This window comes from Rhinoderma darwinii, chromosome 9, assembly GCF_050947455.1.
Source record: "Rhinoderma darwinii isolate aRhiDar2 chromosome 9, aRhiDar2.hap1, whole genome shotgun sequence".
Classification (NCBI taxonomy): Eukaryota; Metazoa; Chordata; class Amphibia; order Anura; family Rhinodermatidae; genus Rhinoderma; species Rhinoderma darwinii.
The window spans coordinates 73,753,017-74,031,854 of record NC_134695.1 but is presented as its reverse complement, the minus strand read 5'-3'; the positions used below and the strand labels follow the sequence as shown (position 1 = coordinate 74,031,854).

The window sequence follows — 278,838 nt, the reverse complement described above, 5'->3', positions numbered from 1 at the left end:
AGTTTTATCTTCTCCACACACTTCCAGACTTGGTGGCTTTGAACGCAATATAAACCATGATGGTCTTGGTCAACAATGAGGACACAGATATTGGGAGTAGTATTCCAGAAGAGATCTGACGTAACATACAGGTTCCACCCACAGGACGACCGAGGAACAAGAAGACACGGCGGAAGCTCAGCCTGATGGAGACCGGGAGAACAAGGCTCAGGTTCTTGTTATTCGCTCTCACAATCAGAGTGTCACGTTTTGAAACAAAAATGGAAAAAACTAAAATAGTCAAAAGACGGAAAAAGTTGATAAACAGGAAAAAGCTACAAAAATGACGTCCTCCGTAAAAGATAAATATTCCATCTTCTTAAATGTTCTGTTCTCATTTGATAATTTAATACAGGTTTTACTATCTGCAAAACAGTGTGTATGTGAGAGCGGCTCAGTACTTGTGGCTACCTGTGCGGCTTTATCGCTTGTTTTCTTCACCTGCACAAGGACGTTACAGCTCAGTCCGGGATCAGGGCCCCATTCTCCTGCCAATTACCTGTTTCTTTCATGAACATACACAGATCAGCCATAACATTAAAACCACTGACATGTGAAGTGAATATTATTGATGATCTGGTTACAATGGCGTCAGACAGGGAAGGTATTAGGCAGCAAGTGATCAGTCAGTTCTTGAGGTTGATGTGTTGTAAGCAGGAAAATGGGCAAGCGCAAGCATCTGAGCGACCAGGACAACGGCCAAATTGTGATGTTTAGATGACTGTGACAGAGCATCTCCAGACCGCCTGGTCTTGTGGGGGTGTTCCCAGATCTTGTGGTGAGTTCCCGGTCTTGGGGGGAGTTCCTGGTCTTGTGGGGTGTACTCGGTCTTATGGGGTGTTCACAGTCTTGTGGGGTATTCTTGGTCTTGTGGGGTGTTCCCGGTCTTGTAAGGTGTGCCCGGTCTTGTGGGGTGTTCTCGGTCTTGTGAGGTGTTCCCGGTCTTGTGGGGAGTTGTTCCCGGTCTTGTGGGGTGTTCTCGGTCTTGTGGGGTTTTTTCCGGTCTTGGGTGTTCCCGGTCTTGTGGGGTGTACTCGGTCTTGTGGGGTGTTCCCGGTCTTGTGGTGAGTTCCCGGTCTTGTGGCGTGTACTCGGTCTTGTGAGGTGTTCCTGGTCCTGTGGGGAGTTCCCGGTCTTGTGGGGTGTACTCGGTCTTGTGGGGTGTTCCCGGTTTTGTGGGGTGTTCCCGGTTTTGTTGGGAGTTCACAGTATACAGTGGTTAGTACCAATCAAAAGTGCTCCAAGGGAAGACAACCCGTGAGTGGCAATAGGGTCATGCGGGCCCAAGGCACATTGATGTGTGGGGGAGGGGAGGCTAGCCTGTCTGAATTTGCTTGAAAATTGGATAAACCCTTGATATAAAGGTGGGGCGCATACATTTGCTCATATTATATATGACTGTGGGTTGAAGGGGAGATCCTCTTTTGCTGTAGTCTCCATCTTCTACTACTACTCGTCATCCCTCACTATTTGTTTCTAATGCTCACATTATAGTTCTGGTTCCTAACACTGGACATGGAGGTAAATCATAGAATTACTATCTGACTTGTATATTTAAGTAGAAGACACAAACCAAGACAAGGAATCCACACTGCAAAAGTCACTGTCCACATGCACAATGAATATACTGTATATTACAACACCAATAGAGAAAAATAGTGCCGGACTAATAGAAATTCATCTTTATATGGTCGGTGCAAGAAATATATTAATATATGTAAAATCCAGACATAGGTGGATAGTATATAAAAAAAGCAAATGTATATGGTAAAGTCCAATGTTCACCCACCACATCCGAAGCACGTTTCGCCAATGGCTTTGTGTGGGGTGGTTGGTGAATCTTATTAGCAGGTAGTTAAACACAAAAGGACCAATCAGAACAAGCTGCAAAACAGACCATATTGGCAGATACACGGTTGGTGCATTCAGAAAGTCTTCAGACCTTTTAATTTTTTTCACACTTTGTTATGTTGAGGCCTTGTTCTAATATAAAAAATAATGCAAGTTTTTCCCCATCATTCTGCCCTCAATACCGCGTAATGACAAAGTGAAAACAGAATTTTAGAAATTTTTGCAAATTTATAAAAAATTAAGTACTTGAATTTTGCATGGACCTAAGTATTCAGACCCTTTGCTATGACCCTTGATATTTAGCTCTGGGGCCTCCCATTTCTCTAGATCATCTCTGAAATGTTTCTACGCCTTGATTGGAGTCCACCTGCGGTAAATTCATTTGATTGGACATGATTTGGAAAGATACACCCCTGACTATATAAGGTCTCACAGCTGACAATGCATATCAGAGCAACAACCAAGTCATGAGGAGGAAAGAACTGCCTGTAGACCTCAGAGGCAGGATTGTGTGGAGGGACAGATCTGGAGAAGGGGACAAAAAAATTCTGCTGCACTGAAAGTTCCCAAGAGCACAGTGGGCTCCATAAATCTTACTTGGAAGAAGTTTGGAACATCGGGGCTCTTCCTATAGCTGACCGCACCACCAAAGAAAGTAATTGGGAGAGAAGGGCCTTGGTAGGAGGTGATCAAGAACCCAATTATCACTCTGAGCTCCAAAGATCCTGTGTGCAGATGGTTGACCTTCTGGAAGTTTCTCCCATCACTGCAGCACTCCACCAAGAGTGGCCAGAAAGAAGCCTCTCCTCAGAAAAAGACACATGAAGCCCACATGGAGTCTGCAAAAAATCACCTTAACTGGTTGCCGACACAAGATGAGAATGCTCGTCCTGAGCGGCGAGTACTTTGCGCATTAGGACGAGCATTCTCGTCCTGTGTGACAGCCGTCCCTGCGCGCGATCGAGAGCAGCGCAACGGCTGTAATACACAGCCACGGCCCCGCTCTGACAGCGGAGTGGAGAGAAACATCTTCTCTCCGCCGTTAACCCTTTGAATGCCGCGATGAAAGCCGATGTTTTAGGGGGATTTTTTTTTATTTAACTGTATTTAACTTTTTTAATTACTCCTTTTATTACTACTCCGGCAGGGCTTAAAAGGTCTACAAAGATGGCAGAGCTGGGGACCTTCATTAGGCCCCCAGGCTGTCATGACAACCATCGCCCTAGATGCCACGGTCGCTATTGACGGTGACTCTTAAAGGGAAGGTGTCATGAATTTTTTCTTTAATTTATCATATTGCTCTTAATATGATATTAACATAAATTGTATTTATTTGTGTTGTCATGTTCTACTTTTTACTTTGTTCTTTCTTTTACTTCTCTATGGGGGCTGCCATTTTTTTTTCATCTCTGTATGTGTCGATTAACGACACATACAGAGATGGAATACGGCACATACATCCCCATAGAGAATGTGAACGGGAGCCGTTCCATTCTCTGAAGCGTACGCAAAGGAAGCTCGTTCGCAGAGCGAAATCCGGCGCCATTTTCATGTGGACCGGAAGCCGCTGCCGGACTGTAAGATGACAACTTCCGGCCATATGTTCAAGAAAGCGAAGGCACAAGGAATAGGAGTGGAGGCAGCGGCAGGAGAAGGTAATTTATGTTCGTGTATGTGATGTGTGTATTATGTGCGTGTGATACTGTCTGCTGAGCCCTGTATCTAATCCTCCTACACTTTGCAGTTGCTCAGAAAATGGCGGCACACAGTGCAGGAGGTTTGAAGATTCAACCCCCTCCTTCTCCTGGCACTAGCCAGGATAAGGGAGGGGGGATTGTGTGAGGACACTAGAGGAGAGTGTGTTCACCCCATATTTGCAGCATAAAGCAATGAGGTTGCTTTACCACATGCCAATGCTGCAATTTTGGGAACTGCTCCCTCTAGTGACCAGCACATGGAAATGTTATAAATTAGAATCTAATTTATATTTCCTGATTTGTGAAAAAATTAAAACAATGTGTAATCACTTACATACGAACTGTTTAATTGAAAAAAAAAAATATTCTAGCGACACATTCCCTTTAAGGGGTTAAACTGCCTGGATCCCGCTCGTTGCAGTGAAGCGTTGGCGGTTTCATACAGCCGACACCCACTTCGTATGGAGCGGGCTCAGCCCGTAAGGTCACTCCATACCTCCCCTGGCCTATGATGTGAGTATACGTCAAATGTCGGCAAGGAGTGAAAAATAATAATTGTTTTGTGACGCCATATTCTCAAACCTATAGCGTGAGGTCGTTTTTATTGGTACCATTTGGGGTACATACAACTTTTTGATCATTTTTTGGGGGATTCGCGGTGAAAAAACAGCAATTCTGAAATGTTTTACGCCATTCATCGTGCGGGATAAATAACTTTATATTTTAATAGTTTGAATCATTACGGACACAGCGATATAAATTACATTTTTTTTATTGTTTACATTATTTTACGTAATAGTTCATACATAAAAGCCGCAACGCAAAAAGTAAATAACATTGTAATAAAATGTCAATCTGAAAAACGGATATAAACGCAGCACACATCGCCTTTAAAATTTTTACTAATATATATAAAAAAGAATAATTTTCCCCTAATGCAATGTCAAATATAATTGCTATCGCTCCATCTGTAAAAGTCCAAATACAACATTATTTATCCCGCAGAGTGAACGCCTTTATAATCACCTCCCCCTAAAACTTTATAAAAAGTCATCTAAACGTCATCTGTGCCCCAAAATAGTAAAAACGACCGCTCACCCCGCAATAAAACAAGCCCTCCAGTCACGGAAAAATAAAAAAAGTTCTGGGTCTCAGACTATGGCGACTACAAATTTTTTTTTTTTTTAACAAATGGTTTTCATCTTGTACTTTTGTTATCACTGTAAGGCCAAATGCACATGATGCGTATCACGTGCGGATTTGTCACGCATATTTTTCTGCACGTAAATCGACCTGCGGTGTGTATTTAAATATCCGCAGCCCGTCAGTTTATCTTTCTGCCTGCGAATTCTAACTGACAAGTTTTATTTAAAAAAAAAAACGCACCAAAATCCGCAGCATAAAAGCGCACCTATATCCGTAAAAGCCGCACCTAAAAAGGCCTACAGTTTTGATGCAGATTTTCTGCACCAAATTACGCAACGTCTGCATGTAGCCTAATCGCATGGACTCGCAGAATACAGATAACGCCGTAAAAGCAAAATCCCCAAAACAATGGGGCAATTGCTGTATTTTTTCCATTTCATCCCACAAAGAATTAATTTCTCCAGTTTTTTAGTACATTATATGGCGCTATTAAAAACGAGAACTCATCCCACAAAAAACAGGCCCTCATACGGTTTATATTGACGAACGTCTCCCTCAGTCTCTGATTAAGGACTTGTCTGTCCTGTAACCTCTGCTGTGTAATTGTAGTATTAGACCCTGTTCACACGGCGCGTATTTGACGCCTATTTTGTCACATTTTACGCACCAATAAAAGCTTGATTACGCTTCCTATCCAAATCAATGGGAAAGCGCGCAGTTATTACACGCAAAACGTTTTCTTTATGCAAGCGTGTTTAAAAAACACGTCATGTGGAAAAAAAAAGTGTCAGGTCAATTCTTTGATGCGTAAGACGCCCCAAATGTTCCCATAGTCAATAGGAGTCCTAATTACATGCCCAAAAAGTCGGGCAGAAGACACATAAAGAAAACACGCCTAAAATACCTCAAAATCTTATGTATTTTAAAAAGCGCTTCACAAGGAACGCCGGCGTATTTGACACGTTTAGAAGTCGTTTTTTGAACATGCCCCTAGACACAAGGAAGAAGATGGCCGCCACAGTATAATGGAGGCGTCGTGTGACACGGTCTCTGGTTTATCAGTTCTCCCGGTCATCACCTCACACAGATCATTATACGTCCTTCACACGCAGCTTGTCAGACAAACCAGGCCCAGTCAGAGGACACACAATCTCCACACAATCGCCTCACAATCTCCATATTATCTCCTCACAATCCCCATATAATCTCCACATAATCTCCACATAATCTCCTCACAATCCCCATATAATCTCCATATTATCTCCTCACAATCTCCATATTATCTCCACATAATCTCCATATTATCTCCTCACAATCTCCACGTAATCTCCTCACAATCTCCATATTATCTCCTCACAATCTCCACGTAATCTCCACATAATCTCCATATTATCTCCTCACAATCTCCATATAATCTCCTCACAATCTCCATATTATCTCCTCACAATCTCCATATTATCTCCTCACAATCTCCATATAATCTCCACATAATCTCCTCACAATCCCCATATAATCTCCACACAATCCCCATATAATCTCCTCACAATCTCCATATAATCTCCTCACAATCTCCATATTATCTCCACACAATCCCCATATAATCTCCTCACAATCTCCATATAATCTCCTCACAATCTCCATATTATCTCCTCACAATCTCCATATTATCGCCTCACAATCTCCATATTATCTCCTCACAATCTCCATATTATCTCCACAATCTCCATATTATCTCCTCACAATCTCCATATTATCTCCTCACAATCTCCACGTAATCTCCTCACAATCTCCACACAATCTCCATATTATCTCCTCACAAACAATCTCCACATAATCTCCTCACAATCTCCATATTATCTCCTCACAATCTCCATATTATCTCCTCACAATCTCCACGTAATCTCCTCACAATCTCCATATTATCTCCTCACAATCTCCACGTAATCTCCTCACAATCTCCACGTAATCTCCTCACAATCTCCATATTATCTCCTCACAATCTCCACACAATCTCCATATTATCTCCTCACAAACAATCTCCACATAATCTCCTCACAATCTCCATATTATCTCCTCACAATCTCCACGTAATCTCCTCACAATCTCCATATTATCTCCTCACAATCTCCACGTAATCTCCTCACAATCTCCATATTATCTCCTCACAAACAATCTCCACATAATCTCACAATCTCCACATAATCTCCTCACAATCTCAACGTAATCTCCTCACAATCTCCATATTATCTCCTCACAATCTCCATATTATCTCCTCACAATCTCCATATTATCTCCTCACAATCTCCATATTATCTCCTCACAAACAATCTCCACACAATCTCCTCACAATCTCCATATTATCTCCTCACAATCTCCATATTATCTCCTCACAATCTCCATATTATCTCCTCACAATCTCCATATTATCTCCTCACAAACAATCTCCTCACAATCTCCATATTATCTCCACACACACAGCAGTTCTCCTCTATCCCAGCTAGGACTGGATCACTCCGCCCAGAACCAGAGTTAGCATGTGATTGGCTCATCCAATCATCTTCCTGCTTCAGAGCCCAGGGTGCTTCTGGGACATGTAGTTCACAGGCTCCCTATAAATTGAAAGCAGCTCAGAGTCAGCAGCAGCAGCAGCAGCAGCAGCAGCAGCAGCAGCAGCAGCAGCAGCAGCAGCAGCAGCAGCAGCAGCAGTAGCAGCAGTAGCAGTAGTAGGAGGAGGAGAGGATAGTGTCCTCTTCAGAGCGCCCGCTGCTGTCAGAGTGCTACACATATATATTATACATACACACTCAACATATCTTTCTAATATATCATTATTTGCTTTGTAAATTGAAAAGTCTGTTACAATATGGAAGCTGTTTACCAGCCGGCCGGATCTCTGTGGGTCATTTTCATTATCTGTCAGCCTTGTATCAGCTCCTGGGGCGATGAACTTCTGCTGCTCCTTAACATTTGACCATAGAAATAACGCGTACGGATGGGATCGGGTGATGGGTTCGGTCACACGGATTATTTTCAGGCTGATTTTGGAACAGAAAAACCTTACGCTCCAAAATACACTTGAAATAAGTCTGCAAACCGTTTCCCATTGAATTCAACGGAAAATACACGGCTGTTCACATGGCGCTTGTTTTTACGCTGCTAAATTTTAAAAACGCCTCGTAAAAAGAAGTCGCGTGTCACTTCTTGAGGAGTTTTTTGGAGCTGATTTTCCATCGACCCCACGAAAAACGCCTCAAAAGAAGCTTCATTTTCTGCTTCAAAAAAGGCTGAAAATCAGAGGCTCCGTAATTTTCAGCCATTTTTGACTTTGCGATTGAACGTCGCCTTAGGCCTCATGCGCACGACCCAGGGGTTTCCTCATTCACCAAAATCTCCTGCTGTTTATGCCGAATGTATTCATAGTACATAACGCGCCCGATGTATGCCGTGTTCTTTTATCATACGTGTAATATTATATATCATATCGCCAATATACGCTTCTTTCCTGCTACGCACCACAAACCTGGTGTTTACAGAGACTAATCAGCAGTACAAAATTATGCATTTCTACAATTGTCCACCAGATGGCAGAGTAGTACTGCACTATGAGTCATGGGCTCATGTTTGAATATATCACCACTAGATGGCAGCCTAGATGCACCTTTTTAGAGGGGTGATTGTTTTAAAAAGTAATTTCTGTAATGTTAACACAAAAAGTAATAATAATATAAGGTCTGAACGTAAAGTGAGACACGCAGGATAATATCGGTAGACGCAGATTTTTTGTTTATTGCTTTGTTGATAATTGTTGAATATGATGCGTTATAAATCCGATAAAACTTCATGTCCAGATGTAAATTGAAGCTCCTGGGTCCCAATGAAAAATATAACCAGGCCCCCACCCACCATGTGTCATTTATAATACTGGCGCCTTCTTATAAGGCAGAGGGGCTTTTGGGCCCCACTTAGGCACCAGGGGCCGGAAATGACTGCTTCTTCAGCGCCCCCCTATAGCTGCACCCCAATTCATGTCCTCTATGGATATAGATTGTACAGAAAATCCTATTCACTGGTTCCAAGTCTCCATTTAGATGGGGGGGAGGGGCATTAAATGTTGTGTATAAAAAGGATTAAATCTTCCAAGAGCATCGCACTATGAGTGATTTATGCAAATTTCCACGTATATAATAAGTTGCACCTTCTGGACTTTTTTTTTTACTGTTTCCATATTTGCCCCAATGGTTCAGATCTACAGAGAGTTTATCTTACAGGCCCTATGACAAAAGCAGACAATGCTAATGTATGTGCTGTCCTATCAGCCGGGGTGTTGCGGTTCAGTTCTGTCACACTTGCTGATTGCTGAGACTTATCCGTCCACAGACGTCTGATGGAAACATCCATTAAAATAGCTGAACAGTTTATTCACTGACCCCTATGCTGCAGGTTTCCTTTTAATGAGCCAATAAAATAATAAATGCAGTTCCACTTATGGCCACTAGAAGGGGCAGATTTCATTACAAAATGTTTTCTGCTTTTTCTACCAAAGTTTGGAGAAAATGTGATGCAGAATTAGTCAGATATCAGAACCTCAATGTCACCTGTACAAGTCCTGTCTGTGTTGCCCACTGCAGTTATTACAATTCAACTTTATACCCCCCTTCTCCCAACATGAGAAATCTGGTCCAGCACCAAAATGTCTGTGTGAGAGATGAATATGCTGGAGAAGAGCAATCCAAGTATTGACTTCAATGATTATTTATTATAAAGGTGTGAGCTGCAGTCAATCCATCATGGTAAGACACTTAATCACATGATCATTCACTTATTCTATTGTATATTTTCCCAAATTCAACTGGTTATAGGGAAAGAAAAGCATATTAAATATTCATAAGATCCCATAACTGCTGTAACTCACCCAGTGCTAATAAGAGAAGCAGCTCTGAAGCACAAACTTCAGTTCAGACAAGTGAAGTTCTGTGAGAGAATGGGAGCATTCATGAGCACAGAGGGTTATTTTAATACATCCTAATGTGTTCAATATTTCCCTTGCACTTCAGGTTTTCCCATTACTAAGCTGTTAGGGGGGGGGGGGGGGAGTCCACAAGCTTGCTGACAATTTCAAATGATAACCGTTAGAATAGTGAGTGCAGCTCTGGAGTATAAAACAGGATGTAACTCATGATCAGTACAGGATAAGTAATGTAATGTATGTACACAGTGACTCCACCAGCAGAATAGTGAGTGCAGCTCTGGAGTATAAAACAGGATATAACTCAGGATCTGTAAAGGATAAGTAATGTAATGTACACAGTGACTCCACCAGCAGAATAGTGAGTGCAGCTCTGGAGTATAATACAGGATGTAACTCAGGATCAGTACAGGATATGTAATGTAGTGTATGTACACAGTGACTCCAGCAGCAGAATAGTGAGTGAAGCTCTGGAGTATAATACAGGATGTAACTCAGGATCAGTACAGGATAAGTAATGTAATGTATGTAGACAGTGACTCCACCAGCAGAATAGGGAGTGTGGCTCTGGAATATAATCCAGGACATAACTCAGGATCAGTACAGGATAAGTAATGTAATGTATGTACACAGTGACTCCAGCAGCAGAATAGTGAGTGCAGCTCTGGAGTATAATACAGGATGTAACTCAGGATCAGTACAGGATAAGTAATGTAATGTATGTAGACAGTGACTCCACCAGCAGAATAGTGAGTGCGGCTCTGGAGTATAATCCAGGACATAACTCAGGATCAGTACAGGATAAGTAATGTAATGTATGTACACAGTGACTCCACCAGCAGAATAGTGAGTGCAGCTCTGGAGTATAAAACAGGATATAACTCAGGATCTGTACAGGATAAGTAATGTAATGTACACAGTGACTCCACCAGCAGAATAGTGAGTGCAGCTCTGGAGTATAATACAGGATGTAACTCAGGATCAGTACAGGATATGTAATGTAGTGTATGTACACAGTGACTCCAGCAGCAGAATAGTGAGTGCAGCTCTGGAGTATAATACAGGATGTAACTCAGGATCAGTACAGGATAAGTAATGTAATGTATGTAGACAGTGACTCCACCAGCAGAATAGTGAGTGCGGCTCTGGAGTATAATCCAGGACATAACTCAGGATCAGTACAGGATAAGTAATGTAATGTATGTACACAGTGACTCCACCAGCAGAATAGCGAGTGCCGCTCTGGAGTATAATACAGGATGTAACTCAGGATCAGTACAGGGTAAGTAATGTATGTACACAGCGACTCCACCAGCAGAATAGTGTGTGCAGCTCTGGAGTAGTTGGCAGTGTGTAGCCTTCTTGTACACAGAAATGGCACAGCAGCGTGACTTTTGGATTAACATACCTAAGTCTGACAGATATGGGGAAAAGGGAGAGCAGGGTCAGTGAAGACTTGTATGCAGGGGGTGATCGGTGAGAGCTTTCCATAGCCCCTTCAGTAGAAAGAGCAACAGCTCTGGAGTATAATACAGGATGTAACTCAGGATCAGTACAGGATAAGTAATGTATGTACACAGTGATTCCACCAGCAGAATAGTGAGTGCTACTCTGGAGTATAATACAGGATATAACTCAGGATCAGTACAGGATAAGTAATGTAATGTATGTACACAGTGACTTCACCAGCAGAATAGTGAGTGCAGCTCTGGAGTATAATACAGGATATAACTCAGGATCAGTACAGGATAAGTAATGTATGTACACAGTGACTCCACCAGCAGAATAGTGAGTGCAGCTCTGCAGTATAATTCGGGATATAACTCAGGATCAGTACAGGATAAGTAATGTAATGTATATACACAGTGACTCCACCAGCAGAATAGTGAGTGCAGCTCTGGAGTAAAATACAGGATATAACTCAGGATCAGTACAGGATAAGTAATGTAATGTATGTACACAGTGACTCCACCAGCAGAATAGTGAGTGCAGCTCTGGAGTATAATACAGGATATAACTCAGGATCAGTACAGGATAAGTAATGTATGTACACAGTGACTCCAGAAGCAGAATAGTGAGTGCAGCTTTGGAGTATAATACAGAATGTAACTCAGGATCAGTACAGGATAAGTAATGTAATGTATGTACACAGTGACTCCACCAGCAGAATAGTGAGTGCAGCTCTGGAGTATAATACAGGATGTAACTCAGGATCAGTACAGGATAAGTAATGTAATGTATGTACACAGTGACTCCACCAGCAGAATAGTGAGTGCAGCTCTGGAGTATAATACAGGATGTAACTCAGGATCAGTACAGGATAAGTAATGTAATGTATGTACACAGTGACTCCACAGCAGAATAGTGAGTGCAGCTCTGGAGTATAATACAGGATATAACTCAGGATCAGTACAGGATAAGTAATGTAATGTATGTACATAGTGACTCCGCTTTTTTCCCCAGATTCTATATTCTATATATAAATTGTAATGCAGTGATCAAAGGTGAAAGGGGCTATAAAGGAGTTGAACTTGATGAACTTTTTTTTATTGTACCTATGGCAGGTGCTGATCTCATTGTGATCATTATTCTGATCCTTGTTACCTCGTAGTCCCAGCTACAGTACATGGTGGTTATATCCTTGTAGATCCTCACATATTGGCCGTTTTCTGGCGTCCCTCAGCTTGTTGGGATATGTTAGAGATTAGTACGGCTCTTTTATAACAGACAAGTTACAACATTTGCGTCTTCCGATGAATTCCTCAATTTTTTTCAGTGATTCCCTGTACAATCATTTGGCCGCAATGAGGATCTTTTCATACTGAACAAATGTATTGACTTAGTGCCATTTGTATTTGTCTTGGCCGGTGACCAGTGTCATTATGTGATATCCAGAGCTGCACTCCTCTCCATATAACATGTGCGTCTGAGTCACTGCTATCCCATAAGTACATTCCTTCAGCTTCTTGTCCAGTCATGCTGAGCCGACATGACAAAGCTTCATCCTCCTCCTATTACCACGTGTAAATGTCACTCTCTCCGAAATCCAAAGACATGTGAACAATGACATCACTTTGGCCTCAGTTCACAGTTCCCATCCTCCCGGGACTCTTGGCGGTCATGTTTACATTGTTTTCTATTGAATAAGACATAAGTAATAAGACTCATTGACAGAAACCCTCCAACTGCGGCTCTCTAGTAAAGCGTGACTTCAGGAAAAAGTCAAAATGAAGTCTTTGACCAGAGTTGTCCTTTAGGTACACGAGTGCAGATAGCTACTTCCTGTCTGTCTTCGAGAAGCATTGTCATGAGCCATCCAGTCATTTCTAGTACTAACTCCCTCGGTAAGATTTTTTGCTATCGAATACAGAGAGTATTTCCTATGAAGATGTCCACAAGGCTCATCATGACACTGCAGACAAGAAGAGATGACCCCACATGTCTCATCAGTGCAGGAAACCGAGTGAGACAGACTGTGGAACGTGAGGAAGGAGCTAACTTGAAGTTTAAATTTTAGGTATAGTCTGAGATAATAAATCCTATAAGTTTTCTAGCTCAGCTCTAGACAAAACTGAAGCTTCTCCTGTGCTCAACTCCTCTTGTGCAGTCACTGTGTGCAGTCTCTTCCTCCTGTGTAGTCACTTTGTGCACTTTCACCTGCCTTCAGTTTCTGGGACAGGAAGTAGCTATCTGCACCTAACATAGTCAGCCATATTGTGTCTCATGGGACTGCTTTTTATTTCCCATTAATCATCCAGAGGTTTCTCTCAGTTCTCCCAGGCAGTAAATTACAATTAAATGACCTTCTCATCCCTCTCACCGTCCAGAGACCTGTTTGCTTCAGTCTTTTCCTGTAGAGTATAAAACATGATTTAATATTAGTGATTCACTGTTAATTGTCTATCAGGAACATGTCCGACAGAGCAGAGATTTCATTCTCACTTATAGTCTTGAGTGATGAGTTTTTTTTTCGTTTTATAAGTTGAAAAATAAAGGAATGCTGAGAAGTCTAATACAATGGTGACATCGGTGAGGGAGGAAGTAGCTAACTTGTCCTCTTAGCTACAGCCTGGATCATAACAGCATGAAAATAAATGTCCTCCCAGCTGACTAATCTTAGGGAAAATTAAGGTCTTCTGAAATATATTTTGCCAAACTTTTAGCTATATATTTTCCACTAAGATTTTAGCAGTTTTAACTTCAGAGCTGCTGTTCCAATTGTAGCTCAGGACAGGAAGTTGAATCCATAATCAGCCATGAGAGTAGTAATGAAGCTGAATCTACTGGTCACCCAGTCACCCAACTGCATAGAAGAAAACTCAGCCTCAATTAGCCTGCTCTCTCTTTCCTCCTCCTCTAATCTCATGTATGTCTATCATTATTCTGTATGTTATTTCCATAGTCCTGCCTATGTGCTCACTATGCTGACGAGGTTCATGAGGTAACAGAAATCCTATACTGAGTTAAGATTGTCCACATGACCGGCTGTAAGCACTTTGTGAGCTTGTGGTGCAAACTTTCATCTTATAGTTTCCATTCATTTCAGCCTAGGTGATAACAGCCATAAAAAGATCACAGATACAATATAGCATTTTAACAGAGCACCCTATGGCCAGGGCTGAGTTATAGAGGGAGCACAAGGCGTACGTGCCCTGGGGCATCCACCACCTTAATGATCCAGGGGACCTCCACCACCCAGGCTGGTCCTTTTGATCCACGGTTCCAAGAATTTTCTAGTTACTTCTCTGGCAATCATTATGTATATGAGTAGTGTATACACTGTTTACCCCTGGGACTCCCACCTATCAGGAAAATAGGGGACCCCTGAAGACTTTTCAACAATTCTATAAAGTCTAGAAGAGACGACCTTACAGGTGTGTGGATTTCTCTTTAAAAGTTTCCCTAATTCCAATCGACTTCAGTGGAGAGAGCCATGCACATGACCAGCAACCTCTCCTATATGTGGCTGGAATGGGGTCAGATGGGGCCCGGGCTCTAGAGGTTGAATGGAGGACCCCACCAATCTTAGAACGACTCACAGATAGCACAAAGCAGTAGGACCTAATGACAATCCTGCCATGTACCCCAGATGAATAAATGATGCAGATGGTTGAGCAATCGTTGCCCGTAAGAGGAAGGTTCCCCCATCAAGGCACCGCTGCTCCTGGAAGATCAAAGCAAGACAATAAAGTAAATGTAAAGAATCTCCGGGCCCTGCATCCAGATTCATCACGAGGCTCTCGGCTGGTGATACATGTAATGGATGCAAATGTCTACACTGTGATAATGACGCCATGATCCTCGGCTGTACAATGTTAATGTCTAATTCCAGAACTCTTAACTAAGTGTCACCTCCATAACCCCAATCCCATATCAGAACCGGCAGATGAACTAAAGATATTTGTGTGCTTAGCACTGGGCACGGAGGAAATGTTATAGACTTTAGGTCATTTTTATCTCTAGAATTTATTAGATTCTAAAATATACAATACAACACTGCTAATAATATCATGTATAATGGCGGTTTCTCTTGGCTCAAATACCCACAAAATCTCTCTCAGACCGGAGCAGGCAAAACTAAATTGGGTATGATCCAACAAATACCCTAAATAACATATATAAAGTACAGTAAAGTTTACCGCTCAGACGGCACTGGTAACAGTCCAATATCATTCAGTATGGACTCTCTCCCAGAAAAATGCAGTGGACAGTCCGCAATCCAATGAGGGTGTGGATGGTAATTCTTATCCTTGTAGTTCCACCAAGCTCCTTATCGTCTCTCTCCACATTCAAAGAACTCCTGGTAGGAAAAGGATCTTATGTCTCTAATAGATGGAAAAAGGAAGACACATAGATTGCTCCACGCCAAGTTTAATCCATACTCACAGAAGTAAGAAGAAATAAAAGCATCAAGGTAAGTAAAAATCTTTAAAATTTCTAGGCGGCAGACCAAACACTCTCGCCCGACCCTGGGTTTCACCCTTGCGGCTTGATGTCCCAGAGGAAGCCGGAAGGGAGAGAAAACCAAATATGTGCGGAGAAAACCAAATATGTGCCCTCTACTCCTGTGACTACTAAGCTGCAACCAGGTGAAAATGGCAGAGACATGCTTGATGCAAATGATAACTCATGTAACATATAATAGATAAAAAGGGACAGATATATAACTACCATAATGTACAAGAATATAACTACTATAATACTGTCCCTATATGCAAGAATATAACTACTATAATACTGTCCCTATATACAAGAATATAACTACTATAATACTGCCCCTATATACAAGAATATAACTACTATAATACTGCCCCCTATATACAAGAATATAACTACTATAATACTGTCCCCTATATACAAGAATATAACTACTATAATACTGCCCCCTATATAACAGGAATATAACTACTATAATACTGCCCCTATATACAAGAATATAACTACTATAATACTGTCCCTATAAACAAGAATATAACTACTATAATACTGCCCCTATATACAAGAATATAACTACTATAATACTGCCCCTATATACAAGAATATAACTACTATAATACTGCCCCTATATACAAGAATATAACTACTATAATACTGCTCCTATATACAAGAATATAACTACTATAATACTGCCCCCTATATACAAGAATATAACTACTATAATACTGCCCCCTATATACAAGAATATAACTACTATAATACTGCTCCTATATACAAGAATATAACTACTATAATACTGCTCCTATATACAAGAATATAACTATTATAATACTGCCCCTATATACAAGAATATAACTACTATAATACTGCTCCCTATATACAAGAATATAACTACTATAATACTGCCCCTATATACAAGAATATAACTACTATAATACTGCCCCTATATACAAGAATATAACTACTATAATACTGCTCCTATATACAAGAATATAACTACTATAATACTGCCCCTATATACAAGAATATAACTACTATAATATTGCCCCTATATACAAGAATATAACTACTATAATACTGCTCCTATATACAAGAATATAACTACTATAGCACTGCCTCCTATATACAAGAATATAACTACTATAATACTGCTCCCTATATACAAGAATATAACTACTATAATACTGCCCCTATATACAAGAATATAACTACTATAATACTGCTCCTATATACAAGAATATAACTACTATAATACTGCCCCTATATACAAGAATATAACTACTATAATACTGTTCCTATATACAAGAATATAACTACTATAATACTGCCCCCTATATACAAGAATATAACTACTATAATACTGCTCCTATATACAAGAATATAACTACTATAATACTGCCCCTATATACAAGAATATAACTACTATACTACTGCCCCCTATATACAAGAATATAACTACTATAATACTGCCCCTACATACAAGAATATAACTACTATAATACTGCCCCCTATATACAAGAATATCACTAATATAATACTGCCCCTATATACAAGAATATAACTACTATAATACTGCCCCTATATACAAGAATATAACTACTATAATACTGCCCCTATATACAAGAATATAACCACTATAATACTGCTCCTATATACAAGAATATAACTACTATAATGCTGCCCCCACGTATAAGTATATAACTACTATAATACTTCTCCTATATACAAGAATATAACTACTATAATACTGCCCCCTATATACAAGAATATAACTACTATAATATTGCCCCTATATACAAGAATATAACTACTATAATATTGCCCCTATATACAAGAATATAACTACTATAATACTGCCCCTATATACAAGAATATAACTACTATAATACTGCTCCTATATACAAGAATATAACTACTATAATGCTGCCCCCCATGTATAAGTATATAACTACTATAATACTTCTCCTATATACAAGAATATAACTACTATAATACTGCCGCCAATATACAAGAATATAACTACTATAATACTGCCCCCTATATACAAGAATATAAACACTATAATACTGCCCCCTATATACAAGAATATAACTGCTATAATACTGCCCCTATATACAAGAATATAACTATTATAATACTGCTCCTATATACAAGAATATAACTACTATAATACTGCCCCCTATATACAAGAATATAACTACTATAATACTGCCCCCTATATACAAAAATATAACTACTATAATACTGCCCCTATATAAAAGAATATAACCACTATAATACTGCCCCCTATATACAAGAATATAACTGCTATAATACTGCCCCTATATACAAGAATATAACTACTATAATACTGCTCCTATATACAAGAATATAACTACTATAATATTGCCCCTATATACAAGAATATAACTACTATAATACTGCTCCTATATACAAGAATATAACTACTATAATACTGCCCCCTATATACAAGAATATAACTACTATAATACTGCCCCCTATATACAAGAATATAACTACTATAATACTGCTCCTATATACAAGAATATAACTACTATAATACTGCTCCTATATACAAGAATATAACTATTATAATACTGCCCCTATATACAAGAATATAACTACTATAATACTGCTCCCTATATACAAGAATATAACTACTATAATACTGCCCCTATATACAAGAATATAACTACTATAATACTGCCCCTATATACAAGAATATAACTACTATAATACTGCTCCTATATACAAGAATATAACTACTATAATACTGCCCCTATATACAAGAATATAACTACTATAATATTGCCCCTATATACAAGAATATAACTACTATAATACTGCTCCTATATACAAGAATATAACTACTATAGCACTGCCTCCTATATACAAGAATATAACTACTATAATACTGCTCCCTATATACAAGAATATAACTACTATAATACTGCCCCTATATACAAGAATATAACTACTATAATACTGCTCCTATATACAAGAATATAACTACTATAATACTGCCCCTATATACAAGAATATAACTACTATAATACTGTTCCTATATACAAGAATATAACTACTATAATACTGCCCCCTATATACAAGAATATAACTACTATAATACTGCTCCTATATACAAGAATATAACTACTATAATACTGCCCCTATATACAAGAATATAACTACTATACTACTGCCCCCTATATACAAGAATATAACTACTATAATACTGCCCCTACATACAAGAATATAACTACTATAATACTGCCCCCTATATACAAGAATATCACTAATATAATACTGCCCCTATATACAAGAATATAACTACTATAATACTGCCCCTATATACAAGAATATAACTACTATAATACTGCCCCTATATACAAGAATATAACCACTATAATACTGCTCCTATATACAAGAATATAACTACTATAATGCTGCCCCCATGTATAAGTATATAACTACTATAATACTTCTCCTATATACAAGAATATAACTACTATAATACTGCCCCCTATATACAAGAATATAACTACTATAATATTGCCCCTATATACAAGAATATAACTACTATAATATTGCCCCTATATACAAGAATATAACTACTATAATACTGCCCCTATATACAAGAATATAACTACTATAATACTGCTCCTATATACAAGAATATAACTACTATAATGCTGCCCCCCATGTATAAGTATATAACTACTATAATACTTCTCCTATATACAAGAATATAACTACTATAATACTGCCCCCAATATACAAGAATATAACTACTATAATACTGCCCCCTATATACAAGAATATAAACACTATAATACTGCCCCCTATATACAAGAATATAACTGCTATAATACTGCCCCTATATACAAGAATATAACTATTATAATACTGCTCCTATATACAAGAATATAACTACTATAATACTGCCCCCTATATACAAGAATATAACTACTATAATACTGCCCCCTATATACAAAAATATAACTACTATAATACTGCCCCTATATAAAAGAATATAACCACTATAATACTGCCCCCTATATACAAGAATATAACTGCTATAATACTGCCCCTATATACAAGAATATAACTACTATAATACTGCTCCTATATACAAGAATATAACTACTATAATATTGCCCCTATATACAAGAATATAACTACTATAATACTGCTCCTATATACAAGAATATAACTACTATAATACTGCTCCTATATACAAGAATATAACTACTATAATGCTGCCCCCATGTATAAGTATATAACTACTATAATACTTCTCCTATATACAAGAATATAACTACTATAATACTGCCCCCAATATACAAGAATATAACTACTATTATACTGCCCCTATATACAAGAATATAACTACTATAATACTGCCCCCTATATACAAGAATATAACCACTATAATACTGCCCCCTATATAAAAGAATATAACCACTATAATACTGCCCCCTATATACAAGAATATAACTGCTATAATACTGCCCCCTATATAAAAGAATATAACCACTATAATACTGCCCCCTATATACAAGAATATAACTGCTATATAACTGCTATAATACTACTCCTATATACAAGAATATAACTACTATAATACTACTCCTATATACAAGAATATAACTACTATAATACTGCTCCCTATATACAAGAATATAACTACTATAATACTGCCCCTATATACAAGAATATAACTACTATAATACTGCCCCTATATACAAGAATATAACTACTATAATACTGCCCCTATATACAAGAATATAACTACTATAATACTGCTCCTATATACAAGACTATAACTACTATAATACTGCCCCCTATATACAGGAATATAACTACTATAATACTGCCCCCTATATACAAGACTATAACTGCTATAATACTGCCCCCTATATACAAGAATATAACTGCTATAATACTACTCCTATATACAAGAATATAACTACTATAATACTGCCCCCTATATACAAGACTATAACTGCTATAATACTGCCCCCTATATACAAGAATATAACTGCTATAATACTACTCCTATATACAAGAATATAACTACTATAATACTACTCCTATATACAAGAATATAACTACTATAATACTGCTCCCTATATACAAGAATATAACTACTATAATACTGCCCCTATATACAAGAATATAACTACTATAATACTGCCCCTATATACAAGAATATAACTACTATAATACTGCCCCCTATATACAAGAATATAACTGCTATAATACTGCCCCTATATACAAGAATATAACTACTATAATACTGCTCCTATATACAAGAATATATCTACTATAATACTGCTCCTATATACAAGAATATAACTACTATAATACTGCTCCTATATACAAGAATATAACTACTATAATACTGCTCCTATATACAGGAATATAACTACTATAATACTACTCCTATATACAAGAATATAACTACTATAATACTGCCCCTATATACAAGAATATAACTACTATAATACTGCTCCTATATACAAGAATATAACTACTATAATATTGCCCCTACATACAAGAATATAACCACTATAATACTGCCCCTATAGACAAGAATATAACTGCTATAATACTGCCCCTATATACAAGAATATAACTACTATAATACTGCCCCCTATATACAAGACTATAACTGCTATAATACTGCCCCCTATATACAAGAATATAACTACTATAATACTACTCCTATATACAAGAATATAACTACTATAATACTGCTCCCTATATACAAGAATATAACTACTATAATACTGCCCCTATATACAAGAATATAACTACTATAATACTGCCCCTATATACAAGAATATAACTACTATAATACTGCCCCTATATACAAGAATATAACTACTATAATACTGCTCCTATATACAAGACTATAACTACTATAATACTGCCGCTATATACAAGAATATAACTACTATAATACTGCCCCCTATATACAAGAATATAACTACTATAATACTGCTCCTATATACAAGACTATAACTACTATAATACTGCTCCTATATACAAGAATATAACTACTTTAATACTGCTCCTATATACAAGAATATAACTACTATAATACTGCCCCTATATACAGGAATATAACTACTATAATACTGCCTCCTATATACAAGAATATAACTACTATAATACTGCCCCCTATGTACAAGAATATAACTACTATAATACTGCCCCTATATACAAGAATAAAATTACTATAATACTGCTCCTATATACAAGAATATAACTACTGTAACACTGTCCCCTATATGCAAGAATATAACTACTATAATACTGCTCCTATATACAAGAATATATCTACTATAATACTGCTCCTATATACAAGAATATAACTACTATAATACTGCTCCTATATACAAGAATATAACTACTATAATACTGCTCCTATATACAGGAATATAACTACTATAATACTACTCCTATATACAAGAATATAACTACTATAATACTGCCCCTATATACAAGAATATAACTACTATAATACTGCTCCTATATACAAGAATATAACTACTATAATATTGCCCCTACATACAAGAATATAACCACTATAATACTGCCCCTATAGACAAGAATATAACTGCTATAATACTGCCCCTATATACAAGAATATAACTACTATAATACTGCCCCCTATATACAAGACTATAACTGCTATAATACTGCCCCCTATATACAAGAATATAACTACTATAATACTACTCCTATATACAAGAATATAACTACTATAATACTGCTCCCTATATACAAGAATATAACTACTATAATACTGCCCCTATATACAAGAATATAACTACTATAATACTGCCCCTATATACAAGAATAGAACTACTATAATACTGCCCCTATATACAAGAATATAACTACTATAATACTGCTCCTATATACAAGACTATAACTACTATAATACTGCCGCTATATACAAGAATATAACTACTATAATACTGCCCCCTATATACAAGAATATAACTACTATAATACTGCTCCTATATACAAGACTATAACTACTATAATACTGCTCCTATATACAAGAATATAACTACTTTAATACTGCTCCTATATACAAGAATATAACTACTATAATACTGCCCCTATATACAGGAATATAACTACTATAATACTGCCTCCTATATACAAGAATATAACTACTATAATACTGCCCCCTATGTACAAGAATATAACTACTATAATACTGCCCCTATATACAAGAATAAAATTACTATAATACTGCTCCTATATACAAGAATATAACTACTGTAACACTGTCCCCTATATACAAGAATATAACTACTATAATACTGCTCCTATATACAAGAATATAACTACTATAATACTGCCTCCTATATACAAGAATATAACTACTATAATACTGTCCCCTATATACAAGAATATAACTACTATAATACTGCTCCTATATACAAGAATATAACTACTATAATACTGACCCCTATATACAAGAATATAACTACTATAATACTGCCCCTATATACAGGATTATAACTACTATAATACTGCCTCCTATATACAAGAATATAACTACTATAATACTGTCCCCTATATACAAGAATATAACTACTATAATACTGCTCCTATATACAAGAATATAACTACTATAATACTGCCCCCTATATACAAGAATATCACTACTATAATACTGCTCCTATATACAAGAATATAACTACTATAATACTGCTCCTATATACAAGAATATAACTACTATAATACTGCCCCTATATACAAGAATATAACTACTATAATACTGCCCCTATATACAGGATTATAACTACTATAACACTGCCCCCCTATGGACACAATCTGCATGGGCGTCTGTAATTGCTGGTGCTGTGCAGCTCCTTGCAGACATTGTGTATACATCTTCTCCATCCATCACCGCTGTATAATAACAGATAATATAATCGGCTCTTGTGCTATTAATGAGGGAACACAATGTTCTAGTTCTGATTTATTGGACATGGAATTACTGAGTGTGATGGGTCCCAGCACCCAGTGCTCAGGATAATTTATGGGACACGAGTCATTGGGGCGATTGTGTCTGTACCAGGAGAATCATGTAATTGAGCGACTGGATTAAGATTGGAAATTTGCTGAGTGAGATGAGAGCTGTGTCCCAGAATTAGCGGCCTCCTCAGACAGAGCGGCTCTTCACACTGATAATGGCTGAGGACAGTGAGATAAGACCCTCCATGAATTCATGGTTCAGACCCTCCCCATAGACCTCAGTATAATATATGGACACATCAGGGACATTTATTATTGCACCTCCCCTCCCCCTCCTCCTTATTAAACATCTTAATCTCCAAATGAAATTGACCCTAATACAGAAGGCGAATAATGATTTATACTCCGGGACCTTTATACAGAATGACGAATGAATCACTGATAACAGGAGGACAGAAAATAAGATGATGTGTGAGCAGTGGACACTGGAGAAGCTGGAAAAACTTCACGGACACTGAATATATTAGTTATTATATGTAAGAAACCATTGTCCAGGTTATTAGTTACGATATAAAGCTTTATTGTATATCATGGACTCATCTGATTATTTATATTCTTAGATTGCAGTACAGGTCCATTGTTTGTCTTCTCCAGTCAGTTCTCCAAGAGATGTCCGTGATACTGGGGACATGCACCAGGGACAAGGAGTAAAGAGCAGAATGTCTGGAATGAACTGAAATGTCACTTAATAAAGAAGTAAGTAATGGGAATTTATATTTTGTCGTTTCAGGTCCCTTATAACTGTGAAGGATTTGCCAGACACAGCTTCTGTGTCGACGCCCGTGGTTAATCAGCCTGCATCTGTTCCTAGGTCTGCTAGAGTGACTCGATCTGCTACCACTCAGGCTGGTAGGCTGAGGAGTGGGAGAGCCTATCGCAGCCTGGCCAGACGGTTCTAGCTCCCGCCCTTGGTCCACTTATACCTTCATTTGCTGCTTGTCCTTTGCCTGTGATTCTCTTGTTTCCTGGCTCTGCTGTTCCTGCTGTTACCATTGACCTCTGCTTCATATTGACCCTGGCTTGACTGACTATTCTCCTGCTCTGCATTTGTTACCACGTAGTCTCCTGGTTTGACTCGGGTCGTCCACTACCCTGTTGCCCACGGTGTTGCCGTGGGCAACTGCCCCACATTCCTTGCTTTTGTGTTCCCTTGTCTTGTTTGTCTGTTGTGCACATAGTGAGCGTAGGGACAGTCGCCCAGTTGTACGCCGTCGCCTAGGACGGGCTGTGCAAGTAGGCAGGGACTGAGTGGACGGTCGATTAGGGCTCACCTGTCTGTCTCCCTATCCTGACATTACAATAACATATTTCTAAAAATTAGAAGAAACACTTTTCTGAAACTGCTCAATCTTTTTGTTATAAATCCCCTTAGTTTTCCATCCTGCAGTTATGTCCCAGGCTTCAGCCCATAGTTATTTCTAAGTGGGAGAAGTTAGCTACATCCTCCCTCACTTAAGTCACTAATAAATTACATTTCCCAGCATTCCTTGTTTTAAACGCTATAAATGAGGGCGAAGGCTCTGCTCTGTCTGACACTTAGACCACGAGGGAACGCTGAAGAGGAGAAGCTTATCTGTGACATAAACGTAGCCCCATAAAAGATAATATGGCTGATAATGGTAGGTGTCAGACAGCTACTTCCTGTCCTGGAAACTGAAGGTAGGAGGAGTCTAGAGCGCAAACAGCGGAGCTTACGAGAGACTTCATGGGAGTAAGAGACTGCACACAGTGACTGCCCAGGAGGAAGAGACTGCACACAGTGACTGCCCAGGAGGAAGAGACTGCACACAGTGACTGCCCAGGAGGAAGAGACTGCACACAGTGACTGCCCAGGAGGAAGAGACTGCACACAGAGACTGCACAGGAGAAAGAGACTGCACACAGTGACTGTACATAAGGGGTCAGTGACACAGGAGAGATTCAGATAATTTTACCCCTCCGTTGCAGATGAGACGTCAGTCGATTCTTTCTCACCTTCTATTGACCTATGGGGCACATCAAAATCGAAACGTTAACATTTTCATTGGCATCCTGGACTGTAAGTATAATTGACAGTCAATCTGGACCCCAATTTCTATTTATAGAGATCTCTACTTCCTAAATAAGCTTAAAAAAATATCAAATTTCTCCTTTTACTGGAATTTTTTGTGAAGTTTGTCAGAAATTCCGATAAAGTTGATGTCATTACAGATAATATTTTTCATATCTAAACAGTGAGTGGGAGTTGCGCGTCGATTACGTAGGAATTATTAGAAACAAAAACCTCTACGGGCTCTTAAAATAACACCAAGAACAATTCCGAGGCGCCGATCACCGTCTGATCCAGCAACATGAAGCTAAATTCCATCAGAACTGACCTGCACCTTGGAATAAGTGATATGAAGATGATGGGATTCCTCCTCCACATCTGGACCGATCATGAGCCATCAATACTTCTAGTCCCGGGATGGTCCTGTAGTGGCCATTTACAATGCTCAGGACAGTTCTGGGGGTCTCTTAGTTGAACAATTTCTTTTCTTTCTACCTGCACTGAATATTGATGGACATCTGGGGATATTAGAGGACGGCAGCCATCAAGTCAGACCCCATTAACTTCTTCAAGGAACTCCGAGAGAGTTGAGCTACCCCCCTACCCATGCGAGCTGATCGGGGGCATAATCCAGGGCATGTTGGGTTCCTTGACCAGTTACAAGGTCCAACTAGTTTTATGTGATACTCCAAAGACTGAACAGTGGAAATACCATGGGAGGAGGACTAGCAACTGCTATGGGACCCAGTAGATTCGGGCCACCCCCGTTATTAAAGGAGTGCTGGCAATGAGAGCATGGGAACTACATACGGAAGGGAGCGCAAGGGTGAAATATTGAGAGTGCGGGAGAAGCGGGAAGGAGAGCGTATGTAGGGCAGTGAGAGGCTATGGAGATGAAGCAAAAGGTACAAGGAACTGAAATAAAAACTCTGTTATACTTCACAGTCTCTGACCCCGACCTGCTGGGAATGGATAGAACTGAGACCCAATTCCAAGCTTTAGATATGGGACCCCATGATAACTTCTTGTGCCCCTGAGAAGACTGTATAAAAACATTTCCGACCGCACGTGAGCCTCATCTACACTTCTGGTCACTTATGTGCAAATGCACAAACGAGTCCGTCTCCACCAGGGCTCCTTGTCCCAATATAAAGGGGTCGGACTCTTGTGCCAGATGTCCCTTAAAGATGCAACTTCCAACTATATTGGATAAATCTTCACACGTCACAATCTGCCTCAGTTCGGTTATGAAAAGCGAAAGGGAAGCCGCCTGGACAGGACCATATCAATGTTCATCCTGCTCTCCCTGATTCATCTATAGAATGCTACAATTACTAGGACACTTAGCAGTCGGAGTAGGTGGGAGTCTGTGGAACGCATTGTAGATTTAGCCCAGAGCTACACAGCGACATTGTCCGCGCAACAAGAATGTGTGTAATGTGACTGAGACTTGCTGTCGCGTGACTGTTTTAGGCTGCATTTAATTTGCAAGTCGAATGTGATTTGGACTTTGCGACATCCAAAAGACACCCAAAAATGTTTAAATTGTGCCAAAAACTTGTCACAGCCGAACACGACTTACTTTGCAATCAATGCTGGAAAGTTGCACGCGATTTGTCATCTGTGACCAAGAATCCAACAGACGGAGATTTCTTATGTATGTCACGTAGCGGTTGCATCATGTTCACACGCATTTCATACAACCTTGTGATCCTCGCATCGGGTGAAGTCGCCATGGAGCTCCAGCCTTGGAATTTAGGGTCTGATGAAAGCTGCATGACACCCCGAAAAACATTGTAATGGTTCCCATCAGTGGTTGTCACCCAGCACCTGTTGACGAAGATCAGTAGATGTAACTCATAAATGGTTCACCAGAGGACGTTCGAGCCTTTTATACATTAAGGGGAATCCTTAAAGAGACGTGAGATTTGCTTTGACCGGTCTTGGTTTCTTTCTTGGATCGGAATCTGCAGACAATGATGTTTCAGCAAAAATCCATTCTCAGAAAGTCCCCAGACGAAGACAAGATCTGGAACATAAGATTCTTCCATGGAGAGGAATAAATAAATTGTATTGGAATCTGATCATTGTTTGTCCGGAGGTCGGAGCCAGGGCTTTTTTTTTAAGTTTCTCAATTTATTGTCAACATCTAAAAATATCTCAAGACGTTCCGTCCTCGTGTCCGGCCACAGCCTGGATAAAGCTGCAGGAGGGACATCCCCGGTGAAGCCGGATTATAGCGAGGAATCGCAGGAGATGTTCATAACAAGTAATAGAAACAGAATTTTCTTATACCTGTAAGCAGTGCTCCCTATAAGGCACTGGGAGGACTCCCTGCTGGCTTTTGGTCATCAGATCGCCCTCCATTGATGGAGACTTGCCCTGTTCCCTTACTTCCCCGCTCAGGAACTGCCAAGACTTATAAGGAACATTGCCTTAAGGCGTCACCAAGCAATGTATGTGATATAGCTTTCAGGTTATCACCCCATCCTAAATGTCGCCTCCCTGTGGTCAGTATGGGTATTACAAATCTGCACTCTGATCTTGAAATCCTCATGACTTGGCACCAGGTGGAAAGTAGTCAATGTTTCTGTTGGCCCAACGCTTGATTCTCCATAAACATGAAGGACGATCCCATTCCCCCTGTAAGGTCCCCTTGGCTGCCCATTCTATAGGTCCTCCCCTGGATATATAGGTATTTGTTAATGGATAATAAGTCAGGAAATTGCTATTTAACCTTAGACCTTGTATGTGACCCCATAAGATGCGAACAGTCGTTGTCGTCGTCTTATCTGTGGTCGTTGTGCCTTGAATGCCTTGAATCACCATGACTTATTCCTAAGCTGAGATGTTCCAGATCCTGAAGCACAAACTTCTCGCATTATACAATTTCCAGCGGCTGAGAGGCCATAATGGCATTTTTTTGTTTTTTGCATTCTGATAATAGTATTTCCTGGGACTCATTAGGAGAGGCATTAGCAATAAGCAATGCATGGAATGTGTTTACTAACAGAAGATACCAGTGACACCACATCGTGACAATGCGGGATGGTTGCAATATCTCTGCTCTTAGATCATTGCCAGGATCATGTGTCCAGAATGTTTGGGGAGAGGACGCTCGAGACCCTCCGGACGTCTGCTGGAAAACACGCTGCAGGTTTTAGTCTCCGCTGAGGATGGCGATGAATTACCAACATGTGGATGAAGTTTCATAGGCAGCTGGCTGAGGAATCGTTGTCTGACCGACCTCTGAACTTTCCAGGCTTGTTTCCCGTAAAACATCGGGCCCAAGAGGACAAGAGTCAGGCTGGAATTTTTATCGTTGTCATCTTAAGTTTTCCTTTTTTGTAAATGCTGTGCACATTTTGAGAACATACAAAACAAGGTGGAAGATGAGTGTCCACCCTGGAATCATGCAACCTGGAGGACAATGTTAATGTCATAGCACCGTATCATAAGGAGGACATTTTATATTCCCATTCTAGGGCAATCGACCTGCTTATCATTTTTGTTCCATTGCATTAAAGGGAGTGCATACCATAGAGGTGATCCCTGCAGCTGCCGAGGAGTTTGACCCAGCCACAGGGTCCAGTATCCTCAAAAGTCCCTCAACACTTGGTCAATATTGGCCAATTTGGCTTCGCAGATTGGGTCAAGTGGGAAAGTAGGAGAATTCCCCTTAATCTGATTATCTCGAAACCCTTATAATTGTTGATACTGATGTCATCATTGGCGTTTCATGTATATTATAGTCCCTTTCATTTAAGTAGGCATGGTCCTCAGAGGGGCCATTGGCCACTTTATTTTAGTGGTTGTGGGGTTACCAGTTTGTAGACCCCCACAAATACACTCAGGCTTTTACCACCCTTACTGTAAAGAACTCTTCCTGTATTGATGATGGAATTGCTTTCCTACATACACCATGGATTCCCCCTTGAACAGTTTTTCGAATAAAAACATTTACTTATCTATATTGGGTGCAGAAACCTAAATCTGCTCCTTCCCATTGTTCTTGCACTGAGCTCTGGGCTACAGTCCCTCACCATGGGCTACAGACCCTCACCCTGGGCTACAGTCTCTCACCCTGGGCTACAGTCTCTCACCCCGGGCTACAGTCCCTCACCCTGGGCTACCGTCCCTCACCATGCGCTACAGTCTCTCACCCTGGGCTAGAGTCCCTCACCCTGGGCTACAGTCTCTCACTCTGGCCTACAGTCTCTCACCCTGGGCTACAGTCCCTCACCCTGGGCAACAGTCTCTCACCCTGGCCTACAGTCTCTCACCCTGGCCTACAGTCTCTCACCCTGGGCTACAGTCCCTCACCCTGGGCTACAGTCCCTCACCTTGGGCTACAGTCTCTCACCCTGGGCTATAGTCCCTCACCCTGGGCTACAGTCCCTCACCCTGGGCTACAGTCCCTCACCTTGGGCTACAGTCTCTCACCCTGGGCAACAGTCTCTCACCCTGGCCTACAGTCTCACACCCTGGCCTACAGTCTCTCACCCTGGCCTACAGTCTCTCACCCTGGGCTACAGTCCCTCACCCTGGGCAACAGTCTCTCACCATGGGCTACAGTCCCTCACCCTGGCCTACAGTCTCTCACCCTGGCCTACAGTCTCTTCTGCCTGGTCTCAAAACCATACAAGAAACATGAGTGAAGGTCAACTTTTCCAACCATGTTGTCACTTCATGGTGCGTGGTCTCTCTACTGTCACAGTCTGGTTGATAACCTTTCCATGTAAGCTGCTTTGAAATTAGAGGAAGGTTTATGTAGTAGATGAGTGAGAGTAGCAAGGGTCCAGATAACAGATCAGAGCAGCAATGGACGACTTCATCACAAGGAGTAACGAGAGAGTTACTATTATAAATGGACGTCCTCCCAGCTCAACATTATGAAGGTAACTGACAGCCCGGGCCTGGAAGCGTAAAGCCGTGTCCATACTATGAGCGACTATCCGTGGAGGACTTCTGGATTCTGTTCTTCATAAAAATTCCCTCTTGAGAACAACCAGAGGCTCTTTCCTCTAAAAATCCAGACCAGATGTTCAGCCTTCATTCCGTGCTCCAAACCTTCCAGCCTTGTCCACAATATATTATTATTGTTGTTTCATTCCTAAGTTATTACTAAATCCAAACAAATAACCTGTAAGGGGAAAATCTCACAAATAGCAAAGACGTTGTATGAAGCTCCAGAACAAACGTACATTCTAAATAAGGGCAAAAATGGGACGAAATCATTAGATTCGGCTTGTGTTGTGAAACCTCAGTCCCTCTATAAAATAGTATATAGGGAATTGTTCAAAGTGAAGGAAGAACTGCATCAACCAGAAACCGTCTCATGGTCGTGGACAATATTTTATTTTATTTTGGAAAATTATACATGATACAATGAAGTCAACTAAGGAGAAAGAACAACCCCTGGTTGTCTTCTTCTATACAGTAGCCATCCCCCTTTTTTTCCCTCTAACCAGCAAACACCCCTTGTAGTCTTCTTCTCTACAGGACCTCCCCCACTACCCTTGGTGTCGTCTTCTTTACATTACCTCCCACTCCATCCTTCGTGTCTTGAGCTCAACAGCATCCGCCCCAGGTTATCTTCTTCTCTACAGCATCCACCCCTTATTGTCTTTTTCTTTACAGATACCATCCTTGGTGGACTTCTCTACAGTACCTCCCACACTACCTTTGGTGTCTTCTTCTCTACAACCTCCACCCCTGTTTGTCTTCTTCTCTTCAGCATCCACCCCTGTTTGTCTTCTTCTCTTCAGCATCCACCCCTGTTTGTCTTCTTCTCTTCAGCATCCACTCCTGGTTGTTGTCTTCTTCTTCTCTACAGTAACAACTTCTAGTTGTCTTTATCTCTACAGTATCTCACTCCGCCCTTGTTATGTTGTTCTCTACAACCTCCACCCCTGGTTGTTTTCTTCTCTACAGTAACAACCGCTGGTTGACTTCACCTCTACAGTACCTCCCTCCAGCCTTGTCATCTTGTTCTCTACAGCATCCATCTCTTGTTGTCATCTTCTCTACAACAACTACCCCTTATTGTCTCTTTTGTCTACAGAACCCTCCTCTGGATGTCTTCTTCTCTATAGCAACCACCCTTGGTGGTCTTCTCTACAGTACCTCACCCACTACACTTTGTGTCTTGTTCTCTACAGCCACCACCCCTGGATGTCTTATTCTCTACATTACATCCCCCTCATCCTTGTTGTCTTCTTCTCTACAGCCACCAGGTTCCATCCCCGGGTCATCTTCATTACAGCAATCGGCATCTTTCCCTGATCATCTTCTTCTCTACGGCAACCAGGGCCGCCATCAGGAATTTCAGGGCCCCCTACAGCTAAATTTTCTGGGCCCCCCTACCGTGGCACCGCCTGTTAACGGTACTCCGTCCAGCACCATATCATGGTACCCAGGGCCGCCATCAGCGGGGGTATTATGGGTACTGATGTGAGAGGCCCGGCCAAACCTAATTGAAAGGGGGGCCCGGCAACTGCCACGACTTGCCTTTGGTAGAAAAGAAAAACAAACCCCTGCAATGGGGCTTGTTTTTTTCACCAAAAGAATGTCGTGAGCTGCGAGCCCCCCTTTCAATTAGGTTTGGCCGGGCCTCTCACATCAGTACCCATAATACCCCCCCTGATGGCGGCCCTGGGTAGCATGGGGGTCGTCATGGGGGCCGTCAAACACTGCCGCCCGTGTGACCAATCGCGCGCACCCGCAAACTCCCGCGCATGCCCACCCGCGACCGCCTGGAACCGCGCACCGAATTTTGAGGCAGATTTTGACCTGCCCACACTATCTTGCTGCGTTTTTTGTCCGCGGCGATTGAGGACAGCAGACAAAAAACGCAGGGAAAAATGCATTTTCTACCTCCCATTGATTTCGATGGGAGGTCAGAGGCGGAACCGCGGCAAGAAAGGACGTGCTGCTTTTTCTTTTTGCCGCGACTGGCTCCCATTGATTTCAGATTAAATCAATGGGAGGCGGTTTTGGAAGTTGTTTGGTGCTGATTCTGACGCAGCGTCCGAGTCAATATCAAGGCCCAAAAACTCTGTGAACTGGGCCTTATTGTTAGGGCTTATTCAGACGAACGTGTAATACGTCCGTGCAATGCGCGTGATTTTCACACGCCTCGCACGGACCTATGTTACTCTATGGGGCCGTTCAGACTGTCAGTGATTTTCACGCGCCTCGCACGGACCTATGTTACTCTATGGGGCCGTGCCGACTGTCAGTGAGTTTCATGCAGCGTGTGTCCGCTGCGTAAAACTCACGACATGTCCGATATTTGTGCATTGTTCGCGCATCACGCACCCATTGAAGTCAATGGGTGCGTGAAAATCATGCCCAGCACTTCCGCAGCCGTATAAACTATGAATGAAAACAGAAAAGCACCACGTGCTACAAACATACAAACAGAGTGTCATAATGATGGCGGCTGCGCAAAAATCACTCAGCCGCGCATCATACGCTGCTGACACACGGAGCTGTTATGGACCTTTTGCATGCACAAAACGCCACGTTTTTGCGCACGCAAAAAGCACACGCTCGTGTAAATCCGGCCTTAGGGTAGGAACACACTAGGCAGGAACACTGCGGATTTTATGCAACACATTTTATTGTGGAAAATCCGCAGCGTATCACAGTCGCAGCAGAGTGAAAGTCACTGACAGTCTGCACGGCCCCATAGAGTAACATAGGTCCGTGCGAGGCGCGTGAAAATCACTGACAGTCTGCACGGCCCCATAGAGTAACATAGGTCCGTGCGAGGCGCGTGAAAATCACGCACGTTGCACGGATGTATTACACGGTCGTCTGAATAAGCCCTAACAATAAGGCCCAGTTCACAGAGTTTTTGGGCCTTGATATTGACTCGGACACTGCGTCAGAATCAGTACCAAACAACTTCCATAACCGCCTCCCATTGATTTAATCTGAAATCAATGGGAGCCAGTCGCGGAAAAAAGGAAAAGCAGCATTTTTCGCTGCGTTTTTTGTCTGCTGTCCTCAATCGCAGCGGGCAAAAAACGCAGCAAAAAACGCGGCAAGATAGTGTGGGCAGGTCAAAATCTGACTCAAAATTCTTTAAGGAATTTTGAGGCAGATTTTTTCGGCCTGCAAAATACTCTGTGTGAACAGGGCCATACATAAACAGCACTTTGAGACACTTTACTCACCGTGTCAGAAGAGCTGCTCCCACTCCAGTCCTCTTCAGGCGATGTCTTCGGTCCAGATGTCGTCCTTGACCTCCAGGCTCCAGAAAATGGCGGGGATCGTAGAACTCCTGCCGCCGCGCAACAACTAGACTCCTCCCCCTCTCCTTACGCAGCTACGCTCTGGAGAAGGAGGACGAGGCGGAGTCGGACGAGGAGGACGACGAGGAGGCGGAGTCGGACGAGGAGGCGGAGTTGGAGGCGGGCCAGCAGGTAAGTAAACTGTGCGCTGCTGTCCCTGTGTGGCTGTCCTTCCCCATAGATCGGACTTGTGATGAGAGGGGGGCCCGCAGCTCACGGCGGTGTTTGACGAGAGGGGGGCCCGCAGCTCACGACATTGTTTTGGTGAAAAGAACAGGCCCCATTGCAGGGGCCTGTTTTTTTCTACCAAAGGCAAGTCGCGGCAGTTGCCGGACCCCCCTTTCAATTAAGTTTGGCCGTGCCCCCTACACTAGTACCCCTAATACCCCCCTGATGGCGGCCCTGTGTAGCGCGAATCACGCGCGTCACCCGGAAGTGCTTCCGTGTGCCGTGCACGATTTGCACGCACCCAATGACTTCAATGGGTGTGTGCTGCGCGAAACACGGGCAAGTATATGACATGTCGTGAGTTTTACACAGCGCACACACGCTGCGTGAAATTCACTGACAGTCTGAACGGCCCCATTCACTAACATAGATCCGTGCGACGTAATAAGTATCACGGACGTATAACACGTTCGTGTGAATAAGGCCTTATATTGTCATTTGTAGTGAATTTTCAGTGCACAATCCGCACCAAAAATAGGAGGCAAGTAAGTGGTTTATTCAGATGTCCATGTTCGGTCTGTGATATACGGAGCGTGTATCGGCCATATTTCCCGGACCGACCACAGTTCAGGGAGCCGGGTTTCTAGCATCACAGTTATCTATGATCATAGTCCCTCCCTTCCCGTGGGAATACTGTCCCCGGTCCCGTACTGAAAGCATCATTACCGTATGGGACAGTATTCCCGCAGAGAGGCAGGGACTCCCAGCAACACTGATAACTATGATGCTAGGAGTCCGGCTCCATCACGCTCCGTATGTCACGGACCGAATGCGGCCGTCTGAATTAGGCCTTAGTCTAGTTACACAGTGCGGTGAAATCCCATTTTTTGCCACAATTTTTGCAAAAAAACGTGACTTGACCGCACTGTGAGAATATAGCCTAACAGCACTTTTCATGTTTTGTATCTTTTTTTTATGCAATTTTCGTAATTGCGGCACAAATCACGCGGTTTTGCCGCGATTTTTATATAATCGCGGCGAAACTGCGCCATTTTTGCCGCGATTACGAAAATCGCGGCAAAAAAGCGCTAGGAAAACGAAAAAATACCAAAAAACTTTTTAACCAACTTTATACAATCTACAAATGGGGTCAGGGGGATGGGAATCAGAATGGATAGGGGAACATACTCACCAGCCTGCAGGTCCGGTCGGCAGTGTAGAGGAGCTGGGGGGCGGGATCTCCACACGCAGCTTCAGCACATGCTGCATCTTCCCCTCCAGTGAAGCTACAACAGGTATGCAGGGGCTGCCGCGAGTGTTGCTAGGGGAGTGTCGCTAGGGGGGTGACGCTAGGGGGGTGCCGCGGGCGTTGCGAGGGGGGCCCGTGAGCGTTGCGAGGGGGGGGGCCGTGAGCGTTGCGAGGGGGGGGCAACAGTCCGAGGAGGGGGGGTGCGACGGCAGCCCGGCGGGCCCCTTTTACTTCATTCATGTGGCCGGGCCCCTGACGGGAGTACCAGTAATACCCCCCTGATGGCGGCCCTGACGGCAACCACCACTGTAACCAGCGCATAACCATTGAGTTGCTTCTTCTAGTGACTATCCACAGGTTATTGTACATCTCCACCACCCCGTGTTCATCCCTTGACAATCTCCTACTCTAACCAACAGTGTCTAACACTAAATCTTCATGTTAAATATTACAATATATAGGCAAATGTCCAGGTAATTTTTTTTCACAGGGTCAGTAACTATAAGAATAATTTCTAAATATTTGCCGCTCCTACGTGCAATGTCCGCGCAGTATTACTCCTTACTGTAGGTCCGTGATCTCCACCCTGTGGCTCTCCCGCTGTTGCTCTCAGCATAGCCCTGGCTGACAATATGGTGGAAAGGTTAAGTTTCCCTCACATGTTCTTTGCATCTTCCTACTCAGATTTAAGAGACCGCAGTCGATCCAGCAATAAGTGGAGCAGTAATTTATTCCTGGCTGGAATCAAACATGGAACAAACAAAAATCTGGAGGTGTTTTTTGTTATTTTTTGTGAAGAAACAAAAATTTATTAGGGCACAAATGAAGCCAGATCACGAGCCAAGAATGTCTGAGGAGCTGCCAGAACGCACATCCAGCGCAATGAGCGGCTGATGTCATCCCTCTGATCTGTGGCTTAAGAGGAATCTGAGCAAAACACAAACTTATCTTGACTTTACTCTTTTTTCTGATATGCGGGATGAGCGATGGAGACGCGGAAATCGTTAAAAACGGATGACAAAGCAAGAAATGCAACCCTAGAAAGAAGAAAGCTTAGTGTAGAGACGTACAACCTGTACTTACTATATTTCCCAGGAGTGAAGAAGAACAGGGTCTAACTGGAGTCAGGAATCCACCTCGTGACTGCTGCCTCATGTTTTTCCCTCATTCTTTACATTACATCTCTGCTCTTCACATAAGCACAAGCTCAGCAGGAATTTAGTGCATGGAAATATAAATCCTATTACAGCAAAGACAGAAGATTATAAACTAAACCACCAGAAAAAATATTCTTAGGAAACTGCAGCACATAGACTGAGGGGAGGAGCCTCAATAAGTGGGAGGTGCCTCTAAGTGGGAGGTGCCTGGAGTTTCCTAAGACTTGATGCTTGACACACTTACATAGTTACATAGGTTGGAAAAAGACACGGGTGCATCAAGTTCAACCCTTCTCTATAAATTACATGTCGTTCATTACTAGATTTGTTATAATCCTCAATGCCATTTGTCAGTAAATAAACATCTAGCCCTTTATTTCAATGCTGACATAGTATCGGCCATCACTGCCTCTTGGGGTAGGACATTCCATAGTTTGACCACTCTAACTGTAAAGAACCCTTTTCTATATTGATGTCTGCAACGTCTTTCTTCCACACGCAATGGGGGTCCCCTGGTCATTTGTAGAGTCCTTGGAAGGAACAGATCATGTGCTAGTTCTCTGTACTGACCACACATATACTTATACATATTAATAAGATCCCCTCTAAGACGTCTTTTTTCCAAGCTGCACAAGCCCAACTTCTCTAGTCTTTCATTGAAAGCGACACCTCCCATCCCATTTAATAATCCAGTCACCCGCCTTTGAACCCTCTCCAGTTTTATATCCTTATTACAATGTGGAGCCCAAAACTGAACCCCATATTCCAGATGTGGCCTTACAAGGGATTTATAGAGGGGTAATATTACATTTGAATCACGGGTTTTTATCTCTCTTTTTATACACCCTAAAATCCTATTTGCTTTTGCAGCTGCTGCCTGACATTGAGTGCTGCTTCTTAGCTTATTTGTTACCAGAATCCCCAGGTCCTTCTCTTGTTTCGTTATCACCAGTTTTATTCCATTTAATGTATATGTATTATTACTATTACCGCGTCCTTGGTGCCTTACTTTACACTTATCGACATTAAATTTCATCTGCCGTGTTTCTGCCCGTGCTGTGGCTTATCCAGGTCTTTATGTAATATTTTATAATCACACGGAGTTTTAATTCTCCTACAAAGTTTTGTATCGCAGGGAACCTCACACTTTACTATCAATCCCATCCACAAGATTATTAATAACTGAACATTTATGATGGGCTTATGGTACTGTCTGAGATACCTACCAACATTTTCAATCTTTGCATTTTTGCAATCAGTGGGGTGACTACAGATAATAATATTAATCATCTTTTTCTTTATAGTATTTTTATGCATTCTAAAGAAAAGTTTCAGAAGATCTCGGATCCTTGGTGATAATCAAGAATATAGAATATGAATAAAATAGTTTTTAGGAAGTCTGGAGAATCCATTTAAAGGAACACCCTGGGCAAAACTGATAGACTGTGTTATCCGCCTGCAGGGCCTGAGGGGGCGGAGCGTGACACACGGATTCTCTCTTCTCTCTTCTTTGAGTCCTTATGTCAGGCTCCAGCCTTTTCCCTGCACCAGGTAGAACCCAGTATAAAGTTTTTTTCCCTGGGGTGTACATGTAATTTCTATCATTAACCCTTGCAGGTCAGCTATGTGCAGGAGATAGTCATGTCTCTGGCGATGATGTCACAATAAAGTTCTTGATATGGTTCAGGTCTTGCAATATGAAGGAAATCTGCATATCTTTCGCTCTTGGGTAATGTCCAGAGGAGGAGACGGAGGGCGGGGGTGGGGTATCTGAAAGCGACAACTGCTGCTCAGAGAGGTCGTCTTTTCTCTTCATTGGTTCCGATTTATGGAACCAATATCTGCTGCAAAGCATCATGGTATCCGGTATAAATGATGAATGGAGATGATATCATCCAGTGTACGTAGCGAGGGGCCCTCCTTGTGCTGCTTCACATCAACCTCCCCCACCAGCAATCCTCAAAGCAGGGAGGACCCCTCCCTTATTAACACCCCTGCCTGTCTGATATAGGATATAAGGGTGGAGTGACCCTTAAGATAGTTGCTCATTGGGGACCTGTGGATAACTTTGCACAAGTTTATATCCTCTATTGGGAAGAAAGATGGGGCCACCCCGGGTATCATAATCCTAATGACTGTAAGAAGCCGGCACTGTGGCCCTTGATTCGATCCTGTGGCCCCTGATCCCTACAGTAGCAGGGTGGATGTGCAGCTACTGTAGGGATTGGCCGGACAGGCGCTGCAGTAATACGGTAATAATGTGTAAATACAAGAACATCAAGACGCTGACAAACTGCAAAACCCTGAAGCTGGAAAGCAGACGACTCCTGCAAGACGAGACTTCTCCGCTGTGATCCATCTGCTGCGCCTAGAAATATACAAGATATCATGGTGACTCCTCATACTGCAGCTACTGAGAGACCAGGGATCCGCAGAGGTCGCAGCTGTAGAGGTCGCAGTCCTGCACCACCCTCGAGTCTGAGGGGGGCACAAACATTACAAAGCCCAAATTCGTACATAAGAGATAGCGGAAGTCCATAGACACCTACAGCAGAGAACCGCCATGGGGATGGAGCGAGTTCTAGGGTTCTGCTCTTCTCTTTAGTCTATAGACATAGCTTGGATGGCCTGGTCCCTCCACATAACCGCCCACATGTGTCTAATGATGACATCCTATATAGAATCTATATACGGTATAAAATATTTGTATAGTGATATCACTCCGTCCAGCAGGTTTACATTATTCTGTATTTAGTAGTCGCCATTCACCTCGTGCACCTTCTTATAATCCTGCTTTCCCAAATGAGCAGACCGAGCACCCCTTAGGTGTTGGATCTCGTCAGTGCCCCCTCTGCAGCCCTTATACTTGCCCCTTCCCACACTCCGCACACCCTCATTCTTTTTTATTCTTTCACTTTGTTTTTCGTCTTACCATATTTTAGCTCTTTTCTGCAATGAATGCAAACCCTAAGAGGAAGAATTTGCGTTGCTAGTGCCCAAGGTGAATGTGGGCTGTCATGTGGACATTTCTGTCTCAGTTCCTTCCCCGTTTGTATTAATTCTTGTAGGCACAGGAGGTAACGCAGTGTGACTATATGGGAGATATACTGTAGAAAAGACTGACGGACGTGATGAGAAAGGACCGGATGAGCAGAGAAGAGTCTACAGCTACTTGTACAGCTGTGTGACCGGGTGACAGAACACAGCTCTCCATGGCCGTCAAAATGGCTGCAACTTTCTGTCCACAGTATGAAGTGCAGCTCCGGGAGCACAAACTGCGGATACTACAAGTGAAATACTGTTCAGAGTACTAAGAGGACAGCAACGGTTTATTACTACTCTGCTATTTCTTGCATCTGGACGTTTAGTCTTTCATTTACATGAACTTTTTGTGTATTTTTCTGGATTTTTCTATTAGAATTTCCAGGCCAAGTGCAGATCACGGACTAAGGGCTATAATTCTCACACTGGACAATGTTTTCTGCAGGAATTCGAAGCATCCGAGGATGTAAATTAGATTGTTTGTACCGAGCAGGAATGTTAATGAAAGTTAATAGTCCTGAACGGAGGAGGCAGCATTCCACTTATAATTGCCCAGAAGAGTTATAGGAGGACACAAAGCCACATGAAAGGAGAGAGGGTAATGGAGAGGACATAAATATACAATAATAGGAGTGAGTGCTGACTCAGGCAGCTAAAATTCATCCAAAACACTTAAGGACATTGAAGGATGGAAGGGAATTCAGGGCTGATCTTTAGAGATAAGACAAGGAGACATTTTACTGGTCAAACACTGTAAGGACTCTGATACACACATAGGGGGCGCTTCGCTGCTCATCCTCCAGCTCATCTTTGTCTGTGTGTAAACAATTTAATTTAGCATAGAACATCAATCCTAGCAATTAAAGGGTCACAGCAGCACTGAGTATTTCAGTTAAGGAGTGTACTGATCTTGTCAGAGGTCACAGACTAAGGGTAACACAATGGAAAAGGCAGGACCCCCCAGCAGCACAGAGTAATTCAGGAGAGGATCTTGTGAGAGAAATAAAGGATAATGAAAGGGAAAGCTGTAAAAGTGACAAAAGGAAACACCCGGGAAATGAATGAGGGACATCATGGTAACTGTGGGACAGTGCAGTATGTAAACATTGCATTTATTACCCTTTTATAACACTTCCTGGCAATGATATATGGCTGTGTCTATGCAGCGCTTGTGGTGGGAATAGCTGCCCCCTTAAATGACAGAATAGACGACCCCCATCTCAGTCAATGTTTGCTGATCGCTCCATAGTTTCTGGCTTCACACTGTAATAGACGACAGCACGTGATGAGAGAGAATGTTTATATAGGACTTGGCTCCAAATTCACCTGAATGACTATTGCGAGGTCCTGGCTGAGGCCCAAAACAAGACGTCAGAGGTCAGTGCAGCAGAAGTTCTCCATACATTCCATATACACCGACAACGAAGAAAAGATCAAACAGGACGAAAAACACAAATGTGGTGTTTATTCCCCCACACAATACAGCCCCCAGTGTAATACAGAATGTACAGTACAGAATAAGTATGTAAACAGTGACTCCACCAGCAGAATAGTGAGTGCAGCTCTGGAGTATAATACAGGATGTAACCCAGAATCAGTACAGGATAAGTAATGTAATGTATGTACACAGTGACTGCACCAGCAGAATAGTGAGTGCAGCTCTGGAGTATAATACAGGATGTAACTCAGGATCAGTACAGGATAAGTAATGTAATGTATGTACACAGTGACTCCACCAGCAGAATAGTGAGTGCAGCTCTGGGGTATAATACAGGATGTAACTCAGGATCAGTACAGGATAAGTAATGTAATGTATGTACACAGTGACTGCACCAGCAGAATAGTGAGTGCAGCTCTGGAGTATAATACAGGATGTAACTCAGGATCAGTACAGGATAAGTAATGTAATATATGTAGACAGTGACTCCATCAGCAGAATAGTGAGTGCAGCTCTGGAGTATAATACAGGATATAACTCAGGATCAGTACAGGATAAGTAATGTATGTACAGTGACACCACCAGCAGAATAGCGAGTGCAGCTCTGGAGTATAATACAGGATCAGTACAGGATAAGTAATGTAATGTATGTACACAGTGACTCCATCAGCAGAATAGTGAGTGCAGCTCTGGAGTATAATACAGGATGTAACTCAGGATCAGTACAGGATAAGTAATGTAATGTATGTACACAGTGACTCCACCAGCAGAATAGTGAGTGCAGCTCTAGTATAATATAGGATATAACTCAGGATCAGTACAGGATAAGTAATGTAATGTATGTACACAGTGACTCCACCAGCAGAATAGTGAGTGCAGTGCAGCTCTGGAGTATAATACAGGATGTAACTCAGGATCAGTACAGGATAAGTAATGTATGTACACAGTGACTCCACCAGCAGAATAGCGAGTGCAGCTCTGGGGTATAATACAGGATGTAACTCAGGATCAGTACAGGATAAGTAATGTAATGTATGTAGACAGTGACTCCACCAGCAGAATAGTGAGTGCAGCTCTGGAGTATAATACAGGATATAACTCAGGATCAGTACAGGATAAGTAATGTAATGTATGTACACAGTGACTTTACCAGCAGAATAGTGAGTGCAGCTCTGGAGTATAATACAGGATATAACTCAGGCTCAGTACAGGATAAGTAAAGTAATATATGTACACAGTGACTTTACCAGCAGAATAGTGAGTGCAGCTCTGGAGTATAATACAGGATCTAACTCTGGACCAGTACAGGATAAGTAATGTAATGTATGTACACAGTGACTCCACCAGCAGAATAGTGAGTGCAGCTCTGGAGTATAATACTGGATGCAACTCAGGATCAGAACAGGATAAGTAATGTAATGTATGTACACAGCAACTCCACCAGCAGAATAGTGAGTGCAGCTCTGGAGTATAATACAGGATATAACTCAGGATCAGTACAGGATAAGTAATGTAATGTAATGTACAGAGTGACTCCACCAGCAGAATAGTTAGTGCAGCTCTGGAGTATAATACAGGATATAACTCAGGATCAGTACAGGATAAGTAATGTAATGTATGTACACAGTGACTTTACCAGCAGAATAATGAGTACAGCTCTGGAGTATAATGCAGGATGTAACTCGGGATCAGTACAGGATAAGTAATGTATTGTATGTACACGGTGACTTTACCAGCAGAATAATGAGTACAGCTCTGGAGTATAATGCAGGATGTAACTCGGGATCAGTACAGGATAAGTAATGTAAAGTATGTACACAGTGACTCCACCAGCAGAATAGTGAGTGCAGCTCTGGAGTATAATACAGGATGTAACTCAGGATCAGTACAGGATAAGTAATGTATTGTATGTACACGGTGACTTTACCAGCAGAATAATGAGTACAGCTCTGGAGTATTTATGCAGGATGTAACTCAGGATCAGTACAGGATAAGGAATGTAATGTATGTACACAGTGACACCACCAGCAGAATAGCGAGTGCAGCTCTGGAGTATAATACAGGATGTAACTCGGGATCAGTACAGGATAAGTAATGTAATGTATGTACACAGTGACTCCACCAGCAGAATAGCGAGTACAGCTCTGGTGTATAATATACACTACCGTTCAAAAGTTTAGGGTCACTTAGAAATTTCCTTATTTTTGAAAGAAAAGCCCAGTTTTTTTCAATGAAGATAACATGAAATTAATCAGAAATCCACTCTATACATTGTTAATGTGCTAAATGACTATTCTAGCTGCAAACGTCTGGTTTTTAATGCAATATCTACATAGGTGTATAGAGGCCCATTTCCAGCAACCGTCACTCCAGTGTTCTAATGGTACATTGTGTTTGCTGACTGTGTTAGAAGGCTAATGGATGATTAGAAAACACTTGAAAACCCTTGTGCAATTATGTTAGCACCGCTGTAAACAGTTTTGCTGTTTAGAGGAGCTATGAAACTGACCTTCCTTTGAGCTAGTTGAGAATCTGGAGCATTACATTTGTGGGTTCGATTAAACTCTCAAAATGGCTAGAAAAAGAGAGCTTTCATGTGAAACTCGACAGTCTATTCTTGTTCTTAGAAATGAAGGCTATTCCATGCGAGAAATTGCCAAGAAACTGAAGATTTCCTACAACGGTGTGTACTACTCCCTTCAGAGGACAGCACACACAGGCTCTAACCAGAGTAGAAAGAGAAGTGGGAGGCCCCGCTGCACAACTGAGCAACAAGACAAGTACATTAGAGTCTCTAGTGTGAGAAATAGACGCCTCACAGGTCCTCAACTGGCAGCTTCATTAAATAGTACCCGCAAAACGCCAGTGTCAATGTCTACAGTGAAGAGGCGACTCCGGGATGCCGGCCTTCAGGGCAGAGGGGCAAAGAAAAAGCCATATCTGAGACTGGCTAATAAAAGGAAAAGATTAATATGGGCAAAAGCTCAGACATTGGACAGAGGAAGATTGGAAAGAAGTGTTATGGACGGACGAATCGAAGTTTGAGGTGTTTGGATCACACAGAAGAACATTTGTGAGACGCAGAACAACTGAGAAGATGCTGGAAGAGCGCCTGACGCCATCTGTCAAGCATGGTGGAGGTCATGTGATGGTCTGGGGTAAAGTGGGAGATTTGTACAAGGTAAAAGGGATTTTGAATAAGGAAGGCTATCACTCCGCAACGCCATGCCATACCCTGTGGACAGCGCTTGATTGGAGCCAATTTCATCCTACAACAGGACAATGACCCAAAGCACCTCCAAATGATGCAAGAACTATTTAGGGAAGAAGCCGGCAGCTGGTATTCTATCTGTAATGGAGTGGCCAGCGCAGTCACCAGATCTCAACCCCATAGAGCTGTTGTGGGAGGAGCTTGACCGTATGGTACGCAAGAAGTGCCCATCAAGCCAATCCAACTTGTGGGAGGGGCTTCCGGAAGCATGGGGGGGGAAATGTCTCCCGATGACCTCAGCAAATTAACAGCTAGAATGCCAAAGGTCTGCAATGCTGGAATTGCTGCAAATGGAGCGACCAAAGCAAAGTCTGAAGGAGAAAATCATTATTTCTAACCTTGTCAATGTCTGGACTAGATTTTCTAGTCATTTTGCAACTCATTTGATAAATATAAGTGTGAGTTTTCATGGAAAACACAAAATTGTATGGGTGACCCCAAACTTTTGAATGGTAGTGTATGATGTAACTCAGGATCAGTACAGGATAAAAAACCTATAGAGTGTAGGGCACAATTAACACAAATATATTTGAGAAAAAATATATATAAATGTTATTAAATGTCACAACTTTAAAAATAGGTCATACTGAGCATGAACAAAAAGACGTCTGACAATTACAGAGGACATACAAGAGACAATAAATGACAGTGTCAAGGGTAATATGTCAATCTACTTCTAGGTTAAGTTAACCTGATCAAATAGTAATTAAAACTTCTGTATATATATTAGCATGTAAATTGCAAAGTGCAAGATATATACAGATGAAAAGAGACTTGCATGAAAGATAAATGCAACCAGTGCAGAATGTATCAGCAAGCACAAAGCTTGATGCTGGAGTCCAGTATATGGAACAAACAGTACCTTCAATGTGTAATACAAGCAGTTTAAATGAAGTAATACCTAGAGGATAAGATGTATAACATACCCATTGCAGTCCTCTGCAAGGACAGAACGTCAGTCCCAACGCGCCTTTCGGCGAAATGCCTTCGTCCGGGGGTCAGGACTGACGTTCTCTCCTTGGTACTGTTTGTTCCATATACTGGACTCCAGCATCAAGCTTTGTGCTTGCTGATACATTCTGCACTGGTTGTATTTATCTTTCATGCAAGTCTCTTTTCATCTGTATATATCTTGCACTTTGCAATTTACATGCTAATATATATACAGAAGTTTTAATTACTATTTGATCAGGTTAACTTAACCTAGAAGTAGATTGACATATTACCCTTGACACGGCCATTTATTGTCTCTTGTATGTCCTCTGTAATTGTGCCCTACACTCTATAGGTTTTATATCAGCTGTTTAGGGCAACACACCAAGGTTTACTTGGCTTTACTGAGGTCTAGCCTTTAAATACAGGCAGTGGTATAGCATATATTTACATATGTATACTAATTAGACCTTCTTCCTGCATGTACCAATAGGTTTATGTCAGTACAGGATAAGTAATGTATTGTATGTACACAGTGACTCTACCAGCAGAATAGTGAGTGCAGCTCTGGAGTATAATACAGGATGTAACTCAGGATCAGTACAGGATAAGTAATGTATGTACTCTGTGACTCCACCAGCAGAATAGTGAGTGCAGCTCTGGAGTATAATACAGGATGTAACTCAGGATCAGTACACGATAAGTAATGTAATGTATGTACACAGTGACTCCACAAGCAGAATAGTGAGTGCAGCTCTGGAGTATAATACAGGATATAACTCAGGATCAGTACAGGATAAGTAATGTAATGTATGTACACAGTGACTCCACCAGCAGAATAGTGAGTGCAGCTCTGGTGTATAATACAGGATGTAACTCAGGATCAGTACAGGATAAGTAATGTAATGTATGTACACAGTGACTCCACCAGCAGAATAGTGAGTGCAGCTCTGGTGTATAATACAGGATGTAACTCAGGATCAGTACAGGATAAGTAATGTAATGTATGTACACAGTGACTCCACCAGCAGAATAGTGAGTGCAGCTCTGGAGTATAATACAGGATGTAACTCAGGATCAGTACAGGATAAGTAATGTAATGTATGTACACAGTGACTCCACAAGCAGAATAGTGAGTGCAGCTCTGGAGTATAATACAGGATATAACTCAGGATCAGTACAGGATAAGTAATGTAATGTATGTACACAGTGACTCCACCAGCAGAATAGTGAGTGCAGCTCTGGTGTATAATACAGGATGTAACTCAGGATCAGTACAGGATAAGTAATGTAATGTATGTACACAGTGACTCCACCAGCAGAATAGTGAGTGCAGCTCTTGAGTATAATACAGGATGTAACTCAGGATCAGTACAGGATAAGTAATGTAATGTATGTACACAGTGACTCAACCAGCAGAATATTGAGTGCAGCTCTGGAGTATAATACAGAATGTAACTCAGGATCAATACAGGATAAGTAATGTAATGTATGTACACAGGTGACTCCACCAGCAGAATAGTGAGTGCAGATCTGGGGTATAATACAGGATGAAACTCAGGATCAGTACAGGATAAGTAATGTAATGTATGTAGACAGTGACCCTAACAGCAGAACAGTGAGTGCGGCTCTGGAGTATAATAAAGGATGTAACCCAGGATCAGTACAGGCTAAGTAATGTAATGTATGTAGACAGTGACCCTAACAGCAGAATAGTGAGTGCAGCTCTGGAGTATAATACAGGCTGTAACTCAGGATCAGTACAGGCTAAGTAATGTAATGTTTGTACACAGTGACTGTACCTGCAGAATAGTGAGTGCAGCTCTGGAGTGTAATACAGGATGTAAGTCTGGATCAGTACAGGATAAGTAATGTGATGTATGTACACAGTGACTCCATTAGCAGAATAGTGAGTGCAGCTCTGGAGTATAATACAGGATATAACTCAGGATCAGTACAGGATAAGTAATATAATGTATGTACACAGTGACTCCATCAGCAGAATAGTGAGTGCAGCTCTGGAGTATAATACAGGATGTAACTCAGGATCAGTACAGGATAAGTAATGTAATGTATGTACACAGTGACTCCACCAGCAGAATAGTGAGTGCAGCTCTGGAGTATAATACAGGATATAACTCAGGATCAGTACAGGATAAGTAATGTAATGTATGTACACAGTGACTCCACCAGCAGAATAGTGAGTACAGCTCTGGAGTATAATACAGGATATAACTCAGGATCAGTACAGGATAAGTAATATAATGTATATACACAGTGACTCCACCAGCAGAATAGTGAGTGCAGCTCTGGAGTATAATACAGGATATAACTCCGGATCTGTACAGGATAAGTAATGTAAGGTATGTACACAGTGACTCCATCAGCAGAATAGTGAGTGCAGCTCTGGAGTAATGTGATGTATGTACACAGTGACTTTAGTTTTTATGGAGAAAAATTCTATATGTAAGCTGTATAATGATGTCACAAGCTGCACACGTTAATTTCCATTTGTTGGGGACCTGTAGAAGAAGAGATATCGAAAAATTTAAACCTATTTGACCACTTGTTAGTCTTGTAAGCAGATAGCATTGGTCTGTGCATTACAACACCCAACCACACGAGGCGCTGTAGTGAATGGATGATGACTTCGGAGGTCCCAGTGCATTTATGTGTGTCCCCCAGCGTTTGCTCCTCATGTTCCTCCTGAGATACTTTCGCTCTTGGACTGATCACTTTAGTAACTGTTGCAGCCTAAACATAAAAATACAGAATTGACCACGTGACTGAGCTGCCGGGTGGATTTCATGCTTTCCAGAGCGTGTTATTACATTTATTACATTCGTTTCTTTCCAGTCTTCTCATTTCTTGTGTTCATTTTTTTCTTCTTTAATGTTTGATGTTTTTGGCTCATCCTCTTAATCTTTGTTTCTGTTCGCACCTACTGACTTTCTGAGGGGGGGGGGGGGGGGTCTTTATATTCCCATTGCAGCGTCCTCAATCATAATCTAAATTGCAAATATCGGGGTCATTTGCAGAACAGAAAATGGAATAAGGAGCCAAAAATTCTTAGCTGATGCCGAGAGCCGACTGCAATGTGATTTATCTCATCCAGAGTCAGGTCTGATCTCTCAGGAAAGTCTCATTCTGCAGCAAGAGCGTACGTGCCATAGGGGAAGACCATGTGGCTGCTATGGGGCCCCTGGGGTGAAGGGGGCTTAGCCCAGGTTGGCTGTAGGGATCACCACTTCATAGGTCCTACAAAAATAAGGGCATACATACCATAGAGGCAGACCAAGCACCTGCTATGGGGTCCATATAGAGCGCGGATCCAGTCCTGGTTGGTCCCATCCCCTGTATTACTGACGAGAACCTGTGCAGGACTCCCCTCCCCAGAGGAACTCAATTGTAAGCAAACAAGGGGGTGAGGAATTGTCGAAGGGTCATGGAAAGGCGGTTGAGGGGGAAACAATCAGATGTCTCTTCTGTCCTGGGTGGTAAAATTCAGGAATATAATGGTGGGCTGCTTAATCTATGCTATGGCGCCCCCAGTCTTTTATGTACACCCCCGCATTGCAGTAAAGTTTGTAGCGAACAAGTCTTACAGGATTTCCCCTTAGACTGTGCTTATACTCGGAGGTGATCAGGACCTTGTTAGGGTCAGCAATGACTGTAAGAGCGATCACCCTACAGTATATACATTATTCATCATCTTAATATTTAGGACTATGATGCTTTGCAGCTGGACATCACATTCAGGCTGAGGAGGAGCTGCCGCCAAGACAAGGACGGTTCCATGCGTCTTCACAATTGTGTTGGGAAGTGACAACCACGATCAGAACAACTCCACCTACCGTCCTGCAATTAATGGGGTTGTCGTTATTTGATAGGAGGTGAGCTGCTGGCTTCTGATGTCAACCCTGGGTCTATGGAGGCGCAGCTCTCCCTGTACTGACTCAAGTAGAGACCATGGTCAGTCCCGGACAATAGAGACTGCAGTAGGATCTGAACCATCTTCTAGAACCTGAGGCAAAACTACAACTCCCAGCATGATATTCCCAGCATGATAGGAGTTGTCATTTTTTAACATCTGGAGAGCCTCAGGTCGAGGAGCACTAGTGTAGACTTCAGTCACTTGTATCTGTTGCTCCACGGTGGTCACCAACAAGTGCAAGGACCAGGTGGCATCTCCAGTCTTGTTTTTCTGCCTGTTCAAGCCCTTTCTTTCTAGGAATAAACTCCAGACGTCTCGTCTCCAATTTCATCCTTTTCTAAAAGTAAATTGTAGAAATATTCATTCATGTTTATGTTTTGCTTTGGGAAATGCCAGCCGAAACTCTGCCTGGGTGGGAAATACGGAAAACAACGGGAGACGTCGACTTGTGGTCTACAGTCAGAAGAACGATTTGGACTTTGACTAATAAGAGAATTATTTGTGACTTTATTTCAGGAAACATTGAGAAGCCGAACGTCTAATAACAACTGGTTTATTTATAGGTCTTGGTACGATTTGTTCTTGTTTATTTCCCGCCTGGGACTCGTGTGCAAACAACGATGGATTCATCATCAGCTCCTGCAAACCAGGGACACCCCACCGGCTCCCCAACATTTCTACCACACATGAGGCTTTCTGGCTGAGATATGGTGTAGTATCTGCTCTTATTAGTGGTGTGACGGTGCGAGGACACGGTGCGAGGACTGGAAAGCTCTGGGGTCCCTGTAGATGACCACGTACCACCAGATCGAGGCCATGGGTGGAGTAGTGTGAAGGCCTGGGGTGACCATTGTCCCTGGAGTGATGACTCTCGAGGTTCCTGTAAGTCACTGGTTATTGGGATCCCTCTGAGGAGTCGGGAACATGACCAGAACTTTCTCCCTGTTGAGCAGAATCACTTCTTATTCGGTATCTTGCCAAGTTCCTGCTTCTTACACTTCTGGCTCGTGTGCCGTGGTCTAATTATCCTTCGTTATTTTCCATCCATCTGGTCTCATGTTACTTTTCTCTGCTCGTCCTAACAAATCAGTGGGACAAATGTTCCCATTAACACTTCGGTCTAGTTTTCAGGCGCCCATGATAAGTCCATTTTACCACCACTGCTGTAATTTTGGAGATAAATTACAGTCTATAGGGAACTTGTGACAAAGTTATTGTAGCCTGAATTGCAGGTGTGGTCAAAATTTGCAGGAATGTTCTAGTAAAAAAAGACAGCGACTGATGTAGAATTTTAATGTTATTAGTGTTGGTTACCTGACTGCTTTTAAGTTCGGTTCCATTATGACCAGTGACTCCAGCTTAGCTGCATTGTGTAGGTGAGGTAGTCTTGAATCCATCTCCTGTCGCATTGGAGCCTCAGACTACTGCTGTCTTTCCCTGTGCTTTACACTGCAGCTCTGCTTGTTTGAGTTAACTGCTGTTAATAAGCGCATGTTCATTACAGCAAGGACAGAATGGTTATAAACAAGTAGTGGTAAAAAGACGACCATGTAACATGGGGGGTGATCAATGAGTAAAATCTTGGAGGCCTTCTTTAATCCCTTAGAAGATACTACTGCTCATTAAATATTCCATTAACGTGACACCACAAAATGCGACCAGGCAGCTTAGATCATGGATTGTACAAAACAGAAAATCCAAAGCCCACAGAAGTCGTATATAGAATTTGATATAGTTCATTTTGGAGTAAAGAAAAGTGACGTTGTAACATTAGGAAGAGGTTGATTGTAACAATGTATCACAGGAGTAATTGTTACCTAACACACAGTCCTAATATCCCGGTTGCACTTTGTATCTTTGTTTCATAAGTCACAGAATAGGAGACTCTTGGGCAACTCTTCTTACAGATCTTGTATTTTGCTTGGCAGATGTGAAGCCCACACACACTGGTCACCACCATAAATATTCCATGAAGCCGCTCCATCTGTCTCAGGCTTATCTGTAAGCCACAGATTTAAATCCCTGTTTCCCCCATTGAATATAATTGATTGGGCTCCAAAGAATGTAAAAACACAAAATAATATTACTTTAATGTTCAGTTGGAAGGAGAGGTTGATAGTCGGATCTGAAGTATTTCGTTTCATATTCCAGAATGCGGCTCTGCGTTATGTCAACCCCTTCGATGATCCTCCTCTACACAACGTATCTTGGAGATCAGACGACTCGGTGACGGATGTATCGCGGCAGTGTGATCAGAACGCATTGGTTGGCGGACAGATACGTCTTCCATCTTACAAGTCAAGAGCTTCTCGAACAGCCCTAAAGCATCACTCAATCATATCCTCAATATGGTTACACTTAGACCCAACTGGTCTCCTTCCAAGACGAAACTTCTCGAAAAGTCACCCAAAAAGAACTCCGATCATGAGCGCTGACATGTATATTGTGCACTAATGGCGTTTTACAATCTGGAACATTCATACCAATATATACTTGAAGCTCTCAGCGTGGGCTGCAATTACCGACATCCCCCTCAGTCGAGATGGAAACGTTCCAGAGTTCCATGATTCATCCAACAGGGGGGAACAAAATCTAACGATTTATCGACAAAAATTTTATAAGATGAGTGAAATGAACAATATCATCTGATTACTATAGAAAAGTCCCCGAATTCTTATTTCTGTTTTTACAGAATGAAACATGGACTATTGACAACAGATAAAGACCGTGGTCCATCACCGCCCAGAGTCAATAGGAGTGCAGAACGGGATTGGACGCCAGAGACTAATATATTCTAATCTAAAAATGAGTAAAACAAAACAGATCTAACTTGTACATTGACCTGGAACTAAGTAAGTTAATTGTACTCATGGCGGCAAAATGTCTCAGTTTATTGTAAAATGCCTCAGTTTATTGTACGAAGTACCGTAAAAAATAGTGTAGTACCGTGTTAGCCACAAACAATATGCAATATTAAATACTTTTGTGTCAAAAAAGACAAAAGTATAGTAGGTATGATACATAACAATTATATATGCAAGATTTCAGAGCACACAGGCTCCTTCTTCAGGTAAGTTTAAACAGTGTGCTCTAAAAGCCGCATATATAATTGTTATGGTCAGTTTATTGTAAAATATCATCAAGCAAATTAAGACTGAAGGGGAGACAATATAATGAAGTTATGTTAAATATATTTAATACATCAGTATTTCCTACAGTACTTACTGCCCCCTATGTACAAGAATATAACTATGATAATACTGCTCCTATATACAAGAATATAACTACTATAATACTGCTCCTATATACAAGAATATAACTACTATAATACTGCCCCCTATATACAAGAATATAACTACTATAATACTGAACCTATATACAAGAATGTAACTACTATAATACTGCTCCTATATACAAGAATATAACTACTATAATACTGCCCCTATATACAAGAATATAACTACTATAATACTGCCCCCTATATACAAGAATATAACTACTATAATACTGCTCCTATATACAAGAATATAACTACTATAATACTGCTCCTATATACAAGAATATAACTACAATAATACTGCCCCCTATATACAAGAATATAACTACTATAATACTGAACCTATATACAAGAATATAACTACTATAATACTGCTCCCTATATACAAGAATATAACTACTATAATACTGCTCCCTATATACAAGAATATAACTACTATAATACTGCCTTCTATATACAAGAATATAACTACTATAATACTGCCCCTATATACAAGAATATAACTACTATAATACTGCCTTCTATATACAAGAATATAACTACTATAATACTGCCTCCTATATACAAGAATATAACTACTATAATACTGTTCCTATATACAAGAATATAACTACTATAATACTGCCCCCTATATACAAGAATATAACTACTATAATACTGCCCCTATATACAAGAATATAACTACTATAATACTGCTCCTATATACAAGAATATAACTACTATAATACTGCCTCCTATATACAAGAATATAACTACTATAATACTGCCTCTATATACAAGAATATAACTACTATAATACTGCCCCTATATACAAGAATATAACTACTATAATACTGTCCCCTATGTACAAGAATATAACTACTATAATACTGCCCCTATATACAAGAATATAACTACTATAATACTGCTCCCTATATACAAGAATATAACTACTATAATACTGCCTTCTATATACAAGAATATAACTACTATAATACTGCCTCCTATATACAAGAATATAACTACTATATTACTGCTCCCTATATACAAGAATATAACTACTATAATACTGAACCTATATACAAGAATATAACTACTATAATACTGCCCCTATATACAAGAAAATAACTACTATAATACTGCCCCTATATACAAGAATATAACTACTATAATACTGCTCCTATATACAAGAATATAACTACTATAATACTGCCCCCTACGGAAAAGAACATGAATCTGACTAGAGAGGAGAGTTGCTTTACAATTGTTATAATATTAGATGTGAAGACTTTGGACATCAGGGTTTCTAATTTTCCATTTCATTTGTTTACACCTGGACTATTTTACATTCACTTTTGGAAGAAACCAAAGGAATTTTGGACAAGTTCTGGAATTCTGTCCTAGTTTTTGTTTGGAAACTCACTGCCCGCACTTGGAGCCTGATCCTCTCACCCACAGGAGATTTGTTATTAACTCATTTATTTGGGATCTGTCAATCTACAGACTTCTAGAACATACAATATACACGTGAGCTCCGTTTCTTCTCCTCGGGCCTCATCATTCTTTGATTTGTCACATTATTTGAAACCAACGTTCTGCAATACAAGCGATCCGGTGTAATCCGTGGGAAAGTCAGAGGATATTCGCAGCCAATGTTTTCTGTACAGTGTCTCGTTCTGCCGACAGGAGTTTGGACATGTTCAGAAACACGACAAGTTCCTGGCGGCCAATGAGCATCAGAAATGCATTGAATTCTGCCAATGAAGTTGAAACACTTGGAATTTGAGACGATTTGACCACCTGCGATACACAGAAGAGAATTTGGCCTTGTTTGTGGTAAAGTACAGGAGTCTACCCAGGTCTTACAAGAGATGCCAAGCTGCCCACATGGCTGACGATGGACGACAAGTGTTTAACATCCTTAAAATTTCAACAGTTGAAGAGAATTTTATGTCGGTAACACAGAAAAACAGGCCACGATTCTGTAACCATTAGACCGAGACATGTCAGAACCAGACAGAGCATGATGGGATTTGTGGCAGAAAAGCCTCTGGTGCACATACAACCAAAACTGAAGCCTCTTATGTGCTCCTGACTCCTCCTGGGCAGTCACTGTGTGCAGTCTCCTCCTCCTGATAAGTCACTGTGTGCAGTCTCCTCCTCCTGGGCAGTCACTGTGTGCAGTCTCTTCCTTCTGGGCAGTCACTGGGCGCAGTCTATTCCTTCTGTGCAGTCTCATTCTCCTGTGCAGTCACCTCCTTCTGTGCAGTCACTGTGTGCAATCTATTCCTTCTGGGCAGTCACTGGGCACAGTCTCTTCCTTCTGTGCAGTTTCATTCTCCTGTGCAGTCAGTATGAGCAGTCTTTTCCTTCTGTGCAGTCACTGTGTGCAGTTTCTTCCGTCTGTGCAGTCAGTATGCAGTCTCTTTCTCCTGTACAGTCTGTGTGCAGTCTCTTTCTCCTGTGCAGTCTCTGTGTGAAGTCTCTTCCTCCTGGGCAGTCAGTTTGTGCAGTCTCTTCCCCCTGTGAAGTCTCTTCCTGCTGTGCAGTCTCTGTGTGCAGTCTTTCGTCCTGTGCAATCTCTGTGTGCAGTCTTTCCTCCTGGGCAGTCACGGGGTGAAGTCTCTTTCTCCTGGGCAGTCACTGTGTGCAGTCTTTCCTCCCGGGCAGTCACTGTGTGCAGTCTTTCCTCCTGGGCAGTCACTGTGTGCAGTCTCTTCCTTCTGTGCAGTCTTTCGTCATGGGCAGTCACTGTGTGCAGTCTCTTTCTTCTGTACAGTCACTGTGTGCAGTCTCTTCCTCCTGGGCAGTCACTGTGTGCAGTCTCTTCCTCCTGGGCAGTCTCTTTTTTGTGTACAGTCACGGTGTGCAGTCTCTTCCTCCTAGGCAGTCAGTTTGTGCAGTCTCTTCCTCCTGTGCAGTCTCCTCTTCCTGGGCAGTCACTATGTGCAGTCCCCTCCTCCTGGGCAGTTACTGTGTGCAGTCTCCTCCTCCTGGGCAGTCACTGTGTGAAGTCTCCTCCTCCTGGGCAGTCTCTGTGTGCAGTCTTTTCCTCCTGTGCAGACGCTGTGTGCAGTCTTTCCTCCTGGGCAGTTTCTGTGTAGTCTCTTCCTCACGGGCAGTCACTGCGTGCAGTCTTTCCTCCTGGGCAGTCACTGTGCAGTCTTTCCTCCTGGGCAGTACCTGTGTGCAGTCTCTTCCTCCTGGGCAGTCGCGGTGTGCAGTCTCTTCCTCCTGGGCTTTCGCTGTGTGCAGTCTTTCCTCCTGGGCAGTCACGGTGTGAAGTCTCTTCCTCCTGGGCAGTCACGGTGTGCAGTCTTTCCACTTCGTTCTGGTGCAGGAAGTAGCTGTCTGATAGTCACCAGTGTCAGTCATATTGTCTCTCGTAGAGTTATTTTTTTTCTTACACCTTGTCACTTAGAAGCTCCTCCTTCTCCCTCTTTCAGCTCTTCCTGGCAATCTATCACACTAAGCGAGCCCTCCCCCTCTTGCTGTGGAATGTGATTTGGTGTCAGTGATGTCTCAGACACATCCTTCCCTCTAATTTATAGACTCTTACTCTGATCAGTGTCTTGTCTTCCGGTATACTGTGTGGAAATAGAGAAAATAATCTGATCATCTATATTTTCATTTACCTTCCCCGACTCCTGTCTGACTTTCATATTACTGCTATGGAGGGAGATCAGCACCAGCCAGACGCTTATTCTGGGAGTACATAGGACTCGATGGATGATGTCCAAACTGTCTGATCCCGGTTTCACCCCAAACAGCAGATGCTGAGGAGTCGAGCTGTCCACATAAAGCCCACCCCCCCCCCAAACAAAAATTGAATGCCTATGGTCCCACTAGGAAGAGGGACCGAAGAGACCGAACACTTTGGATGAAATGCTGGATACGATGCTGCTTTATGAATATTGGAGATCCACAAGACGCACCGCTGACCCGGAGACACTGGCTTGAGTTCTCCTCTAATAGAAGGCAGAACCTTTTTTCCTGACAGAATTGGATACATGGGCGTCCCCTTCCTCAATCAACATTGTTGGGTCACACGATATTTGCATGTGCTCGGTGTATAACTTCCTAGTACAAGCAAACGGATCCATGACGAAAATGACCGAATCCATCAGTCAAGAACTGGAGTCATTTCATCATGTGCTGGTGTGACCTCAGATCCAAGACCGTCCAGAACTAGGACTTGTGGGCAGTGAATGCAATTTACTAATTTATTCTTATCCAGATCTGGAGGCTAAAAATAAGAAAAACATCAGAAGGACAAGTCCCAGATCCTAATTTAGGAAGTAGAATCTCCGGAGCTGTTGGTTCCTTTGGGTTTTAGTTTTCTATTCCAAAGTTGGGAAAGTTGATGTCCTTGTTGTTCTGAGTTCCGGTCCATCTGCTGCATCCACAGAACAGGCTGTCCGTGCTCCTTGGCTGCCTCGCGCTTTCATGTCATTTACATGAGCTCATCGGACACGTTTCCATTACTGGTAATACTTTTGGATTTTCGACAACATACTGATGAGGAGGAGGGGGAAAAATTTCCATTATATCATGTGGATTAAGTTTTCCATTCACACCTCGTCAACAATTTCATTATTTAATTGCAACGTAGAGTGAAAAAAAAAAAAAAGGACATTGGAAAATTCTCTCTTCTGGAATTTTTTCTCTCTCTCTTGGCCTCGTTGTCGCCCCCTGGTAAATAATTAATGGCCAAGAAGAGTAGGAAAAGGGAAGTGGTAACAATTCTGAACACAATTTAGAAGGGTTCTATCCTCCGTGAGTAGAAATTACTCTAAGAATTCTACACTGGGCAGCGCAAATCTTATCTATGTTTGGTTGCCCATCGTAGGAGCAGAGCCTTAGCACAGAAGACTTGTATGATTCTGTAGAAGTCAACTCCACCTGGAGATGACTATGGAGCAAATCAGTGGACCATGTGAACCAGAAGTCAACTCCACCTGGAGATAACTATGGAGCAAATCACTGTTGAGCATGAGAACCAGAAGTCAACTCCACCTGGAATGGACTATGGTGAAGACTACTGTGGACTATGCGAAACAGCAGACAATGGCTTTGGAGTAGACCATTTGTCTTGTTTCACAAGTAACCTCTTCGTCCTGATTCACGATATGGCCTTTGTGAGCAATGATAACGGCAGAGTTTAGCTCCAGCTATGATATGTGTACAGGAAGGAATCTCAGAATCATATCCCGTCCAAGGTTCCCCGGCCAGCGCTGTATCTAAGCTACTCTTAATGGGGTACAGATCTTGCAGGACAATTTTTAACGACTAGAATGCTCTCTCTTCGGTTAACCATCCATATCATAGACCTGTATACATTATGTAATGGAGAAACATATTTAGGGTGGAGATCTCCCTGAAGACAGAACTGAAGATCCGTCCATCCAGTTCTATATTTGAGAATGACGTACTGGACCATGTTCTGTTGATTGCGTTTTCTTTGATGTTTGTAATTGTCTTTGGAGGGTTAATTGGTGGACCTGGGGGGTGGGGGGGGGGGGGGTCCATAGATGTGCTCCACCATAGACCTCTGGAGTATATTGACAGCATATGCCTTCCATCTTAAAACTTGTGTATTGACTCAGGGAATGCAGCTTATTTACTTATGTTCACAATGCTCTTCCATACGGTCCCCAGGAATGTGGCGCCATACTCACCGGCACCGCAGTATTAATACCATGCGGAGCAGCATTCCTCCATGTGCCTCAAATTCTCATCCTTGTAAGTCACCACATTGTCATGTGTCTTCAATTAAAACCCCACTGGAAGGTGCCGTCCTCCATTGCACAAACCTCATCTCCTGACACTGGTGGAATAACAGGGTTAAGACTGCGGGATTTTCCTAAATTCTTCGGCTTTCTGGATCCAGTTTATAATTGTAATCTGAAAATCCTTTATAGAAATGAAGTTTTACTCATCTGCAATCTCATTCTCTTGAAAGGAATTTCTCAATTGCATCGGTGACTTCATATTTCCTATATAATATAATGAAGAGGTAACTTGGGGGTCCTGGTTGGCGCGGTGTCCAATACGTCTACAATCCTTTATCACTTCATGGTTTGGGGTTCGTTTTCTGCTCTATGTTTGTATTAGGGGCGTCCTTATGCAATGGTTTTATGGGTAGTTGTCTGGGTGCACGTGGGCTGTCATGTGGCTTTTATACCAGTGCAAAAATGCCTATTTGTGTTTTACTCCCATAGTCCTACCCTGTGAATAACACACAAGATGGACAGATTTGCATGCTCAGTGACTGGGTGACCAAATAGCTTCCTACAGCCAGCAAGATGGCCGACAATGCTTCCTATCAAAATAGAGGATTCAGCTCCGGAGCACAAACTGCTGCTGTAACAAGTCACGTACTGTGCAGACTAAGAAACAAGGAGAGTTTGCCATATGGAGAGGAGCAAAATCATTTATTATCGGAACCCAATGATACATTTTTCGTTGAAATCGGTCATGTGACCCCAGATACATCTAGCCCCATAAAATAGAACTGCATCCGTCAGGAGGATTCTGTACTCACTTGTTCTGAGCCTCCGATCCTTTGAGGGCCATTCAGTGGTACTCTGTATCTCAGCTTAATTTGGAGGGTATATAGATGATTTAATTTAAAGGGGACATGTCCTATTGGTGGCAGGTTTGTCCCTGAAATTTTTCCTGCTCAGAAAAAGTTAAAGATGCAACTGTTTGATAATTTTTGACTCAATAAAAGACTCCGGTGACGCTTCGCTCTGTGTGTACTGCATATAAGATTTATTTACAGCCCTTAACTGGGCAGTTATTACAAGATGTCTGACGTACACGGCGTAACAAAGCCACAAAAAGTGTTAAAACGAGTTAAAAAATAAAGTTTTACATTTGTTTCTAGACGCAGAGTCTGATGGACCAGGAAACCTTTATCGTACAAAGGAAAAATCATATACAAAATGACACAACTGTGCAAAGGGGCAGCCACACGTGTGACCGCTTACAGAGGGATACAAAAAGCTGACACGGGTGGGGGAGGGGAGAACCAATACAAATAGATATCTCCTACTGAGCAGAGGCGTTCAAGTTTATTACATAAGTCGATATTTATAGTTGTGGTTTTGGCACTGTGCGGTGAAGACGACACCAGTTCACGTGGTCAGAAATTCATTCTAAAAACATTTTCCCCTAAAATACACTTACTGGAAATGTTTTGTAAGTCCCTCGCTCGTAAAAGAATTCTACTCAGCTGGTCCTTAGTTATATCTATATCTGGGAAAGCTGGGTAATAACTAATATGGCTTCGATTACAGCTCCCATAGGGGCGGTCACCCAGCTTTCCCAGGAGACAGAACTGCCTCGTTATGCAGCAACCAGGGAGCTGGGGGTTGTATTGCCACATAAATAGGCAGATTTGTTGCTCAGAGGCCTGGGAAAGCTGGGTGACATCCCATAATGGAGCTGTAATGGCAGCCATATTGGTTGTCACTCAACTTTCCCAGCAACTGATCAAACTAAGAGACGGATGAAGAGAATTTTTGACAGAAGTTTTTTGGATTTCAGGGTGAAATGAGGGATCGGTTCGGTTCTTTGTGACTCCGTTCCGGCCGAGGTGAAGTCGTTTATGGCGGTTTCTGCAGGAGAAGGTAAATTTACACGCGTCGCAGCAGACAGAAGATACAAAAATTATTTATATACAGTACAAACCTGGTCATAAAGATCAACATATTAACAGCTTAAAATCTAATTACCCCAAAATATATCACAAGTGGTCAGAGGATTTTATCCTTTTTTTTGTGGGGTGGGGGCCTAAACACACAGAAAATAAGGGGGTGGTTAAAAACCTTGTTTGAGGAATGCCTGTGGGGTGTCCAGTGACCGTGTCTGACATACTATGTACATGGCGGACTCAGAACGCTCCTTCATTACGCCCTTCCTGTAGCTTTAAGTGCATGTGCTTTGCATACGATGTGTAGTGCATTTATCTATGTACAATAAGGAGGGCTAGCCCCGCCCCCTGCGGCTGATATCCTGGGCTCCGCCCTCCTTGGAGTGTTGCGCGGGTGCGTCACCCTGTCCTACTGCGACCACCATACAAGAAGAATAAAAAGCACCGCACTATAGAGACTACACACGAGGCCAAATACTGCGCAAATGTCATTCACAGGAGGAAAAATATCAAACTGTACAGGGTTCTGTAAACTGCTCGGCCTGAATCGCTCAGACTTACCGCTTGCTCCGCCCCTAATCTCCGCTTCTGGCCCCGCCTCCCTATTGTAGTAAACATTTTTAGGAATGTTTCGGTTTAGCTGCATAAGAATTACTCGGTTTAAAAAAATAATAAAAAAATGGTTCAAGATTCCAAAAACACCTCCGTTAGGGGGCGCCAACGGAAAAATAGTCGCCAAGTGGCGTAAGAATGCATTGCTGCGGCACAGGACTCAGCTGCCACGGTGTCAGCTGGCTGAAAGGGAGGGGCATTTAAACATATACAACAAAAATACCCCCAAAAAACCCCAAGACAGTCCTTCCTATAAAGAGGAGATATGGCCAATGGCATCCCGTGTGCCGCCGACTCCTGTGGGTGGGCTTCTAGGCGTCAGATATACAGCTCTGTATCTTGTCCATCCACTGCTGGGCACTCTGTGTATCCTGAGCGCAGAAATTGTACACTCGCTTGCTGGTTTTTACCTGGAAGGAGAGAATTAGGAGATGTAACCTGGCATTAATGCGTCTTGGCTAACGCTGCAAATGTAAAGTCTTACTTTAAGGTATAGAGGGGAGGAGCCTCTGGGTGACCGAGTGACAGATATTTGCCCCTTGAGGCCTTATACGACTAGTAATGGTTACTTTCAGGCAGCTATATCCTGTATATTAATAAATTGCAGTCATATTTAGGGGTGGGAGTTTGCGTCTCTGTCACCTGGTCACCCCCTTCCTGCTCAGCTCTGCTAAGAAGTAAATCACAGTAGAGATTCTTTCCATTCACATGCCAAAATATTATATAGCCATCAGGAATGTCAGATAGGTCAGAGCCTACACCCTCATATACAGCCTAATCAAAAAACAAAGAATGCTGGGAAGTGTAGTTCAGTAGTGAGGGAGGAAGTAGCTAGCTTCTGCTTCTACTCCTAAGAAAGGCAACACATCCAGACCCTGAATACTTTTTGTTCAAAATGCTGGAAATAAGTGCTGAATGCTACATTTGTGTATTTGTCATTTTTATATCTCAGGTATTTAAGCTTCACTTCAGGGATAGATTTTCTTAAAGGGCCCCTATCACAAAGTCAGCAGCCATTTCTATGAGGTCCTTGGAAAAATGAACTACATCTGGGTAGCAGCCCCTAAAATGATTAACCGGGACCCAGAATAGTGAGCTCTGCCCTTGCAACTCGTCATGTTTCTGGAAGTTAGCGCTGCAGATTAGTGCGTCATGTGACCAGTCTTGTTCCTGTTGAATGGGGAGGGGCATGTGTCAGAAACTAGTTTCCTGCCCCCCTATTGGTTACTACAGGAGGTCGTTTAGTGGGAGTTCAGGGTTATTATGTAATGTGTTACATGCCCTTATGTACAAGTATCTGTCCTGGTGACAGGTTCCCTTTAAATAACAGGTGATGTCATATTTAGCATCTGTGGATCAAGTACATTCCAATTAGGAACCCCAAATTCTCTATCTCTGTCTGTCGGGACGTGACATTGGTTGTGTACAATGGTCACGTGACCCCTCGCATTGTGTATAACACGCTGTTTCTATAGTCACGGTTCTATTTCTGCTTTCTCCCGAGCGGACGATGATGTCGTGGGCTGGAATTTTCGGCCCCACCCAACGGTTCTCCAGGTTCCAGATGGCATCTGGAAAGGAGCTATAACATGTCGGCATCCAGAAGGAATGTATTTTTTTATTCTCTGCTTCTAATTACACAGTAACATTGCCTTTTGCTTTACATCCTTCTTGTGTCCATACTAGGAGACTGTCCGCTGTGAACTTGTTTGTCTCGGCCGCCGACCGGGCAGGAAAGATGAGCACGGAATGTTCCGGAATGTAACATAAAAGTTCACCACAGTTGATGGGCCGCATGCAGAGTAATGTGCCGTCCTGTGGAAGGTGCAACCAACTACCTCCCCCCCATCTTCCCTGCCTTCATGTTCATCAGTCCCCAAAATCCTAGTCTGTTACCAGCAGCACATGACAGGTACAGGGGTGATAAACACACAAACTGCAGGTAATGATTATAGGTACTACTCTGCAGCAGATGGGTGAACAGCTCTGTGTCCAGACACCGCATGATGCAGCTCTCTCTCCCCCTATCCTAGTAAGAAGTCCCAGCATCAATCAGCTACTTAGTCTGTCCCTGAAGCTGAAAAAACTCCCTAAATTCAATTCACCCCTATTGTGGCCGTAAGTTTAATATTCAATCATCTCTATCTCCCACTAGAAGAACAAACTATCAGTCATATTTTATCCTGGACATATTACGAGAAGACGTGGCTCATTAGATTAGACAACTCTGCTCGGAAGAATTGAAGGGAACAGAGGACAAGCTGCAAAATGGACAGAGACGATCGCAGGGATAAGATTTGGGAAGACTGAAGGTCATGAAAAGGGACATCGTGGAGAATCTCTGGTCATACGGTCCAGACCACGTCGTTTATAAAGGTCGCGGAGCGGTGAGTGGCGGTTCCCCTCCTCCGTGTTATAACGGGTTTGTTATTCTCTGCAGGGCGGCCGGCGCGGAGGATTCTGCTTCACATTTGTCAGTTTGTCTCTGTTTTGGGGACGGTAATTGATCTCAGCGCTGCATTTCTATTCTCATTCTCACATATTTTCGCCTCGTCAAGCTCATGTTACAATCGTCAGGAAAACATATGGAAAGTGATTTATAACGTGGTCGAGCGGGATAAGAAACGGCAAATTAAAGGGATTGCCCAGTATTGTATATTGTAATCAGTGTAATGAAAAGTTCTGCAATTCTCTAATAGCTTTTGTGTCAATTTATCACTATATACACAAGATCTCAGCTTGCGGTCAGTGAATGACAACATGTTTAACGTTCAAAGGCTCAAAATCTAGTCCTGCTCACACAGCTGAGGGTTTGTCACAATTGTATCCAGTCCAGACAATCCTCTGTGAGATGAACACATCAGAAGCACAAATCTCTCTCCTGCCCTGATAGTTTGTTACAATGTATCAGTGCAGGTAAAATGTATCAGTCTGGAGTCCAGGCGGTTTAGTTTACAGAGTATTGTCTACAATGGATACAGTTATCACTGTATCCATCACTTATTAGATTCATTACTTACATCGAAGAAAGCTCTGTCGCTCGCGTGCTTTGGCACTCCTATGGTTGGCGCAGCAGGCACCACAGTCTCCACATCTGCGAGGTCTATGTGTCCCTTACAGCTGGCGTCTTCCCCGGAGTCGTAGTATCGGAGCTGTAAGGAAGGAAGAAAAGCGCAGTGAGTAAAAGGCCTCGAATTCATCCATCCCACAGAGAACATCCAGTAACAGAAAGGTCACGACTGCCAAGTTTTATTAGAGACATTGAAACGACAGAGCTGCAGTGAACTTCAGGAACGCTGAACTTTATGAACACAGATAAAAAAAAAAAAAACTTCACACAAAAAGTGAGAATATCCGGTTTTGGAGACTCTTGATTTTGGGGTCTGAGCGATTCTTATGTTTCATGTGTAAATTGATTTTCTATCCAGAATATAATTATTGGAGGAGACTCGGACTCTGTTTCCTCTTGCGCTGCTTGTAGCGTGGCCATTCACAGCCCCAGCGGCCCTCAACCATTGCATCAATGGGCCACAGTGCGGCTAGGACGTTGCCTGTGACCTGGCTGGAAGCAAATACAATAGCGTGTCTGTATTACCTGGTGCTTGGTGACATCAAGTACGAACCAGCGTGGCTTCCAACCCTTCAGTAGCGCCCCTCTCTTATACAAGATGCCTTCAAATGACCTGCAGGGGATGAAGAGACAGTCTGAGGTTGCAATATCAATGTACTCACAGCCCATTGATGAGACAGAGCGATAGTCTGCAGAGTGATACTGGGAGCGGACGGCGGCCGCAGCCCCAGGGAGGCTCTCAGGCATTTGGCATAAGAGTTCCTCCAGTTATATCATGATTGGCGCTGCCACCTGAAGCTTAAATGTGCCGCAGAGGCCGCAGGGAGACAGTTCCGTATTCTAGACAACTGTACAACGCGGGCGCCTCTCCTGCAGCGGGAGCACCGAACACAATATATCTGGAGGTTCATACACGGCAAAGAGGATCCCAGGATAATGTCAACAAATCTGCAAAAGTTATCAAACTATAGAGTTATTTTTTTTAAAAGACCTTGCTTAAACACTATTTTTAGGATCCCTGCTTGCTGTCAGTGAATAGGAACATTCTTGTCTACATTCAGAATCTAAAAACATGTACAGTCCTAATAGTTCTCACAGCTGAGGGTTTGCTACATTTGTATCCAGTCTAAACAATCCTCTGTGATCTAAACAGTCTGGACTCCAGGTTGATACATTTTACCTGCACTGATACATTGTAACAAACTGTCAGCACAGGAGTGAGATTTATTATATGAATGTGTTTAGCTCATAGAGGATTATCTAGATTGGATACAATCAAAACAAACCCTCAGCTGTGAGAAGTATTAGGATGGGTTTCAGCCTTATTGCAGTGAATGGGATATTTCCACGACAGACTCGGACATAGAATGAGCTCAGAGTCTGAAGATGAAGGCGCCGGGAGAAGATGAAGGCGCCGGGAGAAGATGAAGGCGCCGGGAGAAGATGAAGGCGCCGGGAGAAGATGAAGGCGCCGGGAGAAGATGAAGGCGCCGGGAGAAGATGAAGGCGCCGGGAGAAGATGACGGCGCCGGGAGAAGATGAAGGCGCCGGGAGAAGATGAAGGCGCCGGGAGAAGATGAAGGCGCCGGGAGAAGATGAAGGCGCCGGGAGAAGATGAAGGCGCCGGGAGAAGATGAAGGCGCCGGGAGAAGATGAAGGCGCCGGGAGAAGATGAAGGCGCCGGGAGAAGATGAAGGCGCCGGGAGAAGATGAAGGCGCCGGGAGAAGATGAAGGCGCCGGGAGAAGATGAAGGCGCCGGGAGAAGATGAAGGCGCCGGGAGAAGATGAAGGCGCCGGGAGAAGATGACGTTTTCTGACATGTCTCAATGATATATAAAAGGTGGATCTTCCCATCTTATAAAGAGAGAGAATATGGACAGGATATGCCATCAGTTTCTGATCAGTGGGGGGTCCGACCTCTGGAACCCCCTGATCCTGAGAACGAGGCGGCCTCCGTGCATATTCGGCCGCGCTGCAGATCCCTGTGTAGCCGGCAGCTCCGCTGTGCAGGGAAGAAGACGCAGCACTGTACGAGAACTGCAGCCCCTCCAACCCATACACCAATCAGAAAGCAGCAATCACTTTATAAGATGGAGATAACCCTTCACACAGGGATGGAAAACCCGGCAAGGAATCCATTTTTGGAGCGTGGGAAGAAACATGGAGACGAGGTCCAGACTCCTCGCCGACGTTTCCCGGTTGGAGCCGGGACCTGATTGTTACAGGTGAATATTCTGCTTGATGTCGGGGATTTGCGCACCTGTTCTCTTCATTCTTGGAGGTAAAATGATTGTATAGCGTTGCCGATCTCCGGTCCACCCCATTGGAGGGTGAAGATGTGATGTTCTGGTCGTGTCCTAAACCGCTGTCTGGAAGATGCACCATGGAGGTCTTCTGATAGGACTGCAGGTTGGCGGACATCAGGCTGGTCGGGCTCCTCTATAAACCAACAACACAGAAAAGAGAGAACGTCAGTGACCAGAGCCAAGAAGCGAGCGGGAGAAACCGCCACGTGAAGGCTCCCGGCTCCTGCGCACACGGTTATGGTACGTTCACACGCAGTGTTTTCAGGCGTATATAGGGAGCTAAATGCCTCGAGATACGCCTGAAAAAATGGTAGCCGACCGCCTACAAACATCTGCCCATTGAAATCAATGGGAAAAACTGCGTTTAGTTCAGGCGGGGCATTTAAAAAAACGCTGCGTAAAAAGGGTGCGGTTTTTTAGTGTCCATAGAAAAACCGCTCCAAAAATGTCTATTTAAAGTGAATGTCCACCCTTTATCATCATGTCATCTTTAGGTCCAACATTTGGAGCGGATTCATTTTTTATTACATCTTTATAGCAGCAAAGCTCAGTTTTTCTGATACAAAGCTCCAAATCCCCTGCATAGTTCATGCTGTTCATAGGCTGAGTGTGGTATTGAAGCTCAGCTCCATTTACTTCAAGGGGGCTAAACTGTAACACCACACACAACCCATAGACAACGGTGGCGCTGTTCTGGACCACCCCTTTAAATGATAACATTCTGCCTGCCTATAGCCACCACTAGGGGGAGCTCACTGCATACGGTGTCAATATTGAGTTTAATGTATAACTGTATGTATAAAGCTCCTGAGCTCCCCCTAGTGGTGACCGCAGGCGGCCTGAGTTGCTTCATTTAATTTTGGAGCTCCACATCCCCTACAGACACTATACAGAGAAAATATTCAGTGCAGAATTTTGGAGCATTTTACATAAAAAACAAAAACAGATTGTTCACGTTAAGACAATTAAATGTAAGCGCCATAGAATTTAAATGAAGATGACATTTGTAATTGCACAAAAAAAGTTGAAAATTACGGCAAAAAAATTCAATAAAGTAAAAAAAATGGAAATAAAAATGTAATATGAAAAATAAAAAATATCTAATAATAAAAAACAAAGTATCATTTTATTCCATGTAGACGACGCAGCGCCCCCAAGGATTTTTAGCCCCCGTCCCCCCTCCTGATATTTACATTTTCCATCTGTGTGTCCTCCTTAAGTTTCGCCTTCGCCTTCTCCCACAGAAGCTGCCACCGCTCCGCGCTCTGGTTCAGCGCACTCTCCAGCCTCTCGATTTCCTGCAGGGGAGGGGGGGGGGGGGGGGCATAATATTCTTAATATCAGCTCATAATATACAGGAGGTCACGTGTTCTTCTTTATGGACTGGAGAACCTTCAGATGTCACGAGCTGCGACTCCAGCCAAAATTAACATTCATTTGATTTGCCTCTTACCGGGGGGCAATGAAAGGAATCATTTACGGGGAGACCGCTCACCGCAGCGCAGCGCCGCGTCCTTTACTCGACCTATTGTCCTGACATCTAGATGGGAACGTAATTCAGACACATTCTTGAGATGTAGGAAAGGAGGAGACGGACACAAAAGGGTTTGTTTGCAGTTGTAAAAACTTCTCAAGAAATGGAAAAACATGAGGGGGGACTGATGGAGCAGCATTTAGTGCACCGTCCTCAGGGATAGAAGGTGGGAAAGGCGATACCTGTGATGCGGTCGCCATGTTTTCTCCAGCTGGTAAATGAATGATTACTGATTGCCCCGTCCTAGTTGGCAGGAACCCCTCACAGGAACGCTCTGCTTTATGGATTTGGGGGCGGCAGGGTGAGGGGTTTCCATTAGTTTGTGATTTTACAGGGCAGTCGTAATTCTTCACCTGGAGATCGACTTAAAGATGTGGGCGGAGCACAGCGCAAATTACTGTTACATTATGAGCTTGTAGATTTGCATAAAAGGGTGTGTAGACTTTTGCAACTAAATGTTTCGTATTGCTCCAATGTATCCAAAATAAAAAATGAAGCAACTTTGCAAAAAATCTTGATTAGAAACTTTGTGTTCTCCGCATGGCGTTTGGCGTTACATAGGACTGCAGGTAACATCTACTACATTGTCTGTAATCAGAGAGTTATCAGTGTTATCTGTGTGTTACATAGGACTGCAGGTAACATCTACTACATTATCTGTAATCCGAGAGTTATCAGTGTTATCTGTGTGTTACATAGGACTGCAGGTAACACTACTACATTATCTGTAATCAGAGAGTTATCACTGTTATCTGTGGGGTTACATAGGACTGCAGATTACACTACTACATTATCTGTGGTGTAACATAGGACTGCAGGTAACATCTACTACATTATCTGTACTGAGAGTTATCACTGTGTTATCTGTGTTGTTACATAGGACTGCAGGTAACACTACTACATTATCTGTACTCAGAGTTATCACTGTGTTATCTGTGTTGTTACATAGGACTGCAGGTAACACTACTACATTATCTGTACTCAGAGAGTTATCACTGTGTTATCTGTAGTGTTACATAGGACTGCAGGTAACATCTACATCTGCATTCAGTGATCACTGTGATGTTACATAGGACTGCATGGTGCGGGGGATTCAGTAGGTCTATCAGCAGACACATTCTGATATGAAGTGTTTGGGGAATTGTTATTTGTGCAGACATCGCAGGTGAGCGGTCGCCACGTATACACCACGATGTCACAATGAGCCTCCGCAGCGCTTTGTATTTCGTGGCCATCTGAAGTTTCCTCCAAGACAAAGGTCTCAGCCCTGGACCGGCGAGCCGCGGATCATGTGACCGCAGCCTCCAGATTAGGGGACACTTGAGGAGGAAATTGCTTGGGAACACATCAATTAGGCGTAAACTTTACAGGGACAATTAATCTCCGGTTTTTTTGTTACTTGTCCCGGGACGACACAATACAGAGGATGGGGTCACACGCTGCGCAGAGTCAACCAGTTCTCAGGTCAATACCTGAAGATGCGTCATCAATATATCCAATAACAAAGCTCGAGAGAAACAACAGAGGGGGGGGGGGTGGAGGGGTCACAAGAGCTTACACTCATCAGGTGCGTGATGGCGTCCGGCTGCACCTTGGCCACATTGTCGTAACACGGCCACACGACTTTCCTCTTTCCCTGCGGAGACGTCTCCTCCACCTGCTCCTCAGACGAGTTCCCCCGAGACGTCACAGTCGTCCAGTCATAGGAAGGCCCCGAGGCCAGGGTCTCCTCGGTGTAATACTCCCACTTCCTCAAGGTGGAGATGTTGGCACTTGGTTTCAATGGCTGGAAGAGATGAGGGGGGGGGGGGGGGTAATTGAGGTGGAGAGGTTGGAGGCAGGACGTGCCCAGCGCCTCATTTGTCTCTTGTACCTCCACTTCTGATGGAGCGTAGAGATAGTTGAAGAAGACGGGGCTCTTCCTGTGCGTCCTCTCCACGTATTCCCAGATGCAGATTCCCTTCCTTGTGTGCTTGTCTCCTTTATCTTCAAATAACGTTCCTACAACAAAACAAAGACCTTACAGCGGAGGGGATGAGGAGGACGAGGCTGCGATGACATGAGGGGCCCCCATAGAAGAAGACAGGGGTGTCATCAAGAGGTCATCCAGCATTCTGTACAATGAAAAGTTCTGCCACTTTCTAATAAAATGTATATTTCACTTCTTAACCCTTTCAGGATCTCTGCTTGCTGTCAGTGGATAACATTCTCTGCTTGCGGTTAGTGGAGGCTGAAAACCTGTCCAGAACGCATACTTCTCCCAGGTGAGGGTTCGTTACACTTGTATCCAGTCTAGACAATCCGCAATAATATCAGAAAAAATTGTCTAGACTGGATACAATTGTCACAAACCATCAGCTGTGAGAAGTATTAGATCTGTCCAGGTTCTCAGCCTCTGGATTTAACCAAATATTTTCCCACTCACTGACAGCAAGCAGAGATCGTAAATGGCGAAGAACTGAAATATAAAGTCTATCAGAAGTTTGCAGAACTTTTCCACGTACGATGGTTGAGCTTCATTTACATAAATCGTTGCGTGTTTTTGCAGCGTTTGTCTTTATTTACGACAGTTACCGGTCGGATCATTACTGAGAATTGTTACATCTGTTGATACTTTGAAACACGTATCCAACCAATTACTAAAAAGTAACGAGTAACAATCACGAATATCCACCAGATTTTGCAGCGCGGCTCCCGCCGTCTCCCCCGAGGCGCTCGTTACTGAACCTGGCGTTGCACTCCGTCAGTGTGAGGAACCGGCAATAAATTGTGAAAGCCACGCCCCTTTTATCAGTTCAGCCGGTGTCATTTGTGGCCCTTTATCAATAAAGGTCTCGGACGGAACAAGCGCCATGTTTTATACAATGCGGCCGGCAGCCTTCGCTTGTCATTAGTAAGTGCCCCCCCAGATTACAATGCGCGGGGGGAGGGGGCTTCCGCCTCATCGGTGAGTTATGATGGAGCGGACACATCACGTCTTCTGCGCGTTCCTCTCATACTTCCCCGGATCATCGACCTTCACTTCCCTAAACATGACTAATTATTGAGATTCTTGCCGGAATGGTGGGGGAGGGGGTTGTCGCGTCACATACCGTGCTCCAGCCGCTCGTACTCCGAGTCCAGCAGGAAGGTCTTGAAGCGATTGGAGACGTGATGAAACGCCAGGAACTTCAGATAGTAACGGTTGAACTCGAACTCTGTGGGATATTGATTGTGTATCTGGAAAACAGAAAACGAGACGCTGTTAGGGCCGGACAGGTTACGCGCGTGTTTATCGGCCGCTGGCGGCGAGCGGTGAACGGTTACGGGGACTGTGTGACACGTCGTGTGTCTGACGGGAGGACGCAGCGCCAGGAAGCGTTTCTAGAACCACAATCATTATGTAATAAACAGTTCTGCAACCTTCTAATATAACTTGTGTTGCAATTCTTCACCATTTTCAAGATCTCTGCTTGCTGTCCTAATCACACAGCTGAAGGTTTTGTTACAATTGTATCCGGTCTAGACAATCTGCCAGTGAGCTGTACAGCATGGACTCCAGACTAATAAATTTAGACTGCACTTATACAATGTAGGAAAATATTAGGACAGGAGAGAGACATGAGCTGCATTTACCTCAGAAGATTGTCTAGAGGGGATACAGGGATTTCAAACTTGCTTGCAGTCAGTGAATAGACAGGTTAATACTTGGCTACACTGCTGCTGCTGTGTTTAGATGATATACTGTAACAAACCCTCAGCTGTGATAGTAGGGGGTTTCCAGACATTGACAGCAAGCATAGATTTTGAAAATGGTGAGGAATTTAAACACAATGTCATTTCCCAAGAGAATTTACGGGAATTCCACTCCTTGTGGATGATCGGACAGGTACGAGGCGCCAATAAAGTGTCCTGAGCGTCTGTGCCCCGGAAAACCTGACCGATCCCGCAACCCAGGAGCGGCAGAATGATGACATCACAAGTTCTTCAGTCCGCGCAGATGTTGTTCTTAGAAGATAAAGTAACACAATGGAGGTTTTTACATGTTTTTGGCTTCAGCTGACACCTGGAAAATTTGGCATAAACAAGTCTATGAGCGTCTCCCTCCTGGCAGTGACATCGTGCTGTTTACTTGTATGGCGAGATGGTCTCGTGGTGGGATACGGGCACATGTGGGGGCAATGAGCCAGGAGGAAAATCACAGTTCCGTATAGAGTCACATAAACACTTGTGCCCAAAACTTCTTCACATAGGTGAGGCCTTACATAGGGTCTATAGGGGGCAGTATCACATCCCAATCACAGGTTTATATCTCTCTTTTTCTTATATTTGCTTTTGCAGCTGCTGCTTGGCATTGAGTGCCACGTGACCTTCCAATCCACCACCCTCCGCTCTGTAACCAGTGTACACTTTGTCCTGAATCCAGAGCTCCTGCTCAGTCGGAGAGGGTCCTGCACTCTCTCATTCTGACCGACTAGATTCATCAATAGAATGCAAGAACTGCAGTGATGACTGACACACAGGAAGATGAATAGACTATTCATGGGCCGCGGATAGACCGATCACAACCAGTGTAATCGTGGCCATTGGTGATTGTCACCTTTATCTGAGAGGGCTGATAACAGGGAACAATAGTTTACATTTGAACACAGAAGCTCAGGGTTTAGTGTCAGTTGTTGGGATCCTGGAGCAGTTTTGTGACACCTGCGGATCGTCCTCCTCATTATTATATTACAAGGATTATAAACAGTTCTAGGAGATTATAGATCTCATGCCGGAGCGGCTCGCAGAATTCCTGACAAGGATATTTATAACTCGGCGGCCTGTCGTGTGGATACGGATCTGTCACCACAAACCTGCAGCCGCCGCCAGGAGAGCGGGAACGTATGGACGTGTACAAAGTAACAAGACGCTGATAATAAGTTCCACATGTGCCGGGCCACGGGGGTCTCTGACCGGGGACCATAACAAGTCTCCTATATCAAGTGCAATGTTATGACTGAACCGCTATAGAGCAGGTGGGGGGACAATTGCAATGCAATGGACTCTGCTGCATTGCATTCTAAGAGATGTAGTTACTTCTTTATGGGACTACATCTCCCATAGTGCTCCACAGCAGAGCCGGTGCGGTACAGACACAGAACCAGTGGTGAGATAAGAACAGGAAAATCAGAAGAATTGTGAATGCAGCTTTGGATGCGACTAGAGGATAAAACATGATGTTGATACAGATAAGTAACACGACACTGTATACCGACCCGGTGCTAAAACTCCCAGAATTCACCACTACTACCTGATGGACGCAGTCCAGGAACTGAAGAAAGATGGGTACAAATCCGCTGCCTTGGCTGCTGAGCGTCAGGCTGCTGCGCTGGCTGAACTTATGGCCGAATGAAAGCCACTCCTTCTCTATCAACATACGGAAACCGTCCAGAGTGCGGTAAAACGGGTCCCCGAGGAGCTGCACCAGGGCGATGACCTACGAGAACCACCAAGTAGATAAGTAAAAATCCCGCCGTCTCCTCCCCCTCCTCATATTGTACAGAATTCAGACATTTCTTACTTCTCATTCCTTGGGAAAGCTGGGTGGTAACAAAAGAGGCTGCCATATCCGCTCCCACAGGGGTTGTCACTCGCCGTAATTAGACACCGAGATAGCGACCTGGCTAATTACAGTCATACTCCCCTCAAAAGCAGACGGCGGCCATATTGGTTTTCACTCAGCTTTCCCGGAAAGAGAGAACGCTTTTCTGCCATGTCTTCGTTATATCTGTTCTTCCGTCTACTAGGAGTTCATTCAGTTTTCCTAAACACCTGAGTGGCAGATCTGCCGTCCTGCACAGTGACGTCCCCTGCCCCTGTATTGCTGCGTAACTCGGCAGATTTCTCTTCAGGTCTCAAGAAAGTTGGGTGAGAATTCCTTGTGAGCGGTCGCCTGGCTGTCCCAGAAACAGATAGAACTTAAACGGCAAAAAAATAAAAGTTTGTATCTGTCCCTGAGAAAGCTGGGTGACAGCCCAAATTCAGCTGCGACCGGGGTGCACACTCAGCTTTCCTAGACACCTGAATGGCAAATCTGACAAGTTTACGGTGATAATTCCCCGGACTCTCTATTGCTACCCAACTAGTAAAATTTGGCTTCAGGTCTCAAAGTGTTGGTAGTAATGGTGGCCCTCCGGATTATTATCACCCAGCTTTCCCAGAGGGTTTGTGTAGGGACCGCGTCCTGGTTTACCTGGGTGGTGATATCCCATCCGTCCTCCAGACTCAGCATCACAGAGGAGCCACTTTCCAGGAGCTCAGATACGATAACCGACAGCTGGATTATTCTGTGTATCTGTGGAATAAACACCCAGCACGTGAGAATTCCAATAATCCGCCATCGATAGGACCGGACAGGTGCCGGATTATTAGACAGTCACTTGTAAAAATTCACCATGAAATCTCTCTTTGCTGTAGGGCGGTACAGGTGCAGCATGAGAGAAGTCTCAGGGGATGGGAAGAAGAGGTTGTGATTTAGATCATTAGCTGAATAGATAGCACAGGTAGAATAGAACATGAAAGAAGAAATGTTGGAGGGTGCAGCATGGTGGAAAACTTACATGCACAGAATATAAATACATCCTATATATAAAGGACAGCGTAGATATGCAGGTGATCTGTATACAGCATGAAAATAACAAGGAGGGACCACTGAGTCTCCTAGCAAGTATCCAGGGAGGAGAGAAGAGATGTGGGAAGGTACAGCATGGTGGACAGGTTACATACACAGAATATAAATACATATTATACAGTATTAATACCAGACTTCATTCAGGGGACATGACCACAGCAATAAAGATCACCTGCAGGAACCATTCAGAGTCTCCCAGTGACTTGAAGAAAGTGGCGTCTGAGTCTCCTGGCACGCTGCTGGGCACACAGGCTCTCATTAACTTCTTAAAACTTGCTTTCACTTGACGGTTGTCCCCAAACTCAACGGGTACAAATTCACAATTCAGAGCAAAGTCGAATTTAAAGCCCTGAGGGAAGAAGAAATGTAAAGTTCATTATACAGAAGGGCTGGCATCACATGGCACCACCCTGCAACCCACTATGCCACCCTGCAACCCAGTACGCCACCCTGCAACCTAGTATGCCACCCTGCAAACCAGTACGCCACCCTGCAAACCAGTACGCCACCCTGCAACCCAGTACGCCACCCTGCAACCCAGTACGCCACCCTGCAACCCAGTACGCCACCCTGCAACCCAGTACGCCACCCTGCAACCCAGTACGCCACCCTGCAACCCAGTACGCCACCCTGCAACCCAGTACGCCACCCTGCAACCCAGTACGCCACCCTGCAACCCTATGCAGCTGCAGTACTGAGACACAATCATTTATGTGATAAGAGTGTAGAAATGTAGCAGAGCTGAACCTGACAAACCGTTAATTTTGCGTATAATGCTCTAGTCACATCTAAAGCAGTCTCCTATTAGCAGAGAGCAGGTCACTGTTCTGGTTATGGCGCTAATTGTCCGTCTGTTTACATAGGTGATCAGCATAATGTGCAGCGCGGTTACACGATCCCTCCGCCATCTTTATAAAGTTCTGACTGGCGTCTATATACTGCGCTGCTTCCTGTCTAGATACAGAACGGTTCCACAAAGACGATCTATATAACGACCGCTTGCTGTCAGAACGGACGTGGTTTCCCTAACAAACAGGGATCATCACTTAATGAATGTCAGTAAGGTGCCGGAAAGGCCGCGGTGCCAGAGCTGGTTTACATCACTGCATTATACACGACACACAGGAACGGCGCGAGGGTCGTGGCCGTGGAGAGATGCCAGGAGCTGCGCTGTGAATTATGATTGGACGCCGGCTGCCGGGTGATTATATCCTTGTTTATTATAATAAAGCGATAAAGGTAATCACCCTCCTTGGGGACAGGACCCCCGATAGTGGGGCCGCGAGTCACTGATGACCCCAGATTACGGCTTCAAAGTCCTGCAACTTTTTCATAGACTCTGTGTTTAAATTCCTTGCCATTTTTAAGATCTGTGTTTGCTGTCATTGAGCGAAAACATCGGTTTACGTTTAGAAGCGGAGATCCTGCAGAGATCTGATACTTCTCCCAGCTGAGGGTTTGTTACAATTGTATCCAGTCTAACTAATCCTCTGTGAAATGAACATACCAGATGCACAAATCTCTCTACTGTCGTGATAGTTTGTGACAATGTATCAGTGCAGGTAAAATGTATCAGTCTAGAGTCCAGGCTGTTCGGCTCACAAAGTATTGTTTTGACTGGATACAACTGTAACAAACCTTCACCTGTGAGAAGTATTAGATCTGGACAGGTTTTCAGCTTCTAGATGTGAAGAATGTTCCCATTCACTGACAGTAAGCAGAGACCATGAAAATAGTGACGAATTGAAACAACAAAGGGGGGAATTCACTAAGACTGGCGGTTTTTATTCGCCAGCCATACTGAACTACGCTGGAGTAAAATGCGCCAAACTTCTAAAGAGACACGTGCCGCTTATTAAATTTCTGAAATCTACACCTGCGGAGATTTGCCCTAAAATTGACACATATTTCTGGCGTAAATTATAGTAAATATGGCGGTCTGCGAAAGTCTGCGCCGCCTCCTGCTAAACCCCGCCCACTTTTCTCTGCCGTTTTAAAAAGTGACAAGAGAAGCGCAAAAGAGTAAAGAGTTACAAATGATTGCGCAAATACGGCGTGGACCATAATTTGCCCGCTTATCTCCGGGCCGAGCGGCCACCACCATGTTCAGGATGACGAGACGGAGGACCAGTCTTTCCAGGAACAGGACTTGTGATTTGGTTCCTCTCGGAGAATCTTTTTTATTACGATTTCAGGAATTTCTGCCGCTGATGTTTTTGGATTGAGACCAAAAAATAGGAAGATAGGAAGAGGAATGTCACACGAGGAGCAACGTCCCGCAGGCTCGGCGGGTTAACAAAACGGGTCGTGGGATCATCAAGTTGTGTATTTAAGTGGAGGCTAATGGTAAGCGGAGCGCTGATCGCCACTGCTATGCGGGGAATGTGCTGATAGTGCGGGGGAAGGGGCAGCGACAAACAGAACCTACAGCTCAGCTACATAGGAGAGAACGCTGCAAAGGTTACACAAGACCGTCCTCAGCATCTCCACCGATCACCGGAGTCGCCCTCTTCTGTTATATACAATTGATGGGTGGCAACCAATAATCGTCGCTATTATAATGCTTAAAGCGGTTGTCACCCAGCTTTCTAAGGGTCCTGAGTAACATACAAAGCTGCGTTGTAATTCAATTACATTCCCTATTTTTTTTCTACTGCTCTGTGGGTGTGTGTGTCAGTCTTTACTGTAGTTCTGGCATTCTATTCTGATGAAGCGAACTAGAAGCCATCCTACTGTCGTTGGGGGAAGTGCTGCACAGAATAGGAAAAAAACAAGTGAATTTAAATGGTAAGAGGGATTATTCTTTTTTCTTAAGAAAGGCTGCATGACTGCGACGTGAGGGGTCTGATGGAGTCAAGGTGCCTGGGAACTCCCACAGGGACTGGATTTTTATTAAAAACATTGGCTGGAGCCAGGACATCCAACAATGATAACCCCCCATTCTTTACACTGCAGGCAATATGAAAAACAAGTTTTATATTATAAAATAATGACGTTACTAATTGCATTACTCGTGTCTGTACAGATCAGGTCCTGATTACACAGGGACGTTACTTCTTACCCGTAACTGAGATTTCTCTCCAAAGATATACAGGGCAGCCTGGCGCTTCAACAGCTGGTTTTGCAGGGCATTGTGGTCCGTGTAAGACTGGGTATGGTCCTTCACCCCAAGCCGAGCGCCAACATCAACCAGTGGCGTATGAGTGGTGATAAGGCGATTGCTGGAGCGCAGACTTGCCCAAACACCTGGACATAGAAGGAAAAGTTACTGAAAGAAAAATGCACAACCCATGTGTGAACTGCGGCCGGCCATCTAGCCAGCGGGGAGCAATGCCAGGAAAGAGACCGTGCAATGCCAGCCGGGCAGCCAGCGGGGAGCAATGCCAGGAAAGAGACCGTGCAATGCCAGCCGGGCAACCAGCGGGGAGCAATGCCAGCAAAAAAAAAACAGTGCAATGCCAGCAATAGAGCCAGTGCAATGCCAGCCGGGCAGCCAGAGCAGGTAGCAGGTCAGTGAGCGGGGAGCAATGCCAGCCAGGTAAACAGAGCAGACGAACGTCATAGACACAGACTGCACTAAATATATGGTGTTTTATTTGGGGAGCCCCCCACCCATAACTCAGCACCCCCCCTGTATATATGTCCTCGGCTCTTTCTTTTGAGCTGCTCTCATTCTAGTCAACGGTTTCTGGATTTTTTTACTATCATGGCTGCTCGTACATCTCCTTCAGAGGCTACCATACAACTTTCTAGGGATCCTGAATGGCAGAAATGAGACATGGAGCAGACAGCTTTGTGACAACCCCTCTAGTAACTGCAGCCATATTGTTCATCACTCAGCTTTCCCAGGAACTAGCCCGACGTCTTGAGGACTATATACAGGGGTCGGATGGGATTACACGACCCTGGACTCTGCTACACGGCCGATGAAAGGAAAACCAGGTGACCCATACGGGCGCCAATACAGGTCACACACGGGTGGTCACCCAGCTTTCCCGACTCTTACATTGATAAATCTATAATGTATGGAGATGTCGGGGAGGGGGAAGACGGACGTGAAAAAACCTCTAAAATCTGACGGCACGTTTATTAGAATTCTGCGCTGGCGGTTTTCGAACATGTAACAAGGATTACAGGAAATGATCCCGCGCTTTCCAACACTCGTTACTCCGACAACAACCGGTCTGCAGCGTGAGGAGTAAACGGGACGTGGCTTAGAAGGGTCTCAAAATTATTACAGATGTGCGCAGAATAAAAACGCACATGTATCTAAGCCACGAAGAGAATGTATCTAAATTATCTAAATTGAATTACAAAATTTTCACCAACTTGTAAATCATTGACATGGTTGATAAACCTTCCCGTTATTATTGTGGGATGTAGGGGACAGGACTGAGGGGGGCTCTATAGCTGGGATCTAGGTAACGGGACTGGGGGGGGGCTCTGTCTGCAGGATGATGATGATGATGGAGGTGGGTGATGGCTCAGGGGGCAGGGCAGGTACCTGTATTCTGTATCCTTTCCTTAGCTGTGAGATGTGACTGTGAGAAGAGTTTATCCCTGTACCCCAGAACTGGGCAGAGGAGGAGGAAGGAAAGGGAGAAGGTTACAGATTATAGCACAGGAGAGACAGCAAGCAAGCGAGCAAGCAAGCGGGCCGCAGACAGGCAAACACGTCATACAAAACAGCAAGCAAGCGAGCGGGCCGCAGACAGGCAAACACGTCATACAAAACAGCAAGCAAGCGAGCGGGCCGCAGACAGGCAAACATGTCATACAAAACAGCAAGCAAGCGAGCGGGCCGCAGACAGGCAAACATGTCATACAAAACAGCAAGCAAGCGAGCGGGCCGCAGACAGGCAAACATGTCATACAAAACAGCAAGCAAGCGAGCGGGCCGCAGACAGGCAAACATGTCATACAAAACAGCAAGCAAGCGAGCGGGCCGCAGACAGGCAAACATGTCATACAAAACAGCAAGCAAGCGAGCGGGCCGCAGACAGGCAAACATGTCATACAAAACAGCAAGCAAGCGAGCGGGCCGCAGACAGGCAAACATGTCATACAAAACAGCAAGCAAGCGAGCGGGCCGCAGACAGGCAAACACGTCATATAAAACAGCAATAATAATAATAATAAAAACAATAATAATAATTATAATCTCTAATTACAGATTATTTTTGTATTTTATTAACAATAATTATAAATGTGCTTAAATGAGAAATAATAACATGACTGGTAAAATAAATAAAAATTGCAGAATGTGTCAATTATAAGAATATACAAAAATGTAAAGATTATTTCTAATTTTATAAAATTCTTTTTTTTTTCTATTATTTTATTCTTCCGTTCCTACCTTAGTTTCCGCCACGGGTAACCGATGACAACCACTAGTGGCCACCATTAAAGTACCCACCCAGCTTTTCATAGACCCTGTTAAGCAAACAACTATTTCATGTCATGTACAGTGCCACTCCGCACACGTCTAAGCCTTTCAGGGTCTATGTAAAGCTGGGTGCTACACCTTAGTGCGCTGTAGTGGTGTCTATTAGGGGTTATCCCCCGGCATCTGTCATCGCACTGGGGGGGATATTTCCGGCTCTGTGAGGGGACGATGGAGGTTTGAGGTGACGATGTGGTCGGTTGTCAGGGGATATGTGGGAGTTGATTGTTACGGGTGAAATGATTGGTTGTTAGCGCAGGCGAACGTAAAACAGCGACAACTACAGGGACGAAAACAGTAAACACCGACCCCCCGGCTGGATCTATAAAATATGATCATCTGAAATACTACTGCAATGATCTGCAGCCTGCGTCAACCAGCGCACGCTGGGAGTTGTAGTCACAGACTGCAGATCACTGCACTACAGCGTGAATTACTGGACTATCATGGGTTTCTGGTTGGCTCGTCCTTTTCTTTCCAGGGCTTAAAGAAAAAGAAAAAAGTTTTCAGTAATATCTGTCCCTTGGAAAGCTGGGTGGCAAACAAAATGGCCGATATTTCAGCTTCCACATGTGGTGCCCTCTCCTAGTTACGCAGTGATGCCCCCCACCTCCTGTTACTGTATCACCAGACACTGTCTAGAGGGAAGCCGGGTGACAACCTATGTTGGCGCTCTAATGGTGGCCATATTGGCTGTCACCCAGCTTTCTCAGGAACAGATAAAAATATCTTTGTGACCAATACAGCCTCCATTGGAAATTCCACAAGGCGTGCCACCCAGCTTTCCTGGGTTCCTGAGGAGTAAACCTACTTAATTATGTAGTAATACAAAATAGAAGGAAGTATCATTGCATAGTAGGTCATCTCTGCCATTCAGGAGCCTCGGAAAGACGTAATGGTGGCCCATAAGGGTTTCCACCCAGCTTTCCAAAAAAAGGACAAGACTAAGAAATATCTAAATCAGATTTTTAATTTAACATACGAGGACGACTTCTATTTATGGATTTCCTACACTGTGATTATAGGGGTGAGTTGTCGTTTGCCCCTGTAAAATGTCCTATTAGGGTATATTAAGGTACTATGGGGGGGGGGGGGGGTGGGGCGCTTCTACTGGACGCCAGATCGAAGAGCGGCTCACAATCTGGAGGACTTGGCGCTGCCATTGACATCAATGTCTATTGCTTCTCGAGCGTTCAGCGCCCTCTGCAGTCCATCACGGACAATCCCGGCAGCAGTTGCCCCTGCCATCAGTCAGAGGGTCCTAAGGGGCGGTCCAGACACCGTAACAGCGGCATCAGTGGACGTCCTGCTGGCGGGATTCTCTACCTTCACTCTCTCTGGCGCTCGGGCAGTTTCGGCAGCGTGACTTTGTAGCCATGGAGCTCACTTACTAACCTCCTCGGGTAATGCTATTGGACGGACTGCCACCCAAGTGTCCCGGCACAACATGCTTAACCCCTCCGCTCATTCTGGAACTCTTTCTCGCGCTGCCTAAAGTCGATCAAACAGACAATTACAAGAGCGGGAAAAAAAGAAACGTGAAACAAACAGAAAACATGTTAAATGCAACACGGAACATGGGATGAAGAGGTTATATCTGGAGACATGGCGGCCCGCACCTCCCCTCCCCCATCACACGCTGGTTTCCTGCATGACAATCATTAGATGAGACGATTAATGGATTAGGGCGCGGGATGTTAGGGGGAGCGGGGCATGCATGATCTCCCCAGCGCGGAGGGCGGATCGCGTAAGGAAGAGCTAAGCTGATTAACTTCTAAGACGGCGACTTTTCCAGTCACGAGTCTCCGTCTGCCAAGTATTGGCGTTACCTTCCAGTGAACCCGACCCCATCACATGATCACTACGATGAAATAGGGGGCCGGTAAAGCCATAGAACAAGCCACAATGACACCCCACAACGTCTTCTCCTGGTGACCCCAAGTGCGTCCAGGCAGCTACTAATGCCCTAAAGATACAGAGGATTCACTGGGAACATCTAGGAGAAGAATTACCCATCGCCGACAGTGATTGTCTATAAGAGGGGGGTGGGCAACAAATCACTGTCCTATAGAAGACCCCAACACCAGATACCAATGCCTTAATAATTGGATAACTAAGAGTACCGGGGGCTCCGTATATTTCAAGTGCACAGGGTCTCTGAATCCCCAACTTAAAAAAGCGATTTAGTCATTTGAAACACATCATCGTTCCTTGAATGCAGCCTGCAGTGTAAAGAATGGAGGTTTTCATTATGGTTTACACATTAACCCTGAAGGAGGACATCTACATTATCTACTCTAAATCTGGCCCATGTTCTGTGGTGTGTGCGCACGAGTATATATAGAATAGATTATATGTATCCATACAGACCGGACTCCGGACACAGCCAAGACAATCTAAATAAAACTCCATGCTTTATACTCCAGGCTGCATCTATATAGTACACAGTGACTACTATTCTTATTATAAATTGCAAGTTTACATCCCATTATAGTCCCCTAACCTATAACACTACAAAGAAGCCGCCGAGTCACTGTGTACATACATTACATTACTTATCCTGTACTGATCCTGAGTTACATCCTGTATTATACTCCAGAGCTGCACTCACTATTCTGCTGGTGGAGTCACTGTGTACATACATTACATTACTTATCCTGTACTGATCCTGAGTTACATCCTGTATTATACTCCAGAGCTGCACTCACTATTCTGCTGGTGGAGTCACTGTGTACATACATTACATTACTTATCCTGTACTGATCCTGAGTTACATCCTGTATTATACTCCAGAGCTGCACTCACTATTCTGCTGGTGGAGTCACTGTGTACATACATTACATTACTTATCCTGTACTGATCCTGAGTTATATCCTATATTATACTCCAGAGCTGCACTCACTATTCTGCTGGTGGAGTCACTGTGTACATACATTACATTACTTATCCTGTACTGATCCTGAGTTACATCCTGTATTATACTCCAGAGCTGCACTCACTATTCTGCTGGTGGAGTCACTGTGTACATACATTACATTACTTATCCTGTACTGATCCTGAGTTATATCCTGTATTATACTCCAGAGCTGCACTCACTTTTCTGCTGGTGGAGTCACTGTGTACATACATTACTTATTCTGTACTGATCCTTAGTTACATCCTGTATTATACTCCAGAGCTGCACTCACTATTCTGCTGGTGGAGTCACTGTGTACATACATTACTTATCCTGTACTGATCCTGAGTTATATACTGTATTATACTCCAGAGCTGCAATCACTATTCTGCTGGTGGAGTCACTGTGTACATACATTACATTACTTATCCTGTACTGATCCTGAGTTATATCCTGTATTATACTCCAGAGCTGCACTCACTATTCTGCTGGTGGAGTCACTGTGTACATACATTACTTATCCTGTACTGATCCGGAGTTACATCCTGTATTATACTCCAGAGCTGCACTCACTATTCTGCTGGTGGAGTCACTGTGTACATACATTACATTACTTATCCTGTACTGATCCTGAGTTATATCCTGTATTATACTCCAGAGCTGCACTCACTATTCTGCTGGTGGAGTCACTGTGTACATACATTACATTACTTATCCTGTACTGATCCTGAGTTATATCCTGTATTATACTCCAGAGCTGCACTCACTATTCTGCTGGTGGAGTCACTGTGTACATACATTACATTACTTATCCTGTACTGATCCTGAGTTACATCCTGTATTATACTCCAGAGCCGCACTCACTATTCTGCTGGTGGAGTCACTGTGTACATACATTACATTATTTATCCTGTACTGATCCTGAATTACGTGCTGTATTATACTCCAGAGCTGCACTCACTATACTGCTGGTGGGGTCACTGTGTACATACATTACATTACTTATCCTGTACTGATCCTGAGTTACATCCTGTATTATACTCCAGAGCTGCACTCACTATTCTGCTGGTGGAGTCACTGTGTACATACATTACATTACTTATCCTGTACTGATCCTGAGTTACATCCCATATTATACTCCAGAGCCACACTCACTATTCTGCTGGTGGAATCACTGTGTACATATATTACATTACTTATCCTGTACTGATCCTGAGTTATATCCTATATTATACTCCAGAGCTGCACTCACTATTCTGCTAGTGGAGTCACTATGTACATACATTACATTACTTATCCTGTACTGATCCTGAGTTATATCCTGTATTATACTCCAGAGCTGCACTCACTATTCTGCTGGTGGAGTCACTGTGTACATACATTACTTATCCTGTACTGATCCTTAGTTACATCCTGTATTATACTCCAGAGCTGCACTCACTATTCTGCTGGTGGAGTCACTGTGTACATACATTACATTACTTATCCTGTACTGATCCTGAGTTATATCCTGTATTATACTCCAGAGCTGCACTCACTTTTCTGCTGGTGGAGTCACTGTGTACATACATTACTTATTCTGTACTGATCCTTAGTTACATCCTGTATTATACTCCAGAGCTGCACTCACTATTCTGCTGGTGGAGTCACTGTGTACATACATTACTTATCCTGTACTGATCCTGAGTTATATACTGTATTATACTCCAGAGCTGCAATCACTATTCTGCTGGTGGAGTCACTGTGTACATACATTACATTACTTATCCTGTACTGATCCTGAGTTATATCCTGTATTATACTCCAGAGCTGCACTCACTATTCTGCTGGTGGAGTCACTGTGTACATACATTACTTATCCTGTACTGATCCGGAGTTACATCCTGTATTATACTCCAGAGCTGCACTCACTATTCTGCTGGTGGAGTCACTGTGTACATACATTACATTACTTATCCTGTACTGATCCTGAGTTATATCCTGTATTATACTCCAGAGCTGCACTCACTATTCTGCTGGTGGAGTCACTGTGTACATACATTACATTACTTATCCTGTACTGATCCTGAGTTATATCCTGTATTATACTCCAGAGCTGCACTCACTATTCTGCTGGTGGAGTCACTGTGTACATACATTACATTACTTATCCTGTACTGATCCTGAGTTACATCCTGTATTATACTCCAGAGCCGCACTCACTATTCTGCTGGTGGAGTCACTGTGTACATACATTACATTATTTATCCTGTACTGATTCTGAATTACGTGCTGTATTATACTCCAGAGCTGCACTCACTATACTGCTGGTGGGGTCACTGTGTACATACATTACATTACTTATCCTGTACTGATCCTGAGTTACATCCTGTATTATACTCCAGAGCTGCACTCACTATTCTGCTGGTGGAGTCACTGTGTACATACATTACTTATCCTGTACTGATCCTGAGTTATATACTGTATTATACTCCAGAGCTGCAATCACTATTCTGCTGGTGGAGTCACTGTGTACATACATTACATTACTTATCCTGTACTGATCCTGAGTTACATCCTGTATTATACTCCAGAGCTGCACTCACTATTCTGCTGGTGGAGTCACTGTGTACATACATTACATTACTTATCCTGTACTGATCCTGAGTTACATCCCATATTATACTCCAGAGCCACACTCACTATTCTGCTGGTGGAATCACTGTGTACATATATTACATTACTTATCCTGTACTGATCCTGAGTTATATACTGTATTATACTCCAGAGCTGCACTCTCTATTCTGCTGGAGGAGTCACTGTGTACATACATTACTTATCCTGTACTGCTCCTGAGATACATCCTGTATTATACTCCAGAGCTGCACTCACTATTCTGCTGGTGGAGTCACTGTGTACATACATTACATTACTTATCCTGTACTGCTCCTGAGTTATATCCTGTATTATACTCCAGAGCTGCACTCACTATTCAGCTGGTGGAGTCACTGTGTACATACATTACATTACTTATCCTGTACTGATCCTGAGTTATATCCTGTATTACACTTCAGAGCTGCACTCACTATTCTGCTGGTGGAGTCACTGTGTACATACATTACATTACTTATCCTGTACTGATCCTGAGTTATATCCTGTATTACACTTCAGAGCTGCACTCACTATTCTGCTGGTGGAGTCACTGTGTACATACATTACATTACTTATCCTGTACTGATCCTGAGTTACATCCTGTATTATACTCCAGAGCTGCACTCACTATTCTGCTGGTGGAGTCACTGTGTACATACATTACATTACTTATCCTGTACTGATCCTGAGTTACATCCTGTATTATACTCCAGAGCTGCACTCACTATTCTGCTGGTGGAGTCACTGTGTACATACATTACATTATTTATCCTGTACTGATCCTGAATTACGTGCTGTATTATACTCCAGAGCTGCACTCACTATACTGCTGGTGGGGTCACTGTGTACATACATTACATTACTTATCCTGTACTGATCCTGAGTTACATCCTGTATTATACTCCAGAGCTGCACTCACTATTCTGCTGGTGGTCACTGTGTACATACATTACATTACTTATCCTGTACTGATCCTGAGTTACATCCTGTATTATACTCCAGAGCTGCACTCACTATTCTGCTGGTGGAGTCACTGTGTACATACATTACATTACTTATCCTGTACTGATCCTGAGTTACATCCTGTATTATACTCCAGAGCTGCACTCACTATTCTGCTGGTGGTCACTGTGTACATACATTACATTACTTATCCTGTACTGATCCTGAGTTACATCCTGTATTATACTCCAGAGCTGCACTCACTATTCTGCTGGTGGAGTCACTGTGCACATACATTACTGATCCTGAGTTATATTCTGTATTATACTCCAGAGCAGCACTCACTATTCTGCTGGTGGAGTCACTGTGCACATACATTACATTACTTATCCTGTACTGATCCTGAGTTATATCCTGTATTATACACCAGAGCTGCACTCACTATTCTGCTGGTGGAGTCACTGTGTACATACATTACATTACTTATCCTGTACTGATCCTGAGTTATATCCTGTATTATACTCCAGAGCTGCACTCACTATTCTGCTGGTGGAGTCACTGTGTACATACATTACATTACTTATCCTGTACTGATCCTGAGTTACATCCTGTATTACACTTCAGAGCTGCACTCTTAGGATTAGTGCTGAATGATCCAATCAAATTATAGGTTTTATTTCCCCCATTAACACCCTCTGATCAGGCACATTTTCTATTGTAGGTGGAGTGGTGCTTTAACCAGTGCAATCAAAAGTCTACAACTGCTACATAGAAACGACAGATCCTGCTGAGAGTGGAGACATTCAGGGATGGGAGAATTGATGTCACTCCTCCGTCTTACCTGGTGACAGGGCCAATGTGGGTCTTATGGTGAGGGTACTGCTGCCGTTCATCTTGTAGTGGACAGAGATGGCGTTCAGCAGGGCCTGGAGGTATTTCTCCTGCTCAATGCTGCTTGACGACTCTAAAGAAGAGGCCGGGGCTGAGGGGGCGACAGACCAGAAATAAATGAGGGTAACGGCACAGGCTCCATTGTACCCGGTCCACCCCCGCACCGCGCCACAATCTACGTCATTATTTACAGTCCCATTCCTTTAATCCAGAATCAATAGTAACTGATCGGTGATTCTTTATCAAAGATCCTGGATTATATGTAAAGACCCCCCAGGAACACGGCACAAAATAAAGTGATGACATAAAATATGGAGCTGCCACTTCCGGACTATCAGAATTTCTGGATTATCAGATTCCAGATTAAAGGAATTTCATTTTATAGAGAGACAATTGGCTGCAAGGTGGGGGGGGGGGGGGGTGACCCTCGGACCCCATGACTTACCGGCAGCGTGCGTATTCTGTGATTTAAAGAGACCAACGACAGTCTTTCCGTGGAAGCCTCCGGAGCGGAGTAGAATTGCATTTGTTTTGGAGTTTTTCCAGGAGACGACCGGAAGTCTGTTATGGCGGTAACATCGAGCGACCTTCTGCAGGCTGCTATCTGAGACCGACTGCGGCACAACCAGGAGACCGGGGTAGCTAGAAGACGCAAGCAAAACGAAAAGCAAACTATTTATGTTTAATGTTACGAGAGTCTTCATCCAGCTTTCCCAGACTCCGGAAACATGCAGCGTTCTGCCCCCTGTGCCCAATACCAGAAATATGCAGCGTTCTGCCCCCTGTGCCCAATACCAGAAACATGCAGCGTTCTGCCTCCTGTGCCCAATACCAGAAACATGCAGCGTTCTGCCCCCTGTGCCCAATACCAGAAACATGCAGCGTTCTGCCCCCTGTGCCCAATACCAGAAACATGCAGCGTTCTGCCCCCTGTGCCCAATACCAGAAACATGCAGCGTTCTGCCTCCTGTGCCCAATACCAGAAACATGCAGCGTTCTGCCCCCTGTGCCCAATACCAGAAACATGCAGCGTTCTGCCTCCTGTGCCCAATACCAGAAACATGCAGCGTTCTGCCCCCTGTGCCCAATACCAGAAATATGCAGCGTTCTGCCCCCTGTGCCCAATACCAGAAACATGCAGCGTTCTGCCTCCTGTGCCCAATACCAGAAACATGCAGCGTTCTGCCCCCTGTGCCCAATACCAGAAACATGCAGCGTTCTGCCCCCTGTGCCCAATACCAGAAACATGCAGCGTTCTGCCCGCTGTGTCCAATACCAGAAATATGCAGCGTTCTGCCCCCTGTGCCCAATACCATAAACATGCAGCGTTCTGCCCCGTGTCCAATACCAGAAATATGCAGCGTTCTGCCCCCTGTGCCCAATACCAGAAACATGCAGCGTTCTGCCCCCTGTGCCCAATACCAGAAATATGCAGCGTTCTGCCCCGTGCCCAATACCATAAACATGCAGCGTTCTGCCCCCTGTGCCCAATACCATAAACATGCAGCGTTCTGCCCCTGTGCCCAATACCATAAATATGCAGCGTTCTGCCCCCTGTGCCCAATACCAGAAATATGCAGCGTTCTGCCCCCTGTGCCCAATACCAGAAATATGCAGCGTTCTGCCCCCTTTGCCCAATACCAGAAATATGCAGCGTTCTGCCCCGTGCCCAATACCAGAAATATGCAGCGTTCTGCCCCGTGCCCAATACCAGAAACATGCAGCGTTCTGCCCCCTGTGCCCAATACCAGAAACATGCAGCGTTCTGCCCCCTGTGCCCAATACCAGAAACATGCAGCGTTCTGCCCCGTGCCCAATACCAGAAATATGCAGCGTTCTGCCCCGTGCCCAATACCAGAAATATGCAGCGTTCTGCCCCCTGTGCCCAATACCAGAAACATGCAGCGTTCTGCCCCCTGTGCCCAATACCAGAAATATGCAGCGTTCTGCCCCGTGCCCAATACCATAAACATGCAGCGTTCTGCCCCGTGCCCAATACCATAAACATGCAGCGTTCTGCCCCCTGTGCCCAATACCATAAACATGCAGCGTTCTGCCCCCTGTGCCCAATACCAGAAATATGCAGCATTCTGCCCCGTGCCCAATACCAGAAACATGCAGCGTTCTGCCCCGTGCCCAATACCAGAAACATGCAGCGTTCTGCCCCCCGTGCCCAATACCAGAAATATGCAGCGTTCTGCCCCGTGCCCAATACCAGAAATATGCAGCGTTCTGCCCCGTGCCCAATACCAGAAATATGCAGCGTTCTGCCCCCTGTGCCCAATACCAGAAATATGCAGCGTTCTGCCCCCTGTGCCCAATACCAGAAACATGCAGCGTTCTGCCCCCTGTGCCCAATACCAGAAACATGCAGCGTTCTGCCCCCTGTGCCCAATACCAGAAACATGCAGCGTTCTGCCCCCTGTGCCCAATACCAGAAACATGCAGCGTTCTGCCCCCTGTGCCCAATACCAGAAACATGCAGCGTTCTGCCCCCTGTGCCCAATACCAGAAACATGCAGCGTTCTGCCCCCTGTGCCCAATACCAGAAACATGCAGCGTTCTGCCCCCTGTGCCCAATACCAGAAACATGCAGCGTTCTGCCCCCTGTGCCCAATACCAGAAACATGCAGCGTTCTGCCCCCTGTGCCCAATACCAGAAACATGCAGCGTTCTGCCCCCTGTGCCCAATACCAGAAACATGCAGCGTTCTGCCCCCTGTGCCCAATACCAGAAACATGCAGCGTTCTGCCCCCTGTGCCCAATACCAGAAATATGCAGCATTCTGCCCCTTGTGCCCAATACCAGAAACATGCAGCGTTCTGCCCCCTGTGCCCAATACCAGAAATATGCAGATTTGCAGTTCAGCATGGGAGTAGTAATGGAGGACATATTGGTTGTGGTTGTCACCCAGCTTTTCCAGACTCCAGGTAGGAAATTCTAACTATTTCTGCAGTGATATTTCACCTTTGCCATTCAAGCCTCTGGGAAAGCCGAGCTGTAATTTTAGCCACAAGGGTTGTCGTAATCACCCAGCTTTCCCGAACAACAGATATAGCTAAATAAAGGCTGAATAGAATTAACCACTTAACACCGGAACAATCCTTAGGGACGTGTAGTTACCGGGAATTTTTCTGGGCAGGTGCCCTTTAAATGTGATCGCTGTGGTCCTGAATAATTCTAAGCACTGTGGCTGGAAATTGGGGAACGGACATGAGAAAAATGAGCGGGTCTGGGTCGCCGGACAATTTTACTTCGGGGGTCACCCACCTTCTGCACAGGGAGTACATCCTGTTCATGGCGGTGACGCGGAAGTGTTCGGATTTCAACCGAGTGGAGCTGTTATTGATGGTCCCCAGAGCCAGCCGCTGGTAGTCCCGGAAACAAGCGCGCTCCACCAGCTGCTCCATCGTGGATTTCTCAGTCGCCTTCAGTGTTGCGCTCGGCAGCTCGTTATCATCAGAAACTGCGGATGAAGTGATATACAGCAGCCGTCAGCGCAGCCGGTCATGTGACCACCATACTGGGGGAGCGGAGGGAAGCGCACATTGTGCAGATCTATGGGACGTGGCGAGGAATGAGCAGCGGGGGGGATGACAGGAAGAAGATGCCTCCTCTGAAGCCGGGCAGGCTTAGATAAGGGGAGCGGCGATTCTTATACGTGTGGAGACCCCGAAATATCAGGACAGGTGTAGAAGAGACAAGCCCACACTTTACAGGGTCTTATAGAAACGAGGCCTAATCATTGTATAATGAACAGTTCTGCAACTTCCCAATATACTTGGTCATTCCTCACCATTTTCAAGATCTCTGTTTGCCGTCAGTGAATGCAAACATTCTTGTTTACATTAAGCGGGTGAAAACCAGTACTGACCTAGTCCTACTCAAACAGCTGGGGTCTCGTTACAATGTATCATTGAAGATAAGAGCCATCAGCCTAAGGTTGAGGACATGACAGAAATATTGAGTCCAAATGAGATATCGGAGCTGCGCAGTAACAGGAAATAGTATAGCGGGTGCGAAGCCTCAAGGAATCTTCACCAAAATCCCCCCCAGTAAACCAACACGAGAATCCACAGGAAAAAATCCAAGGAAATAAAGTCAGCGCTCCAATAAGATCTAAAATCCGACCTGCACACGGGGTTAATAGGTCACCTTTATATTAGATCTTATTGGAGCGCTGACTTTTATTCCTTGGATTTTTCCTGTGGATACTGTTGTGTTTAGATTACAAAAGGATTGCCTGCAATGATACACTGTAGCAAATTCTCATCTGTGAGAAGTATTAGGTCTGGACGAGTTTTCAGCCTCTGGATGTATCAAGAATGTTCACAATCACTGACCTCAAGCAGAGATCTTGTAAATTGTGAGGAAAATGAAATTATGAGGCAGATTTTTTCAGATAGACTGGACTATGAAACGCCAAAGTGTAAGGCCACACGGAGCGGCACTGGCCCGGCGTGATGCGGCACCTCGTGTGGCGCGGCTGTCAAACTGCCCGTTAATGGTCGCACGTTGTTGCGGTTAATACAGCCCTTTACCTGCAAAATTGCGCGGACACCAGTTATAGCCGCACGATTTTGCAGGTAAAGGGCCGTTTTACCCGCAACAACACGTGGCCATTAACAGGCAGTCTGACAGCTGTAGACATGAAGCCGGCGCAGTTGTTGACCGCATCGCGGCCGGGTTAGCGCCGCTCCGTGTGGCCTTACACTAAAAAAAAAGTGCATTGGGGTCAATTGCTCCAAATGTAATAAAAGGTGAACGACCTCTTCATGAATTTGGTGAATTTTGGACTGTCCTAAACTCAGGAAATGAAGTCTACGCCTGCTATGAGCGATGTAGAATTGCGCCATAACTTACTCCAGTTTCTGGCCTAAATTATAATAATTTGTCATTCCGACAGAGGCCCCACCCCCTCTGGCTAAACCCCGCCCCACTCGGAAAGTGACAATTTAAGTAAAAAGTCGCAAATTTTAGCACAACTATTATATGCGCCAAAATTAGCGAAACTTTACGTCAGGAAGCTGGGGCTGTTTTCTCTCCGCTGTCCTCTCAGACATGTCAGGAGATGGGGGGGGGGGGGGGGGGGAATAGGCTCCAGAATGGCCCCTTCACTTTGTGTCGTTGGGAGTAGAGGGGCCACCTGCTTGGCAGGCGCTGTGCTGGACCCACGGGCAGCCGTTGTTGCAGCCAAATTTATGGGAAGAGAAACTAATTGTATACCAGAGATGTCGTCATCCTCATTGCGGCTCCCGCGCTCCTCTAAGATGGTTCCGGTTTTCTTCTTGGCCACGTATGGGCGCCCAATGGTCATTTTTCCGGCCCGCTTCGCCCCTTTGACGATTGTTTTGGAGAGAGTCCTGAGAATGTAGATCACACAGGAGAAGAGACCAATGAACAGTCAATGTGCACAAAATACAGGAATGATCCCAGACCGTGAGAATCTCACCACAAGGCGGAATGTTCTGCAGGAGAAAAGGTCTACACCATGGAAGATGTTACTTTGTTGCAGTTTGGTCCCAGAGAGCAGATCTCTGGCGCCCCCTATAGAGCAGCAGTAGTAGTTCTCACCTCTGCAGGTACTACATATAAACACAGGAGCCCCCGTAGCCCCGTCCCCCACGTTCTCTGGGAACAAATCCTGTGGTCACTTCAATAAACAACTCTGTATTACAATGCATTAGGGGAAATGGATTTTTTTGCTACAATCCTTATGACAACACTACGTTGCCCACAATGCCTGACAGCAGAGATCCAGTATTACACACTGAGAATGTCACACATTTCCGGCAGTCAGTGCGATCATCGCTGGACTTGTTACCTGAATGAGGTGTTTTTTTCTTTTTGCTTCGGTAAGATGATGGGCGGCGCCGCTTGTCCTGCCGCGAAGGCAAACGTGCTGAAGATGGAGACTGGATAGCGGAACTTCATCAGTTGCTTCTTAAACAGATCCACCATCTCAGGACTGACTTCTTCATCAAATGCCACTTTGATTAACTACAAGGAAACCAAAAATTAAATCAACCCATAAGAAAAGGGACCTGCTCCAGAACGTAACCTTGGGCGACCAATCAGAAGCTGAATATTAGTGGAGCAGCTAAGATAAGCAAAGACCATTGCCTGACTGGTTGCTAGAGGTTTATAGTGTGAATAATCAGACTTTCGGCATTATCAGATGCTGGATTTATGGAAAGTATGTTCTGCTGTGGTGCATGTAGTGTGCATTAGCCGCATGATGAAGTATTAGGTCATTAACAGGTCACAGCTGAGGGATTGTTACAATTATAGCGAATCTAGACAATTCTCCGTGAGATAAACAGTATTGACCCAAGACTGATACATTGTAACAAACTATCAGGACAAGAGAGAGATTTGTGCTGCTGAGGTGTTCAGCTCACAGAGCATTGTCTAAACTGGATACAATTGTAACAAACCCTCAGCTGTGTGAACAGGACCAGTTCTCAGCCTCTTAATGTAAACAATGAATGCAATGTAATTCTTGGTTCTCCTTTTTGTATAGAATCAGCCATAAGTGATGCGAGTCGACATGATCTGGATAGAAAATGATGGTAGTCGGCACGATCAGGATAGAAAATGATGAGAGTCGGCACGATCAGGATAGAAAATGATGAGAGTCGGCACGATCAGGATAGAAAATGATGAGAGTCGGCACGATCAGGATAGAAAATGATGCGAGTCGGCACGATCAGGATAGAAAATGATGGGAGTCGGGAGGATCTGGATAGAAAATGATGGGAGTCGGCATGATCTGGATAGAAAATGATGGGAGTCGGCATGATCTGGATAGAAAATGATGGGAGTCGGCACGATCAGGATAGAAAATGATGAGAGTCGGCACGATCAGGATAGAAAATGATGAGAGTCGGCACGATCAGGATAGAAAATGATGCGAGTCGGCACGATCAGGATAGAAAATGATGGGAGTCGGGAGGATCTGGATAGAAAATGATGGGAGTCGGCATGATCTGGATAGAAAATGATGGGAGTCGCATGATCTGGATAGAAAATGATGGGAGTCGGCATGATCTGGATAGAAAATGATGGGAGTCGGCATGATCTGGATAGAAAATGATGGGAGTCGGGAGGATCTGGATAGAAAATGATGGGAGTCTTTCGTGGTTTGCTAGAATTCAATTAGTTAAGATGTTTTTGCTCCCCAAATTTTTATATCTATGCAGAACTATTCCATATATCCTTCCGGGTTCTATTACCTCACAACTCCAATCCTTATTTCTTAATTTTATTTGGAAGAAGAGGAGACCTGGAGGAGCTAAAAAGCTCCTTTATCGCAAAACGAAAAATAGAGGGATGGGTGTACCAAATGTTGTAGCCTATAACGTAGCGGCTACTGCAGACCAACTACATCCCTTATGGAATGCTACGACCCCCTATTTGTGGGCTGTCCTGGAAGAGAATATTCACCCGAAATTTTCTATTAAATCCACTCTTATGGCGACCGCATTGGGAGCTTCTGTACCGAAATGGACTTTGACATCTATGACCGATTCTTTCCAGGTGCGGTTACTGTAGGTTTGCAAAAATAGGTGGTTTCACGTGATGAAAAAATGGATTCCACTTTCTGTTCTTGAGTTCTTTGTTCCTCACATTTCCATGAATCCTTGGATTGCCGCAGGTATGAAGGTTATTTCTGATTTTTCGGACGTCTGGAGACTTACAGAAGGTCTATCAGCTCTCCCATAACCTTTTATATCAATATCTACAAATCCGACATTGTATCCAATCCATGAAACTCCCTCAATCACCCACTAGTTTTACTTCATTCCACAAATTCTGACATAATTGGCCGGGATATGCGAAGGGTTCACCAGTTTTATGATTTGTTCCTTGCTGTGGACAGTAAGGGTAAAACAAATTATATGTTGAAATGGGAAAGGGAGTTGCGGATGGTTTTTTCTGAAGATAATTGGATTAAAGCCTCAAATTGGGCTGCAAAACCCTCTAAATGTGTGAATCATACTGGATTACTGCGGAAAGTTCACCTGAGGTGGTATTTGACACGGTCCAGATTAGCTCATATTATCAATGGTTCTTCTAGACGATGTTGGGGAGGTTGTGGACCAATAGGATCCCCTTTACATAGGTGGTTTTCCTGCCCAACAGTGTCTGGACTTTGGGTTCGGGTATTTGCACTTATCTCGGAATTCGTACAAGTTCCTGTGCCGATATCCCCTGCTATGGTAATTTTGGATACTAATTTGGGAGGGATAGACCCGTTGGACAGATTACTTATTCATCATATTCTTATAGCCACTAGAATGGCCATCGCACAATCTTGGAAATCTCAGATTTCCCCCTCTTTACAGGAGGTCATTAGAAGGGTTAATAGTCGATGTTACCATGAAACGTATTTAGTTTCTGATTTAGGTCTTCATGCTCGGAATGTGAGGAGATGAAATTCTTGGACTCATTCACAATATTTTGTTTACGTATGGTCTTTAATGGATAATTTGAGATGTGTTTTATTTGTCTGGAGCGTCAATCTAACACAGACAGTATTTTATTGTATTTTTGTTTTCCGTTTTGATGATCTGATTGATGTAAATGTTTCAACTGGACTTTGGTCCTTCATGTGTGTTTTTTGTATTGTATAAAATCTTTCAATAAAAATTACAATTTCATAGAAAATGATGGGAGTCGGCACGATCAGGATAGAAAATGATGGGAGTTGGCACGATCAGGATAGAAAATGATGGGAGTCGGCACGATCAGGATAGAAAATGATGGGAGTCGGCACGATCAGGATAGAAAATGATGGGAGTCGGCACGATCAGGATAGAAAATGATGGGAGTCGGCACGATCAGGATAGAAAATGATGGGAGTCGGCACGATCAGGATAGAAAATGATGGGAGTCGGCACGATCAGGATAGAAAATGAAGGGAGTCGGCACGATCAGGATACCTGCAATGTGGCTGAGCGGATCTGCAGTCCTTCCTGCATATTCTGCTGCAGATGGTTCTGTATATTGATCTTCTTCTCCTTGGTGATGGAAGAAATAGGGACGCTGCGGATGACGTTCTGCTCCCCAACTGGAAGAAACGATAAAATAAAAAAGATCTCGTTAATCAGACCACTTCATTAATGACTGTTCTGAATTCTTCCTGAAATTGACTGATTGGGAAGAAATCTGGCACGGCCCTTTAAGAAATGTTCCTCTGCATGAAATAGGTACAAGTTGTTCTTGGATTTGAGATCTACACAAAAAGGTCAATGCCGAATAAATACTCAAATACTGAAATAAACACAAACAGCGGCGCTGACCGATCGTGTCCATTAATCTGCCAAAAAAACCGCACTCAACAGGCCACAAACCCCCGTCCTGGCCTAAATCTGCAGCAGAACACACGAAGTACGAGCGCAGGGCGGAGGCTGCGCGCGGCTGACAGAGGACGTGCGGACTCATAATTACATAGAATTTGTTTCACATGAAGAAGTTGCGTCAGCGACATAAAAATAATATATAAAAGAAGCTGCACCGAGCGTCCGGCTAGAACAGAATTCATCTATGTGACGTTCAGCAATAATTCCACCTCGTCAGTGATATCTCCAAATCACAACGAAAAACACAAAAGTTTAACACGAAGCCGAAAATAATCAGAGACAAATCCAAGAAAACAGACTATTCGGCTGGGATCACATGACGCGTTTTTGTTGCATTTTTAAAAACTTTACTAAAAAACGCATGAGATCTTCCAATACCCGGGAGATGGCTGCAAAACTTGTTATCTGTAAAGTGATTTTCCAAGTACAAGCCATAAACTTACATCTCCGACAGATTGTAAAATGCAACAAAACGCACAATGTGCTCTCAGTCTAAGGCTGCGTTCACACGAGCGCAACAGATTTACGCTTGTGCGTTGCATTATTGCATCAGTGTGCTTTGCGTGAATAACACATGCCACACGCACTCGCAAAGCACTTTTTTTCCAATGGAATTGAAGCGCAAATCAAGCACCGCACTTGGAGGTGCATCCATATATTATAGTAGTTATATTCTTGTATATAGGGGGCAGTATTATAGTAGTTATATTCTTGTATATAGGAGCAGTATTATAGTAGTTATATTCTTGTATATAGGGGCAGCATTATAGTAGTTATATTCTTGTATATAGGAGCAGTATTATAGTATATATATTCTTGTATATAGGGGCAGTATTATAGTAGATATATTCTTTGTATATAGGGGCAGTATTATAGTAGTTATATTCTTGTATATAGGAGCAGTATTATAGTAGTTATATTCTTGTATATAGGGGGCAGTATTATAGTAGTTATATTCTTGTATATAGGGGGCAGTATTATAGTGGTTATATTCTTGTATATAGGGGGCAGTATTATAGTGGTTATATTCTTGTATATAGGGCAGTATTATAGTAGTTATATTCTTGTATATAGGGGGCAGTATTATAGTAGTTATATTCTTGTATATAGGGGCAGTATTATAGTAGTTATATTCTTGTATATAGGGGCAGTATTATAGTAGTTATATTCCTGTATATAGGAGCAGTATTATAGTAGTTATATTCTTGTATATAGGGGGCAGTATTATAGTAGTTATATTCTTGTATATAGGGGGCAGTATTATAGTAGTTATATTCTTGTATATAGGGGGCAGTATTATAGTAGTTATATTCTTGTACATAGGGGCAGTATTATAGTAGTTATATTCTTGTACATAGGGGCAGTATTATAGTAGTTATATTCTTGTATATAGGGGGCAGTATTATAGTAGTTATATTCTTGTATATAGGGACAGTATTATAGTAGTTATATTCTTGTATATAGGGACAGTATTATAGTAGTTATATTCTTGTATATAGGGGGCAGTGTTATAGCAGTTATATTCTTGTATATAGGGGGCAGTATTATAGTAGTTATATTCTTGTATATAGGGGCAGTATTATAGTAGTTATATTCTTGTATATAGGGGGCAGTATTATAGTAGTTATATTCTTGTATATAGGGAGCAGTATTATAGTAGTTATATTCTTGTATATAGGAGCAGTATTATAGTAGTTATATTCTTGTATATAGGAGCAGTATTATAGTAGTTATATTCTTGTACATAGGGGCAGTATTATAATAGTTATATTCTTGTATATAGGAGCAGTATTATAGTAGTTATATTCTTGTATATAGGAGCAGTATTATAGTAGTTATATTCTTGTATATAGGAGCAGTATTATAGTAGTTATATTCTTGTATATAGGAGCAGTATTATAGAAGTTATATTCTTGTATATAGGAGCAGTATTATAGTAGTTATATTCTTGTATATAGGAGCAGTATTATAGTAGTTATATTTTTGTATATAGGAGCAGTATTATAGTAGTTATATTCTTTTATATAGGAGCAGTATTATAGTAGTTATATTCTTGTATATAGGGGGCAGTATTATAGTAGTTATATTCTTGTATATAGGGGGCAGTATTATAGTAGTTATATTCTTGTATATAGGAGCAGTATTATAGTAGTTATATTCTTGTATATAGGAGCAGTATTATAGTAGTTATATTCTTGTATATAGGAGCAGTATTATAGTAGTTATATTCTTGTATATAGGGGCAGTATTATAGTAGTTATATTCTTGTATATAGGAGCAGTATTATAGTAGTTATATTCTTGTATATAGGGGCAGTATTATAGTAGTTATATTCTTGTATATAGGAGCAGTATTATAGTAGTTATATTCTTGTATATAGGGGCAGTATTATAGTAGTTATATTCTTGTATATAGGAGCAGTATTATAGTAGTTATATTCTTGTATATAGGGGCAGTATTATAGTAGTTATATTCTTGTATATAGGAGCAGTATTATAGTAGTTATATTCTTGTATATAGGGGCAGTATTATAGTAGTTATATTCTTGTATATAGGAGCAGTATTATAGTAGTTATATTCTTGTATATAGGGGCAGTATTATAGTAGTTATATTCTTGTATATAGGAGCAGTATTATAGTAGTTATATTCTTGTAGATAGGGAGCAGTATTATAGTAGTTATATTCTTATATATAGGAGCAGTATTATATTAGTTATATTCTTGTATATAGGGGCAGTATTATAGTAGTTATATTCTTGTATATAGGAGGCAGTATTATAGTAGTTATATTCTTGTATATAGGGTGCAGTATTATAGTAGTTATATTCTTGTATATAGGGGCAGTATTATAGTAGATATATTCTTGTATATAGGGGCAGTATTATAGTAGTTATATTCTTGTATATAGGGGGCAGCATTATAGTAGTTATATTCTTGTATATAGGAGCAGTATTATAGTAGTTATATTCTTGTATATAGGAGCAGTATTATTGTAGTTATATTCTTGTATATAGAGGCAGTATTATAGTAGTTATATTCTTGTATATAGGGAGCAGTATTATAGTAGTTATATTCTTGTATATAGGGGGCAGTATTATAGTAGTTATATTCTTGTATATAGGGGCAGTATTATAGTAGTTATATTCTTGTATATAGGAGCAGTATTATAGTAGTTATATTCCTGTATATAGGGGGCAGTATTATAGTGGTTATATTCTTGTATATAGGGGTAGTATTATAGTAGTTATATTCTTGTATATAGGGGGCAGTATTATAGTAGTTATATTCTTGTATATAGGAGCAGTATTATAGTAGTTATATTCTTGTATATAGGGGGCAGTATTATAGTGGTTATATTCTTGTATATAGGAGCAGTACTATAGTAGTTATATTCTTGTATATAGGAGGCAGTATTATAGTAGCTATATTCTTGTATATAGGGAGCAGTATTATAGTAGTTATATTCTTGTATATAGGAGGCAGTATTATAGTAGTTATATTCTTGTAGTTGTATTTGTATTAATGATTTTCCCTAATGACAACACGACTCTTATATAAATACCTAGTGGGTCATGAGGAGTGCCTTTGAAAATTATTCGATATGTAGTTAAGAACAGGGCGCCCTCTGCAGGAAGGATGTGGGGTCCTCCAAGGATTCCTCCAGTGGCTTCTTCCCTCCCGTCAGGGTCCAATAGGACTCGTAAAGCTTCGCACACAAACTCTTCTCCGGGCAGTAAGGCAGGTCTCAGGATTTTAGGCTGTATTGTAAAAGAACATAGAAATGCCCAGAATGATGATACAGCTGAAGTATTTCATGATCTGGACATCTGGAATTTTGATTAGCAATAAATGATAAAGTCCAGGGTTTTGGTGGGGTAATTGCAGCCTAATAGTGGATGACTCCTCTGGGGTCTGCGGCAGGCATATGTCAGGCACGGATATAAATCACTGTATAAGGTTTGTCGCCAGCGAATGGACAGGTCTGACCGGACACATAACAAGTCTGTGCCTATAGGTTCCCAAGAGAAGGTCAGTGCAAAAACGTGAGGGGGGGGGGGGGGGATTACTAGGACGTGTGTCCCGGTTTTCTGCTTCATTGCCAGAACTTTCCATGTTGCATGCGTCATATAAACCCCCCCCCCTCATAAGGTAAGGTGCGCTCCTAATGGGGAATATGGAGACCACTATTAGACAGAGCCATTATCTACCTGCTGCTATTCACCATTATTATTCTCTTTAGAGGGGGGGCGGAGGACCTTCAAAAATTGGTTGCATTTGAAGCACCTGGAATGCCCCCCCACCGCTTTTATTAATAAAGCTTAATTATTGTATAATGAAATGTTCTGCACCTCTCTAATATACTTTGTGTTTTAATTCAATTTCAAAATTTTTTTAAATCTCTACTTGCTGTCAGTGAATGGAAAAAATTCTCGATTACACCTAGAGACTGAAGACCTCGGCTAACCTTCTTTATCCAGTCTAGACAATCCTCTGTTATAAGCAGCTTGAAGTTCAAACTCATACATTTTAGCTGCACTGATACACTGAAACAAACTATCAGTACAGGAGGGAGAGATTTGTGCTTCTGACATATTTCACAGAGGATTTTCTAGACTGGATACAACTGTAACAAACAATCAGCGGTAAGAATTATTAGGTCTGTACAGGTTCCCAGTGTCTATATCTGAACAAGAATGTTTCCATTCACAATGATTAAGCTTAAAGGGATCGTCCAGTTTAGAAAACTTATTTCCACACACCCCATTAGAAAATTTCAGGGGTAATAGAGGGGGGTACTCAGTTCAGGGTCCTCATCTCTTGGTCAGAGTGAAGAGCGGTTACATAGAGCGTCTGTCTCCCTGGAGGACCTGTCCTGTATTACACAGGCAACACATTGATATGAATGGAGACCGTGTAATACTTAATTTCCCCTGTGGTGGCACTGCAGGAAAACTAAACACTTACTGCCAGGTTTCCCCACAGATCACAGCTGATCGCTGGGGGTCCAGAAGGGGGACACTGATCAGGTTATTGTCCAGGGACCCTTTTGACAAGTGGTGATTGTCCAAAGCAGAGAACCCCTTTAATTTACCTAAAACTGGACAAGCCTGCAGAAAACTACGTCTGCCTATGGGAAAAATATTCTGCAACACAAGAACTAGAGAAATATGTATGTGTTGCAGAGTATTTTTCACATAGGCATACATGTCTACGCTGCGGAAATACAATGCAAGTACGCCACGTGTGAGCGCACCATAATATGGCACAATTAATGGAAATATTCTTAAAACCCCCAAAATTCCCCATCCCATATAACTAATGTACTTGCATTAGCAAATGTCCCCCAATATTGAATACTTCATATTCTGCAGGTTAAAGGTCACCAAACTTCTTCAGAAGTCGAACGACCATTTGTTGGGCGGGCAGCTGCTCCTCCCGGACCCCCAGACACGCTCGGTTTGGCTTGTGCATGTGTTCTCAGTAGGGAAGAGGGGATAAAGTCGCTGTAAGACACCTCTGGCAGCCGCTTATCTCCCTTTACAATAAAGGATCGGCCGTGCTGACATTCAATATGCCTGTCATTTTTTCCCCCGTCAGCGCCTGAACAAACGTCTGCAAAAACGAACAAGAGAGGATTGGTCGTTCCTGCCTGGGGTTTGGCCGGTGTTAGTCTTATGTGTGCGGCCACCTGAAGTCTCATCACTTCTCTGCTCCTCCTCCTGAATACAGACGATAAGGGGAGTACAATCATTTCTGGAGGGATGGAGACTTCCACGCAACGCTCACCTTCTTGATTGGAGGTAGGCGTCTACTTTCCCGATGTACGGCCTCCAGTGTTTCAATGTGCATAGCGACAATCCCTACCGGAGGCAAAAAGAGAATTATACAGAGGCGATTATCTCCGACAATTATAATAAACTCAATGGAAAACATGATTATACTCCGAAAACTAAAAACAGGAGCAGCAGGTGGAAAGAAACAATCACTGGAATCATGAAGACGTCACTGAAGATCCAGGAGAGTAGATTGCAGCGGAACACTGGTCATATGGCAACCGGGAGTCAATTCAACAACTTAAAGGGGCTCTCCGCTTTGGACAATACCTGCTTGTTACTGGGATCCCTTGAGAATAAGATGATCACAATATGTCCCCCCCAGTTCGGACCCCCAGCGATCAGCTGTGATCTGTGGGGAAACCTGGCAGTAGTTGTTGAGTTTCCCTGCAGCGCCACCACAGGAGAAATGAAGTATTACAGTGTCCATTCATATCAATGTGTTGTCTGCGTAATACAGGACAGGACGGATCCTCCAGAGAGAGAGACGCTCTATGTAACCGCTCTCCATTTTTATGGTAATTTCCAATCAGCGCACCCAGGATTATAACTTCTTTTTGGACAAAATACTAAAGTGGACATTAATGGAGGACGACTTGTTTAGGACACTTTTTTCCCAGCAGTATAACCGCATGCTGGTGGTTTAACGCCCTAACATCTAGTGACAGGTTCTCTTAAAAACCCCTTTAATAAAAACAGATTTATTTATTAACGCAGCAGCAGTAACAATGAGGCAGTAAATATGTAGCATTTCCATGATGATGATGATGATGACCTGGTCTGGAGGACTGTACCTGGGATCATGCAGTGAAGACTCTTGATGTGCTCCTGGGTGACTCCGCTCTCGGTACAGACCTTGTCGATAAACCTGGTGATGAATCGCACCACAGAATTGGTGATATCGTTCTCTGAATCCTCAAAGCCGCTCTCCGTGTCATAACTCTCAGCGACACTCCCGGCAATGCTGGAATTACAGATATATTACTCACAGCAAGTATCCTCAGAAAAGATCAACTATGGGCTGATCAGATTATGGGAAAGATGGGTGAGAACTTTAATGTCTGCCATTAGATTTATATCGGAGCGGAGGATGCTGTATAATGAGATGAGAATAGTGAGTGCAGCTCTGGAGTACAACACAGGATGTAACTCAGCATCAGTACAGGATAAGTAATGTAATGTATGTACACAGTGACTCCACCAGCAGAATAGTGAGTGCAGCTCTGGAGTATAATACAGGATGTAACTCAGGATCAGTACAGGATAAGTAATGTATGTACACAGTGACTCCACCAGCAGAATAGTGAGTGCAGCTCTGGAGTATAATACAGGATGTAACTCAGGACCAGTACAGGATAAGTAATGTAATGTATGTACACAGTGACTCCACCAGCAGAATAGTGAGTGCAGCTCTGGAGTAGAATACAGGATGTAACTCAGGACCAGTACAGGATAAGTAATGTAATGTATGTACACAGTGACTCCACCATCAGAATAGTGAGTGCAGCTCTGGAGTATAATACAGGATGTAACTCAGGATCAGTACAGGATAAGTAATGTAATGTATGTACACAGTGACTCCACCAGCAGAATAGTGAGTGCAGCTCTGGAGTATAATACAGGATGTAACTCAGGATCAGTACAGGATAAGTAATGTAATGTATGTACACAGTGACTCCACCAGCAGAATAGTGAGTGCAGCTCTGGAGTATAATACAGGATGTAACTCAGGATCAGTACAGGATAAGTAATGTATGTACACAGTGACTCCACCAGCAGAATAGTGAGTGCAGCTCTGGAGTATAATACAGTATATAACCCAGGATCAGTACAGGATAAGTAATGTAATGTATGTACACAGTGACTCCACCAGCAGAATAGTGAGTGCGGCTCTGGAGTATAATACAGGATGTAACTCAGGATCAGTACAGATAAGTAATGTAATGTATGTACACAGTGACTCCACCAGCAGAATAGTGAGCACAGCTCTGGAGTATAATACAGGATATAACTCAGGATCAGTACAGATAAGTAATATAATGTATGTACACAGTGACTCCACCAGCAGAATAGTGAGTGCAGCTCTGGAGTATAATACAGGAAGTAACTCAGGATCAGTACAGGATAAGTAATGTAATGTATGTACACAGTGACTCCACCAGCAGAATAGGGAGTTCAGCTCTGGAGTATAATACAGGATGTAACTCAGGATCAGTACATGATAAGTAATGTAATGTATGTACACAGTGACTCCACCAGCAGAATAGGGAGTTCAGCTCTGGAGTATAATACAGGATGTAACTCAGTATCAGTACAGGATAAGTAATGTATGTACACAGTGACTCCACCAGCAGAATAGTGAGTGCAGCTCTGGAGTATAATACTAATAATATATATAGCTGTTTATGGAGATTCATTCTACATATAACCTGTAAAGCAGTGGACATAACCCTTAACATTTCTTGAATTTTGGAGGGTGTATTATCTCCTTTCTCGGGGCCTCCCTTACCTCTCTTACTATATACACTCACATTTCTGTGGTAATAGGATAAATATTTTTTTCCTGGTAACAATATGAAGCAACAAATAATATTAGAGGATCGTGATGTGGTGAAGACTCGGCTGTTTTGCAAGACTCCTGATAGCTCTTAAAAAGCCAAAAATTCCATTGCTGCTATCAGGGAAATTCATCGCTTGTAATTGATTTTGACAGCGTGATGTAGAACATGCTGACTGCTGGGGAGTATTTTAAAGCGACTGTCCAGGACGGCAGCAGGTCTCGTGGACAAGGTCGGACGTGGTGCGGAGAGGCAGATCTTCATGTTCTAGTGATGGAGCGAGTCATGGACAAGGAATGATCCACAACAACACAAACAATGAGCTCAGTGCACTCAGACAACACAAAGTCGTTGTTTATCGCGTTGTGATCAGACACTTAATCTAAGTGGCGACATGAAGAAAAGCGGAACATTCCACGGGAGGTAAACAGGCTGACATGTGGGGGTTCGTGTTTAACCCCCCGGGCGCTGGACTCCCTTGGAAGCTTACAATCTCAATTCAGTCCATATATTCTCCTGCTTTGTCATACACCCCCCCCCCCACTTAATTTCATCGCGCTGCCACTGGCATGGAGAACAGACTGCAACAGGTAAAGCGAAAAAGTAAAGTGTCACTCTAAAGAGATGCCGGCACTTCATAGATGAATTAAAGAAGAGCTCCTGCTAGAATTGGAGTTGGGACGGCTGTGGACGGTGTCCGGCATCCAGCTGAGAAGGACATTTAGTGGAGCACCGAGACGTGGTCTGAAATGTTTAGGGATGTTCACCTGATTCCGGTGGGGTGGCTGAGCCATAGTCTTACCTATTGGTGACGATGCTGTTGCTGCCGCTCTCCCAGTCGCCGGTGGCGGACGTCCGCAGCAGTTTATTCTTGCTGGTGTCTAGTGGTACCAGGAGATAAACCATGAGGTTGGAAAAGTGTATAGCTTGGCTGAATACGGTGCTCTCCTCGCTCTGGACCAGCTCCTGCTGCTGCTGCTTGCTGAGTGCCGGCCACAGACGTAGCTGCTCGGCTGCCAGGTCCATGACGGTGTTCTCCTGCCCTGAACTCTCCACACCGTTCTCCTTCAAATAGTACAAAACATGACTGAGTCCGGCTTATCACAATATTCATCAATACATAGATTTATATACATCATTTTATAGCACTATATACTCATCTGTGTAGGTCAGTACTGTCCTGTTCTACCTAACAATAGGGATAAGATTGCAAGCTTCTGGACCAAGTTGCTATATTTCACTTTCACTGATCACGATCTTACAGTTAGTACAAAGATATAACCTACATAAACAGCGGAGTCACTGTGTACATATATTACATTACTTATCCTGTACTGATCCTGAGTTACATCCTGTATTATACTCCAGAGCTGCACTCACTATTCTGCTGGTGGAGTCACTGTGTACATACATTACATATCCTGTACTGATCCTGAGCTACATCCTGTATTATACTCCAGAGCTGCACTCACTATTCTGCTGGTGGAGTCACTGTGTACATACATTACTTATCCTGTACTGATCCTGAGCTACATCCTGTATTATACTCCAGAGCTGCACTCACTATTCTGCTGGTGGAGTCACTGTGTACATACATTACTTATCCTGTACTGATCCTGAGCTACAGCCTGTATTATACTCCAGAGCTGCACTCACTATTCTGCTGGTGGAGTCACTGTGTACATACATTACTTATCCTGTACTGATCCTGAGCTACAGCCTGTATTATACTCCAGAGCTGCACTCACTATTCTGCTGGTGGAGTCACTGTGTACATACATTACATCACTTATACTGTACTGATCCGGAGTAACATCCTGTATTATACTCCAGAGCTGAACTCACTATTCTGCTGGTGGAGTCACTGTGTACATACATTACATTACTTATCCTGTACTGATCCTGCGTTACATCCTGTATTATACTCCAGAGCTGCACTCACTATTCTGCTGGTGGAGTCACCGTGTACATACATTACATTACTTATCCTGTACTGATCCTGAGCTACATCGTGTATTATACTCCAGAGCTGAACTCACTATTCTGCTGGTGGAGTCACTGTGTACATACATTACATTACTTATCCTGTACTGATCCTGCGTTACATCCTGTATTATACTCCAGAGCTGCACTCACTATTCTGCTGGTGGAGTCACTGTGTACATACATTACATTACTTATCCTGTACTGATCCTGAGTTACATCCTGTATTATACTCCAGAGCTGCACTCACTATTCTGCTGGTGGAGTCACTGTGTACATACATTACTTATCCTGTACTGATCCTGAGTTATATCCTGTATTATACTCCAGAGCTGCACTCACTATTCTGCTGGTGGAGTCACTGTGTACATACATTACCTTACTTATCCTGTACTGATCCGGAGTTACATCCTGTATTATACTCCAGAGCTGCACTCACTATTCTGCTGGTGGAGTCACTGTGTACATACATTACATTACTTATCCTGTACTGATCCTGCGTTACATCCTGTATTATACTCCAGAGCTGCACTCACTATTCTGCAGGTGATCCAAACGAATATTCCAATAGACCCAGTTGGTTTATGCTCCGCTGTGATGTATGGTTGGAAATGTGGCACTGTACGGTAATCGCACAGAGTGCAATGAACCTATATAAGCTGGTCTTGTCTACCAGCAGTGCTGATTGATCCCTATGAACTATGGATGCAGTTCTGGATGTGACTGGAGTATAAGTAATGATGTCACTCAGGATCAGTACAAGAGGAGTAAAGTAAATATGTGTAACTGTGAAATGATGTTGTTATAATGTAGCTTGACTGTCAAAGCGCCGCGATGCACTGAATTATTTGCTCTGGGGGGTTTGTGGTTACATTTCTATACACTGTATTCTAGAACTTGCAGCAGATTTAGTGCTCAGTTAAAAGAGGTTCATTCACGTCAAACTTTACAACCTTTAATATGGAGCTTATGTGACCGCCCCGCCGGCTCTCGGAAACATTCCTCTAACCCTATATTACATTACAAGCTCCGTCATGTGATCATACATAAGTGCCACCGATACCTTTGGCGCAGGCGGCGTGCCTTGGCTTCCATCTTTTGCATTCAAGTAGAGAGACCGCACTTGGTTCTGGACGTCGTTGTAGAAAGTCGTCTCCCAGAACTGCTGGTTGGTCCATATGGTGTGGTCCTGGATGCAGGTGTAAGCGAACTGACTGACACCTGCCGACAATTTCTGCCAAATAAAGGAAGAATCAGGACGATAATAATAAAACGAGATCCAGCAGAACCGAGCCCCCCCCCCCCCCAGTATTCGGCGTTTTCTTGCCCCCAGGGATCCTTAACCAGCAGCAGCTGCAGGAAGTGTCCTGAGAAATTAAACTTTCTATGTAGAACATTGAACAGGACGTTGAGGAGAAGTGTGAGGAACCTGACAAACAGCACCACAAGTCTCAGCATCCCGGACCTCGGAGTATGACAGGGAAGGAGATGGAGAGAGGGAGTCAGGTTCTGTTCACATCACATTCGTGCTTTCAGTCATCGGTACAAGAACGGCGCAACGTACAACTGACGGAAAGCTGCGACGTACGACACTGTACACACAAGACCCCATATTGGAACAACAAATACAGCGCTATACGTTTCTCCTGTCTGCCGCTGCATGGTATAGCGTAATCTACCACACTGTTCCATGCAGCAAAAAACAAAACAAGGTATAGAGTCACATACCGCCGGGCGTATGCAAAATGACACCATTTAGGATACGCCGGGTGAACGGGGGCCTATGGATACGTCGGCATTTGCGCCGGGAGTTTTGCGTCTGCGTTTTTAGATTTCAGCTGACAAAACAATGCAGCTAAACTGGAGTCACAATGAAGCAGAGCTGTAGTGCAAAGCAGGGGGGAAAGAGTAGATGCCAGGGGCCCTGAAGAGACAAGGGGTGGATTTTATACCAGCTTAGACTCCAAACAACAATGCAGCTAAGCTGGAGTCAATGATCGTAACCGTGTCCTAACCAGCACTGAAGCCCCGTCTATTACCCCCACAACTATGTGGAGATTGGGGGTTCCCCAACCACGTCCCGTCTAGTGAGGAGGTTTGTGGCTCTGCCATAAATGTCTGATGTGGGATTATCCCTTTAAGTTTTCTCCTTCAGTTTTTGCTTCAGTATGAGACAGGCAGAAAGTAATGGGATTCTCTCCCTCTAGGTGGCGCTCCAGGCGGCAGAAGAGAATAATGAATTCTTCCTGCGCTGCCGCGACCTTCTCCGGTTCTGCCAACAAACCAGAAATATTGTTCTGTCCGGGAGACTTCCAAATATGAAATGCGGTCTGCTCCAGGACAGGGGTCCCTAATACAGGGGGGGGGGTGCTAAATTCTAGCGTAGTTTTGGAGGCTACTCACTGAAATCAAGGAAAGATTATGGATACATCCCCACTACATCTGCCGGTCAGGATTCCGGGAAAGCTGGGTGAACATCCCTGTGAGGACTGTTACGTTGGTAGCGATTTTGATGGTCACCCAGCTTTCCCAGAAACAGATATAACTAAGCAATGGATGAATTTACCAACCTGATAGAAGAGACTGAGGGACTTCGATTTGCTCTGAGTTTTTCATTAAAGGGATTTTTCTGCAGTCGGCGGGACGAACAAATTAAGGAATCTATAAGATGCTTTATACTAAACAGCCCATCACCCACAAAGTATTCATTGGGGGAGGACGTATATACTTATGGGTGAATGTGGCGGCTCCTCTGATCTCATTTATCCCGCTCAATACTGCAGATTGGCTGGGAGGGATCATGTGACTTGATCGGGGACTCCAGGAAAAAGTCCTTCAATGTTGGAGTCCTGTAATCCCATGACCCCTCTCAGCCAATCAGAGGCGGTAATACAGCGATGTGCTTCCTTTTGGCCCCTGTCCTGCACTTTGGGGCCCCTGTACAGGGTGTGACGGAGCTCGATGAAGGAATCTCACAGCTGCCTCTCAAGGTGAGCGAGGACTTGGCTGCGGTACATACATCAGCGTCCGGTTAGACATTATACAGCTCAGTAAACACAAATCTACAGATTAAGGTCGGGTCAAGGTGAGTTGTTGTATAACAGAACCGTGTGAACCGCTGCGAACGTGCCAGGAACTTGTTACGGACGCCGCTGAGTGGACAGATGCACGATAAATACACAGAGGATTATAAACGGTTAATGGTGGGAGCGTCGCGGGGAGAGTGGGGGGCAGACGTGGGACCCTCTAACAATCACTCGTGGCGCACAGGCCATAATCTATAGCGGAGGGAATAATACTTTCAGCAAAAGTTGCCTCATAGTCCGCCGCGAGAACGGGGTGAATATTCTTGTGGGGGGTGAATGGAGACAAGCGGGAGAATTGTGTGGCCAGACGTGCGCTCTCCAGCATTGCTGCTCCACAGTCCCCCACCTAAACATAGGGCACAATCAGGACCCCTCCCAGCACCTGTCTATGTAGGACCCAGGGGCGTCGCTAGCATCGGGCCTCCGGGCACAAGCCCCACATCTTTGGCCTGGTGCCCTTGGCGACCTCCACATTCAGCGGTGTAGCTACAGGGGTCGCAACGATCGCAATTGTGACCGAGCTGTGGCCCCCTGCACCGCGTCTATAAAAATGTACTATAGTAACTGGGGCCTATGTCATAAAATACACGGGCCCCTGATACTAGAGTGATAACACTTTACTTACCCTCTTTCCTGAGCGCAGCGGATGTCCTGACGTATTCTCGCATCATGACGTCACGGCACTGTGCGCCACGCGTGACATCATGACGCTGGATGCTGTCGGGACATCTGCTGCTCCTGGAGCCCAAGAGGAGGGCAAGTGTAATATCAATGCCTGCTGGGCTCCTGTATCTAAGCCTGCCTTGTGGTAGGCCTAGATATAGGGTCTAACAGACAGTATCACACATGGACCCTGTATCTAAGCTGATCATGTGTGATACTGTCTGCTGGGGCCATGTATCTAAGCCTATCATGTGTGATACTGTCTGCTGGGGTCATGTATCTAAGCCTATCATGTGTGATACTGTCTGCTGGGGCCATGTATCTAAGCCTATCATGTGTGATACTGTCTGCTGGGGTCATGTATCTAAGCCTATCATGTGTGATACTGTCTGCTGGGGCCATGTATCTAAGCCTATGATGTGTGATACTGTCTGCTGGGGCCATGTATCTAAGCCTATGATGTGTGATACTGTCTGCTGGGGCCATGTATCTAAGCCTATGATGTGTGATACTGTCTGCTGGGGCCATGTATCTAAGCCTATGATGTGTGATACCATCTGCTGAGACAATGCATCCAATTCTATCCAGCGGTGCAGCTATTGGAGTCTTAGTCTTATAGATCTGCTATCTCTGATATGTATGTAGAAATGTTTTTGTTTTTGGGGGGGTTAATCTGTGTCTCAGGGCCCCTGATCTTTTAAGACCCTAGCCTCGCCCCTGGTCGGACCGCTCTAACAAAGGTAAACAATGAGAGTCCCATCAGCCCTTAAATCAGGAAATCGATTGATACCACAATGTTGCATCCAGTTGATTTTGGGTAATTCCGAATTTTAGCAAATTTCCTGCAATTTGGCAGCAGCCCCCATCTACTCAGATAGGATTTTACCACTAGTGATCGGAAACGACAGGGAGCGACCTTTGTGCCACTAATTATGCACAAACTTTATAATTAACTTTGCATTTGGCAGCGCTGCTGAATGTGCTGTAGATATGAGGATTAGCACAATGGGATAAACATTCCGCACTGTTTGTGGATAATCCGGGGGGAGATCTGCGCTCTGTACTCGGGGGTCCGTGGTGCTGCTGCAGATCCGCTGGCTGTGTACAGTGCACGAGTCTTCCCTTCTTATGAACGCGTTAGGTCCTGGATCTAGTGGAATTGTCAGAACTCTTCTGCCGTGTCCTCCTCTAGGTGGCGCTATCTGTACATGGACTGGAACAGCAGCTTCACAGCAAATGAATACAGGAAAGCGCCACCTAGAGGAGAACACAGCCCAGGAATTATCAGAATTACACTGGATTCATGCAGACTAATACATGCATACACCAGAGTGCCCTCAATGCCACAGAGGCGGCCACATGAGGAGTTTGGTCGATATTCGGAACAATATACGATATACATAATGCAGCCCCTCGTCCCTCACGGATGTCCTGATTCTTAGTTAGCGGTCAGGGATAATTCCATACTGAATACTGGGCATAGATGCGGCTAGTCATCAGATGGCAGCCCTGATTCTGCACACGACTGGTCAGCTGCTTTTTATAAGACTACACGTTGCATTTAAACTTCACTAGAAAACAATAAGATTATTTAAAAAGAGAAAAGATAATGCAAAACATTCCTGTTCCCAACAATGCCAAATTTGTGTCTGGTTTCAATGAGAATTCCAGCGATTTCTGATCCCGGCAGAACTTTACATTTTTGTATGCGAAACTGTAATGGAATGAATGATATTTTGGTTCCAAAATACCCCAACATGCTTTTCTTCTTAGTCTTAGGAGGCTGCTGTGGGACGATCAGGGTTAATGTGGAAATCACAGGGCGCCACCTAGTGGTCAACGTCAAGAACGCAGCTCCTGTAACAAACATGACACCTTCAGAGTCTGGGGGGGGGGCGACCCCAGATCAATATTGTAACTCAGAGGCAAAACTCCTAGATCCTCCGAGCTAAATCTCATTCTGTTCTTATTCACCTTCTGCAATGGAAATAGTTTATATATATATATATATACATATATATATATATATACATATACACACATATACACATATACACACATTATACTCAGCAGCCTATCTGAACAAATAGAGGTGCAGTATAAAGTATGGAGGATGGAAAGAGCATCAGTCTGAGCCTCTGATAAAACAAGGGGGGGGGGGATTTCAAAATATCCAAAAGAGACAAAGTTGATGTCAGCACTTTCTCAGTTAAAAACTTCATATCTGGTGGAACTGTATTTCAAAATACCTCCAGCTCCAAAAGACGATGCACTTAAGCGAATGGAGTAGTGCTGCAGTGCAAAGCATGAGGAAGGGGAAGAGCAGCCGCCATGGGGAGGGAGGTGGATTTTAGTTTCCAATAGTAATGCAGCTAAAGATAAGGTCATTGGTTTGAATGCAGATAAGAGGTGACATCTGCCTGGATCCGGCACGTTCTCCTCATGTCTGTGTTAGATTGTGGATGTTCCCATGAATGGATTCACTGTACAATGCTGCAGGCTACGTTGGCACTACATACAAATGGAAGGTAATAATTTCTATAGCTGCCGTCCCTGGGATGATCGTTGCTTAGCATTGGTTGTCCTGTGTCCCTCCTCATCTTCCTCCATGTTGCTGTGTCATCGTGTGACACTGTGCGGAGCAGCTGCCTCTGCTGGGGGTGATTGTTCTGCTTGTATCCCCCAGTCAGTAGTCGTAAATTATAGCGATGCGCAAATTCTGGAGGCCAGAAGAATGTGGCGTCCTCCTCCAGGCTCTGTCCCCATTTCCACGGCACGGCTCTCCTCCCGCTCGCTTTGTTACCCTGCATTGTTCTGGGAGCGCGTGTTTAGAATTATGTAGCACTTATTAAAATGTACAAATATCCTGCACCCTGGAGAGCTCCGGCCGTCCGGGAACAACAAGTCACAGCAGGCACTACAGAACCAACTACAAATCCCACAAAGTATCTGTTCTAGATTTCCCCATAAAGCAAGAACATACACGAGAGGGGTCACATAGATAACCTTGGGGCGACCTTCCTGCCCGTCCCCTTGTTTGGTGTTGTAATGGTTGTGGGTGAACAGTTCACTCCCCATTCTCCCAACATCTGCATGGAGTTTGTATGTTCTCGGGGGTTTCTTCCGGCTACTCCGAATTCCTCCCACATTCCAAAAATATCCAGATAGGGAATTTAGATTGTGAGCCTCATGGGGGACAGTGAGTGAGCACAACGTCTGCACAAGACCTGCTGAATAGGTTGGCGTGAAATAATAAATTAATTCTCCACAGGCCCTATAGTAGTTGCCAGGGTCGCTCTACGCTACATACGCACAGGTGCCCTCATATTCTCGGGAACTGAATTAAGAGCCACGGTCCTACACTAAGGCCAGCCACTCACTTGACCACTCCCAGACCCTATGGCGCCACTTATCTCCAGGGAATCAAAATGATTGGAGAAGATATATCTATTATGTAGGATCCCTCCCACCCAAAGCATCGCCTCTACCAAAGGACAGCCGGGTCCCATAGATGACGGACGGTCAGTGGATGGCTTTGGAATCGAGAAAAGGTCAGTGGATGGCGTTGGAATCGAGAAAAGCAGTCGAATGTCTTTGGCCTTCTTGCTGCACCTCACTCTTCACACCCCCGAATATACAGTATACCACGTCCTTCCCTCATAGAAGAGCCATCATGACTGATCCACTGACCACAGACCCCGGGCACAGGTAGTCCAGCAGTCCGTGTCCTCCGATATGATCTCCGGCAGGTTAGGAGACATTGAAGAGAAGATGATGGAGGAGACAGACGACCCATGGCGCTCAACCAGACCTTCTGTTTTATGAGTTGGCACCGAATATCCGGTCTCATCACTAGAAATAAGACTCCGGGATTCCTGGAAACGCTCGTGGCAATAAGAAGAGATAATGGAAATAACATCCTGGGTCCTGTTTCCTGATGTTTTGCTGTTATTTATATTAAATAATGGGAAAAACAAAATGTGTTGAACATCAGAGATTTTAGCATGAAATTTTCTCCCTGGAGAGAAGATGAAAAAGGAGCAAAGTGACCCCGATATGTAATAATATGCGCTGGGGACATGTAACGAACCATGTGAAACGCTAATTACAACCATTCATAGACCAGAGCGATGCCAAGATGCCAATGTCTCACAGCTCAACACAGGAGGTGAAGGCTACGCCAACCCCCAACACAACGTATGGAGGCCATGGTTGCCCCAATTCCATGGTGGCCACCGGTGTTCCAACACACAGCCCTCTATCATGTGGGTACTATACACAGGGCTCTACCCATACTGGACATCCATGGCTACTACTGGTAGATTGCCAATTGCTTCAGTGCTCCATCTATACGGCACAAGACCTTATACACATGATCAGCCGAAGCCAGAGCTCTCCATCGTGTGAGCAAATCCCACACCTGGGACTACAACCCCAAGATGTGCCGGTCGAGGTCATACCAATTCCGTGACCTCTATATATGAGCAGAGCAGAATACCAGACATTTAGGGTTATTTTGGGTTACTATAGTCTAATAACCTAAGATCTAACAGCCAGGACTCTGCCAATACAGGCAAAACTATGGCTACTACACCTGGATAACCATGATCAATATCTGGTAGCCACGGCCATCCCAACCCTCCTCTGTCAGCCCGTCACAATGACCCTAACCCAAAACTACCCCAAGGATTCAACCCAAATACCAGACATTGGATAAACGACGGCTCCAATTCTACGTCTATATGACACATAATGACCATATCAACCCAACCGAACTACCCTCTACGACTACAGAAAAAGACGTGACGTTCATGACTGCCACAGTCCACTAACCCAAGACCTGCCAGACCGGGATCTATGCACCACAAGACGACCCAACCCGGATCCTACGGCAGAAAGAGGACGGCACAAAACCCAGGAGCAGCCGTACAAGCCCCACCCAAGACCCCATCCACAGTATTATAATACTGCCGGCCATCCCACGCCTGGAGGTCATCCCGTCTCTCTTCTATAGAAACCCTAAATGATTTAACACGAAGGTTATTAAAGCGCCATCATCATTTCTAGGAGGACACAATTCCTCTCATTTACTGCACGCTGAATGTGACATTTATAGTAGTTTTAGGGTAGATCGCCCCCATCCTAATGGTTTACATCAGCCATGAAGTAAGACACTGACTGGTGCAATACCGATAATACCTAAGTAACACATACAAGTAACAAGCCTGTAGATTTCATTGTCACCTCACGCCCGGCACAACATCTGGCGGCCTCCATCGTGTGCCAAGCTGAAAATGTGTCTCACTATCGGAACGTACCGTACCACTGACCCGCACGTAATACGGAGAGACTCACAAGTAACGTCTATAACCCCAACACACTGGAAGTAGAAGTTACTGAACCGGAGGGGTGATTACTGCGCCACCATATTCACTCCTCTGCTGATGAACAAGAGATTAATAAAAAGAAGTTTATTGCGTATTCATGAGCTTAAATATTATGTGCTGCTGTTAATAGCTAGGCAGGCTGCTTAATTCTGATGCTTCTGATCTTCGTGAAAACCAACAACAAGCAATTCTAAATGGATATTAAAATATACATATTCTTGTACATAGGGGGCAGTATTATAGTAGTTATATTCCTGTATATAGGGAGCAGTATTATAGTAGTTATATTCTTATATATAGGAGCAGTATTATAGTAGTTATATTCTTATATATAGGGGCAGTATTATAGTAGTTATATTCTTGTATATAGGGGCAGTATTATAGTAGTTATATTCTTGTATATAGAGAGCAGTATTATAGTAGTTATATTCTTGTATATAGGGGCAGTATTATAGCAGTTATATTCTTGTATATAGGAGCAGTATTATAGTAGTTATATTCTTGTATATAGGGGCAGTATTATAGCAGTTATATTCTTGTATATAGGAGCAGTATTATAGTAGTTATATTCTTGTATATAGGGGCAGTATTATAGTAGTTATATTCTTGTATATAGGGGGCAGTATTATAGTAGTTCTATTCTTGTATATAGGGGCAGTATTATAGTAGTTATATTATTGTATATAGGGGGCAGTATTATAGTAGTTATATTCTTGTATATAGGAGCAGTATTATAGTAGTTATATTCCTGTATACAGGGGCAGTATTATAGTAGTTATATTCTTGTACATAGGGGGCAGTATTATAGTAGTTATATTCTTGTATATAGGGGGCAGTATTATAGTAGTTATATTCTTGTATATAGGAGGCAGTATTATAGTAGTTATATTCTTGTATATAGGGGGCAGTATTATAGTAGTTATATTCTTGTATATAGGAGCAGTATTATAGTAGTTATATTCTTGTATATAGGGGGAAGTATTATAGTAGTTATATTCTTGTATATAGGGGCAGTGTTATAGTAGTTATATTCTTGTATATAGGAGCAGTATTATAGCAGTTATATTCTTGTATATAGGGGCAGTATTATAGTAGTTATATTCTTGTATATAGGGGCAGTATTATAGTAGTTATATTCTTGTATATAGGGGGGAAGTATTATAGTAATTATATTATTGTATATAGGGGGCAGTATTATAGTAGTTATATTCTTGTATATAGGGGCAGTATTATAGTAGTTATATTCTTGTATATAGGGGGGAAGTATTATAGTAATTATATTATTGTATATAGGGGGCAGTATTATAGTAGTTATATTCTTGTATATAGGGCCAGTATTATAGTAGTTATATTCTTGTATATAGGGGGGCAGTATTATAGTAGTTATATTCTTGTATATAGGAGCAGTATTATAGTAGTTATATTCTTGTATATAGGGGCAGTATTATAGCAGTTATATTCTTGTATATAGGAGCAGTATTATAGTAGTTATATTCTTGTATATAGGGGCAGTATTATAGTAGTTATATTCTTGTATATAGGGGGCAGTATTATAGTAGTTATATTCTTGTATATAGGAGGCAGTATTATAGTAGTTATATTCTTGTATATAGGGGCAGTATTATAGTAGTTATATTCTTGTATATAGGAGGCAGTATTATAGTAGTTATATTCTTGTATATAGGGAGCAGTATTATAGTAGTTATATTCTTATATATAGGAGCAGTATTATAGTAATTATATTCTTATATATAGGGGCAGTATTATAGTAGTTATAGTCTTGTATATAGGAGCAGTACTATAGTAGTTATATTCTTGTATATAGGGTGCAGTATTATAGTAGTTATATTCTTGTATATAGGAGCAGTATTATAGTAGTTATATTCTTGTATATAGGAGCAGTATTATAGTAGTTATATTCTTATATATAGGAGCAGTATTATAGTAGTTATATTCTTATATATAGGGGCAGTATTATAGTAGTTATATTCTTGTATATAGGGAGCAGTATTATAGTAGTTATATTCTTGTATATAGGGGCAGTATTATAGTAGTTATATTCTTGTATATAGGGGCAGTATTATAGTATTTATATTCTTGTATATAGGGGCAGTATTATAGTATTTATATTCTTGTATATAGGGGCAGTATTATAGTGGTTATAATCTTGTATATAGGGGGTAGTATTATAGTAGTTATATTCTTGTATATAGGGGCAGTATTATAGTAGTTATATTCTTGTATATAGGGGCAGTATTATAGTAGTTATATTCTTGTATATAGGGGGCAGTATTATAGTAGTTATATTCTTGTATATAGGGGCAGTATTATAGTAGTTATATTCTTGTATATAGGGCCAGTATTATAGTAGTTATATTCTTGTATATAGGGCCAGTATTATAGTAGTTATATTCTTGTATATAGGGGGGCAGTATTATAGTAGTTATATTCTTGTATATAGGGCCAGCATTATAGTAGTTATATTCTTGTATATAGGGGGCAGTATTATAGTAGTTATATTCTTGTATATAGGAGCAGTATTATAGTAGTTATATTCTTATATATAGGGGCAGTATTATAGTAGTTATATTCTTGTATATAGGGAGCAGTATTATAGTGGTTATATTCTTGTATATAGGGGGTAGTATTATAGTAGTTATATTCTTGTATATAGGAGCAGTATTATAGTAGTTATATTCCTGTATATAGGAGCAGTATTATAGTAGTTATATTCTTGTATATAGGAGCAGTATTATAGTAGTTATATTCTTGTATATAGGGGCAGTATTCTAGTAGTTATATTCTTGTATATAGGGGGCAGTATTATAGTAGTTATATTCTTATACATAGGGTCAATATTATAGTAGTTATATTCTTGTATATAGGAGCAGTATTATAGTAGTTATATTCGTGTATATAGGAGCAGTATTATAGTAGTTATATTCTTGTATATAGGGGGCAGTATTATAGTAGTTATATTCTTGTATATAGGGGGCAGTATTATAGTAGTTATATTCTTGTATATAGGGGTCAATATTATAGTAGTTATATTCTTGTACATAGGGGGCAGTATTATAGTAGTTATATTCTTGTATATAGGGGGTAGTATTATAGTAGTTATATTCTTGTATATAGGAGCAGTATTATAGTAGTTATATTCTTGTATATAGGGGGTAGTATTATAGTGGTTATATTCTTGTATATAGGGGTCAATATTATAGTAGTTATATTCATGTATATAGGGGGTAGTATTATAGTAGTTATATTCTTGTATATAGGGGGAAGTATTATAGTAGTTATATTCTTGTATATAGGGGCAGTGTTATAGTAGTTATATTCTTGTATATAGGAGCAGTATTATAGCAGTTATATTCTTGTATATAGGGGTAGTATTATAGTAGTTATATTCTTGTATATAGGGGCAGTATTATAGTAGTTATATTCTTGTATATAGGGGGGAAGTATTATAGTAATTATATTCTTGTATATAGGGGGCAGTATTATAGTAGTTATATTCTTGTATATAGGAGCAGTATTATAGTAGTTATATTCCTGTATACAGGGGCAGTATTATAGTAGTTATATTTTTGTATATAGGAGCAGTACTATAGTAGTTATATTCTTGTATATAAGGGGCAGTATTATAGTAGTTATATTCTGTATATAGGAGAAGTATTATAGTAGTTATATTCTTGTATATAGGGGCAGTATTCTAGTAGTTATATTCTTGTATATAGGGGCAGTATTCTAGTAGTTATATTCTTGTATATAAGGGGCAGTATTATAGTAGTTATATTCTGTATATAGGAGAAGTATTATAGTAGTTATATTCTTGTATATAGGGGCAGTATTCTAGTAGTTATATTCTTGTATATAGGAGCAGTATTATAGTAGTTATATTCTTGTATATAGGGGGCAGTATTATAGTAGTTATATTCTTGTATATAGGGGCAGTATTATAGTAGTTCTATTCTTGTATATAGAGGCAGTATTATAGTAGTTCTATTCTTGTATATAGGGGCAGTATTATAGTAGTTATATTCTTGTATATAGGAGGCAGTATTATAGTAGTTATATTCTTGTACATAGGGGGCAGTATTATAGTAGTTATATTCTTGTACATAGGGGGCAGTATTATAGTAGTTATATTCTTGTATATAGGGGGCAGTATTATAGTAGTTATATTCTTGTATATAGGAGGCAGTATTATAGTAGTTATATTCTTGTATATAGGGGGCAGTATTATAGTAGTTATATTCTTGTATATAGGAGCAGTATTATAGTAGTTATATTCTTGTATATAGGGGCAGTATTATAGTAGTTATATTCTTGTATATAGGAGCAGTATTATAGTAGTTATATTCTTGTATATAGGAGCAGTATTATAGTAGTTATATTCTTGTATATAGGGCAGTATTATAGTAGTTATATTCTTGTATATAGGGCAGTATTATAGTAGTTATATTCTTGTATATAGGGGGTAGTATTATAGTAGTTATATTCTTGTATATAGGGGCAGTATTATAGTAGTTATATTCTTGTATATAGGAGCAGTATTATAGTAGTTATATTCTTGTATATAGGGGTCAATATTATAGTAGTTATATTCTTGTATATAGGAGCAGTATTATAGTAGTTATATTCTTGTATATAGGGGTCAATATTATAGTAGTTATATTCTTGTATATAGGAGCAGTATTATAGTAGTTATATTCTTGTATATAGGAGCAGTATTATAGTAGTTATATTCTTGTATATAGGGGCAGTATTATAGTAGTTATATTCTTGTATATAGGGGTCAATATTATAGTAGTTATATTCTTGTATATAGGAGCAGTATTATAGTAGTTATATTCTTGTATATAGGGGGCAGTATTATAGTAGTTATATTCTTGTATATAGGAGCAGTATTATAGTAGTTATATTCTTGCACATAGTTGGAAGCATTACAGTATTTGAACATGAGAATGAAAAGACTGAAAAAGGAAGAGAGATTATATTAATAAATATCATGAACAGTCTGAACTATTACAATGAGTCGGTAATAATGGCTCCTGTGGAAACCAGCGGTCAGAGATATAGGGCCACAGAATATAACATTCTCTCCTAATAGACAGGGAAAGGATGATTGATTTATGAGGGATGACAGACACAACAGGAATGAGACTGCTCTTGACCTCTATTAACCCCCAGCGACCAGGTCAAACAAGGCCAGACTGACTCATTAACAAAACACTGGGGGGTACAAAGTACTTGATTATTCGTCATAGGAAAAGAAGTCAAAGTCAATATGGTCGGAGGCCTCCAGGGACAACATTAAGCATTTCTTCCTGTCACCACTAAGTATGTAATAGTGAATCTGTGGAATTTACAATGCTGGAGATCTGTGACATTCAACCTGAGATTTACGTGAAGTTCAAAATGTTTTGGTTTTGAGGTTTTCCTTGATGTCTAATACAATAGTGAAGTAGATCTTATATTTCATCTGTACAAAGGAGACGGCAGAAATTTAGGGAACTGTGGACAATCTGGAGACCGTGTTAAACACATCAGCGCTCAAAAATAAAACACACAGTAGCGTGAGCTCCTCTAGTTCTGTGCCAACCTATTATTTCCTTTATCCCAGGGCCCAGGTAGTAACCTGTAAATTACAGCAGCCATGTTTACTGGCTATGGAGCGGTTATTAGTCACAGTCACCTGGACTTCATAGAAATGCACAGTCCCCGCCCTCTCCTCCCTGCTCCAATCTCTGTGGCTTATCCAGTTCCTGATCTATGGCAGCCTGGGAGAGAAGGGCTCAAATCAGGGGATACAATTTCTGTGAATATCTGCACAGAGTTTAATAGCAAAACAAAAAATACACTTGCTAGGATATATTTCCATTTAACTGTCAGTATGTACAACACAGGAGAAACATTCTAAAATATTTAAGGGGATGCAGATACAGACATGCTGGATTATAATATCTCCACCATTAAATATAGAATTTATTTGTAATTTGACATGACATTACATCCTGTATTATACTCCAGAGCAGTACTCACTATTCTGCTGGTGGAGTCACTGTGTACATACATTACATTACTTATCCTGTACTGATCCTGAGTTACATCCTGTATTATACTCCAGAGCTGCACTCACTATTCTGCTGGTGGAGTCAGTGTGTACATACATTACATTACTTATCCTGTACTGATCCTGAGTTATATCCTGTATTATACTGCAGAGCTGCACTCACTATTCTGCTGGTGGAGTCACTGTGTACATACATGACATTACTTATCCTGTACTGATCCTGAGTTACATCCTATATTATACTCCAGAGCTGCACTCACTATTCTGCTGGTGGAGTCACTGTGTACATACATTACTTATCCTGTACTGATCCTGAGTTACATCCTGTATTATACCCCAGAGCAGTACTCACTATTCTGCTGGTGGAGACACTGTGCACATACATTACTTATCCTGTACTGATCCTGAGTTACATCCTGTATTATACTCCAGAGCTGCACTCACTATTCTGCAGGTGAAGTCACTGTGTACATACATTACTTATCCTGTACTGATCCTGAGTTATATCCTGTATTATACTCCAGAGCTGCACTCCCTATTCTGCTAGTGCAGTCACTGTGTACATACATTACATTACTTATCCTGTACGGATACGGAGTTACATCCTGTATTATACTCCAGAGCGGCACTTACTATTCTGCTGGTGGAGTCACTGTGTACATATATTACTTATCCTGTACTGATCCTGAGTTACATCCTGTATTATACTCCAGAGCGGCACTTACTATTCTGCTGGTGGAGACACTGTGCACATACATTACTTATCCTGTACTGATCCCGAGTTATATCCTGTATTATACTCCAGAGCTGCACTCACTATTCTGCTGGTGGAGTCACTGTGTACATACATTACATTACTTATCCTGTACTGATCCTGAGTTACATCCTGTATTATACTATTATACTCCAGAGCTGCACTCACTATTCTGCTGGTGGAGTCACTGTGTACATACATTACATTACTTATCCTGTACTGATCCTGAGTTATATCCTGTATTATACTCCAGAGCTGCACTCACTATTCTGCTGGTAGTCACTGTGTACATACATTACATATCCTGTACTGATCCTGAGTTACATCCTGTATTATACTCCAGAGCTGCACTCACTATTCTGCTGGTGGAGTCACTGTGTACGTACATTACATTACTTATCCTGTACTGATCCTGAGTTATATCCTGTATTATACTCCACAGCTGCACTCACTATTCTGCTGGTTGTTATTGGATACAGAAAGCTTATCGACAGATATTCCACTAACATCTGAGCGGAGCTCCTTTCATGCAGGGGCAGTTATTTTCTTCTGTGTAGACACTGAACAAGCAGAGAATGCTGGAGATTGCTCTGATTTATAGAGCGACTCCACTGTAAACTGTTACAAAGTGTTTGGTTGACATCTTTATTACCTATGAGCAGCATAATACTTATTGGTTTTTTTTCATTTCCCGTTAGAGATCTTAGACTTGGCTGAAAACAAAAAGCTATTAAGATTGAAATTGTTGATTCGACCCAATCCAGAAATAACGACAGATTTTGGAAATAAGAGGATCACAGTGTTCGGAGCTCGGCTTATCCCAAAAGACCTGGTCCAACGAACAGAAGACCCAGCTATTCTGGTGGAGTAATAATAAAGTTTTGTGTTTTGATTTGATGCGGTAATTATGGGCCGCTCCGCAAGTGAAAGCTGCGCAGTGTTCCCTCCTGCTCTTTGACAATTTCCCAGAAATCACGTTCTTAAATGTAACGGCTGCCATGACTCTATTCTGCCGCTGATCACAAGCTTACCGTTTATATACACAACGAATCTATGTGAACAGTGGAGGCACTTTGTAAATCCTGAATCACAGCCTGTATTATACTCCAGAGCTGCATTTACAATTCCGCTAGCTTCTGAGCAGAAATATCCCAGCATTGTCTGCATGTTTAGTGCCTGCACAGAGTGCCCCGTTTATTTGTATTCTGGCTACTGCCATCATTACAGGGGTGGGTCATGACCGACATTTATGGCATAGCCACAGGATATGCCATAAATGCCTGGGAGATGTGGGGGCCACCTGTGTGCTACGACATTTCCTAACTCCCATATACTTCTATAGGAGTTCCAGATACAGTTTAGCTTAGTATACTCGTCTGTTTCCAAAACAGCTGGCTTGGCGGGTTTAAGGGACCTTTGTGTGGTAGATCGGTGCAGGTCCTCGATGTGGGACCTGCATCTATGAGACATTTATGGTATATACACACGCCATAATAGTCTGCCATAACACTACACCTTTAGGCTAGACACTGCACTGTCACCTGATGTAGGAAAAACTGCTCCCTGCATTATAGGAGCTCAGCTAAATTGTTAGGGGGGAGTATGTGCACAAGCTTTTGGTTTCCAATAATTGAGAGTGCAGCTCAGGAGTATAATACAGGATGTAACTCAGGATCAGTACAGGATAAGTAATGTAATGTATGTACACAGGGATTCCACCAGCAGAATAGTGAGTACAGCTCTGGAGTATAATACAGGATATAACTCAGGATCAGTACAGGATAAGTAATGTAATGTGTGTACGCAGGGATTCCACCAGCAGAATAGTGAGTGCAGCTCTGGAGTATAATACAGGATATAACTCAGGATCAGTACAGGATAAGTAATGTAATGTATGTACACAGTGACTCCACCAGTAGAATAGTGAGTGCAGCTCTGGAGTGTAATACAGGATGTAACTCAGGATCAGTACAGGATAAGTAATGTAATGTTTGTACACAGTGACTCCACCAGCAGAATAGTGAGTGCAGCTCTGGAGTATAATACAGGATATAACTCAGGATCAGTACAGGATAAGTAATGTAATGTATGTACACAGTGACTCCACCAGCAGAATAGTGAGTACAGCTCTGGGGTATAATACAGGATTTAACTCAGGATCAGTACAGGATAAGTAATGTAATGTTTGTACACAGTGACCCCACCAGCAGAATAGTGAGTACAGCTCTGGAGTATAATACAGGATGTAACTCAGGATCAGTACAGGATAAGTAATGTAATGTGTGTACGCAGTGATTCCACCAGCAGAATAGTGAGTGCAGCTCTGGAGTATAATACAGGATATAACTCAGGATCAGTACAGGATAAGTAATGTAATGTATGTACACAGTGACTCCACCAGTAGAATAGTGAGTGCAGCTCTGGAGTATAATACAGGATGTAACTCCGGATCAGTATAGGATAAGTAATGTATGTACACAGTGACTCCACCAGCAGAATAGTGAGTGCAGCTCTGGAGTATAATACAGGATGTAACTCAGGATCAGTACAGGATAAGTAATGTAATGTATGTACACAGTGACTCCACCAGTAGAATAGTGAGTGCAGCTCTGGAGTATAATACAGGATGTAATTCAGGATCAGTACAGGATAAGTAATGTAATGTATGTACACAGTGACTCCACCAGCAGAATAGTGAGTGCAGCTCTGGAGTATAATACAGGATATAACTCCGGATCAGTACAGGATAAGTAATGTAATGTTTGTACACAGTGACTCCGCCAGCAGATATAATACAGGTAATTTATGGATATATAATCTTCAGATCATGTTTAGAGGTGGACACAGCCTTTACTTCGATTTAACTAATTTCTAGATACCAATGAAAATCTCTTTTCTTTGGCTTTAGAAGTATACAGGTTTTTTCTCCTTCCCGTCCCACACATGGCAAGAAACTACTCTACGGTGCACATACTTTTAAATAAATGAGGTGTAGGAGTGCGTAGATCAGATTTCTAGGATTAATCAGGTTCTGAAGAATTTCTGAATTACTGTTATGGAAAGACCCGGTCCGTTATTAATACAATTCTTAGTATTATTCTAATGAAGGACGGCAGCAACGGAGAATTACTACTACCTCAGTTAAGACTACAACTCCTTTATGGAAATCCCTATAGTAAACGATGTGAGGGCAGAACGTGATCGAGGACAACAACCCCTTCAATAACACAAATACATATTCTACTGGATTTTTACAAATGTTCACTGAATTTAGATGATATATTTGTACAGATGCAGCAGAGTTGAGTTTATAATTTGCCGGGATAATAACATGGTGTTGTCCTTGGTCTTTCCGTGAGATGATGTAGGATCCATTATGCCCTACAGAGGGTGCTATTTGCGCTGACAGGATTTGGGAGGTGATTGAGCAGTGAATGTAGAGGCAGAGTAGGGAGCGCAGCCTCTGTAGGACACTCCTGGGCAGGGGAAGTTTCGGTTTCCTGACAGGGCTCACCTTCTATTAGAGGAACGTTCCTCCTTGTGAAGTAATTGTCTCTTTCTTCCTCCATAAATTCCAGAGCGCAAGGCCGAGCGGATCATGTGATCATAGGGGGCAATTATTGACAGGTACCGCGTGGAAAACCGAAGACGCAACAAATGATCAAAAGTGAAAGGGAAAGTGATGACCGGAATGTAGAGGTCACACAGCGGGGCGGACATGGTCACTACTGATCAGCCAAACCCGACCTCCAACCTGCGAGTCTCCAGCGGGAATACAAGAAATGCTGGGAGTTGTAGTTTATAAACAAGCTGGACAGCTATGGGCTTGAAGCCATTGAGCTAAACGAGCTGCAGAGCTGTGGGGATTTTCGGCAGAACAAGTGCGACATCTGAACCCAGCCTTAGGCCCCATGCACACAAACTTATTTTTGCAGCCGCAACTTCTTGGGAAGCAAGGCCTGTAGAGCAATGAATCCAGATAATGCACCCGATACAATGTATCTTTATTACACACTTACACACACACACACACACACACACACACACACAATGTAGTTTTATAATGCACTGATAAAATGTATCTAGAATTATACACGTGCTACAATGTATCTTTATCACACACACACACGCACACGCACACACACACGCGATGTATCTTTATTATGCACCTGATATTATGTATTTATACAATGTAACCAATACAATGATAGATGCATCTATATAATGTACCTATTAACCTGTCCTACAGTCAGCCCCTCCTCATCTGGTAATGGCTGATAACAGCGAGAAATACATTATATTCACTGGTCCTACAGTCAGCCTTCCCACAGCCTGAAATGGCTGACAGCAGAGAACAATAGGCTGCATTTATCTGCACAGCCAATGGAGAGAAGACAGACTGCCCCTTTAAGAGAGAGTTTTAGCATCTCCCCTCGTGAGCGCCAGAACACACCCGTCTATGAATTTAATTACGGAGATTGTTAATATGAGCAGATTAATTACAGAACTATTTCCTAACTGAGGAGAAGAATTTTTACAGTATGAACCCAGGAAGTCGGGGTCGCCGCGACCTTCGCGGTTTATGTAGATGACGAGTCGGTGTGAATCATGGTGGATTTCCTAAATATAAACGTGTCTGAGTCGTGGTAACACAATAAAGCCATCGCTGCCGGCTCTGCGCGCTTTTAATAACGTTTGGGGGGCAGTAGTCAGACCATTACCCCCCTCCCCCCATTGCACAAGTGGATGACTCCCCATGAGTCCGCTCGGTGAGGATTAACCTTTCCCGTCACTGGAGTGGGACGAGGAAAACAAATAAATCCAGAAAATAAAAATATCAGCGATCACGAGAAATGCAGATTCACAATAAACAGCGGCGGTCATATAAGAGACGTCTGCAGTTAACCCCTTCCGTCTAACATTGCTCTGCCCCCCCCCCTCCCCGTGTAAATCAAGCCCAACATTGTGTAAAAGAAAAGCTCTGCAACATTGTGTTTTTATTTTCCCACTTAAGTTGAAGATTTCTGCTTGCTGTCAGTGAATAGGAACATTTGGGCTTATATTCCGAGGCTGAAAAAACTAATCCTGATCAAATACTACTCACAGCTGAGGGTTTGTTACAATTGCATCCGGCCTAGACAATCCTCTGTCTTTCTGTAACGTTTACAAGTGCGGCCACTTCTTCAGATTGTAAAGCACATACAAGGGAGAGGATACAAACAACGTGGCACTCACCCGGCAGAAGGCGGTGGCGAGCGGCAGAAGCTGCGCTGCGATGTTATATTCTTCACAGCTCGAACAGTCCTGAAATAAAACACAAAAGAAGCGGAATGAGGGGGCGCTGACACCTTCAGGGACTTCATACATTTATACAGTCCCCCCCCCCTACGGTGGAAAAAGTGGGGTTTAATAAAAAAAAAAAAAAACATTCTGGCGCCCTCTCCACGCACTCACATGATCGCAGTTTCCCAAAGAAGCCGTTCCAGGAACATTTTCTACATGATGCCGATTGCGGAGAGACCGTGAATGAGCCCAATAATTTGTTCCCGATTTTCTAGTTGTGATGCGTGAATGAGTCCCGCAGACTCCATTATTACTGATTAGTGAGATTAATGGGGATCAGATTTACAATTATACAGTAACATTCCAGTAATCCAGCACCCGGTGGATCAGTAATCTGTTACTCCGGCACTGGCAGGTGATTATACTACTGGAGGATGGGCACCTTTTATAGAAAACCTCCAGATCTACAACATGGGGAACGTCTAGAACTGTAAAGGGATTTTTGGATGTAAAACACGTCATTCCAATAATCCAGAATTTACAATAATAACAGAGCATTCTGGACATTTGGACTTGTGCCGCAGTGGTAACAGCAGGAGGACTATGTTATATGTGTATTCCTTGACTTCTGGCGGCCATGACATGTGTATGACTAAAGCCGAGCGGGCGGCTGGAACGTGGCCGCTGACCGGAGAGGACGGGCCTCAGCTGATGGATGGCAGCGCCCGGGTCTGCCCAGCAGTAAACATTTTTTATGAGATTTTCCATCGTCACATGCGGAAATAATCACCCACCTACACGTACAAGCGATTGGCTAATGTGGCGTTCAGCGCCCGAGCCGGGGGAGGGGAACACAGGAGGAGGCCGGGCCGTACACATCCCAATAATGCAATTATCTCATTATTCCTCCTCATAAATGGTTTCCGCTCCGGCAGAACTTTCCATCAGATCTTCTGAAAAATGTTTGTGAACTTCTAAATCCCAACAACAAACATGGCCGTCTGTGGGGGTGTGAATACTAACGGAACGGCGTCATACTGCGCCGGTGGTGGCATCGCGGTGACAGGATTACACTAGGACACGATGACTAGATCTACAACGGGAACGGGAGACCACGAGCAGTGAAGAAACACCGATCATCGAGACATCGCAACCTCTGTCCCCTGGGGATTGTGCGGGGTCAGCGCGGCCCAGAGGCGTTCATGACAAGCGGTGACAATGATAAAGATGGCTACATGCGGGGACAATATTAACGCCGGCGACAAACTGTGACTGATAAAGATGGCGACGAGAAGGACAACTATGGCGACAAGAGGTAAAAAAATAAGAATGTTGAGAAGCGGTGACAAAGATAACGATGGCGACAAAAACAAAGACAAGCGGTGACAATGATAAAGATGGCGACATGCGGGGACAATATTAACGCTGGCGACAAACTGTGACTGATAAAGATGGCGACGAGAAGGACAACTATGGCGACAAGAGGTAAAAAAATAAGAATGTTGACAAAGATAACGATGGTGACAAAAACAAAGACAAGTGGTAACAATGATAAAGATGGCGACAAGTGGTAACAATGATAAAGATGGCGACAAGTGGTAACAATGATAAAGATGGCGACAAGTGGTAACAATGATAAAGATGGCGACAAGTGGTAACAATGATAAAGATGGCGACAAGTGGTAACAATGATAAAGATGGCGACAAGTGGTAACAATGATAAAGATGGCGACAAGTGGTAACAATGATAAAGATGGCGACAAGTGGTAACAATGTTAAAGCGGCAAATTTATTATGTGTGTCTTTTTCAGTTAGAAAAAGGGTCTAGAAAAAGGGGTGTGGCTTAGAGCGCCATATTTATGGAGCAAAATATTGGTGTAAAGTGCGCCAGCTGTGAGGTAAAGAAAGGGGTCTGAAAAGACATTAATCATACAGCGGGCGCCATTGTGTACATTTGGCGCAGTTTACACCTTTCTGGTTTTACCTGAACTTTACAACACAATAATAAATCTCCCCCAATCTCGAACGCGATTTATACGATTTCATCCGTTTTCACTTCTGACTGGAGATTTAATTATGTTAATGACGGCGATTGCGGATTAATTGCAGCGAGTTCACGATTTGGGTGACAATACAATCTGCTGCTGCTGTAGAATGTGACTTTGGCTGGTCTGCCGCCACATCTGACTCTTCTTAAGTCGGGATGCCATGCGTGTTTGTCATGGGGCCCCTGCTTATAAAGATCAGTGAAGCGTGTCTGAGGAATGGTTGAGATGCCGGGTCCTCCTGACATGCCGGGTCTCACAGTGGGTTCCTTCTGCAGGGTCCTGGTCTAGGTCTTAACCGGCAGCTGCTGTCATGGCGTCGCCTCCTCGCTAATACGTCTCTTCGTTAGCGCAGGAAATAAACACAAACTCTCATTATCCCCAAAGCGGACGACATCAGAATGTGCTGAGTAGTCGCCGCCTCAATTATTAGAGAAGCCAACGCCAGGAATCCACAGAAAAACCAGACGCCCCCAAAAAAGACGCCCGCGCTGCCGCCATATACGATCAAAGGACGGCGAGCAATAGCGCAATCAGCATCGCCCAGCAAGACCAACAATGCTCTGTCCAGAATGACAACATTTCACCTAATCTGAAGTCTTAAAAATGGTGACAAGTAGCGTGGCCACCTTTACGAGGGTTGTGGTCCAACTTTCCCAGACTCCTGAATGGCAAATCTCTCTCGTTATCCTGCAGTACACGAGTGGGGGAACTATCACTGCGAAACTGGGAAGTCAATGTTCTTCAAGGCTGCAAAACAACCCCTGTAATTGCAGTCATACTGATTGTCTCCCATCTTTCCCAGGTTCCTGAATGGCGCAGTACATGAGTGGGTGATGTATTGCTGCAAAACTAGGGAGATCTGTAAGGAAGGAGTCTGGGAAAGCTGGAGGACAATCCCTGTGGGGGCTGTAATGGCAGTCATACAGGTTGTCATTCAGCTTTCCAGGAATCCTGAATGGCAAAACTGCCTTGTTATGCAACAATAAATGAATAGGTCATTATGTAGCAGTACATGAGGAGATGATGTATCAGGACTATGCATGTCTACCATTCAGGGATCCAGGAAAGCTGCAGGACAACCCCTGTCAGAGCTGTAATTGCAGTCATCCTGATTACCACCCATCTTTCCAAGACTCCTGAATGGCATATATGCCTTGTAATGCAGCAGTACATGAACAAGTGATGTATTTTGGCCTAACTAGTCCTGTGTTGGCCATCACGTTAGGACAATACAAGGTGAGATGTTGTGAGCGCTCACGTGGAGGCCTCTCAGATACGAAGCTTTTATTAGCGCACCGCCGGCGCAGACACAAACCGCTCCAGACGGCGAGATGTCTGTCTTATATTAACTGCTAAAAATGCCCGAGACGAGTTACACACACGAGCGCGAGTGCTTCTCATTACAGAGCTATTTGTGCAGGGGAAGAGTCAAGAGCAGAAATCAATCCCGTTACCTCTCCGCGCGGCACACACTGACCCCCAACATGGCAGCGGCCAGGAGGGTGATGTAGTCATTCTTACAGGGTTTCATCACAGGATTGTTCTCTCACATGGAATCAATGCAATGAGTTGTTGATGGGCCATAGTTCAAATGTTACAGTTGGAGCAGACTCTTGTGGAACTAAAGGGGGATTTCCAGTTTTATGTAAATAATAATCATTCTATTGTAAGACAATCCACAACTTCGTATGGACTTTTTTTTTTTCTTAGAGCATATATCATCGGCTTTACGCCACTTTTGTGGTGTTAAAAAGTTGCAAATTATGGCCGACTCCATACTTGCGAAATAATTTGCAACATTTTGACGGTTTCTGGTTCTCTCACCCGAGGAAAAGCCACCGGGGTTAAGAAATAAAAACGTGGCCTCCCCTGGACTAACATTTACTACAATTTACTCAAGAAATTGGGTCAAATTACAGCGCAAATCTACGCCAGCTCATAGGCGTGCGTATGTATCCCCAGTCTTAATAAGTCCCACCCATTGTGTTTCAATTCCTCACCATTTTCAATATCTCCACTTGCTGTCAGTGTTTGAAAACATTCTGATTTAAATCAAGGGGCTGAAAATGCCTCCTAACCTAATACTTCTCACAGCTGAGGGTTTGGTACAATTGTATCGTCTAGACAATGTGTGACTCAAGACAAACATTTTTACCTGCACTGCTACAATGTAACAAACTAGACAAAAGAGAGATTTATGCGGATGATGGATTGAGCTCCCAGCAGATTGTATAGACTGGATACAACTGTAGCAAACCCTCAGCACTGAGAAGTATGTTAATGTTTACACTCACTGACAGCAAGCAGAGATTTTGAAAATGGTGAAAGAATGAAACTGTATGAAAACCGCTTTAATCTTAATAAAAATAAAGCTGGAATAAGATGCAACTAATTATCAAGCGCACACCTTTTTTTTTTACTTGTTAAATCTTTGGTTGTCCGTGCGCCTCTTAATAAAATCAAAATGTGTCAGACCAAGGCCGGCCGTGCCTCCTATTTAGACGTTTTGCACACTTTTTTTAATAAGTGTCGTAAACGGGTGAGCCAGGAATGAATGCGCTGCAGCTGATGAGCAAATCCCCGACAGGAGTAACTATAGGGGTACAGAGGTTTACCCGTCTGCCGCATCAGTGATATAAATGGCATGTCATGACTCGGGCCCTGTCTAGGAGCCTGGCACATGCACGGCCGCTCCAGGGTCATCACAGCACTGACACATTGTGACAACTATCTTCAGGTGTGGTACAGATTATGCTGACACTACAGCTCCGGTGTAAGCTCCTCCTCATAAAGAGCTGCGGACAGGTAAGAGATATATATATACTGTGTGCATGCAATGACGTTCAATGGTTCGGAACGCAGCACCTCAGTGGTCCAAGGATGTCGAATTACAGGACTTGCACGTTAATCACTCCCCCATTTATAAAAACGCACATTGCAGCGAGGGGGCAGGAGACGTGGGGTCAGGAGACGTGGGATCAGCAGCAGGAGGCGAGGGGGCAGGAGACGTGGGGTCCTCAGCAGGCGAGGGGGCAGGAGACGTGGGGTCAGCAGCAGGCGAGGGGGCAGGAGACGTGGGATCAGCAGCAGGAGGCGAGGGGGCAGGAGACGTGGGGTCCTCAGCAGGCGAGGGGGCAGGAGACGTGGGGTCCTCAGCAGGCGAGGGGGCAGGAGACGTGGGGTCCTCAGCAGGCGAGGGGGCAGGAGACGTGGGGTCCTCAGCAGGCGAGGAGGCAGGAGACGTGGGGTCCTCAGCAGGCGAGGGGGCAGGAGACGTGGGGTCAGCAGCAGGCGAGGGGGCAGGAGACGTGGGGTCGGCAGGAGACGTGGGGTCAGCAGCAGGCGAGGGGGCAGGAGACGTGGGGTCGGCAGGAGACGTGGGGTCAGCAGCAGACGTGGGGTCGGCAGGAGACGTGGGGTCAGCAGCAGGCGAGGGGGCAGGAGACGTGGGGTCGGCAGGAGACGTGGGGTCAGCAGCAGGCGAGGGGGCAGGAGACGTGGGGTCAGCAGGAGGCTCTGGGGGTACTTACACTTCCAGGAATCTCAGATATTGGCACTAAATAAACGAAGTGACCGTGAAGAGCCGACCTGAGTGCGCAGATCCGTTATCAGCAGAGCTAAGTATAGAAAACGTGAGTCACCGGCTAAATATAGAATCGCCATAAACACGTGGACGCCGAGCCCTGAAGGATCTGTATTGTTCCTCCAGAACTGCAGCAGGAATAATCTAATCCCCCCCATACAGACCCGGACACAATCCTATTACTATTATCAGAAGTTCATACTGAAGATCACATTGTGCCCCCAGGATTAGGAAGCGGCTGTTTGCCATAGAAACTAAATTGGGAGAACGCGGCCGCCTCTAAATACCGTCTCGGCCGGTGGGACGGGGGCTGGGATCCGCACAGATCAGAAACGTATCACGTGTCCTGTGGATGAACCATACATGTCTATGATGGGAATACCGCTCAATCACTATATAGAATAAAAAAAATCAGAAACTTTCTAATATACTTTGTGTTTCAAGTTATTAACATTTTCAAGATCTCTGCTAGCCGTCAGTGAACATAATGATTCTTGTTTACATCCAGAGGCTGAGGGCTTGTTACAATTATATCCAGTTTAGGCAATCCTATGTGAAATCAAACATCAGCAGCAGAACATCTCTCTCCGCCGGTCCAGATAGTTCGCAACAATGTATCAGTGTAGATAAAACGTAACAGTGTACAAGGACAGACATTGTTATGTAGATGGTGGAGATATTGTGCCAGTTCTACAGCGTTAACCTAGTCCTGTCTACATAGCTGATGGGTTTGTTACAGAATATCAGTGTAGGTAATACTCCGTGAGCAGCACAAATCTCTCTCCTGTCCTGGACTCCAGACTGCTAGCAATTACCTGCACTGACACATTGTAACAGGCATATCAGAAGTAAGTAAAACTAAGCCAAAACAGGTTTTCAGCCTTAGAAGAATGATTCACATTGACTGACAGCAAGCAGACATCTTGAAAAAGTTGAGGATTTAAAACACATAGTTTATTAAAAAGTTGCAGAACTTTTCATTATACAATAACCTTTATCTACAGAAGACCGGACACCGGCCCTTTAATGGGGTTGTTCCCCATAATACAGGGCCCGCTGCTGCGCCATTCACTTCTCGTTCGCATTTATCCGGTTTTGGGTGTTCTCCAGCAAACACATTACCAGAAAAGCGAGGAACCAGCTCCATTAATTCACCTGCGATAAACATCCGAGCGGATTACCGCGGTCCCCCCCCCCCCCCGGGTGACGCAGCGCTTACGGGAAGACTCGGACCCACAGCAATAATAGCCGCGGATCTGTAATCTGTGTGTAAATCCTGCGTCGCGTACATCGTGAATATCACCCGCGGATGTGGACACCGCCGTGCTGCTTCTATGTCCGGTTATTGTCGCATCCGATTTTACAATGAGAACGGCGCCGGTGACCGCAGCTTGTTATCGTGAATAACAGGACGCAGCCACTTAACCGCGATGTATTCTTGGCAGCCTCATCTAATCTGCTCCTGTCACTGCCGGGTCAGCAAACCGTGCGAGGGCACAAGTCCCAGATCTGCGAAACGTAACACGATATTATAAAAGCAGAAAAACCAGAACCTCGCGGAGGAGCTCGGGAACAAGTCTGAAACGGCAGAAAACTGGCGATCTCCGAAATACCCTAAACATCATCTCCAGCTAAGGCTTCGGTATAATGCACCAGGTAATTTAGTGTAAATCTGCAGCCCACAACCGGCTCAGTGTCTGTACAAAGCGGGCTCTGCTGACCTGCATTGTAGGAGATGTAGTGTTCACATGAAGCACAGTGCAGTAATGGAACCTATCGGAATCTTCCATGACGCTGCGTGGGAAATAAAGTTCATTACAATATCGCAGCTTCTAGCAAATTGCAAGCAGCCGCCAGCAGAACTTAAAACGCAGCTCTGGATGTGACTGGAGTATAAGAAATAAGTGAAACAAGATATTTGCCGAGTTTCTCAGTATTGTATGTGAATGATAAGGGAATTATGATCTTAATTTGCGGTTCATTTTATGAAGGGGATTTCTGCTCCCAGAAGACTTGGAGGCAGCTTTTGGGTGGGGGTTCTGAATATACTGGACGGGTCAGCGCAGGGAATCAGATAGCCGGTATCTCCGGAACGCGGCGGCAGAGATGTTGTATCCCACAGTAAACAGGCATTACAGATGTTTAACATCACAAATAACGTTCCCAGCACAGAATAAAAATGTACGGAATGAAAAGTGTCGTCGCCCCCCCCCCCCCATCCTGGAAGGGGATCAATAAAAAGCCATAAATCTCATGATAATTGAGGGAACACACAGACGCGGCTGATAACCGCACTTCGTAGAATCCCGCCGTTTATGACATCCCCGTCCATAATAAAGCAGCTGCCGGTCACATCAGTCCTGGATCTAACGGTTTCTATATCACTATAGGATCCATACAGGTTGTCACTCAACTTTCCTCAGACCCTGAATGGCATAGAAGTCTTCACTGTTACATCTTACTGCTCTGCCTGTGTAAGTCCCACTTTACGTCTACCATGCTATACATGAACCAGACGGATCAGGATGAATTCCAACCCTGCAAAGTTCTAAAACTTTCTATTATACTTTGTGTTTTCATTTCTCAACATTTTCAAAATCTCTGCTTGCTTTCTTTAAATTAAGACATTCTTGTTTACATCAAGAGGTTGAAAACCCAGTCTTAGCCCTGCTCACACAGCTAATGTCTTTGTTACAATGTATCAGCCTATAAATCCAAGACAGGAAAGAGATTTTAGCTGTTGCATTAAAGTCACAGATTATCTACATTGATACATTGTAACAAATTCTCAGCCTTGCTAGGTATCTGCAGATTTTCAGTCTCTGAATGCAAACAAGAATGATCCCACTTACTGACAGCAAGCAGAGAGCTTGAGAATAGTAAAGAATTCAACACAAATTGTAGAATTGACCTGCATTTCAAATCAGATTCTGTGAGGAGATCTAGGAGGGGACTTGTGTTTAGTCAGGTCTTAAACTCCAGTCACATCCAAAGCTGCATTACATTTTTGGCGGTTTCCTGCAAGCTCCAAAAAGCAACCTGGTTTACGGTCTGTACACAATATGGTCTGCTGCGATGTATTCTGGGAGTAGTAGTGTATTGTATTCCATAATTAATAAAACAGAATTTAGTGTATTATAGGACCCCAGCTGAGCAGTTTGGGTTGTGCCTGTCACTACAGTGAGGAAAAAAAACCACCCTCTGTTCCTAACAGTAATAAGTAGAAATGTGAATGCAGCTCTGGATGTGACTGGAGTGTAAGACATGATGTAATGTAAAAACAAAGCATCAGAAAAGTTTATCAACATTATTTGTAGAGTCTCAGTAAAGGATCTTTGATGTAACTTGTGGATCACTGTGTGTATAGAGTGAGGGTGCAGTGTAGAGCATGGTGGATATGTTGACGTTGTGCTGCCCATTACCTGTAGAGTGCAGTTCATCATTCTGATGATGTAATCGAACTGCTGATGGTTGAGGATGGTTCGGTTCTCCTTCACGTGGAGGCCGAGCTCCTCCGTCAGACACTGTCTCGCAGCCTTCCCTTTCAGTGCGCGGAGCGCGGCGGGCAGCGTCTGGAGAGACAGAAGGATTGTTACTTGTGACTGACACTTCATTACTGCGAGAAAATATGTCCTGGCAAACACAGACTACAGAAGAGGCCGAGCTGAGAGGAAACACGCTCAACATGTGCAAAACCTGCGCCCGAAAACTTCACTACAGCGGCTGATAACAGAGAACAAAATGTTTACACTGGAGGAAAGAGAAAAGCTACAAATCCCACGACGGAGAAGCAAGAGAACGAAATAGAACCATGAGATAGAAAGAAAACAACACAAATTATACAGAGAAGATGCCGTCCGATTATAAAGACGTATTCACAGCATCTGTTATTATTGCCTGTGAATATGAAACAGAGCGGATCCTTAAAGGGCCAGTACACCTATAAACGCCCTGATAGCGTTCATATAAAAAGAAATGTTCTCCATAAACAGCAGAGTCACTATGTATATACATGACATTACTTATCCTGTACAGATCCTGAGTTACATCCAGTATTATACTCCAGAGCTGCACTCACTATTCTGCTGGTGGAGTCACTGTGTACATACATTACATTACTTATCCTGTACTGATCCTGAGTTACATCCTGTATTATACTCCAGAGCTGCACTCACTATTCTGCTGGTGGAGTCACTGTGTACATACATTACATTACTTATCCTGTACTGATCCTGAGTTATATCCTGTATTATACTCCGGAGCTGCACTCACTATTCTACTGGTGGAGTCACTGTGTATATACATTACTTATCCTGTACTGATCCTGAGTTATATCCTGTATTATTCTCCAGAGCTGCACTCACTATTCTGCTGGTGGAGTCACTGTGTACATACATTACATTACTTATCCTGTACTGATCCTGAATTATATCCTGTATTATACTCCAGAGCTGAACTCACTATTCTGCTGGTGGAGTCACTGTGTACATACATTACATTACTTATCCTGTACAGATCCTGAGTTACATCCTGTATTATACTCCAGAGCTGCACTCCCTATTCTGCTGGTGGAGTCACTGTGTACATACATTACATTACTTATCCTGTACTGATCCTGAGTTATATCCCGTATTATACTCCAGAGCTGCACTCACTATTCTGCTGTTGGAGTCCCTGAGGATCAGTACAGGTTAAGTAATGTATGTACACAGTGACTCCATCAGCAGAATAGTGCGTGCAGCTCTGGAGTATAATACAGGATATAACTCAGGATCAGTACAGGATAAGTAATGTATGTACAGAGTTATATCCTGTATTATACTCCAGAGCTGCACTCACTATTCTGCTGGTGGAGACACTGTGTACATACATTACTTATCCTGTACTGATCCTGAGTTACATCCTGTATTATACTCCAGAGCTGCACTCACTATTCTACTGGTGGAGTCACTGTGTACATACATTACATTACTTATCCTGTACTGATCCTGACACTATTCTGCCAGTTGCTAATACCTGATCTTGAGCTACACTATCTTATACTCCAATAACATCCAAAGCAGCATTCGGGACTCTGCTGACTTCCTGTTTACAGAGTACTGTGCATTATGGGAGCTCAGGTGATGGTAACCCAGTTAGTTTCATGCTCTTAGATCAAGGATCTGACAGAAACAATGCTCCGTCTCAAAGGGCAACCAGCAGAACCGTGAACACAGCTTTGAATGTGACTGGTAATTAAGACACAAAGTATCTCAAGATCAGTAAAAGGCAAGTAAAATATTTGCAAAGTTACTCGACCTAGGTTGAGAACAATCTTGTTGAGTGGAGGTGCCCTTTAAATCCCGCCAGCAGACGCTTTATTTTTAATAGTCTCAGACTGCAGAAAACACAAGGCATGCTGGGATTTGTAGCGGTACCGCAGCCACGAGAAATCCAGAGGTTTCCATCCCCCGACACAGACTATACAGAGAGTCACATAGTTTCCGAATAACAAATAGACGGTTGTTTGGAAGACAAGTTGTGAGATCCGTTTTTTTGATGTCTATTGTAGGAAGTGACAGACGAGATATGAGACAGTTGGCAGGAGATCTCAGAGGGAACAGCACGAGATTCAGAAACGACACGTTCCAGGAATATCGCAGGAGGAGCGGCCTGACATTACATCCATCCTGTGGCACTGGAAGAACGCCCAGCTTGGTCCCCGTAGAGAGAGACTGTTCCTTTAATGTAGAATTATCAAAAAATAAAAAAGCCACAGGAAGTGGAATGTGTCACTGACATGTCCAGCTCCTCCACAGGTTGTCATCCAGCTTTCTTATACTTCTGAAAGGCAACCATCTAGGTTATACAATTATAGGTTTCCTGCTCCCCTCATGGCTGTAACACTAGGCACATGGCTATCCTAGAAACCAGGAAAGCTGATCAATTATTACAGCAGAACCCCACAGTATTATCATTCACCCACCAGCAGAATAGTGAGTGCAGCTCTGGAGTATAATACAGGATATAACTCAGGATCAGTACAGGATAAGTAATGTAATGTATGTACACAGTGACTCCACCAGCAGAATAGTGAGTGCAGCTCTGGAGTATAATACAGGATGTAACTCAGGATCACTACAGGATAAGTAATGTAATGTATGTACACAGTGACTCCACCAGCAGAATAGTGAGTGCAGCTCTGGAGTATAATACAGGATGTAACTCAGGATCACTACAGGATAAGTAATGTAATGTATGTACACAGTGACTCCACCAGCAGAATAGTGAGTGCAGCTCTGGAGTATAATACAGGATGTAACTCAGGATCAGTACAGGATAAGTAATGTAATGTATGTACACAGTGACTCCACCAGCAGAATAGTGAGTGCAGCTCTGGAGTATAATACAGGATATAACTCAGGATCAGTACAGGATAAGTAATGTAATGTATGTACACAGTGACTCCACCAGCAGAATAGTGAGTGCAGCTCTGGAGTATAATACAGGATGTAACTCAGGATCAGTACAAGATAAGTAATGTAATGTATGTACACAGTGACTCCACCAGCAGAATAGTGAGTGCAGCTCTGGAGTATAATACAGGATATAACTCAGGATCAGTACAGGATAAGTAATGTAATATATGTACACAGTGACTGCACCAGCAGAATAGTGAGTGCAGCTCTGGAGTATAATACAGGATGTAACTCAGGATCAGTACAGGATAAGTAATGTAATGTATGTACTCATAGACTCCACTGTTTATGATAGATTGATTCTATATATGTTCTGTACATGATGGTCTGCGCTTTATTCCCGCTCTGTATTATCTCATTTTAGGATAGAAAATACAGATATAAAACATGAACGGGAGGAAATACCTTTTCAGTTTCCAGTATTTTGTTCTCGAATATACAGGAGATGCAGTTCCGCACAACTTCCAACCTTCTGGCGCTGTTGAAGACGGAGCTGGACTTGTCCACTATGGAAACTGAATGAGAGCAGAGGAGAGTCAGAGTGCAGTAATGAAGTGTAAGCTCTGTGGGCCAGGCTGAATGCAGTAACCCTATGAGAATTATCAGAACTACATAACTGGATATATTGACTTCAGGATTCTAGGAAAGCCGGGTGAAATATAGAAAAACATTTACGGTGCATTTTTCGGGGCCTGTCACCAGGGCAAACAAGCTGTAAGAGATCACATGAAGCTGAACTAGAAAATAAACCATTAGGAAGGGGCGCAAACTTATATGGCGCCTTCCCACAGGGAACTGTAATGGCGGCCATATAGATTGTCACATTAAATTCCCCAAATGATAAAGCTGCTTAGTCAGTCAGTAAAACGCCTCCCAACCCTACAGTGTTGAACAATCTAGAGAGATTGGACCTCTCAGGAGATTGGGAAAGCTGGGTGATATAATAAGGATACAAATTATTACTACTATTTGCCAACTTGCCAGATGACTCAAGAACTTCTATTTGTGTTTTTGTTTTTTTTAACTCCCCTACCCCCTCTTAATATAGCATTGTGGCCGGTAGGCCCTATGGGTAAGCAGTGAGATCGTGAACAGCAGCGGATTGACCTTCAGGCTGTGCACGGATCCTGTTCAGCTTTTATGGTTTCCGAGGTTCCTATTTGAAAATCCTGGTAATGTCTCCTGGGAGCAAAACCCCAGACCTCAGCATATAAAGCAGAGGAGCTCCCGGCCCCAGGTAGTGAGGGGCTCAATGAGGAGAGAGAATTACACCCCCCAGCCTGACGGACAACACTTGCCGCACTTTCTCCCAGAGCTGGTTGGAGTGAGAATAAATCCTGAGACATTTACTGTAGATTTACCCTGGTCGTACATGGCGAGACGTCACCAATCCGACTGGACGTTACAATATGTTTCACTACGGGGGACGCTGAAAGGGGAACACACAGCAAGATATCTGCCATGACTGGACGGATAAAACCTTCTACAACCAATGGAAAAAAAAAATCTATTGAAAATGCAAATTAGCGGACGAGAAGCATCCCTACATCATTTTTATAGCTCCGCCTACTTCTATAGAGTCAGGGATGTTTGCGAGCAGATCCATCCCCCGACTGGCACTTTGCAGGACTGGATTATTAGGGGCCATCCTGATGTTTCCCTCTAAAGTACTATGTGCATGTGAGCCCTCTGGGCGCTTCTGAGTGGCTGGAACTTGTAGAGGGGAGGAGCCTGTGAGAAACTCATTTCCGGGTCAACGATTGGCTGTTCTGGTAGTCTTTTCCAGGGTACAATGAAGCCCTCTGGTCAGAGTTATTACGGGTCGGTTAGATGTAATAAATACAAAGTGGCTCGTCCTGGGTGTCAGGTTCCCTTTAAGGTCGTACCACACAAGTTTTCTGCTTGAAATTAAAAGTTTGCACAAACAGGCGCTGTACACACAATGCAGAAATTGTAATGGCCTGTTATTAGAGCGTCTATTGCAACCTCATACAGCGAGTCGTGCTGCAATTTATTACCACACTCAACATCTCTGCTTGAGGTCAGTGAATGGGAACATATCTGTTTATATCCAAAGGCTGAAAATCTGTACAGGCCTAATACTTCTCACAGCAGAGAGTTTCTTAAAACTGTATCAAGTCTAGACAGTCGTCTTTGAGCGAAACAGTTTTGACTCCACTCTGATACATTTTACCTGCACTGATACATTGTAACAAACTATCAGTGTAGGAGAGAGATCTGTGCTGCTGAGGTGTTTAGTACCAGCAGGTGACTGCGGATTCCAGGTCCTGACACACGGACGACTCACCCACAGGGGATCCGGCAGGAACGATGCACTTCTTCTCCAGCCGCGCCGCCAGCGTGGAGTTCTGGTTTTTATGGACTCCTTCTTGTATTAGTTCCTGGACTTTGAGGTCGTTGATCTTCAGGAAGGGCAGGATGTGGACACGTAAGTGGGATCCCTCTGTCGGCTTTGGGACTTTCTGGAATGCCATGTGGGGGTTTGGGTTTTCCTATAGAAAAAAGTGAAGCATTTACCGTTAGCTGAGCCGCTGCCGATTCCCACAAAATAAGCGATTTACAGAAGACGCGTTCAGCCACGACATTTACTTGTCATAAAGAGGCAGCGACACCAAAAGGGAAAGGTCCTACAAACACCAGTAATCTAACATAGAATGTGCAGGTAATAGGATGGGGACCCCTGCTCCGGACCCCCCATTTATTAGCCGCGGTGATAGCGGATTTTGTATTGACCTGCAGCCTCAGTGCATTATGTGGACGGCTCATTGATGTAGGAAAGCACCATAATTAGAGCCACATCCCTAGGGGTTCAGGCAGCAGTACCCCCACAATCAGCTCATCGTGGGGTTGGTTCTGTTGGCCCGGTCCTTTTACTTCCAAGTTTGATATATTCCGATCCAATGGGATTTCCAGACTGCAGTGTCACATTTGAATGTTACTGGGGGTCCCTATAGGCTCTTATGTTGGTTGTGTAATGTCCCTTCAGCTCATGTAAAAAAGCAAACACACATTTTACTGCACTGCGGGTGACGTCTCTACATCAGACTCCTAGACAGCGCCTATTATTAACTACATCTCCCACAATGCACTGCAGCTAAAAATATTTATTACAAACCAGTACAAGACAGGATGGAGATGTGAAATTCTGCAGCCTGAAAACAAATTGTAAACCACAATGATTGTGAATGTACAGCAGTGATATAATAGGAGCGGCTGATATCAGTCACATATATAGATGTAAGGACTGGAGGATATAATAGTACAGCAGTGATATAATAGGAGCGGCTGATATCAGTCACATATATAGATGTAAGGACTGGAGGATATAATAGTACAGCAGTGATATAAGAGGAGGGCTGATATCAGTCACATATATAGATGTAAGGACTGGAGGATATAATAGTACAGCAGTGATATAAGAGGAGGGCTGATATCAGTCACATATATAGATGTAAGGACTGGAGGATATAATAGTACAGCAGTGATATAAGTGGAGCGGCTGATATCAGTCATACATATAGATGTAAGGACTGGAGGATATAATAGTACAGCAGTGATATAAGAGGAGCGGCTGATATCAGTCACATATATAGATGTAAGGACTGGAGGATATAATAGTACAGCAGTGATATAAGAGGAGCGGCTGATATCAGTCACATATATAGATGTAAGGACTGGAGGATATAATAGTACAGCAGTGATATAAGAGGAGCGGCTGATATCAGTCACATATATAGATGTAAGGACTGGAGGATATAATAGTACAGCAGTGATATAAGAGGAGCGTCTGATATCAGTCACATATATAGATGTAAGGACTGGAGGATATAATAGTACAGCAGTGATATAAGAGGAGCGGCTGATATCAGTCACATATATAGGTGTAAGGTGTGGAGGATATAGTACAGCAGTGATATAAGAGGAGCGGCTGATATCAGTCACATATATAGATGTGAGGACTGGAGGATACAATAGTACAGCAGTGATATAGGAGGAGCGGCTGATATCAGTCACATATATAGATGTAAGGACTGGAGGATATAATAGTACAGCAGTGATATAAGAGGAGTGGCTGATATCAGTCACATATATAGATGTAAGGACTGGAGGATATAATAGTACAGCAGTGATATAAGAGGAGCGGCTGATATCAGTCACATATATAGATGTAAGGACTGGAGGATATAATAGTACAGCAGTGATATAAGAGGAGTGGCTGATATCAGTCACATATATAGATGTAAGGACTGGAGGATATAATAGTACAGCAGTGATATAAGAAGAGCGGCTGATATCAGTCACATATATAGGTGTAAGGAGTGGAGGATATAATAGTACAGCAGTGATATAAGAGGAGCGGCTGATATCAGTCACATATATAGATGTAAGGACTGGAGGATATAATAGTACAGCAGTGATATAAGAGGAGCTGCTGATATCAGTCACATATATAGATGTAAGGACTGGAGGATATAATAGTACATCAGTGATATAAGAGGAGCGGCTGATATCAGTCACATATATAGATGTAAGGACTGGAGGATATAATAGTACAGCAGTGATATAATAGGAGCGGCTGATATCAGTCACATATATAGATGTAAGGACTGGAGGATATAATAGTACAGCAGTGATATAAGAGGAGGGCTGATATCAGTCACATATATAGATGTAAGGACTGGAGGATATAATAGTACAGCAGTGATATAAGAGGAGCGGCTGATATCAGTCACATATATAGATGTAAGGAGTGGAGGATATAATAGTACAGCAGTGATATAAGAGGAGCGGCTGATATCAGTCACATATATAGATGTAAGGACTGGAGGATATAATAGTACAGCAGTGATATAAGAGGAGCGTCTGATATCAGTCACATATATAGATGTAAGGACTGGAGGATATAATAGTACAGCAGTGATATAAGAGGAGCGGCTGATATCAGTCACATATATAGATGTAAGGACTGGAGGATATAATAGTACAGCAGTGATATAAGAGGAGCGGCTGATATCAGTCACATATATAGATGTAAGGACTGGAGGATATAATAGTACAGCAGTGATATAAGAGGAGCGGCTGATATCAGTCACATATATAGATGTAAGGACTGGAGGATATAATAGTACAGCAGTGATATAAGAGGAGCGTCTGATATCAGTCACATATATAGATGTAAGGACTGGAGGATATAATAGTACAGCAGTGATATAAGAGGAGCGGCTGATATCAGTCACATATATAGGTGTAAGGTGTGGAGGATATAGTACAGCAGTGATATAAGAGGAGCGGCTGATATCAGTCACATATATAGATGTGAGGACTGGAGGATATAATAGTACAGCAGTGATATAGGAGGAGCGGCTGATATCAGTCACATATATAGATGTAAGGACTGGAGGATATAATAGTACAGCAGTGATATAAGAGGAGTGGCTGATATCAGTCACATATATAGATGTAAGGACTGGAGGATATAATAGTACAGCAGTGATATAAGAAGAGCGGCTGATATCAGTCACATATATAGGTGTAAGGAGTGGAGGATATAATAGTACAGCAGTGATATAAGAGGAGCGGCTGATATCAGTCACATATATAGATGTAAGGAGTGGAGGATATAATAGTACAGCAGTGATATAAGAGGAGCGGCTGATATCAGTCACATATATAGATGTAAGGACTGGAGGGTATAATAGTACAGCAGTGATATAAGAGGAGCGGCTGATATCAGTCACATATATAGATGTAAGTACTGGAGGATATAATAGTACAGCAGTGATATAAGAGGAGCGGATGATATCAGTCACATATATAGATGTAAGGACTGGAGTATATAATAGTACAGCAGTGATATAAGAGGAGCGGCTGATATCGGTCACATATATAGATGTAAGGACTGGAGGATATAATAGTACAGCAGTGATATAAGAGGAGCGGCTGATATCAGTCATATATAGATGTAAGGACAGGAGGATATAATAGTACAGCAGTGATATAAGAGGAGCTGCTGATATCAGTCACATATATAGATGTAAGGACTGGAGGATATAATAGTACATCAGTGATATAAGAGGAGCGGCTGATATCAGTCACATATATAGATGTAAGGACTGGAGGATATAATAGTACAGCAGTGATATAATAGGAGCGGCTGATATCAGTCACATATATAGATGTAAGGACTGGAGGATATAATAGTACAGCAGTGATATAAGAGGAGGGCTGATATCAGTCACATATATAGATGTAAGGACAGGAGGATATAATAGTACAGCAGTGATATAAGAGGAGCGGCTGATATCAGTCACATATATAGATGTAAGGACTGGAGGATATAATAGTACAGCAGTGATATAAGAGGAGCGGCTGATATCAGTCACATATATAGATGTAAGGACTGGAGGATATAATAGTACAGCAGTGATATAAGAGGAGTGGCTGAGATCGGTCACATATATAGATGTAAGGACTGGAGGATATAATAGTACAGCAGTGTTATAAGAGGAGCGGCTGATATCGGTCACATATATAGATGTAAGGACTGGAGGATATAATAGTACAGCAGTGATATAAGAGGAGCGGCTGATATCAGTCATATATAGATGTAAGGACAGGAGGATATAATAGTACAGCAGTGATATAAGAGGAGCGGCTGATATCAGTCACATATATATAGATGTTGGGACTGGAGGATATAATAGTACAGCAGTGATATAAGAGGAGCGGCTGATATCAGTCACATATATAGATGTAAGGACTGGAGGATATAATAGTACAGCAGTGTTATAAGAGGAGCGGCTGATATCAGTCACATATAGATGTAAGGACTGGAGGATATAATAGTACAGCAGTGATATAAGAGGAGCGACTGATATCAGTCACATATATAGGTGTAAGGTGTGGAGGATATAGTACAGCAGCGATATAAGAGGAGCGGCTGATATCAGGCACATATATAGATGTAAGGACTGGGGGATATAATAGTACAGCAGTGATATAAGAGGAGCGGCTGATATCAGTCACATATATAGATGTAAGGACTGGAGGATATAATAGTACAGCAGTGATATAAGAAGAGAGGCTGATATCAGTCACATATATAGATGTAAGGACTGGAGGATATAATAGTACAGCAGTGTTATAAGAGGAGCGGCTGATATCAGGCACATATATAGATGTGAGGACTGGAGGATATAATAGTACAGCAGTGATATAAGAGGAGCGGCTGATATCAGTCACATATATAGATGTAAGGACTGGAGGATATAATAGTACAGCAGTGATATAAGAGGAGCGGCTGATATCAGTCACATATATAGATGTAAGGACAGGAGGATATAATAGTACAGCAGTGATAGGAGCGGCTGATATCAGTCACATATATAGATGTAAGGACTGGAGGATATAATAGTACAGCAGTGATAGGAGCGGCTGATATCAGTCACATATATAGATGTAAGGACTGGAGGATATAATAGTACAGCAGTGATATAAGAGGAGCGGCTGATATCAGTCACATATATAGATGTAAGGACAGGAGGATATAATAGTACAGCAGTGATAGGAGCGGCTGATATCAGTCACATATATAGATGTAAGGACTGGAGGATATAATAGTACAGCAGTGATAGGAGCGGCTGATATCAGTCACATATATATATATATATATATATATATATATATATATATATATATATATATATATATATAGATTCATTGCATTGATTAACATTACAGACAGCCTCTCTGAAGCCTGAAACGGCTGATAACAGGGAGCAGTGGATTGTATTCACCAGTCCTACAGTTACAGCTCTTCACCGGCTGATAACAGAGAGCAATATCCTGAATAAGGGTGCAGAGCAGAAATAAAAATCCTATAGGTGTATAAGTGAGGCTTTGCGTACAGGGCCTATAGTGTATGTGGGACGCGGGGAGCTCGGCTCTCACAGATCAGAACATTCCTGAGAAGTAAAACAAACACGGGGTTAGGGGTCTGCGCTGTGTATGTTGATGCTGAGGACGGGATTGTGCAGGGATTATCGTGCTCTCATTCACATCCGTTCACATTCCTGACAATGCAAAACATGTTACAAAATAATAAAAGAGGAAAATTGGACGTCTCTCCGATGCAGCGACAGAAGTATCGTGGACGCGGTTACTGGAGCGCATCACGGGGGGAGATATGATGGGTCTGAACTCCAGTGACGGCACCTGCTGGGATATCATCACGACTTACAATGCGATCCCCTAATATACTATGTGTAAAGACGGAGCTTCACTTTAACCAGCTGACTGATAGTCTGGCAATGATGACAGCCTGATAATCTGGAATGTGGCGGGCGGGCGGCTGCTTCAGCACACGATACAGCTACAGCTGGACTGGGAGCGGATAGAAGTAATTCTTATATACTCCTCTACACCCATCTGATAATCCGGCACTTATTCAGTCTCATGTTATTAGATTTAGCTTAGTCTCTGATCCTGTGCCGATCATTTCTAATTCTATAACTTCTTACAAAAAAGATCCCCCAACGTGACAGTCAGGGGGACAGAAAAAGTGAGCCCCATATCCGGCACACCGTACACACAAGAGACTCTCTGCCCGGACTGCAAGGAGTTAATGTGTGACGCATATAAGACCCGACCTTTACCAGCTCCTGACTGGCACTATGCAGTACTCCTTAATAGCCACAATATCACCATTCAGGGTATTACGGCACCGGTAATAAATGGGACCTGTGATCACTTCCCGTTAAATCTGATCAATCACTGCAACATAAAGAAGGAGAGAGGAGCCTTACGTTCTTGAAGAGTTGCTCTGCCAGCTCCTTCACGCGTTTTAGCGTCTCCTGAGCGTCGCAGTTTTCTTCTTCTTTAATTCTTTCCACTTCAAAGGAAACCAGCTGCGTGCGAAACATTCAACAAGAGCATTCAGAAGAACAAGCAACGCCAAGATTGGGCTGTCAATTAAATTGCTGTATACTCTGGTCACAGCCAAAGCTGCATTCAGACTAGAAATCTATCAGCACTTTTTCCCCCTAATAATATAGCCTTGATCCCATGATGCATTGCACCTATTCATTTTTTTTTAAACATCAGACTAATCTGCACAGCTTGACACCTCATCTCCCACAATGCACCACCACAGAGGACGCTTTGTGCAAACATTGATGCGTGCAGCGTGAAAGCCAACAGGAAACCAGCAGAATTATGAATACAGCTCTGGATGTCACTGGCGAGCTTTGCTTTAAGGGGCAGCTGTTCCTCTGCACAGGGCCCATTCATTTTACAGTTCTGTCACTTTAAGAGAACCACTTAAATCCTAATAATTTTTTACAGCGTGTCTTTAGCCCTATAAAGTGATAAGAGCCGCTCCAGCACTGAAGTCCGGATGACCGCGCTGCTCCGAGAGGTTTATTTACCTCCCGCTCTACTTATTACAGTCTATAAACCGAGCGCGGCATCAAGCCACAGATTTTATTTGCTCCGGGCAAACAGATTTCAAAGTCATGCAGCTGTTAATAGAAGGCAATAGAAACTGCTCAGAAAATATCCCAGCGCCCAATTTGGAAACGCTTTCAGAAGCGATGGCGAGGTCGGCCCTGGAGATCCGCCTGAAACCAATTACTACCAATTAAACATAAAAGACGCTAATGGAAATCAGTTCTGTTAAGGAAATGTGCAGGGCGGCCCCTGAACGACATCTAAGGCGGAGCGCGCCATACTCATGGACACAGAAAAACAAGAGCGGCTTATGGAAAGTGTTCCCTTCCTGCTCCTAAATACCAGCGACCCCCGCCCCAAATAATGCGCTTTATACAATGTCAGTAGCTCATTTAAAGGGGTCCTCCGCCCGTTATATGTAAAGTTCTGTACAACACGGGAGGTCCAGGTGCTGCGGCTATAATTCGGAGGATATAATGCGCTTATATTACGGCCTTGTGAAACCGGCATAAAGGAGTTTTCCCGTTTTCTGTATATTATATATAGCGTATAATGTAAAGTTCTGAAAATTTCTGATATTCTTGTGTTACAATCCCTTACCATTTCAAGATCTCTGCTTGCGATCAATGGATGGAAACATCCTTGTTTAAATCCCCAGGCATAAACCTGCGTGGACCTAATCATTTTCACAGCTGAGGGTTTGTTACATTTGTACCCAGGCCATACAATTCTCCGTAAGGTAGACTGTTTGGACTGCAGGCTGATACATTAGAGCAAACTATCAGGACCGTAGGTAAGTGAGATTTGCACTGCTGAGGTATTGGTAGAGTCTGGTACACTGTAACAAACCTTCTGCTGTGAGAAGTAATAGGTTTAAAGCCTCCGAATGTAAAACAATATCTGCTGATGGATCTCCCTTGGCCCCTCCAAACCGAATGCTGGATAGTAATAAATATGTGGTGGTGTTGTGTGATAGGGAAACTCTTCTCACCTCATCAAACAGATCGCAGGCTCGGTACGGAGGTCCTCGCTCTGAGACAAAGCCGGCGAACGCCATCCCGTTCAGCACTTTAGTGAGGAAGTCGTTCTCTATTAAACCGCGCTGTCCCAGGAAGGCAGCCTGCAGGGAGGGGGAGAAGATGAGCACAAGTATGCTGGGGGTTGTAGTTCTTGGCCCCTCGCTCATTATTACCCTGGGGTGGGCCCTTTGCGGTGACAGCAGATTTGCAGGTATCGGCCTTTACCTGTTCGCAGCACGGAAATCTCCGTATTTTGTTTGCAGTTTTATTTGACTTTTTTCTTCTTGGATTATTGGAGCAGCAACAGATGAAAGGAATAGAAATATCTGGTTTATATTCCAGTGGTCAGAGGTCTGACCGGCTCCGAGCACAGCGGGCGATAATCCGCTAAATTATGAGAAAACTCCAAAATGCACCACATCACAGCCTGCGCGCTGAAGACACTGAACCAGCAGGGGGTGGCAGTGTGACCTGGGAGCTAACAGGCAGGATTGTAAATGCAGCTCTAGAAGTGACTGGAGTCCAAATGAGATGTCACTCATGAGGGCACAGATTTATTTTGCCGTTACCTTGTGGAAGTGTATGACGGGTTCTGCGTGTATTCTGATGAGTTGAAGGCAGGAACGGTATCCCTGAAATATCTGGGCAAACAATCTGAGGAAGACGGCGCGCACCTCTTTATCCTGGGGGGGGGGAGGAGGTAAGGAAGACGAGTCAGCGGCAGCAAAAAGGTCAAATACACCGAGCATTTATACATCTCACTGGGTCGTATGAGAACAGCCAATTCTTACCAGCATTTTAACGTGGGACAAAGACGTGCGCAGCGGGGGGAAGGCGTAATCTGCCACTTCAAGATCCGGATGAAGAACCTGAGCAGGAAAAAAAGACATCATAGAATTCTAACAAAAGATTATATGTAGTTCCAGTTTTATGTAAAGTTTAAATTCTTCAGCATTTTCAACATCTCTGCTTCTGGTCAGTGAATTGGAACATTATTGCTTACATCCAGAGGCTGAAAAGCCGTATAGATGTAATACTTCTCAAAGCGGAGTGTTTGTTACAATTGTATCCACTTTAGACAATTCTCTAAGTCAAATACACAGCACAAATCTATCTTCTGTCCTGATAGTTTGTTACAATGTATCGGTCCAGACTGGATACAATTACATTGCAGGAGTGCATTATAAGGGACGGTTTCTGTCTCGTACATGGCGGCGCAGGATCATGGACTTACAAGGGAGAGGGCGGTCTGCGTCTGGTGGAGCAGGGGTTCAGGCAGCTGTGACAGGTGGATACATTCAGGTATCTTTATGGTCCCCCCGTCCAGATCTGCAATGATCACATCGAGCTGGAACAATAGAAGCGTGAAGTTGTAACACGGCCTGGTAACAGTCACACATTCATAGCGGCAGCGGATATCACACTACATTATAAGGGACACGTCAGGCTGGATGAAGGTGCGGCTGTAATAGCGGAGCCCCATCACATGTAGGACCCTTCATCAGGTAGAATGAATGAGAACAATATTGCGGCCTGATGAAGGGAACGATCTAACCCCGACACACAATACGTGACATAAATGAAGGGACAATGTAACAGCGGGCGATGAAGCAGTGGTAAAACGTCTCATACTCCTCTTGTATTTTTACTATTCCAGTGGCTGGTGGAGCGCGGCCGCAGAGGGCCCTGGTGCAAAAACAGTATATGGGCCCCTTGCACTTGAAGCGCTGAACATGGAGCGCCCCCTCACGTCTCTCCTATAATCCACCAATCATTGTGAGCGATGAAATGACTCAGTTGCTTACAGGTCATCTAATAGACAGTGGGGTGCTACTTTTTAGTTGAAAGTGGCCCCATTACCTACTGGGCTCTGGGCAGCTGCACATACGGTATATATACCCCGACGTCTATAAGCAGAATTCACAACGTGAGCGCTTCTTAGCGGTGGTTCCCCATATTGAATATCCTTTTTTATCTATCCAGGTCTACTGCTACGCTCGTCCTTCCTACATATAATTACGCAGCGGCTCGACCCTGGGAGAAGAGCGAGTGAACCAGTCCTTATGGAGCTCGCAATGTTTTGCTATATCATCGATAATGCTGCAGAAGTCTTGTTTGCTGATTAAAACTGTGAATCTTCCACAATGTGGTCACTTGCAGTGCCGCTTTTCACCACAGGTGGCGCTGTGGACACTGATGGAACAGCCCGAGAAAGTTTAGCAGAGATTTGATGCGATCAGAAACGCAGCTCTCTGAAATTAAAACGCCTTTTGACTAAAGGGTCCCCCAAAAGTGGCAGACCCCTCGATTTACTCCGCAAGACAAGCGCTATAATATTTACTCTTCTGGTACCTGCAGCTGCAATCCCTTTAAGGGAAGCCCCCCTGCTCTTATACAGATTGCACAGAAGATGATTATGACTTAGTGATGTCCAGATAATCAGGTGCTGCAGGTACAGAGGTCGGTCTGTGGCTTAGTGGAGTCTATTCCTTGGGGACAATGATATTGGGCTATAAATTCCCAGATTTTGGCACCTGTCTCTCCAGCTCTCCTCCGCCAAATGATGGGATTCCACTCCTGGCGACACGGCTGGATAAAACCAGTTCTTAATGCATGTCAGACATATGGAATGAATCCCATTTTCTATGCCCCACTGCTACTATTCATATCAATACATCCTGTACATAACACGGGATCATCACTCATAAATCAGCAGCAAACATGTGAAAAACTCAAGTTATTTAAAGGATTTGTCCTTTCAGGACCCCCCCGCCCCCCCCCGTATTCATCAACTCAGCCCTAAAAATGTAACTTATGTTAATTTTGAATAGCGATGGTCCGGGAAGAGGCGGCGATGACAAGATGAATGGTCGGACACGTCAAACGTGCCAGGAGTTAAAAAAAAAAAAAAAAGACACCGTGTACTAAAGGGACTTGACATGGAGCGATAAATCCAGCTCTCGGCACCTGTCGTACAAGGAGCTCGCGGCCAGATGAAGGGTGAGACTCCCGGCTATGCTCTGGATAAAACCAGTTTCCGATACTTGTGAAACATATGGGACTAATAAGGTCACTTACAGCACGGTGAGCGATGTCTTACATGGTGACGCTCCACCTCGCATTAACATCAGCTCCAAGGTCAGGACATATAAACTCCAGCACCTTTGTAATACATCATCACTATTTTCGCACATATTTTACAGGTAATTTTTACTCGTGGTGCCTGGAAACAGTCAACAAGTTGTTAAAATTTATTTTGGATTTTGTTTATTTAGTCCTTTGAGTACAGCAAATTCAGTGAGTAAAGTGACCTTCTGGGGTTTGGGAAATTTGTCAGAGGCCCTCAGCTCTCGTCCGAGAAAAGTGACTTTTCAGAGGACCAATGTTGACGGCCGCCAAAGACCAGTTACCCTAAAGGGGGTTTTACACGGGGCGATTATTGGGCAGATCATTAGTTCATATAACGCTCGTTGTGGATAATTGTCCTGTGTAAACAGATCAGTGATCAGCAGATGAAGGAGCAAACGCCGGATCATCTGCAGGTCGTATCGTTTTAAAAAAGTAAAATATTCTGTTGTCGGCAGCGCATCTTGGTGTGTAAACAGGGAGACGCGCTGCCGACATGATAGTAATGTATGGGTACGAGGGATCGGAGTAATGACCGCTCGTCCCCATCCATAGCTCCGTGTGACAAGAGCAAACGAGCGCCGATCAATGATGACTCATTGATCGGCGCTCGCTGCACCGGCCGAATATCGTAAAAGGCCCTTTAGTTGGTGATCTCTGAACAAAAATCTGAAGGGGAATGCCGGGCGGCTTCAGTAATCAGGGACATCCCACCACTCCAAAACTCTGACCTGTCTTTGTGATACTCATTAGCAAGATCTCTTTTTGGTTTTGTTATTATGGCTTGTGTCTCCACTTAGTACTCGGAGAGCTCAGGGGTGTACTATTAAAGGACAGTGACATACCCTGAAGCTTGCAGCCCAGCCCCTGAACACTAGATGTCAGTATAAGGTATATTAGGTGCACATAGGAACCAGGCTGTCTGGTGTATTAGGGTTTAATGAGCCAATGAGATTGGAGTACACCCCTGGATACTCAGAGTACTAAACTGAAAAGTCATAATTACAATAAAAACCCCATAATTAGATGTTCATGATGATGATATATTACAAAGATGCGAGATTTCACACTAGAAGACCACGGAACGGATTTTAATAAAGATAGAAATTATATAAAGTAATTGCATAACTAGCAATTCTCTCATATTCGAGTACCAGAAAGATTCTTCACAAGCAAAAGTGACCGATGATGTTCCCGGAGACGTTCCCCACCACTTCTGTCCTGGACTGGTCTAACCTGACAGCAAATATTATGTATTTTGAGTTGCCCTCTTACCAGGTCGTGGAGTTCGGAGCAGAAGACAGAATGAACCCCGATAATAAATGGAGTGGGGGAGCTGAGGACTTCGAGGAGCTGTGCAGGAAGGATGGGGATATAGGGGTAGCTGGAAAACACAAATGTTAGAAAAAAAATTGGAGAAAATGTGACGGAAGAAAAAAATAACAGACTTCAATGGCTGACGAAATTAGTTTTGTTGTAAGGAAAGGATTAGTAAAAATGGCTAACAATGTGCAAATAGGAAGAAAAAAAAAGAAAAAAAAAGGAAAAAGGGAAAAAAGAAAAAGAAAAAGAAGAAAAAAAGAAAGAAAAAAAAAAAAAGGAAAAAAAAGGAAAAAAGAAACAAAAAGGAAAAAAAGAAAAAAGAAAGGAGAAAAAGAAAAGAGAAAAAGAAAAGAGAAAAAGAAAACGAAAAAAAAAAAAAGAAAATACGGTCGTCTGACCTAAATTCATAATGTGCCTATCGTGAGCGTTCCACCCAACCTGGCCTAATATGGGGGACCACCTCAGATTTGGGATCCCGATGGCACCGCTGCGTCAGTTCAGGAGCCGCCTCCATCTTACCTATACTTTAATGGGAACATTAGAGCCTCGAGTGCTCGGCAGGCATCACTGAGTCGCTGGAAACTGGAGGAATGGAAAAGGACTTTGTTTTCGGTCAGAACGGCGCACAAGAGGCTGAGAACGTTCTGGATTCCTACAACAAAAAGATCAAAAAAGTTATTAAGAAAACAAAAACAAATAAATTCCAAGTATCGACCTGCGCCAATCTGCATACAATGATTGGAATACACATCAGAAAATCTGTGTCACATTTGGTGATTTGGCTTCGGAGACCAGGAGGAGATGATGGGCATCCGGGGTCAATCCCAAGAAATGCCATCGGTTTCTCATTCAAATTGTTTATCATCAATTTCATGGAAGTCACAATCCTCGAATTATATTCAGTACAGACAAGATACTTTTATTAAAAGGAGTTACGTTTTGCAACTTCCTAATATACTTCGTGTTTCAATTCCTCACCATTTTTTAGGATCCCTGCTTGCTTCGGTGAATGGGAACATTATTGGTTAAATTAAGTGGCTGAAAGCCTTTACAGAAAAAATACTCCTCACAGCTGAGAGATTGTTACAATGCATCAGTCTAGACAATCCTCTGACAGCTATACACATGAGCAGGACAAATCCTGACTGTCCTGACCAAACGGTTTGTTTCAATGTATCAGTGCAGGGAAAAGTGTGGAGACCAGGCTGTTTACTTCACAGAGTATTGGCTAAATTGGACACATCTGTGAGAAATATGAGGTCTGTGAAGGCTTTCCTCTGGATGTAAGCAAGAATGTTCATATTCCCTGACAGCAAGCAGAGATCTTGAAACTGGTGAGGAATTAAAACACAGAGTATATTAAAAAGTTGCTGAACTTTTCATTATGCAATGATTAAAACCTCTAAAACAATAAAAATTTCCACTCAATGCCAGCATGCAGAGATCTTGAAAAAGACAGGCATTCTATTATACTTTTGGTCAAGGCTTCATCACTGAGACATCTGCGGTCAGTAAAATGAAAAATTCTTATTTCGTTCCAGACGCTACAAACCCTTTTCGCTCAGGTGACGTGTTTTTTTTTTACAATGTGTCTTTGCAGGACCTAGGCCTGCTTACATAGTTTGTGTGTTTGTTACAATGTATCAGTGTTGGTACAAACTATTATTCTGGAGTCCATGGTAGGAGAGATATCTGGGCTGCTGCAGTTTTTATCTCACGGGATTACCTACATACATTATAACAAAGCTCTGACAGGTTTCTGGCCTCTGAACTCTGACCATTTCCAGTCAAGACAGAAAGCAGAGATCTTAAAAAAAGGTGAAGAATTAAAACATACAGTATATTAGAAAATGTCAGAATGTTTCATTATACAGGAGACTGGTTATGGATTTGTTCCTTTTCTTAGATTTTACTCTCTGGTAACTGAACACGTCTCAGACACGACATTGAGCGCGGTCCCGGTCGGATTCCGCTGATGGACTCGAATCCGGTTGACAACCCGGAATAAATGGAAGATATCGACTTCCTTCTGTTTTTTGTTTTTTTTATTAATAAACAACTTAATAGAGAACACAGAAAAAACATCCTGATGTCACAAACACATCAATCTCTCCTTCCTGTTGTGTCCCGCGGCTCAGAGATAAACACGCGGCCCCTCGGAGGTGAAGTTTATGTATAGGAAACGGCTCCCCCTCTCCGGCATCGGCACCGGCTATTTTTATAGGATGAGTCTATAGCAGATCGGATGAGGAATAGTGTGAAGGTCACAACTACTACACAAGTCGCAGGGCGATATCCCCTTAAAGGGGTATTCCCATCCCATCCCACACCTTCTCGGTATATCACTCATAACTTTTGTATTTTTTTTTGCGGGACGAGTTGTAGATTTTTTTTAGACGTCATTTTACGGTGCATATAAAGATAACTTAAGTTATACAAATTTTTTATAATGGCAGAAACAATGATGAAATATTCCACCATAGTTAAAAAAAAAAAAATGTAAAGACCATTTACCGTGATTGACAAATCATTGTGAGTACGACGATACCCGATATGTAGCAGTTTAATAACTTTTAAATCAATAAAAAAATATATTAAATGATTGTGTTTATTCAATATTGGTCTTTATTTATTTATAAACCTTATTACTTTTAACTATTTTAAACTGCAATATAATATAATATATCTATAGGACATTACATTACGGCTGCTCATATACAATGCTAAGCTACTCCCTAACAGAGACTTTTACTGATCGGTGTTGAGCACAGTGCAGAAAGAGTTAAATGACAACGATCTCATTTTTCTCCGATCCCGTCCATTAGCGATGGAGGGCGGATGTGAATCGCAACCATCCCTCAGCGGGTGATCGCGCAGGTGCAGCGTCTGAGACCCGTGCGATCAACATCACGTACTGTACATGTATGTCGGGATGCGAAAGGAGACGTTTCCTGCGATGTAAATGTACATGACTCTGCAAGAAGGGGTTAAAATAAACCTAACGTTAAAAACAAGAAAAACTGAGATCACGTGAAGTTACCGGCCCAAAGTCTGAGGCTGCACTACTGAGAGATACGGAGGCTGAACTACTGAGAGATTCTGAGGCTGCACTACTGAGAGATACTGAGGCTGAACTACTGAGAGATACTGAGGCTGAACTACTGAGAGATTCTGAGGCTGCACTACTGAGAGATACTGAGGCTGAACTACTGAGAGATACTGAGGCTGAACTACTGAGAGATACTGAGGCTGAACTACTGAGAGATTCTGAGGCTGCACTACTGAGAGATACTGAGGCTGAACTACTGAGAGATACTGAGGCTGCACTACTGAGAGATACTGAGGCTGCACTACTGAGAGATACTGAGGCTGCACTACTGAGAGATACTGAGGCTGCACTACTGAGAGATACTGAGGCTGCACTACTGAGAGATACTGAGGCTGCACTACTGAGAGATACTGAGGCTGCACTACTGAGAGATTCTGAGGACGTGTCCGCTTGTGTGGATTCAGATCACCAAACACATAAATACCCATAACTGACACTATACAAGCCAGATAGGATGTAGATGATGATGTCATCAGAAGTGCTCAGTAGTGCAGCCTCAGGCCTGGAACTTCAAGTCATCAGATCTCAGCCTAGAAGATAATAAAACACACACATTCCACATTTTTAATGTACAGTAAAGGGGCTTTAACAGGGGTCTTCTGGTAACAGACGGAAAAAATACAAATACACATCGTGCTCCCCAACGAAAATCACAAGTCTCCACCAAAAGCAGAAGAAACCACCACAAGGGCGGCAGAGTCTGAAGTACGTGGTGGACTGTACACAGAAGGTCGCTACATCAGTGTCAGGCGATACAGAGGTCCAGGGCTGTGAGATGCACATGTTTAGAGGAGGGGATTTGCTCCAATGTGCAATGTGCTCAAAGAGCTTTCACAATAAGTGTAATTTATGAGAGAGAAAGGAACGGTTCTAAAAGCGATTAGTAGCTGGATAAATTCACATTGTAACAATTAACCTGCCGTGATACAGCAGGGTGACACATTAATAGCAGGCGCGGCAGATAAAGACCTCAAGAAGACTGATCTGAAAACGTATAAAGTTTAATCATTGAGTAGTGAAAAGTTCTGCAACTAGACTTTGTGTTTCAATTTCTCACAATCTCCAAGATTTCTGCTTGCTGTCAAAGAATGGAAACCTTTTCATCCTGAGGTCTCTGCCACTTAATTCTCACAGGTGAAGATTTGTTACTATGTCACCAGTCTAGATAAATATATCAGCAGCACACACCTTTCTCCTGTCCCGATAGTTTGTTACAGTGTATCAGTGCAGGTCAATTGTTGCAGTCTGAAATTAAGGATTTGAATAAAGAACGGTTTAACAAAAAATGGCGCTTTGGTCTGCAACGCGGGAAAATAACATTATATAAAGGGGCACAATATGGGATTTGAGTAGGACTTTTATAGGAGACGATGGACGTTAATATTAGATGGAATCTCGTTCAGAGGTCACGAACAAGAATGACCGTAAATAAATTTACTATAAATATGTCAACATTGCGGATTTCAGAGAAGCGTTCAGGGCAGGAGGTTGCGCATATTTCTGGAATTACTTACATAAAACTCACAGTTAATGAGTGAACGTCCTGAACTGTGTCCCAGAAGCTCCTGACACTCACCCTGGATAACTATTACACTATGACGCGGCCTGAGCCAGCTGATAAAGGTACAGCGTCCTCAGAAAACGCGTATTATTAAAATAATTTGTTGTGTTTCTCCATATAAAAATGAATGATTAAATATTGCCATTTTAATATCGGCCACTAGATGTCAGCACAATACACGAGTGGAGAAAGGCATCTTGTTTTGCAGCCTGCTGTAAAACTGAACATGATCACTCACTCAGATGGATGAAATGAATAACTCCAACCAAGTGAGGGAACTGCATGTTGTATAGAGATCAATATTCTAAAAAATATTCTGTGAAACTTGCTAGACTCCTGGGCATACTGCAGATGTCCATAGATCCCTGGCACCCATGGTAAGCGAGCTACCTGCTGCTGGTCAGATTCCCTATGTAAGAGTATGGACTGCAGAATTTTAAAGAGCACTTCTCCCTAAAATCAGAAATATCGGTCGTTGAGTCGTCCTCTTCTGTGCGGCTCTTTTCATCGGTCTCTGGGAAAGCTGGGTACCAATACAGCTTCCATTATAACTCCCACAGGGAAATATCATCCAGCTTTCCAATGGCAAACCTGTTATGTGGTGATAAATTCCCTGCTCCAGCTCTGCTGTATTGTCTGATTTACTGGGTTAACTCGAGGAGAGCTCAGTGCTGCCCCTATTGGAGTTCATGGTCATTCTGGTCACTGCACAGCTTTCCTAGATACAGATGGAGCACAGGCTCTGCATCCTCCCCTCTTCTCTAATTATAGACTATAGTGCCCAGATTAGCTGTCCTATCATCTGTCCTGACAGCTCGCTGGGGATCCCCCCCCCTAAGAACGCGCAGACTGGACATTATACATTTTTATTAAAGGATAATTTGACGGAATAGGAATTTCTGGCAGGAGTTGCCGGTCTTACATATGTTAACACCTCCCCGGGGACGGCAAAAATGCTGGAAACATTCACACAATGTGCAGCAACAACCGAAGCGAGGGCGAGATTTATCTACACTTTGCATGGAATCAGACTATTAAAGGGCGCTGCAGTCCTATGTAAACCGTTTCAGTGTCTATTTCTGTAGCTTTCTAATAGACCTTTTTTTTTTTTTTACAAAATTTCTTAGACATCTGCTTGCTGTCAGTGAATTAAAACAATGCAGGAGGCTAAAAGTCTGCACAGATTGAATACTTCTCACACTTATAGGCTGGTCACTATGTATCAGCCTGAAATCCAGGACAGCAGAGAGATGTGTTTAGCACACAGAATCGTCCAGACTGGATACAACTGTAACAAACCCTCAGCTGTCTTCGGTCAAGATGGGTTTTCGGCTTCTGAATGTAAAAAGTTAGTGAAAGCAAACAGAGATCTTGGAAATGGCAAAGAATTGCAACAAAACATATTACAAAGAACTTTACATTAATTTACCAGCAGACGGATGACGATGATCTGAATCTAATTACCAAGAAGAATTATTGTGTTATTTATATGAAAGCAGAGGACGATTCAAGGACATATAGTTGCCGCGGAGGTCACATCTACATTTAATGTACAGGCGGCTATATTCAGGCCAGTCTAATGTGGCGGACATATTGGTTCTGACCCAGCTTTCCCAGAAGCAGATAACCCGGAGAAACGGCATAACAGAATTGTTAATGTTTTGGGATGATGGGAGTGATACACTGCGAGATGAGATCCCATTCGTGAGGCAGGGATATCTGGGACATGACATTGTGACTCAGCAGAATATGTTGGCGCCATTTATAAATAACGGAGCTGCGGGGAGCGGTCAGGGTTGAAGCAGTAAAAAGAACACAAAGGTTTTACTTTAAAAGAAAAATGAAGAGACGAACGATCCAAATTACTGTCAAGAATCCATAATGGACGCCGGCACCGACCGCCAGGCGCATCGCAAATGCCTTCCGCAAACCACAGGTCACACATGCGAAGCTTCAATTTTCCTGCAGCCTCTCGGATGGAGCGACTTCTGAAAGACGCCTCCGTGACATCATGAGGACCTGTGGTGCGTGCGGCCCGGGCCCCCGCAAAGCACGGACTTCATTATTAACCAATAATCTCCACCACGGGGCCATATGACTGACATTAAAAACTAATCAGGGCGCAGGGAATACAATGTATTTGGACCCTCTCGCTGCATTCCTGCGAGTGAACGCCACAATCCAGCCGGCCCGCGTGTTCTGTAAACTGTCCGCCATTGACAGACAAGACACAGAGTCAGAAGTGAGGAGACGGCGTGATGGGAGTGGAGTCACTGCAAATACTGTCCTTAGGTCACGTCCTATACTCTAGTCACATCCAGAGCTGCATTCACAATGCTGCTGGTTCTCTGTTAGTTCTCAGGGTGCAGGAGCAAAATATCTCAGAATGATGAACCTCAGATCTTAGGCGCTCACAGGGAGCAGAGCTTAAATCTGGGGGGGGGGATGCAGGAGCTCATATGATGAACCTCACATGTTGGGGTGCTGGAGGAAACATCTTGGGGTGGAGGGTGATGTGGTGTATAAAACTGGCGCTACACAGTAAAGGTAAACTACAGCTTCCATATTATAATACACCAGAACGTTGTGAAATCTTAGAGGGGCACAATGTACATGAAACCCAGGTGGCAGCAGAGCTTTGAATGCAGCTCTGGAGGGGACTGGAGCAGACAATGCTTTTTAAAATTATTTTGAAGCTCACAAAGACCCCCCCCCCCCCCCCAAGACCATAAAAAAAATCCTCACAAATGGTTGATCGTTCTTCTGTATTCTGAAGTGATGAAATATTCCATGTCAGGTGACACAGGACGATTAATAGGGATCAGATGGCGGAGAGGGGAGCGCAGCCGTCCCTCCCCCATTGTATGCAGCCATTGTGTCCGTGCACTGACCCGTTCCAAACACGCTTCCTCATTAACGACCGGCATGTACTGTATACCGTGTACGAGGCACGTCCGCACTGTACTTTTCCAGGCTGCAGCGAGCTGCGATTATGTAACACGCCGTGAGCGGGATTCACGCTGGTTTATTAGGAGTGGACGACCTCTCTGCTCACAATCCGGGCGACATTTACCCTAAATCTGGGACGTAACTAGGAAAATAAAGGAAATCCTGTATACTAACCCTTCAATCATATCTCCCCATACAATGCTGGGTAACTCTTCAATCATTACATGATGCCTTCTACTCCAGTCACATCCAGATCTGCATTCGCAATCCTACTAGTTGTCCTTGGAAAAAGACTGCAGTTTATCTAAACTTTACTGTCAGACTGCGACCTCAACAACTTAATTCTAATAGACGCCTAATGTCCCACCAGGGAACCCAGTGCAAGGGCGGATGCATCTTTGGATGTGACAGGAGTAGAAGACATATACCAGCTTAGCACCATATTAGTAAAGTATTTGCGAAGTTTCTGAACATTAGATGTAGATTTATTCAGTGACATGTAGCCGTGGGAGCGTGGTTTTGCAATGTTAGCGCAGAATAATCAGATCTGACGTGTGAAGCGGCTGCGTGGATCTGCAGATCATCGCGCCATCATCATTCACGGCACAGGATTTAGTGGCTCGAGAGAAAGTTTTAAGAGGTTAATGTTCTCCAGATACCGTGACCTCATGGCCTTTTAGTCCCGTCTAATGATCGCGGCGTCCCATCAGTCACGGTGCGGCCAGGACAAAATCTGCTCCGCAACGTAAAGAGGTGGAAGGAGAAGTCTCCACATCTAATAAAGTCATTACCAGTGCGTCCCCCCCGGGCAGCAGAGCGGACAGAATAATCATCTTCTTTCTGACCCGTATGAAACGGCATCCAACCAAAATCAAGTAAATAGAAATCCTTGAGCCGTTGTCTTCTGCCAAACTTTTCTAAGTCATATCTGTTCCTGGGAAAGCTGGGTGACTCCTGCTGTGGCCATTATTACTGTTCTTACTGGGGTTGTCATCCAGCTTTACCAGAGCCCTGAATGTTAAATCGACTTCATTACACAGACTGCTATTCAGGACTCTATAAAGCTGAATGTCACCAGCAGTGGCAGCGCTCATCACCCAACGATCCTAGAGACAAATATGACCCTGAAAAGGTCAGCGGTGGTCCCGTCCTGTCAATAACAGTAACCGAAATTATACAGCCCCCAAAAGTTCTGTAACTTTATCATTTACTTTGAGATTCAATTCCTCAACATTTACAAGACTAAAAAAACCTGTGCACACCGAAAACTTCTCACAGCTGAGGATTTGTTACAACTGTATCCAGTCTATACCATCCTGTGAGCTGAAAATCCTGGACTCTAGACTGATACATTTTACCTGCACCGATACATTGTAACAATCCGTCAGGACAGGAGAGAGGTTTGTGGTGCTGATGGGTTTAGCTGACAGAGGATTGTCTAGACTGGATACATTGTAACTTTCCCTCCGCTGTGAGAAGTATTAGGACCGTACAAGTTTTCAGCCTCTAGATGTAAACAAAAAATATTCCCATTCACTGATGGCAAGCAGAGATCTTGAACATGTTGAGGAATGACCGTGTTGGAGTGACTATGGCTTCATGTGCGAAGAGAGCAAACCTATACAAGGAGCTACCGACCCGATCAAGGATGATTCAGAATCCGGAAACTGACCAAGGCTGTCACCCATGCTTTACACTGCAGCTCTGCTTGATCAGATTGGCTGCTGTGTATAAGCACGGGCTCAGCAGGTCTCAGAACATGGAGAGATCATTTCTATTATAGTAAGGAAAGAAGATTATAAACTACAAGCAACTAAATCACCAGTCAGAAAAAAGATGATCAGGAAACCACAGTAGATGGAGGGGAGGAGCCTAAATAAAGGGGAGGAGCCTCGCCATGTAATATTAATGGGGGAGGGGGGGGGGATTTGTGTCTTGCTGCACACCGCCAGATAAACGCCTGACATTAATATTGCTGAGAGTAACAGGGTGGGTCTCCCCATAAATAAGGTGTAAATATCTCCATAAAAATACCTTCCTGTAAAATAAAGGCGTGACGCAGCGTTCGCAGCCAAGGTGACCGGGTCAGCCACGAGGAATGAGAATATTCACACGGCGCCAGTTATTATGTGATGCAGCTTTAAGTGAAGGCAGATGCGTTCTGGCGGGTGTTTGTGATCCCGGAGCCGACCGGAGAGGCGCGATCACAACCTGCAGGTCCTAGAGCTGCCCCTTTAAGAAGTAATGTACCATGTAATACAAGGATGGACACCGTTATTCACGCTTTTTTCCTTTTGTGATGGTGGTGTAGCTTTTTGGGGAGATTAGAGAGTGTGAGCTCCTGGGGGCAGGGATGATGGGAGTGATACATTGTCTGTGATATTGGGAAAATAGATTTTGGGCTCCTGGAGTAAGGGATGTTGGGAGTGATATACTGCATGTGATATAGGGAGATTAGATTGTGAGTTCCTGGGGGAAAGGATGATGGGAGTGATTACTATCTGTGGGCAGTGCGGCAGGATAGGTTGGTGCTATATAAGCAATGGCAAATAAATGCAAAGACGACGCAGCTTCTGACCGGTCACCCAGCTTTCCCAGACTACCTCGTAATGTCTAGTACTGCCATATAACTGAGTATTCGCTGTTCAGGGCTCTAGGAAAGCTGGATGACAGGAGCAAATCTGCCGTGGATTTTCAGTAAAATCTGTGGCTGACATTCTGGATTTCTGCGGCGGAGTCACATCTGGACTAGATTAATTGAAGCTCTGCGGCATAGTGCCAGTCACCCAGCTTTCCCAGGAGCAGATAGTACTAAGAAATCCCTGAATAGGATTTTCCCAGTGTGATGGACGACCCAGGACTGATATTTATTTGGGTTCTTTTATTTTCAGATGTATTTCAAACCTGGCGACCCCGAGTGACAACCAGACGTCTATAGTTCCGGACTCTGGAGCCGTTCTGGCGATTTCCTGATTTAGGACGGTAATGCCTGTTCTGGGAGGTGCGAGGGTGTCCCAGGCACAGAGGGTATTATAATATTACATGATGAAGAGATTGGACTGTAAATATCCCGAGACGTGTGGAGCTCCACCACCCAGGGGGACGAGACCCCCACATCAACTGCACAAGTATGTGCCCCCCTCCCCGGGTCACGGACAGGAGCCCCTCAACGCAAAAGTGGGATTATGCAACTCAGCTGCATCTGTGGTAAACACGGCCCCCACCCCCCCCCCCCAGCGCTTACTGGAAGCCATGATCCCCTGCACCGGACGGGCTCTGCTATGTTACCGTGTAATATAAGATGTGGCCCCCAATAAAGGCTGGAATGCCTGTAAATCACAGACCTGACACAGAAGGACGTTTATACAGGAGAAGCGGTGGGATTTATGGTTCGATTAGTGACAGTAATGGGGGGGGGGGGGGTCCAGGGCGGGGGTCCTGCTTATTTTCTAGCTCAGGCTCTAATAACAGGGGGAGACGCTTACTCTTAAAAATTCTACTTTAATCGACTTTATTAATGGCAGACAATGGAAGAACGACCGAAGAAAAGACGACCGGGAGATTTATTGACGTGATTACCGCGGATCTCTGGTGTAACTCCAGTATAAGGATTATATAGATGACAAACTTCACCCCCCAAAACACAACTTTTATAGGGGTTCCCCACCATAGGTGATTTATTGATAAGATAGGACCGTCATTGGCTGATCGGAGGGGTCAGAGGTCAGATCACTACCTATGATAAGCCCTATTAGGGCACTAATCACCGCCATATGGCCCATAGAAGAGGGGGTCCAAGCGGGTCACACCCCCTCCCAATATTAGCCACAGTGGAGAACAGCGCACGAGCCTGTATTATAGATTATCCCCCTGCAACGTCATCATATGATCTAGATGTCCGGCCCTGGCAGACGTGAGTAGAAGACACGGACTAATGCAGAGGGTCCACAACAAGATCTTCTGCCCTAAGGGGGTCCCGGCTCAATGAACATTTAAAAAGGGAAACATTGGACTGTCAAGGTTCATCATTAATGGGGTGATTCACTTTTAAACTTTCTCGGGTTTCAGTACTTTTTCAAAATCTCTGCTTGCTGTATGCAAATCTTTTTGTTCACATCCAGAAGCTAAAAAAACAATCCTGACCTAATACTATTTACAGCTGAGGGTCTGCTAAAATTGTATCCAGTCTAGGCAATCCTCTGTGAAAAAAGCAGCCTGGACTTCAGACTGATACATTGTAGCAAACTATAAAGATGTGGGCGGCTGATGTACCGGAGGATTGTTAGACTGACACATTGTAACAAACTCTGTGAAGGACGTATTCACTCTGTACAGGCTGAGTGGGTGATTTCTATAGTTTTGATATGAAGTTTTCCCTGACATCTTATTGTTGGGGTTGTATGAGGGGTAAATAAGCCCCTCCTGTAGTAACAGCTGCCCCCCAGCGATCAGTCCGCCGTGGGGGGGGGGGGGGGCTGCCTGAGGAAGGGGATGTCCTGGGAGGATAACCCCATTCTCTTCAATGTAACACCTGATGATAATCTGACCCATGAGAGATAAGCAGAAGGAGCGCCGGGTCATGTCCTCACCTAGTTGCTGGAAGAGCAGCGCCGCGCTGGTCCCCGTCACCGGCAGACTGTCGTACAGAGGCGTCTGGATCAGCTGCCGATCTCCGGCTCCCAGTGAGAAAAGTTTCTGCAGAGAAAGAAGCACAAACGTCACCGTCCTGTCCATGTCTGCCATATGTCCCTCGTCAGATATAGGAGCTGTGCTGTAAAGGGTTAAATGGCTCAATCAAGATATTTAACAATATCTATTCTTTTCTGACCTTTCTGTCTGAGGGACTTTCAGCCCTGCTCATCCTGAGCCTCCTGGTTCATAAATATAAAGCAAGAATTGCAGTGGAGACTGACACACATAAAGGCAGAGTAATAGGAGAAAGGGAAGGGAATATATAAGAAAGCAGATGTATACGGCGGTGCGGTAAGTTTGGTGATCGGCTACATGGGATCGGTTACCGGTGTAGGAGAAGATAACGGAGGGGACTCAGGAGAATTTATTCCCAGGATGTATGTTTAACCCTCTGCGCTCCCACTAGTATTAATAGCTCTCCTGCTCCTAGAAATAGACACGGATCACATGTTACAGGCGACACGTCAACACGCGCTGCTGTGAACGAGTGACACCGGATCCGCAGCGTCTACATGTAGAGTAAGGAGTGAGGATCCCGGGGTGACCCTGAGAGGGGAGATCCATATACTCCACTATACAGAGACCCTTCATGTGTCCACCGCCTCGCCTCGCAGCGCTGCCGTGTTTATACCAAATCCCTGGATTTGGTGAACCCTCCAATTCCACCAGCTCAAGAAAATTAAAAGGGACGACCAAAAAAACTACAGAGAAAAATGCATAAAGAGCCAAACGTGGATCCCTGCCCGGAATAAAACAGAACCACGCGTATCGCTGGGGACTGCGCAGGGCCGGCAGGACGCCATGTGGCTGATGTGGGATCATTTTTAAGGGTTTGGCGCCTTTTCAAATATTAATGTAACGTAACGCCCTGACCCGGTAGATAACTTCTTCAGGAATAGCACGACCCCCGTCCGATCTGTTTTTTGAACTGCGGGGGACAGGGGACCAGGTAAAAAATAGCAGCGCATTGATAAACTTAGCAATCACGTTTCTCTGCAGCGCCACCCCAGGTGAAATGAAGCATTACACAGTGTCCATTCAGATCAATGTGGTGTCTGTGTAATACAGGACGGGTCCTCCAGAGAGAGAGAGACGTTCTATGTAACCGCTATCCATTCCGACCAAGAGATGAGGACCCTGAAGTGAGGAGCCCCCTCTAAAACTCCCTAATAGGGTCCATGGAAATAGGTTTTCCAGACTGGACAATGTCAGGTTGGGGGAGGTAAGGGAGCCATGATTATGGAAGGGGGCGCCATATAAGCTTTGGGAAAGTCTCTCTGTTTCTGAGCTGACCGGTAGACAAGAATAATGTTCACGTTCACTGACCACAAGCGAAGATATTGCAAATGGTGAAGAATTGAGACACGTCGTCTGTTCGAAAGTTTCAGCACTTTTCATTATACGGTGATTAACGTTTATTAGCATAAAAACTGAAAATCCTTTTAACATGGGACAGCAAGGTGACAGAGGCGGCCCAGATATGAGAAACAAGGCGGTGTAGACCAGGCTCCGTCCTCCAGACTAAATATGATGGTAAAACTAGAATGGAATACAACTGTGCCCCTACTGGAGAAATACAAAACTGCATTACCTGCGATCCACCGGCTGATGGGATGATACAGGTGACGAGGTTTGCGACCAGGTTCTCTAGAGACACGTTCAGACTGTCCACATAAACCGTATAGATCAAACCAAGGCAGGCCTGCAAACAGGAGCGAAAAACACAATGTAAAGGAGGAAAGTCATTCTCTATAGGGGCTGCAGACATGGCATGTTATAGTATGCACAGCACCAATCACTAGCTCTGTAGTTAGAGCGCAAGCTCTTCTGTCAAGGACATCAATACTAATCTCTGCACACGGCACTGGCTGCTTATTGTAAATTCTAGATTGTTGTACTGACCCTGAAGATTTCTTGATAGTCTAATCTGGACACGAGCACCAAACTTTTAGGAGCAAACACTTGTGCAGGTTGAATTAAACCGGAGTCCTCCTCGTCCCCATCACGGTGATCGCGCTTTGTTCCCTGAAAAGCATAAACAATATATTAATTAATCTCAAATAAAACAAAATTCCCAATTAGAGAATAAAACATTGTAAATACTCAGACAAGTCTGAAGGGTTGTTCAACATTTACTAAGAAAAAACAGCAAGGACTTCAATGAGATTGCAGCCTATCCATTCACTAGAGAGCAGCGGTGACATCACTGAGAATGCAGCCTATCCATTCACTAGAGAGCAGCGGTGACATCACTGAGAATGCAGCCTATCCATTCACTAGAGAGCAGCGGTGACATCACTGAGAATGCAGCCTATCCATTCACTAGAGAGCAGCAGTGACATCACTGAGAATGCAGCCTATCCATTCACTAGAGAGCAGAAGAGACATCACTGAGAATGCAGCCTGTCCATCACTAGAGAGCAGCGGTGACATCACTGAGAATGCAGCCTATCCATTCACTAGAGAGCAGCGGGGCCATCACTGAGAATGCAGCCTATCCATTCACTAGAGAGCAGAAGAGACATCACTGAGAATGCAGCCTATCCATTCACTAGAGAGCAGCGGTGACATCACTGAGAATGCAGCCTATCCATTCACTAGAGGGCAACGGTGACATCCCTGAGAATGCAGCCTATCCATTCACTAGAGAGCAGAAGTGACATCACTGAGAATGCAGCCTATCCATTCACTAGAGAGCAGCGATGACATCACTGAGAATGCAGCCTGTCCATTCACTAGAAAGCAGCGGTGACATCACTGAGAATGCAGCCCATCCATTCACTAGAGAGCAGCGGTGACATCACTGAGAATGCAGCCTCCCATCACTGAGAATGCAGCCTATCCTTTCACTAGAGAGCAGCGGTCACATCACTGAGAATGCAGCCTATCCATTCACTAGAGAGCAGCGGTGACATCACTGAGAATGCAGCCTATCCATTCACTAGAGGGCAACGGTGACATCCCTGAGAATGCAGCCTATCCATTCACTAGAGAGCAGCGGTGACATCACTGAGAATGCAGCCTGTCCATTCACTAGAAAGCAGCGGTGACATCACTGAGAATGCAGCCCATCCATTCACTAGAGAGCAGCGGTGACATCACTGAGAATGCAGCCTCCCATCACTGAGAATGCAGCCTATCCTTTCACTAGAGAGCAGCGGTCACATCACGGAGAATGCAGCCTATCCATTCACTAGAGGGCAACGGTGACATCCCTGAGAATGCAGCCTATCCATTCACTAGAGAGCAGAAGTGACATCACTGAGAATGCAGCCTATCCATTCACTAGAGAGCAGCGGTGACATCACTGAGAATGCAGCCTGTCCATTCACTAGAAAGCAGCGGTGACATCACTGAGAATGCAGCCCATCCATTCACTAGAGAGCAGCGGTGACATCACTGAGAATGCAGCCTCCCATCACTGAGAATGCAGCCTATCCTTTCACTAGAGAGCAGCGGTCACATCACTGAGAATGCAGCCTATCCATTCACTAGAGAGCAGCGGTGACATCACTGAGAATGCAGGAGATGGCAGATACAGAGATACAGCCAAACTAGCAGTAATACAACCCGTATCTACTCTGACATGACTGAGCTCAGCCCAGCCTGCACCCCCTGCACACAGGACTCCTGTTGTTCTGTGAAGATTTATAGCCAATGTTTGGAATGAGATTGTGGTCGGAGTCTGGAGCAGAACTAACCGGCCTCTTGTCATGTTACAGGTTTGATGTCAGCAGATTAGATCTGGTAAGTGACAGGAGGAGAGTCATTGCTGCGGGGTCCCTGCTGTCCGGATAGTAGATGAGTCGTCCTTGGGAAGCGCATAATTCTTCAGGAGTAGAAAGGCGACTGAACAGCCTGACAACGTTTTATCTATTCAGATCTGATCTGTCAGCGCTCGCTGCAATGTCGCCTGGGAAATTAACGAGGCCTTCACCGTGTACAAAGCTCGTCTGGGAATATTCTGCTGGTGGAAGAGTCCGCGGTTCCCACAGATCATTCCGCTGATTGTCTCAACACCAATCATTGCGCCATTGTACCATCAAGACCAAAACGTATCAACTGGACGATCGTCCAACGTCTACATAAACTGCTATAAATGATGATATAATCTAATAACCACACAAGGATGAGGTTCCCGTCATATGCATTCCTCTCCTGAAATACTCTGTGCAGCTGGAGGAACCTGCTCCTTCCCCTAAGTAATTATCCTTCTGTTATTTCCCACAAGATCAGCATGCTCCTCTCCTGAAATACTTAGTACTGCTGGGGGGTCCCGGCTCCTTCCACTATGTAATTCTCAATCGGTGACATCCCACAAAATTAGCACACTATGCTCCTGAAATACTCTGTGCTGAAAGGACTTTAATTACCTGATCGGCCTAAATCACTCCTAAATTGGGAACCCCAAGATACTAGAAATAGAGGTTTTCTGGTCTTACGAAAATAAAGATGAATCACTGTAATAGAAAGTTGCGTAATGTTCTAATATCGCACTGTTTTCAAGATCTCTACTTGCTGTCAGTGAATAGAAACATTCCCTGCCCTCATTTCAATTGTATCCAGTCTTGACAATCCTCTGTGAGCACAACAGCCCTGGATTTCCTCTTCATCAGCTGTGTGAGCAGGACTAGGCAGATTGGAGACAATGACGCATCTATTTTCCAACTGGTCCTTGTTTTCTGTGTATCGCTGGAGTCAGAATATTCGGCGAGTAGTGGAAAATTCCAGCGCTGCTCCGTTATATAAGACGACACCTGACCTCGAATAAAACGTGCGCAGCCAGAAAACAGCAATTTATCAAACCAGGAGTCAGTGAGTGGAAACCGTCCAGCAGTAAATGGCGTGCTCCTCAGCGCTCTGAGACAATGTTTCGGTGTCGTTGCTAGCAACAAAAGACTTGTGAAGGGGACAGATGACAGGGGTTATAGTCCTCTATATATTTCCTTCAGGAAGCTACTTCCACGACACTTCATCATCCGTAACAAGTACAATCTTATAATCCAGCAATTTTAAAGGGACAGTAGATTTAGGTATCTCGATGCCTGAAAAGTCCATTCTCGACGGCTCATTTCGTTCTACGTCCTCCCACAATTCCATGGGGAAGATTTCATGTTCATACTGAGCCTCCTGGTTCATGAACAGAACACTAGAAATACACGGACAGAAAAGACTGACACCTATGCAGAAAAATCATGAGGAGAGAGAAAGCAGAGGGGGGTGTAATTCTGCTGAAGACTGTACATGGCATTCAGGATCTGTGGAAAGCTGGGTGACATCTGATGTGAATGACATTCAGGGTCTGTGCAAAGCTGGGTGACACCCGATGTGCATGACATTCAGGGTCTGTGGAAAGCTGGGTGACAACCGATGTGCATGACATTCAGGGTCTGTGGAAAGCTGGGTGACACCCGATGTGCATGACATTCAGGGTCTGTGGAAAGCTGGGTGACACCCGATGTGCATGACATTCAGGGTCTGTGCAAATGCAAATCTGTAACCCGCAGGTCGATAGTGTAATGGGACCCTCATCGCTGAATGACTGGGAACCTCAGCATAGCCTGCTGCTGGGGGTTGTGCTCCTATGATCAGCCTGTCACACCACGTCCAACGGCATCTTCTCCCCCTTTAAGGGCATTTTTAGCTGGTAAGGTGCCCCCCAGCTCCACCCTAATAGTAAGAGGCATAGAGGAAGAGACGCTGCAGCTTGCCGGCCCCCCTCCAGCTTCTTAGAAGATGCAACCACTTCATTTTTTCTTATTTCTTCTACACGGCCACCCCAAAATTAATGTATGAGGTTATTATTAAACTGGCACCCAAGAGCAGCAATGCAACAAGATTCAGCACATAAGAGAGACATGGAGGACCCCCCTGTATGCCCGACGATCATTGTGGGGTCCTGTAACCCAGCCAATTGCAGCGAATGGGGCACAATTTTAGAACCAAAAGTGTGACTCCTTTAATGAAAGCTTTAAGCCGCCGCGGGAGCCTGACAATGTGAATATTACAGCGATACGTCACGACTGACTCTGCGGACTTCGCTCTGCTCATCACGAGCCACCTGATTCAGGGATAGAATGCAAAAACTTTAATGAGACAAAAGACTGACACTTATATGGACAAATCAGTAGTGAAGAGGGATCAGAGGGAGGGGGTGCACGTGGCATTCAGTCGCCTTCTCCAGGCTGGCTGAGTTTTGTATCGGACCGTCCTCGCTGAGCCCGCGCTCCTTCTCGGCCGTCCTGTTTATCACAGATGTTTCATCTCTCGTGTCTGTTCTGGATCACACAATGTTTTCATTCTTTATTCATCCCTATGGATTAGACCTTGCCAGAGCCAGAGATACAAATGGACGGCTGTTTATTCCTATCACTCCACGTTCGACACAGACGGGTAGAGTCAGGAAAGCAGCGGTCATTCGTTCAGTGCCTCCAGAGCTGTGGCCCCATTGTGTGCACCATTAAAGAAATCTCAACACCTTACTATAGCGTTAGATCTATTTCTCCCAGGCCGAGTCTTCCATTCGCTCCAGACGATACGGATACACTGTGGTTTTTCTGCGGTGTTCTTTTAAGAGAAGTTTGCATTTATAACTATCAGGTTGCATGTGGGCTGTCATGTGGATTTTCCTATCTCCGTGTGGTAGAGTCTTTCCCAGAAGGATGTGATAATACAGCTAAACTGCAAACATCACAGGAAAATAGGAGATGGGCAGTAACAGGTCTGTATATTCCTGCATGGAGGGGAGTGACTCTGTGACAAGTAAATTACACTCCATAACTAAAACATGGCCGACTATGGTTGGATTTTCCTGTCCTGTTACAGTAGGAGCAGCAGCTCTGGGTGACAAACTGCTACTGTAACAAGTGAAGCACCGTGAAGACTAATGGAGCAGGAACAGATTTAATATTCTGTTCATCAGTTTCTGGGTATAAAAAGTGATGCCGTTCGGGGTCTGTATAAAGCTGGGGGCAGCTGTATAAAGCCCATGCTTTGCTTAGGAGCGTTTCACCCAGTAACATAAAGCTACTAGGGCAATGTATGAGATGTGTCTGGTGACCTCTGCGGAGATACTGCCGCCCGGGGGGCACACACCTGCTTTACAGCTACTGAACTCTCACTTTCCTCATAAACACAATAAACTGCAAACAATCACCCGGATCCCGACATGAACTGATCTGGAGAAACACAGGCGTCCAAACACCATGACGGATGAGCTGAAATGTCAAACAATCCCCTGATCATCCTGCAGCAGTGGCCTCTGCCAGCACCTTACACTGCAATGGAATGAAGGAGCCCGGGGCCCCACCGTGGAAGGAGCCCGGGGCCCCACCGTGGAAGGAGCCCGGGGCCCCACCGTGGAAGGAGCCCGGGGCCCCACCGTGGAAGGAGCCCGGGGCCCCACCGTGGAAGGAGCCCGGGGCCCCACCGTGGAAGGAGCCCGGGGCCCCACCGTGGAAGGAGCCCGGGGCCCCACCGTGGAAGGAGCCCGGGGCCCCACCGTGGAAGGAGCCCGGGGCCCCACCGTGGAAGGAGCCGTGTTGTCAGGCATAATCCCGGGCCCCACCGTGGAAGAAGAGTCAGTGTAAAGCCTCAGATATCGACCCCAGTATAAGATACAATAAGCGCCCCGATGGTATACAAGTTTGGGTCTCATGTGCAGTTAGTAACCAAACAGATGCTTTCTAGGACAATATAGTAGATGTATTCATGCAAACCTATTGGTCGGGTCACACACAGTGACATCAAGGAAGCATGGGGGACATAAAAAAGAGGAAGGTAAGCAAGGAAAGAAAGGGATGGAACAAGGGAGGAAGGGAAGAAAGAAGAAAGGAAGGGACAGAACAAGAAAGGAAGAGAAGACGGAAGAGGGACAGAACAAGGGAAGAAGGTAAGGAAAGCAATGGGAAAAAGGGAAGTAAGAAGAGAGAAAAGGATGGATCAAGGGTGGAAGAGAAGTAAAAAGAGAGAGGACGGGAGGCAAGAAGAGAGGACGGGAGGCAAGAAGAGAGGACGGGAGGCAAGAAGAGAGGACGGGAGGCAAGAAGAGAGGACGGGAGGCAAGAAGAGAGGACGGGAGGCAAGAAGAGAGGACGGGAGGCAAGAAGAGAGGACGGGAGGCAAGAAGAGAGGACGGGAGGCAAGAAGAGAGGACGGGAGGCAAGAAGAGAGGACGGGAGGCAAGAAGAGAGGAAGGGAAAGAAGGAGAGTGGAAGAGACGGAACAAGGGAGGAAGATGTAAAAAAAAAAAAAAGGGGGAGGCTCAAGTTCACACTGGTATTTCTCCATCCCTCGTACAAGTTAGAAACAGGAATTGCTTTGAATAAGTGTAAATGTGTCATGTAAAGCACTTCGGATTAGCCAACATTACACTTATGGAAAGGAGGTGCAGTATTTTTTTAATGTAACACGTCAATTCAGTCTGAGATTTTTAATTCTGGGGGTCATGTAATGGGTGAGGGGCCGGCTCTCGCCTGGCTGTATTAGGGCACAGTAGATTGGGATATGACGCCGGCTGTTTTTAGCTGCAATATTACACGGTTATTTTGGCCATCGAATCTCGGAATAATTCACAGAATCTGCAGCCCAACCGTGACATGACTATTGAAACGGCTGAAGCTTCGATAAAGAAAACAAGACACAAGCCGAGCGTATCTACAATATTTAATTCATTTGGGGGTCATTGCACAAGTTCATCTCCTCCACCCGCCATCCAAGAACGTGTCCCTGCTCAGTCTCCACCAGGTGGCGGAAGCTTCTGAAGAGTGTGAGGGTTCATGAGGGTCCCGTACCCCGGCTGGACGGGGCGAGCGCTGCAGCTCGATCATAAGTCACGAAGTGCAGGATTATGGAGAGCACAGAAGGTGATGTGATCGGAGGAATCCCGAAGATCCTGACTCGTCTCTCAGCGATGCTCGAAGAACCAAACCAACACGTGGCCAAAACACGTCATTAAAATAACCAGAAACAGATACCAAAGCAGAAAAGAAAAACCGCAATACAACATATCAGCCGTCACCTCGCAACTCCTCAGGAAGAGGACGCCAAGAGTTGCTGTCAAGAACGCAACGGTTGTCATGTAATCTGCATGAGAACGCAATCACATAGCAACAACGGCTGCTCTTCAGCCCTCTGGCGTATACCTGCTCCCAGCATATACACCAAATACATCCATGGGCTCCATTCACCCAACAGAGGCGAAAAGTGTGTCCTTTTGGCCTCCGTTGGGCCGCTATACATCGGTCTAGTAAAGTGAAGACTACTATGCTTCCCTATGTAGAGGAATCCAGCAAAATAAACCTATACCGTGCTGTATACGTTTTGTTTTTAGAACATGGGAGTCCATGGGCGAGGTGTGCCCTCGTATGCCTATATAGTGGGATACATCAGAGGTACACAACAGGCAATACAACTAACGGAAGGCTCAGACGTGATGTGAACGGAGCCTAAAGGACAGGACGGGCAGGAGGGGCAACAGGACATGTGGGAAGTCTAAATGACAAAACTGGATGGTAACAGTGATGTGACATTTTCCATGGGGGTCGACTGACGGGCGACTATGACACAACTTTGCTCCAACCATCTCTGTGGGCGCTACTTCAAATATCGGGTGTTGCCGAAACCCCAAGTACAGATTCTCAACCTAGATGTGATTAATACTACAGGCGGAGATGGGAAACTACAGGGGGCGACTGCTGGCAAGACAGGGGGCGACTGCTGGCAAGACAGGGGGCGACTGCTGGCAAGACAGGGGGCGACTGCTGGCAAGACAGGGGGCGACTGCTGGCAAGACAGGGGGCGACTGCTGGCAAGACAGGGGGCGACTGCTCGCAAGACAGGGGGCGACTGCTCGCAAGACAGGGGGCGACTGCTCGCAAGACAGGGGGCGACTGCTGGCAAGACAGGGGGCGACTGCTCGCAAGACAGGGGGCGACTGCTGGCAAGACAGGGGGCGACTGCTCGCAAGACAGGGGGCGACTGCTCGCAAGACAGGGGGCGACTGCTCGCAAGACAGGGGGCGACTGCTCGCAAGACAGGGGGCGACTGCTGACAGGCTGCTCTTGACTGGTTGCTAGGGTTACACCATCTTACAGCTACAATGTTTCATATGTGGAGGTTGTCGGGCACTAAGTCCCTAGTAACCAGTCTGTTTCAGGTTACTCAGGTCTTCAGCTCGAGGTCACAGAGACCCCTCACTGAGGGGAGCGGAGGGCTTAATAATCAGATTTTTGTATAAATAAATGTGGGCAGAGAATGGACAATCTTCCATAATAAATCCACATAAAATATCCCAAAATCTCATTACTGCAAATAAATGAATCCCAATGAAAAGTAAAACAGAAATCCGTGACCAGTTACCCCGATATTACGCAAAACCCCAAAATAGCATTGTGAATAAATGCGGCTGCTGGACGAGGGACGTTAGACCTGGGGCATGTCCTAAGCAAATGAGAGCTCAGAGAAAAGGCGCTGAAAATATCTCCCCAATGAGGAACGCACCTGCATTTCGATGCATTGTGGAAACATGCTTTGCATTCTGGGAAATAGCTAATTTGCATAAAAGGGTAAATAACCCAAGTTCTATGCCAAGAATACGTTGGAGAGATTATTTTGAACTAGGTATATGCGTAGAAGGAAATGGTAAATACCAAGTAATACCTAAAACTGGACAATTCCCAGGGGCCCGGCTGTCCGTGAGCCCAGAAATCTGCCTCTGGCGCCTACATTTTAGGGTCATTCTCAGTTCCCGGCCTGTTACATTGGCTCCCGGGTCCACAATATGTTGTCCATCCCAAGAACGTCAATCACAGAGGAGCATCTTCAGGATTGATTAGCGGTAAGAGCCCAATAAACAGAAGGTCGCGCTCCGGAAATGTTGTTTACTTTTTCAGAGACAGCTCCGCTCGTTCCATGCGATGACATAAGGATGATTGGGCTGAATCTCGTACAGGAATGCTGTAAGAGAAACACTGGGGTATTGTATGTATAAACGGACCAAGATCTACGACCGTCTCAGGCCAAGTTTAACATTTGGCGAAATTCTTCGTCTTATTGCTTAAAAATGGCGGCTGACATATCGTCCATCAGAGCTACGTGACCTCAACGGGGGACAAGCCGGAAACATCTGCATTACCGTGCCGCCAGAATAAGGGGAGCAGACGGACGCGATCATGCGAGTATCGGGACGTCAGGTGCGGACGCCATTAAAGTCTATCAGTTACGGGAACAGAAAACACCTGTGAATTTAATGAAGAGCGCAGACGGCGCCTCCTTATCCTCCATTTACTGATTTACTTATTTATTCACGCCATAAATGTCAATGGTTGGGATTCTTTTCAGAATTAAAATTTTTTTTTTTTTTTTTTTTTTGCTATATCTAAATCTGGGAAAGCTGGGTGACTGCAAATACGGTCTTCACTACATCTCCTACAGGGGTTGGTCACCCCTGCTTTCCTAGACTCATGATACATATCCAGCTCCCATATAACTGCACATCTTGGCACATTTACCATTCAATGATTACATCAGGTCTTATACTCCAGCCACATCCAGAGCTGCATTCACAATTCTGTTGGCTGCTACTTGATGCCATTGTGTGTGACGACCAGTGTAAACATTATACCTCCCATAATGCACCACAGCAGGCACTGGATCAGCAGTTCTGAGGTCCTAGAGACACAAAGGAAACCAGAAGAATTTTAAATGCAGCTTTGCATGTGAATGGAGTATAAGACATACGAAGACTAAAGACAAACTTACCGAACATTAAATATATTTTATCTATGGATTCTTAAAAAGAGGAAAAATCTGAACAGAGGAAATCTCCATCACAACAGGGTCCGCTGATATGAGGAGCATCGCGAGCGGCGCCGGCGGGTAGATCTGATCGCATCATCTGGGCCGTATCTCCACATTCTGCTGGTAATTGTGTGCAAGAAAAATATTTCAGACTTCAAACGAGATTAAATACAGAAGATTTAACGAATGTGGGTTATGGCGAGATTAATCACGCTGCACGAGCGCCCGGGAATCAGACACAGCTGTGGGATTATGTAAACTTGGGGATCTGGAGTCTGTTGGGACCCGGGGGCCAAAATATGAGATCAACTCCAGAAACAGAAGAGGCGCACGCGGGATGCCCCAGACTGGCGGTAAAGGGAGCGCGGCACTCAAACTGCACATATTGATAGACAGCGCGAGTTGATCCAAATTTGGCGCAATTTGATTTGTGCAATCTTCAGCCGTTGAGCTCCCTCTAATAGGAATCAGCGCTTATTAATGCGCCACGGCCGAGCTCGCAGGACTTCTACTGGAACCAGAACGCCAGTGTTTCCGTCACCCAGAAGTTGACCGAAAGTCGGGGTGATGAGTGATGTGACCGTGTGCAGCGGCCTGCAGTAGGATTTCATCACGGCAATGCAAAGTATTCCCCAACATAACACAACGTGCGCCAAACCAACCGCCGCGCGCTCAATCTTCCGCTCACAGTTGCCAAAAACATTCCCAGGTGTTGAAGCGATTCTGCAGAGAACATACAGGGATCGAAATATACGTGACCCCCCCAACTCTCGTAGCCTCGCTCGTAGATCCACTCGGGGGGACAACATTTTATCTCACAGTCACAGCTCAGATATTTAAAGGGGTAGCGCACCTTTGGACAAACCTCTTCATCTAACGGGTCACACAGCAACTAGTCAGAGAATCCCCTCCAGCTGTTACCTCTGGGGGAGTGTGAGATAGCGGCACCTCAGATCTACGGAAATCAACGGGAATCCATAAAACGCATGATGCCGGCGATCCACTGCTCCGGCTAAAAGGGGTGATGAGAGACTAGTCATCAAATGACGGACGTTGACACCACTGACTATTCATGGGGACCCCCTAGCTCTAAAGTGACTCCCCCTTATCGGCAGATTGTATCTGGGTGTCATCTGTGCAGTGATATGGAGACGTGGGGCTATGATTTAATTTAGGATTGGATAGTGAATGGATTTCTGGTGCGGTGACCCCAGCGCCCTGCGCCAAATCCTTCATATCAGTGAATATCGGTGCGGGGGAGGATTCGTTTCACTGTGTACACAAGCGCTTATTACAGGATTAGCCGGAGACATTTGTAACAAGGAATCAGAGCCCAAAACATGACTGATAGGACGTCCTAGAACGCGGGATCCACGGCGAGGCGTTATCTCCATGGACGCGCGCCCAAGAATTCTGAGAAGATTTCCAAATGATTCCTCGGAGGAACGATCCATGAACTCAACTCACGCGGGGGAGAAGACACCGCAAGAAAAACAGCCTCCTAATCCAGAATTATTTTTAAACAAGTGTAAAAATAATCTCCGGTGTCAGGACGGGCGATGACTCAGGATCGGGGTGTAACGGGGAAGCATTGGGGTTGTGGGGGGATCTGAAAGTCCAACATTGGGTAATTGAAAGCTGCAGGAGGCGAGTCAGCGGCGACTGCAGGAAGACGGATATATACCAGTGATCTGTCATCAAAGCGGAAGGACGGACAACATTATGGGCACAGGAATGGCGGCTATAACCGCTTGTAACCCAATATCCGGTGCTCGTCATATAGCCATAATAGCTTCACTGCTGAGGGTTTGTTACAATGTATCAGTGTAGACAATCCCCTAAACAAAGAAGAACCACAAATCTCTCTGCGGTTCTAGACTCTGGGCTGATCGCTCTTACCAGCACTGATACATTGTAACTCAACCTCAGTTGTGTGAGCAGAACAGAGACAAGATCAGTTTTCGGTCTTTGGATGTAAAAAAAGGATGTCTCATTTTACAGACAGCAAGCAGTGGCCTTGAAAATCATGAGGCATTGAAATAAAAAAAAAGTCAATAACAACCAATTAGATTCCAGGGCACATTTTTCAGAGACACCTGATTGGTTGATGGGCTTTGTATTCCCGAACGATGCAGAATTTTTCCTTTTACAATTAATCTGGACGACTCCTTTAAGTAATCAATACATTGGTTAAATAGTCATACATCATCTCACCTGCAGGTTGATTTCCGCTTCGTGAAACGTCAGACAAGCGCAGTAATGGCGGTCCGAGTCGATATCCGTTAACACTACAACGAAGAACGTGGGCTGTTTCCGCTCTCGAGAAAGTTGCCATCCCCCCGGCTGACAAAACTGCGGAGAAAAGAGAAAGATCAGTGAGACGGATGACCAGACGCAGGATACACGGCGCCATGCGACAGGCAAAGTCCGGCAGCGGGCACATCTATCGGAGAGCAGCCGCAACGTCTCTGCGCCGCTCCCGCCAGTACACAACCGCTACATACACCAGCAGGAATAGTGGAGCCCCCTGACCGCAGCGCTGGGATACACACGGTGCCGGATACCACCGAGGGCAATGTCTGCAGATGAATATTACACTGGCCGGAGCATTTACTAGAAATAAGCCCCCCGCAGCCCCGACAGTTACACAGCGACAGAGGGCAAAGCTTTATAACACGGGGACCATGTCCATCCACAGGAGACCTCAGCTCCGAGAACAGAATATATTATGTAGTGGATAAGGTTCATGCCAGAAAATACTCTGTGCTGCTGTGACCTTGTATCTTCCACTATCAGCCTGTGACCTCCCACAAGATTATCACACTCCCCTCCTGAAAGACTCTGTGCTGCTGGGAGACCCTTCTCATTCCACTTTGTTATGCTCAGTTTATAACCTCTTAAAAGATAAGCACACTCCTCATGAAATACTCTGTGGTGCTGGGAACCTTACTATGCGACTCAGTCTGTGTGGTCCCTCATGCTGGAAAAACCCAACAGGGGCCTGGAGGTCTTCCGATGCCTAATTCATTCCCAGCGATCAGTCCTGGAGTCGACCTTTTCTCTGGTTTCTTCGTTTGATCAGTCTGCAGGAAAGCTGGGTGACAGCGATGTGACCGCCATGATAGGTTCTGCATTGTAATGTACAGATCTATCCACAGAAGAGAGCGAGGACAGTGGCCATTCTATTTACGACCCAGCTTTCCCAGGTACAGATAAGACGAAGAAATCACTGGATTCTCCTCTGTGGGATCTTATTCGGGAATCTCTTTAATCTTTATCTCAATGGTCCCAAAAATGCTACAAGATGCGGGAAAGGAGATGGGTCATTCCGGTTCATCGTGATAGAGGGAAATCCTTTGTAGAGAAGTTTTATTATAAATTACGGAATCGTCGACTTCGCACTCAGGAATTTCGGATCGTTCGTTTCATATCGTTGTCATCTGTCGACTTTGATGCCAATTAAGAATCTTAAAACACCTGGTTTGGACTTATGGAAATGAAGCGTAAATCACTCTATAATAGGAAGTCTGCAGCCTTCTAAAAGGACTTCCTGTTTTAACTCTTCACCATTTTCAAGATCTCTGCTTGCTGCCAGTGAGGATTGGAATGTGGATCCGCACGCAGATAAGCCGCACTGTAATGCAATGGAACTAATGCGCGCCTTTTCCGTGCGGAATCTGCTGCAATAATATTCATACTGCAGATTTTAAAATCCATTCACATGCATTGGCGGCGGCATACTAGCGGACTCTGCGGCCAAAATCGGACAGGATCCTCAACATATGAACACGGCGTAAGGCTCTATCCACACTGCGCCAGTAATGTACGTTGGACATAAACATCGGGAAATACCTCTGACGTATGCCACTATATGATATACAGCGCTTTCCCTCTCCTATTACTTCCATTATATAAAAAATGATATCACGCCATATACGTTTTTTTGGGCGGGATACCTCTGTATTTATTTATGTAGTAATTACGCTATTTACTACAGTTAAAAAAAAAAACATATGCCGACACATACTGGCCATTTTTTACATTCCTTTAGGTAAATGGGGACCTATAGACATGTTTGATGTATATGTCGGAAGTATTGTCAGGCTGAAAACTCATCTTGACCGGATACTTCTCACACTTGAGGGTTTGTTTCAATGTATCAGAGCTCAGTTTTGTAATGACCTGTTTGAATACCACATTATGAGTCTCCAGCTGCTGAATCTTTCAATTCACTGAGAGAAAGCAGAGATCTTGAAAACAGTGTGGAATTGAAACACAAAGCGGGGTGGGAATATATGAACATCTTTGTGGCGTTAAAAAAAATATTAAATTATGCCGCATTACATATTTTATCGTAATTCACCACTTTTTGCCGTTTTACACTTCTCTCGCTACTTTTCAAAAGCGGTGAGAAAAGTGGGTAGGTAAAGTAGGAGGGGCATGGTCTCCCGCAGACTAACAAATTTACTATAATTTATGCTAGAAATTGGAGTAAATTAGAGCGCAAATTAACTTCTGCTCATATCTGGTGAGGATTAACATTTTTGGCGCATGAACATGTCAAGATGCGCCAAATTTATAAGGAGGCGATCAACCTGACCGGCACGCAGAAAGTTCTTCAATACAGAAACTTTTTTGCACCAATAAGAAACATTGTCTCTAGAGGACGAGATCCGGACATTGTATAAATCGGTTGTGTATATTGCGGATCTTGTGTTTTCTGCAGACGACAGATCGATATTAACGATTCTATTAACTTTTACGGGCACCTTTCGTTTTCACGGACTGACCCCTCCGGTGCGCTGTACATGGAGAAGGCCGGGAGCTGCAGCCCATGGACGCCTTGAGGTGGATCCAGTGCAGAGATCAGTGCTGTGTAATTATTGGCCGTCACTAGAGCCAAACCTCTGCGCTGCAGAGCAGAATGTAGTGTCCAGGATCCCAGCTCATTGAAAGGGTTACAGAAAACGTGTTTATCCCAGGCTTGTTGGACCTTTCTACAACTGTTCATTTCCTTACTCCCCGGGGCTTCATCTCACTGATGGAGCTCACAGCTGCCCAAAAAGATTTTATGACCCATACGAGAATCATTCAAAAGAACATCATGGCCAACACATTCCACGAAGAAATAAGAAAAATGAGGCACCAAGTGCCAAAATCCCACTCATACCGGCCAGGAGGAGAACACGGGATCCCGCCAAGGTGTCCTAGAAAACCCTCCTGCCACAAGTCACACACAGAATACAGCAAAGGGCCTAGACCCAGCCCTGCAATATATTCTTAGTGTCACCCCCTCATCATTCCCAACAAGGACAGAAGACCAGGAATATGGAGGAAATCCAAGAGCAGGTACAAACTTCACAGCCCTCAATCCAATATGGTGACTGTAAAGCGGAAGACCACCTCTTATCATAACGTTTATATAAGGAATACATCTACGAGAAGAGTTACAGGATCAGTACAGGATAAGTATTGTCATATATGTGCACAGTTACATCCTGTATTATACTCCAGAGCTGCACTCACTATTCTGCTGGTGGAGTCACTGTGTACATACATTACTTATCCTGTACTGATCCTGAGTTACATCCTGTATTATACTCCAGAGCTGCACTCACTATTCTGCTGGTGGAGTCACTGTGTACATACATTACATTACTTATCCTGTACTGATCCTGAGTTACATCCTGTATTATACTCCAGAGCTGCACTCACTATTCTGCTGGTGGAGTCACTGTGTACATACATTACATTACTTATCCTGTACTGATCCTGAGTTACTTCCTGTATTATATTCCAGAGCTGCACTCACTATTCTGAAGGTGGAGTCACTGTGTACATACATTACATTATTTATCCTGTACTGATCCTGAGTTATATCCTGTATTATACTCCAGAGCTGCACTCACTATTCTGCTGGTGGAGTCACTGTGTACATACATTACATTACTTATCCTGTACTGATCCTGAGTTACATCCTGTATTATACTCCAGAGCTGCACTCACTATTCTGCTGGTGGAGTCACTGTGTACATACATTACATTACTTATCCTGTACTGATCCTGAGTTACTTCCTGTATTATATTCCAGAGCTGCACTCACTATTCTGCTGGTGGAGTCACTGTGTACATACATTACATTACTTATCCTGTACTTATCCTGAGTTACATCCTGTATTATACTCCAGAGCTGCACTCACTATTCTGCTGGTGGAGTCACTGTGTACATACATTACATTACTTATCCTGTACTTATCCTGAGTTACATTCTGTATTATGCTCCAGAGCTGCACTCACTATTCTGCTGGTGGAGTCACTGTGTACATACATTACTTATCCTGTACTGATCCTGAGTTATATCCTGTATTATACTCCAGAGCTGTACTCACTATTCTGCTGGTGGAGTCACTGTGTACATACATTACTTATCCTGTACTGATCCTGAGTTACTGTCCATATTATACGGCCGAACTGATATTAGTATTGAGCGACTTGCTGGGAGTTGTAGTTCTCACAGTCTGAGCTTCAGATCATGTAGTTCTTCTCAACAGCCAGTATTTTAGGAATTCTGTTTTTACACTGTGATTACGGAGGTTGCATTGATGCCGGTGCCAAGTCTTGAGCCATATGACACACATTTTGGCAGCGGTACGTTCTGGGCATGTGCTGCTCCTGAGCTCCGTGTTCAGATACACGTAACTGCACTCGCAAACAACGGAAAAGAAGATGGGAAAATGACAACTCTAGTAAACGGAGGTGTGAGTAAGAAGAAGATCTCCACCGTCACTGCAGGAAACAAGTCAGATTTACATTTTGTACAAAAATATATGAAATATAAATGCAAAATGCAAAGAAAAATTCCATTTATTTGGCATCAATGATCGGGAAATCCCAAAAATGTGTCATGGGACAAACGTTGTCCAGTGTTTAATCATCACAACATTAACCTGATAATTCAGGGCGCACTCTTATTACATAGGAGAATGAATTCACCCCAATCAATCAATCAATCAATCCCACACATACACCTGTAGTCCTGCGCAGTAATGATGTCATGACCAACACAAATTTACAGATAATTCAATATTTATTAACTGGACTTAGTTTATTAATTTCAATTACTTATATAGCGCCAACATATTACGCAGCGCTGTACAGAGAAACCTCTTTTACTGTCCCCATTGAGACTCACAATCTAAATTCCCTATTGGTATGTTTTTGGGGTGTGGGAGAACCCGGAGGAAACCCACGCAAACACAGGGAGGACATACAAACGCCATGCAGATGTTGACCTTGGGTGGATTTGAACCAAGACCCCCAGCGCTGCAAGGCAAAAGTGCTAACCACTGAGCCACCGAACTGCCCATGACTTGCTGGGCCGTCCAGATTCCAATAGTCCAGCATGCTTGATAAAGAGACACCTTGGTCACCCCAAAGCCAGATTACTGGAACTGTACTGTATATAAAAAAAAAAAACTAAAAAAAAAACCCAGAGTAAAGTAGAAGGCAGAGAGCGCGACACATGATTGCAGGATCAGACTACACAGGGTTTGTTTGTAGTCTGTAACCATGGAGACACACAGATCTGCACAGGAGCTGTAGACACAACACGGTTACATTGTTCATGAAGACAATTTATTTCATTATATCCCAAATGCAAGGAAGCAATTAAAGAAAACTGGACGGTTTTTCCAGGTGACCTATTCATTTTTTGTACAGTCGGATCATGAGAAGATATATTAAGAAAAATCTTACAAATCTCTAAAACAATCAAATAGTAATCCATCAAGATAAGCGAGACGCTGCAAACAATGTAACATCCAGCGAAGGAATGATAATCCCACCCGCGCTCCTCTCGCTAATCCAACGCTTTCCAGGTGTCATCATTAGCTGTGAATTGATGGTGTAGAATCAGACGCACCCATGGAGTTTCTCAGTAATAATGTGGGACACAGCCGGAGGATGGATGGCCCTGATCAGTGAGAACCCGCAACACTGCCCCACAGGTTTACATAGGATGCCTGGACCCAAAAGAGACACAAAGCAGGACAGGAAATCTGCTAAAACCGGAGCAGAAATCATCACAGATCCCACTGCTGCCTGTTAGGCGGGAAAAAGCAAGAGAAGAGCAAACCGACCTCAGGAGCAGAATCTCTCAATAAATTGTCATTATAGGAGAGAATTTCATCCAGCAGAAAAAGGTAAAAAAAATAGTCTGGTAAATACGTGTCCCTCTCCATAATCTAGAACTCCCACAATGTCTTACAAAACATCAAATTACCGCCAGATAATCAACCTCTGCATAACTGCTAGAATACTGCCCCTATATACAAGAATATAACTACTATAATACTGCCCCCTATATACAAGAATATAACTACTATAATACTGCTCCCTATATACAAGAATATAACTACTATAATACTGCCTCCTATATGCCAGAATATAACTACTATAATACTGCTCCTATATACAAGAATATAACTACTATAATACTGCTCCTATATACAAGAATATAACTACTATAATACTGCTCCTATATACAAGAATATAACTACTATAATACTGCCCCTATATACAAGAATATAACTACTATAATACTGCCCCTATATACAAGAATAGAACTACTATAATACTGCTCCTATATACAAGAATATAACTACTATAATACTGCCTCCTATATACAAGAATATAACTACTATAATACTGCCCCCTATATACAAGAATATAACTACTATAATACTGCCTCCTATATGCAAGAATATAACTACTATAATACTGCCCCCTATATACCAGAATATAACTACTATAATACTGCTCCTATATACAAGAATATAACTACTATAATACTGCCCCTATATACAAGAATATAACTACTATAATACTGCCCCTATATACAAGAATAGAACTACTATAATACTGCTCCTATATACAAGAATATAACTACTATAATACTGCCTCCTATATACAAGAATATAACTACTATAATACTGCCTCCTATATACAAGAATATAACTACTATAATACTGCCTCCTATATACAAGAATATAACTACTATAATACTGCCCCCTATATACAAGAATATAACTACTATAATACTGCTCCTATATACAAGAATATAACTACTATAATACTGCTCCTATATACAAGAATATAACTACTATAATACTGCCCCCTATATACAGGAATATAACTATTATAATACTGCCCCTATATACAAGAATATAACTACTATAATACTGCCCCTATATCAAAGAATATAACTACTATAATACTGCCCCTATATCCAAGAATATAACTACTATAATACTGCCCCTATATACAAGAATATAGCTACTCTAATACTGCCCCTATATACAAGAATATAACTACTCTAATACTGCCCCTATATACAAGAATATAACTACTATAATACTGCCCCTATATACAAGAATATAACTACTATAATACTGCCCCTATACACAATATAACTACTATAATACTGCCCCTATATACAAGAATATAGCTACTATAATACTGCCCCTATATACAAGAATATAACTACTATAATACTGCCCCTATATACAAGAATATAACTACTATAATACTGCCCCCTATATACAAGAATATAACTACTATAATACTGCCCCTATATACAAGAATATAACTACTATAATATTGCCCCTATATACAAGAATATAACTACTATAATACTGCTCCTATATACAAGAATATAACTACTATAATACTGCCCCCTATATACAAGACTATAACTACTATAATACTGCTCCTATATACAAGAATATAACTACTATAATACTGCCCCTATATACAAGAATATAGCTACTATATTACTGCCCCCTATATACAAGAATATAGCTACTATAATACTGCTCCTATATACAAGAATATAACTACTATAATACTGCCCCCTATATACAAGAATATAACTACTATAATACTGCTCCTATATACAAGAATATAACTACTATAATACTGCCCCTATATACAAGAATATAGCTACTATATTACTGCCCCCTATATACAAGAATATAACTACTATAATACTGCCTCCTACATACAAGAATATCTACTATAATACTGCTCCTATATACAAGAATATAACTACTATAATACTGCTCCTATATACAAGAATATAACTACTATAATACTGCTCCTATATACAAGAATATAACTACTATACTACTGCCCCTATATACAAGAATATAACTACTATAACACTGCCTCCTATGTACAAGAATATAACTACTATAATACTGCTCCTATATACAAGAATATAACTACTATAATACTGCCCCTATATACAAGACTATAACTACTATAATACTGCCCCCTATATACAAGACTATAACTACTATAATACTGCTCCTATATACAAGAATATAACTACTATAATACTGCCTCCTATGTACAAGAATATAACTACTATAATACTGCTCCTATGTACAAGAATATAACTACTATAATACTGCCCCCTATATAGAAGAATATAACTACTATAATACTGCTCCTATATACAAGAATATAACTACTATAATACTGCCACCTATATACAAGAATATAACTACTATAATACTGCCCCCTATATACAAGAATATAACTACTATAATACTGCCCCTATATACAAGAATATAACTACTATACTACCCCTATATCCAAGAATATAACTACTATAATACTGCCCCTATATACAAGACTATAACTACTATAATACTGCCCCTATATACAAGAATATAACTACTATAATAATGCCCCTATATACAAGAATATAGCTACTATAATACTGCCCCTATATACAAGAATATAGCTACTATAATACTGCCCCTATATACAAGAATATGACTACTATAATACTGCCCCCTATATACAAGACTATAACTACTATAATACTGCCCCTATATACAAGAATATAACTACTATAATACTGCCCCTATATACAAGAATATAACTACTATAATACTGCCCCTATATACAAGAATATAGCTACTATATTACTGCCCCATATATACAAGAATATAACTACTATAATACTGCCCCCTATATACAAGAATATAACTACTATAATACTGCTCCCTATATACAAGAATATAACTACTATAATACTGCCCCCTATATACAAGAATATAACTACTATAATACTGCCCCTATATACAAGAATATAACTACTATAATACTGCCCCCTATATATAAGAATATAACTACTACAATACTGCCCACTATAATACTGCCACCTATATACAAGAATATAAATACTATAATACTGCTCCTATATACAAGAATATAACTACTATAATACTGCTCCTATATACAGGAATATAACTACTATAATACAGCTCCTATATACAGGAATATAACTACTATAATACAGCTCCTATATACAGGAATATAACTACTATAATACTGCTCCCTATATACAAGAATATAACTACTATAATACTGCCTCTATATACAAGAATATAACTACTATAATACTGCTCCTATATACAAGAATATAACTACTATATTACTGCTCCCTATATACAAGAATATAACTACTATAATACTGCTCCTATATACAAGAATATAACTACTATAATACTGCTCCTATATACAAAAATATAGCTACTATAATACTGCTCCCTATATACAAGAATATAACTACTATAATACTGTCCCCTATATACAAGAATATAACTACTATAATACTGCTCCTATATACAAGAATATAACTACTATAATACTGCTCATATATACAAGAATATAACTACTATAATACTGCTCATATATACAAGAATATAACTACTATAATACTGCTCCTATATACAAGAATATAACTACTATAATACTGCCTCTATATACAAGAATATAACTACTATAATACTGCCCCTATATACAAGAATATAACTACTATAATACTGCCCCTATATACAAGAATATAACTACTATAATACTGCTCCTATATACAAGAATATAACTACTATAATACTGCTCCTATATACAAGAATATAACTACTATAATACTGCCCCTATATACAAGAATATAACTACTATAATACTGCTCCAATATACAGGAATATAACTACTATAATACTGCCCCCTATATACAAGAATATAACTACTATAATACTGCCCCCTATATACAAGAATATAACTACTATAATAGTGCTCCTATATACAAGAATATAACTACTATAATACTGCCCCTATATACAAGAATATAACTACTATAATACTGCCCCTATATACAAGAATATAACTACTATAATACTGCTCCTATATACAAGAATATAACTACTATAATACTGCTCCTATATACAAGAATATAACTACTATAATACTGCTCCTATATACAAGAATATAACTACTATAATACTGCCTCTATATACAAGAATATAACTACTATAATACTGCCCCTATATACAAGAATATAACTACTATAATACTGCCCCTATATACAAGAATATAACTACTATAATACTGCCCCTATATACAAGAATATAACTACTATAATACTGCTCCCTATATACAAGAATATAACTACTATAATACTGCCCCCTATATACAAGAATATAACTACTATAATACTGCTCCTATATACAAGAATATAACTACTATAATACTGCCCCTCTATACAAGAATATAAGTACTATACTACTGCCCCTATATACAAGAATATAACTACTATAATACTGCCCCCTATATACAAGAATATAACTACTATAATACTGCTCCTATATACAAGAATATAACTACTATAATACTGCTCCTATATACAAGAGTATAACTACTATAATACTGCTCCTATATACAAGAATATAACTACTATAATACTGCCCCTATATACAAGAATATAACTACTATAATACTGCTCCTATATACAAGAATATAACTACTATAATACTGCCCTCTATATACAAGAATATAACTACTATAATACTGCCCCTATATACAAGAATATAACTACTATAATACTGCTCCTATATACAAGAATATAACTACTATAATACTGCTCCTATATACAAGAATATAACTACTATAATACTGCTCCTATATACAAGAATATAACTACTATAATACTGCTCCTATATACAAGAATATAACTACTATAATACTGCTCTTATATACAAGAATATAACTACTATAATACTGCTCCTATATACAAGAATATAACTACTATAATACTGCCTCTATATACAAGAATATAACTACTATAATACTGCCCCTATATACAAGAATATAACTACTATAATACTGCCCCTATATACAAGAATATAACTACTATAATACTGCCCCTATATACAAGAATATAACTACTATAATACTGCTCCCTATATACAAGAATATAACTACTATAATACTGCCCCCTATATACAAGAATATAACTACTATAATACTGCTCCTATATACAAGAATATAACTACTATAATACTGCCCCTCTATACAAGAATATAAGTACTATACTACTGCCCCTATATACAAGAATATAACTACTATAATACTGCCCCCTATATACAAGAATATAACTACTATAATACTGCTCCTATATACAAGAATATAACTACTATAATACTGCTCCTATATACAAGAGTATAACTACTATAATACTGCTCCTATATACAAGAATATAACTACTATAATACTGCCCCTATATACAAGAATATAACTACTATAATACTGCTCCTATATACAAGAATATAACTACTATAATACTGCCCTCTATATACAAGAATATAACTACTATAATACTGCCCCTATATACAAGAATATAACTACTATAATACTGCTCCTATATACAAGAATATAACTACTATAATACTGCTCCTATATACAAGAATATAACTACTATAATACTGCTCCTATATACAAGAATATAACTACTATAATACTGCTCCTATATACAAGAATATAACTACTATAATACTGCCCATAATTGTAGATCGTGCTGCGGAGCTCCTGACTTACGGCTGGCAGAGGACCCTGGAATTTCATTTCTAATCTTTAATGGAACTTGCTGGAGGGGATTATCGGTGTCTGGACTCAGACACCCCTAATAAATAGTAATGGATCAGGTCTCAGGTCTGCACTTTCTACAGCATTCAGTCCATGGGAAATTCATACACCACTCAAAATGTCATTATAAGAGAAGCTATTACTGTATACATTGTGGTGTGAGGTTCTCTGCGCCATGAACCAAGTCCAAGCACCTCACAGTCTCCTCTGACATGTTATGTCTTCTCTCAGCAGAAACTAGACCATTTAGGATTGACGCCTGAATTTTCCATTAATGTTTTTACAGTCACTTTTCAGATAAAACTGACACCATCAACAGAGAAGACGAGCAGACCTGGCAGGTTCTGTGCCGGGGACGGCAGGTATGGGGCTGTATTTGTGCACGCGTCTCCAGATTACAGTCTTGGTGACTCTTGCACCTTTAGGATTAACTAGAACATAAATTGCGTGCCAGGTGCTCTCTTCCAACATCAGTGTCTGACCTCACTAGTGGGAACAAATTCCCAAAGACACCCCGAAATCTTGAGGAAAATCTTATCAGAAGAGTAGAGCCCGTTATACCTGCAAAAGGGGCCAACTTCACGACTATGCCCATGGTTTAGGAATGGGATATCCAACAAGCTCGTATAGGTGTAATGCCAGGGGCACATACTTTTGGGCATATAGTGTAGAGATAGATAGATAATGAGATAGATAGATATGAGATAGATAGATAGAGATAGATAGATAGAGATAGATAGATAGAGATAGATATGAGAGAGATAGATATGAGAGAGATAGATAGATAGATAGATAGATAGATAGATAGATAGATAGATAGATAGATAGATAGATAGATAGATAGATAGATAGATAGATAGATAGTGACAAGGTGGCTGCTATTTGCCGGGCAGGATTCCCGTGTGCAGGATCGGGGAGGATGCGGCGCTGGCAGAATGATCACTTACAGATGGAAGGTCACCGCTAATGGTCAAAATACATTCAGACTAAACCGTCGTTCTATTATTACTTCATCTCAGACATCAAAGAAAAGCTGCAAATAGAAGTCTCTAGTCTGACCCTGAATCTGCAGCCAACGAGCCGAGCGCCAGCTGAATATCACTACACCTACCACTGAAGAGGAACCCGGGCTTCATAATGTTTCCTAATTTATATATAAATACATGAGATAGAGATAGATAATAGGTATGTTATATATATATACACAGTCCAGTCCCGTTATTATGACCACCTCCTACTTTCCACGTCGGCAGCGCGTAGCCCATGAAGTGATGTGTCGGGGGCCGGTGGGTATATAAGGGGTGCGATAGTCTGATCACAGATCACTCGTTGTTGTCATGGGTAACGGGTGATTTATCAGAGTTGGGGCGGATTATCGGCTTTCGGGCCAGGGTGGCGGTATTTCTCACACAGCGCAGTTTGTGAACGGTTCGCGTGCTGCTGTGGTGACAGTGTATCGTGAGTGGACAAATAGCGCCATTGGGAATAACTGACATGGAAACTGCGGAGCACCAGGTGCCATTGATGTGTGAGGTGAACGTCGGCTATGCAGGTGCGCGAGGGGCGAACGACATGGAGCAGCTCACCGTGAAAATCAACCAGGGGGCGACCAGACGGGGGTCTAATACAACAGTGAACACGACAGCATATGGGACTCTGGAGCCGACGGACGGTCACCGCACCTATGTAACAAAGGTGCAGCGGAAAAAACTGCTTCAATTTGCGCGGCAGTAACGGAATTGGACCCCTGATGATTGGTGAAGGGTCGTCTTCTCCGATGAGTCACGTTTTCTGCTTCATGGAACAGATGGACGTCGGCGCGTCAGGCGAGAAACATCAGAGAAAAAACCCCCGGCAGCCATTGCTGGAAGAACATGAGCCGGTGGCGGGAGCGTTATGGTCGGGGGATTATTCCATGTCATTCTCTGGGCCCCTCATCCATGTGGACGGCTCTGAAGTGATCTGGGTATAAATCAATCACTGCAGATCCTGTCCACTCTACATGCGGACTCTCTTACCTGGGGCAGGTGGAATCTTCCAGCAAGACAATGCGACATGTCACACGGCTAGAAATGTCCGACAGGAAGACCCCGACCAAGACCTCCAAGTACTTCCCTGGCCCCTAATTCACCGGACCTGAACCCAATTCAGCATCTGTGGGACCTCGATCGTCTTGTTCGCTCTATGAATCCCCCCCCCCCCCCACGCACCCTTCAGCAAATGTGGGATGTTCTGCAGTCAGCGAGGCGCCAGATACCGGAGACCACCGACCAGCAGCTTATAGATCACTCCTGGGCCGTCTACTGCTGTCCGGGCTACACATGGCAGTTACTCTGGATATTAGTGATGCTCATAATAATGGGACTCCACTGTGAATATGAGATAGATAGATAGAGAGGATAGAGAGGATAGAGTGGATAGAGTAGATAGAGTAGATAGAGTAGATAGAGTAGATAGAGTAGATAGAGTGGATAGAGTGGATAGAGTAGATAGAGTGGATAGAGTAGATAGATAGATAGAGTAGATAGATAGATAGAGTAGATAGATAGATAGATAGATAGATAGATAGATAGATAGATAGATAGATAGATAGATAGATAGATAGATAGATAGATAGATAGATAGATAGATAGATAGATAGATAGATAGATAGATAGATAGATAGATAGATAGATAGATAGATAGATAGATAGATAGATAGATAGATAGATAGATAGATAGATAGATAGTCGGATTTATCCTGTACACATCGTCCTGACTGCCCCCATTTGTATTTCTGTGATCTCCGGTTGGAGGCGATCCCTCCTGCAGGAAATGATCGGGGATAATCGGTTCCATGTGGGTGGAATTCTTCGGGCGCTGTTTGCATCACAACTTTGACTTGTTTATTTGTCGTGACATTTCTGCTGGATGTTTATGAGACACACGATGGCGGCAGATCTTAAAAAGAGCGCACATTCCTGCAAATGTCAACCCTCAAGACACGGCCGAACCTCACGTACAAGGGGGGGGGGGTGTACCCTGCAGCTCCGGCAGAAACTGCCCAACTAGGTGAACTACATTATCAGGTTCTATTCACTGCAGATGGTCAGGACTAAACCATTCCACCAAATATTCCCAAAAAGATGGATCCTCCGAACTCCGGAACGGATCTTAATCCTTTCGATTAACAGTCAGATACCTCCGGACACGCTTCTACTGCTCGGCCTGTGTGTCAAGCTTTATTGTAATCATCTATTCATGAACCAGGCAGCTCTGGATGAGCAGAACCTTCATAGAGGCGAGAGATGCGTCGCATGCATTGAGGGAGGGCAGTAAGAATGGGAAGATAAACGTATGATCTGATAAGAATCCGTCAAATCCGTGGTGAAAATCTGCAACATTTCCGCAGAAAAATAGGGGCCCTCGACTTCCGAGAGGATTTTTGGAACAGAATCTGCACTGAAAGTCTGCGGCTATTTTGTCATGTCTGAACCCGTACATAATCCGTGAGACGAGACGAACACATGGCAGCAGCCTACATCCAGTCCAGTGATGGGGAACAAGACGAATATGAAAGAGGAACGTTTAAATATTCCCCAAATGACAAGTGTGAGGACAGAAGATGTGCGCGGCCTGTTACCACACATCACATTCCTACGGTGGCCCCTGAATTCCCACAAGACGTCTCTCGGCAGCTCGTAGGGACTTTGGAGATTCTCCATGTCAAATTCCTGTGAACAGATGTGGATTTTCTTATATACACAAGTCCTGATCCCCGTTTCTGGAATAAGAGGGAATGTTCCACAAAGGGAAATTCAATTATTTATAGGAAATCAAAAACAAAAACGGGACCCAGAAATCAAAAAATCCTAAATCAAATTATTTCTACAATTACATTAAGTTGTTTATAATGGGGGGGGGGGGGCTCTCAGGGTCAAACTACTGGGGGAGAGATCAGAACTTGTTTTGGGAGATTGGAATTCTTTCCTATGAGTTGATGCTTTTTACATTTTTCTTGTATAATTTCCATCATTTTCAAGGTTTTTTTTCCATCATAGACATTCATGATACATCCTCAGAATACGCCTTAAATGTCTGGCATTGTGGTGCCCTGATCCCTGTACCACGAGACAAACCAGCTGATGGCTGCCACATTCAGACGTAGAATGAATAGAGAGGCGACCAAGTCTATAGGAGCTACATAAACAGCAGAATAAGCCCATTCTCCACCCGCCTGTTTCCAATAACAACCAGCAGAATAGTGAGTGCAGCTCTGGAGTATAATACAGGATATAACTCCAGATCAGTACAGGATAGTAATGTAATGTATGTACACAGTGACTCCACCAGCAGAATAGTGAGTGCAGCTCTGGAGTATAATACAGGATATAACTCAGGATCAGTACAGGATAAGTAATGTAATGTATGTACACAGTGACTCCACCAGTAGAATAGTGAGTGCAGCTCTGGAGTATAATACATGATATAACTCAGGATCAGTACAGGATAAGTAATGTAATGTATGTACACAGTGACTCCACCAGCAGAATAGTGAGTGCAGCTCTGGAGTATAATACAGGATATAACTCAGGATCAGTACAGGGTAAGTAATGTAATGTATGTACACGGTGACTCCACCAGCAGAATAGTGAGTGCAGCTCTGGAGTATAATACAGGATGTAACGCAGGATCAGTACAGGATAAGTAATGTAATGTATGTACACAGTGACTCCACCAGCAGAATAGTGAGTGCAGCTCTGGAGTATAATACAGGATATAACTCCAGATCAGTACAGGATAAGTAATGTAATGTATGTACACAGTGACTCCACCAGTAGAATAGTGAGTGCAGCTCTGGAGTATAATACATGATATAACTCAGGATCAGTACAGGATAAGTAATGTAATGTATGTACACAGTGACTCCACCAGCAGAATAGTGAGTGCAGCTCTGGAGTATAATACATGATATAACTCAGGATCAGTACAGGATAAGTAATGTAATGTATGTGCACAGTGACTCCACCAGCAGAATAGTGAGTGCACCTCTGGAGCATAATACAGAATGTAACTCCGGATCAGTACAGGATAAGTAATGTAATGTATGTACACAGTGACTCCACCAGCAGAATAGTGAGGTCAGCTCTGGAGTATAATACAGGATGTAACTCAGGATCAGTACAGGATAAGTAATGTATGTACACAGTGACTCCACCAGCAGAATAGTGAGTGCAGCTCTGGAGTATAATACAGGATATAACTCAGGATCAGTGCAGGATAAGTAATGTAATGTATGTACACAGTGACTCCACCAGCAGAATAGTGAGTGTAGCTCTGGAGTATAATACAGGATGTAACTCGGGATCAGTACAGGATAAGTAATATATGTACACAGTGACTCCACCAGCAGAATAGGGAGTGCAGCTCTGGGGTATAATACAGGATGTAACTCAGGATCAGTACAGGATAAGTAATGTAATGTATGTACACAGTGACTACACCAGCAGAATAGTGAGGTCAGCTCTGGAGTATAATACAGGATGTAACTCAGGATCAGTACAGGATAAGTAATGTAATGTATGTACACAGTGACACCACCAGCAGAATAGTGAGTGCAGCTCTGGAGTATAATACAGGATGTAACTCAGGATTAGTACAGGATAAGTAATGTAATGTATGTACACAGTGACTCCACCAGCAGAATAGTGAGTGCAGCTCTGGAGTATAATACAGGATATAACTCAGCATCAGTACAGGATAAGTAATGTAATGTATGTACACAGTGACTCCACCAGCAGAACAGTGAGTGCAGCTCTGGAGTATAATACAGGATATAACTCAGGATCAGTACAGGATAAGTAATGTATGTACAGTACTCCACCAGCAGAATAGTGAGTGCAGCTCTGGAGTATAATACAGGATGTAACTCAGGATCAGTACAGGATAAGTAATGTAATGTATGTACACAGTGACTCCACCAGCAGAATAGTGAGTGCAGCTCTGGAGTATAATACAGGATATAACTCAGGATCAGTACAGGATAAGTAATGTAATGTATGTGCACAGTGACTCCACCAGCAGAATAGTGAGTGCAGCTCTGGAGTATAATACAGGATGTAACTCAGGATCAGTACAGGATAAGTAATGTAATGTATGTACACAGTGACTCCACCAGCAGAATAGTGAGGTCAGCTCTGGAGTATAATACAGGATGTAACTCAGGATCAGTACAGGATAAGTAATGTATGTACACAGTGACTCCACCAGCAGAATAGTGAGTGTAGCTCTGGAGTATAATACAGGATATAACTCAGGATCAGTGCAGGATAAGTAATGTAATGTATGTACACAGTGACTCCACCAGCAGAATAGTGAGTGTAGCTCTGGAGTATAATACAGGATGTAACTCGGGATCAGTACAGGATAAGTAATATATGTACACAGTGACTCCACCAGCAGAATAGGGAGTGCAGCTCTGGGGTATAATACAGGATGTAACTCAGGATCAGTACAGGATAAGTAATGTAATGTATGTACACAGTGACTACACCAGCAGAATAGTGAGGTCAGCTCTGGAGTATAATACAGGATGTAACTCAGGATCAGTACAGGATAAGTAATGTAATGTATGTACACAGTGACACCACCAGCAGAATAGTGAGTGCAGCTCTGGAGTATAATACAGGATATAACTCAGGATCAGTACAGGATAAGTAATGTATGTACAGTGACTCCACCAGCAGAATAGTGAGTGCAGCTCTGGAGTATAATACAGGATATAACTCAGGATCAGTACAGGATAAGTAATGTAATGTATGTACACAGTGACTCCACCAGCAGAATAGTGAGTGCAGCTCTGGAGTATAATACATATTGTAATATGTAAACTAGAATGGGGATCAGATCTCTAATAAAAATAAAACAAATCTTAAAGAGATAATTCCAGCAATTACTGGAGAGTAAGGATCATGTAAATCATTTATAGTAAATACAAAAAGCACCAGTCGCATTCCTCACATGACACAACCACAGTGCTGACATTTCACCGCTTCCTGTGATCCTCATGTGGAGGGGGCTGTATATGTTTGCTGAGTAAGTGTTGAATATGATTGACAACAGACAACCTTGTGGAGCAGGGTATTTCTGGCTTTTATCCCATGTAAACTGCAGTGTCCAAGTAATTACCATATATTATGTTCACGGAGCAGATCTGGCAATGTTGCACGACTGCACTAGTCCTCCCGCGTCTCGCGGCCCCGCACTATTCCTCCCGCGTCTCGCGGCCCCGCACTATTCCTCCCGCGTCTCGCGGCCCCGCACTATTCCTCCCGCGTCTCGCGGCCCCGCACTATTCCTCCCGCGTCTCGCGGCCCCGCACTATTCCTCCCGCGTCTCGCGGCCCCGCACTATTCCTCCCGTGTTTCCGCACTATTCCTCGTGTCTCGCGGCCCCGCACTATTCCTCCCGTGTCTCCGCACTATTCCTCCCGTGTCTCGCGGCTTCGCACTATTCCTCCCGTGTCTCGCGGTCCCGCACTATTCCTCCCGTGTCTCGCGGTCCCGCACTATTCCTCCCGTGTCTCCGCACTATTCCTCCCGTGTCTCGCGGCTCCGCACTATTCCTCCCGTGTCTCGCGGCCCCGCACTATTCCTCCCGTGTCTCACGGCCCCACACTATTCCTGCCGTGTCTCACGGCCCCGCACTATTCCTGCCGTGTCTCACGGCCCCACACTATTCCTGCCGTGTCTCACGGCCCCGCACTATTCCTGCCGTGTCTCACGGCCCCGCACTATTCCTCCCGTGTCTCACGGCCCTGCACTATTCCTCCCGTGTCTCACGGCCCTGCACTATTCCTCCCGTGTCTCACTGCTCTGCACTATTCGTGTCTCACTGGCGGCCTCTTGTGGTCATCAGGAATTCAGGACACAAATCAATCACAGGGATCTGCCAGCCGTCAGGGTCATTAACTTTGAGGAATCTGCCAATTTTTCCACGATGTTTTGTACATTTTTGTATATTTTTAACTCTTCTTTCGTCTATAATCTCCTAAAACTCCTACAATCAGCAGAAAAAACATCAGCGCAAGATCATGATCCTTATAGAAAGAGAAGAAATGTTTGAGCTCTAGGATTATAAAAACTTTTGCAGCAGAACACAGGAGAGCAGAACCCGGCGCAGGAGAGCAGAACCCGGCGCAACACAAAACCGCAGAGGTGAGCAGAGCGCAGGTGAGCAGAGCGCAGGTGAGCAGAGCGCAGGTGAGCAGAGCTCTGTCATAGCCAAGAGGAGGCGACTAGCCAATAGCACAAGTGCGGTCTTCAGTGACAATCATTGGCTATAGAACATATAACGGGTATTTACTCCAGAAAAACGTAGACATTGGTGCAAATTTATTAATAGTGTCTAAAATTCAGACTGCTTAGAATTCTACTAGATGCGCCAGATCAGAGGCTCATGCTGGATGAGAAATTTGGCGCATCTATAAACATTTCTAACTCTTCAGGCTACATGCATACGTTGCATATTTTGCCGTGTATATAAATACGCAGCAAAACCGCGAGAAATTTGCAGGAAAAACCGCACCTGAAGGTGCATTTTTTTAATGCGTTTTTCAAGTTTTGATGCGTATTTCTCCAGAACTAGGGAGATGGACTTGATGCGGTTCCGAAAATACGCACCACAGGTCAATTTACATGCACGAAAATACCGGAGCGCGGACATGATTCCCTGGAATCTCATTGCCTATGCTGCTGCTACGGTTTACGCTGCGGTTTTGCATCGTGTGCATTGACCCTAAACAATCACTCTGTCGAACATGACACAAAAAAAATTATTTCTGGTGCAAGCAAATAATAAATTCCTTGGGATTTGGCAGTGGCGCTCCACATGGGCATGGATGGTGGCGTGCATGGTCGTCTGCTTCTCTACCCATTGAGATCAGTTGTAAAGCAACAACCTGGAGTGAATCAGGCGCTTCACTGCTGCGATACAATGTATCTGAAGACCGGATCTATTATGTAGAATGTAGCAATTATCAAACACACACATTATATATATATCAAAATAGGAGTTGTACGGCAGCAGGGGCCATTGCGAGGTGCTCCGGCCCCGCTCGCCCTCCTCTCCTCCAGTGTCTGCAGGAACGTGCATCGCCCCACATCATCCCCGGCTGCTTATTCATAGGAAGTAGATTCCAATAGTCATCCTTGTGGTCAGCGTAGAATTCACCTTTCCTCCTCTACCCCCAGTTATGCAGAACTTGCTTGTCCTCGGCCCCTGACTGATGAGTCTCTTCCTATTAGGCCTCAATCTTCCCTTCTTTCCGGAGTTATGTGCTTCCCGGAAGTCGGGGCCACATTCCAGATTACCCCAGGGACTGCGCTGAACCAAAGTCAGGAGCTGACAGGACCCGGCTGCTAAGAATTTGGGGGCTATCAGTGAGCTGGAGACAGGTCACATTCTTTACTAACCTTGTACCCCCCATAACAATCCTGTCCCACCCCTCACACATGAACACTCAGATTCCTTCCACATGGACTGCGGCTCCTCAGAAGATAGACAGGAGTGAAGGATGCACTGACACACTGTGTATAATGTCCTGCTGTGCTCAGTCCGCACCAAGCCAGGAATACCCAAGAAAATGCAACAAACCTTATGAGGAACCGCCAGCTCCACCCAAACATCCGCCACTTTTATCGCATTAAAGGTGTATTCCAGTAGTGCAACTTTCTGTTCTAGTTCGTCACCGTTTTCAAGATCACTGCTTGCTGAAAGCATACATTTAGGCTATGTTCACACGGAGTATTTTGCAGGAGGAATATCTGGCTCAAAATTCCGTTTGGAAGTTTGAGGCAGATTTTCCTCTCCCTGCACGCCGATTTTCGCAGAGTTTTTCGTGGCGTTTTTCGCTCACGGCCATTGAGCGCCGCGGGCATAAAACACCGTGAAATACGCTTTCTCTGCCTCCCATTGAAGTCAATGGGAGGTCAGAGGTGGAAACGCCCGAAGATAGGGCATGTCGCTTCTTTTTCCCGCGAGGCACTTTTACTGCTCGCGGGAAAAAGACACTGACGCCTCACATTGAAATCAATGGGGGGCATTTTCGGGCTGTTTTTGAGGAGTTTTGTGACGCGGTTTCCGCGTCAAAATACTCCGTGTGAACATAGCCTTATAGTCTACATTAAAATACTCAATACCCTTCCAGACCTAGCCCAGCTCACACAGCTGATGGGACTGTTACAATATATCGGACAGTGCTAGACAACTGAAGTCTGGAATTATATTCTCTCATTTTTCCAGGCTATAAAAAGTTGTCACACATGGATGCCAGACTATTGGAACGATGGATCTATTAGGCCGTGTTTACCCGACACGGTGACGGATCTGTCGCAGGATGGACCCTATTGACATAATGCGACACGTCTGGTCCTCCAAGATGTCCACCGTTTTGACGGAAAAACTAGCACTGCCTGCATGCGACGAAGGCTCCAACCCAGATGTGAACAGAGCCTTGTATATTACCGGCACCTTCCATACAGAACATATTCATCAGCCCCTGCACCACTGGAGCTTACAATCTAAACAATCACATCCGTACTGGACTGTGCGGCATATTGTGCTTGGAGTAATGTGCAGTTAGTTCCGTCCACAGAATTTATCAGAACAATGTGATTTCTGAAAAGAAAATAAATGAACATTTGATTCAGGTTACATGCAGCCGGAGCCGACAATGAAAACAACATAATATCCGTCTATTTTCAGATGTGTTTGAAGTTTTGTATCAGAGCCGCAAATACAAAAAAAACAAACAGGATAATAACAGGCTACAAGTAAACCCCGTATTGCCCCATACAGGGGGACAGTCATTGCCCAATGGGGGCGAAGCTGAGCTCCACTTCTATTTAGGACCCAACATGCTGTGCTGATTGTAACATGAGAAAAGAAATGCTGGATGCCAGCAACCACCACTAGGGGCAGATTTATTATAGAGATTGATGAGACTATCATTTTGGATGCAGTGAGCTCCCTCTAGTGGTGGCTGCAAGCAGCAAGTTCTACCATGCAACTTATTTCATTCCGGTTTAGATTTATTTTGGCGTCCAGTACTGGGCATTCATCCACCCAATTAAACTCCAGCCACATACGGAGCTGAATTTACAATTCTGCAGACTGCTTGAAATCTGCCATCTCATCCTTGATAGACAGCACCCTAGAAGCTTAATCGAGACCCCACAATGCATTGCACTCTTTGGCAGAATAGTGACAGATAGCAGCCCATAGTGAACCGGGTAAGCATACGCGATACTTGTCAAGCAAAGCGTGGGGGTAGACAGCGAGCCTCACTATACAGTGCCTGGCATAAGTCCTAATTATCTCAACGCACGATCTACACAAACTGAACCAGCAGTGAGAGCTTTGAGATTTGGCAGCATGAGAACGAACAGGGAACCAGCTCCGCAGCTCCGCATGTGATTGGAGCATAAGGCATGATTCAACTCAACATCAGTCTAAAGTTAAAGTTTTACTGTTTAAATCTCCATATAATGCAAAAGGACGTGCAAAAGTAGATCTAGGCTCTAAGGCACAAGGTGCCTCATGTCCCAGGGAAGTGTTCACTGGGCTTAGTACACGGCCACAGCCAATGGTTAACCCTTCCCTGGGGACACATTTTTCAGATGAAATGACCAAACAAGATTAGCGCTGCCCCTTCATCACTCTCTTCCAAATCAACATTACCAAACTGATCTACTTTTAGGCATGTCGGGGGAATAGGCTATGACCAATCGCTCCTAACTAATCAGTGAAATATTTGGAGGGAGGCGCAGTATTGTCTCACCTCTCCCGAGGAACAAATGCATTATTTCATACAGCGGATCTGAGAAACAAACACAAAGCTCCACATCTGCACAAAGCAGGGGCTAAAAAAAGAAAGGAGCGCCTCCTGCCAGGATGGACGCGCCAATTCTGTCATCTATCACAGACTGTAACTGAAAACAGAACCCAGCGATCATGCAACGCTCCGACTTCAGAGAGAACCTGGCGCTGGAAACAAAGTATGACCAAGCTACAATTATACACATGGCACAAAGAAGAGAGACGTCCACTGCAACCGCACCAAGGCCGCCGCGATTGTGCCAATTAAAGGGGTAACCATCCCCATTCTAATTGTAGAACCAAAATTTTCGCACATCCAAAAGTTGTGAGCGCTCGGTGTAAATTTCCACATATAGTCTTTAAATGGAGCTGTGCTGGGCAGAGGCGTAACTTAAAGCTCATGGGCCCCAAAGCAAAATCTATAACGGGGCCCCCACATACCGTACATCATTTAGAATACTGGTGTCTTATGCGGCTGAGGGGCTTTTGCGCCCCCTCCAGCTCCAGGTGCAACTGCTACCGCTGCAACCCCGGTGCTAGGCATGCTGGTAGTGCGCCAACGGAACGGTGGAAAGGATGAGGCGCGGTGTCAGATTATTGATTTATGCAGCCGCCGCTGCATCTTTATTCAGGGAATTGCAGCTCAATGTCACCTGCAAAATGATCTTCTGACACGTTGCGATGAGAGAAGGGGACTACAACTCAAAGACGACTTTTAGACATTAACTTGAGCAGAAGCCCAAAGAAACAAGCACTAAAAATCGTACATATATTCCGACAATACAGTAAAACATCTAGATGATGAGAGATAATATTCACCCTATAAAAAGGCTAGAAACTATAAATCAAGATCATATTACAATCCATGTAAAAGATCGTAAAAGGTAGAGCGGAAGAGCAAGGAAAGGTAGAGCGGAAGAGCAAGGAAAGGTAGAGCGGAAGAGCAAGGAAAGGTAGAGCGCAAGAGCAAGGAAAGGTAGAGCGCAAGAGCAAGGAAAGAGGAGCGGAAGAGCAAGGAAAGAGGAGCGGAAGAGCAAGGAAAGGTAGAGCGGAAGAGCAAGGAAAGGTAGAGCGGAAGAGCAAGGAAAAGTAGAGCGGAAGAGCAAGGAAAAGTAGAGCGGAAGAGCAAGGAAAGGTAGAGCGGAAGAGCAAGGAAAGGTAGAGCGGAAGAGCAAGGAAAAGTAGAGCGGAAGAGCAAGGAAAAGTAGAGCGGAAGAGCAAGGAAAGGTAGAGCGGAAGAGCAAGGAAAGGTAGAGCGGAAGAGCAAGGAAAGGTAGAGCGGAAGAGCAAGGAAAGGTAGAGCGGAAGAGCAAGCAAAGAGGAGCGGAAGAGCAAGCAAAGGTAGAGCGGAAGAGCAAGGAAAGGTAGAGCGCAAGAGCAAGGAAAGGTAGAGCGGAAGAGCAAGGAAAGGTAGAGCGCAAGAGCAAGGAAAGGTAGAGCGCAAGAGCAAGGAAAGGTAGAGCGGAAGAGCAAGGAAAAGTAGAGCGGAAGAGCAAGGAAAAGTAGAGCGGAAGAGCAAGGAAAGGTAGAGCGGAAGAGCAAGGAAAGGTAGAGCGGAAGAGCAAGGAAAGGTAGAGCGGAAGAGCAAGGAAAGGTAGAGCGGAAGAGCAAGCAAAGAGGAGCGGAAGAGCAAGCAAAGGTAGAGCGGAAGAGCAAGGAAAGGTAGAGCGCAAGAGCAAGGAAAGGTAGAGCGGAAGAGCAAGGAAAGGTAGAGCGCAAGAGCAAGGAAAGGTAGAGCGCAAGAGCAAGGAAAGGTAGAGCGCAAGAGCAAGGAAAGGTAGAGCGCAAGAGCAAGGAAAGGTAGAGCGCAAGAGCAAGGAAAGGTAGAGCGGAAGAGCAAGGAAAGGTAGAGCGGAAGAGCAAGGAAAGGTAGAGCGGAAGAGCAAGGAAAGGTAGAGCGGAAGAGCAAGGAAAGAGGAGCGGAAGAGCAAGGAAAGGTAGAGCGGAAGAGCAAGGAAAGAGGAGCGGAAGAGCAAGGAAAGAGGAGCGGAAGAGCAAGGAAAGAGGAGCGGAAGAGCAAGGAAAGGTAGAGCGGAAAAGGAAGGAAGAAAAAAAGTTAAAAGAAAGGAAAATAGATAGAAAGGAAAAGGAAGGAAAGAAGAGATGAAAGGGAAATGAAGAAAAAACAGGCAGAAGGAAGAGAAAGGAAGGAAATAAAAGGAAGGAAGGAAACGAGAAAATGGGAGAAACGAAACGAGGGAATAAATGAGAGGAAAAAGGGAAGAAAAAACAGGAAAAATAAGGAGGTATAAAAAGGAAGAAAACAATAGAAGGAAAGCTAAAGAAATACCATTACATTGTGATTCTGCCTAGAAATTTGCTATTGTGTAATATTTGGGGTTGTTTCTGCCTCTGTCTCGGCCACCTGCTAAATAGTGACCCTGCCTGTTGGAGCAAAATATCTGTCCCATAACCGGCCACATGCACAACACAGACTATATATGACCGCAATTACTCATGATTACTGGAGGAGAGACCAGAGCACGTCCTCTCCTCAGCATCGGACAGGGAAGATGGCGGCCGCCCCGTGACGCACGGATCTCAGGATACGCTTTATCTATTGTTATGAAAGATGTCGGGGGATTTTTAGTTCTTTTCTTATCTGTTCCTCCATCTGGGAACACAACAAGGTGACAATAGACGGTGAACTCTGCTGCCCGGAGATACACGGTAAATGTTGTGCCGCATGAGAACATGATATGCAAATAAATAGAAAACTATATAAATATTAAAATAACCCCCCCCCCCCCTCCTTTGTGTTTGATGATCAGATGAAAGCAGCGACTCCACCTGCGCTCAGCAAAGGCCAAAATAATATTCATACAACCAAAATATTTTCCTGTGTCGGTGTTTTCTCAGAGCATAAATCCCACCGCGTGTCCCTCTCTGGATAAACACGTAATCTCTGTAGATTATAATCTGATCGCGTGTCCGGAAATACAGAGCGCTGGTCCCTGACACGGGATTAATGAATATGATGCCGACCTCTGCAGATACAGCATACTACCCAGCAGCCACGACGGAACGGCAGCGGGAGGCCCAGCAGCCACGACGGAACGGCAGCGGGAGGCCCAGCAGCCACGACGGAACGGCAGCGGGAGGCCCAGCAGCCACGACGGAACGGCAGCGGGAGGCCCAGCAGCCACGACGGAACGGCAGCGGGAGGCCCAGCAGCCACGACGGAACGGCAGCGGGAGGCCCAGCAGCCACGACGGAACGGCAGCGGGAGGCCCAGCAGCCACGACGGAACGGCAGCGGGAGGCCCAGCAGCCACGACGGAACGGCAGCGGGAGGCCCAGCACCCATGACGGAACGGCAGCGGGAGGCCCAGCACCCCTGACGGAACGGCACCGGCAGGCTCAGCACCCATGACGGAACGGCAGCAGGAGGCCCAGCACCCATGACGGAACGGCAGGAGGCCCAGAACCCATGACGGAACGGCAGGAGGCCCAGAACCCATGACGGAACGGCACCGGCAGGCTCAGCACCAATGACAGAACGGCACCGGCAGGCTCAGCACCAATGACAGAACGGCACCAGCAGGCTCAGCACCAATGACAGAACGGCACCAGCAGGCTCAGCACCAATGACAGAACGGCACCAGCAGGCTCAGCACCCATGATAGAACGGAACTAGGAGGATCAGCACTCATGACAGAACGGCATTCGGAGGCTCCGTATAAGGAGCAGAAAACCCATCTTGACCTAGACCAGTTCATACATTGTAACAAAACCTGTCAGTTGTATCAGTGCATGTAAATTCTTTAAACCAAAAGTCCAGGAGAGAGGATGCGGCTGTGTTCAGCTCACAGGGGGGTGCCAACAATAATACCTTGAGATTGACCCTTAGTTTCGAGAGCAGGACAAGGTCAGGATGGGCTTTCTACATGTAAACAAATGTTTCCATTCACTGACTGCAAGCAGACAACAACCCTTTTTTTATGTCCCTCTGAAGCAGGTGCATGGCTTGTTACAGTATCAGAGCTCTCTTGTAACAAGCTGTGCACCCTTATCAGGACAGGTATACAGCCACGTACAATGTTGCCATTCACTGACAGCAAGTGGAGCTCGAGAAAGAGGAGCAAGTCAAACAAAAAAGATAAAAAGTAGTGAATACATTAACAGTAACTTTCCGCCTTTCGGACCATCGGACGATACATGGCGGTCCTTCCTGCAATTACACAATCCTTTTTATCATAGCAAAGGGAAAGATGAAACAATCCTCCCATCCCCCATCGTGCAAGTGGCGTCAGGAGAACAGGAGACGTCTCATCGAAGTGACTGAGACGTTTACCCATCTATGATGGGACGTACAATACGAACAACAGCAGGTCGACTCGGGCACAGTGCCCCCATAACTACAGATGCCATCAGGGTACAAACAAGCAAAAACCCTAGAAACAAAGTGTCAGACAGAATATAAGAAGATCTAGGACCGGGTTTATGACTTCTAACATATCCCGGTGCGCAGAGCGTTGCGCCATTCTGCCCGTAATATTAGTATAAAGGACACAAGTGACAAGAACTTCCACTTCATACTGTAAATATTATTTTATGTCATCGACGTAATAATCGGGTTCTGCAGAAAAACGCTGCATGATAGGAGTGAGACAAAACAATGGGAGTGGGGGGTCCTCACAAGAACCCCCCCCCCCACCTCCCGTAGACAATGTACAGTTAATATCCAGGTGGAATGTCTGGACAGCGGCCATCAGACAACACAATGGGCCTGGTGGGGACCCTCAATATCTGAAGACCCCCGAGTACGATGCCTGGTCCTACGCCAACATTGTGCGGTTCTGGTGAATTTCACAGCTGAGTGGGGGGGGGGGTGCCCTCAGCCGATGTCCGTACACGTCGGCAACTGTCTAGACTGGCAGCATGATGGAAAGCTTCTAGTCGTGTTACTTTGTAATACAAAACCTTGGTTACATTTTTACACCATTTTCCAGTTCTGTGGATGCAGCCTGCAGTGTAAAGAATGGAGGTTTTCATTCTGCATGCAGAGGCCAGGACCTTACATAGGTTCCAGTAACTTCCAGGAATATTCTTTCCACTGCAATTTTTCTGCACTAGAAATTATAATGTAATAGAAAAGTGTAAGCCAATTATCACACCCATCATCCCTGTCCCCAGGAGCTCACAATCTAATCTTACCCCTCACACAATGTATCATCCCTGTCCCCAGGAGCTCACAATCTAATCTCCCTCTCACACACACACTGGGCCAGTTTCAGACTGTAAAGGAGTGTGGCAGGAAACATGAGCGCTCCAATGTTTGTTGGGTTGGAACCGCGGACCCCGGCGCTACAAGACGATCATGGTCTCCCAGACGAGCATCCATTGGATGAAGCCGGATACAAGACGACTATTCGACCTTCATGTGAGGAAGACGTCTCCACGGAAGAATGAAAGCGATGACCGTAATAATAGACACAGGAGGCGGAAACGACCTTTATACGTGGAGCGGGCGGCGTCTTATAAGGGAGAGCGATAATGAAATCCTCACCGCGCTCCTATTTATGTCAGGCTTCGTGCACACGACCATACGGGATTTTACAGTCAACAAATACAGATCCGTGGCCGTCCGCAATTGCAGAAGCGCCAATAGACTTCTATGGGGAGTCCGTGACGCAATTGCGGACAAGAATAGGACATGTTTTATATTTTGCAGATCATTTCTACGGCCGGACACAAATCCGTAAATATATGGAAAGCTGTCCGCGGCCAATAGAAATGAATGTGTCCGCAATTGCATCCGTAATAACGGATGAAAACTACGGTGGTGCGCAGGGGCCTTACATTAGTCTGAGACATAGAATCTGCCGCCACCTATCACCACACAGAGGCTTGGGAATGGCGCAGGCGGACTAATCCACGCTATGTCACTGTCACATCGTCCCAGTATCTTCAATCTGGAGCGTTTCATTGTCTCGGGTATAGGCGACAGAAGTGACAACCTCTATATTTGGTCTGTAAAGTATCTATAGAAGTTGGCACCCAGCTTTCCAGAGACCCTGAAAAGCACAGAGATCCTCATAGACATTTCCTTCTATGACCTCGCAATGTCTCAGGGACTGAACTCCTCTTCTTTACCATCGGGGAGCGTTCACACATACATCAGCGTCATCCATACGTATCTTGTTTATAAAGTCACAGGAGAAGCTCCAGTGTCATGTCCAAGGTCACCGAAGACACGGACCCCGGGACGTGAGGCGCAGCGCTCAGGAGGTTATGGGTCCCTGGTGGTCCTGAGGCCGGATATTATCCCATTATAAAGGTCTCTAGGGAGGTTATTCAGGGGCTTTCTCAGGGGTCGTTCATGAATCCACCAATAATAAACAGGAAGCGTCTTCTCAGAAACCTCACACCTTCCCGAACCGCCAGGAAAAAATACCAAACAACTACAATGCATAAGAAAGGGGGAAATCCAGCAGATCAGGAAGATCCTGAGAGATGATGGAATTCCAGTCACTACGATCAGCACCAGCAGAGCACCGAACATTCCCAAAGCCGAGAGTCCGGGCCCCATCCCCCCCAACATCCTGGGGAGAGACCAAAATCAGCCATATAATAGAGAAGACGCTGACCGACGCTTCCCCATCACCCCCTAGTCTGTGACTGCGCTGCATGTGTATCAGTCTACACCGCTCTTCTGGTGTTCTATTCATTAACCAGGAAGCGCAAGAAGGACCACACTAGGGGGCCCCCCGGCAGTGCCTGGAATTCTGGGAGGACAGATGATAAATAATAGGTACCTGTAGCTGCAATCTATGGGGATCAATTTTGCAACTTTTTGCAGTAAAACCTGAAGTTCTGTGACAGATGGAAATCTTCATGAGGCATAAAACATAGAAATGATGACTGCCGGGAGCGCGGGATGATACAAGGAGCAAAGAAAGTAATAAAACGCAGCTACGAAAACAATTATCTGAAGTGAAGGAGATTTACTCAACAAAAGCGGGGTTAATCCCAGAGAATTCTGGGAACGTTATGTCCCCCGCCATATCCGCTGGACTTGATGCCCAGGAAGCAGGAATTTTCCACTGTGATAAATATGCCTGCAAATAATCTTCTTTGGGAACATCACACCCAGAGCTGCATTCACAATTCTGCTTTCTGCCACTTGGAATCCATCTGCACTGTATCCACAGAGATACTACCAGCTTAGAGGGGAGCCCATGATGCATTGCATTTTTCTATATCACATTGATGCTGGTGAAGGCGAAAGTCCGGCGGCAACGCACGCTGCTGTGAACGCGATATCCCGAGACTCAGGACCTCATGGTTTATTCCTTCAGACATTGGCACGACACTTCCCATTAAACTTCAGCCTTCTACCAGGACTCTACCAAATTCTTGATTTCTATTGTAAGCTTCTGTGAGTGTCGGATGTAAACACTACATCCCCAACAATGCAACACAGCAGAGCAATGTCCGCTTTATTTATCCTGTCATCCTGAGTTACATGTCTTGTGCTCTAGTCACCTCCAGAGCTGAATTCATAATCCTGCTGGCTGCTGTTTGCACTACATCGCACCGTTAATAGTAGAGTGAAATGCTGCTCTGGATGTGTCTGGAGCATTAGACAATGTAAAAGTAAAGCAAAAGTATCTAAAAAAAAAATGTAAACTCCTATGTAAAATTATATAAAAAGTAATCACTGTATAATGAAAAGTTCTGCAACTTTTTAACACACTGTCTTTCTATTCGTCACCATTTTCTAGATCTGTGCTTGCTGTCAGTAAATGGGAACATTCGTGTTTACATCCAGAGACTGAACACCTGTACAGAACGAATCCTACAGCTGACACGGCAGCACAAATCTCTCCCTCCTGTCCCAATAATTTGCTACAATGTATCAGTACAGGTAAAATGTATCATTCTGGAGCCAGGCTGTTTAGCTCACAGAGGAATGTCTACAGTGGATACAATTGTAACAAACCCTCATCTGTCATAAGTATCAGGCCAATACAGGTTTTCAGCCTCCGGATGTAACCAATAATGCATCCATTTACTGACAGCAAGCAGAGATCTTGGCGAGGAATAGAAATACAAAAGTCTATCAGGATCTGCGATGAGTCTTGACCAGGGGGCTCCACTTTCTCTTCCTCACCAGTGAACATATAAGAAAGTTCGCTGTGACAAGAATCATGCCACGAGGGAGACGACCCTCCGAGACAGCGGCGCTTCCGTTTCATTGAAGGATCGCAACCCCCAGAGGCTGCCACTTCCTACAGCTGCTCCGGGCCTGTGAACAGACTCCAGAATTCTCTCAACAATATTAATTATTCCTTGAAATCCTTCAAGAGTCCTGAATGACAAATGTAAACCAAACATAGAGGAAACAATGAACAGATTACCGTTCAGGTTCCTGGGAAAGCGGTGTGACCATCTCTCAGAAGCTATAAATCTCTTAGTTATATCTGGCTGCACAGGAATGAGTTCCACCTGTTTCTGCTTGACCACCGATCTGACCAGTCGCAGCTTCTACATGTGTGGTCACCCAGCTTTCCCAGACCTCTGAATGGCAAATTGGTCCAGTAAGCAAGGACATGGGGATGTATCACGGTACAACTACGCAGAACGAAGTCTCAGGGGGCTGTAATGGCGGCCGTCACCCAGCTTCTCCAGGAACAGATGGGAAGACTAACAACCTGCCAGAAGATGACGACTCCAGGACTTCTAGATTGCGGAGTTCTCTCGTGTCAGTGTGGTTTTTTATTTTTAACAAGATGGCGGCCGGTGTACTGCGACCGTCACGCTGACAGGCCCCTGATCTTTAGGATCCTAGAAGAACGCGGTTTATATTTAGGATTTGCAGCGTTATTAGTGCTGGTTTTATATAGTGATTTGGGAAATGAAGGGGATCGGAGAATCCGTATAATTAATCATTGCGGATTTCCCTAATCTCAGACAGCCGGACTCCATACATGACGGTGCCTGGAATACCGGATCCACGTGCTGCGCGTGGTGTCATACAGCGGACACAAGGCTCCCGGCAGCGCAGCCAAGGACGATACCATCACCCACAACTGAGTAACTGGCAATGGCTGCCCTTCCCGTGCCCATGTACATTGTTATACATCGTCACGCTGCACTTCCTGGTTGTGTGTCAGTCATCACTGCAGTCCTAGCATTCTATTCATGAACCTGGTGGATCAGGATGAACAGAGCTATGGGCTAGGGGAGGACTGCAGCGCGTGGAATCGTGGGAAGAAATACAGGACTAGGTGTGGATATAAAGGACTCTGCAGCAATAACCAGCGATACCAATAGCAAAATGTCAGTAATCTTGTAATTAATAGAAAATGTTGATGGCGGCCAATTATACAGGAAACCGCGACTCTCCGATAAACCGTCGAGCCTGACCGAACCGCTGTGGACTCCAGTTTGACAGACACGCGGCTTCATGCACGACCTGACTGATCTTTGTTTTACAGACTCGTCCGGCCGTGGCAGACAAACGAGAGGATTAGAGGAATATTCGCTGCATCAGCCGACACATGAGTGACCGCAAAGCCTTGATCATCGCCCGCGAGAATCCAAACCGCTGCACGCCAAAGATGCAAAGATAAAATATCTCCCGAGAATCTGCAGCGGAGGGGAGAAAAAAAGCGAAATGTAACTCCACGCGGCGCTGCATGTAAAGCCGTTCTGGGAATATTTTCTTGGAACTCTCGCTTTTAAAAAGCAGCAACCGCAACTTAATGTTCAATTACCCGGAAAAACAGATCGCTAAAGCAAGCGCTGACCGCCGAGGTTAGCGCGCTGTTAACGGTCCCAAGTCCTGCGTTTATATGGTGCAACGTTTCTCCGTTACCGCGATGGTTTATCTACACGAGGGGCTGAACCGCCGACACAATATAATCCAAGTCACCGTAAAAGATGCGATTAATGACAAACCAGCAAATTATTCCTCAGAGGATCCAAAAACAGCAGCAAAAATGCTGATCACGGGTCAGAAAATCTCACAGGACTGCGAGCGCTATCGCTCTGTACACCGCGTCCACGCCCATACAGGTGATCAGATCCGGCACGCGGCTTCACTTAACGATCTCCGAGAGGATAGAAACGGCAGAAACTCAGAAGAAGAAGATCTGACATCCGCGCTCATCCCAGAAAGACGAAAGACCATTCAGGGAGATTCATTGTTGGAAAAACAAGGGGCAGATTTAAAGGGGAACTCCAGGTCGTCAATAGAAAGTTTTCATTGATACATTGTTGCAAAGACATTTTATATTCTTATTGTGAGAGAGAACAGAACATCTAGGGCTGGGCAACTAATCAAAAAATAATCGAAATCGAAGTTCAGCGCAATTAAAATCAACGTCATCTTGCAAATTTCGGTTTAATCAATTATTTTTCCCGGCTGTATCTGCATCTTCAGGACGCAGATACAGTGGAGTCTAATGGTGGAGCAGGGAGCCGCAAGGTCCCTGCTCCACCATTCACTATGTATCGCCGGACGCGAGGCAGTGACGTCATCGTGCCGGTCTGCGCCGAGCTGCACAGTCATGAGGAGCAGAGGGGTATCCACTCGTCGTTGGAACGGGTTAGGGGAGTATATATATTATTTTTATCAGGCACTATTGGGGGCAGCTGCAGGGGCATTATACAGAGTGGGGGCAGTTATGGGGGCATTATACTGTGTGGAGGGCAGTTATGGGGGGCATTATACTGTGTGGAGGGCAGTTATGGGGGCATTATACTGTGTGGAGGGCAGTTATGGGGGCATTATACAGAGTGGGGGCAGTTATGGGGGCATTATACTGTGTGGAGGGCAGTTATGGGGGGCATTATACTGTGTGGAGGGCAGTTATGGGGGGCATTATACAGAGTAGGGGCAGTTATGGGGGGGGCATTATACTGTGTGGAGGGCAGTTATGGGGGGCATTATACTGTGTGGAGGGCAGTTATGGGGACATTATACTGTGTGGAGGGCAGTTATGGGGGCATTATACAGAGTGGGGGCAGTTATGGGGGCATTATACTGTGTGGAGGGCAGTTATGGGGGGCATTATACTGTGTGGAGGGCAGTTATGGGGGGCATTATACAGAGTAGGGGCAGTTATGGGGGGGGCATTATACTGTGTGGAGGGCAGTTATGGGGGGCATTATACTGTGTGGAGGGCAGTTATGGGGGCATTATACTGTGGGGGGGCAGTTATGGGGGGCATTATACTGTGTGGAGGGCAGTTATGGGGGCATTATACTGTGGGGGGGCAGTTATGGGGGGCATTATACTGTGTGGAGGGCAGTTATGGGGGGCATTATACTGTGTGGAGGGCAGTTATGGGGGGCATTATACTGTGTGGAGGGCAGTTATGGGGGCATTATACTGTGTGGAGGGCAGTTATGGGGGCATTATACTGTGGGGGGGCAGTTATGGGGGGCATTATACTGTGTGGAGGGCAGTTATGGGGGGCATTATACTGTGTGGAGGGCAGTTATGGGGGCATTATACTGTGTGGAGGGCAGTTATGGGGGGCATTATACTGTGGGGGGGCAGTTATGGGGGGCATTATACTGTGTGGAGGTCAGTTATGGGGGGCATTATACTGTGTGGAGGGCAGTTATGGGGGCATTATACTGTGTGGAGGGCAGTTATGGGGGGCATTATACTGTGTGGAGGGCAGTTATGGGGGCATTATACTGTGGGGGGGGGGCAGTTATGGGGGGCATTATACTGTGGGGGGGCAGTGTCGGGGTATATTATATACAGCAGGCACAGGGGATACAGATTAATTCAATGGCGTAGCATGCAAATAGGAGGTGTGGCCTAAATAATTGTAATCGAGGTCACGTGTTCAATTAATTGTGATTGTGATTTAGGTCATAATTGCCCGGCCCTAATAACGGATCACATACCAGTTCTATTCCCTGTGGGAACGGCGTATCGCTCCAGTCCGTCAGTGGGAATCGTTGTATGATTTTGCCGTAACCTTCACCAGATCCTGTGGGAAAAAAAAAACGTAGATGTGAAGATATTGCTGTGCCCCAAATAACAAACGTGACGAATAATTGTTACAATGTAATTCGATTATCTGTGGAAATTCACACTGCAAACCATACAACCAGGTTACTACACACAGTCGCTACTCGGAGGAGCAGAGCTCAGCGGCCGCTCCAGGAAAGTGTTCCTAGAAATTCTTCTAATAATAATGAAAAATACAAAAACACGACTGACACACAGTAACGGATCTTACAGACATTTTTTATGGCACGTTGTAAAGTTAATGAGGGGAAAACGCCATATAAATCCTCGAAATAATAAGAAGGGGATCGGGAATGAAGCAGTCAGAAAACAGCAGCACAGAGCAAAGGAGCGTGATCCCGTAGGAAGTGCATCTTGGAAGAAGCAGGTTCCCCAGCTGCACAGAGTATTTTAGGACAGCAGTGTGTTGATCGCGTGGGCGGTTACTAACAGAGTTGCACAGTGAAAGGGTAAGGGGACCCAGCAGCACAGAGTACTTCAGCAGGGGAGATGGCTGATCCTGTGGGAGGTCACAGACTGGCGGGAGGAACGGGGTTTCCAGCAGCACAGAGTACTTCAGGACAGGAGTGTGCTAATATTGTGGGAGGTTATGGCCGGAAAGTTGCATAGTGGAAGGAATGGGGTCACCAGCAGCACAGAGTATTTCAGCAGAGGAGTGTGCGGATACTGATGATGTTAGCGGGGACAGGGGCAGTTAATTAAGAGCTTTGCTAGATTGTAAATGCTCAGACCGGCTACAAAGTCCTCATCACTATTCCTGCCGCTCCGCACAGATTTGGTTACTCAACAGACACGAGGACGAAGCCAAAACCGGGAATAAATCTCATGTCTTAAAGAATGAAACAAGACATTTGGGGTGTTGTGCAATAATGATCATCTGTAAGCGGCGTGAATCCATCCAGCAGGAGCCAAGACAAGCAGCCGAGCTGCAGCGGTCCCATAAAGTCCTCACCGAGGTCCCCGCTGCCCCATCAGCACCGGCTCGCCCACAAATACTCGCCCACATTGTGTTGGTTGCTATTCTGGGACATCACAATTCTTGTAAACAAGGGCAACATCTGGCGCATCGCAAACAAAGCTGACGGCATCATGCAGGGTATTATCATGGGGTATGAAGCCCCCGACCCAGGGAGATGGACTAGAAGACATGTGAGGGCGACTAATAGTCATCCGGCATCGTAATCACGGGGATGTACAACCCCTCATCACCAGGGCCCCCCGACAACGAGCGGACTGCGCAGCATTACAAAGTGGCCACTGAGGTCCATGAGATGCAGAAATCTGCAGATCATCCGGGGCTCCCCGCAGCTCTGGACTCCGGTCAATAGTGGGGGACCCCCTTTCTTACACCCATATGACCTCAAAGGAATATAGAGGGGGGGGGGGTGTCCTATAAAGCTGAATTATTGTACAATGAAAACTTCTGCAACTTTTTAATGTACTTGTGTTTCAGTTTCTCCTTATCAAGATCTCGGCTTGTTGTCAGTGAATAGATTTATTGTTTACATCCGGAAGCTGAAAAACTGTACGGACCTAATACTTCTCACAGCTGAGGGTTTGTTACAATTGTATCTAGTCTAGACAATCCTCTGAGGTAAACAGCCTGGACTCCAGACTGATACAATGTATCAGTGGTTAGATTTGTGCTGCTGATGAGCTCACAGATAATTGGCTAGGCTGGATACAATTGTAACAAACCCTCAGCTATGGGAGATATTAGGACAGATTGTTTCCATTCAATGACAAGCAGAAAGCTTGAAAACGATGATTAATTGAAACAGGATTTTGCAGATTTACTAAGCTTTGTAAATTTAAACCAGGCGGTCAGAAGATGCGCCAAATGTATCACAGTGGCGCACGCTGTATGATAAACGTGGCGCATCTTACATGACCTGTTAGACACATCTCCTCCTTTTACCACTTTTGATTTGGCTTATTTTGCAACAGAATTTTAGGCAAGATTTTTGACACATTTTGTTTCATATTAAGCCACGCCCTCTTTCTGCAATGCCACGCCTCTTCCCAGAACACACTTAAAGGGCTTGTCCACGAAATGGAATTGCTGCGTATTTTCCGTCCGGAATTGCGGACGGAAATTACGCAGCAGAATACAGTAGCAGCAAAGTGGGTGAGATTTAACAAATCCCGTCCACAAGCTGCATAAAACTTCCAACCAGAGATTCACCTGCGGTGCGTATTTTTCGTACCGCAGCGTGTCAATTCTGGCTGCGGAAAGTAGACTGTATTGCTGCATTTTTCGGAGGAGACGTCACCATCCCCCAACATTGAGAAAAACGCAGCAAAATCCGCACCATTTTCTGCAGCAATTTTGTTAAGTTTGAACAAAACCTAAGACGGGGCGGATACGCCTCACCAAGCTGGAGCAGGTTTTTGCCCAGAATGTCGGCTGCGGAAAACTGCAGCACTTAGCCGGCCCAATAGCATGACATTTCATCCCAGGAGAACTCTGAAGCCAGTGATTGGCTGCAGCAGCGGCCACATGGGATGAAGTGTCATCCCCCAGGAGGCCGCGCTGGAGGGATGGAACACAAGACTTCTGTGTTTGGCCCTGTTCACACGGAGTATTTTGACAAGATTTTTGGAGCGGAAACCGCTCCGCAAAACTGGTCAAAAACCGTCCGAAAATGCCTCCCATTGATTTCAATGGGAGGCGGGGGCGGTTTTCTCCCGCGAGCGGTAAAACTGCCTTGCGGGAGAAAGAAGCGACATGCCCTATCTTCGCGCGTTTACGTCTCTGACCTCCTATTGACTTCAATGGGAGGCAGAGAAAGCGTATTTCTCAGAGTTTTTTGCCCATAGCACTCAATGGGCGCAAGTGAAAAACACCGCATAAATTGCGGCAAATCCTGAACGGAATTTTGATGCGGAATTTTCCTCCTGCAAAAAACTCAGTGTGAACGAGGCCTTTGTATGAATTTTTTTTTCCGGGGTTGCTTTTTTTGCAGTGGAATCGCTGCGAAATAACCACAAAAAAACACCGCAGGTCAATTTTTTCCCGCTCAGTATTAACGCATTTGTTTTATCTCATCCACTTTCCAGCTACACGGTTGCAGATTTTCCGCAAAGAATTCCGCTGAGGAAATACCGCAGTATTTACACGTGTGAACTGACCCTAAGAGCATCCAGCGAGGCGCACACATCTGATCAACCCATTCTGGCCGCGGACCCCGCAGTAAATCCGCCCCAGTGGATCACGGCTTTCCGTTACACTGCGATTAAGTTACAATCTTACAAGAAACCAACAAAGAAACGTGTAATGTTCTGGTGACGTCCCGTCCTCCCTATTAATGGCGGCATTGTCACATCCAGGGACTGTGGCATTAAGACGTCAGTAGGCAAACAATACCCGTCCTGTCTATCCTGTATGTACAATTGTAGCCAAGGAATGCCCCTCCTGGGGCCATCCCCTCACCCCGGGGGCACACCTACAGCTTTAATCTTTTATCAGCAATTTAATGGTCGTTGTGCCTGACAGAAGGGCGGTTAATGGCGTCTACGTGAAGCAGGTGCTGATCCTAACCCACGGGGCGGACACATGAGGCATTGCTTTGGCATCAAACAAGCACGCACGGGTAGGGTGCGGGCAGAGAGCAGAACACAACGCCTGCAGTCTAATTCCCAGCACAGAGCGTTACCCTCAACTACATCATACACTGCGCACTCAGCTCAGCTTTACTGGACAAACGTGCTCAGCGTAGTTGTCACTGCCCTCCCCCAGCTCCTCTTGGCAGCTCATACAAGTGCCTTTATCAGCAGGGGGCGACACCGAGCACAGAAGAAAGCTCCTCTGAGGATAAAGAGTCTGAAATACAGAGGAATAATGGGAGGAATATTCGGAAAATAAAGAAGTCATGTCTGTACAATGCGACGGATTTCTGCTCCGCAGTATAAAGTGCTGCAGAACCGCCTGTGACAATAGTTGGGAGGACAAGACGAATGATATCTGGGGGAGACAACAGGGCTTGGTTCGGGTTCAAGAATCGGCAGTATGGCCAGGAGCCGGTTAAATGATTGACCTCTTGCTGCTCAGTGTTTGGGCTAATGTTTAACTCCCCCATGAAGGGTCACATTCAGTGTCAAGGAGACGAGACCACTGGAGATTATACTGGGAAACTGCGCTGCAAAACGCGGTGGAAAATGGCCAAATCTGCCGCAGAGGTCGTACCGCAGCCCGGGAGCGCCATCACCAGGGCCAAAATATGGCAAGTCAAATTCTCGCTTTGGTTCAGCAGAAATATGACCCCCTCCCTGCCCAAAACTGAACTCCCTGGATGGATAGAACGCCTTCCCGCTGCCGTACACAGATTTTGGAGGGCCAAAGAGGTCGATAGGCGCCTTTTTGTGACATGAAGTTGATCTGCCGTGTTGGATTATTTTGGTCATTGTCGGGAGTCAGACTGGTTCATGCCCAAGGACGGATCTCCATCCCATCAAAGAAAGTCAGACCAAGGCAGAGATCGATCGGCAATTTGTCGGTTTCATTTACGGCATCGTTATCCAAAATGTCAAACTTGACAGACCGACCATAAACGACAGAATCGTACGTCTGAAATCACGAACATACGGCAGCTTAAATCTATTGCTCCACCCGCAAGTCTTAGTTAAATCGTAGAATGACAACGCTTTCCTATTCAAACCATGACAAGCCAAGTGCCCACAATGATGATGACCACAAAGTCCCTTACTGCGCCGCACACGTCAGAGGTCACGCAGCCTCGGAGCACTGCCCTGCCTCTTCTGACATTGCTCCCCAATATCTAGAGAGTTAGTCACAATATAACCCAGAGGATTGTAGGGACTGGATACAAGTTTAACAAACCCTCTGCTCGGAAAGGTATTAGCTCAGGACGGGTTTCCGGCCTCTGGAAGTAAAGAATGTTCATATTCCCTGACAGCAAGTAGAGGTCTTGAAAATGTTGAGAAATAGAAAACACAAACGGAGAAAATATGTTTAAGGCCGGAGTTTCATACACCAGTGTTAATAGGTAACCAGCTGGAGTAAGATGTAAAAAAATTAAAGGGGTTTTCCAGCCACTAAGAACTGATGGTCTATCTTCAGAAAAAAGGCCGTCAATAGCTGATGGGTCGGGTCCGACTTTCGGGACCCCCGATCAGCTGTTTTGAAGGGGTGAAGAGCTCGGAGGATAGACCATCAATTTTTAGTGGCTGTAAAAACCCCTTTAAATATTTGTTGCATCTTCGGTGGTCCGTGCGCCAGGAGCGGGCATAGATATAACTTCCGGCAGTTTCTGGCAAATTATTGTAAATGCGCCCGGCTGCAGGGTGCCCGGTACCCCTTCCACTAAACTATGCCCACTTTTGTTTGGAGAAGCAACAAGATCGGTCTAATATTCGAGTTTTTGGGACTTTTGAGCAGTTTGCGAGAAACCTAAAGAACATTTTGTTACCCAACAATCGAGCTTTATATTCAGGATATTTGCCGGCCCTTCAATATTCTGTAAACGAAGCAAAGAAACAAAAAAAAGGAGGAACTTCCGTAATGTCCCAAAAAAAATCCTTACAACAGTTTACATTAAATTTGTCAATTCACACACCTTTATTTACTAATCTTGTACTGGTTTCTAAATAAGTCATGTTTTATACTCCAGTCACAACCAAAGCTGCACTCAGAATTCCCCGTCTCTAGAGAACGGTTAGACAGTAATTCTGTCACGTACACATTAGATACAGGCGTCTCCTGACTGTCCCATACACATGCAGGCTGGGCACATTATTGCTATATGCATGGCAGGTGTATGGAACTGACAGCAGGGTGGAGAAAAGACGACGCGTGCCAGGAATTTGTATTTTCATGCTGAGATGTGAATGGAGAAGAAAACTTGATATAATGCAACATCAGATGAGAAAAGTAAAGTATTACAAAGTTACACAACTCTCTATGTAGATAGAAACTGTGTAATGAAGATTCACTTTACACAAGGACAGAATGTGGCAGAATTTTCTCATTAGAAGAAAGATCACTGATACACTGTAACGAGACACAATCCTGTGTCAGCAGTACATAATTAATGCAGGTTTTCAGCCTCTGGATGTAAAAAAAAATTGTTACCATTCAGTGACAGCAAGCAGGGATCTGAAATGGTCAAGAGTCGAAAGTTTCATAACGTTTCATGACACAATAAATAAGCTTTATTTAGAGAAAACAGGACGCCGGCCCTTTAACAAACGTTCCACTACGGTTCATACATTGGGGTATGTGCAGATTTGCATTCTGGATCAGGAGTCTGAAATTTGGGTCTCGTCAGCTGTTGTGGAACTACAGCTCCCAGCATGACCTGGTGGTCAGGGGATTTTGGGATTTGTAGTTCTACAGGTTGCCGACCACATTGAATGCAGCATTTTCCTCTTAGCGGTGTCACCATTAGTTTACGTGATCAATAATTATTGGTGAACGCCGTTTCTGCAGGTTGCGGCTGTAATACGGTTTTTGACAGCGTGATTTCCATGCGAAACAATGTTTTCCACCCATGCGCGCAAAAACCGCATCACAAAACCACAACAATTGGTGGTAAAATGCAAACAAAGAGGAATAGGATCCGCCAAGGACAGGGGGAAAGTGACAGCAGTGAGCGGGATCCATTGTAGCGCTCTGTACGTTTCCGTCTGTCCGCGCTGCTCCGTATGTTCACACGCAGTGTTTTCAGAAGTAATTCGGGCGTTTTACGCCTCGAATTACGCCTGAAATAACGTCTCTATTACGCCTACAAACATCTGCCCGTTGCTTTCAATGGGAATTACGATGTTCTGTTCCCACGAGACTTTATTTTACGAGTCGCTGTCAAAATACGGCGCGTAAAATGACGGCTCGTCAAAAGAACTGCAGGTCACTTCTTGGGATGTTTTTGGAGCCGTTTTCATTGACTATTGAAAACAGCTCCAAAAACGGCCGTAAAAAAACGCTGCGAAAAACGTGAGTGGCTTAAAAAACGTCTGAAAATCAGGAGCGGTTTTCCCTTGTATACAGGTCCGTATTTTCAGACGTTTTTGAGTTTGCGTGTGAACAGAGCCTAAGGAGTGAGTGTGCGTTTAGATGACTTCCATCATCGTGGCTCGTCAGGTGTCGCTCTGGGTTATTAGACGCACATGGCAGAACATCGATAAACTCCGTCACTCCAGAGACACTAATGCAATTAATGACCAGATTCCGCAACTATCAGGGGGCAAAACGTGCGCGGGGCAAACAAAACACGTGGTTTATGGAGGAAATGTGATCATTTTTATATAGAATTTATTTTATTTCAGAACGGTATAAGCAGATTAGTAGAAACGCGCGTTATTACTGTAAATAAGAGGGGGAGGGGCAGATATCACCGGGGCTGCGATTCATCCGTAACCAAGGGCTTCACGTCTTTAGAACCGCAGGTCCCATCATGTCACATTCATTTATTGAGAGCATTCATTCACAGCGGGGGAAGGGGGGTAGAACATCTGGGGGAAGCGACTGATATCAGAGAGTCCCCAGGAGATAAGCGGCATCAGAGGAACTCAAGGTGCAGGGTTACCATCAAGTCTGTGGGTGTCTGGATTCACTAAGAAAATGAACCATATAAAATCTAAAGAAACGTTCTGCAGCTTTCGAATAGACTTTGTGTTATAATTCCTCACCATTTTCAAGATGTCTACTTGCTGTCAGTGAATTGAAACATTCTAGTTAAAAGGGCATTCCCATCTCAGACATTTATGGCTAATCCATACAGTTAAAAAAATGGTGTACCGACATATACCAGGCCGTCGGAGGCCATGAGGACACTCTTTTGGCCTCCTTCAGGCGAATAGGGACCTTAGGATACGTTTAACATATGGCGCATACGCCAAGCGGACACTGCAGTGTGAATGCAGCCCTAGAAAGAGGCACAGCGGGGACGGGGGTGGTCGGCGCGGCGTCGGTCTCTCACAGGTTCTCAAGTTCATAAGACAAGATACGGTCGGCGCTACTTGTTATTATCATGTCCATTCCTCGTTTTCGGACTTCGGGCGGTGCTCAGCGATCACATTAATAATATCCAGAGATAGAAGAAACGTGCGCGGTTAACCCTTCAATAGCTTTATTGACGACACATGGACAGCAACATGATGCAGAAGAGGAAGACTGGAACGCAGGTTAGGTCCTGTTCACACCTGCGTTGCGGCTTTCCGTCGTTCTGCTCAGTCAGAGGAGCAGAAGGGGGTAAAACCGGAAGGGACTGTTCCATTGCACCACGGACACCACTGGCGGCCGGCGGGACCCATAGACTTTAATGGCTGCGGTCAGCTTTCCGTCAGGGCGTCCGTGGCTTTACCGGAAACAATAGCCCGCCATGCTGAACTATTGTTTCCGGTAATCTCGGCCGGATCAGCGGCGGAGGCCCCTAACGGATTCTCCAACGCAGATGTGAACAAGACCTTGCAGCGCAGGTTCCGTTTATTTGCTGCGTTCTGACATCACCACGCGCCAGGTATACAGGGATTATTTCCGTACACATCGATGGGCATTCAGTCAAACGTCTCCACACTTTGTTTTCGTACTTCATGTTCCAAAACTCACAGACTCGGTTTACAATTTACATTTGTCTCCTAACAATGGCGGCTCCGCAACAACCTTCCCGTTCTCAGTATACAGCACCTGCGCCAGAAGACTGGAAAAATGGGACGGCGGAAAACTGGGCAGCAACATTTAGGGGCATCTCCCCCCGACACAGACAGGTCCCCGAGTCCTCCTCTCCGGTCAGACATTGCTCCCAAACCGGAGACCCCCCCCCCCCCCCAATCCATGGGGGCTAATAGAGCATATAGACGAGCTTATATTCATGTGACGATCCCTTCAATGAGCAGAGCCCCGACTTCAGGGACCATCTCTTATCTCCTCTAAATATTGATTCAATGATGAGACACTACTCGCTCTATTCAAATACAGCAATCTCTGCAGCTGTGGTCAGGGGAAAAATCAGCTAAAATGATCCCGTAAAAAAAATACACACATGCGCCTACAATGTTCATTCCATAACCATTCCTGAAATACTCTGTGCGGCTGGGAGATCCAGTTACTACGTAAAAGGGCTTTCCATGTAAATAAATCAAAATCATGTTTTTTAATATTCAAAAGTTCTGCAACTTCCCAATATGCACTTCTTTTTCAATTTCTCACAATTTTAAGACTTATGCTAGCTGTAAGTGAATGGAAACATTCTTGTTTACGTCCAAAAGGTTAAAAACCTGTTCTGACTCACTACTTTCAGTCTGGTCTCTGTGAGCTAAATATTCTGTACACCAGACTGATACATTTTACCTGCACTGAAACAGAGTAACAAACTAACTATCAGGACAGGTGAGAGATTTATATTGCTGATGTGTTTAGCTCACAGGATTGTCTACACTGGATACAACTGTAACAAACCCTCAGCTGTGAGATGTATGAGGGTCTGTACAGTTTTCAATCTCTAGATGTAATCAAGAATGTTGACATTCACTGACTGCAAGCAAGGACCTTGAAAATGGCGAGGAATTGAAACACATTCTCTTTAACAAAGTTGCTGAACATTTCTTTATGAATCTATTTACATAGAAATGGAAAATCCCTTTAACCCCAAGTCAGTGACCTCCCACAAGAGCATCACATTCCTCTCTGAAAACACTCTGTGCTGCAGTGAGCATTCCGGCAATCAGACCTGCTATAGATCGCTGTATCCACAATAGCAAATCATCTGCAATTCTATCCAAAAGTTGGCCAGACTTTATTCAAATAACCCCTAAAAAGCAGAAAGTCCACTCAACAAACCCAACCCGGACGGTATCAATGCGGCCACTCGGGGGAGGGGTCCGAACCGGGGTCCGCACTCGGGGGAGGGGGTCCGACACTGGGTCCGCACTCGGGGGGAGGGGGTCCGACACTGGGTCCGCACTCGGGGGGAGGGGGTCCGACACTGGGTCCGCACTCGGGGGGAGGGGGTCCGACACTGGGTCCGCACTCGGCTTTTATTCAGTAAGAGCCCATCATATAACGTGAGGTTCATATATATTAAAAGGATTATATTCCAGATTAGAACCACATTTCCATTCATCGTGCAGCCGCCGTGGACTGGACATTTGCCATTGGTTGTGAGAAACACGAGCGTGTAATAAATCCAAATCACTAAACAAAACTAAAGCGCAATCTCCTGCTCCAAACGAGGTGTCGGCCGCGGTAACATGATGTCATGGCGTGCCCGGAACGCAGCCCTTTATTAAACCTGGATCGTCCAAACCGAAGAATGGAGCCCGGCCGGAATCACACGTGTTGTATGGCACTCCACCAAGCCAGGAAATATTATCCCAGATGCCCCTCCAAGACGAACACCTGAGGTGAGGGCACCAGGTGAGAGCAGGGAGAAGAGAACATGCCCCGCTACTCTTCATGTGCGCCCCCCTCTATGCAGGCATCACAATGCTGGCAAACTAGGGAGGGGGAACCGTCCTTACCATCAAGTGCCAGGCTCCCCCCAGGGCATGGTAAGGTGAACCAGAATCAGGAGCGGGCCCTATTCCAACATTTGCTTGCACCCCCAACCTAAATGTGTGACCCCTAAAGGAACATTAATTAGTATCTATAATTAGACTCAACTGGGGATCCCCCCCCAGACGGCACCGACTCCCTATAGCAGAACTGGAAGCATCCTGGGAGCCAACGCGGCTAGTAACCTCCTGGCACCTGGATACCTATAGTGGTATAACGGACTCCTAAACTGTAAGGAGTCCACCCGTGCCCATCGATTTGGAAACATCCCAGGTGCCAAAGAGCCAACGTGCCTAGAGATGCAAAACTGGCACCTAATTCCTTGGGTTGTGTTTGGTATTGCCGCTCGGCTCTTTTGTAGTGAATAGGGATGATCTGCAATACCACACGCAACAGGTGGACAGGTGTGGCGCTGTTCTTGGAAGAAAGCAGCCATGCTTTTCTAATCCTGTACAAACCCTTTAAACAGAAGCCTGCTGGAGTAAGATGCGGCTTCTGGACTCCAAGGACTACAGACGGATACATTTTGCCTGCACCGATACATTGTAACAAACTATTAGTACAGGAGAGAGATTTGTGCTGATGTTTTCAGCTCACAGAGAGCTGTCTAGACACATTGCAGAATTTATTAAAAGTATTAGGTAAGGACGGGCTTAGATGTAAGTAATGAATGCTTCCATTCACTGCAGCAAGCAAAGATCTTGAAAATAGTAAGGAATTGAAGCACAAAGTCTATTAGAAAGCTGCAGAACTTTTCATTATATAATGATTACGTTTTATGAAACCTTTAGGTGGTCCACGTGCCACTCGATGTGCCATATAGAAGTATACGGTGCTGTGACGGTCCCCATACAGTGAAGGGTTACACTCCATGTAGACAGCTGCACGTATACACTGCGACTCATAACCCATTATACTATAGAGTCATGACGTGGCATAACCAACAGGCGCTGGGAAGGCGCGGGTCAGGTGATCAGCGAGGATTACTGCACCAAATACCACTGAGGTCACACCGGCCGGCGCTGCCAGTCTGCCCAGTCCTCAGCGGCAGCGCAACCTTTACAATTAAACACAGAGAAATAGCTGGAGGTGAAAGTCAAAGGAAAAAAAACCCGCAACACAATCCAGAAGATCATAAATACGTTGTTTACATCAATAGACCAAGTGCCGCGCACATTATAACCTAGAGCTGATCCCACGGGTTATATCTACATAGAGATGAAAGAAAAAGTTACAGCCAAAGCTGCATTCACAATTCTGCTGGTCACTACAGGAATCAGTCACCACTGTGCTGACAGACACACCCCTATCTGCTGACATCCCATTATATCACTGCAGCCACATTGTATTGTGGGAGATGTCGTTTATTTTCTCCACAGTGCAGTATAGGAAGCACCGGCGCTAACAGGAAAGCAGCGGCCGTCAGAATGAATCCGTGGATGTGAATAGTGTGCAATCCCTGACGTGGCAGATACATCTCCCATAATGCACCGCAGCAGAGGATGCTCAGTATGGACACGGTGTCCGCAGACAAATGTGACATTCTGCTGCCTAAATGCTAGTAGGAAATCAGTGCATTCTGAATGCAGCTCTGGGTGTGAGTGGAGTACACATGATGTAATTCAGGATGAGTATGAGATAAGTAAAGTAGTAAACAAAGTTGCTCAACATTAGTAACAATGTTCAGAAGCAGATGTGTAATTGTCGGCATCTGCCAAACATTCTGCATGATCGACGACCTGTGCCCGGACAGACACATGAGGAATCCAGGACTCCAATGTCCCGATAACTGGTAGAAACAGGACTGGAAATCTGCAGAGACGACGCTCAGAACATCCAGGATGAATAATCGGGTGTTAAAAATAGTAACCAGCGCCTGGTGCCAAATCAGAAATCATGACCGCGAATGCAGAGCGGATTACACGGAGATTGTGACAATAGCGGGGGATTAATCGCAGGGGCTCAGAGATGATACATTGGGACGCGCTGTCCCCCGGCTGGAAATATTGCAGGAAATATAGAAACAAATGGAGTGGGGGGGGGGGGGGGCTGGGATCAGGTCCATAGAAAATTGTGTCACATGATAACAGAACAGAGCGGTGGATTCCTGGATTCCATCTATACTCCAGTCACATCCAAAGCTGCATTTACACTTGTTTAGGGTGTCTACTATAATGTGCTGCACTGCATGATGGGATCATGGCAGATTTGTTACAGAACATTCCAAGTGTCAGCTATCAGAATTCTGGATGCAGCTTTGGATGTGACTTAAAATTTTCAGTAAAGAGTTCTCATAATGAGCGGATTATTTTGAACACAAAACGCCCAAAAAAAAAAAAAATGAAGCAAATCTGACAACAGCAGAAAATCAACACAAACCTATAAGGGAATGTTCACACGGCCGTAAACACCCCAAAAATGGCTGAAAATACGGGGGCTGAACGGCTCCGAACATCTGCCCATTGATTTCAATGAGAAAAACGGCTTTCCGTTCCCACGGGGCGTTTTTTACGCGGCCGTTTGTAAAAACAGCGCTCAAAAAAACGCCCCGTAAAAAATAAGTGCATGTCACTTCTTAAGCCGTTTTTGGAGCCGTTTTTCATTGGGTCAATAGAAAAACAGCCGCAAAAAAGAGCCGTAAAAAACGCCTGATGCTTAAAAACGGCTGAAAATCAGAGACGGTTTTCCCTTGAAAATCTCCGTATTTACAGCCGTTTTTTGTTAAGCGTGTGAACATCGCGCAAGAGCCGACGATACTGTGACCACTCCAGGAAGCGCCAGTGATGGGGAACACGTGAATGAACCTCATTGTAAGGGAACATTCCAGTCACCACCACAAGTCACAGACCCTCAGCTGTCACCAGAACAACCCAGAGAGAAGCCGGCTCCAGGGTTAGATCAGCAGCAAGTGACCGTGCTCCCGCTGATGGAGCAGAATGTATTGCTCAGGCGCCCTTTACATTATGGCATCTGATGTAGTGTCTAAACTGAGCTAATGGGTGAAATTGCACCAAAGAGGTCGGGGCCACAGGGAAGAGACACGTCACCCGCTTATACTTTCGAGTGAAAGGTTGTAAATAGCAAGAGGTTTCCCGGAGCCCTTATGGGCGTTTTGCACATTATTTCAGTGGCCGCCATTGTTCCCTGTAACGAGACATTAATAGTTTACCCATAAGAAGAAGTCCCTTTAATACCGTGCTTCACTACATAATCTATGGGGTTGTCAGGCAAAGGGTCCCTAGCAACCAGTCAATACTCAAACGGTTAATGAACGGGGAGGCAGAGACTTTACAGATCTCTGTATTCTGCAACTTTCTTTTATACTTTGTCAATTCCGGATTGCCTTCAAGATCTCCGCTTGCAGTCAGTGTATTGACTCCTGAAAGCGTGCTGCTCACATACCCGACGGGCTCATTAGAAGAGAAAGCTTTGTAACGAACCCCACAGCTACGTGAGCAGTACATCAGGACAGGTTGTCAGCCTCTGAATGAAAACCATGGATGCCTAAATTCACTGACAGCAAGCAAGCAGGCAGATATAACAACAGGTGAGCATTATATTCCCTATAACCCCTCATGACCCACTGCTTTCTCTGTATGTTCTAGCACTTTATTCATGAACCAAGCAGCTCTGGATGAGCAAAGTTAAAGGCCCGCTATACCATAGGATATAAATGGGGAGACGGATACGATGATCAGTATAGAATGGACTATATATTCACAGCAGATACATGAATAGGATATAAGCATTGACCCTATATAGAAACCATTACCCGGGGATGACATGGACGGACTCGCCCTCGGAATAACACGGTGACGGGGCTTTGGCAGCTGTCACAATAGTCTGTCAGGACGCTGACATTTAATAGGCGCCATATTCCGGCGGTTAACGTATAATTACAGTATAGACACAGGACTCGTGATGCGCTCAGGAATAGAACAGAATCAGGTGCCTGTTACCAGCTGACGGCAGCGCAGGATGCGCCCGTCTAACCCCAACTTAAAGGCACAGGTGCCCAATTAAGGAGCAGCGACTAAAACCAGTCCCTACCCCCGCAGCACCCTTCAGAGCGACTACAAAAAGAAGGTGTATATAAAACAAGACAAAAGATATAAAATACAGAATCGCAGACACATGACGGGAATGTCATAGCGACAACCAATGTGGCAGAACAGAGGCCATTACCCAGCTTTCCCGCACTCCTGAATGACAAATCTGCCGCGTTATGAACAGACACATTCACCACTCCCATATAACTTCATAGATTGTAGGAAGGCTGGATGACAACCATAGTGAAAGCTATAGTCAGGCCTGATAGGTCATCACCCAGCTTTCCCAGCTTTCTGAAAGGCAACTTCATCTGCTCCTGCTTAAATGAGATATCAAACAACCGCTGTCCTATCAGGGCACATGGACGTGGGGTCAACCACTCAGAACCCCCTCTTGGAGCCAGAATGGCGTCATTTATCTGAATGGCCGCCATGTAATATTACATTAAGGGTAAGCGCACACATCACGAACGAAATGTCGTTTTACCTCGTGGATTTGCGCACGGAAAATCTGCAACGTAATACGGCATCAGCCACGTGGAGGAGTTTTGAATAAATGTTATAACTTGCAGCAGGTCAATTTCTGTTGCAGATTTTGACACCAGATTTCACCCCTTTTAATGTAGACGGGTGAAATCAGCCGCAAAATTCAATGCAGATCTTGCGACGGATTCTCGCCCCTCACAACGTCTGGGTGACCGAGGGTTCCTCTGGCAAAATCAGCTGTTTGCCGTGCGTGTCAGGAGCCGCTGTGATCAGGTGATGGCTGTGCCGGCTGCCAAATGAAAGGCATCGCCTGTGACGACATCCCCCGTAACTAGGGAGACGCGCGTATTACACCTCGAAATACACCGTGTAGATCATTTAAGGCGTATTTTTACAATGCAGAGTTTAAAAAAAGCGGCGCCGCGTCACTTTTAGAAGCGTTTCACACGCGAATCTTCCATTGACACTACAAAAAATACTTTGAAAATACGCTGCATGATCTGCGCGCAAAGTCCGCTCCAAACGCGGCTGGATTCAGAGGCTTTTCTCTGGAAATCGGCCTCGTATTTTTCTGCTTCGAATATGACATGTGAACAGCGGCCAATGTGCCTAATTATACAGGGTCTCCTCCCGCACACATACACTAATGTATAACGGGGCAGACTCGCCTTGCAGGAACCTAGAAAGCTGGGTGACTACCACAGGGCAGCTGGAAGGGCAGTCATATTGTGTGACCGGAAACTAATACAAATAAGAAATGGCGCCGTGGCTTTTAGAACGACCTCTGATACAATGTCGCGCTTCATTTTCTGAAGTCATTCCCAAAACTGCCGGAATTTTCCTGTCCCGGAGTCGGACAAGATAAGAATAAACCTTCCATTTGTCGAGATGATGTTTTTGGTTTATTCCTGTTCAGGTTGAGTTCCTCACATAACCTGCGCTGACACAATGTCCCGCCAGTGCCGGGGGCGGCTGCTCGGTCATTTTTTTGGCCAGGAACGCGATCTCCATATGATTTGTGGGGGATGTAAATAGGCAGCGGCCGCCGATCTCGCCTCAGACACGAGGCTTTGGCCACGGACAAAAACTGGAGACCTTAATGAGTAAAGTGAAGAGATGACGCAACGCAGATGTGAATATTACACAGAGGGCGCAGGAGCACCGGATTTCGAGGGCCGTTCCAGCCGCAGGTGATATTAACACGACCGGGGCAGGAATCATTCCTAAATTACACGGTAAAGTCGTCTTATTAAATAAGCTTTCACTAATTCTTTTATTTCATCCTGAACGTCCCTCCCATCACGCCACACACATATTCTGGGTGGAGCTTTCTACTGCTTGTTGTCACCCCCTGCTGAGTAATGCGCTGCGGGAGGGGGGGGGGGGGACAACCACTCTCAACAGGTTCATGTAGATACATATGTGGTAAAAGTTCTCCTCCGTCTTCTAACTATAGGTCATTTCTAATCACAATTCATGGCTCATAGAAGTAGTTGTCACCTGCTACACGGTTCATCCTGAGCCGCCTGATTCATGACTAGAATACAAGAACTGCATAGCCGTCCTGACTACTCCCAAGGGCTCATTATTTACACGGCCCGTGGATGAGATTTCATCTATTTTGCTGCCACCGTATTATGCTGCCGATTTCCCGCACTTAAATCCATTGCGGAAAATCCTCAGTATTTCGCTAGTGTAAATAGTGGCAACATTTTCCAGGTTATTTTTTGCAACTTTGGAGTCTTCAGAATATAATAAGTTATAGAGCGGAGCTCGGACATATCTCACACCCTCCCCCGACATGACAGAATTCGTAAAGCCACCGTGTAACCTGCGGAGATGATGAACGGCTCTCTCCTTCCACACGTCACTAATCGGAGCTGCGGCATGTGGTGGACAGGTGTCAGTCTGGGGGGGGGGGGGTCTAATCGTCACCCAGATGATTTATACTAATACTAATATTAATACTGAGTGGAGGGCGATGACTGAAGATCCTTTGATCCACAGATGAAACACCTCGCGCTGCTCTCTAACAAACGTACAGTAATAATTGGCGGAACGCGTCTAATGGAGAGCAATCATGTAAAAACCTCTGTTCACACCTGCGCTTCAATAGCCGTTATTCCGTTTCATAAAAAAATAAATAAAATAAGGCTTCGTTCACATCTGCATCGGAGGCTCCGTTAGGGGCCCCCGACGCAGATTCGGCAGGGATTACCGGAAACAATAGCACAGCATGCTGCTCTATTGTGTCCGGTAAAATCACGGACACCCCGACCGAACCTATTAAAGTCAATGGGTTTCGTCGGCAATCGGCGGTGTCCATTGTGGTTCCGTTATTCACTTGTTCTGCTCCTCTGACGGAGCAGAACAACGGAACGGTTCAACGCAGGTGTGAACCCAGCTTAACCAGAAAAATGTGAGTACCCGATATGGCGCAAAGAAACAAACGGCGTCCAACGGAACCCATTGACTTTGAGTTTCGTCGGATTCGCGTTAAGGTTACCAATTCTTTTTGGACAAAATATAACAGCATAGTACAGTAACAGTACAGTATGGAATAGTATAGAATAGTAACAGTACAGTAATAGCACAGTATGGAATAGTAACAGTATAGAATAGTAACAGTATAGTAATAGCACAGTATAGAATAGTACGGTAACAGTACAGTAATAGCACAGTATAGAATAGTAACAGTACAGTAATAGCACAGTATAGAATAGTAACAGTATAGTAATAGTATAGAATAGTAACAGTATAGTAACAGTATAGTAATAGCACAGTATAGAATAGTAACAGTATAGTAATAGCACAGTATAGAATAGTAATAGTACAGTAATAGCACAGTATAGAATAGTAATAGCACAGTATAGAATAGTAATAGTACAGTAATAGCACAGTATGGAATAGTAACAGTATAGTAATAGCACAGTATAGAATAGTAACAGTACAGTAATAGCACAGTATGGAATAGTAACAGTATAGTAATAGCACAGTATAGAATAGTAACAGTATAGTAATAGCACAGTATAGAATAGTAACAGTACAGTAATAGCACAGTATAGAATAGTAACAGTACAGTAATAGCACAGTATAGAATAGTAACAGTACAGTAATAGCACGGTATAGAATAGTAACAGTATAGTAATAGTATAGAATAGTAACAGTATAGTAACAGTATAGTAATAGCACAGTATAGAATAGTAACAGTATAGTAATAGCACAGTATAGAATAGTAATAGTACAGTAATAGCACAGTATAGAATAGTAATAGCACAGTATAGAATAGTAATAGTACAGTAATAGCACAGTATGGAATAGTAACAGTATAGTAATAGCACAGTATAGAATAGTAACAGTACAGTAATAGCACAGTATGGAATAGTAACAGTATAGTAATAGCACAGTATAGAATAGTAACAGTACAGTAATAGCACAGTATAGAATAGTAACAGTACAGTAATAGCACAGTATAGAATAGTAACAGTACAGTAATAGCACAGTATGGAATAGAATAGTAATAGTAACAGTATAGCACAGTATAGAATAGTAACAGTACAGTAATAGCACAGTATGGAATAGTAATAGTACAGTAATAGCACAGTATAGAATAGTAACAGTACAGTAATAGCACAGTATAGAATAGTAACAGTACAGTAATAGCACAGTATAGAATAGTAACAGTACAGTAATAGCACAGTATGGAATAGAATAGTAATAGTAACAGTATAGCACAGTATAGAATAGTAACAGTACAGTAATAGCACAGTATAGAATAGTAACAGTACAGTAATAGCACAGTATGGAATAGTAATAGTACAGTAATAGCACAGTATAGAATAGTAACAGTACAGTAATAGCACAGTATAGAATAGTAACAGTACAGTAATAGCACAGTATAGAATAGTAACAGTACAGTAATAGCACAGTATAGAATAGTAACAGTACAGTAATAGCACAGTATGGAATAGAATAGTAATAGTAACAGTATAGCACAGTATAGAATAGTAACAGTACAGTAATAGCACAGTATGGAATAGTAACAGTACAGTATAGAATAGTAACAGTACAGTAATAGCACAGTATGGAATAGAATAGTAATAGTAACAGTAAGGTAGAACATTAGGATGAGATCCGTCATTGAGAAGTATTACCCTCATCATGGTAGGGCAATAAGATCAGCTGCAGGTCTCGTGTGGGGAGACGGGGATGGAGACAAAGGTGGGACGATGAGGTTCTGGACTGGGTAAATAATCAACATAAAATCAAAACCGAAATTCAGCACAAACAACAGAGCATTTGGTTTTTCCGGCTCGGTTCTGTCCCGGTTTAAACGGTTTCTGCGTCCTCAACACGCAGATACAGTTGAAGCCAATGGTGGAGCAGACAGCCGTCCGCTCCCTACTCCACCATTTACTAGCGCAGTGGCCTGGCACAGAAATACATTGTACCTGTCTGCGCCGAGCCACACGTAGCGTAGACCAGGGGAGACCTGCTGAGGGATCTTCTCCAATCGTCGTGGAAAGGGGGCTAGGTGAGTATTTTATTAGTCACTACACGGGCATAATACTGTGGGGGAAGCAATGGGGGCATCATACGGTGTGGGGAGGAACTATAGGGGCATCATACGGTGTGGGGAGGAACTATAGGGGCATTATACGGTGTGGGGAGGAACTATAGGGGCATTATACGGTGTGGGGAGGAACTATAGGGGCATTATACGGCGTGGGGAGGAACTATAGGGGCATTATACGGTGTGGGGGCCAGTGGCAGGGGGTATATACAGTAGTAAACAGCAGGCTCAAGGGGATATATATTAATTCAATGGCGTGGCATGATTTAGGTCATAAATCGCCCAGCCCTAGTTTTGAATATTCGGGTCTCGGTGCGCCTTTGTGCGCTCATTCATTGGTTTCTATAACCGCCATAGATTTCAGGTAGGGCTGGGCCATTAATCGAAAAATAACCGAAACAGAATTTGAGTGCAGATAACCGACGTCCTCGTGCACATTTTGTTTTTTTCCTGGTTTCACCTGTATCTGCCTCCTGTGGACAGGGGAATTATACTGCATATGGGGGGGGGGGGGAGTTATGGGGCATTATACTGTGTTGCGGGGCAGCTATGGGGGCATGGCCCTGTGTGGGTGGCACCTATGGGGGTACAATAATGCGTGGGGAGCACTATGGGCTTCTTATACAGTGTGGGGGGGCACTATGGGGTTATACTGTGTTGGGGCAGCTATGGGGGAATGATACTGTGTTGGGGCAGCTATGGGGCAGTGTCAGGGTATATTATATACTGTAGTATACAGCAGGCTCAGGGTATATTAATTCAATGGCGTAGCAGACAAGTATAGGGCGTGGCATGTAAAATGGGGTGTGGCCTAAATAATCGTTATCGTGGTTATATGTTCAAATGATCGTGATTTTGGTTTAGGTCATAATCGCCCGGCCCTAATTTCAGGTGGCAGCGCGTGACGCGGTATCTCAAAATTAGAATGAAAACTAGAATCTACTCAACATCGAGACACTGGTGGGAGCCAAGTGGGTCCTGGTCTGATAGACACGTCAAGAGACCCGCTCATTGGAACACCCCTTCAATTTTAAGAGTGTCAGTAGAGAACATTGGTGGGACCCAGGATGGTCGAGATCATTGGCATGAAAAGGCCGTTTTACCTATTTCTGGGCAATGTGCCCCTATATCTCGAAGACCGCGTTGCCCTAGGAGATAGGAGAATTGTAATAAGGTCCAGTGATCAGTGGAAATCCCAGCTCACAGACACCGCTGCCATCTTCTGACTTGTCCAGATAAAACCTAATGCTGCTCATTCCTGTTACGTCGCCTGTCCCCCTCTGGCAGCTGGCTGCTTATCTCCTCTGGCAGCTGCTTATCTCCTCTGACTTCGGCTGTCGGGGAAGATTCGGGACAACTCCACGCACATTTGATGGTCAGCGGGGGTCGTCCTGTGTGTATGGCACCTTAACAGTCACATGAGCAGCTTCTCTACAGAACGTTTTTAAGAAAACCCAAACTGAAGTCAAAGCCGGGTCATGATTCTTCATCCATCTTCGTTGACAGGCGTCGCCTTCCCCTCTTCATTTCTTATCTTCTCCAATGAGCAGGATCTTCCAGGATCAAAAATCTTTGAGCTTCACGTTGAAGGCTTGGCTTGATTTGGTCAAGGTTCTTCTTTGCTATCTCAGGGTCTCGAACGTCTTCACAATCACCCCCAAAGATCAAAGGTGCCAATACAATTTATAGTCCGGCTGTCCCGTTGGTAAAGAAGGTCAGTGACATTAGACATTTCCTTTTTCTTGGGACGTATCTGAGCGGCGTGCGTTTTTTTTTAATTTTTTAACCGTTATCTTACGTTTCTGCAATCTATAGACCCGAGTCTCCTGAGGATCCCAGACGAGAGCCGGACTCGGCGTACGAGAGCCAGGTGCCAAGAACGAGTCTTTGAAGTGTTCTTCTTACGTCAGTATAAGAATCTGACGGATATTTCTTACCATCCGGAATGATATTGAAGTTCTGCAGGGTTCACGTGAAGTAAGAAACAGATCTCTGCTCTTATGACCCACATCCAGTGCAGCATCGAGGTGAAATGCCGGGGACGGTTAGTCAGATTTTTTTAGCAGATGAATGACGCAGGTGAATGGAGGAAGGCCGGGCGGCAGGAGGCACGAGCGGCTTCTGCACATCAATCTTTCCAGTTCCATCACCTAGAAAACCAGCAGTATAGAACCTACAGGCTCAGGCTGGTACAATCTAATCCCTGCCTTCTGTCCACTGGACGTAATGAAAAACACCCCTCAACCCCCCCCCCCCCCCCAAAAAAAAAACCACAAGATTCTCTGCCAAGCACGTCAAAATTCCCTGCAGCTTTTCCTTAAGGTGACCACACACGTTAGATGAAAGTCGCCGAGACCGACCGACCATCTTCGGTGTATTGGGTGTCCTCGCTCTCCCCCCAACGGCAGATCTCGGGAGAAAGCAGGGTAGAGCGGTTGGCTTTTCACATGCCGATCGATTTGTTTTTAGGGAGATCAGCCGCCGTAACGGGTGTCTGGTGATATTTTCCTGTCCCATTGAGAACACATGAATGCTTGGCCGGGACACATGAATGGGGGGGGGTCAGAAGGAATAGCTGACGGCAGAACGATCTAGAGCGTACGGTCAACTTTCCGTTATATCGTTTCCTGGAGATGCTGAGTGACAATCTGGCTGCTAATGCCGGTGATCACCCAGACTCCTGATTGACCTGGCTCAACTCCTGCCATTTAAATAAACGGATGGCTTTGCCAGGCCTAGCAAACCCGTATGTAATGAGGACGCTAACGGAAGCAAAACAGCGACAAGAAACAGTGATATTACCCTGCGGCCGCAGCTGTGATTTCTGCACTGTGTGAACCCGGGTATAATAGTCACGAAGTCCAGATAATCTGCATTAGGCCGGATTCACACGAGCGTGTTCGGTGCGTGATATATGGTCCGTACGTCGGACGCATTTCCCGGACCGAGCATCGTGGTTCTCTATGACGCTAGGTGTCCCTGCCTCTCTGCGGAACTACTGTCCCGTACTGAGAACGGGATTACAATATGGGACCGTTCTCCCGCAGCGAGGCAGGGACACCTAGCGACATAGATGGCTATGACGCTAGGAAACCCGGCTCCTTGTAGTGTGGTCGGTCCGGGAAATGTGGCCGACACGGACCGAACACACTCATGTGAATCCGGCCTTACTCCTTACAACACATCTTCTTGCTGAAATTTACCAGCAGCTCACCAAAAAAAAAAAAAAAAGAGATAATTCCGAAATACCGGTTGCCGTCAGGTGAGGCTATTTCCCAGGAAGGGTCACAATGCCGCGCAGCCATCGAGAGTCCTCCTATAACACGTCCCTGCGTCCTTCCGCCGCATCTCTCTGCAGGCGACACGTGAACAGGAAACCAATGTGGTTTTCAGAGATTCCACATCAGCGGAGGTTTTAGGGCTTCCATATATGTCGGAAACCACGACCACAGCGGAGTTCACAGTAACCACGAGTCGTACACGGAGGATGCAGCCTGGTTTATGGGGACAATTCAGATCGGAGATGGCCGAGTCAGTAAACCGCAGCAACACCCCATGTAACACAGCGGGGGTCACGCAACACAGCGGGGGTCACGCAACACAGCGGGGGTCACGCAACACAGCGGGGGTCACGCAACACAGCGGGGGTCACGCAACACAGCGGGGGTCACGCAACACAGCGGGGGTCACGCAACACAGAGGGGGTCACGCAACACAGAGGGGGTCACGCAACACAGAGGGGGTCACGTAACACAGAGGGGGTCACGTAACACAGAGGGGGTCACGTAACACAGAGGGGGTCACGTAACACAGAGGGGGTCACGTAACACAGAGGGGGTCACGTAACACAGAGGGGGTCACGTAACACAGCGGGGGTCACGTAACACAGCGGGGGTCACGTATAAAGACCGTCAGTGAAGCAAAACTTTATAAGGGGATGTCGGAAATTGGTGCAGTGACTTTGGCCATTTGCAGGAGTTGATATATGGGGGGGGGGGGGGGGGGGGGTTATCCAGTGAACTAAAATAATTGTCCTATCCTCATATCCCACACTATGAGCTGGAGCAGATTTGCTCTATAACTTACGCCAATTTCTGGTCTAAATTACAATAAATTTTTCAGCCCGTGGAAGGTCCCGCCCCTTCTGCTAACCCCCACTCCCTTATTTAAAGTGGCGTGAGCAGCGCAAATGCCTTAAGTCGCACATTTTTGCGTAAGTTGGAACTTTGAACGATAAGTCTCCATCTATGACAATTTGCTGGGTTCTCCCTCCAGACAGTGCATAGGTTCTAGGTTTGGTTATTTGCTGGGCTCTCCCTCCAGACAGTGCATAGGTTCTAGGTGTGGTTATTTGCTGGGGTCTCCCTCCAGACAGCGCATAGGTTCTAGGTGTGGTTATTTGCTGGGTTCTCCCTCCAGACAGCGCATAGGTTCTAGGTTTGGTTATTTGCTGGGCTCTCCCTCCAGACAGTGCATAGGTTCTAGGTGTGGTTATTTGCTGGGGTCTCCCTCCAGACAGCGCATAGGTTCTAGGTGTGGTTATTTGCTGGGGTCTCCCTCCAGACAGTGCATAGGTTCTAGGTGTGGTTATTTGCTGGGGTCTCCCTCCAGACAGCACATAGGTTCTAGGTGTGGTTATTTGCTGGGGTCTCCCTCCAGACAGCGCATAGGCTCTAGGTGTGGTTATTTGCTGGGGTCTCCCTCCAGACAGTGCATAGGTTCTAGGTGTGGTTATTTGCTGGGGTCTCCCTCCAGACAGCACATAGGTTCTAGGTGTGGTTATTTGCTGGGGTCTCCCTCCAGACAGCACATAGGTTCTAGGTGTGGTTATTTGCTGGGGTCTCCCTCCAGACAGCGCATAGGTTCTAGGTGTGGTTATTTGCTGGGGTCTCCCTCCAGACAGCACATAGGTTCTAGGTGTGGTTATTTGCTGGGGTCTCCCTCCAGACAGCACATAGGTTCTAGGTGTGGTTATTTGCTGGGTTCTCCCTCCAGACAGCACATAGGTTCTAGGTGTGGTTATTTGCTGGGTTCTCCCTCCAGACAGTGCATAGGTTCTAGGTGTGGTTATTTGCTGGGGTCTCCCTCCAGACAGCGCATAGGTTCTAGGTGTGGTTATTTGCTGGGTTCTCCCTCCAGACAGTGCATAGGTTCTAGGTGTGGTTATTTGCTGGGTTCTCCCTCCAGACAGCACATAGGTTCTAGGTGTGGTTATTTGATGGGTTCTATAGTGCAGATATAGCACAGTTCTGGAAGCATACTTTGGATATTTCAGGATTATAAGTTTTGCCTTGGATTTAGGTTGACCTTCTTACCGTTTGTTGGGTTCTAGCTGTGCTCTTTAGTGCAGACATTGAATTGGTTCTGGGTATTTCCTCTGGTTATTTGATGTGTTCTAGATATGCACTTTGGAGATCTCCACTGATCAGCTGTTTGTCCTCCAGCACTCTTTAGAAGTATGAAACACCAGTCTTAAAGGAGCATTTTTTATCGATGGGGGTCCGACTGGTGGGACCCCTGCTGATCAGTTGACTGAAGGGGCCGCAGCGTTGGTCGCCGCAGCCTTTTCCCAGTTTACAGGCACAGCGCCGTTCACTTCCGTAGTGGCTGTGTCTGGAATTGCAGTTCTGGGCCCATTCAAGTGAATGGGACTGACCTGCAATCCCAAGCACAGCCGCAACGGTAGTGTACGGCGCAGTGTCTGGTAAACACTTGATAGGCCGCGGCGACGAACGCTGCAGCCTCTTCAGTCAGCTGGTGGCAGGGGTCCGTGGAGTCGAACCCTCACTGATCTGATATTGATGGCCTATCCTGATAGGCCATCGATAAAAAGTGTTCGGAGGACCCCTTTAATAAAATCCTTCCTTGTGCCAAACTAGAACCCATTCAATGTCTGCACTGAAGAATACAGCTAGAAGACAAAACAGCAGGTAGGACAATCTTAAACCAATGCAATATTTTAGACTAGTAATCAACAAATGTCCAGGCTAAACTTCTAAAACTCATGGAAGATTTGTACTATAGACCCATCAAATATCCATAGTGCTCACCTAGAACCGATGCAAGAGGGAGAATCCATCAAATATCCATAGTGCTCACCTAGAACCGATGCAAGAGGGAGAATCCATCAAATATACATAGTGCTCACCTAGAACCAACGCAAGAGGGAGAACCCACCAAATATACATAGTGCTCACCTAGAACCGATGCAAGAGGGAGAATCCATCAAATATACATAGCGCTCACCTAGAACCGATGCAAGAGGGAGAACCCATCAAATATACATAGTGCTCACCTAGAACCGATGCAAGAGGGAGAACCCACCAAATATACATAGTGCTCACCTAGAACCGATGCAAGAGGGAGAATCCATCAAATATACATAGTGCTCACCTAGAACCGATGCAAGAGGGAGAACCCATCAAATATACATAGTGCTCACCTAGAACCGATGCAAGAGGGAGAATCCATCAAATATACATAGCGCTCACCTAGAACCGATGCAAGAGGGAGAAGCCATCAAATATACATAGTGCTCACCTAGAACCGATGCAAGAGGGAGAACCCACCAAATATACATAGTGCTCACCTAGAACCGATGCAAGAGGGAGAATCCATCAAATATACATAGTGCTCACCTAGAACCGATGCAAGAGGGAGAAGCCATCAAATATACATAGTGCTCACCTAGAACCGATGCAAGAGGGAGAACCCACAAAATATACATAGTGCTCACCTAGAACCGATGCAAGAGGGAGAACCCATCAAATATACATAGTGCTCACCTAGAACCGATACAAGAGGGAGAAGCCATCAAATATACATAGTGCTCACCTAGAACCGATGCAAGAGGGAGAACCCATCAAATATACATAGTGCTCACCTAGAACCGATGCAAGAGGGAGAACCCACAAAATATACATAGTGCTCACCTAGAACCGATGCAAGAGGGAGAACCCATCAAATATACATAGTGCTCACCTAGAACCGATACAAGAGGGAGAAGCCATCAAATATACATAGTGCTCACCTAGAACCGATGCAAGAGGGAGAACCCATCAAATATACATAGTGCTCACCTAGAACCGATGCAAGAGGGAGAACCCATCAAATATACATAGTGCTCACCTAGAACCGATGCAAGAGGGAGAAGCCATCAAATATACATAGTGCTCACCTAGAACCGATGCAAGAGGGAGAACCCATCAAATATACATAGTGCTCACCTAGAACCGATGCAAGAGGGAGAACCCATCAAATATACATAGTGCTCACCTAGAACCGATACAAGAGGGAGAATCCAAATATACATAGTGCTCACCTAGAACCGATACAAGAGGGAGAATCCAAATATACATAGTGCTCACCTAGAACCGATACAAGAGGGAGAACCCATCAAATATACATAGTGCTCACCTAGAAGCGATACAAGAGGGAGAATCCAAATATACATAGTGCTCACCTAGAACCGATACAAGAGGGAGAATCCAAATATACATAGTGCTCACCTAGAACCGATACAAGAGGGAGAACCCATCAAATATACATAGTGCTCACCTAGAACCAATACAAGACGGAGAATTTAAATATACATAGTGCTCACCTAGAACCAATACAAGAGGGAGAATCCAAATATACATAGTGCTCACCTAGAACCGATGCAAGAGGGAGAACCCATCAAATATACATAGTGCTCACCTAGAACCGATGCAAGAGGGAGAATCCATCAAATATACATAGTGCTCACCTAGAACCGATGCAAGAGGGAGAACCCATCAAATATACATAGTGATCACCTAGAACCGATGCAAGAGGGAGAACCCATCAAATATACATAGTGCTCACCTAGAACCGATGCAAGAGGGAGAACCCATCAAATATACATAGTGCTCACCTAGAACCGATGCAAGAGGGAGAACCCATCAAATATACATAGTGCTCACCTAGAACCGATACAAGAGGGAGAACCCATCAAATATACATAGTGCTCACCTAGAACCGATACAAGAGGGAGAACCCACCAAATATACATAGTGCTCACCTAGAACCAACGCAAAATCTTGGCAACAGATTATATATATATATATATATATATATATATATATATATATATAAAAACAGAGAACACACCTAGAACACGCATTATAGGGACTTTAGGCCAAAGATCATCAGGAAGGAAAAGCTAGGCCACATACAGAATCCCCGATAATCAGCCAGAACGTGCACCTGGAACCCCTGGAATATCCAGAACCAATAACTGCACATCTAGAACGTTTTACTGCCAAGACCCTCAAAACCGTCACAATAATAAAACCTTCAAGAACATGACACAAACTTTCTGCAATGTGCGTTCGGGTGTTCGGAGGACGGCGCGGACAGACACATCACAAGATAAATCCAGACTTCTAACAACTGAGTTGGCAAATCTATTTTTACCTTTTTTCTGAACAAACATCCATGTCTAGAAAAAGCCTCATTTACAAAGACGGTCAATCAGGCCGCACATGCTGCGATAACGTTCCGTCCTTCTACCACCACCGTCAGAGAAGGCCCCCCAGACCCTGAATACCCTAACTATGTAAAACAAATGACTGTTCATCATGAGCTTCGTAGCATGAGAACAGAATGACAGAGCTGCAGTACAAACTGACACAGGTACAGCAATAGGAAAAAGACTTGTATGTACAATCTTGGGAAAGCTGGGTGACAACTCCTCCGGGCACGGTAAGTGGTTGTAGTCCAGGAAACCTCCGGAATAAAGTTTACCCCTTTAAGTTGAATCCTTGGTGTGGCTGGTTTTAATAAAGATCTTGGGGTAACGATAGGGAATAAATAATGCAATCTCGTCCGCTGGCAGGAGGATTTCATTGGGGAGTCGGAGAATATTAATAGCGCGCCGGATTCTCAGGGAAATATTTCAGAGCGATTATATAAAGCTTGCTCGCACGCCAACTTTTTATTTATAAGAAATTCAGCCCAGATTAAATCTACAAATAAGATTATACAATTCCAGGAGTTAGAGCGGGGTCACCAAACTCACTTCAGGAACAGCTGTCCGACCAGCGCTCCGTGTAACAGGACGTGAACCGCGATACGGAAACAGGTGGCATGAGCGGGCTGTGATAGACGAGCGCGGGTTATGATACAGGCGGGCGCGGGCTATGATACAGACTGGCATGAGCGGGCTATGATACAGACTGGCATGAGCAGGCTATGATACAGACTGGCATGAGCGGGCTATGATACAGACTGGCATGAGCGGGCTATGATACAGACTGGCATGAGCGGGCTAGGATACAGACTGGCATGAGCGGGCTAGGATACAGACGAGCGTGGGTTATGATACAGACTGGCATGAGTGGGCTATGATACAGACGAGCGCGGGTTATGATACAGACGAGCGTGGGTTATGATACAGACGGGCATGGGCTATGATACAGACTGGCATGAGTGGGCTATGATACAGACGAGTGCGGGTTATGATACAGACTGGCATGAGCGGGCCATGATACAGACGGGCATGGGTTATAATACAGGCGGGCGGGCGCAGGTTATGATACAGGCACATAAATTGACCCACGGTGCAGATTTTAAAGTCCGCAGCATGTCAATTTATGTTGCGTTTCCGCTTGCGAATTGTATCTGCCCAGTGCTGAGGAAAATTGCACCAAAACACGCATCATGAAAATGCGCCAAAAAATACATCAAAACATAAACTGCACTGAAAATGCACGATTTGGTGCAGTTATTACCTGCGAATTTCCTGCATACTGATGCGGTTTTGGTGCGTATTTTCCGCAGCAAAATATGCAATGTGTGCATGTAGCCTAAAGATAGTAAATCCTGAAACAAAGCGGCGTTACACAAGAAGCAGGCGGATTACAGGAGGGGTCTGGCCAGAACACACCTGAGCCAGGTAACAGTGCAGTCCTGGCAGACACCGGCAGCGAGGATCCCATCTTCGCAGTACGTGGATTGTCACATAATACCAGATAAGCGCAGGCGACGTCCGCGGTAATTCGTAAATCTCCGTCTTGCAGAACATTTTATTCAGGTGGTTTTTATTTTATCAGTTCTAAACAATTATCAGATTTCTTCCAGCAAAGTTACATAACGGACCCCACAGCCCAGGCCTGAGCCACACAATATGCCCGGATTGAAGGGTGTGGAGACTTTTGCAACAACTGCTTTTTAATTGCTTCAATGTCACTAAAACATAAAATAAAGCAACATTGCAAATAGTCTGAATATCTACCGTTTTTTGTCTCCAGCTCCAATGCAGACCTACATGTTGCCATGGTTACAGACACAGGCCCGGTGTATACCCTAGTCAGTTTAGACCATTCCTCTTCCTCGCATCATACATGTCTACGATGCCAGGAGTCCCGTTCACCTGTAACACGGTCGGGCCGGGAAATCCAGCCAACACTGGTTTTTCACGTAAGAGGTGTAAGGAAGGCCTCCAGCGCAATTCAGTGATATTCAGTGGGCTAGCAGTTCTTTTTAACAGACAACACACTTACCCATTCATGTCTATGGGGCCACGCGCACACCCGGGTTTTTTTCGGATCTGTGTGGCTATTCCGCAAATTATAGAACAGGTACTATTCCTGCCCGCTTTTGCGGATCAGTCTCGGCTCTACTATTCATTGGTCCGTTAAAACTACTTGAAGCCATCCGCGTGCGGTCCGCGTTTTGCAGATCCGTGATGTGCGCTTGAGGCCTAAGCTGGAGATAAATCGCCTGTATGCAGCCCCAGCACCACACACGATACTAAATATAATGGGTAAAGCTCCTGGCTAATATGCGACAGTATGGCGGCACAGAGGACGTCAAGGGGCAGGCGGCCGTTCACTTAATGATCATCTGTGGAGGCCGATTACATTAATGATAGGAGCGGAGGAGCCGTCAGCCGCCTCCTGGAACGTCTTTGTTATCGGTGATGATGATGATGATGATGATGATGATACACAGAGACGCCATTGACAATGTAATGACACAGACGACCGGCCGACACATGAACATCAGGACTGTTATATGAGAACACGGGTATACAGAGGGTCCCATGTACCCTGCGCTGGCAGAACACACACGGGTATAGAGGGTCCCATGTACCCTGCGCTGGCAGAACACACACGGGTATAGAGGGTCCCATGTACCCTGCGCTGGCAGAACACACACGGGTATAGAGGGTCCCATGTACCCTGCGCTGGCAGAACACACACGGGTATAGAGGGTCCCATGTACCCTGCGCTGGCAGAACACACACGGGTATAGAGGGTCCCATGTACCCTGCGCTGGCAGAACGGACACGGGTATAGAGGGTCCCATGTACCCTGCGCTGGCAGAACACACACGGGTATAGAGGGTCCCATGTACCCTGCGCTGGCAGAACACACACGGGTATAGAGGGTCCCATGTACCCTGCGCTGGCAGAACACACACGGGTATAGAGGGTCCCATGTACCCTGCGCTGGCAGAACGGACACGGGTATAGAGGGTCCCATGTACCCTGCGCTGGCAGAACACACACGGGTATAGAGGGTCCCATGTACCCTGCGCTGGCAGAACACACACGGGTATAGAGGGTCCCATGTACCCTGCGCTGGCAGAACGGCTGCGACCAACTCAAGTAGATGGAGAACTCTGCAGATTTACACAACAAATGAAAGGGAAGCTCCATCTTATATTTACATCTATTCTCAGGGGACAGAAGTTCCAGCATCGGTGTAATGGATCTTCACTACCTTCTTGGCTGTTTTCACTTACTTTTTTAATCTGTGCAGTTTAAAAATGCATTGTGATCTGGAAACAGTCAACAAGCTGCTTATTGGCAGTTTCTAATCTTCTAATATCACTATTAACCTGGAAACAGTCAACAAGCTGCTACTGACCGTTTGGATTCTTATTAATGTTTCACAAATTTTCTGGAAACTGTAAGCAAGCTGCTGTGGAGGATTCTACCACCCTTATTATGTGTCGCAATTAGAAAATAATCGCACGGTTGTGGATTGACCCGCTATTATAATTATTGTTCTGTATTTCTATTTACGTAGTACGGTCAGAATCACACTGCAGTTTTTCACGTCTGAGTTTTCACGGATCCTCATAGACTTGAATTTTTTAACTGCAGAAAATGGTGCGTATTTTGCTGCGTTTTTCTCAATGTTGGGGGATGGTGACGTCTCCTCTGAAAAACGCAGCAACTCAGTCCACTTTACGCAGCAGGAATGCACATGCAGCGGTACGAAAAAAAATACGCACCGCAGGTCAATTTCTGCTTGGAATATGTACGCAGCGTGGGTGACATTTGTTGAATCTCACCCACTTTGCTGCTACTGTATTTTGCTGCGTATTTTCCATCCGCAATTCCGCTACGTGTGGACGAGCCCCGCGGCTGAATGCACACGATGACTATTACGTGCGGTTTTGCCCCACATATTTGCGTAAGGCAAATCTGCAGCGTAATACAGAGCCAGCAAAGGAAGGCCGGATTTACACGTGCGTGTGCGTTTTGCGTGTGCAAAAGGTGCTTAGCAGCTCCGTATGATGCGTGGCTGGGTGATTTTCACACAGCCGCCATCATGATGACACTCTGTATGTTTGTAGCACGTGGTGCTTTTCGGTTTTCATTCATAGTTTTGGGTGCGTGATGCGCGAAAAACGGGCAAATATAGGACATGTCGTGAGTTTTACGCAGCGGACACACGCTGCGTGAAACTCACGGACTGTCTGAACGGCCCCATTGACTAACATAGATCCGTGCGAGGCGCGTGAAAATCGCGTAGCACGGACGTACTATACGTTCGTCTGAATAAGCCCTAAAAATTTAAAAACTGCACCTAAAAACGCACCATTAGGTGCAGTTTTTACCTGCGAATTTCCATAGTTGTCCTGTGGCTTTGATGCGTATTTTCCATAGCAAATTGCGCAACGTGTGCATGTAGCCTAAAGGTGTCCAAACACATTAGATGAGTCGACCAAATCCGCTGATTTCAGTGGGACCGATGCACTAGCAGAGTCGTCACGCAGCGGCTTATTCCCCTCTCCCCGCTGTAATAAACATGAGGCCAAGCGTACGGGGAGACCGGAGGAATAGCGTTCAGTGACAGCCATCTGAAGTGTATGGGCAGCTTAAGGCCCTGTTCACACGGAGTTTTTTTTTGCAGACAGATAAATCTCTCAAAATTGCGTCAGGAATTTTGAGGCAGATTTTGACCTGCCGGCAGAACACTTGCTGCGTTTTTCGCCCGCAGCCATTGAGCGCCGCGGGTAAACACTGCCGCGGAAAATGCGATCTTTGTCTCATGTTGATGTTAATGGGAGGTCAGAGACTGAAACGCCTGGAGAAAGGGCATGTCGCTTCTTTTTCCCCAGCGAGCGGTAAAATCACGGGCGGGAAAAACGCGACTTCGGACGCTTCTTCCGCTTCAAAAACAGTGCCAAAATACTCAGTGTGAACTAGCCCTTAAAGGGTCCGGGATTCTAATTACTTTAGGAATATTCTGTTTAGCGACGCGTCCGGCTGGATTCACACGTGGTGTCATTTTACACAATGGATTCGGCCACCGCAAAACATGCACGTTTTAAGTGTAGATTTGAAAGCAAATTTGCCGCAAATTTCACCCTTTGCATCGCCGCAGTCGATGGCTGAGACGCATGCAACACATGCAGATTTTGCAGCCAAATTTATGGCAGAAAATGACGCCACGTGTGAATCCAGCCTTAGTCTCTTTCATGGTGTCCTGTTGTGACCACCGCCTGGAGGACAAGTCACAAAGAAAGTTTCCATGCGTGACACTCGACAACCCCTTTAACCCCTTAGTGACCTGCCTATTTTAGGCCCCAATGACCAAGCAATTTTTTTCGTTTTTCTATAGTCGCATTCCAAGAGCTATAGCTTTTTTATTTTTCCGTCTACGCAGCTGTATGAGGACTTGTTCTGTGAGATTAGTTGTACTTTTTTTAATGGCACCATTTGGGGTACATAGAAATTTTATTAACTTATTAACTTTTTTTTTGGGGGGGGGGGGAATAGAAAAGAACCCTGAAATTCCGCCATTATTCTATGCGTTTTAAATTCACGCCGTTCACTGTGCGGCATAAACACGTCACCTTTTTTCTATGGGTCGGTGCGATTACGACATTACCAAATATTTATAGGTTTTTTCGGTTTTACCGCTTTTGCACATAAAAAACTCTTTTGCACTAAAATGATTTGCTTTTGCATCGTCGCTTTCCAAGAGCCGTCATTTTTTTATTTTTTCGTGTTTCGATGTAGTGATCTGAGGGCTTGTTTTTTGTGGGACGAGACTCAGTTTTGATTTGTACTGTTTTGGGGTACATGGGACTTAACTTTTATTATGACTTATTTGGGGGGCAATGGAAAAAAAATAGCAATTTTGCCATAGTGTTTTTTTTTTGTTTTTTTACAGTGTTCACCTTGCGGTTCAAATTACATATGAACTTCATTGTTTGGGTCGCGGCGATACCATATGAGTGCACTTTTATTTGTTTTTTGCACTTTTACTAAATAAAAAAATGTAATTTTTTACTGTCATTTTTATTAATAATTTTTATTTCACATTACTTCCTTTTTGTTAGTCCCACTAGGAGAATTTACTGTGCGATCTTTAGTTCGCTGCTATAATGCTTTGGTATACTTAGTAATGCCAGAGCATTATTGCCCGTCAGTGTAAATCTGACAGGCAGTTATTAGGACGTGCCTCCGGCTGTAGATCTCCCTCCCTCTGTAAACACGTTAAATGCCGTGGTCGCTATTGACCACGGCATTTAACGAGTTAAACGGCCGCAATCGAGGTAAACTTTGATCGGTACCGTTGGAGCAGGAGCCCGACTGTCAGACACCCGAGCCCCAGCTCCAGCCTGCACGAGACACCCGTGAAGGACTTAGACTGGGCCGCCGTGAAAAGGCGTATTGGTGGTCACTAAGGGGTTAACAAATCCCAAGAAAACAAATGACGTTTTTTTTGGACTGCCGGGTTTATCATTTAACATCCACATGAGAGATTTGCTGACATCATTGGTTACTCCAAAAAAAAAGTGTTGTTTTTTTTTTGTGTGTGGGGGGGGGGGGGGGGGAAACTTCCCCTACATTGTTTGTTTCTATTCATGATCTTCGATCCTTTCAGATGTGGACAAAAGCGGAACCAACCCAACCGGCTCCAGACCACAGTAAAGAGCCCCCTATTGTCCTCCACAGGACGGCTCTGGTCGCATGCGCTGCAGGTACGGCCGGGCCGGCGGTTCTCACACACTCCGGGACATCTGGGACGATGTTTGTCCTAAATTAGCGGAAGAACAAGAGGACCCAGAGGACGGGAAACAAATACATGGAAATTTATTAAGATTTACGAGAACACAAATATGTATTACATGGGGATTACTATCCTCGCTCCACTGTAAGGTAGATCTCGTCCGACCAGTTACCCAATATAGAAGCAAACACAGAAGACCTCAAAGGGGTCAAATGACTGAGCTCCATTAGTCACGGATGATGGCGTATAAATAGCCCAATTAACGGACATTATAGACTAAGCCTAAACCGCGGAGATTGCAACATTGTTATGGATGAGAATCAGAAGAATTGTACAATGTATTTCTCCCACCTTTCCTATTCACGGTGATCAGAGTCTACCCCAAATTCCACGCACGGCAGAGACCCCCCTATCAGGGAGGAATCTATATATCATGTAGAAGATGCCAGAAGTCATAGTGATGACAATTACACAGCAGTAAAGAAAGAGGCGACTCTTCATAAGAAAGAGGGATCATATGACATTCTGGGTCAGTGGAAAGCTGGATCATATGACATTCTGGGTCAGTGGAAAGCTGGATCATATGACATTCTGGGTCAGTGGAAAGCAGGATCATATGACATTCTGGGTCAGTGGAAAGCTGGATCATATGACATTCTGGGTCAGTGGAAAGCAGGATCATATGACATTCTGGGTCAGTGGAAAGCTGGTTGACAAATCCCATGAGAACTGCAATGGCGGCCATCACCCAATATCTACTGGCTATATAGGAATGTCAGTCTTTAGCGCAGGTCTGGCATGATCCTTGTGAATCAAAACGAGATCTATAGGTCCCTGACAGATAGAGAGGTGCCGCATTGTAAAGCATGGGGAAAGAGCAAATAAAATAGAGCTTGAATTGTATAACGAACATTGTTTAACGAAATGTATTACTGATGTAAGAAAAGCTGTTTCTACACCCCATGGGGGCTCCTGGAAATGTTCTCTGGAGAGATGGTCCAGTATTAAGAAATGGGGCAATGGGTCACCCTTCCCCCCCCCCCCCCTTCCTTCTCCACCCCATTTGGGTCCCCTTGTCCTAGCAGCCAGAGCGGGGTCCTGATTGTACAGTCAGACTCTCAGGTGATCTCCATTTATTTGAGGATCCGAAGAGGGATTGTCTAGACTGATAAACTTTACGTGCACAGATACATTGCAACAAACCCGCGACAAGATACATTGTAACAAACCAAAGGACAAGATACATTGTAACAAACTATAGGACAAGATACATTGCAACAAACTAAAGGACAAGATACATTGTAACAAACTAAAGGACAAGAGACATTGCAACAATCTCAGGACAGCCACATGAATAGTAACAAACCCACATCTGAGGTTTGAAAGGGTTTTCAGCCTCTGCATATGAATGTTTCCATTGCCTGACAGCAAGCAAAGGATTTGAAAATAGTGAGAAATTGAAACACAAAGTATATTAGGAACTTGCAGAACATTTTCTTATAGAATGATCTCCCGCTGAGGGGAATCTATAAATCATATTAGATGTATATGTAACACTGTTATTATGTACGGGCCCTATAGATCGGCGCCTGGGACCGTCAGATAAGGACGGGACTCTCCATATTCGTAATGATGAGCAGGGGCTGCAGGATAAACACATCTGAGCTCACGCTGATCTTCCGGTGTTAAATGTTGATTCAGATTGATTGATTTGTAAGAGAAAACACAGATGTGATCAGAGGTTGAAGCGTGTGCCGGCTGTTTGTACATGACAGGTGGAGGAGGTTTTATTGTCCTGGGGAGATACATATCACCTGCGACAACTCCACCCAGCGCTTCCCTAATAACAAACCGAAAACAATAATATATTCATTGTCTGGTCCCAGCTGTTCTAATGTTATAATCCAGATATCGAACCACATCATCAACGGCCGCGGCGCCATCTCACATGGTAGGAGTCCGTTCACAGGTTGCGGTGCGCTTAGAACTGCATCTTAAAACCGCATCCGAAAAAGCATTTATGCCGCAAATTGATGTTTTTTCTGCAGTTGCGGTAAAAGTCGCAACCGCATCAAAAAAAGTACAAAGTCACGGTAAAAATGCATGCGGTTCTGACCGCACCTCACAAGGTGTCAATGGACTATAATTATTACATGACACATTGCAACATCAGGGACCCGACAAAGAAAAACAGAGAGAATGTGAACTACAACCCCCAGCATACATCAGGCCCTGGTCTAGTTGCTCTCAACATTTGTGACTACTTTGCTTCACTTCTCTTCATTTACATTTCATCTTGTGCTTCAGTCACATCCGGAGCTGCACTCACGATTCTGTCGGTTGCTATTGGGATTTGGTCAATACTGTGCTGAGGTCCTCTAGCCTAACAGGGATCTAGCAAATGCAGCTCTGGATGTGACTGGAGTAAGAAACTATAGAACAGGATCAGTAGATAGGCATGCTGGGAGCTTCAGTCCCACAAGACCCACTAGTCACCGCATTAAAACTCCTCTGCTATATCCAAACAAATCAAAACAAGTGGGGACGCCAAAGTCTGCAGAGTTACTATCTAACCGCCAGTGACCTCGGATTACAGCTGTACATTAGAACTTCACACTTTCACTTACTGGTAATAAACACGAGTCTTGTGAGTGATAAACTTAATCTCACTTCTCAGCAATTTACAACATTTCACTTTGTAAAACCTCTGCTTTACTTCTCCTGTACGGATGTTTTCTTCTCCATTCACATCTAAAGCTGAAGTCAGAAGTCAGTTGGTTTCCCATTACCAGGGAGCAGTGCATTGTCAGAGCTCCAAATAAACTCAAAAACTCCTTCAGTCACCGACTTCTAATGGTTTTTTCTATTCAGCCGATTCTCATATATTTGTCCCCGGCTACTGCAGCGAAAAACGCATCAAATCCCGATAAAAACGCATGCGATTTTCGTATGCGTTTTTTGAATGCAGTTCTAACCTCACCTCAACCGCTACATGTGAATAGACCCTATGGAGAAAAGTATTGGCCCCTCTCCTCTTAAACATTGTATTCCAGTGTTTCCCCCCCAGTGTATAACACCCGGCACTCGCCCTGCAGTCACTTTACAGACATTAGTGATAGAACGGCTCGTTGTAAAGGTATCACAGAATTCCAGCGCCGTCCTGTAATAGGACGCCACCGGTGTAACAAGTCATTTCCGGAAATTTCTTCCCTCCTGAATATTCGTCACCTGTAACTGATATTATTGTAAAGTGGAAGGAACCACGGCAACTCAGCCACGAAGTGTAGACCACGTAAAGTGACAGAGCAGAGGGCCGAGTGCTGAGGAGCAAGTGCAGAAAGGTCACCAACACTCCGCTGACTCCATAACTACGGAGTACAGACCTGCCCTGGTATCAACATCCACACTGTGCCCGGGAGCTTCATGGCCGAGCAGCTGCATGCCAGCCGAACATCACCAAGCACAATGCCAAGCTTCAGATGGAGGGGTGTAAAGCCGCCGCCACCACTGGACTCTGGAGCAGCGTGTTCTGTGGAGTGACGCTTCTCTATATGACGTGTTCTGTGGAGTGACGCTTCTCTATGTGACGTGTTCTGTGGAGTGACGCTTCTCTATGTGACGTGTTCTGTGGAGTGACGCTTCTCTATCTGGCGTGTTCCGTGGAGTGACGCTTCTCTATGTGACGTGTTCCGTGGAGTGACGCTTCTCTATATGACGTGTACTGTGGAGTGACGCTTCTCTATGTGACGTGTTCAGTGGAGTGACGCTTCTCTATGTGACGTGTTCTGTGGAGTGACGCTTCTCTATGACGTGTTCTGTGGAGTGACGCTTCTCTGACGTGTTCTGTGGAGTGACGCTTCTCTATGACGTGTTCTGTGGAGTGACGCTTCTCTATGACGTGTTCTGTGGAGTGACGCTTCTCTATCTGGCGTGTTCCGTGGAGTGACGCTTCTCTATGTGACGTGTTCTGTGGAGTGACGCTTCTCTATGTGACGTGTTCTGTGGAGTGACGCTTGTCTATGTGACGTGTTCTGTGGAGTGACGCTTCTCTGTGGAGTGACGCTTCTCTATGTGACATGTCCTGTGGAGTGACGCTTCTCTATGTGACGTGTTCTGTGGAGTGACGCTTCTCTATGTGACGTGTTCTGTGGAGTGACGCTTCTCTATGTGACGTGTTCTGTGGAGTGACGCTTCTCTATGTGACGTGTTCTGTGGAGTGACGCTTCTCTATGTGACGTGTTCTGTGGAGTGACGCTTCTCTATGTGACGTGTTCTGTGGAGTGACGCTTCTCTGTGACGCGTCCTGTGGAGTGAGTATATATGGGGTGCACACCTATGGTATCGGCGTGGTGCACATGGGGTTGGGATAAGATCCCAGTATATAGTTTTGATATACCCCGGCACTCACAGAAAGGCGAGTAGATATAGTGCAGATTAAATTGATTTATTTTCACAAAGCAGTATATCATATTACTTCATATATAATCAGCGGTTTTGTGTCAATACATGAATAATAGCGACTTAATGACATTTCGATCCCCGGCCTTTATCACGGTCGCTGGAGATGTAAAGGAAGTTTGTTAGTGGACGGACGTCTGTCAGACTGGATAATGTGCCATTGGCGAGTCTGCAACACACAAGACGTTCTGGGCAATTGCAGCTTCCATATTTGTGGGACGGGTTTGGGTTTGGCTTTTGCTGCTCCCCCATGACTGCGCCCAGTGCACAAGGTCCATAAAGACACGGCTGGTTGGTTGGGGGAATTTGGTTGGTTGGCTAGTTGGTTGGGGGAATTTGGTTGGTTGGCTGGTTGGGGGAATTTGGTTGGTTGGCTGGTTGGGGGAGTTTGGTTGGTTCGCTGGTTGGTTGGGGGAGTTTGGTTTAGAAGATCTTGATTGGCCGCACACAGTCCTGACCTCAACCCCATCCAACACCTTTGGGATGAACTAGAACGGACATTACGAGCCCCCCCCCCCCCCCCCCCCCAACATCAGTGTCTGGCCTCACTAATGATCTTCTAGATGAATGAGAAAAAATTCCCACAGGCCCCAAAATCTTGTAGAAAACTCCCAGAAGAGTGGCAGAAACGGGGGGGGGAGGGGGGGCGACGAGACGGACGGACGGGACACCAACTTCATATTAATATCTATGGATTTATAATGGGACGCCATAAAAGCTCCTGTAGGTGGAGGTGTCGTGTCCCAATACTTTTCTCCATATAGGGTTTGTATACAGTGGGTCCTGCTATGAAGGATGTTAGACCCGCAAGTTCTCAGTGGGGGATGGCCCTGAATGGAAGTTTTGTTGTACCCCAATAATTTATGACGTGATGCCGCCGGAGAGGTAGAGGGGGATCGTGATAAAAGATGCGGCAACTGTTTATTGGGCGCAGGAGGAAATGGAATCTAAACCAGAGAACGGAAGATGGAAAAGAAAAACTCTGGATGTGAAGGGCCCCCGAGGGACCCGGAGTGCTGGAGCGGAGGATGTGGGTTTGGGACGGTGTCCAGGGGTCGGGTCCGGGGGGAAAAAAAACGATGGTAAAAGAGGAAATTGGATCCACTGGACAAGGAGAGAGGATGAGCCCCTCATTAGCGATTGGATACAAAGCGCGGAGCGCATATTTTATAAATGGGCCTGCTTGCCTGTGGTTTCCTTCTATGGATTTACTTTTAGGAGCAGTTCTCTGCTTAAATACGTTTTTTAGTTTAATCTGTATCTGGGAAAGCTGGGTGCTGCTGCCCCTGGAGATCCGTTTACTATTTTTACAAGATTGGCTACACAGCTTTTCTAAGAGCGTTATGGCAGTAGGGGGGGGGGGGATATTACTGCATGTCAAGATATATTAGAAGATTTGGGTGTCTGTGAATGTTAGGTGACAAAGCTCGTCTGGAAACTGTGAGGTCAGCCATATTGTTTGTCACCCAGCTTTCCAAGGTGCAGGCATAACTGAGAAGCTGAATATTTAAACCTCTTTCCATTCACACGTTGCGGTTGAGGTGCAGTTCAAACACTGCAACCGCAACAAAAACACCAAATCGCGATAAATATAGCATCTGTTTTTCGAATGCGTTTTTTTCAATGTGGTTCTAACCGAGCCTCACGTGCAATGCATGAATGGACCCTTAACCCAGCTTTCCACAAGTCCAGACTGGCAAAATCGCAAAGTCATATTCCTACCACTACCTCTCTCTTTACTGCTCTGTCTAAGTCAGTCTTTACTAAAGTCCTCACACTTTATTCATGAAACAGGAGGCTCCGGATGAACACATTCAGAGATTCCCCCTAAATAGCTGCCGTGCATCAAACTATGAGGAGGACACAGAAAATGAAAGAGAATTTAAAATGATGAAAAAGCATCAATGATCTAAAAGAAACGCTGCAACCATCATCAGTATCAGCGCTGCACCTGTAACGGATGTACGGGGCTCCTGGGGGCGCTACATGTGCACACGAGGGGGCTTCATCATCTCTCCCCAGATCAATACCAGGAAGATGGAAACGCTGAGGTTTTATATACTGAAGGAATGAGAACCGCTCAGGGAACGCAGCGCAGCCGAGTATACGACACGTCTCCATTATACGGAGCCGTCCGACCCTCTGATTATATGTATTCACATGCAGGATATTACTATATATTTACAGCCCATCAGTGACCTCTCGCCACCCCAAAACCACCCAGGAGCAGCGCCAAGTCACGGAGAATCCGATATTGATCATTTGTGTACCAAATAGAGAAAAAAAGTTACACAAGGAACGCTGCAGGAATCTCCTTTATTTTGCAGCGGATCGTTCCTTGGGCATCAGCAGCGGGTAACCCCCTCCTCACGGTGAGAACCAGACATACGTGTGTACCAACGCCGGGGCACGCGCTTAAAAGCCAATGACACTGAAACGCTGCCACGTCGATTAACAAGTACAAGGCAAAAAAAAAAAAAGGAAATATTCCACATCGCGATTGTCTCCCAGCTGCGTTTTATGGATCATTTCTCCCGAACTGCAGCGGAAATGTTTTCCTTCTCCTCCAGGAAATCCTGAATGAAGGAGACGTAAGCGCTGGAGCCAGTGCTCTGCAGCCGATCGGAAACTACAACTCCCAGCATGCCCCGACTGCCATCATGTCTCTTACACTGGACGCTGCGGCGACAGAGAACGGCAAATCACATCAGCACTTTACTGCAGACAAAGAAACGACGCTGGCAGCTCAGGAGAATGCAGCGGGTGGGAGGGCGACAATGAAACGCTTTTGTTCATCCCGGTCTAAATGTCACTCAGCCGCGGCCTCCATACATATGAATTAGGAGCCTCGCTCGGCCAGAATGACGGGAAACCCATTCTACAAATCAAGTCCAGAATACAGAAGAGGGAATAGATTCTTCCATACGGGCCGAAGAACGGGGAGGAATAAATCATTAACTAAATGTACAATGAAAAGTTCTACAACTTCCCGATGGACTTTGTGTTTCAATTTCTCATTATTTTCAAGATCTCTGCCAGCTGTCAGTGAATGGAAAAACAGTAGAGACCTATTTCTTTTTTCTAGATAATGGTTTGTTCGTCGTATCCAGTCCAGACAATCCTCTGTGAGCTGAAGATTCGGGACTCCAGGCTGTTACAATGTATCAGTGCAGGTAAAATGTATCAAACTACTGGACAGGAGGGCGATTTGTGCTACCGCTGCGCTCGACCTGGTCATGTGACATCAGTACAGACACGAGGACCGCACCATCTTTTGTAATATTATATTGATGTAATTTATATAAGACAAGTATAAAATAGGGAAAAAAAAACAATATATTCCCGAAAACTCATTGATTATTAATATAGAGGAATGTTTCAGCAAAAAGATTATTCTTTGTATGAAAAATGACACAATTTTCCATTATGCTTTCTGTATCAATTCCTCAAGATCTCTGCTTGCTTTCATTCAGTAGGAACCTGTCCTGATCATGTGATAGACACCTACTTGTTACATGAGGCAGCTCTGATACACATACTGTAACGAGCCCAGCACCTGTGTGTTCACCACATGTACAGAATTTTATCCACTGGAAGCAAACAATGAAGGTTACTATTGTATGACAACAAGCGGAGACCTTGAAAATTATAAAGGAATACGGAGAGTATATAGGTAAATTGTATAAATCATCATTATGCAGAGAACATCATTTATTTGTGGAAGCCGGAATACCACAAGGGCCCCGATCGGTGCCGGATTAACAAATATTCTGGATTATTGACAAGTCATAGAGAAAGTCTATAAGATTCATTGTGGGGGGGGGGGGGGGGAAGCATCAGAAAGACCAGGAGCCCCAAGTCACGTAATCACAGAACCGGCTGCCGCCGTCACTTTGCTTTATAATTCCCAAATCAGTTCTCGGTTTAGTGTCGGATTATCGGACTTTCTGGATTATCAAGTTCCGGATTGAAGGTATTGCACTGTATTAGGTGCTGATGGACATGGCCTGTGAATCCCAGTTTTGCAGAGGTTCCCATGTCCTGGTGTAATATACACAGACATCTGTACTGAGCGGCCATCTGCGTCCCATGATGCACAGGGGAAATGGACCTTATATTTAGTTTTTTAAAGAATACACGCAAAGCGCAGAGATCCCAGCGCCCCCCACCCAACATAAATACGTCACCACCATTTCCGCTCCCAATGACATACTGACTGCCTGTGAACAACCACCACCGGCTCTACCTCCACTACTCCCAAAATGCAATACAGTGAGAGACAACACAGGGGGGGGGGGGGATTATTACTGTATCGTCATGGACAAACCTGAATAGATCACGGCAAATAACCAATATGCTATGCAGGAAACATGTATCAGCCAATCACTGCTCTAGGATTGAAATGAGTCGTCAAGAATTGCCCGTTTTCTTAAACTCATGAACACGGACTAAAAACGTTCCTTCTGGGTCCCCTTCCTGAGATCGACATGTCGTCCGATGGTCACGTGACCGCAGCGTATAATGTTCTGGCTCTATACACATACAAAGCTGGAACAAGCCGCTGCTGTAGTCACATGACCACTTCCAGAATGAGCGCAGCGATCTCATAACGCGTGAAAATGTAGAGTTAGGGTATGTTCACACGGCCAAATTTCAGACGTATACGAGGCGTATTATGCCTCGTTTTACGTCTGAAAATATGGCTACAATACGTCGGCAAACATCTGCCCATTCATTTGAATGGGTTTGCCGACGTACTGTGCAGACGACCTGTTATTTACGCATCGTCGTTTGACAGCTGTCAAACGACGACTCGTAAAAATACAGCCTCGTCAAAAGAAGTGCAGGACACTTCTTTCAGACGTTTTTGGAGCTGTTTTCTCATAGACTCCAATGAAAACAGCTCCAAAAACGAGTTGGTAAAAAAATGAGTTGGTAAAAATGCGAGTTGGTAAAAAAACGTCTGAAAAGCAGGGTCTGTTTTCCCTTGAAAACAGCTCTGGATTTTCAGACGTTTTGGTTGACTACGTGTGAACATACCCTTATTAGGAAGATCGCTGCCGATGATTCGCGCACCGAGGACAATTATTAACATTGGTCGCTGCAGTTTCCGATCAGATTGTCTCAGGACGCCGGGAGTGCGCGCTCCTCACGACACGCGGAATCTTCTATGCAGTCACTGAAACTTCTGCTTTTTCTCTGAATCACGGGGTTTCTCACTTCCAGGGGAGGAGGAAATTTACAGAAAACAGAGATTTCTAAAACTGGGCAAAAAAAACATAATGGGGACATTCACAAAGCATAATGCGGCAGAATACCTGCACAAATTGTGCCAAAAATTGCTGTACGTGGCGTGCGGCACATTTATTATATGTTTGAGACACTTCTTGCACCTTCCTCGACAGTTTTGAAAAGTATCTTCAAAAATGGGCGTGGCTGAGAGTCGCCACAAAATGTTCCAGATTTATTCATGGTGTACGCCATTTTTTGGGCTAAACATACCGGGGTAATGTACGTCTAGTAAGATGCGGCAAATTTATCATACAAGGTGCGCCATTGTGATAAATATGGCAAGGTTTCTGCCTGTCTGGTCTAGTTTTATCCTGCCTACAGTTAGGACAGAATTAATAAATCCCTCACTGTCCTGATAGTTTGTTACAATGTATCAGTGCAGGTAAAAATGTATTAGTCTGGAGTCCACAGAGGATTGTCTTTACTGGATGCAACTTTAACAAACCCTCAGCTGTGAGAAGTATTAGGACAGGATAGGTTTTCAGCCACTGGATGTAAACAAACATGTCCCCCATTCACTGACAGTAAGCAGAGATCTTGAAAATGGTGAAAGATTGTACACAAAGTCTATGGAAAGTTGCAGAACGTTGATACATTATGCAGAGATAAATATCGACAAACCGGATGAAAGCGCAAGTCGCTCCAAGATATTGGCTCCAGAGGATTTTGTCCGTACTTGTCTGTCTTTGGACGGATCTAAGAAGGGAGTAGACACAGGCGGTCAGGAAATTGCCTGTCCTCGGAGCACTTCACCCATTATCTCCCCCCTGTACCCCATAATTTGGCCGTATTTAGCTTTCTACTACCTGTACAGATGGAGGTCGCAGCAAAAAAAACAAAAAACGAAAGCTTCAAATTCATGGACTCTCCGTGTCAACCGTGACACTACATCTCCACAAACGCTGCTCACGACGTATAAATCATGAGGGTTTTATCTCTGCTCCATCAGTGCACGGCTATGATCAGGGACTCTGAGGTAGTCTGAAATCCACCTCCTCTCTCATCAAAGGCTCAGGCTGCTACTCTGTCCCTCCCTATGCTTTACACTGCAGCTCTGCTCTATCAGTTCACAGCTATGGTCAGTGACTCCAGATTAGCTGCATTGTCTACTGGAGTCTGAAGTAGTCTCAAATCCACCTAATGTCTCATCACAGACTCAGACTGCTGCTTTGTAAGAGTCCAGACTGTTTAGCTCTCATATCATTTTCTAGACTGGATACAATTGTAGCAAACACTCAGCTGTGTGAAGTATTAGACTCTGTTCCCACTTACATATTGGTTCCCATTTAGAACAGAAACCACAATTTTTTGGGTTGTCTTCTATTCAGGTCTATGGAAATTCTTATTGCAGGGCCACAAAAGGCAAAATGTCTCCCACAGTTTACAATGCTTTGTCCATCCATACTCCAATAAGGATACTGCAGCAAGTAACCTGGACCTACACATATAACCCGTCATAAGGTGCATCGATCATTCAGCCAACAGGACCAATATTAAGCAGTCTGTGCCTTAAAACGGACTGACGATAGGTCCCAGCCAACTGAATGAGTAATAGAGATACAACTGTAGTCATATCTGTGCTTAGGAAAGCTGGGTGACAACCAACATGGCCGCCATTACAGCTTATCCTTTCTAGACTTCTGAATGACAGATTTGATATGTTATTCTAAGCTGCAGGAGAGGAGGGGTATACAACTGCATCACTAGACCAATGTGTCATTCAGGGGTGTGAGAAAGCTGGGTGCTCGCCCCGGTGAGAGCAGTCACGGCGGCCTGATTAATTTCTCATTCTCTACTGTATCCAGCAGTGACAGTTTACTGCGGACGCCGGGACTGAGAAGAGGATGTCAACAAGATACGGGGCCACAAGGGGTTACCTGGATATAAGGGTCACAAGCTACTGGGGCCCAAAAGAAGGTCGCTGTACCCACATCTACTGGAAAACAGGGGACACGGGGCGGATCATGGTCACCTCAAAGACAGGATCATTATTTTGTGGTTTAATAAAAAAAAATATTCGAACTATTTGGGTTTCTGGGAAAGTTGGGTGGCAATTAGAATGGCCATGAGTTTGCCCAGAATCCTAAAACAGTAAATATGCATAAAAAAAGAAGCAATACGTGATATATAAGAAAATATACAGGAGAGAGATATATACTGGGGATGGAGGTGTATATATACTGGGGAGATATATACAGGGGATGGAGGTGTGTATATATACTGGGGAGATAGGTGTATATATACTGGGGAGATATATACAGGGGATGGAGGTGTGTATATATACACTGGGGAGATATATACAGGGGATGGAGGTGTGTATATATATACTGGGGAGATATATACAGGGGATGGAGGTGTGTATATATACTGGGCAGATATACGCACCGGAGATATATACAGGGGATGGAGGTGTGTATATACTGGGGAGATATATACAGGGGATGGAGGTGTATATATACTGGGGAGATATATACAGGGGATGGAGGTGTGTATATATACACTGGGGAGATATATACAGGGGATGGAGGTGTGTATATATACACTGGGGAGATATATACAGGGGATGGAGGTGTGTATATATACTGGGCAGATATACGCACCGGAGATATATACAGGGGATGGAGGTGTGTATATACTGGGGAGATATATACAGGGGATGGAGGTGTATATATACTGGGGAGATATATACAGGGGATGGAGGTGTGTATATATACACTGGGGAGATATATACAGGGGATGGAGGTGTGTATATATACTGGGGAGATATACGCACCGGAGATATATACAGGGGATGGAGGTGTGTATATATACTGGGGAGATATATACAGGGGATGGAGGTGTATATATACTGGGGAGATATATACAGGGGATGGAGGTGTGTATATATACACTGGGGAGATATATACAGGGGATGGAGGTGTGTATATATACACTGGGGAGATATATACAGGGGATGGAGGTGTGTATATATACACTGGGGAGATATATACAGGGGATGGAGGTGTGTATATATACTGGGGAGATATATACAGGGGATGGAGGTGTGTATATATACTGGGGAGATATATACAGGGGATGGAGGTGTGTATATATACACTGGGGAGATATATACAGGGGATGGAGGTGTATATATACTGGGGAGATATATACAGGGGATGGAGGTGTGTATATATACACTGGGGAGATATATACAGGGGATGGAGGTGTATATATACTGGGGAGATATATACAGGGGATGGAGGTGTGTATATATACACTGGGGAGATATATACAGGGGATGGAGGTGTGTATATATACTGGGGAGATATATACAGGGGATGGAGGTGTGTATATATACTGGGGAGATATATACAGGGGATGGAGGTGTGTATATATACACTGGGGAGATATACGCACCGGAGATATATACAGGGGATGGAGGTGTGTATATACTGGGGAGATATATACAGGGGATGGAGGTGTATATATACTGGGGAGATATATACAGGGGATGGAGGTGTGTATATATACACTGGGGAGATATATACAGGGGATGGAGGTGTATATATACTGGGGAGATATACGCACCGGAGATATATACCACTGCTCATTCATTTTAATACCTCACCCTGACCATCAATATTTGGGAAATATTTTGTTTGTGATGAATTTGGATTCTGTATTTAGATAAAGATGTTTTTTGTTTTCATGAACATTGAACCTTCATCTCCTGACATTTCTCTCATCAGTCGTCGTCCCCCCGTCCCAGCGATCACAGCAGGGAGCACGCGGGACGTCAGGCGGTCACTTGTCTAAGGCCAAAAGCACACGATGCGGATTCGCTGCGCATATTTTCGTACAGTAGATCCGCAGCGTAATACAGAACCAGCAAAGTAAAAGATTTCAAGAAGTCTCGTCTAGATTTTTTTCTACACTTAGGGCTTATTCAGACGAACGGTATATACGTGATTTTCACGCGCCTCGCACGGACCTATATTAGTCTATGGGTGTGTGTCCGCTGCGTAAAACTCACGACATGTCTTATGTTTTTGCGTTTGTCGCGCATCACGCACCCATTAAAGTCAATGGGTGCGTGAAAATCACGCGCACCACACGGAAGCACTTCCGTGTGACGCGCGTGATTCACGCAACAACGGTCAAAACTATGATTGAAAACAGAAAAGCACCACGTGCTACAAACAGAGTGTCATAATGATGGCGGCTGCGCGAAAAGCACATCATATGGTGATGACACACGGAGCTGTCAAGTGCCTTTTGCACGAGCAAATCGCACACGCTCGTGTGAATGCGGCCTTAAATTGACCTGCAATGCGAATGTTTAAATCCGCAACATCTCAATCTATCCTGCGTTTCCGCTTGCGAATTGTATCGGACTAGTTTTTAAAAAATATGCACCAAAACCTGCAGCATAAAAATGCGGATATTTCTGCAAAGTGTAAAAAACGCACATAAAAACACTTCAAAAACCACACCTGTAGGCGCAGAACAAGGATAATACCAGAAGAGGAGCGCAACACAACCAGCGGAGCTCCTTGACTTCAAGGCCCTGTTCACACAGAGTTTTTATTGCAGAGGTTTTTGCCGGAGGCGTTTATTTCCTCGCTTGCGGGAAAAAGAAGCGTTATGCCTTTCCTTCTGGTCTTTCCGTCTCTAACCTCCCATTAACATCAATGTGAGGCATTTTTCTTGGCGTTTTTTTGCCCGCATCGCTCAATGTCCGTGGCCGATAAACACGACAAACGTCGTTCAGGCAGGTCAAAATCTGCCTCAAAATTACAGATGGAATTTTGAGGCCGATTTTTTCACCTGCAAAAAAAAAACTGTGCGTGAACAGGGCCTAATGGGTTCTGAAAGGGTGTCCGGGGTTTTACTGGAAATAAAAGCGCAACATGCGGCACTATGGTTTCCGGTATTTTTGGCCGGATCTGCGACGAAGGAACCTGAACAGAGCCGTCACCAACCGCACCACCTCCCAAATATCCCCAGACCATAATGGACCCTTCTCCATGCTGGACTGTGGGCGGAATATAAGCAGGACGCACGCGCTCACCGGTCAGGTCACATGACAAGCGCACTTTCGCCTCTTGGACCAGAACCTTCTTACACTGACTACTGGTCCAGTCCTGTACTTTTTAGCCCACAACAACCTCTTCATTGTATTAATGGACCTAAACAACGGTTTTCAGGCTGCAGCCCATCACTTCAAGTCACGGGCTACAAGGCGGCGTCTGACTCGAGATTGGCGCGCTTTTCTTCCTCGTTTCCATCACAGCCCCTCAGATCTGACCCGATGTTTTGTTCTCTTCTGTTTGGAACAGGTTGGGGTCGATCACGCACACTCTTGTTTTTGGCGCATTTCTCGACCCTCACTGCACGCCACCAAGAGAAACCGCAATTTTCCGCAGACTACGCCCTGCATTCTCAAAGCGACTATGGAAGATCGTTCTTCGATGGATAACTCCATCCCAGGCGCCATTTACGTGACCACGTTATCACAATACAAGGAGAACGCCGGAGAAACCTGTGGAAAAGAGAAACTGTCCTTGTTGCCCATAGCAACCAATCACAGAGCAGCTTTTAATTTCTATTTTGATCTTGAAAAATGAGAGCTGTGCGGTGATTGGTTGCTATGGGCAACAAGGACAGTTTCTCTTTTACACAGGAATCTCAGCCTCGTTTCTTCAAAAACGTCTTCACGGATATTTCGATAAATCAGGTGTAAATACGACGCCTGCGAGCGAACGAAGGGTTTACAACAGAGACTCGTTTCTGTGCAAAACACGCGAATCACGTTCATCCTTTACAGAGAAATGGACGAATCTGGCGGCGAAATGAATCAGCAGTGGTGTAAAGGAAACGCGCGCAGGGGACGGGCAGGGGGGCTGAGTGACCCGTGTGGGGGCTGTTTCCATGATGGCTATCACCCAGCTTTCCCAGAGACAGATAAATAAGAACCGTCTCGTTTCAGCGCCTGACACTGGGAGACGACTCGGAGGCTCATCATTTATGGGGTTTATGGTGGAATCAGGGTGAGCCCCCAAACCAGACAACATGGCCGCAGCAACAAGACAGAAAAATGTCGCTGTGATAAAAGACGCGCGTGACGGTGGCGACTCCTGATTTACGGCTAGTAAAACACTTTATAGATGAAGAACTTATAGGAGCGCAGGAAAAGTTCCCACCAAAGTGCGCGGCGCTGCAGACATTTGGGCATTGAACCAGGGCCCAGCCTATGCCAGGGGCAGCGATCACTATGGTGAATCTGACAACACAGGGATATCCGAAACATACAACCGGGGAGCTGCCCGGGCACATGGGGGCGACACTGCCCAGGAGAATAACTACAGGGGGCATAGAGTAACCAACAAAATACAGCGTCACCCCCCGAACAATGGGAAAGCACTGAACCCAGGTCAACTGATGGGGAGCAGCTCCAGCCCCCCCTCCCCCCCACAACCACAACCAGACCGGGGCTGCAGGATTCCTGGATGGGACGGCATAAAGCAGCCACCCCCAGACTGAGCGGCACATATCCTGTACCCCGTGATCAGGGGGGGCACATATCCTGTACCCCGTGATTAGGGGGGGCACATATCCTGTACCCCATCATTAGGGGGGGCACGTATCCTGTACCCCGTGATTAGGGGGGGGGCACGTATCCTGTCCCCTGTGATTAGGGGGGGGGGCACGTATCCTGTCCCCTGTGATTAGGGGGGGGGCACGTATCCTGTCCCCTGTGATTAGGGGGGGGGCACGTATCCTGTCCCCTGTGATTAGGGGGGGGGGCACGTATCCTGTCCCCTGTGATTAGGGGGGGGCACGTATCCTGTCCCCTGTGATTAGGGGGGGGGCACGTATCCTGTCCCCTGTGATTAGGGGGGGGGCACGTATCCTGTCCCCTGTGATTAGGGGGGGCACGTATCCTGTCCCCTGTGATTAGGGGGGGGGCACGTATCCTGTCCCCTGTGATTAGGGGGGGCACGTATCCTGTCCCCTGTGATTAGGAGGGGGCACGTATCCTGTCCCCTGTGATTAGGGGGGGCACGTATCCTGTCCCCTGTGATTAGGGGGGGGGCACGTATCCTGTCCCCTGTGATTAGGGGGGGCACGTATCCTGTCCCCTGTGATTAGGGGGGGGCACGTATCCTGTCCCCTGTGATTAGGGGGGGGGCACGTATCCTGTCCCCTGTGATTAGGGGGGGGCACGTATCCTGTCCCCTGTGATTAGGGGGGGGCACGTATCCTGTCCCCTGTGATTAGGGGGGGGGCACGTATCCTGTCCCCTGTGATTAGGGGGGGGGCACGTATCCTGTCCCCTGTGATTAGGGGGGGGGGCACGTATCCTGTCCCCTGTGATTAGGGGGGGGGGCACGTATCCTGTCCCCTGTGATTAGGGGGGGGGCACGTATCCTGTCCCCTGTGATTAGGGGGGGGGGCACGTATCCTGTCCCCTGTGATTAGGGGGGGGGGCACGTATCCTGTCCCCTGTGATTAGGGGGGGGCACGTATCCTGTCCCCTGTGATTAGGGGGGGGCACGTATCTTGTCCCCTGTGATTAGGGGGGGGCACGTATCCTGTCCCCTGTGATTAGGGGGGGCACGTATCCTGTCCCCTGTGATTAGGGGGGGGCACGTATCTTGTCCCCTGTGATTAGGGGGGGGCACATATCCTGTCCCCTGTGATTAGGGGGGGGGCACATATCCTGTCCCCTGTGATTAGGGGGGGGGGGCACATATCCTGTCCCCTGTGATTAGGGGGGGCACATATCCTGTCCCCTGTGATTAGGGGGGCACTCTTACCCTCTTCTTAACTCCCAGTGGTTGATGTTGGGGTCCCCCTGTATCTGACAGCCTCTGGTGGCCGTGCCGCTGCATTGTGCTGGGAGAGGACATCCCCCTGCGTCATTCAGGATGTGACATGAGGGGAGGGAGACATTCCCAATTTACAAAACACTGGGGTAGTGGCTGGAACAGGGGTAACAACAGCGCAACCCCCCATCTGGAACACATAGTATGTGCCAACCGAGACAAGATGCACGGAGGGGACGATCCCAAATATATGGGGGGGGGGGGACAGGCGGCAGCAGCGGCAGCAGCATCCTCGTCACCTCACAAAACAAATCAGCGACATAGTGATCCCGCACGTACCTGTCTTCTCATGGTCATATCCCACCACTATGAAGTAGTCAGCCAGCCTCGCCATGGCTCCCCGCAATCCTTCCTTCCCACGGAAAATCTCAGCATCTTGGCCGCAGCAGCTCGGCCATGTTTGAGGGGCACAGTACCCTACTGAGCACTGCGCAGGCGTAAACAGCCCTAGGCTACTGAGCATGCGCCGGAGAAACCAAATAGGGGGCGGGACCTGCCGTATACTGACACTGAATGGACTTCTGAATGAGACGCTGCACTGTATCTATATATACAGGGCCCCGATCAGGAATTTCAGGGCCCCATACAGCTAAATTTTATGGGCCCCCCTACCGTGGCACCACCTGTTGAGGGTATGTGCTCACACACTAATTACGTCCGTAATTGACGGACGTATTTCGGCCGCAAGTACCGGACCGAACACAGTGCAGGGAGCCGGGCTCCTAGCATCATACTTATGTACGATGCTAGGAGTCCCTGCCTCGCTGGCGTTCGCACGCTCGGGAGTTTGAGGGTGCGCGCGATCGGTCGCGCGCGGGCGGTGTTTGACGGCCCCCATGACGAGAGGGGGGGCCCGCAGCTCACGACTTTCTTTTGGTGTTTTTTTCTACCAAACTCAAGTCGCGGCAGTTGCCGGGCCCCCCTTTCAATTAGGTTTGGCCGGGCCCCTCACATCAGTACCCCTAATACCCCCCTGATGGCGGCCCTGTATACACCGCCAATAACTGTAACACTGCATTATATACACACTACCGTTCAAAAGTTTGGGGTCACCCAGACAATTTTGTGTTTTCCATGAAAACTCACACTTATATTTATCAAATGAGTTGCAAAATGACTAGAAAATACAGTCCAGACATTGACAAGGTTAGAAATAATGATTTTCTCCTTCACACTTTGCTTTGGTCGCTCCATTTGCAGCAATTCCAGCATTGCAGACCTTTGGCATTCGAGCTGTTAATTTGCTGAGGTCATCGGGAGACATTTCCCCCCCCCCCCCCATGCTTCCAGAAGCCCCTCCCACAAGTTGGATTGGCTTGATGGGCACTTCTTGCGTACCATACGGTCAAGCCCCTCCCACAACAGCTCTGTGGGGTTGAGATCTGGTGACTGCGCTGGCCCCTCCATTACAGATAGAATACCGGCTGCCGGCTTCTTCCCTAAATAGTTCTTGCATCATTTGGAGGTGCTTTGGGTCATTGTCCTGTTGTAGGATGAAATTGGCTCCAATCAAGCGCTGTCCACAGGGTATGGCATGGCGTTGCGGAGTGATAGCCCTCCTTATTCAAAATCCCTTTTACCTTGTACAAATCTCCCACTTTACCCCAGACCATCACATGACCTCCCCCATGCTTGACAGATGGCGTCCGGCGCTCTTCCAGCATCTTCTCAGTTGTTCTGTGTCTCACAAATGTTCTTCTGTGTGATCCAAACACCTCAAACTTCCATTCGTCCGTCCATAACACTTTTTTCCAATCTTCCTCTGTCCAATGTCTGTGCTTTTGCCCATATTAATCTTTTCCTTTTATTAGCCAGTCTCAGATATGGCTTTTTCTTTGCCACTCTGCCCTGAAGGCCGGCATCCCGGAGTCGCCTCTTCACTGTAGACGTTGACACTGGCGTTTTGCGGGTTCTATTTAATGAAGCTGCCAGTTGAGGACCTGTGAGGCGTCTATTTCTCACACTAGAGACTCTAATGTACTTGTCTTGTTGCTCAGTTGTGCAGCGGGGCCTCCCACTTCTCTTTCTACTCTGGTTAGAGCCTGTTTGTGCTGTCCTCTGAAGGGAGTAGTACACACCGTTGTAGGGAATCTTCAGTTTCTTGGCAATTTCTCGCATGGAATAGCCTTCATTTCTAAGAACAAGAAAAGACTGTCGAGTTTCACATGAAAGCTCTCTTTTTCTAGCCATTTGGAGAGTTTAATCGAACCCACAAATGTAATGCTCCAGATTCTCAACTAGCTCAAAGGAAGGTCAGTTTTATAGCTCCTCTAAACAGCAAAACTGTTTACAGCGGTGCTAACATAATTGCACAAGGGTTTTCAAGTGTTTTCTAATCATCCATTAGCCTTCTAACACAGTCAGCAAACACAATGTACCATTAGAAGACTGGAGTGATGGTTGCTGGAAATGGGCCTCTATACACCTATGTAGATATTGCATTAAAAACCAGACGTTTGCTGCTAGAATAGTCATTTAGCACATTAACAATGGATAGAGTGGATTTCTGATTAATTTAATGTTCTCTTCATTGAAAAAAACTGTGCTTTTCTTACAAAAATAAGGAAATTTCTAAGTGACCCTAAACTTTTGAACGGTAGTGTATATATATATCTCACCATACATTGCCAATAACTGTAACACTGCATTATATATATATGTGTACAGTGAAGGAAATAAGTATTTGATCCCTTGCTGATTTTGTAAGTTTGCCCACTGTCAAAGACATGAACAGTCTAGAATTTTCAGGCTAGGTTAATTTTGCCACCAAGTATTAAGTCTTGTTTGCCAAAGGGATCAAATACTTATTTCTCTGTGCACTATGCAAATAAATAGAGATCATTTTGACAATGTGATTTTCTGTTTTTTTATATATAATCTATCTCTCACTGGTAAAATTAACCTAGCCTAAAAATTCTAGACTGTTCATGACTTTGACAGTGGGCAAACGTACAAAATCAGCAAGGGATCAAATACTTATTTCCTTCACTGTATATGTGTGTATATACACACACACTGCCAACAACTGTAACACTGCATTATATATACACTGCATCTAGCCACTATAACACTGCACTCTACATTATATATCTATACACTGCATCTAATCACTATAAGGGCATGTTCACACGTGGAAGAGTTTTTCCACTGCAAATGTTGGTGCAGTTTTGGGGCAATTACGTAACGAATCTGCAGCAACATTTGCCTATTTGACAGGTAATTCAGACATTGTAGATATCACAGCGGACTTGCCACAGATTTCAGTTTTTGCATTGCAAAGGCTGAAATCCGCAGTGAAATTCCGCTTCTCCGCAACGTTATGAGCTGCTGCGGAGGGAAAATTCTGCACCGCAGCCTATGGTCCGCAGCGGAGTTTTCCGCAACGTCTAAACTAACTTGCCAGAAAATGTATTGAAACAAATGTAAAAACGTACGCAACGTCTGAATCTGCACTGTACATTATATCTATATACACTGCATCTAATCACTATAACACTGCACTGTACATTATATCTATATACACTGCCTCTAATCACTATAACACTGCACTGTACATTATATCTATATACACTGCCTCTAATCACTATAACACTGCACTGTACATTATATCTATACACACTGCCTCTAATCACTATAACACTGCACTGTACAATATATCTATATACACTGCCTCTAATCACTATAACACTGCACTGTACATTATATCTATATACACTGCCTCTAATCACTATAACACTGCACTGTACATTATATCTATATACACTGCATCTAAGAACTATAACACTGCACTGTACATTATATCTATATACACTGCCTCTAATCACTATAACACTGCACTGTACATTATATCTATATACACTGCCTCTAATCACTATAACACTGCACTGTACATTATATCTATACACACTGCCTCTAATCACTATATCACTGCACTGTACATTATATCTATATACACTGCCTCTAATCACTATAACACTGCACTGTACATTATATCTATACACACTGCCTCTAATCACTATAACACTGCACTGTACATTATATCTATATACACTGCCTCTAATCACTATATCACTGCACTGTACATTATATCTATATACACTGCCTCTAATCACTATATCACTGCACTGTACATTATATCTATATACACTGCCTCTAATCACTATAACACTGCACTGAACATTATATCTATATACACTGCCTCTAATCACTATAACACTGCACTGTTCATTATATCTATACACACTGCCTCTAATCACTATAACACTGCACTGTACATTATATCTATATACACTGCCTCTAATCACTATATCACTGCACTGTACATTATATCTATACACACTGCCTCTAATCACTATATCACTGCACTGTACATTATATCTATATACACTGCCTCTAATCACTATAACACTGCACTGTACATTATATCTATATACACTGCCTCTAATCACTATATCACTGCACTGTACATTATATCTATATACACTGCCTCTAATCACTATAACACTGCACTGTACATTATATCTATATACACTGTCTCTAATCACTATATCACTGCACTGTACATTATATCTATATACACTGCCTCTAATCACTATATCACTGCACTGTACATTATATCTATATACACTGTCTCTAATCACTATATCACTGCACTGTACATTATATCTATACACACTGCCTCTAATCACTATAACACTGCACTGTACATTATATCTACATACACTGCCTCTAATCACTATAACACTGCACTGTACATTATATCTATATACACTGCATCTAATCACTATAACACTGCACTGTACATTATATCTATATACACTGCCTCTAATCACTATAACACTGCACTGTACATTATATCTATATACACTGCATCTAATCACTATAACACTGCACTGTACATTATATCTATATACACTGCCTCTAATCACTATAACACTGCACTGTACATTATATCTATACACACTGCCTCTAATCACTATAACACTGCACTGTACATTATATCTATATACACTGCCTCTAATCACTATATCACTGCACTGTACATTATATCTATATACACTGCCTCTAATCACTATAACACTGCACTGTACATTATATCTATACACACTGCCTCTAATCACTATAACACTGCACTGTACATTATATCTATATACACTGCCTCTAATCACTATATCACTGCACTGTACATTATATCTATATACACTGCCTCTAATCACTATATCACTCACTGTACATTATATCTATATACACTGCCTCTAATCACTATAACACTGCACTGTTCATTATATCTATACACACTGCCTCTAATCACTATAACACTGCACTGTACATTATATCTATATACACTGCCTCTAATCACTATATCACTGCACTGTACATTATATCTATACACACTGCCTCTAATCACTATAACACTGCACTGTACATTATATCTATATACACTGCCTCTAATCACTATAACACTGCACTGTACATTATATCTATACACACTGCCTCTAATCACTATAACACTGCACTGTACATTATATCTACATACACTGCCTCTAATCACTATAACACTGCACTGTACATTATATCTACATACACTGCCTCTAATCACTATATCACTGCACTGTACATTATATCTATACACACTGCCTCTAATCACTATATCACTGCACTGTACATTATATCTATATACACTGCCTCTAATCACTATATCACTGCACTGTACATTATATCTATACACACTGCCTCTAATCACTATAACACTGCACTGTACATTATATCTATATACACTGCCTCTAATCACTATAACACTGCACTGTACATTATATCTATACACACTGCCTCTAATCACTATAACACTGCACTGTACATTATATCTACATACACTGCCTCTAATCACTATAACACTGCACTGTACATTATCTCTATATACACTGCCTCTAATCACTATAACAATGCACTGTACATTATATCTATATACACTGCCTCTAATCACTATAACACTGCACTGTACATTATATCTACATACACTGCCTCTAATCACTATAACACTGCACTGTACATTATCTCTATATACACTGCCTCTAATCACTATAACACTGCACTGTACATTATATCTATATACACTGCCTCTAATCACTATAACACTGCACTGTACATTATATCTATACACACTGCCTCTAATCACTATAACACTGCACTGTACATTATATCTACATACACTGCCTCTAATCACTATAACACTGCACTGTACATTATATCTATACACACTGCCTCTAATCACTATAACACTGCACTGTACATTATATCTATATACACTGCCTCTAATCACTATATCACTGCACTGTACATTATATCTATATACACTGCCTCTAATCACTATAACACTGCACTGTACATTATATCTATACACACTGCCTCTAATCACTATAACACTGCACTGTACATTATATCTATATACACTGCCTCTAATCACTATATCACTGCACTGTACATTATATCTATATACACTGCCTCTAATCACTATATCACTGCACTGTACATTATATCTATATACACTGCCTCTAATCACTATAACACTGCACTGAACATTATATCTATATACACTGCCTCTAATCACTATAACACTGCACTGTACATTATATCTATACACACACTGCCTCTAATCACTATAACACTGCACTGTACATTATATCTATATACACTGCCTCTAATCACTATATCACTGCACTGTACATTATATCTATACACACTGCCTCTAATCACTATAACACTGCACTGTACATTATATCTATATACACTGCCTCTAATCACTATAACACTGCACTGTACATTATATCTATACACACTGCCTCTAATCACTATAACACTGCACTGTACATTATATCTACATACACTGCCTCTAATCACTATAACACTGCACTGTACATTATATCTATATACACTGCCTCTAATCACTATATCACTGCACTGTACATTATATCTATACACACTGCCTCTAATCACTATAACACTGCACTGTACATTATATCTATATACACTGCCTCTAATCACTATAACACTGCACTGTACATTATATCTATACACACTGCCTCTAATCACTATAACACTGCACTGTACATTATATCTACATACACTGCCTCTAATCACTATAACACTGCACTGTACATTATCTCTATATACACTGCCTCTAATCACTATAACAATGCACTGTACATTATATCTATATACACTGCCTCTAATCACTATAACACTGCACTGTACATTATATCTATATACACTGCCTCTAATCACTATAACACTGCACTGTACATTATATCTATATACACTGCCTCTAATCACTATAACACTGCACTGTACATTATCTCTATATACACTGCCTCTAATCACTATAACACTGCACTGTACATTATATCTATATACACTGCCTTTAATCACTATAACACTGCACTGTACATTATATCTATACACACTGCCTCTAATCACTATAACACTGCACTGTAAATTATATCTATATACACTGCATCTAATCACTATAACACTGCACTGTACATTATATCTATATACACTGCCTCTAATCACTAAAACACTGCACTGTACATTATATCTATATACACTGCCTCTAATCACTATAACACTGCACTGTACATTATATCTATATACACTGCCTCTAATCACTATAACACTGCACTGTACATTATATCTATACACACTGCCTCTAATCACTATAACACTGCACTGTACATTATATCTATACACACTGCCTCTAATCACTATATCACTGCACTGTACATTATATCTATATACACTGCCTCTAATCACTATAACACTGCACTGTACATTATATCTATATACACTGCCTCTAATCACTATATCACTGCACTGTACATTATATCTATACACACTGCCTCTAATCACTATAACACTGCACTGTACATTATATCTATATACACTGCCTCTAATCACTATAACACTGCACTGTACATTATATCTATATACACTGCCTCTAATCACTATAACACTGCACTGTACATTATATCTATATACACTGCCTCTAATCACTATAACACTGCACTGTACATTATATCTATACACACTGCCTCTAATCACTATAACACTGCACTGTACATTATATCTATACACACTGCCTCTAATCACTATAACACTGCACTGTACATTATATCTATATACACTGCCTCTAATCACTATATCACTGCACTGTACATTATATCTATATACACTGCATTTAAGTACTATAACACTGCACTGTACATTATATCTATACACACTGCCTCTAATCACTATAACACTGCACTGTACATTATATCTATATACACTGCCTCTAATCACTATATCACTGCACTGTACATTATATCTATATACACTGCCACTAATCACTATAACACTGCACTGTACATTATATCTATATACACTGCCTCTAATCACTATATCACTGCACTGTACATTATATCTATATACACTGCCACTAATCACTATAACACTGCACTGTACATTAATCTATATACACTGCCTCTAATCACTATAACACTGCGCTGTACATTATATCTATATACACTGCCTCTAATCACTATAACACTGCACTGTACATTATATCTATATACACTGCCTCTAATCACTATATCACTGCACTGTACATTATATCTATACACACTGCCTCTAATCACTATAACACTGCACTGTACATTATATCTATATACACTGCCTCTAATCACTATATCACTGCACTGTACATTATATCTATATACACTGCCACTAATCACTATAACACTGCACTGTACATTAATCTATATACACTGCCTCTAATCACTATAACACTGCGCTGTACATTATATCTATATACACTGCCTCTAATCACTATAACACTGCATTACATTATATCTATATACACTGCCTCTAATCACTATATCACTGCACTGTACATTATATCTATACACACTGCCTCTAATCACTATAACACTGCACTGTACATTATATCTATATACACTGCCTCTAATCACTATATCACTGCACTGTACATTATATCTATATACACTGCCTCTAATCACTATAACACTGCACTGTACATTATATCTATACACACTGCCTCTAATCACTATAACACTGCACTGTACATTATATCTATATACACTGCCTCTAATCACTATATCACTGCACTGTACATTATATCTATATACACTGCCTCTAATCACTATATCACTGCACTGTACATTATATCTATATACACTGCCTCTAATCACTATA

General features: G+C 44.0%; 1 protein-coding gene across 4 annotated transcripts; it reads right to left on the bottom strand.

Annotated features, from left to right (window-relative positions):
* Positions 1–59,682: 59,682 nt before the first annotated feature.
* SBF2 (SET binding factor 2) lies at positions 59,683–270,007 on the bottom strand. 4 transcript variants are annotated; one of them, XM_075838160.1, is made up of 42 exons: positions 269,869–270,007; positions 216,949–217,034; positions 181,448–181,585; positions 169,337–169,459; positions 169,026–169,136; positions 167,332–167,437; positions 155,643–155,775; positions 155,076–155,184; positions 151,909–152,022; positions 151,466–151,543; positions 151,244–151,357; positions 150,647–150,775; positions 149,013–149,114; positions 142,496–142,700; positions 140,593–140,702; positions 137,152–137,301; positions 128,051–128,119; positions 107,913–108,083; positions 105,669–105,931; positions 103,103–103,272; positions 102,262–102,335; positions 100,037–100,232; positions 96,055–96,182; positions 92,934–93,109; positions 92,336–92,472; positions 90,380–90,575; positions 87,555–87,751; positions 87,060–87,200; positions 81,145–81,240; positions 78,811–78,879; positions 77,368–77,552; positions 74,479–74,655; positions 73,869–73,970; positions 72,927–73,112; positions 70,747–70,873; positions 69,528–69,655; positions 69,213–69,440; positions 67,314–67,418; positions 66,075–66,253; positions 64,339–64,426; positions 63,764–63,895; positions 59,683–61,153 (listed from the first exon to the last, which is right to left on the bottom strand). In XM_075838160.1, the coding sequence occupies exons 1-42, from the start codon at positions 269,921–269,923 to the stop codon at positions 61,055–61,057; spliced, it is 5,682 nt and encodes a 1,893-aa protein (XP_075694275.1). In that variant the 5' UTR covers positions 269,924–270,007; the 3' UTR covers positions 59,683–61,054. The 4 variants fall into 4 exon arrangements, with proteins under 4 accessions (XP_075694275.1, XP_075694276.1, XP_075694277.1 ...); XM_075838161.1 differs by lacking the exon at positions 78,811–78,879; XM_075838162.1 differs by lacking the exon at positions 81,145–81,240.
* Between the last annotated feature and the right edge of the window lie 8,831 nt (positions 270,008–278,838).

Bases quoted from the DNA above. Each gene is read 5' to 3' on its own strand.
- SBF2 (XM_075838160.1), bottom strand. From the start codon at position 269,923: ATGGCGAGGCTGGCTGACTACTTCATAGTGGTGGGATATGACCATGAG. The intron at 108,084-128,050 runs GTGAGTGCCACG...TTTATTTGGCAG, and splicing joins TCGCCACCGCCTTCTGCCGG to AAATTGTCGGCAGGTGTCAG. The intron at 87,201-87,554 runs GTAAGTCATGGG...TCGCCCCCTCAG, and splicing joins ACAGAATACGCACGCTGCCG to CCCCGGCCTCTTCTTTAGAG.